The sequence below is a fragment of the Meles meles genome, chromosome 6, assembly GCF_922984935.1.
Source record: "Meles meles chromosome 6, mMelMel3.1 paternal haplotype, whole genome shotgun sequence".
Lineage (NCBI taxonomy): Eukaryota > Metazoa > Chordata > Mammalia > Carnivora > Mustelidae > Meles > Meles meles.
The window spans coordinates 40733910-41022267 of record NC_060071.1 but is presented as its reverse complement, the minus strand read 5'-3'; the positions used below and the strand labels follow the sequence as shown (position 1 = coordinate 41022267).

The following is a 288358-nucleotide window of genomic DNA, read 5'->3' as shown; positions in this document are numbered from 1 at the left end:
GAACAGAACTAAAATATATTCAGAACTGATTGTTTACTGGGCACCATATATTAAGTACTGTCACAAATGTGATCCAGAAAGATAAAATCTAAGGAAGAGGCTTTGAAGCTTTAGACTAAGACAACAGTGTCTTTTGAAAAGCAGTTTCATTAGAGAGGTGAACTAGAATTGGAAGGATTATAGCGAGTGCACAGTGAAAAAGGGAAAGTAATGGGTGTGGGCTCCTTCTCCAAGTCTAGCAGCAAAAGGAAGAATAGATGAGATAGCCTGAGGAATAGGCAGGGTAAAAAATTATAGAAATTTATTTTTCTGATTATTTAATATGGGCCTAATGTAGATAGTCTGGAAGAACAGAAAAGCACAACAAAAAAAATAAAATGGTGTATGATCTTTTTTTTTTTAAAGATTTTATTTATTTATTTGACAGATGGAGATCACAAGTAGGCAGAGAGGCAGGCAGAGAGAGAGGAGGAAGCAGGCTCCCTGCTGAGCAGAGAGCCCGATGCAGGACTCGATCCCAGGACTCTGAGATCACGACCTGAGCCAAAGGCAGAGGCTTAACCCACTGAGCTACCCAGGCGTCCCTGGTGTATGATCTTTAAATAAAAATAAACAAACTACAAATCTACATTTTCTGCCTATATTCAGATCAAAGAAAACAAGATACTAAATTATTTAAAAGCTAGTATACAATTTAGATTTTTAACTTATCAAAGTACATTTCTATTAAAGAAAGAAGGAAAGGACAAAAAGTGACTTGTCTTTTTATGACAGATGTTGAGTTTGAAGGAAAAGTATAGAAGTGACAGAAGCCAATTGTACTGCTTAGAAATTATTTTCCTTGTTGACAGCAATAAACTTTTGTTGACAGAGTAGATCTCACCACGATAAAAAAAAGTTTGTTAACTATGTGTGGTGACAGATGTTAACTAGACTTACTGTGGTGATCATTCTATAATGTATACAGATATTGAATCATTATGTTCTATACCTGAAACTAGCACAATGTTATGTCAATTATGTCTCAATTTTAAAAATAACAAAATAAAAAAATGTATAGGAGCAGACACAAAAAAATTCTATTCCCATGTAATAATCAAAATTATGGACTTCAGGGGTGCCTGGGTGGTGCAGTTGGTTAAGCCACTGACTCTTGGTTTTGGCTCAGGTGGTAGGCTCAGGTCCTGATCTCAGAATTGAGAGATGGAGTGGGGGAGGGGGATGGGAATCCATGCTCAGCGGGAGTCTGCTAAGACTTTCTCTCCCTCTCCCTCTGCCCCTCCCCCCAACCCCCCAATAAATAAATAAAATGTTTTTTAAAATATTATAGACTTCATGTGGAGGCTGAGAAAAATTAAGGCCATCCCACCTCAGGTTTAGCCTTAGCATAAGTACAGCCATCTTAGCTCCGGCAGCCATCTCAGACCCCTGTGCCCAAAGGCTGAACTTTCCCCTACTTTGCTTTAGTTCCAGAGATCCCCACCCTGCTTTAGTATCAGGAAGCCCCACCCTGCTTTAGTTCCAGAGACCCCCACCCTGCTTTAGAAACAGGAACTCATAAATACCCCTGCCTTAACTAAGCTCAGGGTTTAGTAACAGGAACCCATAAATACCCCTGCCTTAACTAAGCTCAGTGTCCATGTCCCTACTCCGCTGTGTCAGGTGTACTTGGGCCCAAGCTTAAGCTTGTTAAATAAACCCTCGTGTGATTGCATTGGTGTTGGCTCCTTGGTGGTCTCTCGGATGCAAAAACTCAGGTACAACACTTCATTTATATTTTAGGCTTCTTCACCTTATATCTGGCTCAGATCTGCTCCATCCAGTGCAGCCTGCAGTCAGAGAACCCAGAAGTCAGAAGTCAGGGAAGAGAATATGAATCACTTCTCTTTCCTTCCATTACCCATTCCTCAGCTCCTCCCACTGTTTGATAGCTCACCAAAACTGGAGCACAGAGAGGAAGGACAGGAAAGTGGGCAGAAAAATTCTCACTTAACTGATGGTGGCGGCTAATGGCTCCTTTTAGACATGACAGATGTATAAACCTGCTTTTCCCTCCCTAGAAGGTGTTGGGGTAATTTTGCAAACCCTGCGTCCTGCACTGCCATTATTACTACTGGGTAACACTAACCCATCTCTAGTCCAGCTAGTCGTTTGTAATTTCTTCCATACCCTGAGGTATCCACTTTTTTTGGCCTTCTGTTCCTGAGGTTTCCACTTGGACAGTAACTAAGACCATGTCAGGTTGACTTTCCCCCCCGTTATCCACCTAGATCTGGACCTTGGGAAACATCACAACTGTTAGTGCTGTGACAGATTCTAAAAGGGCAGCTACTTCCCAAATGACAACCACTGACCACTTCCTCTGAGCTCTCATCCTTTAGATTTTTCAGGGATAATTCTGACACCAGCCTTGGGTGTCCCCCAAACTGCAGGAGACACGTAATAAGCTCTTTAAGTGGTTTCCTAAGTTCCTCTGTCTTGCCTTCAGCTGAAGGGAAAGCTCCACTACCCTCACACTCTTCCCATCATATAGGGGATCAGCACACCCATAAATTTATAGAAAATTATATATGCATATAGTTAAATTTTTAAATAAAAATAAATAAAGCAAGGGCAGTTAAAGAGCCAAGCACAGTGCCAGGAAGATAGTAACCATGAGAATGTATTAGCTTCTCTGAAAGGTCATCTCTGAAAGGTGATTGTTAAGAAATGGAAAAAGAAAAAAAAAAAACAGAGTCATCTTTTAAAGACTATCTACGTGCCAGGAAACAAATTACCTTTATTAAAATATTGCTAGGGGCACCTGGGTGGCTCAGTTGGTTGGGCGACTGCCTTTGGCTCAGGTCATGATCCTGGAGTCCCCAGGATCAAGTCCTGCATCGGGCTCCCTGATCAGCAGGGAGTCTGCTTCGCTCATGCTCTCTCTCTTTCTCTCTCAAATGAATAAATTTAAAAATCTTTAAAAAGAAAAAAAAGAAGAAAAGAAAATGATTAGGATTAAAAAGAAGTTAAAAAAAATAAACAACCCAGGGTGGTATAGTCAACAGAGCAATTTTGGTGCCATCTAAGTATTCTTCTATACACAAGGTGGAATATAAATGAAAGAAGTTACAAAGCTCTAATCGTGCCTTGCAGATCACACAACCAACATGGCAGAGGCATTTTGGGGCATTGAAAAGTCTGAAGTGATCAGATTGCCATGTTCTTGTTATTTGGGGCATCCAGAACTAACTAGAGATATTCGCACACTCTGTATTCATGCCTTCATTCAAAAAAATGTGCACCTATTTCATATAAAGCATTTTCTTTAGCCTGTGATGGATATAAACAACTATGACACAGTAATTGGCCTTAAGGCATGTACAGTCTAGTTGGAGAAGATAAAGCAAGCAGTCTTTCAATTTAGAAATTTTGAGGAAAACTAACCTAGCTAGGTAGAGAGGTACTTATCACTAGAAGAAACATTTTCTGTTACTGTGAAATTCTATATATTTTCAAACTCAAGATGTCAGTTTTCAAGTTTGTGGCTGTGGGGTAGTAGATAAAAGATCTATATGGTAAAAAAGCATTCAAATGATGATTTTATATACCATGTTCATATGCATTTCTTACATACCATACCAGGGCACAAGAAAGACCCTAATTTTATTTCTTCCTCCTTCCCTCCCTCCTTCCTTCCTTTCTTTCTTTCTTTTTCCTTTCCTTTCTTTTCTTTTCTGATTTATTTATTTGAAGAGGGGGCAGGAAGAGAAAATCCCAAGCAGATTCTGCACTCAGAACTGAGCCCAATGCAGGGCTGAATCTCACAATCCCAAGACAAGACGCCTAGATCACAACCCAGGCTGAAACCAAGATTTGAACACTTCATTGACTGCACCACTCAGGCTCCCCAGAACGCCCTAATTCTCAAAGACACTCGTTTTTACTTCACTACCCTATTATTGCACTTCCTTTGATTTATTCAATTCCCATGGTATGCAATATGAAGAACCTGATAGGTATTTTTCAGGCCAGCATAACAGTTGGCCAATGTCATTCTCTGTTCTCTCTATAGAATTTCTGCAGTGTTTCCTCTAAATGTTTTTTTCTATAATATAATCTATCTTCCTTTTTTGTTTCCCCCATTTCTTCTTCTTTTTTTTTTTTAACTCCAATCACATAACCCAATAGAGATCTAAAAATCCTTACTTCAGCAACTTCTAACCTGCTACTGAATTCTTCCCAGACCCGTGATTTAACATCTGTGTTCAATATTCTAATCTACCAAAGAAGACTGGAGCTCAGCTTTATTTGCTTCTTTCAACCTGGGGTAGGGGGGTGGGTAAGAGGTGGGGGGAAGGCAGAATAATTGAACTCATCAGCTTCCTGATTTGAGATCTATATAATATAACTTCATTGTTTTGACATGAATTCCCTAGAGTTTGGATTCACTCATATTCAAATTTAAGGGCAAAAGCATCCAAAAGACAAATAAATTACTCTTGGATTACTGAACCTCTGCTTCTTCTGATACAGACAACTGAGTTGCCACTATATTTTACACAGTGAAAAGTGATACCTTTGGCTAGCAATTAGCTTTTTATATAACTTTGCAATATTATATCCCAAAGACTTAGAATACAGATTTGTTAATAACCCTCTTAAATGTTACATTTAAAATAACTTTAAAATTGGGTCATAATGAGTGATTCTTGAAAAATCCCCAGCTAATTTAATGCCCTAGCTTTAAATAATGCTGAAACACAATGGTTTCATCTTGAAAATTTGACAACCAAATTGATACTAATTAAAGCAATGTGTGCAATTTTCCTAGGGCTCTAAAACAAAATGGAATTTGAAACTCAGTAACAAACTAGAATGACTGTCAGAAAATTAGATAATTAAAAGATTTTAAAAGAACCACACATGTAATACAGTGGAAAATAGGTAGGTCTACAAGGTATAAAATGGAATGCAATTTATGTGACTCTTAAAAAGATAATACCGGAGTGCATTTAGCAGTGCTGACCCTTGGACAAGCTTGACCCTGAGGTATATCTGGGGCCTGAATCCAGGTTGGGACAGAAGGAAAATCAGAGCCAGTCATAACGTTGGGTTGTGGGGCAGCAAGCTAGTGTCCAAATGACAGATTGACCACTGACCCAACTGGTATTGATATTTGGTCCATTCCAGTGGGTAAGTGTATAGAGAGTAGAAAATAATGAAGTCAGGGGAGGTGGTGGTTTTGGATTTCAGGAGCAGAAGTCTAACAAAGCCTTGGGTTTATGGAGCACAGGATTCAGCCCCTCAAGAACAGGCTGTTAGGACCCCATTCATGGGGATTTGGTTTCCCTATTCCATGGGGGATCTTGAATTCTGTTAGGATTTTGAATTCTGTTAGGATCCCATTCACATGGATTTGGTTCAGTGTTCCTATTCCAAGGGGATCTTGAATTCTGAAGAATTAACTGAGGCAGAAATCCAGTCAAATGACAGGAATAACACAGAGGGACGAGGAGAGGCTGTGGTTTGAGGGCACATGAGAAGCCAGGGCTCTCCCCAGGCACACAAAACCCAGGCTCAAAGCAGTTAAGACTAATCCCATACTCCCATGGCTATGGTTTGAATCTGATAAAATAGTGCCTCTTAGGTACTAAGATAAAAGCAATCAGTGGTTGCAAGGTAGTCAGGAAGGTGGTGAAGCTGTATGTCAGACTGAGGATACCAGTGCCTTAAAAGAACAGGACAAGAGAAGGTAAAAACCAGTAAGATCCCAGTTCTTAAGAAAGTATTCATGACATAGAGAATAGAATACTCAACAAGGAATGGTTTGTACTTGGATACATTCAGAGAGAAGGTGCTGCTTAACTGGTATATCCAGTTAGGACACAAGAGAGTTGCTTGCTTCAGGGTACTTGGTGAGCGAATTTTTTTTGAACCCAAAATGTTATGAAAGCTAATAGTAATAGATACATTTACAGAGCACCTCTGTTGGGCCAAGCATTCTACAATGCTCTCAACAACCTACAGGGCACCTGGGTGGCTCAGTGGGTTAAGCCTCTGCCTTCTGCTCAGGTGGTGATCTCAGTGTCCTGGGATCAAGCGGCAGATGAAGAAACTGGAAGAAACAAACAGGCAGCTAATTTAGTGTTAATCTTTAACTTTCAAGAAAAATACACACCAGTCTACTCGAGCCCTTTTATTTGTAGTGAGGCCCTAAGATTCGAACATTCAGTTGAATGTCCTTATAAGAGGAATGTGTCCAAGGTACCTGGGTGGCTCAGTGCGTTAAAACCTCTGCCTTTAGTTCAGGTCAGGATCTCAGGGTCCTGGGATGAAGCCCTGCATCTGGTTCTCTGCTCAGCAGGGAGCCTGTTTCCTCCCTCTCTCTCTGCCCGCCTCTCTGCCTACTTGTGATCTCTGTCTGTTAAATAAATAAACAACAACCTACAAGGTAGTTAGGCTATTATCACCATTTTACAGACAAGGAGACGAAGAGTCAGAGAAGGTACAGTAAATGGTCCCCAGACACTCAGCTTTAACATGCTGAACTGGGTCTGGTTCCAGTAAAGCAGTTGAAAAGAAATAGGTTTATATTGTGGAATAAAATATATACAACTTATTGCCAGTTAACTTAAGCAAAAAAAAAAAAAAGGGATATATAGTTAAGCTTACTTTAGTATACCTGTACACATAGCAAAATGAAAATAAAATACAAGCTTTACTACTGTGATATTCTAATGCTAACTTGTCCTTTCTCGTTCAGATATTAGGGAAATGTTTATAGTGTCTGTTCTTCTCAATCTCTGTCTTGGTTTTCCTAGTGCCTGCCTTTTTACTCCCCCAGTTGGTCTACAGATACATTACCTCAGTTTCTATGCTAATCCTAAGTGAAATGGAATTTGTGTTTAAAATCTGCTGGTATTTAAATTCTAACTTACATTTCCTTCAGGACTGTGGGTCACCCCCAAACATTACTATGGAGCCTCCTCCCAGCTACTCTCAAGCAACTGATATCAACTAACACCTGATGAAAGGAAAAGCTAAGGAATGAGGTAATAATGTTGGCAAGGATAACACAAATTTAAAAGAAAATTACTACAGGGGCGCCTGGGTGGCTCAGTGGTTTAAGCCGCTGCCTTCGGCTCAGGTCGTGATCTCAGGGTCCTGGGATCGAGTCCCACATCGGGCTCTCTGCTCAGCAGGGAGCCTGCTTCCCTCTCACTCTCTCTGCCTGCCTCTCTGCCTACTTGTGATCTCTCTGTCAAATAAATAAATAAAATCTTAAAAAAAAATAAAAATAAAAGAAAATTCCTACAAACTCTTAACATTATAAAGAGGATGCTACGGATGCCATGCTACATTTTTCACAAAGAAGTGTCATTATAAAGGAACATTTATAATTAACATCTAGTGTTAATTAGAAAATCAATTTCCAGTGATTAAAAATAGTATAGTTGTAATATGAAAAAGTGTGCATCACATAAAGAAGGCTGCAGTACTAAGAGTTCACTGATTTCCAAGCCACATAATATCAGACATGTCAAATAAAAAGCATACATTGAGTATCTAAGGGGAGAATGAAGGTCAAGTTTAGGGATAGGATGGGAAGGTCTCTCCCAGATGCAGGGAGGGGAAGAAAATCGAAGCAGCAGCATTCACAATAATTGGAATGGAGAAGCAGACTTTCATCAAGGCAGGACAGACTCGAAGTCCTAGAAAATTCTGGTGACAATTAAACATCTTTTTGTCAGTCTACATTACCAGCACCCATCTCTCCCATCTCCAGTCGATGTACTAGTGGAATGTGCTCCACGTGCATGACCTTAAGGATGGCTCCAGAGGTGGAGATGAGCCCAAGCTAGGTGTGAGAGTTTAGCCAAACATACAGTTAGGAGGAGCACTGTCCACACAAGACTGCTCTCACTTATGACGCCAACTACAAATTTGGCGGGTTCCCCCAAACACCCTCAGTTTTGACAATTTGCTAGAAGGACTCAGAATATACTACAAATTGCTATCTCCACAGTGAATGGGGGTAATTCAAGGGTTAAAACCAGCCAGCAGAAAAGATGCATAGAGCAGAGTCTGGGAGGGTCTGAGGAGCTTGTCCTCTCAACACAGAGTCATGGGGAGTGTTAACTTCTTCTAGTCACATGTGAAGATCTGCATGGCCAGCAAAGGAAGCTTGCCCCAATCTTTGGTGATTGGGACCCCATCACATACCACCTTTAGTGGCTGACCTTTAGTCCCCAGCCCCACTTGGAGGATAGGTTGGTATTTTTAGTCTCTAAGCCCTTCTGGAGGTAAACCTGATACTAAGTGGCCCCAAACCTTCATAATATAAATCACATTTTTAGACTGATACTGCATAGGTCAAAGCCCCCAGGCAAAGATACTTCTATCAGCAGAACGTTCCAGGGGCCGAGAATCACCTCCTGGTAGTTTGGGGACAAAGGCAGACCTCTCTTTGGGTAAGGTTAATTCTTCACTACATACCAGGCAAATCAAAATTATTTCCCAGGAGTTTTTCTTTCTGGAGATAGAGGAGAAGGAACTGTCTTAGGATTCCCAGAAACAGAGCTTAAGATTTTTAGGTAAGTGATTTGCTAAAGGAGCGTTCTTGGGAGAAAGTGATCAGGATTTGAGTGAAGCACAATAGTACAGGGGAACATACTAAGCAGAAGAAATAGTTTTAGCTGAAGTCTAGTCATAGCCAGATTCTACCAGAAGCTCTTGAGCATGATTGATTGTACCTCAAAATTGACATACCCTAAGAGGTGCTTTACACCCTCATATCAGCCAGTCCTTGGCTGTAGGCCACAAAAGGTGGTGGGGCATTATTTCCCAGGCATTTCTGGATAATACAGCAACTAGTGGCCCAAGGCCGTTCTCCAAAATTGGGTGCAGCCCGTATCAATCAACCACACTGGCAGCAGCTCGAAGATAGATGTACTGACCCGGAAAAGGGGGTAGGATGGGTAGGCCATCGGTAGCATTTATTAGATTCCATAACTTCCACTGCTCAGATCAGCTTGCCTGTCACAGTGAGTTCACTATTCCCAGTCACAGCTTCTCTAGAATTCTGGTTGATCACAATTTCTGGGGAAAGTTACAAAAGGAGGATCAGTGGGGCAGATCTCCATCCCCAGCTGCTATACGTGATCACAAGACCAGATGCTTACAATGTCCCTCCCCTCCTGCTCCATTCTTAATTATTCTCCCCATTGACAAACATTTTCACTGGTAAAGGTTTATATGGTAAAATAACCCAGACACCTGTGGGAATAGCAGTAAGACCCCTCTTAAGGTGTGGTTGCTATTGTTGCCCATTCATAGTTAGAATCAGTCTGGGAATACCAAGAGATGCCACAGTGCATCACCTGAATTTCTTCCTGCTCCTTTATGTATCAATAGTTCTACCTCTTCAAATGATTAAGGTCAGTTACCCCTGCCAGTGTAGTAATTACTTTCTTTGCTTACCAGCTGCTGTAGAGGGACAAGAAGTGCAAAGTGACCAGAATGCAGCTATAGCTTTAAGTTTAGAGGTACTCTATGTTACTCTATGTTACCACATAGAGGTACTCTATGTGCAAAGATCCCATTGTCATGGAAATTTAGAACTCTCAACCCACAGATTCTAAAGTTGAAAGGAAAAGAAGACAAATTCTCTCAAGTGGGTCAGTGGGAGGGATGTTGAGTGGGGATACTACTATTTACTATACGCCTTAGTTCCCGAACCTATGTATTCTAACTACTGGGGGCATAGACCATATAATATTCATCACTTTAAGATGTATATACCATTCTGAAGAATAATGCCCCTTTCTCACTTGAGAGTCATCTCTAAGCTAGCACCTCAGCAGAAGCTTTGAAAACCATTACAATATAATGACAGAAACAAATGGAAAGATATTCCATGCTCATAGATTGGAAGAGTTAATATTATTAAAATGTCCATATTATCCAAAGCAATCTACAGACTAAATGAAATCCCTATCAAAACACCAATAGAATTCTTCACAGAACTAGGACAAATAAACCTAAAATTTGTATAGAACCACCAAAGACCCCAAATAGCCAAAGAAATCTTGAGCAAGAACAACAAAGCTAGAGGTACAATTCCAAATTTTAAGATATGCTACAAAACTGTAGTAATCAAAACAGTATCATACCAGCACAAAAACAGACACATAAACCAATGGAACAGAATAGAGAAGCCAGAAATAAACTCAACAATTATATAATCAATTAATCTATGACAAGGGAGACAAGAATATGCAGTGGGGAAAAGAAAATCTCTTCAATAAATGGTGCTGGGAAAACTGGAAAATTACATTCAAAAGAATGAAACTGGACCACTTCCTAGCACCATACATAAAAATAAACTCAAAATGGATTAAGACCTACCTCAATGTGAGACCTGAAACCATAAAAATCCTCTAAGAGAACACGGGTATTAATTTCTCTGACATGGCTGTAGTGATATCTTTCTAGATATGCCCCCTAAGGCAAGGGAAACAAAAGCAAAAATAAATTACTAGAACTCCATCAAAATAAAAAGGTTCTGTACATCAAAGAAACCCACCAATAAAACAAAAAGGCAATCTACTGAACGGAAGAAGATATTTGCAAAGGATATGTCCAATAAGGGGTTAATATCCACAATATATAAAGAACTTATACAACTCAAAACCAAAAACCCAACTAAAAAATGGGCAGAGGATCTAAATGGACATTTTTCCAAAGAAGACACACAGATGGCCAAAAGACACACCAAAAAATTCCCAACATTACTAATCACCAGGAAAATGCAATCAAAATCCCAATGAACTATTATTTTTATACCTGTCAGAATAGCTAAAATAAAAAACACAAGAATTTTAAAAATTTTGGTGAGGATGTGAAGAAAAAGGAACACTCATACTATGTGAGTGGGAATGTAAACATAGAGCATAAAATGCTCTATGTAAGCAAGGAAACCAAAAGGATGCTCAATGGAGTATATATGCTCCTCTCAACTATCCCAAGCAAAACAAGCATTTTGGCCTTCTGGTTCCATACCATATCCCACTACAGAAAACAGTATGAAGGTTCTCCCAAAATTAAAAATACAAATACTATATAATCCAGTAATTCCACTGTTCAGAATTGCCAAAGAAAATGAAAACACTAATTTGAAAAGATATATGCACCCCCGAGAGTGCATATAATGTTGACTGCAACATTATTTACAACAGCCAAGATATGGAAGCAACCTAAGTGTGTCCACTGATAGATGAATGGATAAGGAAAATATGAGATATCTATCTATCTATCTATCTATCATCTATCTCTCACATGGAATATTACACGGCCATAAAACGGATGAGATAATGCCATTTGAAATAATGTGGATGGACCTAGAGGGCATTATACTAACTGAAACAAGTCAGACTGAGAAAGGTAAATACCATATTATTTCACTCACATGAGAAATCTAAAAAAAGATGCCTGGGTGGCTCAATCAGTTGAGCAACTGCCTTTGGCTCAGGTCATGATCCTAGGGTCCTGGGATCGAGTCCCACATTAGGCTCCTGCTCACTTCTCCCTTTGCTGCTCCCTCTGCTTGTACTTGCTTTCTCTCTCGCTCTGACAAATAAATAAATAAAATCTTAAAAAAAAATAAAAACAAGGGGCGCCTGGGTGGTTCAGTGGGTTAAGCCTCTGCCTTCAGCTCAGGTCATGATCCTAGGGTCCTGGGATGGAGCCCAGCATCAGGGTCTCTGCTCAGTGGGGATCCTGCTTCCCCCTCTCTGTCTCTGCCTGCCTCTCTGCCTATTTGTGATTTCTGTCTGTCAAATAAATAAATAAAGTCTTAAAAAATAAAAAAAGAAAAACAGGGCTTTGGCCTTGATTTAAATAAATAAATAAAAATTTTAAAAAAATTAATAAACAGAAAGCAGAGTTGGACCTATAAATACAAAGAACAAACTGATGGTGTCCAGAAGGGAGGGAGATGAGGTGATGGACAAAAGAGGTGAAGGGGAGTGGGAGATACAGCCTTCCAGTTATGGAATGAATAAATCACAGGGATAAAAGGTACGGGGATATAGTTAATGGTATTGTAATAGCATTGTATGGCAACAGATGATAGTTACACTTGTGAACATAGCATAATGTATAAACTTGTCAAATCACTATGTTCTAGCCTAAAACTAATGCAACATTGTGTGTTAACTATACTCAAAAACACACAAACAAAACCACCATCTCCTTTGTTCTTGTAAGGGCCTATTTAGCCAGAGCGGCCCCACCTCGGTTGAACTGCCATTTTGTTGTTTATGCAGTAAAACTTAAACTGACCCTGCCCCAAACCCCCAAGGGGAATTTACTTAAAAGCAAGTCCAGGAAACCAGTCTCAGGTAACAAAGCCCAAATACAAGGGTGGGTCAGGTCAGGTGGAGATAAGAGCCTGAATGCAGGGATGCCAAGTGATAGGCTAGTTCAAATGTCTACTATAGGGTAAATTGTAGTTCAATTAGCCACCTGTGTGTGACCTAGCATGACTGTGCAGCTTTCTCTGTGTGTTACAATCTCATTGGCCACCTGTGTGTGGCCAGGCTCAACCACATGGTCTTTGCTCTATAAAAGTTAGTCTGTGAGGCAGGGAGGGGTCGCCCTCTCTGTAAGGGGTGGCCCCCACCGGTCTGTTTGACGGTCGGTTTGATTCTCGATGCTTGGCGCGAAATAAAGCTTTGCTTGACTTTTGCTTTGTATCAATCTCACTCTTTTGACCATGGACCCATTATTAGGGGACCCAACAGTTCTAAGGAGATATTATGTGGGATCTCATATCAGTAAATCAAATAGTCTGTGACCCTTCATAGAGTAGAGTTAGAGCAGACTCCGTAAAAAAGAAAAACATACCCATACCCAGAACCACCATGGTAAAAATGAATCTTCGCTCTTTCAAAGGTGGACATTATCTATGTAAGCAAGGAAACCAAAAGGATGCTCAATGGAGTATATATGCTCCTTTCAACTATCCCAAGCAAAACAAGCATTTTGGCCTTCTGGTTCCATACCATATTCTGTGGTCATGGCCAAGGTCAACAGTATCCCTCTTCTCCTGCTCAGATCGCAACATCTCTGACCCAGAAGATCTTTCACATAGGTATTTAAGGAAAGTGTCCTAATCTACATCATAATCTATATAAATGAAGAATTCTAAAATTTATCTAAAGCATTTAGATGCATTAAGACCTGTTCTTCTCTTATGAGAGGCTTCTATTCTTTTTCCACTTTAGTTTTACCTTTGATTGCTATTTGCTTGATAAAATGGAAGGAAAGTAGGCATTCCAGTCTTGCCTTCCTTGGTAAAAACTGCTCATCTTGCCTAAAAAAGCTAAAGTGTGCCTTTTCAATTCTTTTAATCCAATAATGTAAACATCTTAAAAGAAAGTAGAATACACTTGAAAATAATGTAACATTGTGTGTCAACTATACTTCAATTAGAAACAGAAGTAGAGGGGGCACTCTTCTTATTTTTTGCATTTCTTACCCATTGGAATTCCAGCCTTCCAGTTTTGAAGATTCATCCACATTATGCCGTTTGTCTTTTATTATGTGCCATTCTATTTTTCAAAGATCATTTCAAATCTGAGTTAATCACAAAATTTCTTATATACCTAATTTTATTTCCTTATGTGCCAGTTACCTCGTTTTCCCAATGAAATAATTAATGATTGAATAGTCATAATTTCATATTTATAAGAATTTCATATTTTAAACCATATTCCGCTGCAGATACTCTAGTCCTAATACCATAATTCATTTTCTTGTATTTAAAGTAAAATAAATTTCTAACTTTGACAATCCCATTTTCAGGTCCAAACCTAGAGGAACCGAAAAGGACAAAGTCTCCTCTTCAGAGATTCCAATCTCAGATTATCTTCAGCTCTTTATTAGTGAGACTTAAATTCACAGTTGTATTTCTCATTACTGCATTATCTACCTTATCTGAAGAGAATTATTCCTCAGGGCTGGCATGTATCTTTAGAAATCTTTCTCTTCACTCGATTCAACAGAAGAGTCCAAATTCAAGTTACTTTAACTACTACCATTAATTTGATTTTGCTGTTTTCTTTACACTTTTTACATAACATTACCCCCCCCCCCCCCAATCTTGTCCTCTTTAAGATTGCATAGTATTTTCTGGAAAATAGATTCTTTGTTCCAGGAGTTAGCAATACTTTCTAACAAAGAGACAAAATAAAATTCCAACCTGATCTACAAGCTTTGGAAGTTCAGAGGTGGGACAACTGGGAAGAGAAATGGCTTTGTAATTAAATCATGGCTAGGTTGCAACCTACCCATGCATGAGATGGAATGAGGAAATGGATTTCAAGAAAATAAGAAGCACTGGAAAAACTCAAGATGTATTCAGTGGACAAGTGAACTAGTTATCTGTAGGTTTAGGAGAATGAGATGTGAGACTTAGATCTGGAATGTAAATATGGAGGATTTACACGCCGATCTAAGAATTAGTATCCTAAGAATTAGGATATTATTCTAAGCAGAAGTTCTAGCTGGGGTTAAGGAAGTGAATTGTTGTTACCAAAATTTTATTTTAGGAAGATGTGTGATGGCATTAAGCAGAACTTTCAGGAGAACTAATACCAGTAAATTAATTTTGAAGGAACTCAAACATAAATAAGAATAAATCCTCATATTGGTGATAGCAAAAATGGAAATAATGGATACATGAGAAACCCATATCAAAACATGGGGCTTATTTGGCTGTTCCTAAAACAGTTAAATATAGAATTACCATATGACCCAGCATTTCCGCCCGTAGGCATATTCTCAAAATTGAAAACAGGTATTCAAACAAAAACTTGTACATGCATGTTTATAGTAGCACTATTCCTAATAACCAAAAAAAATGTAACCAACTCTACAAATAATGAAAGAATAAATAAAATGTGGTATATTAATGACAGAATATTATTTGGCAAATAAAAGGAATGAAGTAATGATATATGCCTCAACATGGATAAAACCTATAGGCATTATAAAATAATTCATACATAAAAGTACTAATATTTTATGGCTCTGTTTATTTGAAATATCCAGAATAGGCAAATCCATAGAGATAAAAAGCAAATTAATTGTTGCCAAGGACCGGGGAAAGGAGATGATGGGGACTATTTAATGAGTACACGTTTTCTTTTCATGAGGATGCAAATGTTCTGAAACTAGAGAGTGATAATGGCATACCATGGGAATGTCACTGAATTGTATATTTTTAAATAGTTAAAATGGTAAATTTTATGTTACCTGTGTTTTACCACACACAAAACAAAAAACAAAACACAGGATTTTGTTGGAAAGGTTAGAGAGAAGGGTAAGCCATGATACTATCATTTAAAGTATGGTTGATTAGGATACTGATGCCACCATTAATTGACATAAGAAAATTAATTAGGGAGGTTATTTAGGAAGAAACTATGTGGCAGTCACTTCCTTATATGGCAGGGAGGCTATGGGGTCAACATTAGGTTTCTTCCTTTTTTAAAGGTATCATTGACACACAATATTACATTAGTTTCAGGTGTACAACTCAGTGATTTGACAAATTTATACATTATTCTATGTTCACCACAAGTATAGCTACCATTTGTACCATTGCATTGCAATTACAATATCATTGACCATATTCCTTATGCTCTGCTTTTTATTCCTGTGACTTACTCATTCCTAACTGGAGCCCTGGATCTCCCTCTCCCCTTCACCCATTTTGTCCATCCCTCACTCCCTCCCCTCTGTCAACTGTCAGTTTGCTTTCTGTATTTATAGTTCTGATTCTGCTTTTTGTTTATTCACTTTTAAAGATTCCATTATGAGTGGGATCATAAGGTATTTGTCTTTCTCAGTGTAACTTATTTCCCTTAGCATAATACCCTCTAGGTCATTCATGTTGTCTCAAATGGCACCATCTCATCCTTCTAGGGATGTATAATATTCCATTGTATATGTACCATATTTTCCTTATCCATTTGTCTATTGATAGACGCTTAGGTTACTTCCGTGTCTTGGTTATTATAAATAATGCTACGGTAAACATAGGGGTGCATATATCTTTTCAAATTAGTGTTTTCATTTTTTCAGGGTAAATACCCAATAGTAGACTTCTTGGATCATATGGTATTTCTATTTTTATTTTTTGAGAAACATCCATATTGTTTTCCACAGTGGCTGCACTAGCTTACATTTACCAACAGTGCATGGGGGTTCCTTTTTATCTCCATCCTCACCAACAATTGTTGTTTCTAACGTTAGGTTAGAATGACTCATTAGCAGGCGGGTATAAAGTCCCTGCCATTTGGGTCTGACACAGGGAAAACTCTGACGGGCCAAGCTTCTCCATGGGTTCCATCAAAGCTGTCATTTGGGACTGCATCACAGCTCAACTTGTCCATCCCCCAAGCCCTGCTTCCTTCTCCTTTCTTCCATAGGTATTGATCCCAATGGCATTTCCTAATAAACTCCCTAAGCCCTAAACTCCAATCCACTGTACTTCCTAGAAAATCCAACCTGCAAGAATTCGTGCCAGAAGTGATCTAATAAACAGGTAAGATGGGGATTTGGAGTTAGTTCATTCACTACTTGCTTGGTAAAGAGGATGCCATCCCTGAAGGTAAATGAAGCAACAACAGCCTCTGGTTGCAGAGAGCTGTGCAGTTGTTCAAATTTCCACTGGTAGTGAGCTGCAATGGCATAGTAATAGAAATAAATACTCTGGCTGGTTCAATGTATCAGACATTTGAAAAACAGGGATACAGTAGTAACTACGAGGACAATGAAATTCCATAGCCAATGCCAAACTGGATTGATGCTCTAGAAAAAGGTAAAAGGCTGAGAACAATTAATAGGCAATTGAATGTTAAGTGGAAAACCAGGGGGCCCCTTAGCAACATAAAAAGTGGCTTTTTGTAGCAAGAGGGCAGAGAAAATTTAGGATTAGGCCCAGAACTTAATTGTCAAGAATAGGTACTTTCAAAAAAAAGTTCAACTTTCAAACAAGACAGGTCTGCTATACTACGTTCTAGGCTCTGTCTGAGAAAGAATTGGACCTTAACACTTGGAGTGGGGACATTTGGGTTGATATCCCTAAAAATTTTGAACTCTTAGATTTTTCTGAGTTATGATCCTGCATAAGTAGCCCAGACCTCCCTATTCAGAGCTACCATTCCTCTTGCTTTTAAACAAATGCAGATTTCTACTCCCTGCAAGACAATACGTGCCCATCTCAGAATCTGTGAGGTAGGTAGCTGGGGAAAGATTTTGATAGCAGTCATAGCATAATCCAGTTGGGGACATGTTGGGACATGAAAGAGGATAGAAAAGAGATGCAGGACCCAGATGGCATGTGGTGGAAAGAGCTGGAAGTATGCCTGAAGCTATATTCTTGAGTACTTGATTAAGGGGATTAGAACAAAAGATTGGAAAAAGTGTTTTTAGGGTATTGGAACAAAAGATTGGAAAAAGTGTTTTTTTATTAAGCCCCGTGATACAGGATTTAACACCTATAACACAGATCCCAAGGCGGGGGGGGGGGGGGTTGTCTCTGTATACTCTCTGTGAACTCTTTGAACTCACCAACTGGGTAACACCTAAGAGTGTGGAAAAATGATTGCCCACAATAAGGGAGGTCAAAATGCCAGAATCCCTGTGACAGATGGAAAAGGAAATTGAAAGGCCTAAGAAAATGAGCATGCTGGGTACATATACCGTATCACAAAAATATCTCCCTAAATGATTCTGTTCCATGCAAAGACCTGAAGGATACACAATTTGGCAAGACCATAGGGATGTCCTGGTCAAAGGAAAACAATCAGTAAAAAATTCAATGTTAGTTCTCTTTTGTATGCCAGGTCTGATAACAAAAGAGATGGTTACAGTACCAGGCTTACTTAGGATAACAGTGATGATAAGTGATGATAACTACCAGGCTTACTTAGGGTAACAGTGATGGTAAGTGATATCTCCAAAAAGATAGAGACCACATGGTAGCACTTAATTAGATGCTTGGTAGATGCAATTATTGTAACGAGTGGCAAGTTCAGACTGGCAGCCAAGGGGACTGATCCACAAAGACTTATGGAGATGGTTAGTAGAAAACTGCATCCCAAGGACCAAAACAGATGGACAAAATTCATGGTATTACCCTTAGAAGCTTGTACCCTTAGAAGAAATCAAGGATGGCTAAATAGGAGGCTGAGGCATTTTTTCCAGTAAAACTTCATTATCTTTTGCCCAATTTTCAGAATTGAATACTTTTTTTTTTTTTGGACCCAGAGAATGCCAGTTTCTCAGAAGTAAGAGCTAGCTGCACAACAGGAGAACAAATCTACCAGTAAAATCATTTCGCAGGGAGATCTATGGCTATTTATGCAGATACATACGTACTGGGGAAAGGGGACTATCAAAACATTTTGGGGGGGACTGTTGGATATCACTTTATGATGCATACAGTATCCTGAAGAATAGTGTCTCTTTCTCACATGGGAGTTATGTCCAAAAACAGCAGAGGTGTCAGCTGAGGAGGAGAGATGCCTAGAGCAGCTGTAATTATGGAAGCTGTAGTTCATCTCATTAACATTCCTCTTCTAAGTTGTCTCCAGTAGAGCAGGCCAACCGGAATCCTAGAGGAACTTCTCTCTGAACATATTTCAAGAAGTAGATTTGAGCGATGCAGAGTGGAGGGTTGTGGACATGAAATTGTGATATCCAGAGCCTCATTCAAAGGATATCCAGAGCCTCATTCAAAGGACTTGCTAAATACAAAGCATTCTGACATGAAGTAATAATAAAGGACACTCAAATTGCTTGAATTGCCTTTTCCTATCCTTTGGTTTTTTTCCCTGATTATAAGAGGGTTAGTATGGAGGTAATTGTCTCAGCTGGCTTAGTACAGTCACAAATGTGCCAAATTTGAGGTGATAGCAGAACACCCAGCACAAAATTTTCAGGAAGCACTTGCATGGAGCTTGAGGAAAATGGCAGGACTAGATAAAGATGAAGTAATTTGAATGTCAGTCACAAACTTGGCTAAGATATACCAGTTAATTCTTTTTCTGCATTTCGACTTACTTTCTGATCCTTACCCTCTGACTCGGTTCCACTGACAGACAGGAAAATTGTCCACAGCCATTCAGGGGTATGCTCTTTTCCTTGAATTGTACTGTGATTTTAGGGTCTAATACAGTGCCAGGGCAAGGAGAACTTACATAGTTACCACTAGGGGTCCACTGTCCTATGTGCAAGGTCCCTCCAATTTTAGAAGCTCTCTGCCGATTTTTGTGCCTGGGAATCATTTTTAGACTGCCTATGTTCCATCTCCCTGGGTGGCCGCAGAACCATTTCTCTCTAGCTACTTTCTTTCACTCTACTATCCACCTGGTAGCACTAGCTGAAAGCAGCACCCCAGTGTCTAAGCTCTGGACTCACAGTTATTATTTTCATCTCCTATCCTCAGTCCAGCAGAGTATCATTTTAGTCCAAGTTAGATCTTTATTCTTTCACGTTTCTCCTGAGACATGCCACTTATGCTTGGAAATTTCATTCTCCCTTCTTCTAACTTCCCCTTTTAGTTTTTCTAAGGTCTTATACTTTTGGAATGCAAAAGCCAAGGAGACCTGTGGGTTATTTCTGCTTTCCATTCTGCTGCATACTTCCTTGGAGACAATAATCAACGTGCTACATGCTTGAATGGGAGGTAAGAAGAGGGGAAATACAGAGATGAAAAACTCCATAGATTCACATCCCAAAATAACTTAGAGCCACACAGATTTTTCTTTTGTCCTTTTTAAAATTTTTTTAATTTTTTAAATAAACATATAATGTATTATTAGCCCCAGGGGTACAGGTCTGTGAATCGCCAGGTATGCACACTTCATAGCACTCACCATACCACATACCCTCCCCAATGTCCATAACCCAAACACCCTCTCCCTACCCCCCTACCCCCCGCCCCCCTCAGTTTGTTTTGTGAGATTAAGAGTCTCTTATGGTTTGTCTCCCACCTGATCCCATCTTGCTTCATTTATTCTTTTCCTGCCCCCCAATCCCCCCACATTGAATCTCCACTTCCTTATATCAGGGAGATCATATGATAGTTGTCTTTCTCCAATTGACTTATTTCGCTAAGCATAATACCCTCTAGTTCCATCCACGTTGTTGCAAATGAGCCACACAGATTTGATCATGAGCTGAATAAAGGTGAAGCTGTAAAAATTAATGAGTTATTTTTTATTCTATGACATCAAAATCTATTGGTCTATCTTGCATACACACACACACACACACACACACACATTCTTCCCCCCTCTTAGGAATCTATTCAGTTCATTCAAGAGTGACAGATATTTAATGCTGGATTTTTTTGGCAGGTTACATAGAGTGGAAAAAATACTGTATGAATATTGAATTGTAATTTTTCTTTTTAATTTTTGAGTAGCCAATAAAATAGCATGGTTTCTTTTTTTATTTGAATATAGTTGACTTGTGATGTTACACGAGTTTCAGGTATACAACATAATGATTCAACAACTTCATGTATTATGCTATGCTCACCACAAGGACAGCTGTCATCTGTCACCACACAAAGCCTTTACAATGCCATTGATTATATTCTCTTTGCTTTTATTCCCTTTATTCCTTTTATTCGTTCCATAACTGGAATGCCTGTATCTCTCACTCCCCTTTACCCATTTTGTCCATTGTCCAACCTCCCTCCTCTCTGGCAACAATGTTTTCTGTATTTATAGGTCCGATTCTCCTTTTTGTTTATTCAACTTGCTTTGTTTTTTTAGATCCCACATATAAGTGAAATCATATGGTATTTGTTTTTATCTGACTTATTTCACTTACCATAATACCCTCTAGGTCCATCCATATTGTGGTAAAGGGCAAGATTCTTTCTTTTTTAATGGCTAAGTAAATTAGTACAGCCATTGTGGGAAAGAGTATGTGGGTTTCTCAAAAATTTAAAAATGAAACACCATATGATCCAATAATGCCATTATTGGGGTATTTACCCAAAGAAAACAAAAACACTAATTCAAAGAGTTACATGTATCCCTATGTTGACTGCAGCCATATTTACAATAGCCAAGATATGGAAGAAACCTATGTGTCCCTCAACAGATGAATGGATAAAGAAGATGTGGTGTGTGCATACAATGAAATATTATCTTGCACTTTAAATCATACTTCTGCCATTAAACTTATCAAACTGTTTCAGATTATGATGAATTCATTTTCTTCTGAAGTCACAGCAAATAATTATCACTATTTTCATTTTGGGGGGTAATAATCATGTACTATCTTCTGACTTATCTTGCTCTTCAAGTATCTTGAGGTTTCTGCCCAAATCTTTTCTTAATTGTAAAAGTAATGTATGTTCACTATAAATAATTTATTTGGGGACTTAGATTTTGTGGCATGGCAAGTAAGTATTACTTACTAAAGTAAGTAAAAGCTACAACACCAAAATGCTGAATAATAACAAGAACAACTTAAAAACAACAAAAATGCTGAATAAAATGTGTATTTTTAAGTTAAGAGCACTGAAGACCTGACAATATCAAAATGAACTACCAGGCCAAAATCCAAAGGAAAGCTGAAACCAGGAGAAGTCACAACACCAAAGCCACTTTTAGGCCAAGAGTTTTTGTCATTCCTGAGAAACTTGAATTGGGTTTTGGTAAACTTGTAACATGATGGGGACAGATGTCAAACCCCAAGTGGGTGGTGGGGACACCTACCAGAATGGCTAAAATCAATAACACAAGAAACAACAGGTGTTGGTGAGGATATGGAGAAAGGGAAACCCTCTTGCACTGTTGGTGGGAATGCAAACTGGTGTAGCCATTCTGGAAACAGCATGGAGTTTCCCTACAATACAGCAATCACATGACTAGGTATTTACCAGACGAATACAAAAATACTAATTTGAAGGGATACATGCACCCTGATGTTTACAGTAGTATTATCTACAATAGCCAAATTATGGAAATAGCCCAAATGTCCAATGTCCATCAACTGATGAATGGATAAAGATGTGGTACACACACACACACATACACAGACACACACAGACAAACACACACACACACAAAATGCACTATCACTCAGCCACACACACACACACACACAAAATGAAATCTTGCTATTTGCAACAATGTGGATGGAGCTAGAGAGTATTATACTAAGTGAAATAAGTCAGTCAGAGAAAAACAAATACTATAGGAACTCACTCATAGGTGGAATTTACAAAACAAATTATCAGAGGGGGAGAAAAGAGAGAGGCAAATCAGGAAACAGACTCTTAACTATAGAGAACAAACTGATGGTTACCAGAAGGGAGGTGGGGGGAGGGAAAGGGTGAAATAGGTGATTGGGGTTTAAAGAGTACACTTGTAGTAATGAGCACTGGGTGTTATAAATATTGAATTACTAAATTGTACACTTGAAACCAATATCACACTTTGTTAACTAACTAGAATTTAAATAAAATCTTTTTAAAAAAAGAAAAAACCCATATAAATCTGCACTAATTCCCACTTCCAGTGGATGGCAAAGAACACAGCTTTTGGTGCTGAAAAGAAAAAAAAAGAAGGGATTAAACCTTCCATGAGAATTTGTGACTACCCAGCATATCCTCTCACAGATGTATAGCCTCGATTTGTATCACCTAGTGGTCCAGACAACCTCAAGCCATGAACTTGTTTTGGGATGGTCCTGGTTTAGAGCCCGGCAGAAGAAACACAAATATTCCCTGAAGAAGGTACTGTGGTGGACTGAATAATGTCCCCTTCTCTCAAAACAAAAGGTGTTCATGTTCTAATTCCTAGCACCTGTGGATATGTTAACTTACTTTGCAAAAGGGATATTGCAGATGTGATTAAATTAAGAATCTTGAGACAGGAGATTAGTTTGGATTATGCAGGTGAGTCCAATGTAAACACAAGGATTCTTTTTTTTTAAATTTTTTTTTCAATTTTAAGATTTTATTTATTTGACAGAGAGAGAGACAGACATAGAGAGAGCACAAGCAGGGGTAGTGGGAGAGGGAGAAGCAGGCCTCCCGCCAAGCAGAGAGCCTGATGGGGGCTCGATCCTGGGATCATGACCTGAGCCAGAGGCAGACGCTTAGCAACTGAGCCATCCAGGCGCCCCAAACACAAGGATTCTTATAAGAAGGAGTCAGATGGGCCAGAATCGGACCTAAGAGATTAATAATGGAAGCAGAGGTTGAAGTAATGCAAAGCGCTCTGGCCAAAGAATGCAGGCAGCCTGTAGCAGCTAAAAAAGGCAAGGAAACAGTCTTCCCTACAGCGTCTAGAACGAATGCAGCCCTGTTGACACCTTGATTTCAGATTTCGGAATTGTAAGAGAATGTGTTGTCTTACGCCAATAAGTTTGCTGTTACTTTGTTATGGCAGCAACAAGAAATTTATATAGATACCTTCACTCTAAGTCTTAAAGAATCCCCACAAATAATTCTCAAGAACAAAACGAGGTATACACATCAAAATACCTAGCACAGAAAAATGCAAGATACAATGAAAAACTAGCAGAAATGACAGAATAAATAGTTGCAGAAAGTACTCAGGTATAAAAATTAATCAGACAAATTTTAAAAACCTTGTCTACATATTATGTTTGAAGAAAGGAAAGACAATTTGAATTTTTCTGTAAAGAATAGGTGTAAAACAGACCAAAATTGACCAATTAGAAACTTCTAGAAAGAAAAAGTAAAACACATAACAACCACAATTAAAAATATAATGGATGTGTTTATCAGCAGATTATAGCCAGCTGGAGAAAGAATACGTGAACCAAAAAATAAGAAGAAATACAGTATGTAACACAAAAAGACTTAAAACTATGAACGGACCATTAAAAACATTAGGATAGATTGACAAAGTTTAAAACACATTTACCAGAATTCCAGAAGGAAAGGAAAGAGAGAATGAACACAGGTAATATTTTAAAAGATCATGGCTAAGAATTTCCCAGAACTGATGAAAGACAACAATCCATGGATTAAAACAGAGAAAGAGAAATAAAAAGAAATCACCATTAGATATTTCATGGTGAAATGCAGAACACCAGAGACACTCTTTAAGGAAGGCAGATGCAAAAGGGCACCTTCAAAAGAGTAACTTTTGTACTTATAACTTATTTTTCAATAGTTCAATGGAAGCCAGAAGACAGTAGAATATCTTGAACTGTTCTTAATTAAATAATTAATAGAGAATTATTGCCAACCTAGAATTCCATGTATCAACAGAAAACATTTTAGAGACTAACATACTTCAGGCCATACTTTAGGCAAGAGGAAAGTAATCTCAAATGGAAGGTCTGAGACAAAGAAGGAATAAAGAACATACATGGGTAAATCTAAATGAACAATGACTTAAAAGAGAGAATATCTTGTGAGAGAAAAGAAAATTATAACAGAATTATATATTTAAAGCACACAATGGGAGATGGGAAAATGAAATTAATGTGTTCCAAGAAACTGGTATCATGATGAAGGAGAGTAAAAGTATTGATTACACTTTGATAAGTTAGGTGTAAATTTTTAAGTTTCTAGTACCACCATTAAAAGAAGAGAAGCCTAATATGTAATTTCCACTCTAGAAAAGGCATAAGATGAAAAGATTAGGCAGTTCAAAAAAAGTCAAGAAAAAGAAACAGAAAAGGTGAGACGAGTAGAAATCACAGGATGAGAAGATAGATTTAAGATGAAATAAATGAGGAATTGACATAGATTCAAGCTGGGTAAAATAACACAGTATAACCATACGATGTCTACAAGAACACATCTAAAACATGAAGATTTAAATAAAAGTGTGGGAAAAGAGATACTATTGCAAATACTAAACTTCTCCTAAAAAGCCAGTGTAGCTGTTGCTATATTAGTATCAAACAAATAAATGCAAATACAAAAAGCATTACTAGATTTAAAGGTAATTTTATTTTATTTTTTTAAGATTTTATTTATTTATTTGACAGAGAGAAATCACAAGAGAGGCAGGCAGGGAGAGAGGAAGGGAAGCAGGCTCTCCACTGAGCAGAGAGCCCGATGTGGGAATCGATCCCAGGACCCTGAGATCATGACCCGAGCCGAAGGCAGCGGCTTAACCCACTGAGCCACCCAGGCGCCCCTTAAAGGTAATTTTATAATGAAAAGGTATAGTTGGACAGAAGATATAATCTGTCTAATAATGTAGTTCAAATAATATAGTTCAGAATGTTTAAGCCAAAATTTTTCCCCGATTCACATATTGAAATATTTGGTGTTTGTTTTGTTTTTTTTTAAGATTTTATTTATTTGACAGAGAGAGAGATCACAAGTAGGCAGAGCGGCAGTCAGAGAGATAGAGAGGGAAGCAGGCTCCCGCTGAGCAGATAGCCCAATGTGGGGCTCGATCCCAGGACCCTGGAATCATGGCCTGAGCCGAAGGCTCAGGCTTTAACCCACTGAGCCACCTAGGTGCCCCACATATTGAGATATTTGTAATGCACCTCTCTCAACAATTTATGTAATAGGCAGACAAAAATAAATATATGTGTTTATGATTGGAATATAATTAATGAAAATTGATCTAAATAAAGAGTTACTATAAAATACACACTTTGTGGAGAGCCTAGGTGGCTCAGTCAGTTAAGCAGCTGCCTTTGGCTCAAGTCATATTCTCAGGGTCATGGGATCGAGTCCCACATTGGGCTCCCTGCTCAGCAGGGAAGCCTGCTTCTCCCTCTCCAATAACCCCATGGCTTGTCCTCTCTCTCTCTCCCTCACACTCTCTCTCACTTTGTATGAAGCACACATGAAACATTATAAAATATTGGGCTGTTAAAAAAAATTGGGCTATAAAGCAAGTCTCAATGACTCTAACATGATTGAAATTACATAGAGAATTTTTTTAGTTAACAGATTTTATTTCATTTTATTGCAGTTTTAGGTTTACAGAAAACTGAGGTAGAAAGTACAGAGACTTCCCATATACTCCCTCAATCTTCTCTCTCCCCACTTGGTTTCTGCTATTATTAACATAAAAATTTTTTTTTTTTTTAGTTAACACATCCTTCACTTCACACAGTTGCCTTTCACTGTGCATGTGTATGTGTGTGTGTGGTGAGAACATTTAAGATCTATCCTCTTAGCAACTTCTAAAAATGCAAAACTGAACTGTATGTGTGTGTGTGTGTATGTTTATAACAACACAGTATTTTGAACTGTAGTCACCATGCTGTATATTAGATCCCTAAAACTTATTTATCTTACAACCTAAAGTCTATTTGACTAACATTTCTCTTTTCTTCCCATCCCTCAGCCCCTGGTAACCACAATCTATTCTGTTTCTATGAGTTCCAATTTTTAGATTCCATATCTAAGTGACAGCATACAGCAAGTGTCATTCTGACTTATTCCACCTAACATAACGCCCATGTTGTTGCAAACGGAAGGATTTCATCCCTGTTGTTGCAAATGGTAGGATTTTTTTAATGGTTGAATAATAACAATACATAAGCATATATTCATCTAAATGATCTATCTGATCTATCTGATATTTATCACATATTCTTTCATATCACATATCATCTATCTGATATTTATCACATATTCTTTACCCATTTATCCGTTGATACTCATTTAGGTTGTTTCCATGTTTTGGCTATTGTGAATAATACTCCAGTGAACATGGGAGTGAAGATATCTGTGAGACAGTGATTTCCTTGGCTATATATCCCAAAGTTAGATTACTAAATTTTATGGGACTCCTATTTTTAATTTTTTGAGGAATTTCCATATTATTTTCCATAATGGCTGTACTGATTTACATTCCCACCAACAGTGCACAAACGTTCCCTTTTCTTCACATCCTTGTCCACACTTCTTACCGCCTTTTTCATAGTAGCAATACAAACAAGTGTGAAGACATCTTACTATAGTTGTGATTTGCATTTCCCTATTGACTACTGATACTGAGAACCTTTTAATGTACCTATTGTTCATTTGTATGTCTGTTCAGGTCCTTTGGCCATTTTTAAACTCTATTAATTGGATTTTTACTATTGAGTTGTATGTGTTCTACACACACACACACACACACACACACACACGTATTTGCAATATTTTCTCCCAATCTGTAGGTTGCCTTTCCATTTCACTGACTGCTTCTTTTGCTGTGTGGACGATTTTTAGCTTGATGTAATCCAACTTGTTTTTTATTTTTTTGCCTATGCTTTTGGTGTCATATCCAAAAAGTCATTGCCAAGGTCAATGTCAAGGTTTTTTTTCCCCTATATATTTTTCCTAAAATTTTTTTAATCAAGAAATTTCTTTAAAATTTTTATTTAGTTATTTTCTTCCATGTTTTTATTTAAATGCCAGTTAGGTAACATACCGTGTAATATTAGTTTCAGGTGTAGGATTTAGTTCATCATTCGTCATTTACGATGCCAGGTGTTCATCACAACCTGTGTGCTCTTTAATACTTATCACCCATTTAACCCGTTGCCTGCCCACCTCCCCTCCAGCAACCCTCACTGTGCTTTCTATAGTTAAGAGTCTGTTACATGGGGGCGCCTGGGTGGCTCAGTGGATTGGGCCGCTGCCTTCGGCTGAGGTCATGATCTTGGGGGCCTGGGATCGAGCCCTGCATCGGGCTCTCTGCTCCGCAGGGAGCCTGCTTCCTCCTCTCTCTCTGCCTGCCTCTCTGCCTACTTGTGATCTCTCTCTCTGTCAAATAAATAAATAAAATCTTTTAAAAAAAAGTCTGTTACATGTGCTGCCTCTCTTTTTTTTCCCTCCCTATGTTCATCTGTTAGGATGAACAGATGATCACTTCCTAAATGCCATATATGAGTGAACTCATATGATGTTTGTCTTTCTCTAACAGACTAATTTTCTCTTAGCACAATACCCTTTACCTCCACTTATGTCATTGCAAATGGCAAGATTCCATTTTTTAAATTTTTTTTAAGTCTCAGCTTTACTGAGGTATAAGTGACATATAAAATTGTAAAATATTCAGTACTCATCACAGTGATTTTTAACTTTAAATTCAATTAATTAACATATAGTATTATTAGTTTCAGAGGTAGAGCTCCGTAATTAATCAGTCTTATATAATATCTAGTGTTCATTACGTCATGTGCCCTCCTTAATGTCCATCACTCACGTTCCCAACTCCCAAACCCCCTCCCCTCCAGCAACTTGTAGTTTGTTTCCTCTGATTAAGAGTCTCTTATGATTTGTCTCCCTCTGACTCCATCTTATTTTATTTTTCCTTCCATTCCCCTATGATTCTGTTTTGTTTCTTAAATTTCACATATGAGTGAGACCATATGATAATTTTCTTTCTCTGATTGTCTTATTTTGCTTCACATAATACCCTCTAGTTCCATCCATGTTGTTGCAAATGACAAGATTTCATTCTTTTTTATGGCTGAGTACTATTCCATTGTGTATATATACCACATTTTCTTTATACATCCATCAGTTCATGGACATTTGTGCTGTTACCATAATTTGGCTATTGTTAATAATGCTACTATAAATATCAGGACGCATGTGTGCCTTTTAGTCAGTATTTTTGTATCATTTGGATAAACACCTAGTATCGCAATTACTGGATCCTAGGGAGGTTCTATTTTTAACTTTCTGAGAAACCTCCATACTGTTTCCCAGAGTGTGACTGTAGCAGTTGGAATTCCCACTAACAATGTAAGAAGGTTCCCCTTTCTCCATATACTTGCCAACATCTCTTGTTTCCTGTATTATTTTAGCCATTCTGACACACTTGAGTTGATAATTCATTGTAGTTTTATTTCTGTTTCCCTGATGATGAGTGATGTTGAGCATCTTTTCATGTATCTGTTGGCCATTGGTATGTCTTCTTCAGAAAAATTTTCATCTTCTGCCCATTTTTGAAATGGATTATTTGGTTTTTGGGTGTTGACTTTTATAGGTTTTTTAAATGTATTTTGGACACTAACCCTTTATCAGATATATCATTTTCAAATATCTTCTCCCATTCTGAAGGTTGTCTTTTAGCTTAGTTGTTTGTTTCCTTCCCTGTGCAGAAGCTTTTTACCTTATTCATCAGAGATACTGGATTGTAGTTCTTTTTAGAGTGGTCTTTGTCTGGTTTTGGAATCAAGGTAATGCTGGCCCCATAGAATGAGCTTGGAAGTTGTCTTTCTATTTCTATTTTTTTGGAAAAGTTTGGAAAGAATAGGTATTAACTCTTCTTTAAATGTTTGATAGAATTCCCATATGAAGCCATCTGGCCTTGGACTTTTGTTTGTTGCGAGATTTTTTTTCTTTAAAGTTTTATTTATTTGAAAGAGTGAGCATGCGAGCAGGAGTGGGGAGGAGCAGAAGGAGAGGGTAAGAAGAATCCTTGCTGAGTGTGGAGGCCAACACAGGGCTCGATCTCCTGACCAGGAGATCACGAACTGAGCTGAAACCAAGAGTAAGATGCTTAACTGGTTGAGCCATCCAGGCACTCTGTTGGGAGTGTTTTGATTACTGATTCAATTTCTTTGCTGGTTATCAGTCTGTTGAAGTTTTCTATTTTTTCCTGTTTCAGTTTTGGAAGTTTATGTTCTAAGAATTTATCCATTTCTTCCAGATTAACCAATTTGTTGGCATATAATTTTTCATATATTTTCTTTTAATTGTTTGTATTTTGGTGGGTTAGTTGTGATCTCTCCTCTTACTTGTGATTTTAGTCAGTTGGATCCTTTTCTTTTTGAAAAGTCTGGCTATGGGTTTATAAATTTTATTAAATTTTTCAATTAATACTAATTAATTAATAATTTCAATGAAACCAGCTCTTGGTTTCATTGATCTGTTCTATTTTTTTTGTTTGTTTTTGTACCATTTATTTCTGCTCTAATCTGTATTATTTCCCTTCTGCTGGCTTTAGGTTTCATTTGTTGCTCTTTATTTATCTCCTTTAGGTATAAGGTTAAGTTGTGTATTTGAGATTTTTCTTGCTTCTTGAGGTAGACCTGTATTGCTATATACTTCTCTCTTAGGACTGCTTTTGTTGCATCCCAGAGGTTTTAGACTGCCATGTTTTCATTTTCATTTGTTTCCATTTTTAAAAATATTTCTTCTTAAATTTTTTGGTTGATCCATTCATTCTTTAATAGGATTTTTAAAGATTTTATTTATTTATTTGACAGAGAGAGATCACAAGTAGGCAGAGAGGCAGGCAGAGAGAGCAGGGGAAGCAGGCTTCCTGCTGAGCAGAGAGCCTGATGCAGGCCTCAATCCCAGGATCCTGAGATCATTACCTGAGCGGAAAGCAGAGGCTTAACCCTCTGAGACACCAGGCACCCTTAATAGGATGTTATTTAGTCTCCATGTATTTTTGATCTTTCCAAATTTTTTCTTGTAGTTAACTTCAAGTTTCATAAGCCTTCTGTGCCCTTTTTTTCTCTCTTCTTCTTCTGAGACTCCTGTAATATGGATGTTATTATGTTTCATGGAGTCACTGAGCTCCCTAAGTCTACTTTCATGATGCAAGATTTTTCTTTCTCTTTTGATCTATTTCTATCTTCTATAATTCTATCTTCTATATTACTTATTCATTCTTTTGATTGGAATCTCAGTTACTGCACTTTTCATTACAGCCAGATTGGTTTTAAGTTCATTTATCTCTGTGGTAAGGGACTCCCAGTGTCTTCTATGTTATTCTCAAGCCCAGCTAGTATCCTTATGATTGTTGCTTTAAATTCTGGATCAGGCATATTCCTTATCTGTTTTGATTAGATCCCTGGCCATGACCTTTTATTTTTCTTTCTTTTGAGATAAAGTCCTCTGTCCTGGCATTTTGTTTACGTCTTCATCTCTGTGTTAGAAAAGCCTGTTTCCTGCTCCTGAGAGTAATGGCTCTATGAAGAGGTCATACAATACCCAGGACCTGGTGCTTCAGGAATGACTTCTGGTGTGTGCTGCATGTATTATGGTTGCTTGTCCCTCAGATCAGCCTTCTTCAGTTTCTCCTTGCCTCCAGTCAGGAGTGTTTGGGCCTTGGCTGCAGTCAGGAGTGTTTGGGCCTTGGCCAGAGCATGGCGAGTGTTAACTAGGTGTGCTCTGGTCTGCTTGTTAAAAGAGACCTGATGCTATTTTCCACTAGAGCTGAATCTTTGCAGGACTTTATGGTCAGTAGATATGGTACATGTAGGAGTTAGTGCTGGTCTTCTGGGGGAGGGGTCCATTACCCTGGTTCTCAGGCACACTTGCCCAAGAAAAGCATCAGGTGAGCAGAGGGGTGGAGGGGGAGTGGGGCTTGGTGTAAGCAATTTAGGCAGCCAGTGTTGACACGTTGCTAGTTACTGAAGTTAGTTTATGGTGAGGGGCAGGGGAGGGAAACGGTATAAGCCAGCTCCTTTGTCTGGAGAGGGAGAGGGGAGTTCATGCTTGCTGCTATCAGGGAAGTGATCCCAGAAGAGATAACAGATTCCTCTCATGTGTCCCAGGTGTTCCTCAGATTGCTACATAAACACTGTGTCTGGGTTGCTTGCCCCAGTGTAGTGTACCTTGGGCTCTATCCCAGCCAGGCTAGCTGAGTTTTAAAGCTCCAAACTTTAGGGACCTGGTGTGGCAGGGACCTGCGGTGGTCTTCTGGGGGAAGGTCTTGCTGCACTGGGATTGATTCTGGTTTGATCCAGCGGGGCAGTTGCACTAGAGCTCAGGAACATAGAATTTGGAGCAAAACACACTAAGCAGCCAGTATCAGCATTAGCCACCTTCAGCAGGTGTCTCTGTGCCTATGATGAGGGGTGGGGGAGAGAAATGTCACCCGTGGGTTTCTTTGTCCCTGGAGAGGCAATGCCACCTCTCTCAGATGTGCTCCAAGAAGGGGGAACCATCTTTCCAGTGCATCTCAGGAGATCCTCAGATCGTCCTGTCTGTACCCCCAAGTTACATGCCTGCCTTCTCTTCAGGAGCACTGCAGTGTCCTCATGGCTCTCTACCAGCCACACCATAAACCTCTAAAACTCCAGTCATTGTGCCCTGCTGACTGAAAAAGAGTCATGAAAATCAGCCCCTTTTATTTTCCCAGTCAGTGGCTTTGGGGAAGTGTTTTCCTTGTGCAGTTCCCTGTGGGCTCCTCTCTCACTTCTCTCTGCTACCTGGGCTCTCTTCCCTCTGCAACACCCGTGATGCATTTCTCCCCCATACCACATCTCCACATCTCTGTGTGTGGTCTCCTCTCTCCCTCTAGTTATATAGCTTGTTCTAAGTCCTCAAATCAATTTCTCGGGTATTCATAATGACTTAATATTTATCTAGCTGTGCTTGCGGGATGAGGACAGTAATAGGAGAACCCTAGGTTTGCCTCACTCTTAAATGTTCTTCTAAGAGTTTTATAGTTTCAGGTCTTATATTTAAGTCTTTAGTCCATTTTGAGTTAATTTTTGTGAGTGGTGTGCAATTGGGGTCAAATTTCATTCATTTGCATGTGAATGTCCAGTTTTCCAACTCTATTGAAAAGATTATCCATTCTCCATTGAACATTCTTGACTCTTTTTTCAAATAGTTGATTATATATGCATGGTTTATTTCTGGGCCCTTCATTCTCTTCCATTGGTCTATGTGTAATATAGGTTGAAATCAGGAAATTGATGACTCCAACTTTGTTCTTCTTTCTCAAGATTGCTTTGGATATAAGAATCTTTTGTGATTCCATATGTTACTTTAGAATTTTTTTCTATTTCTATGAAAAAAATGTCATCGGAATTTTGACAGAGGTTTTTGATAGGGATTGCATTGAATTTGTAGATCGCTCTGGGTAGTATGCACATTTTAACAGAATTCTTCTGATTCGTGAACACTGAACATCTTTCCATTTACATATGTCTCTCAATTTTTCATCTATGTCTCATAACTTTCCATGTACAGATTCTTGGTTAAATTTATTTAATCCTTCTTTGTTAAATGTATAACTAGGTATTTTATTATTTTTGATGTGATTATAAATGAGATTGTTGTCTTTATTTCTTTTTCAGACAGTTCATTATTAGTATATAGTAACACAACTGATGTTTATATGTTGATTTTGTATACACAACTTTCCTGAATTTGTTGAGGTCACATCTTTAGTGTTTTCTATATGTAAGATCATATAATCTGAAAACAGAGACAATTTTACTTAATTCCTTTCTCACTTGGATGACTTCTTTTTTTTTTTCTTACTTAGTCACTCTTGCTACACTTTCAGTACTATGCTGAATTGGAGTGGTGATAGTATTCTCGTCTTATTCCTGATCTTCAAGGAAAAGCTTTCATATTCTCACCATTGAGTATGATGTAGACTTGTCACAATGGCCTTTATTATGTTGAGGTATGTTCCTTCCATAATTTGTTGAGTTTTTATCATAAAAGGATGTTGAATTCTGTCAAATACTTTTTCTGCATCTATTGAGGTAGTCATATGATTTTTATCCTTCATTTTACTAATGTGATGTATCACATTTATTGATTTGTGTATGTTGAGCCATCCTTGGATCCCAGGGATAAATCCCACTTAATCATGGTGTATGAGACTTCTAAAGTATAGCTGAATTAAATTTGTTAGTATTTTATTAAAAATTTTTGCATCTAAATTCATCAGAGATATTGGCCTATAATGTTCTTTTTTTGTAGTGAATTTACTTGGCTTTGGTGTCAGCATAATGCTGGCCTTGTAAAATGAGTTTGGGAATGTTCGTTCCCCTTCAACATCTCAGAAGAGTGAGGATTGGCCTTAATTCTTCTTTAATTGTTTCGTAAAACTCATCAGTGAAGCAACCTAGTCCTGGGTTTTTCTTTGTTGAGAGGCTTTTGATTATCGATTCAGTCCCCTTACTCATTATTGGTCTGTTCACATTTTCTATTTCTTCAAGACTCAGTCTTGTATGTCCCCAGGAGTTTATCCATTTTTTTCTTGGTTGTTTAATTTGTTGGCTTTCCCTTGTTTGCGGTAGTCTCTTATGATCCTCTGTATGGCAGTCCCCCCTTATCCACAGTCTTACTTTCCTTGGGTTCAGGTTCCCGCAGTCAGCTGTGTCTGAAAGCAGATGATCTGCCTCCTGATGTGACATCAGAAGGTCAATAGTAGCCTACTGTTATATCATAATGCCTATGTCATTCATCCCACTTCATCTCACCATGTAGGTATTTTATCATCTCATCACAAGAAGGGTTAAGTATCGCACAATAAGATATACTGAGAGAAAGAAAAAGAGACGATATTCCTATAACTTTTATTATAATACATTATTATAATTTTTCTATTTTATTATTAGTTATTAATCTTTGTGCTAACTTGTACATTTAACCTTATCATTGGTATATATGTGTAGGAAAAACAGCATATATATGGTTCAATTGAATATCAATATCAATTTAGTCTTGGTATTTTACCAAATTTATAACAATGCTATCAAATTAATTGTGATTTTCCCACCTCCAGGCTTTTGTTTGTCTTTTCATTGTAGTCGCGGTTCTTCTTTGGGCAAGGACAGAAATTTCAAATGTTCACGTAATTAAACATTTACTATTTTTTCCATTGCTTTTCAGTTGTCTCCTTCCAAAAGTTTGATAAATGTTCACTTCTGTTTTTTCTGTTTTGATTTGTTTTTATATATTTAACTCAAACCATCTGGAATTTATTTTGATGTTTGATGCGAGGTGAGAATCTACATGATTTCCCCCCCAAACTGCTAAACTATTGCTCCAGATTGAATAAGTTCTTATTTTTCCATTTATTAGTGATACATCCTTTGTATTGATTTTATATTATATTCAAATTTATTTCTGGGATATTTTGTGTAATCACAGTGTCTTCTTTTCCCAGCATTTAAAGGCATTTATAATTTTATGTTATAATATGCTTTAATACTCTAGGACAAATACTTAACCAGATGGCTTTCAAACATATATTTGTTGTTTTACTTCTACAAACATTTTCAGTGAGAATTATTCCCTGATTGTATTTAAAACATGGATATAAAGAAGTTTTAGAAATTATAACAGCACAACAGGGTCATAAAAATAATGCAAATGATATTGAAGGATATAACACAAACAGAAAGTCCTCCTCCCCACCATGCACTATGTCCCCTTCAACAAGGGCCACTGTTAACTCATTTTAATTATATTCCTTCAGAAATTGTCCATGTATATATCTATAAGAACATACATAGTATCTATTTCCTTACCACCAATTTTTACATAAATTGGTTCATACTACACATTCAGTTCTCACACTTGTTTTTTCACTTTACTTTTCATAATAGTAGTATACTCCTTATCTGGAAAGAACTTTAAAATAACTTGTGAAGTTCCAAGATATCCCGTTGAAGTCTTGTCTGGAATTACATCAAATCCTACACACACTAACAGGCATTTTGAATTTTTTTTACTTCCTCAGCCATCAAGTGCTTCCTCTTGTTCCTTGGTCTTGTTTCTTGGAATTTACCTTAGATAGATAGAATACTTTCATGTACTTCAGGCCTTTTATGCCTGCCTCTCCATCTTGGTAACTCTCAACAACATTTTGGGGTATTAACTTGTAATATTTTCTCTTGAGAACCTTATTATTTGCATTTTTTCTTATATCTAGTTTCTTAATAAAGCCGTATTAATTCTACAGTTTTTGGAAATTCTAATGAAATTTCTTGATGTCTACTAATGTAATTGCAAATAACGAGAGTTTATCTATTTCTGCTTCCTCTTTATTGCATTAATCAGAACTTCCTGTGCAATATTAAGTAATAATAGTGATAGAGGACACCCTGATACTGTGTCTACTTTGAATAAATATGCTTTTCCTCTTTTGTTTTAAATATTATGTCTACAGGTGGTTTGAAATATGTACTGTCTAAAATGTTAAGGAAGTGACTATCTAGCCCTATTATTTTAGGGAATATGAAAGATTTTGATTTTTTTAAAATGCTCTTTTGGTATCTGTTGAGATGATTGTGATTTTTTATATGACTTATTTATATAACATACCACAGAAAAAGTTTCCTAATGTTGAATCTGGATTGCTTTTCTGGGATAAAATCCCTTTGGTTCTGGTACATTAAAATACATATTATTGCCTTTTCTTTCTCACATTTTGTTTAGCATTTTTTTGTAAATAAAGTTAGTAATATCCTTTTTATGATTTGACAAAAATCTCTCAGAATAAATGAACCTCAACATTTAGAATGTAGGTAGTCTCTATTTATGCCAGAAATGCTTTATATCATAAATTAACAACAACTGATATTCTGATAGATAAAAGCAGGCTCCTGTGAATTTGATTAGCAAAATCCATATCACTTCATTTTCCCTAGGTATCAAATCCCTCAATCTGTAGTTCTTCAGAGTGGATACTGTATTGGGGCAGAAATATTAAGTAATAGGTATGAGAACTGATTGGAAGAAGTCATTACACCAATTCTCACTACAAGTTCCTAGGTCAAAGACCTTATTTTCAAAGTGCAAAAACATTACAAAATAGATACCAGAGACTTTAACTGCTTTTAAGTTATTTTGATTATCTGAGGGTTTGAACCTACATGACAACCTATTAACCAATATTTTGGGGGGGGGTTTCCTTTCATTTGCCTTAAAAGAGTTCTATTTTTCCCATTTTCATTTTGTGAGACAAATGTCTTCTTAGGCATATCAAGATTTAGTAGCCCTTATATTCAGAAATAACAGCGTTTTTATAATGCTGAAGGCAATGTGTCAGTAACTCTAATGTCATTCAATCTCTTCAATACAAGGTTTCTATTACACACAGTAACTTTCTTACTAATCACTGAAACAAACAAACAAAAAACCCCAACAAACCACTACACTACTTTTGAACTCATTAAGTCCCTCTGAAGCTATAACGGTCAACTTTGTTTTAGCTTCTGGTTCACTTAATGACACCCCAATACAAATCTTAGCTTGAAATTACTTAAGCAGATCTAAACCAGGCATTAGTTATTCATCTGGCTTTATATCAACCCTGTTTTTTAGAATTAATGCTCACTCTTAGGCATAAAATCTGGGTTGAGAATCCAAATGATTCAGCCAGGGATTGAAAGACATAGAAATCATTCCCAGCTACACTGGTTCTATTATGCTCTTCTTCAGATGACCGTCTTCAGGATTTTAGTTCTCTGAAATTAAATGTATCCTAATGGAGTTATGTTATTTTGTACCTTTCTTGTGTATGTGATTTTGTTTTCTTACTAATCTGTTTGAAAATGGCCAGAATAGACATAACCTTGCCTTTATTGTTAGCAACTACATTCATATATGCATTATATTACTTGGTTCATGTAACTTATTTCTTATTCAATAGAAATTACAACTATAATTGCCCTTCCAATCTTTGCCTTTGGGTAGGGTGTTCAGAAAACAGAAGGAGCACTATTCCTCTGTCAAAATTATTCCTGCATAAGAACATACATATTTTTTGGACCTTCCAAGCTGGCAGAGGAGGAGGAGGCCTTAGTTTTGTCTGGTCCCAGGAATTCAGCTAAATAGCTACCAAATCATTCTGAACACCTGTGTACTAACCAGAGATCTATGAAAAGAATTGCTGGAATTCTACAGAAATTCTACAGAAAACCTACCACTTTCTGGAAGGTAGGAGGTGCAAAGGAGTGAATCTGAGGTGACATATTGGAAGATAATTCGTGGGGGGTAGGGAGGGGGTTCTGTCAGCTGGCTATCAGAAATTGATACAGCAATGGAGCACAAAATTGGAACTTTTAGAAGTCTGCTCTGGTGAGGGATGCCCCTGCCTGAAAGACATTCTAATTGCAAACTGGGGCGGAATCCTAGGTGGGACAGTGTAATCTCAGGATCCCTGGGGTCAGAGAAAGAACAGGGGTGCAACATAGTTCCCAGGCATCAGAGCAGGAAAGTCAGCTATAATCAGCAAGTCCAGGAGTGGAATTTCAGTTTGGGGTTGCCATAAACCAGGAACCCCAGCACAGTCAGGTTACTGGTCTCTGAGCAGGGTCCCAGCAAGTGGCAGAACCATAGCAAGACACCCCCTCCTATCCCCTGTGAGGAGCAGAACTGGTATGTGCAGGAGTCTACAAGGTTTGGAGACATGAAGCTGGGTCACATGCCTGAGAGAGAAATGCTTGGTCACAGGCTAGGTGAGCAAAGATTGTGGATGGAGACCAGGGAGACAAGAGTGATTGACTGCTCTTCCCTAAGGGCACACTACTTTTGGCTCCAGGGCTCAAGATTGGGAGGCCAGGAGGCCTCCATTTTCATTCTAATTCTCTAAAGCTGCATATAAAGCCTTCAAGGAACAAAAGCCATGTAGAGCAATCCAGAGCTGCTTAATTAGCCTGGCTCTCTGGCAAAGGTGGTGCAATTCCACCCAGTGCAAAGACTCCTGAGAATCAGTGCAACAGGCCTCTCCTCCAGAAGATCAGCAAGAACATCCAGCTAAGACCAAATTTACCAATCATAGAGAACTGCAAACTTCCAGCACTAGGGGAAAATAGTGTATAGAATTCTTGTCCCCACCCCACCACCAACTCTTTAGTCTTTCAATTTTATTTTTTTTCTCTTTTTCAACCAATTTCTTATTTTATCAACTTTTAAAAAAATCTTTAAAAATTTTCATTTTATAGTTACATTCTATACTTTCATTGTATTTAATTTTATTTTTGTGTTTTCCTTTCTTTACAATTTTGGGATGCAGTTTCTTCTAAAAAACAGACCAAAATATACACAGGATATAGTGTACTACTCTGTTCTCTTCACCTGTTCATGTTTTTTCTTGGAATTTTCATTTTTACAGTTACATTTTATTCTTTCATTGTATTTAACTTTATTTTTGTACATATGTAAGTTTCCTTTCTTTACAATCTTGGGGTTGAGTTTTTTCAAAAACAGACCAACATACACACAGGATTCAGTCTATTGGTCCATTCTGCTCAGTTGTCTGATTATATTCTCTCCCTTTTCAAATTTTTTTTTCTGTTTTGGATCTTTCCTGATTTGTTTAGTGTATGTTTCTTTGGGGTCACTGTTGCCACTTTAGTATTTTGTTCTCTCATTCATCTGTTCTTCTCTGGATAGAATGGCAAGATGGAAAAACTCACCTCAAAAAAAGAGAAAAAGAGGCAGTACTGACGGCCAGGGACCTAATCAGTATGGATATATGTAACACGTCAGACCTAGAGTTCAAAATAACAGTTATAAAAAAACTAGATGGGCTTGAAAAAAAGCACAGAAGACACTAGAGAATCCCTTTCTGAAGAAATAAAAGAACTAAAATCTAACCAAACCAAAATAAAAAAGGCTATTAATGAGATGCAATAAAAAAATGGATGCTCTAACTGCTAGGATAAATGAGGCAGAAGAGAGAATTAACAATATAGAAGACTAAATGATGGAGAATAGAGCTGAGAAAAAGAGAGATAAACAACTACCGGATAAGTGATAACATAAAGTGAAACGATATTAGAATAATGGGCATCCCAGGAGAAGAGGAAGGGGGGTGGTGCAGAAGGAATACTGGAGCAAATCCCCTAATCTGGGGAAGGAAAAGGCATCAATCCAGGAGGCTCAGAAAACACCTCTCAAAATCAATAAACATAGGTCAAAAACTTAGACATATAATAGTAAAAGCTTGCAAATCTCAGAGACGAGGAGAGAATCTTGAAAGCATGTTGGGACAAGAGGTCCATAACCTGCAAGAGCAGAAACATTAGACTGGCAGTATACTATCCACAGAGACCTGGCAGGCTAGAAAGTACTGGCATGATATATTCAGGGTGCTAAAGAAGAAAAATATGAAGCCAAGAATACTTTATTCAGCAAGGTTGTCACTCAAGATAGAAGGAGAGAAAAAGCTTCCAGGACAAACAGAAACTAAAAGAATTTGTGATTACTAAACCAGCCCTGCAAGAAATATTAAAGTGGATCTTTTAAGCCAAGAGAGACCCCCAAAGTAACATAGACCAGAAAAGAACAGAGACAATATACAGAAACAGTCACCTCACAGGAAATACAATGGCACTAAATTCATATCTTTCAATAGTCACTCTGAATGTAAATGGGCTAAATGCCCCAAAGGACTTAAGGTATCATACTGCATAAAAAACCAAGACCTATTGATTTGTTGTCTGCAAGAGACTCATTTTAGTTCCAAAGACACCTCCAGATTGGAAAGTGAGGGGGTGGAAAACCATTTGCACTGCTGATGGACATCAAAAGAAAGCTGGGGTGGCAATCCTTATATCAGACACATTAGATTTTAAAGAAAAGACTGTAATAAGAGGAAGGACATTGTATCATAATTAAGGGGTCTATCCAACAAGATCCAACAATTGGAAATACTTACTCCCCTAACATGGGAGCAGCCAATTATATAAACCAATTAATAACAAAATTAAAGAAACATGTTGATAAGAATAAAGTAATAGTAGGGGACTTTAAGACCCCACTCACTGCAATGGATAGATCATTTAAGCAGAAGATCAACAAGGAAACAAGGGCTTTGAATGACACAGTGGACCAGATGGACTTCACAGATATATTCAGAGCATTCCATCCTAAAACAACAGGATACACATTATTCTCGAGGGCACATGGAACATTCTCCAGAATAGATCACAAATCAGGTCACAAATCAGGTCTCAACTGGTACCAAAAGATTGGGATCATTCCTTGCATATTTTCAGACCATAATGCTTTGAAAGTTGAACAATCACAAGAGGAAATTTGGGGGAAAAATCAAATACATGGAGGCTAAAGAGCATCCTACTAAAGAATGAATGCATCAACCAAGAAATTAAAGAAGAGTTTTAGAAATTCATGGAAACAAATGAAAATGAAACAAGTGTTCAAAATCTTTGGGATGCAGCTAAGGCAGTCCTAAGAAGGAAGTATACAGTGACACAAGCCTTTCTCAAGAAATAGGATAGGCTAAAACAACAACAATAACAACAACAACAACAACAACAACAAACCAAGAAATAAGATGGGTCTCAAATACACAACCTAACCTTACACCTAAAGGAGGTGGAGAAAGAACAGCAAATAAAGCCTACACCCAGAAGAGAATTAATAAAGATTAGAGCAGAAATCAATGAAATAGAAACCAAAAGAACAGAACAGACCAATGAAACTAGGAGCTGGTTCTTTGAACGAAGTAATAAGATGGATAAACCTCTGGTCAGGCTCATCGAAAAGCATAGAGAAAGGACCCAAATAAATATAATCATGAATGAAAGAAGAGAAATCACAACCAACACTGAGGAACTACAAACAATTTTAAGAACATATTATGAGCAGCTATATGCCAACAAATTGGGCAATCTGGAAGAAATGGATGCATTCCTAGAGATGTATAAACTACCAAAAGTGAACCAGGAGGAAAGAGAAACCTAAACAGACCTATAATCCACAAGGAAATTAAATCAGTAATCAAAAATCTCCCAACAAACAAGAGTCCGGGGCTGGATAGCATCCCAGGGGAATTCTATCAAATGTCTAAAAATGAATACCTCTTTTTTCTGAAGCTCTTTCAAAAAATAGAAATGTAAGGAAAACTTTCAAAGTCTTTCTGTGAGGCCTGCATTATGTTGATCCCAAAACTAGAAAAAGACTCCACCAAAAAGGAGAATTATAGACCAATATCCCTGGTAAACATGGATGCAAAAATTCTCACCAAGATGTTAAACAATAGGATTCAACAATACATTAAAAGGATTATTCACCATTTATTCCTGGGCTGCAAGGGTGGTTCAACATCTGCAAATTAATCAATGTGATACCCTACATTAATAAAAGGACAAGAACCATATGATCTTCTCAATAAATGAAGAGAAAACATTTGAGAAAGTATAGCATCCTTTCTTGATTAAAACTCTTCAGAGTGTAGGGATAGAGGGTGCATACCTCAATATCATAAAATCCATACACAAGAAGCCCATGGCGAATACTATTCTCAACAGGAAAAAACTGAGCGCTCTTCCCCTAAGGTCAAGAACACGACAGTGATGTCCACCTCTCACTACTGTTGTTCAACATAGTACTAGAAGTCCTAGCCTCAGCAATCACACAACAAAAAGAAAGGCATCTTTCTTTTTTTTTTTTTTTTGCATGCCCCTTTTTTTTTTCCCATTTTATTTATTTTTTCAGCGTAACAGTATTCATTCTTTTTGCACAACACCCAGTGCTCCATGCAAAACGTGCCCTCCCCATTACCCACCACCTGTTCCCCCAACCTCCCACCCCTGACCCTTCAAAACCCTCAGGTTGTTTTTCAGAGTCCATAGTTTCTTATGGTTCGCCTCCCCTTCCAAATTTTTTTTTTTTAATAAACATATAATGTATTTTTATCCCCAGGGGTACAGGTCTGTGAATCGCCAGGTTTACACACTTCACAGCACTCACCATAGCACTTACCCTCCCCAATGTCCATAGCCCCCTCCCTCTCCCAATCCCACCTCCCCCCAGCAACCCCCAGTTTGTTTTGTGAGATTAAGAGTCATTTATGGTTTGTCTCCCTCCCAATCCCATCTTGTTTCATTTATTCTTCTCCTATCCCCCTAACCCCCCATGTTGCTTCTCCATGTCCTCATATCAGGGAGATCATATGATAGTTGTCTTTCTCCGATTGACTTATTTCACTAAGCATGATACGCTCTAGTTCCATCCATGTCGTCGCAAATGGCATGATTTCATTTCTTTTGATGGCTGCATAGTATTCCATTGTGTATATATACCACATCTTCTTTATCCATTCATCTGTTGATGGACATCTAGGTTCTTTCCATCGTTTGGCTATTGTAGACATTGCTGCTATAAACATTCGGGTACACGTGCCCCTTCGGATCACTATGTTTGTATCTTTAGGGTAAATACCCAGTAGTGCAATTGCTGGGTCATAGGGTAGTTCTATTTTCAACATTTTGAGGAACCTCCATGCTGTTTTCCAGAGTGGTTGCACCAGCTTGCATTCCCACCAACAGTGGAGGAGGGTTCCCCTTTCTCCACATCCTCGCCAGCATCTGTCATTTCCTGACTTGTTAATTTTAGCCATTCTGACTGGTGTGAGGTGATATCTCATTGTGGTTTTGATTTGTATTTCCCTGATGCCGAGTGACGTGGAGCACTTTTTCATGTGTCTGTTGGCCATCTGGATGTCTTCTTTGCAGAAATGTCTGTTCATGTCCTCTGCCCATTTCTTGATTGGATTGTTTGTTCTTTGGGTGTTGAGTTTGCTAAGTTCCTTATAGATTTTGGATACTAGCCCTTTATCTGATATGTCGTTTGCAAATATCTTCTCCCATTCTGTCAGTTGTCTTTTGGTTTTGTTAACTGTTTCCTTTGCTGTGCAAAAGCTTTTGATCTTGATGAAATCCCAATAGTTCATTTTTGGAAAGGCATCTTTCTTTTCAGCAAACAGAAGACAGACTCACTCTTAACAGATGTCATGATACTCTGTGGAAAATGCAAAAGACTTTACCCCAAAATTGCAAGAACTCATACAGGAATTCAGCAACATGGAAGGATATAAAATCAATGAACAGAAATCAGTTGCACTTCTATATACTGACAATGAGACAGAAGAAAGAGAAATTAATAAGTTGGTCCCATTTACAGTTGCACCAAAAACCATAAGATACTAAAAATAAAACCTAAGCAAAGAGGCAAAGGATCTATACTCAGAAAACTATAAAACACTCATGAAAGAAATTGAGGAAGACACAAAGAAATGGAAAAATGTTCCATGCTCATGGATTGGAAAAATAAATATTGTGAAAATGTCGATGCTACCTAGAGCAATCTATGCATTCAATGCAATCTCTATCAAAATACCAATGACATTTTTAACAGAGCTAGAAAAAATCATCCTAAAATTTGTATGGAACCAGAAAAGACCCTGATAGACCAAGGAATGTTGAAAAAGAAAACCAAAGCTTGTGGCATCACAATTCTGGATTTTAAGTCCTATTACAAAGCTGTAATCATCAAGACAGTATCGTACTGGCACAAAAACAGACACATAGACCAGTGGAACACAGTAGAGAGCCCAGAAATGGACCCTCAACTTTATGGTCAACTAATTTTCAACAAAGCAGGAAAGAATATCCAACAGAAAAAAGACAGTCACATGCAAGAGAATGAAACTGGACCATTTTAATTACACCATACACAAAAAAAGACTCAAAATGGTTGAAAGACCTAAAGGTGAGACAGGAATCCATCAAAATTCTAGAGGAGAACACAGGCAGCAACCTCTGTGACCTCAGCTGCAGCAACTTCTTGCTAGACTTTTCTCCAAACACAAGGGAAACAGAGGCAAAAATGAACCATTGGGACTTTATCAAGATAAAAAGCTTTTACACAGGAAAGGCAACAGTCAACAAAACCAAAAGACAACGAACAAAATGGGAAAAGATATTTGCAAATGACATATCAGATAAAGGGCTAGTAACTAAAATCTACAAAGAACTTACCAAACTTAACACCCAAAGAACAAATAATCCAATCAAGAAATCGGCAGAAGCCATGAACAGTTATTTCTCCAAAAAGACATACAAATGGCCAACAGACACATGAAAAGATGTTCAACATCACTCTGCATCAGGGAAATACAAATCAAAACCACAATGATATACCACCTCACACCAATCAGAATGGCTAAAATTATTAAGTCAGGAAATGACAGATGTTGACGAGGATGCAAGGAAAAGGGAACCCTCTTATACAGTTGGTGGGAATGCAACCTGGTGCAGCCACTCTGGAAAACAGTATAGAGGTTGCTCAAAAAGTTGAAAACACAACTACCCTACAACACAGAAATTGTACTACTGAGTATTTATCCCAAAGATAGAAATGTAGTCAACTGAAGGAGCACCTGTACCCCAACATTTACAGAGCAATGTCCATAATAGCCAAACTATGGAAAGAGCCCAGATGTCCACTGACAGAGGAATGGATAAAGAAGATGTGGTATATATATATATATATATATATATATATATATAATGGAATATTACTCAGCCATCAAAAAAAAACAAAATCTTGCTATTTGCAATGACGTGGATGGAACAAGAGAGTAGTATGCTGAACGAAATAAACTGATCAGAGAAAGACAATTATATGATTTTACTCATAAGTAGAATTTGAGAAACAAAACAGAGGATCATAAGGGAAGGGAGGGAAAAATAAAAGAAGATGAAATCAGAGAGGGAGACAAACCATAAGCAACTCTTAATCATAGGAAACAAACCGAGGGTGGCTGAAGGGGAGGAAGCTGGGGGAATGTGGTAACTGCATGATGGACATTAAGGAGGGCACATGATGTAATGAGCACTGGGTTTTATAAAAGACTGATGAATCACTGAGCTCTACCTCTGAAACTAATAATATACTATATGTTGTTTAATTGAACTTAAATTTTAAAAAATGAAATACGATTGTAAAAATATTTAAAAAACCCCACAACTATCAACAATAGGAATAGGATGGAATTTCCTCCAGCAAGTGGCATTTTTAAAAGATTTTATTTATTATTTGAAAAACAGAGCGAGAGAGAGAGAGCGAGAGAGAAAGCAAGAGCAGGGTGAAGTGCAAGGGGAAAAGCAGACTCCTGGCTGAAGAGGGAGCCCAATGCGGGGCTCAATCCCTAGACTGTGGATCATGACCTGAGCCAAAGGCAGACGCTTAATGGATTGAGCCACCCAGTCACCCTCAGTAAATGGCATCTTAAAAAAATAGCTGAAGTCATATATTATAACGAGAGACAGTGTTTCGCTCTAAGTTCAGAGACAAGGTAAGGATGTCTTCTCTAATCAGTTCTTTTGCTGGATTATAGATCTACAGGTAAAATCCAAAGCTATGAAATGTCTAGAAAAAACTCATTGGAGAATATCTTCACAATCATAAGTAAGCTAAGATTTTGTAAAGAGAAAAGGGAAAACACTAAGGATTTTTAAAGATAAATTATAATTTGAACTTTTGCAAAAATAAAACATTGTTCAGGAAGACCTACCATTAAGAAAATAAACACCTAGGCCATGGTGACAGAAAATATTTACAAATATACATTTAAGAATGGACTTGTCTGCTCCCCAATAATGAGAAGATAAAAATGAGAAACAAATTAGAACTGACATTTCAGAAAGATGTATAAATGTTCAGTAAGCATAAGATTTCATGTTCAACATCATTAGTCATCATGGAAATCCAAAATTTTTAAAATCACATCTATCCACATAACTAAAATGAAAAATACTGGTGATACCAAATGTTGGAGATGATGCAGAGCAAGAGTGGAAAAATATGACCCATGCATTAAATCCATGTGTTACCTTTTTAAATAAAGCTCTATTAGAACACAGCCATGCCCATTTATTCATGTATTTTCTGTGCATGCTTCCTCACTGCAACAGCGAACTGAGTAATTACAATAGAGACTGTATGGCCCGCAAAGCTAGGATATTTACTTGATATCCCTTATAGAAAAACATTGCTGACCCACAACATAATATTATCAGAACCCTCATAATAATCTCATTGTTGTTTGGCAGGTAATTTCTTAAAAAACTCTATCTACCCTATAACTCAGCAATGCACCACCCAGCATTTATTCAAGTTGGAAACATATATCCACATTAAGCTTTGTGCAAAATGATCATTAAAATGTTACTCATTTTAGCCAAAAACTACAAAAAATTCAGGTATCCGTCAACAGGAGATTGGAAAAACATTGTGGTATATTATTCATTTAATAGAACATTTCTCAGCAATATTATTAAAGAACAAACTACCAAAATACATAGCCATCTCAAAAACCTAATGCTGTGTGAAAAAAGAAAACAGAAAATATAATGCATGTTTACATGAATTCTAAAAAAAGCAAATTCACATATGGTGACAGAATTCACTATTTGCTTTGATATGGAGATGCATTACCTTGCAAAGGGCACAAGGTAACTCTTTGGAGTGATGGAAACATTTTGTCTTGGTAGTGGTGAAGATTACACAAATCTAAGCATTTGTGAAAATGGTTTAAATTGTATGTTTAAAATTGAGAAAAAAGAAATATATCTTTTTCAAGGCTTACACAATATGAAAGTTTAACAAAAAATAAATAATATCTTCTATTTCTCTAATCCAAAGTCACTTCCAACAAGGCCAGCTGAAGTTGTTAAGCAAGGATTATAGGAGAAAAAAAAAGTCTCAAAATTATCTCTTAATGTTTGTAGTCACACTACATCTTCTGCTCTTTTGTATATAAACTTAATATTTCTGAGAAGTTTGCTTCACATTAATAAAATTCTGTTAAGAAAAATGTTCTGATATTTAGAAATAAGGCAAAAGCATACTACATACAATTTTTATGTCACTTGAAAGTACTAATGGCTCTAAGGATTATTTAACTAAATAAGGGGATTTTGCTTTTGTTTGAACTACTATTTACTCATGATTAGGGACTAGATTTTGTAAAATTAAGCTTTAACTTTAGATTTCTTTCTGGAATTCAGGTAAGTCTGATGGTTATGGTTCCCTTACCCTGTAGGACATTAACTAGTTTGTATATGTTAGCAAATTCATTTCAACTTTTCTTTCACTGCATAACTGTCTATTAGGTATTTCAAATTCTCCCATGAACCCATCTTTATCTCTTCATGGTTGTCCCAATAATGAGTTAAGAAATCCTTGACACCTGTCCACTATAATATTTGTATAAGAAACAAGTCTTAATTTTGTAAACAATTGTACTTTGACAATTCTCAAGTTTAATACATAGTTCACTTTCAAGACCAAAGGGCTTTAGATGTTATTCTCCCCTTAGCTCTTCTCAAAAAATATGAAGGCAGGTGGCTTCAAATACCATGAAACATGAGAAAACTATTAAACACCTGAAGTATATTTCCAAATGCAAGCATCAACTAAAGCATTTTTTAAAATTCCTGTCATTGGTACACACGTGTGCAGCCCCCCCCCCAAATATATATATTTACACACACACAACTTATGGGTGGAATTTAATAGGTTGCATCAGGACAATGTTCCAAATGCAACAATTAGGGGAAAAATAGATAAATGACAAATAACATTTTTAAAGACATCAGAGTGATGTGGATGCTGAAAGGACTGGGTAATACTCCAAAGTTGAGAGAAGTATTTGTAATAAGTTTATGCTGGCAAGCAATTTCTTCTTTGAGGGAACTGATTAATTCTGGGTTTGGATTAAAGATTGAACTTCATGCCAGTGAAGGGACTAACATGGGTGAAAGAAAAATAGCTGATCTTTTGGTGGTTGCTGAAGTTGGCACAACAGGTTGGAAATTTGAGGAGTCCAAACAAATAGTAATCAAAAGAAATATGGATCAGCAGTGTCTGGGTGGCTCAGTCCATTAAGCGTCTGCCTTCGTCTCAGGTCATGATCTCAGGGTCCTGGGATTGGGTCCCACATCAGACTCCTTCCTCATCAGGGAGCCTGCCTCTCCCTCTCCTTCTTCGGGCTGCACTGCCTGCTTGTGCTCTCTCTCTCTGTCAAATAAATAAATAAAATCTTAATAAAAAAAAAAGAAACATGAACCACATGGTAATTCTATTTTTAATTTTTAAGGAACACCCATGACTATTTTCCACAATGGCTGCCCTAGCTTGCATTCCCACCAACAGTGCACAAGGGTTACTTTTGCTCCACATCCTTATAAACACTTGTTATTTCTTGCGTTTTTAAAATTTTACTCATTCTGACAGTGAGGTGATATCTCATCGTGGTTTTGATTTGCATTTCCCCAATGATGAGTGATGTTGAGCATCTTTTTACATGTCTGTTAGCCATCTGATGTGTCTTTAGAAAAATGTCTATTCATGTCTTCTGATCATTTTTAATTAAATGTGGTGGGGTTTTTTGGTGTTGGATTGTATAAGTTCTTTATATATTTTGGATATTAACACTTTATTGGATATATCATTTAAAAATATCCTCTCTCGTTTATAGATTGTCTTTTATTTTGTTGATGGCTTCCTTTGCTGTGCTTTTTATTTTGGTGCAGCATTATTTATAATAGCTAAGATATGCAAGCAAACTCAAGTATACATCCACAGATGAATGGATAAAGAAGATATACATACACACATACACATATACACACACACTGAAATATTACTGAGCTATAAAAAAGAAAGAAATCTTACCATTTACAACAACATGGATGGATCTAGAGGGTATAATGTTAAGTTAAATAGGTCAGTCAGAGAAAGATAAACATATGATTTCACCGATATGTGAAATTTAAGAAACAAAACAAAGAAAAAAGAGAGATGGACAAAAAAACCCAGACTTTTAACTAGAGAGGACAAACTGGAAGTTGCTAGAAGAGAGGCTGGTGAGGGAATAGGTGAAATAGGTGCTTATTTTAGAAAATAAGAAAGACTTCAGATCAATGACCTAAGCTTTTAAAAAAAGTAGAGGGGCACCTGGGTGGCTCAGTGGATTAAGCCACTGCCTTCGGCTCAGGTCATGATCTCAGGGTCCTGGGATCGAGCTCCGCATCAGGCTCTCTGCTCCGTGGGGACCCTGCTTCCTCCTCTCTCTCTCTGCCTGCCTCTCTGCCTACTTGTGATCTCTCTGTGTCAAATAAATAAATAAAATCTTTAAAAAAAAAAAAAAGTAGAAAATTCACATGGAAAGGCATAGAAGCTAGTACAACAAAAACAAAATTGTAAAGAACAAAGTTGGAGGACTCTTCCTATACAGTTTCAAGATTTGTTGTAAATAACCAAATAATCAAGACTGTAATGTTGGTGAAAGGATAAACATGTAACTCAATGAAGCCAAGAAGTATAAAAATAGACCCTCACATATGTAACCAATTGATTTTCAATAAAATTGCAAAGGCAGTTCAATAAAGAATCAATGATCTTTTCCACAAACAGGGTGGAAAAGTTGGATATCCATTTGAAAAACAAGACAAAACAAAACCTTAATCCATGACACAGATCATACCAAAAAACTAAATCAAACGAATTATAGATATGCGGAAAATCTAAACTATAAAACAATTACAATAAAATGTGGGATAAAGTCTTTGGGTCCTTAGATCATGCAAATGTCTCAGATTTCTCAGTCAATATTTCATGAACCACAAAAGAAATAACTGATATATTTTCCGATCAAAATTAAAAATGTCAGCTCTCCCAAAGACCATGAAAATAAAAGGGGTCATACTCCCTATAATATGCCCTTTCTCAACTTGCAGCTTTTGCAGTAATCATAAATTAGGATCACAATCCAGTCTCTGTATCAGAGATACATTGCCAGTAGCTCAATTTCAGAAATTAGCCATTTTCTTTGGGTGTTTATGACCCAGATAGTCCAGCCAACATCCAAGATGTTTCCACAATTTTGTCCTGAATCTGCAACTGTCCCAGAGTCTCGGTTTTGTTTTTCAAGTGGGACAACTTTGTCAGATTTTATTTTCACAAAGCTGGGGCTGAGGTTGAAACTCCCCATGCCAGAAGTATCCAGTTTCAGCTTAGGGTCAGGTCTAGACAATTAGCGTTAGGATTCTAAAGAGCCAGGGCTTTTCCTCAGCAGCAGCGAAGCGGACACACTGCAAGGCCAAACTATGTTCCAAGTCTAACAAGCAAGGCTATATTACACCCTTTTTATCTTAATCAGGGTTAGTGTCCAAATAGACTCACTCAGCAATATGCACCTCACCTTGGAAAATCATCAGCCTTTATGAGTCAGACATCTGATTTAACAAATCTCATTAGCATCTAAAATCTGCTTTGTAAACTCCGTAAGTGTATTTCCATTTGGAAGTCCCTCTCTATTCATGTTGTTTCCTTTTTTCAGAGGTTCCAATAGGTAAAAAATATAGTAAATATCATCACTTACAGAGGGGAAAAAAAAAAAGATAAATGACAAATTGGGAGAAAAATATTTGAAAAACATACCAGATAAACGTCTCATGTCCTAAATATTTAAAATTCAGTAAGAAGAAAACAAACAACACAGGAAAAAACTCAAAGATTTGAGCAGATACCTTATCAAAACAGACATGGATTACAAATAAGCACATAAAAAGATACTCTGCATCAGCAATCCTTAAGAAGATGTGAATTAAAATCACAATGAAACTCCACTACACATCTATTAGAATGGCAAACAAAAAACTTGACAATACTAAAGGCTAATGAAGATATGAAATCATTCAATAATACATTATTGGTAATCAAAAAATGGTATGACTACTTCGGAAATGAATGTTCAGTTTCTTACTTATCATCACTTTTTTTGTTTCTTTTTGTTTCTTCTTTTTTAGGGAGGGAGGGAGAGAGAGACAATGGACAAGTGTGGAGGAAGGTCAGAGAGAGAGAGAGAGGGGAAAGGAGACACTCTGCTGAGCAGGGAGCCTGATGAAGGGCTCGATCCCAAGACCCTGAGATCATGACCTGAGCTGAAGGCAGACACTTAACCAACTAAGCCACCCAGGCACCCCCTCTTACTTATCACTTTACATGTATACTTTTAACATGGCACAGTAATCTGATTCCTAGGTATTTACCAAGTAAAAAGGAAAACATGTTCACACAAAAAACCTGCACACGAATGTTTGTAATAACATTATTCAAAGTCACCAGAAATTGGTAACAAGTCAAATGCATTATCCATAACAGCTTAAAAGTAGAAACAATTCAAATAACTTTCACTTGGTAAATGGATAAACAAACTGGTATGGTCATGCATTGAAATACTACACAGCAATAAAAAAGAACAAATGACTTATACAACAGCAAAAATGAATCTGAAATGCATAATGTTAAATAACAGGAGACAAACTCAAAATGACATACATATACTATATGATTCTACTTATATGATGTCGTATAAAAAGCAATACTAGAGGGATAGAAAAGAAACCAGTGGTTGCCAGAGTATGCTAAGGGGAAGTAGTGGTTGCAAAGAAGCACAAGTAAATTTGGGGGAGGATGGAATTCCAAAGTTCCTTGTGATGGGGGTTTCACAACTTGTTACATTTGTCAAAACTCTTAACACTATATAGTAAAAATTATGAATTTTACTATATGGAAATTATTCCTCAATAAGCCTGAAATTTTTTTTTTAAATTTTTAAAAATTTATTTATTTGACAGACAGAGGTCACAAGTAGGCAGAGAGGCAGGCAGAGACAGAGAGAGAGGGAAGCAGGCTCCCTGCCGAGCAGAGAGCCCAATGTGGGGCTCGATTCCAGGACCCTGGGATCATGACCTGAGCTGAAGGCAGAGGCTTTAACCCACTGAGCCACCCAGGCGTCCCTCAATAAGCCTGAATTTAAGAAAAGCTAATAAACTAAGTAATATAAAATAATGACATAAAAAACCAGAAAAGAAGGAAAGGGAAAGAAAGGATAAGAGGAAAAATATACAAGCAAGATGGTAAACTTAAAATTAGTTACATGAGGGGTACCTGGGTGGCTCAGTGGGTTAAAGCCTCTGCCTTCAGATCAGGTCCTGATCCCAGGGTCCTAGGTTCGAGCCCTGAATCAGGCTCTCTGCTCGGCAGGGAGTCTACTTCCTCCTCTCTCTCTGCCTGCCTCTCTGCCTACTTGTGATCTCTGTCTGTCAAATAAATAAATAAATAAAATCTTTTAAAAAAATTAGTTATACGAGTAATTACAAGAAGTACAAATGGACTAAACACTCCTAAATCAAAGGCAAAGATTTTCAGACTGGATTTAAAAAAAACAAGTCAAGTATAATGTGTTATGCTTTAAATATAAGTACACAGATTGAAAGCAAAAGAATGGACACGATAGAGCATGCAAACAGTAACCTAAAAAAAGCTTGTGTGGTTATATTAATATCAAAGTTACCTTTAAGGCAAGAAGTGTACCACAAATAAAGGGTGGCATTTCCTAAAGCTAAAAGGGGCAATTCAACAGGAAGACAAAATAATCCTAAATTTTTATGTCTGTTTTAACATAACTTGAGACAATATACCTAAGTATTAATAGAAGAGTAAAGGAAAAGTAGAACCCTAATTATAGTTTAATATACCTACTTCTGGTGTATTATACACCACAGAATGTCTAGATAACAAAAATTATAAATTATATAGAAATCTGAACAAAATTAACAAATTTTATTTACTTGGTATACAAATATATATTATGAAATATATATCAAATTTAATAATATATTAATATAAATATATAGAATATTAAATTGCATTATTAAATATTTAAATTTAATTTATTTAAATGTATAGAATTTATTCAAATATTTGAATATTAAATACATTAATATTAAACATATATTAATATATAAAGAAATGTATATTTCTTGACCCAGTAGCCAAGAAAGCACAATAACAATTAGATAATAAAAACTCAGCGCATTAAAATTCATGGGATATGGTAAAAGCAGTGTGTGCTGTTTATTATTTTTTGCCTCTCTGCTCCAAATTCACCTATTTGCTAGCTTTTTGTAAACAGGTTTGGGCCCTTTAAATATTTTTCCTTGCTGGCTAGAACTTTGTCATTAGAGGGCACTGGAAACACACTGCAGGTGGAAACTGTTTTTGCTTCCTCATTCTGGTACGCTTGCTGGGCAAGCTTCTCCAGGACACATTACTTTCCCCAGCGCTAGGCTTCTGCAGTTCACAATGGCCAGGAGCTTCCCCTAAACCTCCATTGGGCAGCTTTGTAGCAAAGTGCCTGCTCTGAGGTTTCCCTGGCACTTCAGAGGGTGGATTTCCAGCACACTTTTTACCAATATGGTGCTGTAAGAACTTCTCTGCCATTCAGTGAGCTACAGCAACCTTCCACAACAAGGTCTGGATCTCAGGCCTTGAGGGGGTCTCTCTCTTGGGTGTACTATCTAAGCTGTAGGGGTAGTAGCTATAGAGTGTTCTTTACGTTTTGCTGACCAAACCATCATTACTCCAGTCCACTGGTAGGGTTAATAACTCTTTATTTTTTCTTTTCTTATTATGTTATGTTAGTCAATCATTTATTATGTTAAGCTTTTTCAAATTACTGTGTGTTTTCTCTCTCTTGATTGGACCTATTGATTCATAGTGCTTACAGTAAAAATTACTTTAAATACATATATTAAAAAGAAAAAAATCAATTTCTAAGTTACAATCTTAAGAAATAGAAAAAGAATAGAAAATAGAAGGAAAAGAGTAAAAGTTAAAACAAAAATTGATAAAATAGAAAGCTGACATAAAATGGAGAAAAATCAGCAGTCAGAATTTTGTCCTTTTAGAATACCAAAAATTTGATAAACTCTTTGCAAGATAATTATGAACAGTTTTATACAAATAAATGTGACAACCTAAGTAAAACTGAAGATTTCCTTTAAAGATTTATTTATTTATTTTAGACGTGTGTAGGTGGGGGGGACACAGGGAGAGAAAACAATTCTCAAGCAGACACCCCATTGAGCACAGAGGTCTGTGCAAGGCTTGATCTCAGGACCCTAAGATCATGACCTGAGCTGAAAGCAAGAGTCAGATGCTTAAGTGAGTTACCCAGGTGCCCCTGGAAGATTTCTTTAAAAATCACGATTTATCAAATTGACACAAGAAAAATCAGGAAAAAATCTGAATAGTTGTTAAATATATTAAATCTGTAATTAAAAACATATCCCCAAAGAATATCAAGCCTAGAGGTCTTTACTGGTAAATTTTTAGAATATTTAAGAAAGAAATAGTACTAATCTTCCACAATCTCTTCAAGGAATAGAGAGAGAACATTTATTCATAACTTATTTTATGAGGCCAGCATAAACCTGATAAAAAAATATAACAACAAAATTATAATATTAACAGACACACAAGAGCAAACTACTAGAAAATCAAACCCAGAGAATACATTAAAAAGATAACAGGTCATAACCAAATTGGTTTATTCTAGGAATAAAAAAAAGGTTTGAATTTTGAAAGTCAATATAATTCACTTCATTAAGGTAATAAAAGTGAAAGTCATATAATTACCTCAATAGATGCAAAAAGACATCTAATTAAATTAACCACTATTTCATGATAAAAACTCTCAGCAAGATAGGAATAGAAAAAAACGTTTTTAACGTGATTAAATTTATATATAAAAAGACTACTGTTAACATATTTAGTGGTGAAATGTTGTGTGCTTTCTCCCTGAGTTCAGGAACAACTCAAGCACTTCTGCCTTTATTTTACTATTCATTTTATTACTTCACTAATCGATACTAGTTAGTACAACAAAACAGAAAAAGAATTAAATGGTATAAATATTGGAAAGGAGGGGCACCTGGGTGGCTCAGTGGGTTAAGCCTCTGACTTCAGCTCAGGTCATGATCTCAGGGTCCTGGGATCGAGCCCCGCATCGGGCTCTCTGCTCAGCGGGGAGCCTGCTTCCTCCTCTCTCTCTGCCTGCCTCTCTGCTTACTCGTGATCTCTCTCTGTCAAATAAATAAATCTTTAAAAAAAAAACGAAAAAAAAATATTGGAAAGGAGCCTGTAAAACTGTCATTCCAAGTGTTATTATTGTAAATAATATGGAAACTCAAAAGAACATATATACTATTAGAGTTAATAAATGAATTAAGCTGTCAATATATAAATATCTATTATATTTCTATGTATTAGAAAAGATAATTAGTAAATTAAACTTTAGAAACAATATCATTAACAATAGTTTTGGAAAACCTCAAATATTTAGGAATGAATCCAACGAAGGATGCATGATCACGAACCTGAAAACTGTAAAACCGCCGGGAAAAATTAAAGATGACCTAAATAAATGGATAGCTTACCACGTTCAAGGATTTGGAGACTCAATATTGTAAAGATGTTAATTCTCCTCAAATTAATTTACTGATTCAGTGCAGGATCAATCAAGATTCCAGCAGGTTTTTCTTTGGAAATTTTTTTTTTTTAAGATTTTATTTATTTATTTATTTGACAGAGAGAGACCACAAGTAGACAGAGAGGCAGGCAGAGAGAGAGAGAGGGAAGCAGGCTCCCCGCTGAGCAGAGAGCCCAATGCGGGACTCGATCCCAGTACCCTGAGATCATGACCCGAGCCGAAGGCAGCGGCTTAAACCACTGAGGAGAATACTAAAATTTATACATCAATGCAAACAGCCTATAATAGCCAAAGAATCAACTTGAAGAAATTGTTGGAGGATTTATATGATCAGATATCTAGACTTGGCATAAAGTGACAATGTTTCAGACAGGGTGATACTGCAGCAATGACAGATAAAACAGATCAGTGGAACAAAAAGAGGGTCCAGAAATAGGGCACCATATGTAATAGTAAGCTGATGTACAACAAAGCTGACACTCCAAACTTAGGGTAGTAAGATTTTTTTTCAATAAGAGAAGCTGGAGCAATTGAATGATTCACATGGAACAAACAGACCTTAACACTGTTTTACATCACTTATAAAAATTAATTTCAACTGGATTGTAGACCTAATATATAAGGAAATCAGTAATTTTCTAGAATAGGAGTTGATAAATGTTTTCTGTAAATGGCCAGATAGTCAATATTTTTGGTGACTATGGGTGACATAGTCTCTGTTGCAACTCCACAACTCTTTTGTTCTAGCACAAAAGAATCCTTAGACAATACATAAATGAATGGAAATGGCTGTGTTCCAATAAAAAATATATTTACCAAAACCTGTGGGCAGACCACATGGGCCATCATTTGCTGCCCCTGTTCTAGAACATAACATAGAAGAATTTTATGACCTTGGGGTAGGCAGTGATTTCTTAAATAAGACTCCCCCCAAAAATATGAACCACAAAAGATTGATAAAGTTCTTAAATTCTATTTCTGAAAAGACAGCATTGAGTCAAAGGCAAGACACAGCATAAAACAAGATATTCATGATATAAATGCATATGTATCTGTGTATGCATATATACCATATCATATATACAGCACATGTATCCAACAAACCACTCATAGCCACAATATCTAAATACCTACAAATAGATAAGAAAAAGATAAATAACTCAATGAAGATAGCTCAAACAAAGTGAGCAATAAACCTAAGGAGATACTTTGCAGAGACTACTAAGCATGGACATAAGAATCTGAAAAGATGTACTTTATGATCAGTCATCAGGGAAATGTAAATAAAAATAAAGCCATAATAAAAGATCAGTACACACTCAGCATGGCTACAATGAAAAAGACTGCCAATATGAAGTGGTGGCCAGGATATGGAGCAACTAGGACTGGAACTTTCATATATTACCAATGAGAATATAAATTGTTACAATCACTATGAATCACTGGGGTCTACTAAAGCCTCTCTTATCACCCAGCAGTTCCAACTGAGAAAATGCATGGTAGATGAGAGAAAATGTACGAACGTGTCACACAAAAGGCATGTACAAGACTATCATATCATTTTTCCTCATAACAGCCTGAGACTAGAAATAACTCAAATGCCTATTAATGGTAGAGTGAATAAATTGTAGAATACTACAAGCAGTTAAAAAGAACCGATAACACGGATAAGTATAACAGATAATACTAAACAAGAAAGATAATATTTTTTGAAAAAGTATAACAGATAATACTAAGCAAACAAACAAACAAAAAACCCCAGGCACAAAATTCTATTTCTATGAATTTCAGACAGACAAAATAATCTATGGTTGTGGGCACAATGGAGGGGCACAATGGAGCATTCTGGGGATAGTGGTTACGTGAGTAATACATATATAAAAATTCATTGGGCTATATACTTAAAATTTGTGCACTTTAATTTCAGTATGTCAAAACTCAAAATAATTTTTTTAAATCATAGAAATTTCATGAATATATTTTCACTGAAAGATTCAAACAACACTGAAAGACATAAGAGTAAAATATTAATCCTACCTTCATGTCTTGCTCTCCCATTCTTGCTGTCTTCCCTAAAGAAAAGAATCAAGTAAGCTTACTTCCAAATCAATTTCTATGCATTTACATGCATAAATACATGCCAATGTGTAGTAACATTTAAAAAATATACATTAATGCTTCACAATAATTCTATAATTTTAATTTTACCCTAAAAATACATCTTAAGCTCTTTCTAAGTCTAATGCAGATCAGCTTAAATTTTTTTTAAAGGTACACAATGTTCGTAGTATCAAGGTAACATAATAAATTCAGTAGTTTTCCAATTAGTGGAAATTTAGATTATTCCTATTTTTTCACTCTTCAAAACCAAGCTGCATCAAACATTCTTAAGTTTTCTTTGTGCACACAAATAAGTATTTCATGGTACACTATGAACAATTAACTTACTTTGGCTAAACCTGTAGAAACAAAATTGCTGAATAATAAAAATTGTATAATAATAATAATAATAATTGTATAATAAAAAATGTTTGGTAAATTCTACCAAATTGCTTTCCAGAAAGCCTTACAAGTTACATTCTGACCAAGTATACATAAAAATACCTGATTCCCTACATCTTTTTTTTTTTAAAGATTTTATTTATTTATTTGATAGACAGAGATCACAAGTAGGCAGAGAGGCAGGCAGAGAGATAGGAGGAAGCAGGCTCCCCGATGAGCAGAGAGCCAGATGCGAGGCTCAATCCCAGGACCCTGGGATCATGACCTGAGCCGAAGAGAGAGGCTTTAACCCACTGAGCCACCCAGGCACCCCTTCCTCACATCTTTTAAACATTAGATATTATCAATCTTTTTAAAAGTTTTTATTTAAATTCTAGTTAGTTAATATACAGTGTAATATTAGTTTCAGTTGTATATAAATATTATCAATCTTTTTAAAAATTATTATCAATCTTTTAAAATTCTGCCAGTTTTAAGGATATAAAAGAAAAAAAAGCAATTCACTCTTACTTTAAATTACACATCTTAAGTCAGACAAAGACAATAACCAAATGATCCTACTTGTATGTCAAACTTAAAAAGCAAAAAAAAAGCGAAAACAGAACCATAGATACGGAGAAAAAACTGATGGTTGCCAGAAGGGAGGGGGAAAGGGGATGGGCAAAATGAGGGAAGGGGAGGGAGAGATACAGGTCTGATACAGTTATGAAATGAGTAAGGCATGGGGATGAAAGGTACAGCAATAGGGAATATAATCAATGGTATGGTAATAACATTGTACTGTGACAGATGGTGTTTACACTTGCAGTGAGCATAGCACAGGTACAGAGATATTCCATCACTATGTTGTACACCTGAAACTAATGTAACATTGTGTGTCAACTGTATTTCAATTAAAAAATTATATTTCTATTCATTATTTATATTTCTTCCCACTGAAGTGATTATTCATATATTTCATAATGTTTCTTTTTTTAAAATATTTTATTTATTTGACAGAGAGAAATCACAACTAGGCAGAGAGGCAGGCAGAGGAGAGGAGGAAGCAGGCTCCCTGCGGAGCAGAGAGCCGGATGCGGGGCTCGATCCCAGGACCCTATTTCATAATGTTTCTATTAGGTTGTTTATATTTTCTTTATTGATTCTTTGGTGTTTATTACATATCATAAAATGTATTCAAAAACAGTTGAAAATATTGTCTCCTGGATTGTCACTTTTAACTATTCTTTTTCTTATCACATAGTACTGGCTAGAGCTCTCAAAACAACATTGAAAAACTTTAGTGTGAAAACTTCTGATATTTTATGATTAGGCATGATGCTTGTGTATACACATATCTTTCATTAAAATTGAGAAGTTTTTCCTACATATGGTTTGCTATAATCATTTTCTTCCTAATAAAAAATAGATGTCAAATTGTATTGAATGCTTTTTGGCTTCTCTTAAGATAATTATATCATTTTTGTCTTTGAGTATAATGATTTGTATTAATATATTCTGAATTTTGAATCAGCTTTGACTACCTTGGATAAATCCTACTTAGTTATGATTTTTCTACATTTCTATATAAATGTATTCATTTAAAAAACACATTTCTGGGTTCACTTTGCTAATACTTAGGATTTCTGTATTTGTGTTCATAAATACTATTTGTATTTCTACCAGGTTTTACTTTATAAGTTACAAGCATAACTTTTGATTTTATATTGGTAGGATTATTAAAGTTCATTATTAATAAAGCTTCTTATGGAATTGTTTCTTTCATCAACATGTATGTTCTTTATCTTGTTAAATTCTCTTTGCATTAATTTTTTTTTGTCTAACATTGTTATCACACAATCTATTTTTAATGCTTGCAGGATATATCTTTGCATGTGTTTTTATTTTTGACCTTCTTTTTAGATATAGTTCTTCTAAATAGCTTAGAGCTAGATGTACTCTTGCTTTACCAAACTTAAGATTCTCTGTCTTTATTGAAGAAATTGATTCCATTTGTCATGTATTGATTACTGATGGCTTGACTTTTTTCCTGCCATCTGGTTGTATGTGTGCACGTATCTTTTGTCATGCTTTTAGAACTTTCCTCGTCTCACTTCATCATGCCTTGTCTCTGGTGTCTTTCTATTGCCGTCATCTAGAATAGGGTTTGGCCTGCAAGCCAAATCGGTCTTGCTGCCTGTTTTATAAATAAAGTTTTATTGGACCACAATCATGACCATTCAATTACATATTATCTGTGGCTGCTTTCAGTCTACAGCAGTAGAGTTGAGTAGTTGGAACAGAGACTGAAAGAACCATAAGCAGAGAATATTTACTCTCCGGTATTTTACAGAAAAGTTCACGAACATCTAATCTAGATTTTAATTTTATGTTACTGATTTCTAAACATACACCATATTTAGATAACTACAAGTTAAATTTTTCTCTTCACTGTTCCTTGAACGTATTCATCTTTCTTAAATTCCTTATTTATTTTGTTAAAGTTCATCCTATAGTCTACTTTTTTAAAAAAAATATTTATTTATTTGACAGAGATCACAAGTAGGCAGAGAGGCAGACAGAGAGGGAGGAGGAAGCAGGCTCCCCGCGGAGCAGAGAGCCCAATGTGGGGCTCAATCTCAGGACCCTGGGATCATGACCTGAGCCAAAGGCAGAGGCTTTAACCCACTGAGCCACCAGGTGCACCTATAGTCTACTTTCAAGGAGATTCTGTGATACATAACTGCTAAGGCTTTTTATTTCAAAAATCCTGGTTTTTAAATTCTAAGTGTGGTTTGTGGTTTGTTTCATATTTATGAGACCCTCAGTCTCTCTGAGGATAACATATATTTGTAATAACTGTAACTATATATTTTACTTATAATTTTATTTTTCTTAAAATTCTAAGATAACATTTATAAAATAAATTTATACTTATCTTTTTATTTTATTTATTAGCTCTCTTTCCTCAAGTATTATTTCAGAATTTACTGAGTTTTGTGCCTCTAAAATGCAGATTATTCTTGTACTTTGTTAATAAGAATCCCTATTAGCCCTCTATTTCTGCTTAATGTGGATTGACTTTGGTGATTATAGGGAAAGGGAAAGACATACTGCTGAGCAGGATATTTTCAGAGTGAGGAGTCTCCCTCTCCCTCCTGAGATCCATTCTCCTATGCTATTCTTTGGCTCCTATGACCCCACAGCCTCACTGCTTTAATATGTGGACCAATATAAGCAGGAAAAGGGAAGGCAATCAGCAGTCTAACTGCTCCACATGCAGGATCTCAGTCCTTCTGGTCACTATCTTAGCACCCCCCATTCACTGAATCTGCTCTCTCTCAGCTGGGACCTTCCCTGAAATTGCTTCCACCTCCTTAGCTATCTTAAGCTTCTGAGTATTTGAGGTTCACTTGCTCTAGTTTGTTCATCCAAGTTCTGACACCACCATCTCCTAAAAATCTCTGATACACTGATGGCACTTTTTGTCCCCCATCCTGCTACCAATTATTTCCCTCTCCCTCCCCCCCTCCCATCTCTCAATCTTTTCTGTCATTTCATAAGATTTGGTAAAGATTAAGTTTCCCTCAGTCTGACATCTTGATTTAATCTTCATATATGGGATTCTTTAATTAACTCTTCCAAAACACCATTAAATACAATTTATTTCTGAGCAGTAACTTAAGACCGAATCATTTTTATATCAAAACATTTTAAAAGATATTCAGAAAGAGTATCTTTGATCCAGAAAGGAAACTGAAGCCTTACTCCAACAATATATTTGAGGGTATTAAAAATGATAAAATGACTTTCACCAACTATAGTGGAAAGGTCTATTTAGTCCTAAGTCACTTGTCTTTAAAAATAGGTTGGGGAGTCTACTTATTTAAAAAGTGTTCTTTCATGAGGAAGAGGGGCAGTGGTTGCAGAAGAACTGTAGTCATTTAGACATTGTTTTTCCAGTTAATAACAATCTTAACATATTAGGCAGCAGCAATCAGTGACATTTGTAGTCAGAAAAATTTGGCTATCAAGCTCATCCTGTTTTGGAACTCTACCCCTATCCTGCCATACACAATCCCTTGACTGCTGAGTAGCCTGTTCTAAATACATCACAAATTAACTTTAACAGTTTTAATGCTGATTTAAGGGAACACTTCCTAGAGTAGCTAGAAAGCATAGACTCTGACCCTGGGCCCAACTTTCTGGTTTTGGAGTCCCTGAAAATAAGAGTAGCTGGTTTCATTTGGCTTTCTTTAGGGACCTTAAAAGGGATGAATATGTTTGAAATTCCTATGACTACTCTGAATTCTCCCAAATGATTATTAACAACTTCTATTCTTTCTCCTTTTCTAGTCCCAGAGTTGTGAGTTGCCAGGGTTTGCTGTCAGACACCTCTGTATACTCCCAGAGCTTTCTGAGATAGAATTTGATGAACCTCCCTAATTTTTTTTGTTAGTTGTGGGTAAAAATTTTTTCCTTGCAATGAATGGTGCCTGTCTCACTATTTGCTGTGCCCCAATTTTAGCCTGGAAGGGTGTGAATATTTTTTCATGCTCTGATCAAGTTATCTCCTGAAGCAGCTGCCTCGGGCAGGATAGCTTTTAGTAACCACAACCTGTACTTCCCCAGATTTTAAAGTGGTGGTACATGGTCACCAGGCTACATTTGGTTTTCAGGGCTCCTATCACTGTTGGGGCCCTTGCACTCTCCCATCACCCCTTGTCTTTCCTTATCTTCTTTAACCTTCCCAGGAAGAAGGAAAAAAGGGAAAGTCATATTATTTTGGCTCTTACTGTGTGCTCACTGTGTGCCTTATGCTAGGTATTTTCATAAATATTTTCCATCAAACCCTCAAGCCTAACTGCACAAGGTAATTGTCCTTATCTCCACTTTTACCAGTTAGGAAACTGAGGCTCAGAAAGGAAAGGAACTTACCTGTGACTACGAAAGTGGCAAGTAGTAGGTCTGGGACGTGGACCCTAGACTCTAAGCTCCAAAGCCCAGAGGATCTGCCAGAGAAGAAGCCTCAAGCCTGGCTCACCCAAGAGCGTGGCTCTGAATGCAAATGAGAAACGAGAGCTGAAAGGAGAACATAACTCTTCTTGAAAGGTACAGAGCTGGCCAAAGTTTAAAACTGGAGAACTGGGGGAACCTGGTGGCTCAGTCAGTTAAGCATCCGGCTCTTGATTTTGGCTCAGGTTACAATCTCAGCGTTCTGAGATTGAGCCCTGTGTCAGGGTCCACAGTGGGCATGGAGTCTGCTTAAGATTCTCTTTCTCTCTCTACCCCAAATTTCTAAGGAAATGTTGAAAAAGAAAAACAAAACTGGGGCATCACGTTGCCTGATTTCAAGCTTGACTACAAAGCTGTGATCACCAAGACAGCATGGTACTGGCACAAAAACAGACACATAAACAAGTAGAAAAGAGTAGAGAGTCCAAATATGGACCCACAACTCTATGGTCAAATAATCTCTGACAAAGCAGGAAAAAATATACAGTGGAGAAAAGACAGTCTCTTTAATAAATGGTGCTGGGAAAATTGGACAGCTATGTATAGAAGAACGAAACTTGACCATTCTCTCACACGATACATAAAGATAAACTCAAAATGGATAAAACACCTCAACGTGAGGCAGGAATCTATCAAAATCCCAGAGGAGAACATAGGCAGTAACCTCTTCCACATCAGCCACAGCAACTTCTTTCAAGACATGTCTCCAAAGTCAAAGGAAAAAAAAAGCAAAAATGAACTTCTGGGATTTCAACAAGATAAAAAGCTTCTGAAGAGCAAAGAAAACAGTCAACAAAACAAAGAGGCAACCCACGGAATAGAAGATACTCACAAATGACACTACAGACAATGGGCTGATAGCCAAGATCTATAAAGAACTCTTCAAACTCAACACTCAAAAAACAGATAATTCCATCAAAAAATGGGCAGAAGACATGAGCAGACACTTCTCCAAAGAAGACATACAAATGGCTAACAAACACATGAAAAAATGTCCATCATCATTAGCCATCAGGAGATCCAAATCAAAACCACATTGAGATACCACCTTACACCAGTTAGAATGGCTTAAATTAACAAGACAGTAAACAACAACTGTTAGGTTGTGAAAAAAGATAAGCCCTCTTACACTGTTGGTGGGAAAGCACGTTGGTGCAGCCACTTTGGAGAACAGTGTGGAGATTCCTCAAGAAATTAAAAATAGAGCTTCCCTATGACCCTGCAATTGCGCTACTGGGTATTTACCCCAAAGATACAGATGTAGTGAAAAGAAGAGCCATCTGTACCCCAAAGTTCATAGCAGCAATGGCCACGATTGCCAAACTGTGGAAAGAGTCAAGATGCCCTTCAACAGACGAATGGATAAAGAAGATAAGGTTCATTTATACAATGGAGTATTATACCTCCATCAGAAAGGATGAATACCCAACATTTGTATCAAATGGACGGAACTGGAGGAGATTATGCTGAGTGAAATAAGTCAAGCAGAGAGAGTCAAGTATCATATGGTTTCACTTACTTGTGAAGCATAAGGAATAACATGGAGTACATGGGGAGATGGAGAGGAGAAGTGAGTTGGGGGAAATTGCGGAGGGGGGAGACGAACCATGAGAGACTGTGGACCCTGAGAAACAAACTCAGGGTTTTGGAGGGGAGAGAAGTAGGGAATTGGGTGAGCCTGATGGTGGTATTGCACCACACACATATTGCATGGAGCACTAGGTGTGGTGCATAACAACCTATCTTAGAACACTGAAAAAATAAAATTAATAAAAAAAAAAATTCTCTCCCTTTCTTTCCTTCCCCACCCCTCTCTTCCTTTCTAACAAAACAAAACAAAACAACACACACAACACACACACACACACCAAAGCAAACAAGCAAAAACACTGAAGAATTGTAGGACCAGAAGTCAGACTGAACAGACAAAATTGGCCGGTTTGGAAATTTTTGTAGAGTCAAGGAGACATAAATTTTCAGTATGGGTTAAGTAAGTTCTCAGTTCCTGCACTATTTTGGATAAGCCAGTAAGTTTTTTTTAATTAATTAATTAATTTGAGAGAGAGAGTGAGAGAGAGCATGAGAGGGGAAGCAGACTCCCCACAAAGCTGGGAGCCCGATGCAGGATTCAATCCCCCGACTCAGGGATCATGACCTGAACTGAAGGCAGTGATTTAACCAACTGAGCCACCCAGGCACCCAACCAGTAAGTTTTGTTATTGGCCCATTCTGCCTTTTTTCCCTCATTGGCCTAAATAAAAGAAGCCCTCTCCAATTCAATAACTGAATTCAATAAACATATACTGTTTGGCTACTTATGGTAAGGACGATGTTGTCCCTATATGTTGAAGATACAGAGAAGAATGAAAACATACTCCCTACCCTCATAAAGTTCATAGTACTGAGAGCCAGGGTTGGGGAGGACAGACCCAAGTAAACCTACAATTAACTTATAACGTGATCATATCTCTGACATAAGGCTATGCAAGTTTCTATAGGACCACAGAGAAAAGAGCTAACTCAACCAGGTTGGGGGTGGGCTGAGGAATGGATAAGGCAAGACTTCCAAGAGGATGCAATTCTTGACATATGACTGAGCCCTTCAGATGATCAGGACCATACTGTATGTATAAAACTCTTTTGGAGAAAGAGGGATTCACACCAAAGTAAGAGAGCAATGGGGACCTTTTCCTGGGGGTCTGAGAAGATAAATCAGTTGCTAGAACTATTTTGGAACTTAAAGAACTTTTAGTTCCCTAGCTGTCTTTAAGTTTCTATGAGGTCACTGTATGTCTGTTCCTAGGTTTCTGGGTGGTTATTCTGGATTTCCCCAAGGCCAGGACAATAATCTGTTCTTCCTCATTTGTGCCTTCTTACCCTGGAGCTCGATGAGGAAATCTACTCTGTTCCCCTCAACCCCTAGGCCTATTGCTCCTACTATTACTAAGCAACTATCACATCTTCTGGAAGCCTTTTCAGCCGTCTACTCTCAATTTCAGCTTACTTATTGCCTCTGCTTGTTGCTGTGGTCTAATGGTTTTTGAGGTCTGCCTTCTCATGTGTGTCTTTAGCTACTGTTTTTATTGCCACTGCTTACCCTCTATCATATTCGTATTCTCCAAGAAAGAAGCCAGTTTGTTAATAATTACTAACCTCTTCCTTGGGCAAAGCTCTCATACTTGGTTAACTCATAGGTCACTGTCTAGCCAGGGGATCGGTTGCCTTCATGTCGGAGCTGAGCCCTGTTTCAACCAGGGCCCCAGGGTTACAAGTGACAAAGATGTTGGCCTACAACTATAGAGCCATTTACAAGGCAGACATAGAAGGTAGCCAAGGATATAGTAGACAACCTAAAGCTAGGCTGATTGAGGAGAATGATGCTACAGATACATTTGAGCCACTATAAATGGAAAAGCAAAAAACATACTGACATCAACCATAATAGTCCCTTGGCTAACTTTAGGTAACAGTAAGGGGGGAAAAAGGATGAAGAAAAATAGAAAGTTTCTGGGAATAATGGGGCGCCTGGGTGGCTCAGTGGGTTAAAGCCTCTGCCTTCGGCTCAGGTCATGATCCTAGGGTCCTGGGATCGAGCCCTGTATCGGACTCTCTGCTCAGCAGGGAGCCTGCTTCCTCCTCTCTCTTTCTCTGCCTGCCTCTCTGCCTACTTGAAATCTCTGTCTGTCAAATAAATAAATAAAATGTTAAAAAAAAAAAAAAGAAAGTTTCTGGGAATAAGCATTTACAAGAAATAACACAGAAAATAAGGACATCCTAGGAAAGGAGACAAGTTGACCTACCTGACAGGAAATGGTCTTTTCTGAGGTGCTTAAGAAGATTATCCAAAGACTTCTTTCTTCTCTCATATACACGAGGTAGGAAGTGATGTCACGAAGATGATGACATAGGTTGTTCCTGACTTTTGCTCTCCTTCCAAGAATAACAAGAACTGGACACCATTGAGAGAATCCTAGAACAAACGGCGAGACAGAAGCAGCCCACTGTACCTCAGAGACCAAGACAGACTGCATTAGAAGGGTAAAAGAAGTACCTACACACTGACCACATGTCCCTCCCCCAGGCCAGTGCAGCATCTTGCAGAGAGGACTCCCCTGAGCCTCTGGTTCTTCCAGTGGGAAAGGAGAACTCAGAGGGAACAACCACTGCCCCCAGTACTGTGGGTAACTTTTCAGGAGCCCCTACTCTGATCTCAACTCATGGAGACTACAGGACAATCTGCAGAGGATAAACACTGGGAATGTGTGATAGAGAAGGGGAGAACGGCTGGCGACGACCAGCACAGAAATCTTGGCAGACCAGTGACCAGGTAGTAATCTCAATCAGTGACTCTGCTCATCCACAGAAGCAAGTAGAAGGGACACTCTACCAGGAAATTCAGGAGGGTGCAGATCTGCCTGATTCTGATCCTCAAAAGAAGTTTTTTCAATGCTAAGCCCAATTTGCCCATACCCAGACAAGTCGGTGAATCACAACTCCACCCACTATAGAGAACGCCTTCCAGCCCCATCTAACCAGAGGGGCTGGCAACAACTGGAACCGTGTGGCCCAGCAGCACTTACCTAAGGGGCAGGTAAGCACAACTGATCATCCACAGAGCAAAGCCAATACACAGCATGGAGAATTCTGGTGCTGTGAACAGATAGGGGGATCAATTCACAGCCAAGGCTGAGGGGAGCTCCCAGCCCTTCCCAACTGGAGAGATTTTGGGAAATTGAGTAGCCTCTCCCCCTCAAGACCAAGCAAGGATCTGAATCACAGGATCACCTGCTCTGCTGAATGTCTTTTGGCGTCTTCTGACCAGAAAGGCTGGCAAAAACACCTGGAAGCTGTGTGGCCCAACAGCACTTGTGCTGAGAGGCAGGTGAGCAGAGCTGATAGTTTACATAACAAACAATGGCCCTGCTCAGTCAGGGAACTTGGGGTGTTGGTTGGCTTAAGTTAAGACAACAAAGACCTTTACTGGCATTAGAGTTGCTTCTCCTGCTATGCCCAGGCAGGGAATCAAATTCATAGCCCTGCTCATCACTGACTATAACCTTTGGCCTGTCTGAACAGGGAACCCAAACAGAGCACATGGAATGCTGCATAGCCCATTGAACAGCCCTATACATAGTAGCACTAGAAGAGATAACACAACCCACGGCTTCCCTATATGTTGAGCAAAAGCAGTGGCCTCACCCAACCAGTGAATTAAGTGAACACTCTGGTCTGATCTGGGTCACCAAACATTGTGCCGTACAAGCCCTGGGTTCTATCCTGCTGTCCTGACAGGGCAAGAAAGGTAATTTATAGCCCCATCCATTACTGAATATAGCACCCCATCCTGACCATTTAGGAAGCCTGACTAGAAAGTCCAGGCAAACGCAGAGCTCATCCTATAGACTTACTTGGTTAGGGAGTCAAGTCAGTAGTCCTATCCAACAGTTCTCAACCAGTGATGCACCCCCTCATTCCTGTCCTCAGACTTCATATAGTTGCCTTGCCCTCGAATAGACCATAATAGCAGACCCCACCTGCCAAAGGATAATACCAGCAGACACACCCAGACACCCAAACTGAACTGATTGGTGAAGAACTGTCTCTGCCAAAGCAAACCTGTAAAGTCTGGAAGAGGAGTCAGATTACGCAAATGCACAGATGCCAACATAAGGAATCAAGGATTATGAAAAGTCAGATAAATACGATACCACCAAAGGAAACTAATAAAGCTCCAATAACTGACCCTAAAGAAATGGAGATCCATGAACTGGCACACGAAAAATTCAGAATAATTCTCTAAGGGAAGTTTAGTGACCTATGAGAAAACAGAGACAATTCAATGAAATTAGGAAAACAATGCATGAACAAAATAAGAAGTTTGACAAGGAAACAGTAACCATCATCAAAAAAATAAAGAGAAATCTTAGAGTTAAAAAATACAATAACTGAGGGGTGCCTGGGTGACTCAGTGGGTTAAGCTACTGCCTTTAGTTCAGGTCATGATTTCAGGGTCCTGGGATTGACCCCGCATCTGGCTCCCTACTCAGAAGGGAGCCTGCTTCCTCCCTCTCTCTTTGCCTGTCTCTCGGCCTACTTGTGATCTCTGTCTGTCAAATAAATAAATAAAATCTTAAAAAAAAAAAAAAAAAAAAGAAGAGGATTCCATAAGTCTGTGAGTGGATTTTTCAACAGAAACTTTCCAGGCCAGGAGATACCAGGATAACATATTCAAAATATTGAAAAAACACTCCTGTCAACCAGGATTCTATACCTGGCAAAGCTGACCTTCAGAGACAAAGGAAGGATAAAGACTTTCTCAAACAAATGAAAATTGAGGGAGCTCATTGTCACCAGGCTTGCCTTACAAGAAATGTTAAATGGAGTTCTTTGAATGGGGGCAAATGAACACACACTAACATCATAAAAACATAAAAAGTTAGTGTAAATCTCACTAATAATGGTAAATCATACTTAGATTCTGCAATATAGTAATAGTAGTATATAATTCAGTTATAATTCTATTGATTAAAAGTATTATATTGTAGTAAATATAACCATAGCTATAATAATCTGTTATTAGCTATACAATCTAAAAAACATATAAACTGTAACAGCAATAACTGAAAATATGAGGGAGAGGAGAAGTAAAAGTATAAAGTTTACAAATTCAGTCAAAGTTGTTATCTGCTTAACATAGAATGGTATAAGTTTAAGATATTTAATGCAAGACTATCTATGGTCCTTATAAAAAAACAATAAAGAAGTCAAAGCATACTAATACCAAAAGAAAAAAATCAAAACAAATAAAAAAGACAGCAGGATAAGAAACAAAGAACAATACATCTATAAAACAACCAGAAAACATCAAAATGGCAGTAGTAAGTCCTTACCTATCATCAATTACTTTAAACATAAATGAATTAAATTCTACAATTAAATACAGAGAATGACTGATGGATTAAAAAAAAAAAGATCCAAAATTATATGGCCTATGAGACTCACCATTGCCTTACAGACATACATAGACAGAAAGACGGGATAGAAAAAGACTTTACAAGCAAATGGTAATAAAGAAAAGCAGGAGTAGCTATGCTTATATCAGACAAAATAGAGTTTAAACTAAAATAGAAAGACAAAGAAGGTCAATACATCCAGAAGGTATGACAGTTATAAGTATTTATGTGCCTAACATTGGAGAACTTAAATACATAAAGCAAAAACTAACCAAGCTAAAAAAAAAAAGGAAGTAAAATGGTATTACAATAATAATTGGGGCCTTTAACACCCCACTCTCAACAATGGATAGGTCATCCAGATAGAGAATAAGAAAATAGTGGATCTGAACAACACTATGGACCAAATCACCTAAATATATATAGAACATTCTGTCCAACAACAGCAGAATATGCATGCTTCTCAAGCACACAGCAACATATTCTAGAATGGGCCATATGTTAGGTCACAAAACAAATTTTAGCAAATTCAACAAGGTTAAAACCCTCCGGGTATCTTCTCTGACTACAATGGCATAGAATTAGAAGTCAATCACAAATGAAAAGCTGAAAAATTCATAAATATATGGAAATTAAACATCACTCTTCTGAAGAAGCAATAAATCAAAAAAGAAATTAAAGGGAAAATTTAAAAATTTCCATGAACCCACCTAAAAAATCAATGAGTGCAGGGCACCTGGCTGGCTCAGTGGTAGAGCATAGGACTCTTGATCTTGGATTGTGAGTTCAAGCTTCACCTTCGGTACAGATATCACTTAAGAATAAAATCTTTAAAAATAAATAAGTAAAAATAAAAATTTTATTGAAACAAGCAAAAATGGAAACACAACACACCAGAACCTGTGGGATGCAGCAAAAGCAGTTCTACAAGAGTTCATAGCAATAAATGTCTATATTAACAAGCAAGAAAGATACCAACCTAACTCTACACCTCAAGGAACTAGAAAAAGAAGAACAAACTGAGCCCAAGGTTAGCAGAAGAAAGGAACTAGTTAAGATTTGAGCAGAAATAAATAAAATGGAGAAAAGAAAAATAATACAGAAGATTAAAGCAAACTAAGACTTGGTTCTTTGAAAAGATAAACAAAACTGACAAACCCTTAGATAAACTAACCAAGGAAAAAAGAGAAAGGACCCAAATCAACAAAATTATAAATGAAAAAGGAAACATTACAACTGACATCATAGGAATTCAAAGACTCCTAAGAGGCTATTACGAACTACTATATGCCAACAAACCAGATAACCTAGAAGATATGGAAACATTAACTTACTCAGACTGAATCAGGAAGAAATAGAAAATGTATACAGAACATTTGAGTAAAGAGACTGAATCAGTAGTCAAAAACTTTCCAACGAGGAAAAGCCCAGGACCAGATGGCTTCACGGGTGAACTTTACCAAATATTTAAAGAATTAACAGCAATCCTTCTTAAACTCTTCCAAAAAGTCAAAAGGGAGGGAATACTCCCAAACTCATTTTACAAGGCTAGCATTATTCGAAGAGAACACTACTAGAAAACTATAGGCTAAAATCTCCTATGAATATAGACACAAAAATTCTCAATAAAATACTAGCAAACTCAATTCAGCAACACAGTAAAAGGACCATTCACCATGATCAAAAGAGATTTATCCCTGAGAGGCAAAGACGGTTCAACAACACAAATCAACCAATGCAATACATCGTATTAATAGAATGAATCATATGATCATGTCAATAGATAACCAAAAAAGCATCTGACAAATTCAACATTAGTTCATGATAAAAACTGAGGCACAGAACGAACATATCTCAGCGTAATGAAGGTCATATATATGACAGGCCCAGAGCTAACATCATACTCAGTGGTGAAATGATGAAAAATTTTCCTCTAAAATCAGGAACAATCAGGGTGCCCACTCAATCCATTCATATTCACCATAGTACTAGATGTCCTAGATAGAGCTATGAGGCAAGAAATAGAAATAAAAGGTATCAGAATTGGAAAGGAAGAAGTAAAATTATCTCTATTTGCAGATGACATGATTCTTACAGATAAAATCCTATAGACTCAACCTAAAAACTGTTAGATCTAACCAATGATTTCAGTAAAGTTACAGGACACAAGATTAACATCCAAAAATCAGTAATGAGGCACCTGGGTGTCTCAGTCAGTTGAGTGTCTGACTCTTGATTTTGGCTCAGGTCATGATCTCAGGGTCTTGAGATAGAGCCCTGCATTGGGCTCTGTGCTCAGCAGAGAGTCTGCTTGAGATTCTTTCTCTCTCTCTATCCTGCTCCCTCTCCCTTTCTCTCTCAAATAAATAAATAAATCTTTAAAAACAAAACAAAAATCAGTAACATCCCCATTTACAATAGCATCAAAAACAATAAAATACTTAGAAATAAATTTAACTAAGGAGGTAAAAGATCTCTACTCAAAAACTACAAGGCACTGATGAAAGAAATCAAAGAAGACACTAAATGGAAAGGTATCCCATGTTCAAACACTAGAAGAAGTAATACTGGTAAAATGTCATTATTACCAAAAGCCATCTATGGGTTGAATGCAATCCCTATTAAAATTCCAATGGCATTTTTGACAGAAGTGGGAAAAATACTTCTAAAACTTATATGGAACCACAAAGACTCTGAATGTCTAACAAATCCTGAGAAAGAAGAACAAAACAGGAAACATCACATTTATTTATTTATTCATTCATTAGAGAGAGAGAGCATAAGCAGAGGAAAAAGCAAGCTCCCCAGTAAGCAGGGAGCCCATTGTGGGACTCGATCTGAGGACTCTGGGATCATGACCTGAGCCGAAGGTAGATGCTTAACCAACTGAGCCACCCAGGCATCCCTGACATCACACTCTCTGACTTCAAGCTATTTTATAAAGGTATAATCATAAAAGTCTGATACAAAAATATATGATGCTGGCATAAAAACAGATATATAGATCAATGGAACAGAATCAAGAACCCAGTAATAAACTCAAGCATTTTAGTCAACTTATAGTTGACAAGAGAGCCAAGAATACTCAATGGAGAAGACAGTCTTTGCAATAAATGCTATCGGGATAATTAGATACACACAGGTAAAAGAATGAAACTGGGCCCATATCTTAAACCACTCAAAAAAATTAACTCAAAATGTTTTAAGGACTTAAATGTAAGACCAGAAACCATGGAACTCCTGGAAGAAAACACAGAAATAAAGCTCCTTGACAATGGATCTTTGTAATGATTTTTGGATATGACACTTAAAGCATAAGCAACAAGATAAAAAATAAGTGAGTACATTAAACTAAAAGGCTTTTGGGCATCAAAAAACTCAAACAGGGGCACCTGGGTGGCTCAGTGGGTTAAGCCTCTGCCTTCAGCTCAGGTCATGAGCTCAGGGTCCTGGGATTGAGCCCCGCATCGGGCTCTCTACTCGGCGGAGAGCCTGCTTCCCCCCCTCCTCTGCCTGCCTCTCTGCCTATTTGTGATCTCTCTGTCAAATAAATAAATGAAATCTTAAAAAAAAAAAACCCAAACAAAAAAAATCAATAAAGTGAAATGACAACCTAGAGAATAGGAAAAAATATTTGCTAACTTTATATCTGATAAGAGTTTAACATCCAAAATATAAAAAACTCCTACAACTCAATAGCAAACAAACAAAATCAATTAAAAAATGGGTAGAGGACTGGAACAGACATTTCTCCCAAAAGATGTATGAAAGAATAACAGATATACGAAAAGATGTTCAACATCACTAATCATTAGGAAAATGTAAATTAAAACCACTTAATCTCAGGAAACAAACTGAGGGTTGCTGGGGTGTGGGGAGGGATAGGGTGGCTGGCGGATGGACACTGGGGAGGGTATGTGTTATGGTGAGTGCTGTGAATTGTCTAAGACTGATGAATCACAGACCTGTACCCCTGAAACAAATAATACATTATATGTTAATTAAAAAAAAAAACCACAATGAGACATCATCTCATATCTGTTAGAATGGCCATCACCAAAAAGACAAGTGATAACAAATGCTGGCATGAATGTGGAGAGAAGGGAACTCTTACGCACTGTTGGTAGATCTGTGAATTGGTACAGCCACAATTAAAAACAGCATACAGGACTCTCAAAAATTGTAACATATAACTACCATATGATCCAGAATTCTACTTCTGGGAATATACTCCCCAAAGGAAATAAAAATAGTAATTTGAAAGCTATCTGCACCTCCATGTTCATAGCAGCATTATTTATAATAGCCAAGACATGGAAACATCCTAACAGTCCAATGACTGGAAGAATGGATAAAGAAGTTGTGATAAATACATACGTAATGTATATATTCAATTGGAATATATGATATTATGTTATACATGGAATATATATAAAATGAAATATATAATATTCAATCATTTAAAAAAAAAACAAGGAAATCTTACCATTTGTAACATATGGATGACCTTGAAGGTATTATCCTAATTGAAACAAGTCAGGGACGGCTGGGTGGCTCAGTTGGTTAAGCATCTGTCTTCCGCTCAGGTCATGATACCGGGGTCCTAGGACTGAGTCTCACATAGGGCTCCTTGCTCAGCAGGGAGCCTGATTCTCCCTCTGCCTGTTTTGCGTGTTCTGCCTGTAGCTCTCCATGCTTCTGCTCTCTCTGACAAATAAATAAAATCTTAAAAAAAAAAAAAAAGAAATCAGAAAGAGAAAAATAAATATTCTATTTTTTTTTTTCACTTACAGGTGGAATCTAAAATACAAGTCATAGAAAAAGAGATGGGACTTGTTACCAGAGACAGAGGGTGGGGGAGGGGAAACTGGGGGAAGGTGGTCAAAAGGCATAAACTTCTGGTTATAAGTAAGTACTACCGATGTAATGTACAACAGGATGACTACGGCTAACACTGCTATATAAGGAAAGTTAAGAGAGCAAATGCTATGAGTTCTCATTACAAGCAGAACATTTTTTTTCCTTTTTCCTTTTCTTCTTTTTTTCTTATTATTGTATCTATACTAGAGAATGATGTTAGCTCACCGACTGTGGTAATCACTTCATAATAGGTGCAAATCAAACCATGCTGTATACCTTAAACTGACACAGTGATGTATCTCAATTTTTCCTCAATAAAACTAGACACAGTACACGACATAAAGACCATAGTGAGTATGATGGTTAGTTTTATGCTCAGATTGGCTAGGCTCATGTCAGTTAATCTAAGTGTTGCTATGAAGGTATTCTGTGGATGTGGTTTATATCTACAATCAATTGACTTTAAGTAAAGAAGATTATCATTATTAATCTGGGTGGGCTCCATCCAACCAGGTGAAAGGCCTTACGACCAAAACTGAGGTTGTCCTGAGGAAGAAGAAATCCCAACTCTGGATTCCAGTGTCTGTTTCTATCCAAGAGCTTCTGGCCTGTTGGTCTACCTTAAAAATTTTGCACTTAACCACCAACCGCCACTATTAGGTAAGCCAAGTCTTTTAAATTATATATTATAATAAAATAATTATAATAAATGTTTGATAAGCAGTCATAACAGATATGCAGTCGTAATAGATATTATAGTAAGTTATTATTCATACATGTGTATATGCATCTATCTATATATATACACATACATATTATATATATACATACAGACACACACACACGTATCTCCTACTGATTGTAGGAGATAGAACCTGACAGAACCCTGCCTTGCCTGTATGGAAGCAGACTTGGAATTTGGTACCCCATATAATGTTTACCAGCTGTTATCTCCAATTAGGTTAGTCTCCTGTCTTTCCCTATCCGTGTTCACTTTCCTATTTCTGTTCACACTGGTTTTCCCTTCTGATTTGTCTCCACTCCTTCTCCCACCTTATAAACTCTGTCCCTCTCTTTACACTCCAGCTCTATCCAAGACTTCCATGAAAGTGCTTTGTACTTTAGCTCCTTTTGCTCTTCTCTTTCTCTAAACTCCCTCAGTAGTTATTAGCCGGGCTAGTCACTGCAATTCTTAACCTTACAGATCTCACCTAACACTGTTTTGTATTTAGTATCTATCACTAGTGGGTATAAATTTGCATGTATAAATCTGGGTGTGCAAGAATTATCACAACTCTTTATTCTGATTCAATCAAATTAAATTCAGCTCAGACATAACTGACCCAGCCTCAATTCTGTTGGAGTAGAAGGAAACCCAATCTTAGTTATTAGTGGGCTATCCTCTTTTCCTCCTTAGGTGTACACTAGAACCTGAAAGACTTATGTTAAGCCTAGAATATGGGGGAAGACAGACTTTGACATACTCATTGTTCAGGGATATATGGCCCCTAGAAGCCAAGTAACAGCTCTGCTCATAAAACAAAAGTGGCAGGGGGATTCAGCCACACTAGGATCATCGTGCAACCATCTGAGGTTTGGATATCTCTTGGGGTGTTCTAGAAAGCAAAACTGGTACTTCTATTACTGGAGCCCTGATCTTTGAAATCTTTGAGAGTTTGGGGAAATTTTTTCTTTCTCTACAATTCCATCCACCCATAACCCCTCCTTCCTTCTTTCTTTCCCTTGCTTCCCAGATGCTCCACTTCTTTAACCCTCCAACAAAATCTCAAGGAGCAAGGAACCTGGAAAGCAGACTGGCAGGCACAATTCCAGGGATAAAACACTGACACTTCATTCTAAGGTCCTGTGGCCCAGGAGGCTTCATTTTCAATGTGAATCATTCCTGTCAGAGAGGAACACAACACTTTCCTGAAGCCTGTTTGGAATAGAGGGAAGGGGAAAATATAAGAACATAAACCAAATTAATAGCCCCAGTCAGTTATCCTGTTACATACCTTTACTTACTTACTTATTTATTTATTTTTGGTCCCCTGTATTTTTACTGCACTTTAAAAAATATGTGTGCTGAGAGTTCTAGTCTTAAATTATGAACTTCTTGAAGATTCAAACAATATTTTATTTACCATTTATTTTTAAATCTTTCTGACATCCCATTATAATAATAATAAAATTACTTAAATGTGCCTTGAAATGAATTGAGGAATGAGAGAGTTTGTGGATCACTGATTAGGCTCCACCAGTCTGGACAGCACTGGTGTTGACCTTCTCATTGTAGGGTTGGCTTTAGTGTCTTCTCATTGTCACTTTTAGGATTTGTTAAATATGTTTTTTCTTTACCTCCTTTTGTTCACAGCTGCTGCTAGGCTGAATTTCCAAGATATCAAATTTCTACTTGGGACCTTTCTGACCCCAAGTAAAAGTAAACGCTTCCTTTAGCATTTAGCCAGATGATACTAACTTGAACCTTTTTAATATCAAGAAAATTGCAGGTTCACAACATAAACATGTATATGGTAACAACAGTGGAGAATTTCTAAGTGAAATCAAAGCGGTACCTGGCATTCATTTTCACAGTACCTTTCACTTGAAGAGCCAAGTACACTTTGAGAGCTTTTATCCCATTAATCCTTAGAAATAAACTGAAAGAATGGCTTGTATAGATAGGGTGACAGAGCCAGGTAATGACAGTGTTAACACCCTACTGCCTCGCCTGGTATTAGAGTAGTTAGCTACTTTGCCTTAACAAACCATTGTTTTAATGATATAAAGGAATATTTGTGCTCTAACAAGAGAATTCCAATTTTCACATCATACTTACATTAGTAAGTATGGCATGGAGAAAATTTATCCAAATTTGCCAATGTGTACTTGGTTTTGAACCCTCCAACTTGCTTCTTCTATAATCTTGCTTTCTTTATTGTCCTCTTTCCCCTCCCACCACCTCACTTCGTCTAATCCTAGTAAGACTGAAAACTCAATAACATTACAGCTGGAACTGAATACATCAGCTCCTCTAAAACTATATGCATTTTGAAAGACAGCAGCCTAGCCCAAATACGTGATCCATCACTTCCTGAAACAGAGTTTTCGGAGGTGGAAAGCCTTCCTTCCTTATCCCTATACATAATAACATGTGGGTGATTACATATTCTACTTTCAACTCCTAGGAGGAAAAGTTTGCAATGGAAGAGGCAGAGGATGGAATGAAGGGAAAAGAGGGTGAGCAGACTTTTCATTTTCAAGGGAAGGAAAACAGAATAGGGTCCAAAGTTATCTTTTCCATATTTGTAAACCACCATATTTGCAGAAATGAAATGTACACCTTAGGCACTTAATGAATATTAACTATTGATGAAATCCATTTTAGGCCTCATCTTTTGTCAGAACAATCATAACTAACAACACAGAGTAACATCTTGTAAAATGGGCTTGTGTCCCCCTCTCCTTCCTTTCCTTCCCCTATACACTCCATCAAGGATCTGAGCACCAACCTAACACTGGGCTATGCATTATTCACTCATCCCTTGTGCTCTGTCATGGCTTCATACCAGTGCTTATGCTAAAATCCTCCTCCCTCAGTGCTCTGCCTATTGAACTATTCATCCAACGAGACTCAATTCAAATGCTAGCCAGGAGGCCTTCTCTAAACAGCTGTTTTACCCTAGACAAGACCAATACCTCCCTCCACTATGTCTCCGTAACATTAGCAGACATGATTCTATTGTAGAACTCATCACCTTGCACAATCAATATATGTTATGTCTCTCTGCTCCAAAGAATGCAAACTATTTCAACTTGGGACCAGGTTCTTACATATGTATGTATGTATGTATTTATATTTTGGGGGCTAATACTATTACATATCAGGCATGACAAATATATGATAAATGTATATGCTATAGTCTGGACAGTATGAAAAATTTACAAAAAGAGACAAGGTTTACAGATATAGAAGAACATGATGATGTAATATATTGGGCTAAGAAAATCAAGGCTAAGTACCTCCTGCATTCAACAAATATTTACTCAATATCTAGGAGCTAAGAATTGTATCCCAGGACTACCAGGATAAATAAAACACAGCCACTACCTTTGAGGTGCTCACAGTCCACCTCGTGGATTGTCTCTTTCTATGTGTACAGCACTTCCATGGTTTATGTATCAATTTACATGTTGTTCCTCATAACAACCCTGTGAAATAGGTCACTATTTTCACTTTTATAGAGAGGGACACAAAAGGTTTGCATTCCCAGGTCTCTTGACTCAACAACCAGAGTCTTTCTACCCTACTACAACAATGTTTCTCAAAATTTTCCACTGGAGTACACTTTCACAGGGAGAATAGACTTACACTCCTCAGGGTTGGGAAATAGAAGCTCAAAATCTAGTGTTATCTTAAAAATCCGTGCTTACTCTAATGTTTTCCATTACTTCTCACTGAGTCAAACTGAAGTTCTAAGAAAATGAGCCACATTGTTTCTGGGTGCTTCAGGGACCTTAGCACAGGGTTTCATGACCACAGGGGAATGCACACAATTTCAGAAGTACATGGCTACACTGCTACCTTTACTCAGGGTGCCTGGATTTGGTGTGAGTCCCTACTCAAGATTTTGGGTAATTTTATAAGGTTTCTTTCAGGTTTCTAAACCTAAGCTTATTTTATCTATAGTCCTCTCTGAAGACTGCAATAAAACACACTCTACTCCCAGATGTTGAGGGAGAAGTGGGGCTGATCCCTTCTTCCTTGCAAAGATGTCTCATTCTGACAATTGGGTCTCTTCAATCTGATACTCTCCACCACCTCCTTCACTGCTGGTTGAACCCAAGAGTCCCAGATGTCTCCTCCAACTGCCTGTTGGTCCCTGAAGGCCCCAAAGGCTCAACAAGGCCCTCTCGACAGCACCGCTGGGCAGCTCAGGGTTGACCCCTCTAGTGGCAACTGGGGTAACATGGCTCTTTCATGGAACGGATAAAAAAAGTTGTACTCGGGAAGCCAGCCTGTGTGACACCCAGTAGCACACTTTAAAAGAAAGTCTTGTTTCTCAGCTTTCTTTTCCTAAGATCTTTGGCGGGTCTTAGATAAAGAAATATTATCTTTCTTGAATGAGATCCCCCACTCCCTAAGATCACCCTCTCCCAGGGTGTGGCAAGGTGAAGCCATCATTCTTTCCTGATGGAGTAAAAATGAGAATCTGGGGGACTTGGTAACTTTCCTGAATGCTTTTTTTTTTCTTCCTCCATCTTCCCCATGGACATAGAGTTCACATATACATTCAAGATCTTTCAGTATTACATCATTTCCAGCAAGGGTTGCAGATTGTGGAATTAGACTTCCAGGATCAAACTCCTGGCTCCCTCATTATTGGATAACTTTAAGAATGTTATTTAACCTCTCTAAGCTTCTGTTTCATCTGCATAATAGGTGAACAATAGCACCTACAGTATATATAGTTTGGGAAGGAGTAACTATGATAATGTATAGAGAGTGCTAGATCTGGCATACTGAATGTGCTCAACGAACATTAGCTATTTTTATTCTTCTTCAAAGTTCCTGTCTAGTACACACCATGTCTATCAATTTGGTACAGAAAAATACTCTTTAGATAGGACACAAAGGTACATGTGCAAAATGAAGTAATAAACAACGTATATTTTCCTAAAGTGGCTAAGCTAATAATGACCTTAGGTAATTTGCATTAAACGGCAGTGCAAAGGGTATCAGGATGCCTGAAATCCTCATGGAGGAGCTGTGTTTTGTACCCAGGTGTCCTTCCTCCCTCCCATTCCTCCACACCCAGCTGTCTGCATCTATGAGTATTCAGGGTGAATCTGGGAGCCAGGCCTGAGTACACCCTGGTGCAAAAGCAAGAGAGTTCCAGGGCAAGGCAGGGCACAGAGCACTCCAAAGCCAGGAAGCCCAAGCCAATCAGATTCCCCACCCAGGACTCTAAAAGGTGGCAGAGCCTCATGGCCCAAAGTCCAAGCACAGCAGGAAAGTGGCCAGAGAACCTGATAGGTAGAAACCTGATAGAAACTGTCAGAAAAGTCAAAGCTGAAGAGCTCACAACACCCACAGGCCCAGAGAAAGGTCAGTGTGAGTTGAGCAGCTGTTCCATCTGGTGCCAGATCTGGCCTTGGCTGTTGTCTTCTACCGCCTAGCAGTTTAGGCCTCCCTGATCAGCCCCACCTAGAAAAGCCAATTCTTCTGCTCTTAAAGGGGACTTGCTTGTTCCTAGCAGACTCTTATTCTCACTGGCCCAAACTGTCTCCTAAGTATGAGTGGGCAGAAGGGCGCAGAGAGTGCGTCCAAGAGTTCAACGGGCTTCAAAGGAAGGTGCTTCTGGCCGGAGCCTGAGCCTCCATGTTGCGAGAACTGCACGCCTTTCTCTCAGAAGCAGGCAGGGGCCTTGGCTGCCAGGGACCCTGACAAGCCGCGACTTGAGCTGTGCCTTAGAGCCTGGGTTGGCTTGAGAGCGGTATAGAGGAGGGAGGGAGGGCATTCCTGGAAAGGGGGTGGGGTGGGGAGGTGAGGGGAACAGCATGAGCAAAGGCACGAAGGAAGAATGAATCTGCTGCGTGTTGAGAATGGCATGGAGACTTCACTGATTGGAGCCGGGAGTTCTTGCAGGGGGATGGAGGCAGCTATGATTGGATAACTAAAGTGGGGCCAGATTTGGAGGGCTTTGAATGCCCGACTGAGAAACACTCAACCCAGCTCCTGACTTGCGATTTCCGTTCAAGACTGAATTACCTAAAGGGTGGTTAATTCCAAAGGGTGCTCTTCTTTGGGGGCTTCTGGAAAGTCAGCGTAGCCTCTTACCTGCTTCAATTCTCTTCACTTACCCAGGGAGAAAGCAGTCCTCACTTGTCGAGGGGCGGGGGGAAAATGTTGATTAATTGTACTTTTCCTGATTTGAAGATGCCAGAAAAAAACCCAAGTCCCATTTCCACGCCAAATATTATATTTGGTTTCTCCTCCTCCTCCTCATGCAAGTTCTCTTTCTCTCGCCAGCACCTCCCCCCACGTTTTCCTGCTCTCTCCTCCACCAGCTCCGCCAGTCCCCTCCTCGGCCCTGGCCGCGCGCGATCCGGGTCGAGCTGGCCCGCGCCCGCCCTGCGCACCCGTGCGCCCCCCTCCCGGCCCCCCGCGCCCGCGCCCGCGCCCGCGCCCGCGCCGCGCCTGTAACCCGCACACGCTGGTCCACGCCCCCCCACCCCCGCCCCCGGCGGAGCGGTAGGTGTTTTGCCGTCTGCGCCGGGCCGCAGTGCGGCTGCGCGCACTAGGCTGCCTCCCGGGCTGGCAGGGCAGCGGCGGCCGCGGTGGCGGCGGGGCCGGGAGCGAGCGGCGGCGGCGGCGGCGGCGTGGGGAGTGGCGTGGAGCCGAGCCTGGGGCTGCAGCAGCGAGGGCCCCGGGCGTAGAAAGCCTCGAGGGGAGAAAGGAAGGCCGGGCCGCGGAGTCACTGAGTGGCCGTTCTTGGATTTGGGGGAGCCTTGCCCCCCCACCTTGTCTTCAGACGTCCCCTCCTCATCCCCCCAGCCCCGGCCGCTGACGGGAGGAGGCGGCGGCGGGGGGCTGAGGGGCGCCGCCATGCCTCTCCCGCGGTGAAGCTTCCCTGCCGTGAGGAGCCGCTCGGTCTCCCCGGTGATGTCCCCCAGGCGGCAGGCGAAAGCGACTTACTCGAGCCCTGGGGTAAAGGCCTAGCTTATTCAGCTTCCTTCCTCCTCCTCCTCCTCCTCTTCCCTTCCCCCCTCCTCCTCCTCTCCCCCTTCGTCCTCCCCTCCCCGTCTCTTCCCTCACCCTTCCCCGCGCCCCCATCTTCCCTCCCTCCCTACCACCCCTCCAGCAGCGATGGCAGAGGAACAACAACAGCCGCCACCACAGCAGCCTGATGCCCATCAGCAGCTTCCCCCCGGCGCCCCTAACTCGGGGGTGGCTCTGCCAGCCCTTGTGCCTGGGCTGCCAGGGACAGAGGCCAGCGCGCTGCAACACAAGATCAAGAACTCCATCTGGTAAGAGGATCCTCCATCGCTGGGGTAAAAAAGCCCAGACACATTTCTGCTGCAAAGGGGGTGGGGGGTGGGGGGCGGCGGGCGGAGGAGGAGGAGGAGGCTGATGCATTCATTGAATGTGGGTATCCAGAGTCGGGTGCATATTTATAGGACCTCTGGAGGTGTGGGGACTTTGCATCAGCCTCTGGTCTCCATAGCCAAAAAATGCCTTTACCCCCTCCTCAATTGTGAGTGTAGATAAACAAGTTATATGTGTTTTCCACTTAGGGGTAAGAGGACTGTAGGTCAAAATTAAGTCATATTGCATGATGGTGGCATGAATTTGGGACTGAGGAATGTGAAATGTGTTTACTCCTTTTTGCAAGCATACAGGGAGGAAGAAGTGTATTGTGAATTTTCACCAGATATTGTGCGTAAGAATATTAACATGCAGCACAAAACCTAATGTGTCTCTTCCTTTCCGTTGGTTTAGCTGCTATTTCTGGATGTTTTTGCCTTCTTTATTCTGAGATTAAATTTCCTTTCCAGGGAGTTTATTTGCATGATTGTAAAGAAAGGACTTTAGTATAAGGTATTTAAAGGCGGTAGTTTACACTGTAAAGTGATTTTTTAATTTAAAAACATGTTTTAATTTAAAATGTCTTGTTATTTCATGTCTTTTTTAGAAACCATAGATGAGATATCCTTTGCTATTTCTGTACTTTCTTGTATGAGAATTTACAATATTTCAGCAGTAGGTTAAACTCTGAAAGACTGGTGGCAGTCTTTTAATAATTAAAACACTGTGTTAAGTCTGTCTTCTGTTAGAGCAATTGTAAATATTCTTTGAACATGAACTTGCATCATTTCTGTAGGATTCTTCATTAACTGATATTTTGTGAAATGTAGTGCTGTTTTAAAAATGGAAAGTAATATTTGGAATTTGGTCTAAAAGATTGCTTTTAATAGAAGTTTTAAAATAGAATTGAATGTGGTGTAGAACAAGCTCGGATTTTAAAAATGAAATCTTGCATGTCCATCATTGAATATGACTACTAAAATATCAAAACCCCTTACTTTCATTGCAATTTTAAAATAAATGCATCATAAAAGCATTGCAGTACAGTATTTAGACATTTAGAAACAGTGACAATTTTTAAATACAAAATTAAGGTTTGTTATGTAGTAATTTTTATTATTTCTTGGCATACATATTGTCATGATGCTAATATGAAGTAGGTCAGTGCAGGCTTTAATAGTTTCTTACTACACAGTAATTGGCAGTTGAGTATTTTGCTTTCAGTTTTAATTTTAAGATGAACTTCAGATATTTCGAAGGAGAATTTTTTTGGCTTTCATAATCAATAGTTATGTTTTGGCAACTTGAATAGGTCAGATAAGTAAGATTGTCTTCTATGTGTGTGTGAAACAGAGACCAAGAGAAGCCTTTATTCTTTGATGGATACCCTCACGCCCTCTTAAAAGCTTCTATTTAAAGGGAGAGATTGTTAATCTTCTGCCTTACCGTCAAGGTTTCCTGAAATCAGTAGGGTTTTTTTTCCCCCCTGTTAACTTGATGTAATTTAGTGTTATATTCAATCATCATTGAATGGCTTTAAACACCTTGGTTTTTACATTTAAGGTAAGGGACAGCCAAATTAAAGGACTAAATCTTTTAAGAAAGGCACATTTTAAAAGTTGAATTAGTAATGTATATTTTAACTTATTATGAGAACAATAGGGGAAAGAAAACTCCACTTTACATTTTTAATATAGGCGTAAATTGTATAGCCAATTGACTGAATAATAATGATAGTGGAGTGCTCTTTTTGGTAAGTCATGTGATTTAATTATTCTTTCATTGATAATTTATATTTACACATATTCATTACAGCTTGACTGCACTGACTCTAATGTGAGGAAAAACTTATCCTGAAGTAGAGTAACAGTTCATTTTTTGCTACTTGCTCAGAAAAAAATAGCAGGCAACAAACACCTTAATCCCTAAATATACAATGTTATATCTTTACTTTAAAATTGTAATGGCACACTTACTAGTGTTTACTTTTCAAGTGTAGAACTCCTATTTGCAAAAATGATTTCTTTTTATTGTATTTAGAACTTTGGAATAAACATTAGTGGATATAATTAATATATAGTCTCAGCGCCTGCTCTACAAGACTAGATTTATATTATTCATCAAGTGACTATAAAATAAAGACACTAAAAAGTGAAAGCTCCTTCACCACCACCTCCTTTGAACTAGTGTATATATGCTAAATTAAAACCATTTTTAATAGATAAGATCACAGTTCTTTGGGTATCTCATTTCAAATTTTGTGAGGGAACAGTATCTTTTTATTATTTATTTTATAACTTGATAATGCTCTGAGAGATCAGTTTTGTACTCCTTTCCACATCAACCTTTAGTATCATTACTAATGAGAATTTAAAATTACGTTAAACCAAAATGTGGCATTTAAAAATTATCAAAAGGGTTTTGCATTTAGGTTGATCATAGTTTCTAAATTATTAACTTGCAGATCACAAACAAGTCTGTACTTGTCGTCCTATTCAACAAATATATACATATAGTATGTGAGGCAGGTCTTTAAGCTAGACGAGTTATTTATTATTTCAGATCATAATTTATTCTGTTTATTAAAAAACTAAAATGCTGTTTGATAAAAGTATGTCCATTGTAATTTCAAGCATTAAATTGGCCTTTGGGGAAAAAAAGGTGAAGTGTTCAAAGTTGAAATCATGGTATCTAATGAGAACAGAAACTATATTTCATAAGAATTGGAAATACAATTTATAATTTTTAAGGTAGTTCTAGAAAATAAAGATACTGTCAACTTGATAGTGTTGTAGTATTTGTGTAATATTTTTATGAATGTCATCAACTTAAATCCAAGTTAACAAGCCTGCACTATTCTTGACCTTCCTTATTCCCACTCCAGAGATAAGGTCCAAATCACTTAATAATACTTTGAAGGGAGATTTATTTAGGAGATATGTTTTAATACAGAAAGTGCTATGAAAATGGTATCTTTTCTAAACAATAGGTTCTAATATAAATTTTTCATTAAAAAAAGAAAACTAGCAACCTAAAACAGCCACAACTAACCTCACTGCAAACTTCTTGAACTTACATTGCACCCCTGTTCAATTACTTAAAAAAAGAATACCAAAACAAGTTTTTCTTTCCTCTTATCTCCAGTATCTTCACTGTTTAAAAGAGAAAAAAGAAAATTTATGTTTAGTTTACATATATGTATGTGTATACTAAGTGCTTTCTTTTCCATTTTAAAGCAGTTTTACTTGAAACCATGATAGGATAAAATTGCTATGGAAAAAAATAGGGTAGAAAAAATTACATTTGATATCTGTCTGTGATTAGTTATAAAAATAATCATGGGTTGGAGCGATTAACATATTTATAATTAGGCCGTAACATAAACAACAAACCTTTGCCTAGAAATTCAGAAGAAACCTTGATGTTTTATGGTAGAAAATATTCTAATACTGTATTTACTCAACAGATGAATTCAGGGATTCTTAAATTATCAATTGTTATTTTTATTTATATAAGCTTTTATTTGTAAGTAAGACTGTATTAGCCATTTTTTAAACAGTCCTGTAGGATGTATCATTGTTGTACCCACTTTTTGGAAACAGATAAATTGAATGACAGGAAAGCTAGGATTCTTCTCTTTCATTATCAGACCCTGGAAGCTGTGCTGTGGCGAGTTCCTTGTCTTTATTCAGTCCTGTAAGTCATATAGACTTCCAAATCTCATACATTTTAGACTTAAAATTATAAAGTGGAATTATGTATGTGGACCATTTGGATGTTTTTTAAATTCTAATTTAAACCCAGATTCAGCAGTTTTGTTTTACTTTCTTATTTATTAGTTACAGTGAGCAAAGTATGATGATCCAAAGGGTTTACATGGTGATACCATATTAGATCTGATTCTTTCCCATATACTAGAACTCAGCAGTTCCATTTTGTCCTTGGTTCTGGGTCAGGGCATTTATTAGCTGTGTCTGAGAAATAGTTATCGTTCCTTCTCCTGCAGTGGGAAACATTTATTGTAAAGCTTACAACTTCAGAGTTTATTTTAACCATAGGTCCCTGATCCTCATTTTGTGTTAAAATTAGAGACTGACTAGTACATTAGCTGGCTTTCATATATTTTTGATTAGTTGGTTGAACATGCTGCTTGCCCTGAGTTTAGCCTGTCTTCCATACCAGGCACACCAAGGGTGCTTTTGTTTGTCTATATTGAGGCCAGCTGTGATGGTTGCATCCCAACACTGACTGTTTGTGATTCCAGAAAGAAGGCAGTTCCTTACTGTCCTCTGTGATTTGAAACTAATCGAATTGTCTTCCCTCTTGACCAGGAAGGCAAGTTAAGCAATTTGAAGCTCCTGGATTTTCTGGCCTAGTGTTTAGCCCTTAGGTAATGGATGTGTGTGTGTGTGTATAAATAATTTACCAATTTGCTCTCCCCACTGGGAGGTGTCTTGAATGTTATGTGCAAAACTGATTTGGTTCTATCTCACTATTTGTTTTTGGTATTATTGGGGGAAATGAACTTCACAGTGGTAGAAAAGACAGAGAAGTGTTTTATCTGTTAGGAAAGAATGCTTTGAGTAAAAACTTGTGTCCATTGCTTTTTATATTCGAAAAACAATGTTGCATGCTAAAATTGTACAAATGAAAATAAGTAAAATGAGCATTGTCATTTGCTCAAATTTGAACACTAAGCAAGAACAACGTATAAGTACTCTCCTGAGTACCTGCTGTATACAAAGTACTATGTTAGAGACTGGCGTTTGAGGAATGCCCATTCTCTTGTAATGTTAGCCTTGTAATATTAGCCTAAGCAAAAAAAGTGCAATAAAACTCTTTTCTTCGGTCAGGGAACCAGGGAAAGAAGTGACAACTGCCAAAGTGTTCATTGTGAGAAAAGTAGACCTTCGTTTCCTTGTCTGTAAAATGAAAGGTTTATAGTAGATGACCTTGCAAGTTCCTTTAGCTTAACTTTCTGTGACCCTGTTACTAAATTAATATTGACAGCAGTAATAAAGCATACCATAACCACAGTGAAAGACTAATGGAATTAACTAATCACAGCAATCAAAAGAACATTTTCAATGGACGAATTGTTAGGATTTGTCTGTGTTTCCTTGGGTGTTAGCCCCGGAGGACAATCTGAAGGTGTTACGCACTTCTTGTTACCTTATGCAAGATTTCTGTTATGTGAGATTCAGTTTGCAAATATTTATTGAGCATGTATTACATTTAAAATATTCTAAGAGCCGTGCAAGTCTATGCAGCAATTCTTGTTGGGGAGTTTAGTTGAGAGATTGCACTAGGGGGACTGTTTGTGTGCTTGTTTTGCTTCTAAAGAGGTTCTCAAGACTTAAAAGCACCTCACATAGGAACTTTTTCCTATTGTAATAATGTATATTTTAAGGCAGTAGTAGATGTTGTATTGTCAATTTGGGTATGTAAATAAGAAAGCTGTATTTTCAGAATAATTTAGTGTAGGGTTGAACCTCACAACTTTTTCTCTTCATCTAGGGTAGACTTTTTAATGTGTAATTGTGATAGTTCTTTATACCTATTAAAGAACAAGACAATAAGATGGTTATTCCATATCTCTGACCGAACTAGGCAAATCTTACCCAGTGCCTTTTTTTCCACCAGTCTCTGTGTATTTAGTTGCTTTCTCTTCTGCTTTATTGAAGGTTCTTAGAGTTCAGGTTAAGATGAGCAGCATGGACCATAAGGAGAAAGGATCTTCCTGTCCTGGGCAGGATTATAAATAAGGAACAATAAGCTCTGAGGCCTTAATGCATTTGATTGCTGACTATGAGTAACACTTAACCAATATGAATAGAAACTTGAAAACATGATTTATTTTTTCTTCTTGAGACTTTTAGTTTTCTCTGTTTATGGACTATAATATCTCCTCCTTATAAGACGAAATAGAAAACAACTAGGTTTGGTTAATTATGCATATCTTTATCAGACATCTATTATAATAGGTCCTATGTATGTTATGAAAAGTTGTGTGAGAGGTGGTTTTATATTCCTCGTATCTAAGAACAAACTGAAAACATAAAGATATTCTTTGCTACTTGAGTCCGTTTGTTTTCTGAATTCAGAGAGTGAGAGGTCAGAGTAACAGATTCCAGTCTGTTATGTCAGAGTCCATATGGTGTGAAATACCATGTCCTCCAAATAGCCTTATCTAAAAAAAAAAAAAAATTTTTTTTTTTTTTTTACCTGAACCCATTCATAGTCCGGGTTTAGATAGCAAGGTTTCAGGTAGCATACATTCATTCCAACACAGGATTAGCAAATTGATGTGAATTTACATGCTAAATCTGATTGATTAGTGATACCTACCAAGGGCATAGGAATAGAAGTGAAATATTGGTATCTTGGAAGGTATTAGTCTCTAGGGCTATGGTGTTGCATTTTGTGAGACCTCATTTTAAGATACAAACCAAACACGAGAGCACTTAGGTTTGTGTTTTTCTTTTCTGTGCTTAGGTGTTTGTTTTTTGTTTTCTGTTTTTTTTTTTTATTTTATTTATCTGTGGCTTTCCTTCATTGATCACCTTGTACTACCAAGTAGCTCCAAGATGAGAACAGGGGATTACTGCATTAAGTGGCTACTGCAGTTTGCACTAACCCATTTTTTTTTTTCTTTTATTATCTTGTTTCTCTGTTTATCCCTGTGCTAGTCTCTCTACCTACTACTTTAAAAACCTTTCTTTTTTTCCTGTGGATACAAAGGTTTAACTTCAAGGTTTAATTCATATTGCTACTGTTTTCATGAAAATTTTCTCAACTCTCACAGAACAATGATGTAAGTTGTATAAATTAACTTTTTTCAGTGATTTAGGCTGGCCTTACCAGAGATGAGCCTGTTTTACTTAATTTGTAATGAATTTAAATGAAACATTCTCATTTTTAATATGTGAAGGTCATAGGAAGTCAGAGACCGAATATACCTGAAACAAAACAGTCACTGCATAATAAGTAATTTACAAAATGTAGTAAATAGTAAAATATTTTATTTATGTGGGGTAGCCAAGTGCATGCCAGTAGGTTTTTGCAGTAGGTATGAAATTTTAAAAATTCAATTGAATAAGTGTAATTTTAGTGACATCTTGCTTGAAGTAAAGTTGGTGCTTCTGAGCTCCTAGGAAAATATATTTGAACAAGATGCTTCAGTTAATTTAAGTGAATCACTTTGTTTATTTGATTGCAGTTATTAGATCTTTTAATTGCACATGTATGTAAGCAATCTGTGATCTAAAATATAATTGTCAGATTATTAAATGCATGATCCCTTTTTCTGAAGCAGGAGACATTAACAATCTGTATTTGGCCAAATTCTGTACATATATGTTTCAAAGAAGTGAGAAGATCAAGAACTAACCCTGAATTTACAGAGTCAAGTTGTCAAGAAAAACTGAATTCCATATACCTTTATTTTAATATCTATTATATACAGGCACAGGATAATGAAAAAGTAATAAACACTACTCTGCATTTAAAACATTCATCCCTTGTGTAGTAGTTGCATGCATCATCAGGAGAATTTAACAAAAGGAAGATTTTGTTGAATGCAGTGATAGTCTGGTATAATTGATGGTATTAAAAAATAGATGAGAGAGGGATTCAGTAGGATATAATATTCTTATTGGCAAAATTCAGGATGGTGACCTTAACAGAAATGGCTGTTGATCCAAATACACTTAATGGTATGCTTACTGGGAAATCTTTATTCCCACTAGCAGGAATTAGAGTCATGGGGTGTTGATGACAGTAAGCCTTGCCGGTAATGAGAATAATTATGGGAAGATAATAGCTTAGGTCAAAACTTGCTTGATTGGGGAGTGAGGTTTCCACCAATCGCAATTTTCTCATCAAAATGCAAAGGTAGAAGAAAGAATATAAAGTAATAATAGGGAAGAAGAGGATAGGCATGTTGAGAACTGGGGCAGAGGACCAGGAAATGCTCTGTTAGCTTTAGAAGAAGGCTGTGTACCCTGAGTTGACTCTGAATAATGGCCACTTCATGACGAAGTTTAGAATGTTACTATATGTGGGGTTGCTTATATACCTCACTTAGTCTTATTCTGGCTCCTATGTCTTAGCATCTGTATTTGTGTGCTTTCCCATTATAGGATGAAGTCTGTTTTCCCCTTTGGATCCATCCCTGTCCATATATTTAGGGAATTTGTTCTAATACATACCCTTTCTGTCAGCATCATCAAACTGTTCTTTTCCACAGGCTACTTTTCCTGTGACTTTATACATGCTAATGACTTCCTTAAAGCAGCAGCAAACAACCTTGGAGAAAAGTTTTTGCAGTAAAACAAAGAGTTGATCTTTCAGTGACCTAAAGAGCTCATTCATAGGCTAAGAAAAAAAGTCATTAGGTAAGTGAATGAAGAATGTAAATGCTTATTTTATAATAATAATATAAACAGTAACAATGCAAAAATCCTTATTCGATAATAAAAAATAAAAAATAAAGTAGAGAAGTACTATTTTTTTTTTTGACCACTAAGAAAAGATTTAAGAAACATGGTAACCATTGCTAGCTAATCTCACCCCTAGTTTTACTGTTTTGCTTGCTCATTTCCCTCCCCTCCGATCCTTCATTTATTATCCTGTTGTGTGCTATGTAAGGCCACTCATATATATGGGTGGAATAAGTGAACATACATTTTTAAAAGTATTAACTGGTTTTGCACTTGGGTGGTGGAACAAATGTATGCCCCCCCTTTATAATATTCTCAACATTTTCTTGAATGAGCAGGCATTATTTTGAGTTTAGAAAAATCCAAACAAGTAAAATAATGCTTTGTCTACCCTGCTGCTCTTCCTTTTAGCTGCCATCTGTCTATCAGCTCACCACCCCCACTCTGCTAGATCTTCTCTCTGCTCTTGTCCTTTTTGACTCTTGCAGTCTGGCTTCCTGTTCTTCTTGCCAACTCAGTGGCCTTTTTCAGTCGTTAGCTTTCATTTTGTCTTCAGCTCTTCTTGTTACTCTGATTCCTTTGCAGTTTGGGAATTCTCATTCATTCCTTTTTGAGAGCTGCCTTTGTCAGCTACTTTGCCAGGCATTGGGGGTTCCATGGGCAAAGATGCAAGATCCCTGTTTTCATGAATCTTATTTCTGATGAACATTTTATTTTTCCTGCAGCTTTCCTCTAGATGCGCTTTAATTTTGAATATCGAGACACTTCTCAGCCAGCTATTTTTTTTCTGAGTTCACTTCTTTTGCCAAAGTCAGAAATAGATGGGCTGACCAGACAACTCAAATCACATCTACTGATACACTTGCTGGAATACAGGTGGCTACCACTGTCATTGTAAACTTGGCATTTTCACAGTAATCCTTCCGTGCCATAGTGCCTTGCTACCTCAGTCGGCTTTCATTTTTAGCTAATCTACTTCTCTGTGTAGTAGATAGCACCTGTTCCTTCATTCCATCAGGCTAGCAATATTGGTTTCATAATGGATTTTTCTCTCTTATCCCTGTGCCCAACCTAAGTTGTCAAGTTTGTAGTGTCAAGTACTTAAGTTTCTCCCTGTCTTCTACTCCATCTGTTTCCTCTGCCAGGACCATAGTTCAGTGCTTTACCGTCTCTGGATTATTACAGTGGCACCATAGTTGCTCTTTGTCCCTGGCCTTTCCCTTCACTGGACTGTGCTGTATATTACAGTCAAAATAAATCTTCAAAAAAATCCTTTTCCATGTAGTCTCCTTCAAATAACCTATAATAATTTCACCTTGCCCACCATATTGTTATCTAAAGATTTCTGTCAGGTTTCAAAGGCCTGTGTAATCTAGCCCCATACAATCAGTCCCACCCGCTTTCTTTCTGTTTACCAGTATTGAAGTCCTATCAGGCAAGCACTTCAGTGTCTGCCTTAAAATTTGTGGTCCTCCTTTTAGTCCTGCTTTATATCTTTTCTGGAATCTCTACTTGCCTGTATCCAAATCCTGCTTAGTCGTGTTTTAACCATTTTTGAAGTCATGGTTCAAATCATTGTACTATAAAACATTCTTTAGCTACTCCAGTCTACATTGGCCTTTTCTTGACCTCAAACTGTATAGTGATTTCTTACAATTAAGCACTTAATCACTTTAATTTTTGTCCTATGCTGTTCTAATAAACAGCAAGTTCTTTGAAGCTAAGGCCAACACCTTTTGCATTTTTGTTTCTCATCTAGCAGTAAGTACTAGTGAATACTATTTTTGTCTACTGCATTCTTAGAAACACTTGATTTTTTTCTACATATTAATGTTTCTGTATTTGATACATTTGATGTGGTAATTTTCTCCCCAAATAAGTTACTAAATTCATGCTGTATTTTACAGAATGGAGAACTGACAGCGGCTGATTTTTTTTAAAAATTGCATTGGTGAAACTGAAGTAATCATTTATTTAGAGTTTCAGTACTACTAATCAAATGTTTTTTTCTATATATCTAGTAATAAAAAATAATTTACCTCCCAAGTAAGAGCCACTGTGTCCTTCATTTTAAAAATACTGAGCAAATGACTGATACATAGTATAGTAACCTTTTATGAATGAGTATACAGTAGTATTTAGTCAGGGTTATTGGGCTAATCTGCATTCCAACCTAGTTCTCAAGAGATAAAGTTGGAATTTTGAAGAACCCCTTAACATTGACCTGGAGATAGCTACTTTAAAGTTTGGTTCTGGTGGAGGGTTTGACCTACTTATTTTAGGAGCCAAGACCCAAGGTGAAGGTAACTTGTTGAGTCATGGCCAAAGCCTGAAGATGGCAAAGGAACTGTATGAGTTAGGGTAAATAACTAACTGAGCGAGGTGGATTGATTGAGGAAGTAACAAGGGAATGAATAAAATAGGAAAGCAGTTCTGAAGGCCCAGAGTGTTTCAGATTCATAAAATAGGTAACAGTCTGTTGGATCTTTCTATTTATCTGACATAGAGACTTGTTTCTTTGTTTAGCCTGATATTCATTCAGAGAGATTCAACTAGTTTTTAAAAGACCCTTTCAGCTTTAAAATTGTATTTATATGATGCTATTTGGTTTTTTAGAACGTTGTTCTCTATGTTAGCGTCATGCTAGTATCACCTTGGAACTTGTTAGAAATATAAATTTTGTAGAAACTCTGGGGGCGGATCCAGCAGTCTTTGTTTTACTAGCCCTTCAGGTGATTCTAACACTGAAGTTTGAGAATCCCTTGCTTAGAGAGTGTATGTTCTACTAAGCAATAGTAAGCCACAGTCTTCTGTGGCAGAATTTTAGTATTCTCAACCCTTGAGTACCCCAAGTAGAGTTAATAACTCCTTTGTTTTAATTTTCTAGTATTTGAATGTAATTGTTAATACCATTATTACACTGTGTTGCAAAAGATTTTCAATAAACTGGATTCTTTAATCTCAGAAATTGTATATTAAAATCAGGAATTGTATATTAAATCTCAGGAATTGAGATTGTATTTAATCTCAGTAATTGTAAATTGTAGATTAAATCGAAAAAGTCACTAAACCCTCAACTTAAATACAACCTTTTAATTATTTGCAACCTGAGTTTCTGAGTACCAGGTCATATGTACTCAGCAATGTGAGTATATCAGGTCAAACTTGTGGTCGAGGCAGGCCCAGGCCTCGGCGACAGCTGTGGTGTTGCTCAGCATGCAAATAGCCGCTGCACATTGGCCAGGTCACCCCCAGGTACCACTGTGGGAGGCTGGTATTTAATGCCAACCTTGAAACCTGTAGGACACCAGTCTACAAACTGGATAGTGCACTTGGTCTTGATAGTGGCAATAGTGGCAATGGTGGCATTCACATACTTGGGCACTACTTTCCCGTGGTACAACATGTAGCAGGCCATGTATTTGCCATGGCGAAAGTCACACTTGACCATCTTGTTGGAGGGCTCAAAGCAGGTGTTGGTGATCTCTGCAACCGACAGCAGCTCATGGTAGGCCTTCTCGGCCGAAATGTTGGGGCCAATGAATTGATAAATAAAAATTAAAGATAGTGCATAATCATCATTGCACTCAGCCTTGGTCAGCAATTAAAAGACAAACAGACACACACGCACACAAAATATCAGAGATCACATGTGCAAGAAAGTATGGGATATATAACCCAGAGCCAGCAAGCTTCTACTTTGAAGGGCCAGATGGTAAATACTTCTGGCTTTGTAGGACATAGGGTCTCTGTTGCAACTACTCTACTCTGCCATTGTTATCAAGAAAGTAGCCACAGACAACGTGTGTGTGTGTGTGTGTGAGAGAGAGAGAGAGAGAGAGAGAACAAATGAATGAATGGCTGGATTTTTCCTTTATTGGCAGGATTTGGCCCTTGGGCAATAGTTTGTGGACCTCTGTATTCCAAACTACTTGAAGAATAAAGTAATGGTTTTCAATCTTAACTCCCTTTTATTGACAAACAGTGGATGACAGTCACCTGCTTGATATTGTCTTATAATTCTCCCTTAGGTAACCCCAGGATTATGTGTAAGGCGAATTAGAATGCAAAAAGTAAGAGTTGTATTCCAGGGATAGTCTTACCTTAGCTCCTATGATAATAATAAAATATATTGACTTATCATTTCTGGTGTGACACATAAAGAGCTTAGAAGTCCTCATTTCTGTCATCCCGACAAGAAAAAAGGTGAACAAACTGAAAATCAACAGTTCTTCTTAGATGCATCAAGAGAATTGAGGTCTCAGGACAAACTGCTGCCTGGAAAACCTGGGATAGGCAGATACAGAGAATCAAAGCTTATGGGTGGCAGAAGTCTAGGAGTAGAAGCCCCACAACTGAAGTCAGTGTAGGTAGGAGCACTTCAAGCTTAATTAATGAACTAACTGCTGGAGGCTCTGGGTGGACTAGCTTGAGAGTTGAAAACCAAGAAGGCTGAGTCTTGGGGTTGGGGGGGGCACTCACTTTCCTGGGCCTTACTTCAGGAGCCCTACCAGGTTCTCCCTGTGAAGATCAGAGAAAAATCTTCAACTGCCTCCCTAGTGAGGGAGGATTTCAGGGGGTGGGAAATTTGCAGGTAGGGCCAAGAAGGGAGGAGGAGAAAAGTAATCATTTTGAAATATAACCAGAGCTCTCTGTTCTCTTTAACAAAGCCTGTTTCAAGGAAAAGTATTTTACCAGAGTATCTAGAAAGTATCTAACCATCAGGGGTTCTGCCAGTGTCTACTTGATCTGGGGAAGAGAAATACCCAACATAGACTCACTAAAGGACTGAGACCTAATCATAAGACAGTGGAATGCTTCTTTCCAACTTTACCACCATGTTAGTAGGGCTTCTAAAACAAGTGTAAGCTTCACACCTTATTTAAAGAGTCTCTAGGGATTCCCAAGGAGAACATGGGAGACAAAAACCAAGGACATTAGAGAAAATTTTAGCCTTAGACCCCACGGCTATAGCAAACAATAAACACAGCCTAACTCCTAGTCAGTAAACATAAAACTCACACTAAAGGCCTGTCTACCTAATTCCTTTTACCCAATATTATATCTGGCTTTCAACAAAAGATTACAAGTCATGCTTACAGACAAAAAAAACCCCACAATCTGAAGAGGTAAATGAAGCATAAGAACCAGACTCAGATGTGACATAGATTTTGGAATTAACAACCTGTGGATTTAAAATTATGATTAATATGCAAAGGGCTCTAATGGAAAAAGTAGACATCATCTAAGAACGGATGGGTAATGTAAGCAGAGAGATGGAAGCTCTAAGAAATAATCCATAGGAAATGCTAGAAATCAAAAACACTATAACAAATGAAGAATGCCTTTGTTGGGCCCATTAATAGAACTGGCCATGAATGAAGAAAGAATCAGTGAGCCTGAAGATATAGCAATAGAAACTTTCACAACTAAAACGCAAAGAAAAAAAAATGAAAAAGTTGCAACACAGTATCCAAGAACTGTGTAACAGAAAAGTTGTAACATATGCATAACTGGGATGTCAGAAGGGAAAGAGAAAAGATCCAGAAGTATTTGAAGTATAGTAGGTGAGAATTTTCCAAAATTAAAGACCCCAAACTACAGATCTAGGAAGATCAGAGATACCAAACAGAATAAAGAAAAACAAAAATATCTGCCTCTATTTATACTGTGTCCAATCTGCTGAAAATTAAAGACAAAGTTAAAATCTTGAAAGAAGACACTTGAGGAACAGGGTTAAGAATTGTATCAGTTTTCTCTTCAGAAACCAAGCAAGGAAGGAGAGAGTAAAGTATTTAGAGTTGAAAGAAGAAAATCACCAACCTAGAATTCTGTATCTAGTGAAATTATCCTTCAGAAGTTAAGGAGGAATAAAAACTTCTCAGACAGACAAAACTTGATGGAATGTGTAACTAGTAGACCTGCTTTGCAAGAGATGTTGAAAGTTCTTGAAAGAGAGAAAATTATGTAAGTCAGAAAGGTAAATTTACATGAAGGAGTGAAAAGGAATAAATGAAGATAAAACCTTTTATTTTTCTTACATTTAATTGATCTAACAGATAATAGTTAGTTAAAAATAATGTATTTGGGATTATAGCTTATAGAGAAGTGAAATTAATGACAGTGAAGTTATAAGGGACAGAAAGGAGGAGTTGGGAATACTCTTAAATTAAAAGTACTTACAGTAACTGAAGTGGTACAGTGTTGTTCTGAAAGTGGACTTGGATTAGTCATAAAAGTATATTTCAAACCGTATGATAACCACTAAAAAGATTTTAAAAGGAATTGTAATTGGTATGCTAAAAGTGTAGAGATAATAGAATCATAAAAGATGTTCAAATAAAACCAGAGAAGGCAGAAATAGAGAAGACAAAAAAAAAAAAAAAAAAAAAAAAAAGAAAGAAAACAAAGAGACAGGGCAATGTATGGTAAATGGTTAAAATAGGGTACGTATTAATCCAACTATACCAATAACCAGTTCAGGTGTGCATGTTCAAAAAACACTAGTTGAAAGAGACTGTTAGTAGATTGGAAAACCAAAACAACTGTTTCTGCTTTACCCAGGGAGAGATCCACACAGTGTTATTCTGGGTTTCCCCTGATAACTTCAAGGGAAACTTTCAAGATGTCCAGAACCTTTAGTAGCCAACAAATGAGGGACAAAGATGTCCTCAAATTCCTTGCAGCACTTGTCATTCCTTGTCACCACTTAGGTGACACCAGCCTGGACTTCCAAATGGAACAGGACATCTACAGAAAGAAAAATGGTGGCAGCCACATTATAAATCTGAAAAGAACCTGGGAGAAGCTTCTGCAGGCCTCTCATGCCATTGTTGCCCTTGAAAACCCAGCTGATGTCAGTGTCCTATCATCTGGGAATATTGGCCAATTAGCTGTGGTGAAGTTTGCTGCTGCCATTGGAGCCACTTGTGTTGCTCTCCGCTCCTGGAACCTTCACTAACCAGATCCAGGCAACCTTATGTGAGCTGAGAGTTATGGTGGTTACTGATCCCAGGGCTGACCACCAGCCTCCCACAGAGGTGTCCCGTGTTAACCTGGGTACCATTGCTCTCTGTGTGACACTCCTCTGTGCCAGTGGACATCGCCATCCCTTGCACAGCAACAAGGGAGCTCACTCGGACTGATGTGGTGGCTGCTGCCCCAGAAGTTTGACACATGGGTGGCACCATTTCCCATGAGCGCTCCTAGAAGGTTGTGCCCGATCTCTGCTTCTACAGAGATCCTGAAGACATTGAAAAGGAAGAGCAGGCCACTGCTGAAAAGGCTATAACCAAGAGGAATTTCGGGGTGATTGGATGGCTCCAGGTCCTGAGTTCACAGTGACTCAACCTGGAGTCACAGACTGGTCATGGAGGCATGCAGAGGCCCTTTTCTGCCCCTTCAGCAGTTCCATACCCAAGACTGGAACACTTGGCTACCACTGAAAACAGGGCTGCAGCTTCTTCTCAGGCCACTGAATGTATAGGAACAAGCACTGAGTGGCCTTAAGCTCTTCAACAAAGAGAATGAAAATGGATATAAGGTTGATGGAAAATAATGGGTTTATTAAAGTTGGGAGGAGACAAAGCAAGACAACTATATGTTGTCTACAGGTATACCCTTCACGCTTTGGTGCTTTATAATTTAGTAACCAGTTCTGTGTAACATTCTTCACCAGTATGTTGTAACACTGAATTCAAGAACCTAAAAGTTGCAAGTAAATGATGAGATACTTAAATTATAAAGAGCTAATTATAAGGAGCTTGGGGAAATGGCCATTTTTGTGGGGTTTTTAATTTTTTTAAAATTCTGGCTAGTTTATATACAACGTTATATTAGTTTCAGGTGTAAAGTACAGTGATTGAACAGTTTCATACATCACCCAATGCTCATCACAAGTGTAGTCTTTAATCCCCATCAACCATTTTACCTATCCCCTACCCATCTCCCCTCTGATAACCATCAGTCTGTTCTCAGTAGTTAAGAGTCTTTCTCGGCTTGTGTCTCCTTTTTTCCCTTTGCTTCTTTGTTTTGTTTCTCAAATTACACATAGAGATGGAATCATATGCTATTTGTCTGTCTCTGACTGACTTACATTACTTAGCGTATAATACTCTCTAGCTCCATCCATGTCATTGCAAATGGCAAGATTTCATTCTTTTTTATGGCTGAATAATATTCTATTATATATACACCACATCTTCTTTACCTGTTCATCAATTGATGGACACATGGGCTGCTTCCATAGCTTGGCTTGTAGATAACACTGCTGTAAGCATAGGAAGTACATGTATGCCTTTGAATGGGTGTTTGTGTATCCTTTGGGTAAATACCCATTAGTGCGATTGCTGGATTGGAGGGTAGTTTTATTTTTAACTTTTTGAGGAACCTCCATAATGGCTGCACCAGTTTGCATTCCACCAACAGGGTATGAGGGTTCCTTTTTCTCCACATCCTTGAAAATGGCCATGTTTTGTGTCCAGTTTTGTGTATAAACTGTTTAATTTTCTCTGTTTAGAAATATTTTTACAAGAAATTATTGAGCATTTTATGTACATTTTTTAAGCAGTATTAATGAGTTAATTTATATACCATTAAATTTACCTGCTTTAAGCATACAGTTCAATGGTTTTTAGTATATTTTGGAAGTTGTGCAGTCATAATCATGATCTAATTTTAAGTCTTCATTTTTTTTAAAGCAGTTGAAAAGTGAATTATATTGACTGGATTGATTAGAATTGAAAAGGTTATTTATTGATTCATAATTCTGAAGTTTCAAAGGCAGTAGGAGCTGTTAAAGTGTAGTGTTTTTGTTTTACATGTTATTGAGACTTAACACGAGAATGCGGATTTGGAGAAATTCAAAAGATGAAGTTGTAATTGCTCAATTCTTTTTCTCTTTGGTTTTTCCTTGCCTTTATCCTTTGTGGGGCAGTCTTTCATTACTTTAGATATGTTTAAAAGTTTTCTTCTATTTAGATGCTTACTGCTAAAAAAAAAAATGAATTGTCTCAATATTGCCTTAAGCTTCACCATAACTGGTCAAATACTTAAGTCTTACTATGGCATACATTATTTTCTGACATTTCAATTTTATGCGTTTGTAATTATAGAACCTAACATGTCAGCTGTTACTTTTTTCTGTAACATATTTTGAACCAGTGAAATATTTGTACTTTACTAAATTGATTTTCTGTAAGATGGTTGGAAAATTTCTCTGCTAAACATAAAACTTAGAGCAACTTTTATTTTTAAAAAACCTTACATATTGGGGGGGGAGCGCCTGGGTGGCTCAGTGGGTTAAAGCCTCTGCCTTCGGCTCAGATCATGATCCCGGGGTCCTGGGGTCGAGCCCCACATCAGGCTCTCTGCTCAGTGGGGAGCCTGTTTCCCTTCCTCTCTCTCTGCCTGCTTGTGATCTCCGTCTGTCAAATAAATAAATAAAATCTTAAAAAAAAAACCCTACATATTTAACAGTTTTAAAGTAAAAAAAATAATCAGAATCACAAAGAGGCAGCCCACTATAATCATTAAAAATGCATTCTGAAATTAGTTGTCTGGGTTTGCTACCCAGGTCACATAACTTTTAGAAGTTGATTCCATTATCAGTAAAATGGAAATAGTAATAGTGCTTACCTTGTAACATAAGTGGTGAAGATTAAAAGAGATAACTCATATAAAACACTTAGTGTAGAATCTGGCACATGGTAAGAACTTGATAAATGTTGGCTGTTACTTTTTAACCACAAGAAATTCAGAGAACTTTTTCTCTTTAACACACCATCTGTTACTATGATTACTTCTTTGTTCATATATTACTGTACTGTGCCGAGGAGACCATGACATTTGAGACAAGAGTTATCCAGGCAGAGAGGGAACAGCAGATGCAAATGTGAAAAGGCTGCAGCAAGGAGGCCCTGGATTGGTCAGAGTGTGGGGAGTGTGCGGGAGTGCAGCAGTGAAGTCAGAAGTAAAGGAGAGGTGGATTTGTGTCGGACCTTGCAGGTCTAGTAAGCACTAAAACTTAGGTTCTTTTTCTGGGTGAGGTGGGAGCTATTGGAAGGCTCTGAGCAGAGGAGTAACATGACCTTACCGATGTTTTAAAGGGCTCACCAGGTTGCTGTGTGGAGAAGAAACTAGAGGGGCAAGGGCTAAAAACAGTGAGACTAGGCTGTGCTGGGTCACTGACATTTTACACTGGGGTGGGTGTTTGTGTGTGTGTGTGTGTGTGTGTGTGTGTGTGTGTATATGTGTGCATGTAAGAGATGAAGTATTTTAAATATTGGTAAGTGTTGGTTTCAGGGTGTTGCAGTTAGCTATGAGTGATTTCATTTTCTTTATACTTTGTTTTCTAAAAGATTTTAAAGAGTACTTTTGTAATAAACATAACTGTTACCATTTTAAGTAGATCTGTGATAATAAAAGATTATGTAGCATATTAGGCTCTTTGATTAGAGGGACATACTTGCGTATTAAGTACGATATCATAGGTGCTATTAATAAAATTTGAAAGATTTGCTGTCAGATGAAATGTTCAGAATATGTCTATTGGAATGTAGTGAAGCACCAGGAATTTTGAATAAATGATCTAAGAGTCTCCTGAATCTTTACCATAGTTAGGTAAACTTAATCCGTCTCCCCCTAGGTTCTTTTTAATATTTTATTTATTTGACAGAGAGAAATCACAACTAGTCAGAGAGGCAGGCAGAGAGAGAGGAGGAAGCAGGCTCCCTGAAGAGCAGAGAGCCCGATGCGATGCGGGGCTCGATCCCAGGACCCTGGGATCATGACCTGAGCCGAAGGCAGAGGCTTAACCCACTGAGCCACCCAGGCGCCCCTCCCCAGGTTCTAATTCTTGTTACTGTACATTACAAACTTAATAATTGTATAAATTTATACTCTCCTTTGTTGAAATATCAGCACCATAAAGACAGGAATTATATGTCTCTCAGAGATTCCCTAGGTCTGATGCAGTTTTTCCTGCTGTTCTTCCTCCCATGTAACACTGTTTACTCCCTTGTGTAGTGTTTAAGTTATAAGTTACTAAGTATAGTAGAAGTTAAAAATAGCAAACTTTAGTTTTTTTTTTAAAGATTTTTATTTACTTGACAGAGAGGGAGCACAAGCAAGGGGAGTGGCAGCAGAGGAAGAGGGAGAAGCAGGCTCCCCGCTGATCAAGGAGCCCAAATCGGCGCTTGTTCCCAGGACCGGGATATCATGCCCTGAGCCAAAGGCAAATGCTCAACTGACTAAGCAACCGAGGCACCCCCAGACTTTATTATTTTTACCAGTAAAAATCTTTTATCTATACACCATTTTCAACAGTGCAAAAAGATAGCTTTATTGTAAATTTTTATTTATAGATGACCTTTTGAATGTGTAATTTATTAAACTAGAAAACATTACCAAAGAAAAATACCAAAATTTAATTAGTATGTATAACCTCAGATTGTTGGGTTCGTTTTAGCTTGACATATGCAACATTTTTCTGAAACTCCCCTAAATCCTTTTCTCCCAGTGTGATGGGTTTTACTGGTGTATGTTGTATTGATATATGTACTAATATATGTTTATTGAAAAGAAATGTTCAGTGTGCTTACTAGAGATTTCTTAAAATTCTTTATCATTTTTCACTGGTGACATGGGGGAGGAGAAGAAAAAACAGCTTTGTGATGTCACTACCATACTTCTTTATTTTTAACCTCTGAAAATTATGACATATCACATTGGTATAGCCTGACTTCTTGTTGAAATAAAGTATGAGGAAAGGCTGGCATATTGACAACCTATGTACTTAGCTGTGATCGTTAAGGCTTAATTTTGGTTGATGTGATTTTTTTTCTTGAAGGCTACTTCCAGAGAATTCACTATTAACTAAATGCTTACTTTTTTTTTTTTTTTAAGATTTTATTTATTTGAGAGAGAGAGAAAGAGAGCACAAGCAGGGGGAGCTGCAGAGGGAGAAGGAGAAGCAGGCTCCCTGCTGAGCAGGGAACCCCCTCCCCCCCACCCTGCCCCACCAAACTTTGGACTTGACCCCAGGACCTTGGGATCATGACCTCAGCCACAGACAGACACTTAACTGACTAAGCACCTAGGCACCCCTAAATACTTAGTTTTTGTGTCCATCTCAGTTCTTTAGAAAATCTTTCTGATCACTTTTGTTTTCTTCAAGAGTTTTATTCACTATTTCTTACTCCTAGGGGATTTTTGAAGTTTTTAAAAAACAAAATCCAGAGAATTCCAGAAAGTTTTTCCTACATAAAAATGGATATGAAGAATCTCCAGACAGAAAGAAAGCTCCCTTGTGTTCTTTGGTTGGTGGTTTGGAAAACTTTGAATACACTTGAATACTGGTGCATGTATTGCTTCAGGGTCCTACTTTTGTTGTATTAAACGGCACATATTAACAAAGTCTGTAAGTATTCATAGTTTTCTCACTATTACTTTCTTGTTCCATCTTTGCTTCTAGCCCGTTTAAGTCCCAGTTTTCTCACTTCCTTTCATCACTTTCTTTTTTTCTCCAGTTCTGCCCCTGAAGTGGGCATGTACCATCTGTTTGTGACCCTAAAGCTATTCTTTGCTTTCTGTCCTTCCCTAGGTGAGTTCCCTCTGGATAACTAATGTTGGATGCCTACACCTGTATTTCCTCTTAATCTTTATAGTTAACCACCACTTTCTGACCTCTCCTTCGAGTCATTACTCTAGGCAGACTCTCTGCATTAGTCTGTTATATCTAAACTTGTGTTCAGTGTGGATCATCTAGTCTACAACAAGACACAAGTAAAATGTGAAGGGAAGTATTTCTTCACAGAGCTCAGGTTAATAGAGTATAAGATGTTTATAGTAGATAATTCAGAATTTCCTAGTTTGTCTCCCTGAATTTTATCTCCATCTCTTATTTTTCTGTTGTCTTTTCTTGTTCTTATCCTTTCTACCTTTTATCTTTTTCTCTGTCTCCTGTCTTCCTCTCCCCAATACGAAAGAAAAAAAATTTACTTGTGTAATTTGTCAAAATTTTATCTTCTGCATTTCTCACATTTGGAATGTTGGAAGTTGTAAGCTCTCTACTTATCAGGTTATTTGAAAGCCTAATGAGGTTGTTTAAGAAAAGATGTAATGAGCCTTTGCTATGAAAAAGACTACGTAAAATCATTTAATAATGTACTGTAGGGAAGGTGTGTGTCAGCAGGCAAGTTTAACAGAAGGAAAGGGATGTGCTATGCTGATTGCTTGCTTCTTTGGTCTGCAAATACGATTCCAACCAGTTGAAGATGGAGAGGAGTGAAGCTAAAAGGACACTTTGGGATTCCTAACTCCTGAAGTGAGATGTAAAATGTAATGAATACTCTGTTTGGTTAGAAGTACAAACTTACATCATACTCTATTTAAATAATAGAATAAGTTCTCCATCCTGGTTTTTTTTTTTTTTTTTTTTTTTTTTTTTTATTTATCTGACAGAGAGAAATCACAACTAGGCAGAGAGGCAGGCAGAGAGAGAGGAGGAAGCAGGCTCCCTGCGGAGCAGAGAGCCCGATGCGGGGCTCGATCCCAGAACCCTGAGATCATGACCCGAGCCGAAGGCAGAGGCTTTAACCCACTGAGCCACCCAGGCGCCCCCTCCATCCTGGTTTTAAATCATTTTTTTAAGTAAGTTAGAATGTGTATTCCAGTATTGACAGTGCAGTATGAGCAAGTTAGATGTTACTTAGAAAACTGTTTTTTCTAGATGTAGACAATGAACTGTGAAGGTCTATAATCAAAATCCACCTGGAGAAATCAGTTTTGTAGTAAATTGTTTTGGTTGTCCGTGCTACAGTGTGTTTGCTACTTGATTATATAGCTGAGAGGTTACACATGTTTTTATCTTTGTGATGACTTTTAAAGAAATGAATGGGCTTTGGAGTGATTGTGGGAGATTAAAAAAAAACAACTTTGTATTTTAGACACGTGTATTTTGTTTGTTTGGGATTGTAGCTCATCCCTTGAGTTCCACATACAAAAGTGTGAACATTCAGTACTGTTTAATGATGAAATCTTGTTTGTTACTGTCACTCATGTTCTTTTTTTTTTTTTTTAAGATTTTATTTATTTGTCAGAGAGAGAGCGCGCACAAGTATAAGCAGGGGGAGCGGCAGGCCCAGGAAGGAGCAGACTCCCCACAGAGCAGAGAACCCTATGTGGGGCTCAGTCCCAGGACCCTGGGATCATGACCACAGCTGAAGGCAGTTGCTTAACAGACTGAGCAACCCAGGCATCCCCATGTTCTTTTTCCAAACTTAGGATCATAATCAAGTTGTATTTTAATTTTATATTTATACTGTTTTATGTTATTTATATATAACATAATTAATGTAATATTAACGAATCATGTATATTAATTTTAATTTTAAAAATATATGCTACAAGGTTCATCACTAACCAGCAGGAAGATTATTTAAGAAATGTTATCAGTGTAATTGTTTAGCTGTTTGAAGGACAGAAGAAATAAATGTAGAGCCTCAACTTAACAGCAGGTTATCAGAACAATTACAGGTGAATAAACGGTTCAGTGAAAGAAAACTGGGATGATTAAAAAAAAAAAAACTAGAACAAACCAGAAATAAACTATGATGGAGCATAATATTTTTTTCTCTTAGAAGTAGTAGAAAACATCTCAAACAAAAAAGATTTTACTACTTAAAATAAAAAACAAACACTTTTAGGTATTAAAACTTTTTTAACCTCTTAAGTCCAAATTAAAAGACAAATCAGAACAGAATAAAATTTTTATGGTTATGCTGCCATTAAAAATTTTTAAGGAGAGGGGCGCCTGGGTGGCTCAGTGGGTTAAGCCGCTGCCTTCGGCTCAGGTCATGATCTCAGGGTCCTGGGATTGAGTCCTGCATCGGGCTCTCTGCTCAGCAGGGAGCCTGCTTCCCTCTCTCTCTGCCTGCCTCTCTGTCTACTTGTGATCTCTCTCTGTCAAATAAATAAATAAAATAAAAAAAAATCTTTAAAAAAAATTTTTAGGGAGAGTATATCATTACATGAGTAAGTTCTTTTGATAGAATATGAGAAAAAAAAAATCACTGTATAGTCACACAGTTTTACACAGCTAGTCACACACCACATACATACAACCCTAATTGTAGAAAAAGAGAATGGAATAAAAACACACCAAAATATTGCCTTTCCGTAATGTTGGGATTGGTAATATGGGTGATTTTCAAGAATTGTATGTGTTTTTCTGAAATAAGCAACTTTTAAAAATATTTTTTGAAATTGCTTACAAAAAACACTTCCTAAAGCTGGACTTCCCAGCTTATCTTCTCTGTCCTCATTTCTCTTACACAGTTTCTCTCCCATGGACTGGCACAGTGCTGTTTACAAAATTTTACAAAAATTATGATGTGAATGCCTTCGACTTGTTCCATTTTACTTTGTGGCCCACTACATTTTATTTGTATTGGGTCTAGCTGTATCGCATAGTGAGGTTTTTGCCCATCCATGAAGGATATCCTTGCTTTGCATCTGTTGCCTAATAAGTATTTTGGAGTATTTGATGTTCTCTTAAAGGTCTGGTGTATAGTCTTCCATCTTTTTTCCTTGGCTTTGGCTTTATCCTTTAGCAGCAATGCTTCCCTCTTCTCTTTGCATATTCAGAGGCAGATTTCAAGACCATAATTAGGTCACCCCAGTTTACCATGTTCTCTCCACTGTTTTTCACCCCATTTTACCTTGTACTTCCATTATAGCATTTATCATAGTTTGCATGTACTGTATTTTCTCCTGTGTGTGTCTTTCCCGGTAGATGTTGAGCCCCTGATGGGCAGTAACCATGTTTTATTCATCTTTGTATCTCCCACAGTGCTGTGTTAGCAAATATTTATAGTCTTATGTTGATTTTAAATAATGATTTGTCACAGTTTAAATCACTAGTAGAAAGTTGTAGAAACCCATTTTTACCCATATGCATTTCTTATTTGATATACAGTCTTTTTTAAAAGATTTTATTTATTTATTTGACACAGAGAGAGAGATAGGCAAGTAGGCAGACAGGCAGGCAGGGCGGGGGGGGGGGGGAAGCAGGCTCCCCACTGAGCAGAGAGCCCATGTGGGGCTCCATCCCAGGACCCTGAGATCATGACCTGAGCTGAAGGCAGAGGCTTAACCCACTGAGCCACCCAGGCGCCCCTTGATATATAATCTTAACGCACCATCTTATTAAACAGATTTATTTTTTATGTGGTAAAAGCAAAGGATATTCATTATAGAAAATGTAAAAAATTAACTTATTTCCACCATCTGCATGAAACATACATGTTTCTTTAGATTCTTTTTCCCTATAATTTTTTGGTTTTGCCTCACTTAAATCATATTTTACTGTCATTTTCCTTAATATTCATTCCTTATGATTATTTATTTATTCAACTAATACTCAGTACCTAATATTAGGCAAGTATTCTTTTAGAACTCTGGGGTTGTAGTAGTAAACAACTCACTTAAAAAGATGTGTTTTCATAAAGCCTATATTTTATTGGAGAGAGACATAAAAATAATAAATTAAGAATGAATATACTGTGTGACATAATGATAAATTCTCAGAAGAAGAAAAGCAAAGCAGGGAAAGAAGGAGTTGTATGTCAGGGAAAGGAGTACAATTTTAAGTAGGTTGGTCAGGGAGCCCTCACCAAGGTAATATTTGAATAATGACCTGAATTATAGAGTGAGTCATATGGATATTTGAAGACAAAGCCTTCATTTGTAATGGTGGGGTCTAAATGTTCAACAGTAAGAGAATGATTATTATTATTTTTAGATTATTATCAAGATTTTATTACATAATCATAAAAAGATTCTGGTGTCAGTTAATGTATAATGACTTGGGAAAAGGCCCACCATGCAATGTTAAATGGGAAAGGCAAAATAAAAAACTAGTTTCACTCTAACTTTAAAAAAGATCTTATACACATATATGTGTATAAATATATGAGTGTAACTAGAAGAAAATTAGAACCAGAACTTAGCAGAAGTTCTTTGCTGGTATGGTCTTGTTTTTTTTTTTTTTCCATTTTTATATTTCTCCAATTTTTTTAATGAGTATTTGTTAAAATAATCTTAAAAAGTACTTAACAATTAATTTTGATACATCTTAACTTCCAGGTCCTGCCATAATGGAGTAATGGATATTGAACTTATCCTCTCTCCAAAATCAGCCATAAAACTGAATAAAATATCCATAGCAATTGAGGTTTTCTTAGCATTAGATAACAAAGCAAAAGGGAGTGATCCTTGAGAAGGAAAACCCAAGAGGTAAGCTCACACTGGCTTTCCAAACTGCAGTTCAGGAGGAGAGCCCAAAAGAGAGACCAGAGCTTTAGTGCAGTGGAGAAAACAGTGACTGGAGTGTGTAGCTGCTGAAGGAGCTGAAATTTGTGAAGCTGGGTACTGGAAAGGAGCAAACTGTTTAGAGAAGGAGCTTCAGAAATCTCCACAGGGTGCTTGGATTCTTTGGCTGAACATTGAACTCCACATATGCAGGGCAGGTCTCTTTTCAGAGAACAACTAACTACCGGGACCTGTAAGTCAAGAAGAGAGGTTAGACACACAGAATTTTGGCCAGATTGGAAGGAGCTAGTTGACCCTCTCCGGCAACAGTTGAGACCCCAGAAAGTCTTATACTATAGAACTAAGGTTACTCTACCCATAGAGTAGGAGCTATTTTACACCCATTCTGTTTAAAACTAACCCTCAGAAGTATCAGGTTGAGCTGCCCATAAATTAACTTTATGGCGAACATACTTTGAAGGAACTCCAAACATTCAACACAGTACCAACAATTTCCGGCTGTATACAAAATTACTAGACATGAAGTGGGAAAATGTAACTCATCTTGAGGAAAAAAAAACAACAACAATAGGAACAGACTCAAAAAACAAAATGTGGACAAAGTTGGCTGATATTTTAAATTGTCTCTGGCAAATAGGCTTAAGTAAAGGAAAAGACGGGCATGATGCATACCCAGATAGGGAAACTGAACAGAGACGGAAATCTAGGAAAGCTTGGGTGGCTCCGTCAGCTAAATGTCTGACTCTTGGTTTCAGCTCAGGTCATGATCTCAGGGTTATGAGAACAAGCCTAGGGCTCTGTGCTCACTGGGGAGTCTGCTTGAGATTCTCTCTTTCTTTCCCCCTCTGTCCCACCCCCACTTGTACTTACTCTCGTTCTCTCAAATAAATACATCTTAAGAAAAATGGAAATTTAAATAAAATCATCTGGAAAATCTAGAATAGAAAAATTCAGTACCTGAAATGAAAAATTCACAGGATATATTTAATGGCAAATGGGAAACTGCCAGAAAAAAAACTTACATAGACTGAACCCAGATGGGGGGAAAAAAAAAAAAAAAAGAACAAGCCTCAGAGATCCCCTGCCAACAGTGGATGGTAGAACACATGTGTAAATTGAATCCCGGAGAGAAGAGATATTGTAGCAAGAAAATATTTAAAGATCTGATTGTTGAAAGATTTCCAAATTTGATTAAAATTTGGACAATAAATTTCACAGACCTGTGGGAGCTCAACAAACTCTAAGCACAATAAACAAAGAAAACCATACTAAGACATCAAGTCAGATTGCTGAAAATCAAACATAAAGAGAACATTTTAAAAGCAGCTAGAGGGGGGAAAAAGACACATTGTATCATACATAAGGGAACAATAATAGGAATAAACACTAATTTTCATCAGAAATAATAGAGACTAGAAGACAGTGGAATATCTTTTTTCAGTGCTGAAAAAACAAAGTTAATCGACCTGAAATTTAAAATCCATCAAAAATATCTCTCAGCAATGGAGGCAAAATAAATACATTTTCATTTGAGCAAAAGCTAAGGGAACTTTTCCCCATTAGACTTCACTACAAATAATACTAAAGGAAACAGACTTGTTAGAAACACAGCTCTAAATAAAGCAATGAGGAGAGCCAGAATTGGTCTTCATATAGGTAAATATAAATGACATTTTTTTCTTAAATTTTATAAAAACATTAAAAAATTGCCTCTGAAAAAAATGTTAATGTGTTGTGGGTTTATAATGTGCGGTAACACAGGATAGTAAGAAGGTAGATTGAATTGTATTGTTGTAAGATGAAAAGATACTAACAGAAAGTAGTCAGTTACAGGTTAAGGATCCCTATTTGCAAATCCCTAAAGCAATCACTAAACAAAATGGTATGGCTAAAAAGCCAATAGAAGCAATAAAATGGAATACTAAAAAATACTAGATGAAGCAAATCCACCCATATGTTTTTTTAACTTTTTTTTTTTTTTAAGATTTTATTTATTTATTTGACAGAGAGAGGTCACAAGTAGGCAGAGAGGCAGGCGCAGAGAGAGGGGGGGGGGGAAGCAGGCTCCCTGCTGAGCAGAGAGCCCAGTGCGGGACTCGATCCCAGGACCCTGAGATCATGACCTGAGCTGAAGGCAGCGGCTTAACCCACTGAGCCACCCAGGCGCCCCCACCCATATTTTTATCCTAAATGTGAATTGACTGAACACTACAAGTTACAAATCAGATTTTTCAGACTGGATAAAAATGCAAGACTGCATCAAAAACTATTATAAAAGGTGTATTTTAAATGTAAAGATACAGGGTAAATGTGAAAGGAAGGAAAAAGACATAGTACACAAATACTGATCATAAGAAAGGGGGAGTAGTTTTGGGTGCCTCAGTTGGTTAGGCAACTGCCTTTGGCTCAGGTCATGATCCCGGAGTGCCGGGACTGAGTCCCACATCAGGCTCCCAGCTCCATGGGGAGTCTGCTTCTCCCCTCTTATGCTCTTTCTCACTCTCTCTTTCAAATAAATAAATAAATTCTTAAAAAAAAAAAAAGGAAGGCTGGAGTAGTTTTAATGGTATCAGACAAAGTAGTCTTCAAGACAAAGGGTATTAGCAGTGTTGAAGGGAAACATTTCATGATGATAAAAGAACCAATTCATCAAAAAGACATAAAATCCCAAATATGTATTTGTACCATATATTGGAGCTTCAATTATAAGACACAAGAGCCAATTAAGTGAAGAAATAAAAGCAAATATTGTAGGCCAGCCAGTTAGTAGCTGTGGAACAATATTTTAGCTTTTTATAATAAACTTCAGAAAGGAGACATTTTGCTTACTAATTTTTTTTATCTGAATTGAATTCCTTCACTCATTTACATTTGTTTATTCACTGTTTTGATGTACATTAACTCTGAGCAGTTAGTTCTTTTATCTGGTATCAGTAAATAGAGCATAAGCTTATAGTAAAACAGATCTGTATTTAAATTTTGATTCCTCTTCTAGATTTATATTTCTTTGCACCTCATTTTATAAGCAGTGAATTTGAAGTACTGTGTAGCCGCACTAAGTACACAACAGCGTTATTACCTGGAGGAGATTTAGTATTTTGTGTTAGTATTTTTTTGGTTTGTTTTGGATGGAGTTGATTGGAGCCACCTTTGTTGCTCACTGCACATGCTGCCAAAGTTGGGTCTCTACTTCTTCTCCATTAAGGAGTAGCTGTACTTTACTTAGTTATTCTCACCTCTAGAGGCCCAGATGCTATATATCCATAAACCAGGCTTACTGTTTTTTTCTGCAGTCTCTCAAATAATCAGCCTGGCAATGCATTGCCCCCTCTCTGGTTTTCCAAATTGGCTCTTTGCAAAGTAGGGACACCATATTTCTTCTGTTTTGGATTTAAAGCTTAAGAAACAAACGATGTGTAAAATAGTCATAGTCAGTAAAACATGAAGGATTCCTTAGGACTCCTCTCTTGAGGGAAAATATAGTGAAAGGTAAGATGAAGTCTCAGTCATAACTGTACAAGGGAGAAAGGCAGGAGAAACAAGGAATATTGGATATCTTAATACATGGATAATTGAATGTGAGGATTAAAGTCTTAATGCTGTTGCTTATATATAATAAATGTTTATGCTGGCTCATTACTGGAGAAATAATAAAAATGAAAGAAAATATGACAAGTTGATTTGGTTGAGTAAGAATGTATTGATTACTATCCTTTACATGAGATATTTAGCATTCATGCTTGAATACGTTGCCACAAAAAACAATTATACATGTCATTAAATTTGTGTTAAAGTTATAAATCAAATCTTATATATCATACAATTCAGTTAATGTGTACTCAGACAACCAGTGCTCAAGTTATAAGGACATTGACTTAAAATGCTTAGTGGAAAAGATAAAGCATTTACTTTAGAATAGTCCATGTGTTCACTTAACGGCATCAAAAGGAAACGATCACACAAATCCCAGAGTATGTGAGATTCTCAAGTCAACTGGACTGGACTCCAAAAAGGGACTATCATGGGGGAAAAAAGGTAGAAGAATTGTTCTAGACAGGAGCCACGCAGAATGCATGAACCTGTTGGGACACCTGGGTGGCTCAATCAGTTGAGCATCTCCCTTCTACTCAGGTCATGGTCCCAGGGTCCTGCGAGTGAGTTCTCCTCACTGGGCTCCTTACTGGCAGAGAGCCTCCTTCTCCTCTCTCTGCCACTCCCCTGCTTGTGCACTCGTGCCCTCTGTCTCTGACAAATAAATGAAAAAAATCTTTAAAAAAATGCACAAACTTGGATTGATCTATCTGTAAGGTTAAATCTCTATAAGACAGTCGTGTGATAATTAGGGAAAATGTGAATGTGGGCTATGTGCTATATTGTGAAATTGTTAATTTTCTTAGGTGACATAATGGAATTGTGGTTATTTAGAATTTGTTTTTTCATAGGAGATGCTTGCCAAACTGAAATGCTTGCCAAACTATTTAGGGATCAAATGTTTTAATGTCTACAACTTACTTGGCACAGCACAATACATGTGTCAGAGTGTATGTGTGTCTGTGTGTGTGTGTGTGTGTGTGTGTGTGTACTTTATGCTAAAGAGAAAATAAATTAGCAAATGTTGAATCTAGGTGTATAGTTCTCTTCTTTCATATTTTAATAATAAGTAATTGGAGAATATTTGCATGCATTTGGCAATTTTTAAAATACCTGTTGGCTCACGAGTGTATGACTCATGACCTGAGGGCCATGAGTTTGAGCCCCACATTGGGTGTAAAGATTACTAAAAATAAAATCCTTAAAAACAAGTAAATAACCTTTAAAAAGAAATCATGATGAAAATTAGAAAATGCTGAGAGATTGGATGTGATAAAAGATTTTCTGTCAGAATATATAGATGTACCAAATTGGTACTTGATAGAGAAATTTATAGATTTACTGGTATGCACTAGGTAAAAAAGAAAAATTGAAAATTAATGCACTAATAAGCTTTCAATTTAAGATGAAAAATTAAGAGTTAACCCAAAGGAAATAGAAAGAAGGAAGTAAAAAGGTAATAAAGGAAAATGAATAGGAAACTAAGCTATCATGGGATCACCAACATCTAAGTTGGTTTCTTTGAAAAATTTTGTTAAATGGTCAAGATTTAGGAATGATAGATTTTGAAGACAAAAGTAGATGTAAAAATATTAGGAATGAAAAATGAGACATAAATGTGATGCAGCAGAGATTAAAATAAGGGAATTTGTAAGCAACCTTGATGTCCTTATATTTTAAAAAAATGAATGCAGTGGGGGTGCCTGGGTGGCTTAGTGGGTTAAGCCTCTGCCTTCAGCTCAGGTCATGATCTCAGTGTCCTGGGATCCAGCCCTGCATTGGGCTCTTTGCTCAGCAGGGAGTCGGCTTCCCCCTCTCTGTGTGCCTACCTCTCTGCCTGCTTGTGATCTCTCACTCTGTCAAATAAATAAATAAATAAAATCTTTAAAAACAAATTGAATGCAATGGATAAATTCCAAGAGAACTTTAAATTACCTCAATAATAGAAAACCAGATTGCTCTTTAACCACTAAGGAAGATGAATGGGTTCTTTAAAAACTCCCTGCAAATAAAATAGCAAGTCCTAATACTTTTAGAAGTGAAATCCACCCAAATATTCAAGGAAAATCTTACACAAATTTACAAATTAGAAAAAGAGGGAGTGAATACTTAATGGTCTTTATAAAATATATGTAAACTCTTGATACTTTTCCCTCCTAGAGGTGGAAGCCTAATTCCCTCATCTTGAGGGTGGGCTCGACCTAATGATGCAATTCTAACAGGAGTAACAAAAAAATGATGGGTGGGACTTGAGCAAATAGTTCATAAAAGACAGTACAGCTTCTTCCTCACTCTTTCTGTTGGTTTACTTCTTCTTGGAGAAACCAGCTACTTATCATGAGAACACTCAAGCCTAAGGATATACTTACACCGTGGAACACTGAGGCCTCCTGCCAACAGCATGTGAGTGGGCCATCTTGAAAGTGGATTCTTTAGCCCCTGCTGACATCGTGACGGAAACCTAATGAGAAACCCTTAGAGCCCACCCGACTAAGCCACTCCCAAGTTCCTGACATACAGAAGCTTTTAGATAATAACTGTTTGCTGGTTTGAACCACTACAGTTTTGGGGATAATTTATTACACAGCTGTAGCTAATATACATTCCTGCTCATTTTGTGAGGCTAGTATAACCTAGGCATCCAAACAAGATAGAATATAAAAATGGCCTTTAATTTTACTATCCCATTCAAGCTAGGAAGAGAAAGTCCAAAAGAAAAATTAGAAAATCAAAGCCAAATATGTATAAAACAGGAGAGTACATCTTAGCCAGTTTAAATATATTAGAGTACAAAGTTAGCCCATTAGAAAATCTGTTCATATAATATATCACTTTAACAGATGAAAGAAGACAAATTTTTTGATTATCTGAATTGATGTAGGAAAAGAATTTAATTTAATAATAACAGTCAACAGGTTTGTGATAAAACTCCTAGTAAGCTAAAAATAGAAATTGATAAATAATGTCTACAAAGAAGCCACAGAAAGCATACTGATTAGTTAAAAAAAACATCTAAAACACCCCCCTTTTAAAATTTAAATTTAATCAATTAACATAAAATGTATTATTTCTTTCAGCGGTACAGATCTGTGATTCATCAGTCTTATGTAATACCCAGTGCTCATTACAATACATACCCTCCACAGTGTCTATCACCTGTTCCTCTTACCCCACCTCCCTTCCCTCCAGCAACCCTCACTTTGTTTCCTAAGATTAAGAGTCTTATGGTATGTCTCCCTCTCTGGTTTCATCTTGTTTCTTTCTTTCTTTTTTTTTTTTTTCTTGTTTTCCCCTTTGGTCCTCAACCTTGTTTCTTAAATTCCACATAGGAGAGGGGCGCCTGGGTGGCTCAGTGGGTTAAAGCCTCTGCCTTCAGCTCAGGTCATGATCCCAGGATCCTGGGATCGAGCCCCGCATCGGGCTCTCTGCTTGGCGGGGAGCCTGCTTCCTCCTCTCTTTCTGTCTGCCTCTCTGCCTGCTTGTAATCTCTGTCGTCAAATAAATAAATAAAATCTTTAAAAAAAAAAAAAATTCCACATAGGAGTGAAATCATATGATAATTGTCTTTATCTGATTGACCTATTTCAGTTAGCATAATACCCTTTAGTTCCATCCACGTCATTGCAAATGGCAAGATTTTAATTTTTTGATGGCTGCGTAATATTCCAGTATATTCCATTCCATATATATATATATGGATATATATATATCACATCTTTATCCATTCATCGGTCAGTGAACATCTGGGCTCTTTCCATAGTTTGGCTATTGTGGACATTGCTGATAAACATTGGAATGCATGTGCCCCTTCAGATCACTACATTTTATCTTTGGGATAAATACCCAGTAGTGCAATTGCTGGGTCATAGGATAGCTCCATTTTCAACTTTTTGAGGAACCTCCATACTGTTTTCCAGAGTGGCTGCACCAGCTTGCATTCCCACCAACAATGTAGAAGGGATCCCCATTCTCCACACTGTCAACATCAACATCTGTCATTTCCTGACTTGTTATTTTAGCCATTCTGACTAGTGTGAGGTTATATCTCATTGTGGTTTTGATTTGTATTTCTTTGATGCAGAGTGATGTTGAACATTTTTTCATGTTTGTGTTGGCCATTTGTATGCCTCCTTTGGAGAAATGTCTGTTCATGTCTTCTGCCCATATCTTGATTGGAGTATTTGTTCTTTGGGTGTTGAGTTTGGTAAGTTCTTTATAGATTTTTGAATACTAACCTTTTATCTGATATGTCATTTGCAAATGTCTTCTTCCATTCTGTTGGTTTTCTTTTGGTTTTGTTGACTGTTTCCTTTGCTATGCAAAAGCTTTTGATCTTGTTGGGGTAGTTCATTTTTGCCCTTGCTTCCCTTGCCTTTGGCGATGTTGCTAGGAAGAAGTTGCTGTGGCTGAGGTGGAGAAAGTTCTTGCCTATGTTTTCCTCAAGGATTTTGATGGATTCCCATATTACATTAAGGTCTTTCATCCATTTTGAACCTATTTTTGTGTGTGGTATAAGGAAATGGTCCAGTTTCATTCTTCTGCATGTGGCTATCCAATTTTCCCAACACCATTTGTTGAAGAGACTGTCTTTTTTTCCGTTGGATATTCTTTGCTGCCTTGTTGAAAATAAGTTGACCATAAAGTTGGGGGTCCATTTCTGGGTTCTCTATTCTGTTCCATTGACTTAGGTATCTTTTTTTGTGTGGGTACCATACTATCTTGATTACAGCTTTGTAATAGAGCCTGAAGTCCAGAATTTTTATAGCACCAGCTTTGGTTTTCTTTTTCAACACTCCTTTGTCTATTCCGGGTATTTTCTGGTTCCATACAAATTTTAGGATTAATTGTTCCAGTTGTGTGAAAAAGTTTATGGTATTTGGCAGGGATTGCATTGAATGTGTAGATTGCTGTAGGTAAAATAGACATTTTCACAATATTTGTTCTTCCAATCCATGAGCATGAAATGTTTTTCCATTTTTGTGTGTCTTCCTCAGTTTCTTTCATGAGTGTTTTATAGTCTTCTGAGTATAGATCCTTTGCCTGTTTTGTTAGGTTTATTCCTAGGTATCTTATGGTTTGGGGTACAATTATAAATGGAATTGACTCCTTAATTTCTCTTTCTTCTGTCTCATTGGTAGTGTACACTGATTTCTATATCCTGCCAATTTATACTGAATTCCTATCTAAGTTCTAGCAATTTTGGGGTGGAGTCTTTTGGGTTTTCCACATAGAGTATCATGTCATCTGCAAAAAGTGAGAGTTTGACTCTGGATTTGGATGCCTTTTATTTCTTTTAGTTGTCTGGTTGCTGAGACTAGGACTTCTAGTACTATGTTGAACAGCAGTGGTGATAGTGAATATCTCTGCCATGTTCCTGACCTTAGGGGAATAGCTGTCAGTTTTTCCCCATTGAGAATTATGTTTGCTGTGGGTTTTTCATAGATGGCTTTTATGATATTGGAGGTATGTGTCTTCTATCCCTACACTATGAAGAGTTTTTATCGAGAAAGTTTGTTAAATGCTTTTTCTGCATCTACTGAGAGGATCATGTTGTTCTTGTCCTTTCTTTTATTTATGTCATTTAGAACACTTTTAAAAATTAGAAACAACTTATGGGTGCTTAGTATCACTCTTACCCATATTGTAGAGTCTTCGCACATTCAGAAATAAAAGGGAAAAACTAGTTAAAGTTAGGAATAATTAGAAGAAACAAAACTACCATACATTAACTTGTATGGAAAACTCAATGTACATAAAAATTGAAATTATTAGTAGTCTAGCAAAAGTCATTTGCATTTGAATATACAATAAAACTTTTACATAAAAATATATAATTTAAAAACAAAAATAAATAGGTTCTTGTAAATCTAAGTTGAGATTTTAGAAGATTTTAAAGCCTTATTGAAAGATATTTAAATAATTTAAACCTAAGTAAATGGAGAAATGTACTACTACCATAAAAATTCTTTCATGTCTTACCAATTAAGTCTACAGATTCAATGCAACTTTAACCAAAACATTATTTTCCATAAAACCATATAATCATATCTTGTGCTTTTTTAGGTAGAAAATGGCCTGTAATAGGCAAGATGCTTCTGGAGGAAAAAGTTAAGCACTTGCAATCTCAAGTGCCAAGGCTAATTATATCTACATTATTTATGGCATAGAGTTCCAATTTCTCCATATCCTTGTTAACAGTTGTTATTTTGTTGTGGTTATTTAATCCATCCTGATGGTAATGAGGTGGTGTCTCATTTTTTAATTAGTTGCTGTAGCACTATTTGTTGAATATCTGTCCTCCATTGAATTGCTTTTGCATCTTTTATCAAAAATCAATTGAATATATTTGAATGGGTCTGTTTCTAGGTGCTCTGTTGTGTTCCATTGTTCCTGTGTCTTTTACTGCCAATAGGCCAATAACATCAGCTTTGGAAAATGAATTGGGAAGTTTTTCTTCTTCTGGTTTCTGGAAAAAATTTTACAAAATTTTATAAAATTCTTACATGTTTGGTAAATTCTCTAGCATTTCTGAACGTTTATATTTAATTCCAAAGTTTTGTTAATCTGTGTCAACATAATATGAGTGAAAGCATAAGTCACACACTGAGAGAAGACAGTAGGACACAGCTGAAAGAAGAGTAGTATGTGAAAAGTCTTACAGATTGCTAAGAGAAGCAACAAATTTGAGCAAAAACTATAATCAGACATTTCATTAAAAGGATACATGATTAAAAAAAAACACAAAAACATGCTCAGACTTGTTAGTTTTCAGAGAAAGGCAAATCATGACAATATTTTATACCCATCAGACTTGGCAAAAATTAAATGTCCTGCTGGCTATTGGATAAATCTTTTCTATATAGAATTATAGAGCCAAAGACCACTTAAATAATAATAAAAAGTAAAGCTGGACTGTATATGTTTTTATGTTTTAAATACCTTGTAGATTTGGAGCAGAATTAATGATAAAGACTTAAAAAAATAAATAAACTCTACCCTGAGTGTTCCCTTCATTTTGTTGTTTTCTCTCCTTTGCTCCTGTTGGGGGAGCATGTAATTCAGATTAGGGATTTGGAAAAATTACAGTATTTTTTTGGAGTGTGTTCTTTGTTTTGCCCGTGGCACCTTTCATAAGTCATAGGAAAAAATCCCCTCCTTAGGGGAAATAACTCTCTTTCTGCTTTTATTGTCTTTTTTTTTTTTTTAAAGATTTTATTTATTTATTTGACAGACAGAGATACAAGTAGGCAGAGAGACAGGCAGAGAGAGAGAGGGAAGCAGGCTTCCTGCCAAGCAGAGAGTCTGATGTGGGACTCGATCCCAGGACCCTGAGATTATGACCTGAGAGGCTTAACCCACTGAGCCACCCAGGCACCTCTCTGCTTTTATTGTCTTAATTGTCACCCTTATATGTATTTTAGATCCCTTTTGGTTCTAGACAATGTGGTTATTTTAGAGGTTTCTACGCACATTAATTATTCTGGTTCCTTAGTTATTTCTTTAAACTTTGTGAACAGCAAATGTCTAATTTTAACTGCCTCAGCTTTAGAATCAATTGGATGAGTTTTGACCTTCATTCCCATTTGGTTTCATAAATTTTCTTTTTTGGTCTGGAAGAACATAAGACCAAAATGAGATTTTTTGGGTAGAATTTTAATTAAATCAATCTTGTATTTCATGGCCATTATTACTTGAATGAAGGAATGGGGGTTGAGTATAATAGCTCTATAGATAGAATAATATAGATCAATGCCTTGTTTACATGGACAATCAGAAAAGGTTTTCCTGATAATTTAGTCTTCAGATCTTCCATTAGAATATTGTTAGGAACTAGATCCTCAAAGCCAGTTTAGGCCTTACCAATACCCTTTGTACCTTTGATTCTCCTTTGACTTGTGGGAATAGTCTTACCTGTGCTTCTAGATCATCATTTTCCAATTTGGGATACTTGTTCCTCAAGATGCACGAAAATAACATTTCTTCACCAAATTAGTTGGTAGATGCTGTGTTCTGTAGCCCTCTTTTTAAACCCCCTCCTAAATGGACACAGTACTCATTGGCATATTAAGATCCTTGAACAGTCAGTTATTATAGGGATGAAGGAACCTAGAATATGTTTAATATTGCTTAATTCACCAATTCCTATATTGACTTGAATATTGGCCACTTTTTCCATGGGGTACCTGTTCATATTGGGAGGAAGAGTCCTCAAAAAATACAATTCTACAATATTGGTAATATGTCACTAGTGTGTACTCACCTTGCGGTTCTCTGTTCCAGATGGTTGTAAGGCTGGCTTCTAACATTTTTGTATTCCTTCTATACTTAACACCTCTCTTCTGCCTGTGTTGTGTTATTGATTGTAAAACAGAATTGCTTTATCATCTGTGGCTGTGATTCTTCGTTTTAAGTAAAGGGCAATTGGATATTAAATTAGTCCCTTTTTTGGAGGACAGATACTGGGATACTGATTACAATTCTAGTAAAATCTAGTAAGGAATTATTCTGCATGTATCATGATTGAAGGCAATCTAAGAAATTTGCATTTTTATACATACTTTTTAAGAAGAAAGTGCTGTAATTAAAGAGTAACAAGCTATTTTGTCTCTGCATGCTCACCTCTGAAAGAGTCATCAAATTTTTCTTATATTCTTTTAAGTATAGCCTATGAAATGTACTGTGCCGTAGACTTACACTGCCTACTGTAGTAGCTACTAGCTACATGTAGCTGTCGAGTACTTAAAATGTAGCTAAATCATATTGAAATGTGTTATTAACTACGTACTGGATTGCAAAGACTTAATATGAAAAATAATCTAAAATATTACAGCAATTCTTATATTGATTACATATTAAAGTGGTAATATTGTGAAGTGGTAATATGTTGCTGTTTTAATAAAACATTTTATTAAAATTAATCATCTTTTTTTAGAACTTAATGTGACTATTAGATAATTTAAGATTACTTCTGTGGCCTGTATTCTATTTCTTTTGGACAGACATATTCCCCATGAACTGACAGGTCTCAGAGACTGAAACTCATTAAAGTTTTATAAAGCTTTCTGGCCCAGGAAAGAATTCGTTTTTGTTTTGGAAACTTTTGGCCGGAGATCTCATGATCTTTCATTTCTTAAGTCTCTTAAAGTATCCTGAGAGATCACTACCAGATCTACTACATGGAATTGTGCTTAAGGCACAGAGAGAAAGGTGAAAAATCTAGATCTTTCTAACTATATCATTAATAATTTATCTTGCCTATTTCCATGGATAACTGTTTTACCTTTAAAATGTATCCATCTTGGTATCTTACTCTCTAAACCATTGTTTGAAAATTGAGTATTCTTTGACCTCCTTAGGTAGACTTCTGCTTTATATATTGGAGCAACATTTTTAGATTAGTCTCTCCACTTTTGGAGGGAGAATTTTAGTAACAACTATCAAATTAGTTTTCATGTGTTTTGCCTTTTCATGATGACAAAAAGTTCTGCAGTTCTTGGGGTTAAGTGAAGGACAGGCATTGAACATGGTGGCTACATTTTTTGGAACAAATATTGGGATACTGAACCCTTTGCTATCCTAGTAAAATCTAGAAAAGATTAGTTGTGTCTCAAGAGTGAAGGCCCTATACATGAGTCATTTCAATTATAATTTTAAGAAATATTCTTATAGCTGTTTATATAGGACATTAATATAATTTCTGATCTGCATATGGAGCATCATTGCCTGAATCTGGCTTCTTAGAGAAAATCTCATTTTAACTTTGGTCTTCTACAGCCATTCCCACTTTGTTTCCTTGTTTAAGGATCTCAGTTAAGAATTTAATAAGCATATGATAATAATAGGTTGGCTTAATGCTTTTCAGTTTCAAAAGACTTATACACAGGGGCACCTGGGTGGCTCAGTCAGTTAAGCATCTGACTCTTGATTATAGCTCAGGTCAGGATCTCAGGGTCATGGGATTGAGACCCTCATTGAGCTCCACACTGGGCATGGAGCCTGGTTAAGATTCTCTCTCACTCCCTCTCCCTATGCTCCTCCCAACACCCTCACACTTTTCTCTCTCTAAAAATAAATATATAGATAAAAAGTCTTAAACACACATCACCTATTGTGTGTGACATCTGAGGTATATCCTATGAAAATGAGGGCACTTACTTTTATCCCCATATGTTTTTTATTTTAACAAACTGCCTTATTTCTGACCTGGCTTTCTCATAATGTAACATAAGAAGATACTAAGCTGCATGGCCATGTCAGTCTTTTTTTGAAGCTATGTGATAAAGGAACAAGAGTCATTCTTACTGGGCTGTCCACATGATTCTGTCCTGCCTTGTGTTTTAGTTTGTTTTTTAAAGTTTTATGGGTTTATTATACAAATTCAAACAAGAACAGAAAGTGTAAAAAGCTTTCTGAAACTTTGAAAAGAAAGTAAAACCTCTTCAAAACTTCCTCTTCCAAAGGAAACAGAGTCATCCTCATAAATGGGTCTCATTGCCTCATGTTTCATTTCGTTGTTTCATGGACTTGGTCTATAGACCAAGTAAATTTGCCTGTATTTGGAACGGGAGGATGCCTCTGCAGATCAGCACTAGGGGGCATTGAAGCCCAGCAAAAAGTATATGACTTAGGAGCTAGCCAGAACCTTTATCTAGCTCACTTACTGGCATTACTTCATGTTTTTTGGAGAAGGAAATTCCAAAATGATGAAACTGGGACACAATTTTGTTCTTCTTAATTAAAATCCCAGTGTAGAATAGAGGTGTGATTATCTGGTATAAATAGGAGCATTTTTAATAGATAACGTGGCTAAATAAAAATCAGTGTGTGACCTGGTACAAAGTCATTTAACCTTTTGATTCTCCATTTTCTTACCATAAATAAAAGGTTAGACTAGACTTACTTTCATTTAATGCTTATAATGAATCTGATACCTGGGGCGCCTGGGTGGCTCAGTTGGTTAAGTGTCTGCCTTTGGTTCAGGTAGTGATCCTGGAGTCCTGGGATTGAGTCCCACATTGGGCTGCCTGCTCAGTGGGAAGGCTGCTTCTTCCTCTGTCCTTCACCCCACTCTTATGCTCTTTCTCACTCCCTTTCTCAAATAAATAAATAAAATCTTTTTTAAAAAAATCTGTTACCTATGCATTACTGCAGTATGACTTATATAGATAATCTTGTTTAATCTTCACAAAATACTTTAGAGGAGGTATCCTATACTTAAAGAAAAAAAGAGTTCATCTAAGTAAAGAGCATACAGATAGTGATGGAAGAATTGGAATTCTTTCTTTCATAAACTGTTTTTTTTCCTGCTATATAGACTGAGGTGTTTCTTACTTACAAATAAATTTATTTGAATGGTTCACTTTAACTTTTTTGTTTGCTTGTTTTTTTTAAAGATTTTATTTATTTGACAGAGATCACAAGTAGGCAGAGAGGCAGGCAGAGAGAGAGGAGGAAGCAGGTTCTCTGCTGAGCAGAGAGCCCAATGTGGGGCTCAAAACCAGGACCCTGGGATCATGACCTGAGCCGAAGGCAGAGGCTTTGACCCACTGAGCCACCCAGGCACCCCTCATTTTAACTTTCAAAAAGCATGTTACATGAACAGATCCTTTCCTATCATTTGACTACTTTGAACGTTTATTACTAATCTGCAAATCTGCACATTGAAAAAATGAGCAAGTGCATAGATTGAGACTAAAGAAAGTCACTCAATTTGTTCAATACCCTGCCTCCCCAAAGTACAGATTTTTCAATCCTTTTAGAGCAAATTTTAATAGTAAAATTTGGCATTTGGGATAACCAGCAATCGTATAATAAAAGATGTCTATATGTGGAGAATAGCAAAACAAAGAACATAACTTTACTAAAATGAATCATAGGCTAAACTTTGAAATACTAGTAACATAATCTGTATCACTAAATGGCTGTTCAATAAATATTATAAACTAACTCAGTAGGCACTGGATATAGTGGACGAATCTGTGAGTCTTAGTTTTCTATGTAGTTTTATAGAGTATAGTTCATAGTTTGAATCAACATTAGATGATTTTCAGGTCTTAAACTAATCTCTTAGTTCTAGGACCTGCATATTTGATGATACGCTTTTCTTTTGGAAAGGAGCTGTTAAGCATTCCCCTTTTTAAAACTTTTTATTTTGAAAAGATACAATTGTATACAGAAAGAAAAAAATACAGTGAACCGTCATGTCCTTATTGTTCATCTTCAACAATTAGTCTCATAGCTAAATATGTATGTGTGTGTATTTATATTTATATATATATATATTTATAAAATCTCCATTGATTATTTTGAAGAAAATCCTGGACATCATATCATCTGCAAATAAATATAACTGTAGAAAATTAATAGTCATTCTTTTATATCTGCAAGCATACAGTTCCTCCTTTTCATGTCTCAATTTTTTCCTTTGTAATTTGTTTTAATTGGTATCTTTATATTGCTGTTTGTTGATTGTCTCTTAATCTGTAGGTCTTCTTTTCAGATTTTTCTTGTAGTTTTTTTTTTCTGTTGAAGAAACTGTATCATTTGTCCTCTGGAGTTTCCTGTAGTCTGGGTTTTGCTGATTTCGTTCCCATGTTGCTTTTTAGGATCTTTCTCATCTCTACTTCCTATGTTTGCTAATTAGATATAAATATGGTTCAATACATAGACGGGGTTTAATGTTTTGGCAAGAATACTTCATAGATGGTTTAGTGTACATTCATCAAGAGGCTAAGCCCCCTTTTACTCTTATGGGATGTATTTCCTCAGCTGTGCTGCACTAGATACCATAATCTTGCTCTAGGGGGCTATTTTTCTGTTGAGCATCACCGAAGCAGAAGTCATTGTAGGTCCTATTCTTCTTTCCCCTTATTTCTGTTGTGCCCTCCTCTGCCCCTCCATTTGACCTTAAGGTTAGGGGTTCTTGGGAAGAAACTGTCTAGTCACCTGTTGTATATTCCTGGATTATGTAGTTAAGGATACAGAAGTTAAATGACTATTCTGAGTAATAGCAAATGCAGCGTATCTTTAAACAGCTTTTTCATCTCTCTGGGGTTTCTTGTGTGCGTACAGCTACCTTACCTTTAGGAAGAGTTCAGCTGGATCAAATGTATGATTTATCATTGCCTTTTATACTTAGGCTTTCATTAAAATTCTGCAAAGACTTAACATAATAATCAAGTGATAGGTGTAAAACATCACAGTTTTTTGGATTTTAAACCTATTCAGTACCGGCAAGGCCATAGTCTCATCCTGGGAGAGAGAAAGCAGAGTGGTTACCCAGTTATGTGATCAATATCTTTGCCTCCAGCATTCCAGAGTCTGGAAAGCCCATTTGCCTGCAGCCCACCCCCTGAGTCTGTTTTTAATACCCTTAGACTTGTATGGTTTTGATACTTAAGTTTGCACCAAGGACCGTGATCTGAATATTTTTTTCCCACACTCCTATCCCTGCCTCACCTTTCTTTCTCTCCCTTTCCCTCCCTCCATCCGTCATTTTATTGAGCACACATTGCCTGATGTGTACCAGGAAAAGTGCTAGACTTAGGAAACACAAAAACAAAACAGCAGCCACATCTGCAAGGGAAGGGTGGACCACTGGACCTTTAGTTATCTATATGAAAAAATTACCTGTATCACACACAGAATCCAAGGGAACTCAAGCACCAAATGTGAAAAACATTTATAAGAAAATAAATCTCTCCCTCTTTTTTTAAAGTAGGCTCCACCCCAAGCATGGAGTCCAACACTGGGCTTGAATTCATGACTCTGAGATCAAGACCTGAGCTAAGATCGAGAGTCACGTACTTAACTGACTGAGCCACCAGGCACCCTGAAAATAAATTTGTGATGTCATGAAAGGAAAAGTTTTTAAAAACAAGACACCAAAAACACTTTTTTCATGAAGGAAAATACTAATAAATTTGAATACATTAAAATCAAAGCTTTCTGTAAAACAATACCATAAAAAGAAAAACAAGCTGCAGATGGGGAGAAAATATTTGTAATTAAATAATTGGCAAAGGATTAGTATCAGAGTATAAATAGGACTCATTATTATAAAAGTAATAATAGTAAACAACAACGTGGAAAATGGGTGAAGATTATGAGTAGACAGTACATATAAGAAAGCATAGTGGCCAATAAGCATGTAAGGATGTTAAACCTCATTAATAGAGTGATGCATATTAAAGCAGTGAAATAATTTCACACACATTACATTGGCAAAAGTCTGTCATTACCAGATTTTGGAGAGGGTAAAGAAATTATTCTCATACACAGCTAATGGAGTATACTTTGGAAAGCCAATTTAGCAATAATTAGAAAGTTGAAGATCAACATACCAGAATTCCCCTGCAAGGTTTGTGTATATGTGTTTGTGTATGTGTCTGAGAAAAAGTGTTGCGTAACAAGAGCTGTATGCCAAATGTTTGTTGCAACATTCTGTGTTACAGTATAGAGCTGGAAACATCATAGGTATCTTTCAGTAAAAGAATGTATAAATGAAAAGTGGTATGTTCAGACAATGGGATACTATGTGTATTAGTTTTCTAGGGCTGCTATAACAAAGTACCACAGAATAGGTGGCTTAAGCAACAGGAACTTATTTTCTCACAGTTCTGGAGGCCAGAAGTCTAAGATCAAGGTGTTCACAATGTTGATTCCTTCTGAGGGGTATGAGGGAAGGATCTTCCAGGTTGCTTTCCTTGACCTGCAGATGGCCTTCTCCTTATTTCTTTTCACAGCATCTTCCTTCCTTATGTGCCTTCATATCTGCATTTTCCCATTTTATTAGCACAGCTGTGGTATTGGATTAGAGCCCACCCTCATGACTGATTTCTTTTAACTTCATTGCCTCTCTAAAGACCCTGTCCCTAAATAAGTTCACATTGTGAGGTACTGAGATTGATACATAATTCAACACATAACACTAGTAACAGTTAAAACAGATAAACTAGAATGAATAAAAAGATACACTTTCTAAAGCCCCATAAGTAAAAGGGCGGGGGGGGGTAGACTAATACATACATCATAACTCCATGTTTATAAAGTAAACAAAACTGCTTCATATTGTTTAGTGACATACATTAACCCTCCCCCCCCCCCCAATTCTAACAGGGACCCAAGTGGATGCCTGAAACCATGGATAGAACCTATGTTTTTTTCTTATACATAGTATATAAGTACCTATGATAAAGTTTAGTGTATAAATTAGGTACAGTAAGAGATTAACAACAAATAATAAAATACAACAATTATAACAATATACTATAATAAAATTAGGTGAATATGTTCTCTCTAAATATCTGACTGTACTCACCCTTCTTGTGGTGATATGAGGGTGATGAAATGCTTACATGATGAGATGAAGTACAGTGACTGATGTAGCCATCATGATATAGAGCTAGGCTACTATTGACCTTCTGATTATAAGACCTTCTGATTATACATTATACATCAGAAGGAAGATCATCTGCTTCTGGACCATGGTTAACTTTGGGTAATTGAAACTGTGGTGGACTATTGTACTGAATATTTGTAATAAAAATATAAATATAAGAATGATAATAAGTTCTAGATAGTGGTCACCACCAACAAATGAATGGTGAAATGAAATTGGAAAACAGCCTAGCGGGGCTTCAGTTTCATCCATGAAGGTTTCTTCCTTAAGGGAAAAAAGGGAGAAAATGTTAAGATTACTTCAAAGTCACTGGCAAGAATGTGTATTATATTATTCTCTATAACTTTACACTATGCTTGCAACTTGGTAATCTCAAAAAATAGTAGAAAAGAATACTAACTCAATGAATGCAAAAATGTTACTAAGAAGTTGAAAGCTTCATTTTAATAATGTCAATGATTAAATAGTAGGCAAAAGTTTTCTGTTAGTAGTTAATTCTTCTAGTGGAAGTTAGTTTTGGGGTCCTGGGTGACTCAGTCGGTTGTGTCTGACTATTGATTTCTGCTCAGGTCATCATCTCAGGGTCCTGGGATCAACACATCAGGCTCTGTGCTCAGCAGGGACTCTGCTTCAGGATTCTCTCTACCCCTGCCACTCCCTGCTACCTCCCACCTTGCTTGTACATGCGTGCACGCGCACACGCTCTCTCTCTCACTAAAATAAATACATCTTTAAAAAACGAATTAGTTTTAATTTTCTGAACAGGAAAATTAGTTTTTTGATAAAATTTGAAAATGCTTATAATATGTTCTTCAAAAAACCGAAAAGTTCACCTTTCATACCTAACGAAGTTTGAACTTTAGAAATAACTCATTTATGGAGCATTGTATTGAGTATATTAGGGAACCTCTTATATGTGAGTCAACAACACATAGTATATGAATGACTTTGTTCTTTGCACTCCAAAGTAGTTAGCACTCAACTAGAGATGTGATAATATGTAGAGCAGTTTTGGTTGTCAGAATGTCTACTGACATTTAGTGGGCAGCATACCAAGCGTTCTATAAAGCATAGAACAAACTGTATGGTAAAGGAAGGTGCCACTAAAAACCTATTGAGTGTCCTATTGAGATGCATTGGTCTACAACCTAAATTACTTTTAAAGCAGATCCCCAAAAGCTCATAAGGTCAGGCAAGAACTCTGAATGATGACTGTTTTTAACGCATTTTGGGGAAGATTTGTAATGGTGTCTGTATGATTTCTGGAGGCTGCTGCATCGGATCTCGGCCAACCAGAAAAGATGACAACAGCAGCAAGAACAACTTCTGAATCTGTGAGAGATAGGAGAGGAAAGGGGGAAGGTGATTTGAGCCACTTCTTAAAGCAATATTTAAGTAGAGACCTTCTCACACAAAGATAAAATATAGATGAACTATTCAGGAGGCAGAAGAAGTAGTTTAGAATCACGATTTCAGGACAATGCTGGAAGGAAGAGAGGGGGCTACAGCAAGAAAAGAAATCATCCTACGTGAGAACATACAATATCTTCAGTGTCAAAGAAGCCTTGGTTAGACCAGATTTTCCTCCTGCCAACCTTGGTGCAGATGAGCCTCTCACAGAGGAAGAAAATGAAGATTTTGAAAAGGAGAGTACTGCTGATACTGCAGCTCTTCTTGAGGAACTAGAAAACCTTTAAGAATTGCTAAAGAGCAGGCCTGGAAGGAGCAAGAGCAGAAAGCTGAAGAAGAAAGAATAAGTATAGAAAACGTTGAGTGGAAACCCTCTATTTAATCTTACTAGGCCATTCCAGCCTCACGCCAATTTCAAAGTTAACAAAAGGTGGGATGAAGGGGGCACACCTGGTGGCTCAGTTGGTTAAGCCTCTGACTCTTGGTTTCAGCTCATATCACGATCTCAGGGACATGAGATAGAGCTCCCTGTCAGGCTATGCGCTCAGCATGGAATCTGTTTGAGATTCTCTCCCTCTCACGCTGCCTCTCCTCTCACTCACACTCTCTCAAATAAAATATATATTTTTTTAAAGGTGGGATGGTTATGTTGTTTTCAGGAACTATGCAAAAAGGTATACATGATCAGACAAAAGACAAAAGATTTGTAAGTGATACACTGTGATCTGAATTTCACAAAATGTTCATGTAGAAATATATATAGTACAGTTTTATGTGCTTAATTAAAGACTGTAAAATGGGGGTGCCTGGAAAGCCCAGTTGTTTGGGCCTTTGACTTTTGATTTCAGCTTGGCTTATGGGATTGATCCCTGTATAGGGCTCTGAGCTCAGCTCAAAGTCTGCTGGAGTATCTCTGTCCTCTGCCTCTCCCCACTGCCCCCGCCCCCGCTCTATAAATACATACATACCCACATACATACATAAAATCTTAAACAAAGACTGTCAAATGTAAATGATTCCAAACAAAAGCATTTTGGGATGTAAATATAAACATAATTGGTACTTTGTTATTAGGTAGTATAAAAATGAATTTTTCTTGGTTTTTTGATCATAGATTGTTTTTTATTAAGGTTTTACATGACCTAAAATTAACCACTTAAAGTGCACTCTTGAATGACATTTAGTACATTTATAATGTGTAACCATCACCTCTGTGTAGTTCCAAAATATTTCATCACCCCAAAATGAAACCCCATATGCTTTAAGCAGTCATTCCCCAAATTCCTGTCCCCTTAGTTCCTGGCAGCCACCAGTCAGCTTTCTGGTTCTATGCATGTAGCTACTCTGGATGTTTCAGACACATGAAATTACATAATACATGACCTTTTATGTCTGCCTTCTCTAAACAGACTTTTCAGGATTCATCCATGTTTTAGTATGGATCATTCTTTTTTTGTGGCTGAATGATACTCCATTATATGGATGTACCACATTTTGTTTATTCATCCATTTGGGTTGTTTCCACCTTTTAACTCTTAAGAATAGTACATCTATGAATATTTATGTGCACATTGTTGTTTTAATACCTATTTCATTTCTTGGGTATATACCTAGGAGTAAAATTTCTGGGTTATGTGATAATTATGGTTTTTTTTGAGGAAACACCAGACTATTACCTGCAGCAACTGCACCATCTTACATTCTTATTAGTAGCAGACAGTGGTTCCAATTTCTCCACATCCTCACCAACAGATCCCAGTTATTTTTTTTTTAAGATTTTATTTATTTATTTGACAGACAGAGATCACAAGTAGGCAGAGAGAGAGGCAGAGAGAAGAGGGGAAGCAGGCTCCCTGCAGAGCAGAGATCCTTATGCGGGGCTCGATCCCAGGATGCTGGGATCATGACCTAAGCTGAAGGCAGAGGCTTTAACCCACTGAGCCACCCAGGCACCCCCAGGTCCCAGTTATTTTTAAGAAGACGTGGTTAAGTGGACACCTGGGTATCTGAGTCCGTTGAGTATCTTCCTTTGGCTCAAGTCATGATCCCAGGGTCCTGGTTTCAGGTCCTGCATTGGGCTCCCTGCTCAGCAGGGGAGTCTGCTTCTCTCTCTGCCTCTGCCCCCACCTCCATTCTATCTCTCTCTCTCAAATAAATAAATGAAATATTTTTTAAAATGACTAGTAAGTGTAAAATAAATATTCCTGGATGATGGGATTAAGAGTAGTTTGCTTTATATATATATTTTATCTTTCAACTTTTATAGAATTAGCCACTGCTATTGTGGTTATTTTTATTATTTATTTTATTTTATTTTTAAAGATTTTATTTATTTATTTGACAGACAGAGATCACAAGTAGGCAGAGAGGCAGACAGAGAGAGGGTTGGGGGGAGAAGCAGGCTCCCCACTGAGCAAAGAGCCCGATGCGGGACTCGATTCCAGGACCCTGGGATCATGACCCGAGCCGAAGGCAGTGGCATAACCCACTGAGCCATCCAGGTGCCCCTATTGTGGTTATTTTTAAAAACAAAATTTTTTTTGGTTCTCTTTTGAGCAAACTAAAAGTAAATGCTTTAGAAAAGTATAAGATAAAAACATCTTTTACTTTGATGGACTGTGAGCTAAATCATAATCCACAAAAAGGATCTAAAGTCAATATACTTTTAATAGAATTAACTATTTTGCAGGAAGAGGAAGCTAAGAGTTTGACTTATCCTGGCTAGGCTAGAATGTAAGAGCTTCTTACAGTTGATGTATTATTACACTTACCTCCTCTACTTCAGATTTTCCATAGGTGAAGTGTAATATCTGGTATTCGTAGATCACAATTTCCGCAACGTGAGAATTTTGAATCAAGTAAATAGGAATTGTGAGTCATTCTGAATTCAGACTTGGAGACTCTAAATAAATGTAGAAATAGTATTGAACTTTTGGGTGGAAGCCAAACCTGTTACTGGAGAGATGAGTGGGAGTCTCTTAGAATGAAGTTATCAGTAATAAATACTTAATAAACAGTTTGTGGAAACTGGGAAAACAAAGTTTCTGGAATGGTTGTAGCAAGCATCTCTATTCTTTCAATCACATTGTTACTTACAATGTGTTATATTCTGTGTATTGTTACATATACATATACATATGATACATTCTATGTATTATAGTCTGTGTAAGGTTGGCCCATGACTAGTAATCTATTTATTGCGGCATGTTGAACTCTGAAGAGAAGGGGATATTACATGGTTATTTTTGTGAAGTTAAGTGGTTATTTCATGGTTTTTTCTGTGTGGTGAAGTAAGCTTAGACGAAGTTTTTTTGTTTGTTTGTTGGGCTTTTTTAAACATATACTTCCTAAAATTATTGTCTCTTTTGTATAACCGCATTAGGTAAGAAAGTTTCCCCAGCTTCACTTTGTAATTCAGTTTAGGGAAAACAAAATATGCTTTCTCAAGTTGTATCTCTCTTTATTAAATTAGTATATGCTGTCCTTGCTGCTATGTTTCCCTCTTTTCCCTACTCTGTAGGTCTAGGTTAAGATTTTTACTTCTTGATAGTGTGTTGATCTGACCTGATATGCACAGCCTGAACTGAAAGATGTGGAAGATGAATGATTAACATGTTCCATAACATTTGTAGATAATACCACAGCAAAATTATGATACTGGTATTTCATTATTTTTGTCTAATACCAACTACCAGGTTGATACTATTTAATTAAAATGTTTATAAAACATTTTTTGTCATAGATTAATTTTGTCTATGCTAGAACTTCATATAAATGGAATTGTACAGAGTGAACTTCTCTGGGTGGTGTCTTTGGCTCACTGTAATATCTGCTAGATTCATCCATGTGTTTCTATGTGTTGTAAGTTGTTTTTTGTTTGTTTGTTTTTTAATTGCTGAGTACTATGACTATACCACGTTTTTATCCATTCTTACATTGACTGCCATTTGGATTACTTTCAGTTTGGGGCTGTTACGACAAGAGATTCTATGAACATTATTCTTCAAGCCTGTTTCATGGATACAGAGTTTCATTTCTTTAATATAAATACCTAGAAGTAGAATTGCCACAATAAAAGATAAGTTTATATTTAACTAAATTTTTCTGAAGTGGTTTTACCTTTTACATTTCCACCAGAAATGTATGACAGTTGCAGTTGCTCCAAACTGTGTTTTTAATTTTAGCCATCCTAGTGAGTATATAATAGTATATCATCATGATTTTGATTTGCATTTCCTTAATGATTAATGATGTTGAACATCTTTTCATTTCCTTATTGGATATTTGTATATTCCTTTTTTTGTGTGAACTGTCTATTCCAGTTGTTTATTTAATTGACTTTACTGTTGAGTTGTAGGAATTTATAACATTCTGAGCATAAGTCCTTTATTAGGTGTATGTTTTGCAAATATTGGTTTTTTGTGATGGCTTGTTTGCTTAGTTGATGTCTTTTGATGAATACAGTTGATTTTCATTTTGATGGAATTTAATTTATTTTTTCTTTCTTTAAGGGTTATTGCATCCCAAGATATCTTTGTATATTTTTCAGGTCATAATAGTCTGTGATTTCTTGTAGGCATTTTATAGTTTATATTTTTATGGTTAATTTTAAGATCCAACTCAAAATTAGTCGAATGAGTTATGTTCATTTGTTTATAGATATATCTGGTTATTCCATCAGCCTTTGTTGAAAGGATTTTATCACTTAAATGCTTTAGTTCTGTTTGCAACTTCTATTGCAAATCAGTTGACTGTATAGAAGTCAGCTATCATTCATACCACTTTTTTACTGCATGTAATGTTAACTTTACTCCATCCAGTTAACCTCAAAATTTGCTTTTCATCTTCATTTTTTCATCTCTTTGACTATGATGTGCCCATGCGTAGTTTTCTTTGTAATAATCCTGCTTGGAATTTAATGAGCTTAGATATGTAAGTTTCATGTTTGTCACATAATTTGGGGTCATTTACCAGATATTTTTCTGTCCCATTATCTCTCCTCTCCAACTGTACATGGTTAGACCACTTGATGTTGTACTACAGATCCCTGAGGTTCTGCTTATTATGTTGAAAATTTTTTTCTTTCTCCTTTAGATTCAGTAAGATATATTGATTTATTTTCTAGTTTAGTGACCCTTTTTCTGCTGTTAAAGTAATCCAATCTGGTCTGCTGTTAAGGTAATCCAATGAATTTTTCACTTTAGACATTGTACTTTTTAGTTTTAGAATTTCAGAATTCAGAATTCAAAATTCAGAATTTTAGAATTGGTTCTTTTTCATAACTACCATTTCTCAGCTGAGGTTCTCCCCTGCCATGTATACATTTCTTATGACATTATTTTCCTTTAAATACTTGGACATATTTATTTATAATACTTGCTTAGAAATTCTTGACGAATTCTGACATATGGATCGTTCAGGATTTGGTTTCTGTGAGCTGCTTTTTGTCTTGACTCTGGATCTCTTTTTCCTATTTCTTCTTTCTGGTATATTTTGCTTGTGTAATGGGCGTTGTGGGTGATACATTGTTGTAGGCTTTGAATTCTGTTATTTTTCTCTGAGTGTTGTGGGGTTTTTTTGTGTTTTGGATTTTTTTGTCCTGGTAGTCTGTAACATGTTGGGATTCAAACTCCAGCATTATTACTCCTATAATAAGCAGTAGGGAGACTCAACTCAGATCTTTCCACTTTTTCCAGCCGTTGCTTTTTTCTGGAAGCCTTGGAGTCTTTCCTAGACGAAGGTCATCCAAACGTTTGGGCATAGTTTATAAAGACATTTTGTGGCGCCATCCTTTCTAGGATTTCATCTTTCATGTTACAGTGGCTCTGGCAATCCCAGACATTGTCTTCTGCCTCTTCAGCTGGCAAGACAGCAGATTTCTGCCTTATTCTTCAGTGATCATTGTTGCATGGGTGGATCAATGCCCTCAGACAAATAGCCTTATAACGACAAATCCTACCCAACACAGTTCCCTTCTTTTAAGGATGTTTCCCTCTAGTTGCTACCTGCTTTTGGTCACTCTAACTTTGATGCCCGGTTTTTATATTTTGTCTACAATGTCTACAATGTATCATTGTTACATGCGGGAAGTTACTTTGTCATTTTCTGAAGCAGAACATCAGGATATTGAATCATCATTTTAATTGAGTCAGTAAAAATATTGAATATTCAGGAATATTGTAGGAAATAATAAAATGCCCACTAAATGGAATGTTATAAAACATTATGTTAAAATTTTGAAACAACTGGAAACAGAACAGGATGTCTGCTGTCACTGTCATTCTTCATCTTTAGAGATTTTAGGCAAAGTAATTAGATAAGAAAGGAGGTGAAAAAGAGACATAAAGACAGAAAAGGAAGAAAAATATTTTCATTAATTGTAAGTAAAATGGTTATCTACAGGAAAATCTATATACTGTTAGAATTAATAAGGTCAGCATAGAAAACTAATAGTTTTTGTGAATATCAGCATGTACATTAGTAAATTAGTATAATTTTTAAAAGATACAGAGAAAATTATAAGACATTTTTAAAGACAGACAAAAATAAATCAAATTATGAGTCAACTCCTCCACTTCAATCTATAACATCAGTGCAGCTCAATATAAATCTTAGCAAGAATTTTTGTATAATTGGAAAAACCAAAAACTCAACCTGGAATATTTAAGGCCTAAGGATTATCAAGACTGTTCTGAAAATGGTCAAAAAAGGTCATTTAAGCAAATAACTAGACCTAATTTTTAAAGTACAGTTAAATTTAGAGTGGTGGTGCAAAGATAGACACATAGATTAATAATTAAACAGAAGAAAAGCCAAAAATAGATTCAAGCATAACGTGCAAACTTGGACATAATAAAATAGGGAGCAGTTGGCCTACCAGAGAGAAAATATGTATTACACCACACCATATGTAAAAGTAAATTCTAATTCAAATAAAGATCAAACTTGAAAAAGCTAACTTCAAAAATATTAGCATGATATATGTCCTTAAAACTTTAGCTAGATAGGATGTCTTAAGATAAAAAACATAGATCATAAAGGAAAAAATAAATTTGACTAAATCAAAAATTTAAACTTCAGTAAGCTATCATTAAAATATATAATCAGCGAAGTTAAGTATACGTAACAGGATTCCTGTCCATAGTGTATAAAGAACAGCTACAACTTAATAAGAAATAGTCAACTCCACTTAAAAATGGGCAAAGAATATGAACCAGCAATTTACAGAGGAAAAAATCCATATGGCCAGTGAGAGGTGAAAAATATTTCTAGTAATTGGGAAAAATGACAAATTCAAAACATTTATATTGATTAAGATAGTGTTTAACATGTGTATTATATATCATATAAATGGCAAATATTTGTACAAAGTCGTAGGAAAATATAGACTATCATGTGGTGCTGATGGAACTGTAAATGGATATAAACTGCTTGGGAAAAGAATTTGATAATATATTATACAATTGAAAAGATACATCCATGAGCCCCTGAAAATTAACTTTTGAATTTGTAACTGAGAGATTTTCACATGTGTACACCAGGAGACATGTACAAAGTTTATTGTGACATTGTTAGTAAGAGAAACTGGGTAGTATAAAATTGGCTTTCAGTAAAGAAATAGATGAATATATTTGATATATTCACCCAATTGAATAATTTTCAGCAGTTAAAATGAATGAACTTCATCAAAGTGTAGATATTAAAAATAATATTGAATGAAAAAAGACAATTACAGAATGTCTTTTTTTTACAGAGAATGTAAAGGCAATTATATAAACATTTAAAAGCTTCTTGGAACAGCAGTATATGTTGCTTATAGACTTGTATATCTAATACAAGTTTTAAAATAGCGACTAGGGGGGCGCTTGGGTGGCTCAGTGGGTTAAAGCCTCTGCCTTCGGCTCAGGTCATGATCCCAGGGTCCTGGGATCGAGCCCCACAGCGGGCTCTCTGCTCCGTGGGGAGCCTGCTTCCTCCTCTCTCTCTGCCTCCCTCTCTGCCTAGTTGTGATTTCTCTCTGTCAAATAAATAATAAAATATTTTTTAAAAAATAGCGACTGGGGAGCTTACACATCAAATTAATGATAGTTATCTTTGGGAAGGTAGTGAAATGGTATGAGATTGGACAGAAGAACAAAGGCGACTTAATCTATATCCTTCTGTTACACCTGTGTTAAGTATGAAGTAAAAATCAAAAGCTAGATCAAGAGATTGCCAATGTTCATGTCTAGCTTAGAAGCACTTACATTTTACCTTTTAAGTTTATTTTTTTCAAAGGTTATCTTTTACACATACTTTTTAGATTTACCAAGTTGTTTGTAATAAGACATAGTCATCTTCAGATATTCCACAGAGTAGGTTTCTGGTAGAAAAGGAGTATATTTAGAGCTGTGTTTTAAAAAATAATTACATTTTCAATTTCATATTAATTTCTCTAAAACCTTTTTTTAAGTGGTCTCAGTATAGGGGGCTGAATGTGTTTTTGTCATTTATTCATTTAACAGATTTTCTTGAACATCTAACATGTGCCAGATGATAATAACAGCAGTGAGCAAAACAGACAAAGCCTGCTTTCATGGAGTTTAAATTCTAGTCAAGGAAGCTAGCCAATAAACAAATAAATTAATAAAAATATAAAATGGGCTCAGTTGGTTAAGTGTCTGCCTTCAGCTCAGGACATGATCCCAAGGTCCTGGGACTGAGTCCTGCATCAGGCTCCTGGCTCAACAGGGAGTGTACTTCTCCCTCTGCTCCTCCCCCTACTCATTTTCTCTCTCCTCTTTCACTTACTCTCAAATGAATAAAGTCTTTAAAAATATATATAAAAATAACGTGATATAATGAGAAGCAAAGCAGAGCAAGAAGGATAGAGTGATAAGGAATATTTTATATGGGAAAGTCAGGGAAAAACTATCTGTAAAATATAACATCTTGAAAAGTCATGAAGAAAATGAACAGATAAGTTATATGCAAGAAGAATCTTAGAGGCTGACAGAAAAAACCCGTACAAAGGCCTTGCTCTTGCCTTGAGAAGGAGCACCGAGGCTAGTGTGACAGGAGCTGAATGAAGAACAGAGAAATAGTAAGAGATGAGATTGGAAAGATAGCAGAAGGCTGGGTCATGCAGGACTTTGTTGGCTATGATCAAGACTGGAGCAGAAGACTAATGTGGTTTGGACAAAGAATCGCTCTGGCCACTTTGTTCAGAATAGCCTACAGAGTTAGTTGGGGGTTGGGGGGGAAGACCAGTTAGGTTACCTCAACACTTTAGGCAGGAAATGTAGGGGGGCTGCTGTTTAGAAGAAGGTGGTGAACAGTGGTTGGATTCTTGATGCATTACTTTTTAGGAGCAATTCTTAATCAATACTCTCTTACCTCAGGGAAACTGGGAGTTACTCAGAAGAGAAAAAAATAGCAGACTTTAGCTGCTAATGAATGAGTTATAAGCTATACAAACGATCCCAAAAGACCTTAAAAACCTCTGAAAAGTCTTCTGTGGGATTGTGGGAAGGGGATTTCATTTCCTCTTAAGTGGAGGTATCATTTGCTTTTCTTGTTCCTTTTAGTCATTCTGATCTTTGCAGTTGAACTTAATCCAGTTATACTTTGTTCTTTAAAAAATGAAATTTGAGATCTAAGTACAAACGAAAAGTTTTGGGGTTATTGATTGTATTAATCAATACAAATGAGTTCTAAATGTTGATTTTTACTTTAACTGTATAGATATATATACAGAGGCAAATAACCAAACTTTCTGACACTTGTTTGCTCTAGAACCTTTTATGAAAGATAATTTGGTTTGTAGCACCTTTTAAGAGATAAACTATCTCTGAACTTACACATAATTTCATTGCATTTATACTTTAATGTGTTATAACAAAATCCAGGTGATGGTTTAACTGTTTTATACTGGCTTCATTTGTATTATATATTAACAGTTCACTTATTCAGTAATTCACTTATTTGGTAAATTGATACATAGTCGCTTTTTTGGGTTATTTCTAAATGTATTCTCCCTTCCAATTCATTATCATATCAGTTATGTTTAGGGATTCCTTTCCCTAACCTGTTTGGGTGTGTGTGCACACATGCACATATGTGAGAGGGAGAGAGGGAGGAGATAATCTACTTTATAGCAAGTCTTTAGAACTATAGATTATATTACACCATTATGGCTTTTAAATGCTAAACAAATTATTTTCCAGAGTGGCAGGCATACACTAAAAATTGTAATTCATTATAAACTCTGTGTCCTATTTCTTTGTATAATACTTATCTGCATTTTTATGTATGTCTAAAAACTTAATTGTTTATTCAAAGCATCTGTTAAAATAATATAGTGTAACAACAGTAGGTTAATTCTATGTAGCAGGTAACTCAGAAGATGTTCTGATCATGCTTTAGGACTAAATTTAGTGCAGTGAATGGGAATAGATGTTTGTTTGGCTTTGTGAAAAATGCAGTTTTAAGGTATGATGCTAATCTTAAAAGGAATTTTACTATTTTAAATATTTAACTTGTCATTTTTTTAACTTAACTTTCTTTTTCTTTTAGCAAAACTGTACAATCTAAAGTGGACTGCATTTTGGTAAGTAAAATGAGTAATCTTCAAGTTCTTTTGTAATAAGGGTTTTACCACTGTATAAAATATATTATCCTTGAGTAAATATTTTTTTATTTTAAATATCTCAATTTTAGAGAATAAAATTTGATATTGAATTACAGCCCTAAGGGTGAACTAGCTATAAGCTATCTACTTTCCTGTATCTCATAAATAATGAAATCACAGTCTGAGGTTATTGCATGTTTTTGAAACTTACTGGCATTTTCTAAAGATTACTTATGCATTTAATAAAGTTCTTTCTTTTTCTTTTCTATTGACTATAAGAATTTGTTGAAGGAAAAGATTTAAGATGTTTGATGGGTTAGTTTTTTTGATAGCATATTGTTCATATTTAGGTTGCTAGAATTTAGGAATTAAAGCCACAATAATAGTTCTAATTTATGTTGTACTGAATAGAACTTTTAAAAATTGTATTTAAATGGGAGCATTTTAAAATGCTTCATGCTCTTAAGACCTAGTAAGGTAGTAATTGGGGATGAAGGGGTGCTTTTGACCCTAATCCCCAGAGGATATCCTTGATATCCCAGTTCTCAAGAGTCTCATTGTTTATCCTTCAGAAGTTACTGCATATTGCATTCTTTTCAATACCCAAGATAGTATTGGAAGATTATTCAGCTTTTGAGGCAGAAGACTAGTACAATTTTTAAGATAGGACATTTATTAAATATTAAATAAGAAAAAGGCTTTTAGATCCTTCAAGTTCAGAATTGTTTCTATTTTAGCATGAGGTCTAAAGTTACATATATTTGATGAAGAAGATAGTAAGATTTCTATCCTCATGAACCTTACAGTTTATTGAATAAGGTAGATATTAGATGAATAGTCAAATAAATAAGCGTTATAATGGTAGGTAGTGATAAATGCTATTATGAAATTTTTAAAGGTAAAAGCAAACAAGTGTTGGTGGGTAGGGTAGGGCAAGCAAGTGATGATGGGTAGGTTGGATGATTAGGAAAAACCTCTTTGAGAAAGTGGCATTTGAAGGGAGACTTGAATAATAAGAACCCAGCCTTGTGTGATGAGTTGCCTGTGACATGGACTAGGCAGAGGGGAAGAGTAAGTACCAAGATTCAGAAGCAGGAATGAGTTGGGGATATTTACAGAATACAAAGAAAGCAGTGTTGCTGCATCTTATAGAAGAGAGAGAGAATGATAGAAGAAAAGTCCAGGTAGGGAGAAATTTTTGTAGGATTTATTTAGCCATGGCAAATAGTATGGGCGCCTGGGTGGCTCAGTGGGTTAAGCCGCTGCCTTCGGCTCAGGTCATGATCTCAGGGTCCTGGGATCGAGTCTCGCATCGGGCTCTCTGCTCGGCGCGAGCCTGCTTCCCTCTCTCTCTCTTCCTGCCTCTCTGTCTACTTGCAATCTCTCTCTGTCAAAAAAAAAAAAAAAAATAGTATGGATTTCATTCTAAGTGTATGGAGAGCCAATTAAAAGATTTAAATAGAATGGTATGACCCAGTTGATTTTAAACACTCTGGTTGTTGTTAAGAAATGGGCTGGTCTTGGGGGATGAGTGTAAGCAGGAAAACCATTTAGGGTATGGGGAAGTCCAAATGAAAATTCAAGGCTCTTGCTTACATGATGGCAGTGGAAGATGGAAAAAAGCAGATAGATGGATTCAAGGCTTATTTTGGATATAAAGCTAATTGGCCTTCCTTACTGATGCATTGAATGTGCAGGGAGAAACAAAAAGGAATCAAGGATAATTCCTTTTTGTTCCAAAAGATTTCCTTGAGTATTTCTTGTAAAACAGGTTTTCTTGTAATGAATTCTCTTGGCCTTTGTCTGTGAATGTCTTTATTTGCCTTCAGTTTTGAAGGATAGTTTTGCTGGAAATAGAATTTTTGATCAAGAAGTTGTTTTCTTTCATCTGTTTGAGTATGTCATTCTTCTGCCCTTAGCCTTCATTGTTTTCATATTTATGGTGAGTTGTTTTTCTCTAGTTGATATCAAGATTTGCTGAAATTCATTAACTTGCTTGTTTGCTCACCCACTTAATCTTGCTTTGACTATTATATGTGTAAGTATGGATCGTTTTGTGTTTATCCTATTTGGGATTTGCTGAGCTCACAAGTGTAGATTATTCTGATTGGGGAAGTTTTTAACCATTATTTCTTCAAATATTTTTCTGTCCCTTGGATTCCCCTCTCCTTCCAAAGCTTTCATGTTGAAATGATTTTAGTGTTATCCCTCCAGTCTCTGAAACTTTTGTTCATTTTTTTCTCTGATTATCTTTCTCTGTGTTCTGGTTTTTTGTCTTTGTTAAGATTCTCTGTATTTGATTCATTGTCATCATATGTTCCCGTGTACACAAGCAGCCTCATCCTGGCAGTACTACTGTCCAAACCATGTGGAATAGGTCATGGGGGCAGCCCCTGGCAGGAGTGACAGACTTTGAACAGTTAATACTGAACTAAAGTTAAGTTTTTAATGACCAAACATTTCTTAACATGCCATTTGCCATTAGTTTCCAAAGCCCTTAAAATAGTTCTTTTTTGGCCATTTATACTATTTTATAGTATATAAATATATTAAAAATATAATATATAAAATATATTTATTTTATATTTATATATTTATATTCATATATTTATGTATAAATATGTTTATATTTATATTTTATATTTAAATTTTTATATTTATATTATATATTTAAATATATACTTATATATTAATATATTATATATTAAATATCTATTTATTATATAAATATATATTATTTATATTATATGTTTATTAAATATTTTTATATATAAAATATATATTAAAAGTATATAAAAATAGTGTCAGCTATTTTATAGTTATTTCAATGGGAGGATTTGTTGACCTATTCATTTAAACTTTTCTAGATATCTCAACCTTCTCAAAAAGATTTTATCATATGTTTTCTTATAAAAAATTTTTATAATTTCAGCTTCTTCTATTAGGTTGTTAACCATTTTGATTTAAATTTGTTTTTGTCTGAGGTGAACTGCGATGTTTATCTTTTACCATACAACTGGATAATCCATTTTCCTAACACCATTTACTGAAAATCCTACCCTTTCCCAGTCATTATATGTGTGTCTTTTTCTATACTCTTTTCCCCCATTAATTGCTATATCTTTCCTTATGACATCACCACGTGTCTTGTTTATGGTAGCTTTGTAGAAAGTCTTGATATCAGGTCTTATAATGGTTCAGAATAATTTTAGCACTTCTATTCAGATTTTGGGATAAATTTGTCAATTTCTATTAAAAAACAAGTCTACTGGGATTTTTTTATGGGGATTACGGTGATTTATAGATCAATTTGGAGTTGTTGATATCTTAATGACAAATCTTTTAATCCATGAGCATTGTATATCTCCATATTAGTTGGGGCTTTCATAATTTTTCTCAGCAGTGTTTTGTAGTTTTCTGTGTATAGGTTTTTTTATATATTTTGCTCAGATTAGTCCTAAATATTTTTATGCTTTGGATGCTGTCATGAATGGCATTTAAAAATACTTGTTATACAATGTTTTATTGCTAATACTTGTATTGACCTTGAAGTCTGCAAATATATTAAATTTACATAGTATATCTAGAAGTTTATATGTAGAGTCCTTTGGATTTTCTACCTGATAATCAAATTGTTCATAAATAAAGAAAAGTTTGATTGCATTTCATTTTAAACTTCTGTTTATTTATTTTACTCATCTCATTGCACTGCTAGGACCTGCAGGACAATGTTGAATAGAAATGATATGAGTGGATTCCCTTCCCTTGTTCCCAGTCTTAGAGGAAAACCATTCATTCATTCACTTTTTAATGTGATATTAACATTACCTTTTTCATGGATGCTCTTTTCAAACTGAGAATGTTCCCTTCTGTTCTCTGTTTTCCTAAGAGGTTTTTTGTCAAAAATATGTTGTATTTTATGAGATTATTTTTCTGCACTATCAAAATAGTCACATGATACTTCTTTATTCTATTCACATGGTGAACTATACTGATTGACTTTCGCAAGTGAAATCAGTCTTTGAATTTCTGTGATAAACACTACATGATGCTTTATACTTTATGTATTGCATGATACTTTTATATATTGCTACATTGGATTTGCTATTTGTTAAAGACTGTTTTTGTGTTAATTAGGGCTTTGGATGTGCTTTTTTTCTTATAAAATCTTTTTCTGTTTTTGATATCTGGATAATGTTGATTTTCATTTAATGAGTTCAAAAGTGCTCTTCTCTTCAAGGAATTTATTTAAAATTAAGATTTTTCTTTAAGTGTTTCATAGATTTTACTAGTAAAACTGGGAAAGGTTTTAGTTACAAACTTAGTTTTTTTCATTATTACAGAGCTATTTTGTTTCTTCTTGATACAGTTTTAGTATGTTAGTTTTTGAAGGAATTTGTTCATTTCTGCTATATTACTGAATTTGTTGTTATAACATGCTTATAGTATTTCCTTATTATTCTTTACTGTCTCTAGAATGTATAGCAGTTATCTCTGATTCCTGATGAGGGACCTTTGTATTTTCTTTATCCTTGATCAGTTTAGCTAAAGGTTTAGTCATTTTATTGTTCTTTTCATATGAATTGAGTTTTGGCTTCATTGATTTTTCTCTCTTTATCAGTTTTCCATTTTGTTTCTCTTCTAATCAGTGTTATTTCTTTCCCTCTGTTTACCTGGGTTTTAATTTATTCTTATTTTTCTAGCTCCTTAATATGGAAACTTGAAACCTTTTTTTCTTTCCTATGGTAAGCATTTTTAATGCTATAAATTGGCCTCTAAGCACTGGTTTAGCTGCATTCCATAAATTTTTATGTGTTTTCATTATCATTCAATTATTTTTTTTCTATTGCCCATTCTGATTTATCCTTGTACCCATGGAACACATAGATAAATCTTGATCAATTTCCAGATAGTTGAGTATTTATCAAAACTTGTTTATTTTGGGGGCGCCTGGGTGGCTCAGTTGGTTAAGCATCTGCTTTCAGCTCAGGTCATGATCTCAGGGGATTGAGCTCTATGTCAGCCTCCCTGCTCAGTGGGGAATCTACTTCTCCCTCTCCCACTGCCCTCCCCCCATCCCTACTCTCTCTCTCTCAACTAAAGAAATAAAATCTTTTTTTAACAATTGTGTATTGTCTGTATTTGTGAATGTTTTGTATATACTTGAAAAGAATATATATTCACCTGTCATTGGATGGAATGTTCTTTATCCAAAAATTAGGTCCAGTTGGTTATTGTTTTTAATGACATGTTTATTTTTTTCTCCCTTATTTCAGTAACAGAAAGGAGTGCTAAAATGTCTCTCTTGTGATTGTTAACTTTTTTTTCCTCTCTGATTCTGCCAAGTTTTGCTTCATGTATTAAAAATACTATTAGTAGCATAGGGACGCCTGGGTTGCTCAGTAGGTTAGGAGACTGGCTTCAGCGCAGGTCATGATCCTGTAGTCCCAGGATCGAGTTTGGCATTGGGCTCCCTGCTCAGCGGTGAGTCTCCTTCTCCCTCTGATCCCTCTCATGCACTTCTCTCTCTCAAATAAATAAATAAATAAATAAAATCATTTTAAAAATAAATAAATTATTAGGAGCATAAATATGTAGGATTATTATGTTTTCTTTTTGAATTGGTTCATTTATTATTATGCTAGTTCCATTTTTATCTCTGGTAGTATTTTGCTTTGAAGTCTGATTTGTCTAATATTAGCATAACCCCTCCATCTTATAATTACTGTTTGCTTGTATGACATATCTTTTTCTGTCCTTTCACTTTTAAGCATTCTAGATCTTTATAGTTAAAGTGTTTTGTTGTTATTGATGACATCATATACTTGTGTCTTTCTTATCTAGTCTGACAAGCTTTATCTTGTTCTTACTTGTATGGTTGAGTTTACACCTAAGATTTTGCCATTTATTTTCTTGTAGGTCTACTGTTAATTCTCCTAGTTTTAGTTTATCTGAAAAAAGTGTTTAATTGACTTTCATTTCAAAGGACTTTTTTCTTTTTTTTTTTTTTTTGCCTCACCATAGCACATACCCTCCCCAGTGTCCATCACTCAGCCACTCATCCCTCCAGTATCCCTCCGATCCAGCAACCCTCAGTTTGTTTCCTGAGATTAAGAGACTCTTATGGCTTGTCTCCCTTTCTGGTTTCATCTTATTTCATTTTTTTCCCTCTCTTCCCCTACGATTCTCTGTCTTGTTTCTCAAATTCCTAATACGGTGATCATATGATAATTGTCCTTCTCTGATTGGCTTATTTCACTTAGCTTAATACCCTCTAGTTCCATCCATGTCATGCGAATGGCAAGATTTGGGGGGGAGGGGGTTTGATGGCTACATAGTATTCCATTGTATATATACATCACATCTTCTTTATCCATTCATCTGTCAATGGACATCTAGGCTCTTTCCATAGTTTGACTGTTGTGGACATTGCTGCTATAAACATTCAGGTGCACGTGCCCCTTTGGATCACTACATTTGGGTAAATACCTAGTGGTGCAATTGCTGGGTCATAGGATAGATCTATTTTGAGGTTTTTCAGGAACCTCCATGCTGTTTTCCAGAGTGGCTACACCAGTTTGCATTCCAACCAATAGTGCAGGAGGGTTGCCCTTTCTCCACATCCTCACCAACACCTGTCATTTCCTGAGTGGTTAATTTTTACCATTCTGACTGGTGTGAGGGGGTATCTCATTGTGGTTTTGATTTGTGTTTCCCTGATGCTGAGTGATGTTGAGCACTTTTTCATGTGTCTGTTGGCCATTTGGATGCCTTCTTTGCAGAAATGTCTGTTCATGTCTTCTGCCCATTTCTTGATTGGATTATTTGTTCTTTGGGTTTGTTCTTTGAGTTTGATTATTTGTTCTTTGGGTATTGTTCTTTGAGTTTGATAAGTTCTATTATAGATTTCTGGATACTAGCCCTTTATCTAATATGTCATTTGTAAATATCTTCTCCTATTCTGTTGGTTGTCTTTTGGTTTTGTTGACTGTTTCCTTTGCTGTGCAAAAGCTTTTGATCTTGATGAAGTCCCAGTAGTTCATTTTTGCCCTTGTTTCCCATTTCTTTCTCTGGCACATAGCCGCATTGGAGTCTCCAAATACAGCAGATTCCTGCAGTGCACTCCTATACTGCTCCTCCCAGTAGAGGAAGGGTGGAGGGGGTTTTCCCTGGATCTGCCACTTGTGTGGTTTCTGCTTAAAGAGTAGTGGCCCAGGCGCCTGGGTGGCTCAGTGGGTTAAAGTCTCTGCCTTTGGCTCAGGTCATGATCCCAGGGTCTTGGGATCGAGCCCCACATCGGGCTCTCTGTTCAGCAAGGCGCCTGCTTCCTCTTCTCTCTGTCTCTGCTTGCCTCTCTGCCTACTTATGATCTCTGTCTGTCAAATAAATAAAATCTTTAAAAAAAAAAAAAGAAGAGTAGTGGCCCAACTATGCCTTGGATCACAGTTTATGTCAGCCCTCAGCTGAGACCCCACTCATCAGCTCTGTCTCTGCAGCCAGCTTCCCTGCTCCAATACCTGGGTGCTCTTCCACACTCAGGCACCCCCGATCTTTCTGTGACCCTGAGGGTCCTGAGACCACACTGACCCAGCGAGGATTCCACCCCCCACTTAGCCACTGGAGCAATGTCCCTCCACGAGCAGACTTCTAAAAGTTCTGATTTTGTGCTCCTCTGCTCTCTCACTTGCTGGGAGCCAGCCTCATCCCCCACAGTCTTTCTTCCCGTATATCCACCTCAGATTTACTTCTCTGCACATCCTACCTTCCAGAAAGGTTTTTCTGTTTTATAGAAACAGGCTTTTCTGTTCATAGAATTGCTGCTATTCTTCTCTTTGGTCTCCTGTTGAGTTTGTAGGTGCTCAGAATGGTTTGATAACTATCTAGCTGAATTCCGGGGATTAGACTAAATTTAGGTCTCCTACTCCTCTGCCATCTTGCTTCAAAAGGCATTTTTGATACAGAATTCTAGTTCTTTCAGCATTTTAGCAGTGGCAGTCCACTTTCTTCTGGCTTACCTAGTTTCCATTGGAAAGTTTGTAGTTAATCTTGTTTCCCTGTGTATAATACATTCCCATTTTTTTCCTCTCTTTTGACTTCTTGTAAGATTCTTTATTAGTGGTTTTCAGCAGTGCTATTATAATAGCCTTAGTATGATTTCTTTTGTTTCTGTCCCGCTTGTGTTCATTGAGCTCCTCAAACCTGTGAGTTTTTATTTTTTACCAATTTGCAAAAAATTCCTAGCCTTTTAAATATTCTTCTTCATTGCCATCCTGGGACTCCAGGTAAGTCACAAAGGCTATGCTTAGTTATTTTTTTTCTCTTTTTACTTCATTTTGGGGAGGTTATATTTCTTTATTATCACATTTCCTAACATTTTTCATTGATTCTGTCTGTCTAATCTGCTGTAAATCCCATTGAGTGGATTATCTATTTTAGAGCCTGAATTTTTCAGGTCTAGAAATTCCACTTGGGCATTTTGTTTGTTTTGTTTTGTTGTACATTTCTCAAGGGCCTCTATTATGTCTCTACCCAAGTCCTCTGCATTCTTCCTCTTTTTGCCCATGATGATCCCATCTACTTTGATGGTTTCAATTAATGTCAGTTAATTGACATGCCCAACTTAAGCTCCAGATTCATATATCCAACTAGTTAACAACTGACCAGTTTACCACGATGTCCCATAGTCACTTCAAACTCAACTTTTCCAGAACCAGTCTCACTCTGTCCAAATTCTCTATCCCACATTCTAAACCTTATCTGTATTAGTTTCCTATTGCTGCTACAATCAATTACTATAAACTTAGTTGCTTAAAACAACACATATTTATGACAGCTGTGTAGGTCAGCAGTCTGACATGGTCTCACTAGGATAAGTGAAAATATCAGTAAAGCTATGTTCCTTTTGAAGGCTGTAGGAGGGCGTCTGTTACTTGCCTTTTCTACCTTTTAATTACTGTATCTTCAAAGCCAGTGATGGCTGCTCAAGTCTATCTTCCACTGTGTTACCCTGACACTTCCCTTTTTTTATTGTCAAAGCTCCCTCAGCCTCCCTCTTTATCTGGACACTTGTGCTTACATTAGGCCTATTGGATAATCCAGGATAATCTCTCCATCTCAAGGTCATTAATCACATCTGTAAAGTCTCTTTTGCCATAGAAGGTAACACATTTACAGGTTCCAGGGATTAGAGGTTTAGGACATGAACATCTTGATGGACCATTATTCTTTCTACCTACCATGCTGTCTTAGTGGATGTACTCACTCATCCATGTTAAAAACCTGATAGTCATTCTTGACTTCATTCTTTTCCTCAGCCTACCTCATATCTAGTCAATCACTGGGTCCTATCAATTCTCCCTCCTTAATTGCTCCATTTTTGTCTGTCCCTACTGCTTCTGCATTATTCCGGATCACCATGCTTGTTGGAAATACTGCAACTATTCCTTTGCTTCTGGAGTCTCTACTTTCATTCCATTCTCCACAGCACCATTACCTAATCAGCTTTCTAAAGGGGCTCCTGGGTGGCTCAGATGGTTAAGCGTCTGCCTTCAGCTTAGGTCATGATTTCTGGGCCATAGGATTGAGCCCTGTGTCAGGCTCCCTGCTCAGTGGAGAGTCTGCTTCTCCCTTTCCCTTTGCCTCTCCCCACCTCGCATGCTTGCTCTTGTGCGCTCTCTCTCTCTCTCAAAAGAATAAATAAAATCTTTGTTTGACAAATCAGCTCTAATAAAATGTGCATCTGTTTATTTTACACCCTTGCTTCAAACTTCTCAGTAGCTCCCCATTATTCTGTCTTAGGCTTGGGAGACCTTTCGTACTCAGGCCTCTCTCTTGTTTAATCTTACGATTCTCCACTCCATCCACAGGCCATCATTAAGCTGTAGTGAATTGTTGTAAAATAAGAGAAGAGAGTATGTTTTCTCTCTAGCACTGTGCATTAAAATGTGGCTAGTGAACACTTAAAATGTGACTAATGTGTCTGAGGAACTGAACCTTTATTCCATTTTAATTAATTTCAAATTAAATAGCCACATGTGGCTAGTGGCAACCAGTTTTTGCATAGTGCAGGTCTAAAGCAGTGGTTCTCAGCCAGAGGCATTTTTGCCCACTTTGGGACATTTGACAATATCTGGAGACATTTTTTATTTTTATATGCAGGGTGTGTGATCAGCATCAAGTAGGTAGAAGACAAAGCTGTTTAAACATTCTACAAAACACAGGACATCACCTCATAATAGTCTTATTATCCCCAAATTGTCAGTAATGTTGAAGTTGAGAAACTTGGTCTAGACAGTTTCTTCTTTTTGATATTTCTTTTTTTCTATTGGCTATCCCTACTTATATTTTAAGATACATTTTTTTTTTAAAGATTTTATTTTTTATTTGTCAGAGAGAGAGAGAGAGGGAGAGAGGGATCACAGGCAGACAGAGTGGCTGGCAGAGTCAGAGGCTCCCCGCTGAGCAAGGATCCCGATGTGGGACTCGATCCCAGGACGCTGGGATCATGACCTGAGCCGAAGGCAGCTGCTTAACCAACTGAGCCACCTAGGCGTCCCTAAGATACATTTTAGATATCACCCCTTCTGGAATGGCATCTTTGATTTCTCGGGTCTGAGTTCGATGCATCTTCTGTCCTATATTAACCTGTGCTTAATTACCTTTCTTGGTATTATGTAGTCACCTCTAAAATCATTATAATAAGCACTTTTTATTTGTTCTTAGCCTCTTTAGTATAAGAACCTATTCGTTGGAATATAATTCAAAGGTACATGAAGATGATCAATATATATTTGCTAAGTGTGTGAGTGAGTATCAATTATTAAACATTGCAATTTAAAATATAAAGAAGGGTTGCTATCTTCAATTTAGACCTTTTAGATACCTTACACTTGCTAAAATATTTGAGTTTATTTTTTGGAATTGTTTCACAGCTTACCAGTAAGAACAGAAACTTGTTTCATTCCTTGAGAGGAACAGAACTTTTTTGTCTGACATTCTCTCCTTTTCCCTTGTTCTACTCTGCTTTACGTATACCTCTTCCTTCCATCCTTTCCTATTAGGAGATAACCAGCCTGAACTATCACCACTCTAATCCATGGAGTACAGATGGGAAACTAAAACTTAAGTGCATAGATGCAGGAAGGATTTAAAGCAAGTGAAGTGGAACCAAGAGGCCAAAAACTAATGAGCAGTATACCAGAATTGCTCAGAGTTAAGGCTATAGAATGAAATAGGCCTGAGTTTGAATCCTTGCCCTAGCCATTATTACCATTACTGTTTGATTTTGGACAATATTTACCCAATTCACTTTTGTAAAAAAGGACATAATAATAGTGACTAACCCACTGAGTTGTTAGTGTAAATACAGTGCCTGGCACATAGTAAGCACATATGGCAGCCTTAGTTGAAGATGTTATATGTGTAAATTGACAACGTGGTTGTAATTGACTTAAATTACCATAAATTTGTTTCAAGAAGTCTAAACATTAGTCAAAGACACGTTTTATGTTCATCATCACAGAACATACGATTTAAGAATGAATGCTCCCCATATGGAACCACTGAGAGGAGAGTATTGAATCCCTGAACCATAGTGAATGGAGGATGGAAAAGGTTGGGAATCTCCTGGCAAAAGCCATCCAAGAAGCCAGAAGGTGCATATTGTAGAACAGATGCCGATATCGACACTCCATACTCCCTCCTCCCCCGGGCCTTTGTAGATGCCGTTTCCTCTGCCAGCTGTGCCCTTCTCAAATTTTTCACTTGGATCACTCTTTCTCTTTCTTTTGGACTCAGCTCAGAAACCGTTTCAGAAAGTTTTGTCTTTCTACTAGCAGTGTATTCAGATAACAGATAACAGAAAACCGAACTATTAGTGGCTTACAGGAATTTTTAAGAGTTTGTCTAGCAAGTCCGAAGCTAGGCATTCTAGAGTGGTGCTCAGCAATGCCACCAGAGTCCTAGGCTCTTTCTTTTTTGCTGTATCATCTTTTGCCCATTCACATCATCGATGGCTACTGTACTTATATGCCTTTGTCCAAATGGTAAGGCAGGAAGAAGGGAGGAAGGGCAAAAGGGCCTTCTAGAGAAGCTCTGTTTTTATTTTAAGATATTTGTTTCTGTTCTGAAAACCCACTTCAGAACCTTCAACTTCCAGAGTAACGTCACTTGGATACTCCCAGCTATGCGGAAAACTGGAACGTGGAGGGGTTTTTTGTCTTGTAGCCTCTATACCAGAGAAAGACAAAGAATATACACACATACATACATACAAGTTCAACCTATCTGCCTTATCTTCTCATGTTAAGGGCCCCTCTTTTCATGCACCCCGTAAAATGTTCTGTGCTCGTATTAAAGCTCTCACCACATAGTATGCTAATCACCAGATTAATTTGTTTTCTTCTCCAAAAATAAGATTTTGTAAGTAAAGACTGTCTTGTGGTCTTTATATCCTCAGTGTTTAACACAGTATGTAGTATATGGAATATACTCAGTAAACACTTCCCAAATGATTATTCACAAGCAATAATTATCAAATAGAATATATAATATGTATATAATATCCCCACACAGAGAGTTCCTTTGTATTTGTTGTTGTTGTTATAGTATTTATTGAGTATTTATTACCAGATGCCAGACAAGTGCTTTACATGTTTCATCATTCAATCCGCTTAATTTGGCTCATCTGTTTTCATCTTCATTTTCCAGATAAAGAAGCAGGCTCGGATTGTTAAGTAATTTGCCAAGGTCGTAAAACTTGATAATTGGTAGAATTAGACTTTTAATCTAGGTAGTCTGACTCCAGATTTCAGGCATTTAAAAACTGTGATACAGTAGTTCATTTTTTAAAGTATCTGAAATATGAGTTTATATGTGAATTTTTAAAAGTTCTGTTTTATTATAATCAAGAAAATGTTTCTGAAAATTATTTTCTAACTTTAAAATAAATCTGAAATGAGGAAATTAAAAGCTAATTTCATTATCTTACTGAATTTAAGTAGCCAGTAATTCTAAATGCAATTTATTTTTTGCATGCAGCATGTTTGAATGCCCTTTAAAGAACTCCAGACATGATCGCCAAGACAAAATAGCTAAAATTATTCTAATTATTTGCATCAGTTACGATTGTGAAAGCTGTGCCACTATGAAATATAGAAGTGAAAAATATAAAATTGTATCTGTGCTATTTTTAAAGTCCAGCATTTTGCCTGCTTAAAGACAAATGAAACTATTTGTAGTGGTATAATTGTGAATAAAACTTTTTGTTAATGTTTTAATGCTTTTGCACTGAAAACAGTTGATTTTTACTTTAATAATAGCAAATATATCTTAAACTAAATTTCTCATGAGTTGCAGCACTTTTAGATCCATAATGTCATTATATGTTTGTAAAGCTGATCCAGTTATATTTCTATAACCAATTTAATAGTCGAGGTAAAATCTTACCCTTGATATATACACAATACCAGAGGATTGGCTAGACCCCAGCAGAATTTGAAAGCTATTCAGTCCATAGCTCAGTTAAATGGGACTACCTGACAGCTATAGGAAGTCCTAAATATGAGAGAAATAACCATGAGTTTTTTGGTGTAGAAAAGACCTGGTTTGGTTAGAGTTAATCACAACAGGCTGGGAAATAATAGTTCATGTTTCCCAAAATACGGTCCTTGGAAGAATAGTTCCATAAGATGTTAATATGTTACACAAAAAGTTCCAAAAGTCAAAAATGTTTCATGAACTTTGGATTAAAATGTGTCTTAAGAACTATTAATACGCTGTTAGATATATCATGAATCTTAAGTGTTCAGTGTGTTCCAAATTTTTACCCTCTAAAACTTAACCTTGAAACTAGTTTTCTAGACCACACTATTGAGGAAATGATTGGTCAAATCTATAGGCAATTTTCTAGAATAGAAAGAGAAATTATAAAAAAAGAAAAAAGAAAGAGAAATTATTTACCATATGTTATCATTCAGAATTACCAGGATATTGAGAACTTCCTATTTATGTTACTGTGTTTAAGGCATTTGCACCACCAGGAAGCAATATTTCTACTAATGTTAGGTCTCCTAAATGGTTTAGTTCTGCTTTGAAATTATTAGAATTAATAATCCTCAAAAGAGGGGGCAGGGAAAGCTATATATTTTGGTTACTGTTAGGAAAGGCTAATGTAAATATTAAAGAACATTCAGTTTGTCAGGAAATCAGTTGAAAGCAAGAAGAAAAATATATGTATCATAGACTTGGCTTTCAACAGCAATCCTGGTAAGAATATAAAACGGTAAGATTAGACAGTCTTTGCCTATCCTTCTTCTCATTAGTTTGAGAGATAAAAGGCTTACAACCAAGACTAAGGGAGGGTATTTTAAATCCCATTTGTGTCCATATTTTAAACTTCTCAGGTGTATATGGCCTTACTTCTAGGGCTCTAACTGATCAACATTCCAAGAGAGGACTCTTATGTGTTGCCAGGGACTTCTCAGTCTAAAAAAATGCTGCATTGATTGTACCTTTTTTGGTGACTTAGCGTAGCCTAACAAAGCACTGTTTTACAGAGCATGCTATGCTCTGCACTAGGTCAGGTAAACTGAAACTGACCTGGGCAAAATGTGAGTATGTCTAGAGTTCCTTGTCATCAGTGAGTCTATAGGCTTCCTGACCTAAGTCTGCTCTACTTGGGTAGGGTTTTATTCATGGAAGTTGACCAAAAGAGGGCTTTGTAGGATTATCATTAGGAAGAAGTGGAAAGTGATGTGAAATTGTCAGAATACTATTCCTTTTGGAGGGCTGGAGAAACCTGAAACTAGTTGGCAAATGCTATCATTTAAATTATTCGAGTAGTGAGCACTTTCCTTCCGGGGAGAACTCTGAGGAGGGTCCTCTTGCAAGAGAATAGAGCAGAAAACGTGAAGAGAAAACATGAAGATGTGCGTTTGAATCTGTATTCAGTGTATCCTACGTTTTGAATATTAATTCAGGAATCCTTTAGAGACTGCTCTTATCACCCACTCCCATTGGAATAGTGTTTGTCCTCCCTAGGGAAATGAACAAAAATTAACAGCCTAGGGGGGCGCCTGGATGGCTCAGTTGGTGAGTGACTGGCTCTTGATTTTGGCTCAGCTGGTGATCTCAGGTTCCTGGGATCCACCCACATTGGACTTCACACTCAGCAGGGTATCTGCTTCAGGATTCTCTCTCCCCCTCTGCCCTCCCCCCCCCCCCCCCCCCCGCTTGTCCTTGACCTTGTAGACCAGAAGAACTACTCTAGAGACCCACAGGTTAGATCTATTCCACAGAGGTGTTTTGTTTGGCCCTCATTGACATGTTTAAATTTTTGGATTGGCTGCCGTATTTCAAAATTGGGAGAGTTCACAGAAAAAAAAGTTGTGTGTTTGGTTTCTCTTCAAAATTCTGGACACTAAGTCCTTACTTCCACATGACAGCAGTTGGCTGGGCCGACGTAGCAGCCATCTCTTTCAAACATGACTTGAACTCTTCAATCTCTCAAACCCCACCAGGCTTTTAGCTCCTCAACATAGATATTTTTCTTCTCTATAGTCTACCTTAATCATTTGCATTACCTGGCTGGCGTTTGGGTTTGTGACCTTTGTTTTAGATTCTTTTGGATCAGGGTTCTTCTAAGAGTTATTCTTTACAGATTTGAGGGAGCCACAGTAGTATGTATGAAGACAGATAAGAAGAAGACAGCCTCTCTTTTTATCTCTCAGTAATGTGGACTCTCTTTACCGTCAGTTCTTGCCCTGGCTGGCCATTACAACAACTGTCAATAGAAAAGCAAAAGTAGGGTAAAACAAAGAATCATGGTAGCTCTTTTGAGTCTTTCCCATTTGACTAGTCATTGTGCAAAACATTTTATCTTATTTCCCAATGAAACCTTCCCTTACCATTCTCATTTAAATTTCCCTTCGTAGCACTTTTTCATCATAGCATTTATCATAATCATATAACATATGTTTTACTTTTAAATTTTGTTGATTGTCTCTCTCCTAGTATTAAGATTTAAGGTCATGCCTAAAGCATAGTAGACACTCAGTGCTGGATGAAAGAATGAATGTTCTCATGTAATTTTTAAACTTTTCAAGTCTGTCCCATGGTTAATGTCTTAGGTTAGAAGCCATTACTGCTGCAAAGATTGGACAGGAACTAAAAGATATGTGAAACTGTTAGAGTGTGGTTTGTCTCCTACCTGAGAACCAGACCAGTGATGTTAGAGTTCTAAGATAGGTGATACACTGCGAGGCATAATTTTTTGTAACTTACTCAAGGAATAAAGAAGAGGCACTTGTTCCTCCTCTCTCTCTGCCTGCCTCTCTGCCTACTTGTGATCTCTCTCTCTGTTAAATAAATAAAATCTTTAAAAAAAAAAAAAAAGAAGAAGAGGCACTTGTCCTCTCCTGCCCTCCAGAGATATGTAATATAATATGTCATTGAGGGGGCATATATGAAGTGTTTACAATTGGGAGACTTCTTCCTCCTTTCCCTCCTTTATGGGGCAAAGCTTGCTTTCTCACCTCAGATCTTTGCTGTAATGAATGCTAAATGATGACCAGGGTCAACTTACTAACTCAGTCTTGATTAAAACTGAAAGTTTTGTTTGCAGTATCTAATTAAAATACATCATAGCAATGAAAAGCCCTTTTCATTGTTAGAATAGAAGATGGGGTTTATCTTGTGATGTGGCCCTAGGGTTACTATTAGTGAGCAAAGACCTATTTCAGAATCCATTTTTTTCCTTTCAGTCACTTGCTGAAGAAGTGGGTAACTTTCAAAAGAAAGAGCATTTTTGTGTAGCATTTACTGGGGCAGGGAGGAAGACTTGACAAAAGAGCCAGATTTAAATAGCTGGTTTTGCTTTTTAGTATCATAAAGAAATAATCTGTGGAGGCAGGCCATTTAGAGGATATTGAACCTTTTTCTTTTCTTTTCTTTCTTTCTTTCTTTTTTTTTTTTTTTTTTTACATTAATCATGAGTTACTTCATCTTCCCTTTGTATGGGAGGACAGTATAGTCATAATGTTTTGTTTTGTTTTTCCTCCTGTTAGGGACTCAAGTGGACTAATTTGCCAGTAAGGCCCAAATCATGAGTTCTAGTAACTTTTCTCTCATAATTATCAAGAATGCCCTAACCATTGTCAGCTAGTTTTCAGATTCATTTTATTGTCAAAAAGAAAAATAGGAAAGAATAATGGCAATCTCTTACCACTACCTGAAAGAAGCTCAATATTCATTAATATCTTGGTATTCATAAGAATGGGATAATACACAAAAGTGTGGTCTGATAGAAAACAAATGAATTCTTATAGTAACGTGGTTTTTCCATCTTTGTATATTTTAAGTCATTTCAGACTTATATTCAGAAAAGGCAGAAAAACTAGGCAAAACGAGGAGAGGTTACTAGGAATGGAAATACCAATTATAGAACTGAAGGTTCCTCTTTCTGGCCTACACCTCTACTGAGACCTCACCTAAGTGATCCAGAATAGTATTACATGATCATATCATGGTCGCTCTTTGTAGAATTTATCTATGGGTAGGAGTGTTCTCCCTAGAGATGACTCTCCTCAGTTCTGTTTGAAAGTGACTCAAATCTATCACTTTATGTACCCTCTGCTTATTTGAACCATTGTGCCTGCTATATGAATATTTTAACAATGCCCTTGTCTCAGCATTTTATTTGGTCTTTAGTCTTCTGGACACTTATGTAGGCATGATTCTTGATTTCATGTTATTATTTCAGTTTCAGTGATGCAGCTTCCTTCTTTATTATTAAGTCCTTAAAAAAAAAAAAGTCTATTTTAAAGCATGTTCTTTAAGATGACCACTATTAGATACAATTAGATGTTTCAGTGTCCATGGCAATCTCTTTAGCTTTTTTCTACCATAAATTAATCTATTTCTAATTTTATTTGCAGACCTTTCCTAATATATTCCACAGAATCTACTGAGAAATACCTTACTAACTTACTAACCCACTGCTTCTGCTGCAGCCCTTCAGGGCATCTTGATGTCAGAATTTCTCAGCTAGATTGTAGTTAAACCTGACAGGGGTTTTTTGTTTGTTAGTTTGTTTCAGATTGTCATGGATTCTTTAGATCACCTAGCAGAATTAGAAGAAAGTAAGAAACAAAGTTAGTGTTTCACTGAAGTTTGATTGTCAACCTTGCTTACTTTTTTTAAAGCTGTCCCTTAGTAATTGATGTCTTTCAAATGAACTCAAATCACATTCTTAATCTCCAAGCAGAATATTTTATAAAGAAAATTAAACCATTTTCATTTTATATCTAATTCAGTAGGTTTACAAATAGAGTAAATTCCCATAATAATACAAATATAATAAAAATTACTCTTCCCATTTGATTTATACTCTCTAGACCTGAAAATGGAAAAACAGCTTCCTCTTACATTGCTTGTAGCAAGTAGCTCAAAAGAAAATCATACCCCATCCCCACCATAGTTCTATCATAGCAGGTTAAGAAAGTGAGATTAAGAATTCTAAGCGGGCGCCTGGGTGGCTTAGTGGGTTAAGCCGCTGCCTTCAGCTCAGGTCATGATCTCAGGGTCCTGGGATTGAGTCCCGCATTGGGCTCTCTGCTCGGCAGGGAGCCTGCTTCCCTCTCTCTCTCGCTCTCTCTCTGCCTGCCTCTCTATCTACTTGTGATCTCTATCAAATAAATAAATAAAATCTTTAAAAAAAAAAAAAGAATTCTAAGCAATAAGCACTGAAAATTAGAGTCCTCATACCTTGACCTTTTTATCTGTCTTCTTTATTCAATCCTTTGGGAGGACAGCTTTCACAACTGCTGGGGTCCGAGAGAATATAATATCAGGTATGTTGACTGTTTCCATAAATTTAAAAAGGCTATAGAATAAGGTGCTGCTTAGGGCGCCTGGGTGGCTCAGTGGGTTAAAGCCTCTGCCTTCGGCTCAGGTCATGATCCCCGAGCCCCACATCGGGCTCTCTGCTCTGCAGGGAGCCTGCTTCCTCCTCTCTCTCTGCCTGCCTCTCTGCCTAGTTGTGATTTCTCTCTGTCAAATAAATAAAATACTAAAAAAAAAAAAAAAAGAATAAGGTGCTGCTTTCCCCCTTTTAGTCCTTCTGTCAATGATGCTGGTGAAAAAGTTCTTTTACTGCGGTGCTCCTGAATCAGTGTCACCTGAGGAGGAAAAAAAAATTGGATTTTTTTTTAAAGTTCTGTTTTTTGCTCTGTTTTTGTAGTTTATAAAATCAAATGCAAATTCAAGCGTGACTATCCTATGTATATATGTTCCGTCCATATATGGTTAACTGAAGAAACAGTCAAACTGAAGAATGTAGGTTTCTAGATTTTAAGCTTTAAGTTCTACATACAAATTTAAGTTAAAACTTTTTAAAAAGCATTTTTCTGATACCGCTTTGAAAAGTAAAGTTTAAAGAACTAATTATGGGTGTATACACTGGTTGGTCCTCTTCCACCAGAATTGCAGTCATTGTCAACCTAGCCAGTTCTTCCAAGGGTATTTATACATCTCAATAGAAGAGTTTCAGCTTTTTCTGGAAATAAAGATAATGATCCTCAGATGTCAGTCAGTTCACCATGGATTTGCATAAAAGCTTCACAGTTGAGCCTTCAATTTGTTATAGTCTTTGTAAGTATCTGCCCTTACCCGGGGGTCTTATTTGTGATCTTATTACAAACAAACTTGAATAACATTTGAGAGGGAAGTCTCATAACAGGAAACACATCACTATAGCAAAACTGATTTCAAATAGGAAAAATTCCTTTTTATTAACATTTGAGAAATTATAGCATAAATCCGATCCAAGATGGTCCTTCAAAACCGGACCAGATCTCTCCATTCAGACTACCTTATAACTATATTCCATGGCAGTAAATACAAACCATCTACTTGAAGGGCTTCAAGTTCTGGTAGTCAGACATTTGAAATTCAGCCTGATCCTCGGCAGTCCATCCTGTTTATATTGATAGTTCAGAGGTAGAGGTCTTGAGCATACAAGCAGGAATGCTAAGAATAAACTCAGTTTTTGAAATATAGTATATTGTTTCAAGTATTTTTTATGATAGAAGATAAGTGGAAAGTTAAACATTTCATTCCATATCCAGCCTAGGAAAAGCTTTTATTTCTGACCTATTCTGCTTAAATTGATTTCTTTCTCTCTAGTAGCACAGCTGTTGTCAGAAGTAATTTCTGATTTCTGTTTCATCTTGGTGGCTTAGGAGGGAATAGTATCTACCTTTTTCTGCATTTACCCTGTGGAAAGTTAGTGCTGGTAGAACATTGTCTTCAATAACTTAGGGGCAAGTGTGATGCTCATAGATGAAATCTAGGAGCATTGTTCTGTTTACCTCGTAAGTTAGTGGAGGTCATCAGTATAAAATATTTCCTACAAGACATCTTGCTTTTTCAAATAAAAGATTATGTACTTGTTGATAGAATTTAAATAATAAACTCTTCTAACAATCTGTTAAGCAGTTATATATTTTCAGAATATTTATATAATAATAATATCTATCATAGATAAATTTTATAAATTACTTTTAATCCTCACAAAAATTTTATGAGCATTTTATCATGGTTTTACAGATTACTCAGCTTGAACAGCTTGTTTAATATCACAAAGCTAATGAGTACAAATCTGGAGTTTGGCTCTAAGCCTTCTGATTCTATATTCTGCACCTCACTGCTGCTATATCTTACTGCTTTAGATAGATTAGATTTGAAGGGTCAGTCTATCAAGCTCAAGTAGCAGCTGTTTCTTTTGCTTTTAATATATAATATAGGTCATATATTCATACTGGTTATCAATAGGAAACTTGCCTGTTAAAGTCAGATTTATAAAAGCTCTATCAAAGCTGCTTTATTACTGTGTTAATCAGTTCTTGTGTAATATTTTTATAGAAAAATCTGTGACACAAGTTCAAGAAGGACCAGTGAATCATACATTTTGCTATATTACTCTCGAGGATAAATCGTTGATTTTTTCTAAATTAAATTACACCTTAGAGAAAGATGTTTTTAAATACTAAAAGTAAAGATGGCATATCTTGTTAACTTGTAAGTAAACAAGAATCCCGTAATAGATATGGTATGAAAAAATGAGAAGGGAATTGGTGAACTACAATAAATTATATTGGACAATTAGCTAAACTTGTGGGAAATTTTTAATTAGAACTCTGCTTTATAAAAAAATAAATTATGGGAGTATTAAACACCTAAATGTGAAAAACAAAACTTAAAAAGAAAACAAGGGCTGGGGCACCTGGGTGGGGCTAAGCGTCTGCCTTCAGCTCAGGTCATGATCTCAGGGTCCTGGGATCGAGACCCACATCAGTCTCTCTGCTCAGTGGGGAGTCTGCTTCCTCCTCTCTCTCTGCCTGCCTCTCTGCTTACTCGTGATCTCGATCTCTCTCTCTCTCTCTCTCTCTGTCAAATAAATAAATAAATCTTTAAAAAAAAAAAAGAAAAGGGCTAGTTTTATGACATTAGGATAGGAAAGGATTTCAAAACAAGACACAGAAAACACAGATTATAAATGAAAAGGTTGATATATTTGACTTCCTGGAAATTAAAAATTTCTCTGCATCAAAGACTTCAAAAACAAAATGAAAAGACAAGCTACAACTAGGAGAATGTAATAGCAGCATGTATAGCCAATGGAGAATTGGTATATAGACTACATGATTAATACTCTCACTCTCAAATGTGTGGTTCCTTGAACAGTATGGTTCTTTAGTGAGATTCCCTGAATACCAGTATCAGCATCAGTGGGAACGATTAGAAATCTGGATTGGGCGCCTGGGTGGCACAGTAGTTAAGTGACTGCCTTTGGCTCAGGTCATGATCCCAGGGTCCTGGGATCGAGCCCCGAGTTGGTCTGCTGGTTTGGTGGGAAACCTGCTTCTCCCTCTGCGACTCTCCCTGTTTGTATTCCCTTTGTCGCTCGCTCTCTGTCAAATAAATAAAATCTTAAAAAAAAAAAATCAGGATTCTCTGGCCCCCACTTGAGACCCTACTGATTTAGGAATTGTGAAGGTGGGGTTTTGCAATCTTTAACAGACTCTTCAGGTGACTCTGATGCATGCTAGAATTTGATAGCCTTTTTATTGGAGTAAACTCAAATGATAAATAATATGAGAAAATATTCAGTCTTATCTTCAACCAGAAAATTTAAGACTGTGAAATACTTTTTCATACCCATAAGAGTAGCTAACATTTAAATCTTAAATTTTAACAAGGATATAGAAAAATTGTAGTTTTGTTCTTGGAAATATAAATTGGCATAATGGTTTCAGGGAATAATTTGGGAATACCCAATAAAGTTGAAGATCTGCATCTTTGATGACCAAGTATTTCTACTTTTAAGTATTTACCCTAGGAAAAAAACTCTAGCACAAAGATGCACCAGTCAAAATTAAGGATTTTCTTTGTAGTGCTATATGAAATAATAAAATTTTATGATAATTGTCTATCAGTAAAGAAGGAATAAGCTGGTTTTAATGCATGCAACTATTATGTAATCTGTTAAAGTCAACGAATTTGCAAATATGGCAAAAAGTTAGCATCATTTAAAAGTGAATAGTGGGTGGCTCCTGGGTGGCTCAGTGGGTTAAGCCGCTGCCTTCGGCTCAGGTCATGATCTCAGGGTCCTGGGATCGAGTCCCGCATTGGGCTTTCTGCTGGGCAGGGAGCCTGCTTCCTCCTCTCTCCCTGCCTGCCTCTCTGATTACTTGTGATCTCTGTCAAATAAATAAAATATTTTTAAAAAATTAATTAATTAATTAATTAAAAAAATAAAAGTGAATAGTGGTGCATGTGTACCTACTTCCAGAACCTTGTCTGAAATTTAAAAAATTAAATGGGATATTAAAATATTAAAAGGATTCCCATCTCGCTTTGTCTCATCTTTCAGGATTCTGTTTCAAAAGATGATTGAATTTGGGGCACCTAGGCAACTCAGTTGTTGAGTAGCTGGCTGTTGATTTCAGCTTGGGTCATCACCTCAGGATCCTGGGGTCAAGCCCCAAATCGGGCTCCAGGTTCTCAGCGGGGAGTTTGCCTAAGGATTCTCTCTCTCCCTCCCTCTACTCTTCCTCCCACCTCTGCTTGCACACTCTCTCTCAAAGAAGTAAATAAATCTTTAAAAAAAAAAAAAAAAGTGATTGCATTTGCACAAACCAGAATCTTCAGTCTAATTGAGAGGGGAAGGTATAACTAGACACTGAAAATCATTTTTGAATAGTAAATGCAAAAAAGCCCCCAGGAAATGTGAACTAATTAAGTATAAATTCTTGACTAATTGCTGTGGCCCAGAGTAGAGGGACAAATAGGCATATTATAGGATCATGTATCCAAAATTATTAGAGTTGAATTTTTAAGTAATTTTTTTGGTTTTTGTTTTTTAAATTGGTCTTTGGTTTTGTTTTGTTTTGTTTTTTAGCCTGGGGGCGGGGGTTGGGGAAGAGTACAGAGGAAGAGGGAGAATCTTAAGGAGGCTCCATGCCCAGTGCAGAACCCCCCACAAGGCTTGATTTCACAACCCTGAGATCATGACCTGACCTGAAGTCAAGAGTCAGACATTTATCCAACTAAGCCATCCAGGCTCCTAAAGTTAGGGCTTTTTTGGTTTGTTTTTGTTTGTTTTTTTCTAGAAATAAAAGTTAAGTAGAAGAGGAAATGAAGGCTCTATATTCTAAAGTGGTGCTTCTCAATCTTTTTTTTTTTTTAGCTCATATTCCATTTTGATAAATATATTTGTAGTTAATTTAATTTGAAATTTCACAATAAGTTAAATACTATTCTAGGGTGCCTGGGTGCTCAGTCGTTAAGCGTCTGCCTTCAGCTCAGGTCATGATCTCAAGGTCCTGGGATGGGATCAGAGTTCCACATCCCGCTTACTGCTCAGCAGAAAGCTTGCTTCTCCCTCTCTCACTCCCCCTGCTTGTGTTCCTTCGCTTGCTGTCTGTCTCTCTGTCAAATAAATAAATAAAAATCTTTTTTAAAAAATAAAAATAAATAAATTTAAAAAGAATAAATACTATTCTAAAATTGATTGAATAAAAGATTTTGTGATTACAATGAAGAGTCCTTTCCCCTTCTCTCATTTTTATCTACATACAGAACAGGGATCTTCAGTTCTCTCAGAAGTGTTAGAGAGAAAGGTCTAACTTTCTATATTAATCAGGGTGGGCTAGACAGTGCTGCCATAACAGTGTAAGCCTGGAATACCAGTAGCATAAGCACAAAAATTTACTTTCTTTCACATCATATGTACAGCATAAATCACTGGAGGCCCTTGCTCCACATAGTCCCTTGGGAACCCACATTGAGACGCTGGCATGTTGTCGTTTCACCAGTGAAAGACATGGCTTCCAAGGTGCACAAAGGGAGAAAGAGAATGGAACATTGATGCTTAATTCTGTTAACTGAGAAATGAAATATATCATTGGTGCTCCATTCATAGTCCTATACTAGCTGCAAAGGAAACTGAGAAATGTAGGTGAGCAAATGGAATATTGATGAGCAGTGTCTGTTTCATGTTCTCTCTACCACTTTACTTGCACCTTATAGAAGGAATTAGATAGCTCCATGCTACTAGTTCATGGTGTGAATGAATATTTTTTATCAGCCAAAACTTCAGAAGGGAAGGGAGTTTTTCAGTGGTAGCACTCGAATGCCAAACTCCACGTTGAACCTCCAGAAGTGACTTGATTTTGCTTATCTTGCGTAATGCCTTTCCCCTCCTCGGGATCACATGATAACAAACTGAATGATGAATCTGATTGTTTGCTACAGGCTTTTCTGTTCAGGATGTGAAAGAGCAAAGCACTAACTAGGTCCCATGCAAAATTAAGTTTGAAGTGGTTTCCTGGAAGGTTTTTTTGACATTTCTTAAATCAAACTTTAGTTTAATGATTTCCTTTTGTGTATCTTCTTACAAAGATTGAGATGTGTGTGAGAAAAGTCCTCATAAGTTTTCAGAAGAGATCTTTGGGGCACCTGGATGGCTCAGTCAGTTAAGTGTCTGATCTTGATTTCTGCTTAAGTCATGATCTCAGGTTTGTGGGTTCAAGCCCCATGTTGGGCTCCAAGCTGGGTGTGGAACCTGCTTGAGATTCTCTCCCTCTCCTTCCTGCCCCTTCTCTCTCCCTCTCTTAAAAAAGAAGAAGAAGAAAAAAAGTTCTTCAACCATAATAGTAGGAAATTATCACCTTAGTTCATTCAACTAACTTGGTAATATTTGAGATTTCCCCTAAACTTGAAATTGGTTTCAATAGCTTTGCTTTGAGAACTTAACTTCTTATGTGGGTTTTTTGTAACCTAGTCTACTTTGGATTTAATATGATAGACATTGTTGAGATTAGGTGGGTGATGTTAATAATATTGAACAGAAAATATTTTAGGAACTATATTTAAGTTAGATTCAAGTAAGGGAAGGTTGGAGGTAGGGAAACCAGCTAGTGTTGTACTTTTTAGTGATACGAATCTAAGTTCCTTAGGGCAAGGACTATCATGTTGTTCATTTGGTATTTCCAGTCTTTGTAGGTTCATTTTGAATTTGTAATTATTGCAAATCATTTGTAGAACATGGCAGTAAATAAAATCAGTGAATAAATAAATGAGTAAATGAATTCTTCTTTACTGTTAAAAGAAAGCTAAACACCTAGACTTACATAGTGACAAGGAAAATGAAGAGCTTGGAAGTATATGGGGTAAAGAGTTAAGAGGGCTAAATAAAGAGGAACAAAATTAAGCATACTCTAAAACTGAATGCACTAGGGAACTGGAGAAAAGAAGGTGTTAAGGAACAGTTGGGAAAGAAAATATCTGTTTTTGTTTTCTTTGAGAGGAGAGTTATACAGGATATTGCTGATAAATCTATTAGGTATTGGAGTGAGAGTTAATTGGAAAAAGACCCCATAGACAGTGGAATGGAAAAAAAAAAAGTAGATTTGGGAGTTATTTACATGTAATTGATAGATTAAATCATTTTGTGGATGAATTCTAGGATTAAATTATTTTATAGATGAATTCTGTTGAGAGTAAGAATAGGCTAAGTTACATTGTTTTAAACTTTTTTAAAATTGGATCTGTGTTTAAGCTGTGTTTTATGATATGAAGATAAATTCTGTTACCAGGAATGCCAATAATTTGTCCACGTTGTCAGTTGCAATAGAGTTTTGCTGGAATTAGGCTACCAGAATTTCACTATGATATTTTTACTGTAACAGGAGTTTGTGGCACATTTAAAGCTACTTTGTTGTAAACAGAGCTGGGAAAGAAAGCTATATACAGTCCTCAGTATAGCAGAAATTATTTTAAAGGATAGGTTTAGAGACAAAAGGATATAGTTGCAGAAAAGCTATAGAGAGTCTTACAAATAGGTCCTCCAAATAGCAGCCCCTGCTGCAGCTCTGTGAATAATTACATCTGCATTGTGTGGAAAGGGTTGTTGGTAGTACTTCAGTGTTTTTACACCTCAGTTCTATCTCCATGTGTCAGTAGCAGCATCAGTCATGTGTTCTAGGTTTTTGAGAATTAGAAAAGGATCATAGAAGTCATCTCACCCATTTTGCATTTGTAAGGAAAATTTGACAGAGCACCAAAGCTTCATAGTCATTAAATGGTTAGGCTAAGACTAACTAATGAATATTCTTTTGACTTCTAGTCTAGAACTTTTCCTATAATCCTGTGCAGTACTCCTTCTTTAAATGTGATCAAAACTGAGAAATTTTTTTTGTGTGTAAACATTGATTTTATTGTATCTAGAGTATAAGAATTAAAAGGAAAGTACCAGGGGTGCCTGGGTGGCTCAATGGATTAAAGCCTCTGCCTTCAGCTCGATCCCTAGGATCCCAGGGTCCTAGGATCGAGCCCCACATCAGGCTCTCTGCCCAGCAGGGAACCTGCTTCCCTTCCTCTCTCTCTGCCTACCTGTGATCTCTGTCTGTCAAATAAATAAATAAAATCTTTAAAAAAAAAAAAAAAAAGGAAATTACCATTTTCTCTTAGTAACTTTTTATGTGCAATAAATTTATCAAACAACTTAACTATTACTTTACTGATGAGAAAAAAGCCTAAATTTTTTCTTTGGCAGGTGATTCATTCCATCTGGTTTAAATTTACACAGTCAGTATTTTTTAATTATTGTTTTTTATTCAAGTATAGTTGACACACAATGTTGCATTAGTTTCAAGCGTATGACAGTGATTCAACAAGTTTCTATACATTATGCTATGCTGACAAGTGTAACTACCGTTTGTCGCCGTACTATAATAATAATAATAATAATGCTATTATAATACCATTGACTATATTCTCTATGCTATACCTTTCATCCTTATGACTTACTCATTCCATTACTGGAAGCCTGTATCTACTGCTCCCCTTCACTCATTTGCCCATCCCCTCTCTTCTAGCAGCCACCGGTTGGTTCTTTCTACTTACAGGTCTGTTCCTACTCTTGTTTCATTTTTTAGATTCCACATAGGAGTGAGATCACATGGTATTTGTCTTTCTCTGACTGACTTAATTCACTTAGCATAATACCCCTAAGTCCATCCATGTTGTTTCAAATAGCAAAATCTCATTATTTTTTACAGCTGAGTAATAGTCCATTGTATATCTATACCACATCTTTTTTATCTGTTCATCTATCACTGGACACTTAGGTCGCTTCCATATCTCGGCTATTGTAAATAATGCTGCAGTAACCATAGGGATGCATATATCTTTTTGAATTTATGGTTTCATTTTCTCTGAATAAATACTCAATGAAATTACTAGGATCAAATGGTATTTCTGTTTTTAGAGAAACTTCCACAGTGTATTCCACAATTGCTGCACCAATTTACATTCCTACCAACAGTACATGGGTGTTAGTAAATTTTGTTGAGGGATAAACAAGGTATTAAAAATGTTTTCCTTTTCATCTTTTGTAACTAGAAAGAAGTTGAGAATTTTACAGACCTAGAGAAACTCTACCTCTACCTTCAGCTGCCTTCTGGTCTCAGCAATGGAGAGAAAAGGTATATCTCTTCTTGCTTTTGCCTTTATTACAGTGTTAATAGGACTGTGGTGTGTGGGGGTGTGTCATGGTTGTTATTGTGTGCTATTCCTAAAATCATCAGAAAACAGAATGGCAAAATAGTAGATCTTTTAGTCTTTGATCATATTTGGTTAAGTGTTTACTTATAGTTTTTGCTGATTCATTTTTACATCTGGGTAAATGCTATGAAATGTAATTAGTGTTGTTTTTTAAACAGATCAATATATTTATGCAGTTTGAGGGATTGTAAAAATTGGACAGAAAAGCAAAAAATAAATAATGCATATTATAAGCAATGAAGCTACAGGAGTTTTTGTTTTTTTTTAGTACTGCTAGGTGAACAGTTGACAGAATATCAAAAAGAAAAAGTTAAATTGCATATATGGAACATGAATTTATTGTAAATATAAGATACTTTAAGTGTGTTTGAGAATATTGCTGTATTTTCATTACTAAAAATATTTAATAATTTCATGTAGAAAATAGAGATATTAGCTTGTGCATGCTATTAAAAGTTTCATTATTCTTCTAAATTTCTCAAAGTTCATTTCATTCATGTTAAGTTATACTTAAAATTCTGTCACTTTAAAATTGTGTATAAAAAGGAACGGCATGAAAATTCTGTTGCTTTTACCCCTTCTCCCTCAAACCAAATTTTATAACCATTTTAATCATTTTTTTTGTCCTAGAAACTTGCTCACTATCTTCTTTGGAATTAAATAAATTATTGTTCTAGTTAAATGGGATGAATGTCAGAATCAATAGAGCATCTTCCCTTATGTTAACTTGGGTGTACATTTTATGGATTTAGTTTATAAATGACTCTGCCATATAGTAAAAACTAAGGATGTTTAGTCTGGTCTGGGGAAGGACTGTAGCAGGAAGTTATAGGAAGGACTGACTGTAGGAGGAAGTTTGTCCTCTCAAAACCTGTCTGGTGTGAATTGCATTCTGGAGCTTGGAGGGCTCAAGGTTAGTTACTTGAAAATACTAAGCAAATAGAAAGTATTTTTTCTATAGCTTACTTTAAAACTTTGATGATTTGGCAAATTTAGGCAAAAGAACAGGCAAGTAAATGAACAAATATCCACTTCGAGGTCATTTTCACCAAAACGAATACCTTACATTGTCAGCGCTCCATCATCACCTGTGCCTCTATAGAGACCATCGGGAGGGATGGAGCAGGGTGATAACTTGAGTCAGTCACTAGCTGTAGAAAATGGCTCACAACCACAGGTGGGCAATTCGTATATAGATAACTGGGCATCTACTGTATGGTTTGAGTTTGGTTTGGTCATTTATAGTGTGTTTACATACAATTCTTTAATGGAACTTATAGGCCTGGCTCAAAAATTATCAATTAATTGCTGTCTGGTTCAGCTAAAGCATGTTTTTGTTTTATAATCAGTGATCAGAATGCCGTGTCATCTAGTCGGGCACAGCAAATGCATGCCTTTTCCTGGATTCGAAATACGCTAGAAGAACATCCTGAGACTTCATTGCCCAAACAAGAAGTCTATGATGAGTACAAGTAAGTATCATGTGCATACATTAGGCATGCTGATGTGTTAAACCATTTAAGTACTATACTTGGCCATAATAGTTTGTTTATCATTAGTGAATATCACAGTGGTATGTGGGATTTTGACTTAGAGATTTCTAAGGTTCTTTCCATCTCTAAGCTTCACTGGTAGTATATATCATCAAGGATAGATTACTGAATAAAAGGATTTCTCTTTGGATGATAGGAGGGATGTTTGAGGGTAGAATGATGATTATATAGGATTGATGAATGAAAGGGATCCTATAGAGTTCTTAAGGATGAAAGAAGGGTGTGTCTGGAGTTAGAACAGTGGAAGGCAATAAATAAGTCAATGTGTAAGGGGAAACTAAAACATGTTTTTTATTTAGACTTCCTACAGGCCTTTTTCATATGTCCAAAACTTTTCTAATGCTTCTCTATACCAACCAAAAAAAAAAAAAAAAGCTAAGTTTCTAGAATATTGTGAAATACTTATTCATGAATGAGGGAGTTCAGTGGCTTGTACATATTAGACATTCAAATAATGTCATTTGTACAGATAATTTGTTTAAATACAGGAAACAAAAATAAAGAGACTAATAGACCTTCTGGTTAAAGACAATGTAATAGTTTCTAAGTCTAGTTTTGTTTAACATTTTTGACATAATTTATTCTGGCAGAGTAAATAAAACCAACATTTTAAGAGTATTTAAGTGTCAAACCAGCAAGCATTCATGTGTTGTATTTATACAGTTTGAAAGAAAAGTGTCAGATAAATGCTATTGTTAGCCAGTGTAAGATCATGCTAAGATCATACACTTGTAAGATCATACACTTACTGAGATTTTGGTTTCTAGAAAGAAAACTTCTACCTTCATTCAAAATTGATTCCCTCACCTTAAGGAACATAATGGAGCTAGAGAAAGTTGAGAGACAAATGTCTGAAATGATCAAGGGAACAACGTTAAACTGAAGAGCTTTAGATTTTTTTCTCTTTAAGAAAATTAAAGCTAAAAGTGTGTGTGACCCAAGTCTATAATAAGGTCCATTCTCTTAAATTATAACAATCTGTTGAATACCTGCTCGTGCCAGACCCTGTGTAAGTTCTGAGGATATAATGAATAAGAGACAGCTCCTCTCGTTCATGAAAAATATGTATGTATTTATAGTAAGTATTAATTTTTCACTAAACCTAACTAATTAAAACAGATAACCCTATAAAACTACAAAGAAGCAAATATTAATTAAAAGGGTGTTAATATCAGTAAACGGGATATGTTGAAGAAACTCTGGACTGAGTATCAACAGAATAGATTCTGTTATTAAAGTTGTGACCTAGACAGTTGTTTTAACAATTTTTTTGGTCAGATGCGTTATCTATAAAGTGAGGCAATTGAAGAAGTATGAGATTTCTTATAGCTTTAAAATTCTAAAAGTTGTCTGACGTAGGAAATGTTGAGGAACGAGTTATCCAGAGATGTCTTGCTAGTTTCCCAAAAGGCAAAAATAGATAAAATAATATATGAAATTTTCATAATGAATTAATTAGAGAACTTGAAATATTCATATATTTTTTTGAAATGACATCTTTCCACGGTAGAACCCTTTTTACATTGCCATTAGAGACCGTACCCTATCTTTGTGGAACTGTGATTCTGACCCATTAAAGCAGTCCTTATGTTCCTAAAGGTTTCCTGCCTTTGACAAAGAATTGTTCTATTTTTCTATTAAATCATTTTCTGAGATTCCCATAAACCCTCATAATTGTTTTCATTATGAAAAGTTAGAGGTTTTCCTAAACAAAAAAGAAATAAAGCATTTCATCATTGTGTGGAAGCAGTGGGAGCTTCAATTTTGAGTAATTAAGTTGCATTGGTAGTGGAGAGCAGCACAGATAAAAGGAAGGGACCTTGACTAGAGTTGAAAGGGGAAGTAGTAGTTAAGGGAAATTTTTTATAATAATGTGACTAGGAAAGAAATGCCTGTTCTGTTTATGGAATGTGAAAGAACCGTGGTAATGATTATGCCTCTTTAGAATACTATAACGTACTATACCTCAGTCTGGGTATTTTAGTTCAAAAACCATTTCACTAAGAATAAACTTTATTTTCTGTTGTATTCCCTACAGGGTTTCCATGTACTAGATACTAATTTAATATTAAGAGCAATTAGAATGGACTCTGATCCCTGACATTGATAATAAAATTTCAGTGTTTTGAGACTTAAGTCTTTTAGTGTATTCTTGTCCCCATTGTATAGATGAAAACATTGAAACCCAGGGAAGTTAGGTGACTCTGCTGGTGTCACAAAACTAGTCAGGGGCCAATATACGGCTAGAACTCATGTTCCGTGAGTGTTTCATAATGGGTGAGAAGGCAAACTTGTTAAATTTGAGAGATAGCATACTGCGTGGGTAGAAAAGATTGGTCAAGTATTTAGAAATAAAGTTGGCTCTGACTTCGCCTTAGGCTGAAGTCAAAGTACGTCAAAAGTACGAATTAGTCAAAGTACGAATTAGTCAAAGTACGAATTAGTATACATACAGACAGTATACATGCTATAAATAATACAACTGGGATAAGAGACATAGCACAGTAACATGTATTAGCATGACATGGGCTGAGAAGAAAGTATATTTGTGGGGCCACATCCTCAGAGCCTGTGGGAGCTCCAGATTCAAATCATTCTTTCATTTGATTATCCGTTGCCTAAACCATAATTTGCCATGTGGGTTTAAAAAACTTGAGAGATGAAAAATGTAGGAGGACTATAGACAGGCAAGAAGTAGATCAACGTATCAGGAAATAACTAGTTAAAAGTTTTTAAATTATTTTAAGTTGTATTGTCCAAAGAAAGCAAAATGTAGTATAACTACATTTTTTTTTAAGTACAAGAGTTTTAAATTACAGAAGAGACTTCAACTAGATGAAAAATAACATTTTTCTCTGAAAATATTTTTAGAGAAATTTTGTCCTTTCCTAATAGCCTTTTAGATTAATTAATCATCTTCCTATTTGGAGTACATTAATGAGGTTTCCTGCAAAAAGCTTGACATAAAATGACCAGTCTTAAATTGATTCTATTTTAAATACTCACTGAAAAAAATGTTATTAAATATACCTTTATTTTAAACGATTCTATTGTATATAGACCCTTGTATAATTTATTGCAATGAGGTTCAGGTGTATTTTTTTGTGAAATTAATCCCTTTTACAGTCATTAAAATCAAAATCCCTTTGAGATTCTATTTTCTATTTTCATGCTAAATTAATTACTAATACGAACAGAAAGCTTTAAGGGGCTTTCAGCATGCAAAAACAGCTTAATTTACAAATGATCCTGAACTTTTATATTTGTTGAAACTTGAATTCTGATAATCTCATGTTTATGAAAATGATCATTAATGTGTTTATATTATTTTTGAATTATGAAAGTAGTATGTGTTCATCATTACAGTTTGGGAAAGAGTTATAAATGTTTTGTTTTGTGTTTTTTTTTTTTTTTTTAAACTGGTACCAGTAAATCTTACTATCTAAAAATAACCACTTTGGTTTTTCTCTTTTTATTTTTTTCTAATGCCTTCTTGCGTATATGTTCTTGTTATTGTTTAACTAAATTTGGCCCCACTGGTTACACAATACTTGAAGGGGGAAGAGTGGCAAATAACCCTGCAGTGAACATTCTTGATGATATAATTCAGTGTATGTTATCAAAATTGAGATTGTTGGTTTATGGACCTTTATATATTAAAGATATTAACTATTAAAATGTAAATGTTTTTTCAAGATTACTGTTTATTGTTTTAGTTAATCTCTTTATAAGTAGTCTGATTTAGCCACTTTCTTTACATCTTGTAGCATTGCTGTTATGCTTAGAACTTCCCTATGCCACTAACAGCTGAATACCCATGTATTTTTCCTAGATTTTTTAAAAGATAACTCTTATTTCACTTTTCATGTATAATCCCTTAGTCCATCTGGTATTTATTTTGGTGAATACCATTAGATAAGGCACTAATTTCATTTTTTTCCTGAATATTATTAACTAATTATTCCAGCCTCATTTATTGAATGATTTTTTTTCTCTTTAATACACTAATCTGTAATATAACTTTGAATTTACTAAAGCCCTTTTTGGCGTCGGTTTTTTCTTTGATATTTTCTGTTCTTATTCCAGTACCATATCATTTTTAATATTTTAACTATTAACTGTTTAAAAAACTGGTAGGACCAGACTCCTCTTACTAACTTATCCCTCTTTTTAAAAATTTTACTTGGTTTTATTTTCAGACCAGTTAATGTTTTTCTTATCAAGTTTGGGATCACTTTTCTAACTTTAAAAAAGTAAACCTCAAAGGAATTTTGATTCAAAATACATTAAATATGAAATCTTATATTAGAAAAATTAATTTCAGAGCTAGAAGTATGTTTCTTAATTTACATCTTTTTCGTACCCTTCATTGAAGTTTCAGTTTTTTCCCTTCAATTAAGTCCACTTGTTTTTCTGATTAAGTTTTTTTCCTTGGTAATTTTTATAGTATTACTTATATTAAAAATATTTTTTCTGTTTGCTTTACTGTTGATTTGTTTAGATTTATAGGATATCTGTAGACTTCTATTTATGTTGTACATTTTATATTTATTGAATTTTTCAGTTGTTACTTTTGACTTGAGTAAGATTTATTCTGTATATCTTCTTCATTCTCTTTATTTTATTACATGTAATGGGTTTTCCTTCTGATTTTAAATAATAACAATGATAGGCATCATTTTCTCTTACAGTTCTTTGATGTTAAGGATGTATTATGTATAGTTTATCAGGACTTTATTTGCTATTTTGTAAGAAATGGATATTGAAATTTATCAGATGCGTTTGGGCATTTATTGACATTATTATGAAGTGCTTTTCTCTTTGACCTATTGATGTGATATATAAAGATATTACCTAACATATAAACCCTTTTAGTTCTAGAATGAATGTTCTCTTCATATCAAGATGTGTAACCTTTTAGTGTGCTGTTGATCTCTGTTTTCAAGTATATTATTTAGGATCTTTGCATCTATATTTATGAGTGAATATTTTGGTCTGTAATTTTCTTTTTTTGTGCTATCTTTGTCAGGTTTTGATATCAGGGTTAGGCCAGCTTCGTAAATGAATTGGAACTCTTTCCCTAAATTTCTGTGCTCTGGAACAGTTTATATAGCATGGGACTTATTTGTTCTTGAAAGTTTTAAAGAACTCAACTATAAAACCATCTAGGCCTGGAGCCTTTGTTGGAGGTAATTCTTTGACAATTTTTTGTGGGTTTTTTCTGGTTAGGTTTTTACTTCATTAGTCAAATTTAGTAATTTGTTTTTCCTTGAATTCAGTCACATTTTCAAATGTATCAGCATAGCATTACATATATTATTCTCTCCTAAATTGAGTTATCTTCTATATCTCTTATATCTATTTTTGTGTTTCTAGTTTTTAAACATTTGAATTTTCCTCTTTTTTTCAAATTATACTTAGTTGTAGTTTATTTCTATTGTTTTTTGTTTTGGTTTGGTTTGGTTTGGGTTTTTTTTGTTTTTGTTTTTTCCAGAAAAAAAAAAAATGAAGTTAAGATATATCAGGGTGTTTCAGTTTTGGTTTTGGGTGGATTTTTTGTCCTTTTTCTTACTTATTACGTGCCTTTCTTTTCCTTCTCCTGATTTCCTTGGGATTTTTTTCTTACTCTTTAAATGGAATTCTTTGTTTTCATTCTTTTCGTATTTAAGATATGCACATTTATATCTATGAGTTTGCCTCTGATTATGGTTTTGGCTGTATCCTTAGGTATGGATATGATTTGTTAAATTACCATTATGTTCTAATAGTGTGATTTTTATAGCTCTGATTTCTTCTTTGACCCAAAATAGAAGTTTGGGCTTTTTTTTTTTTTTTTAACTTTTCATGTGCTTAAGAGAGTTCTTTCATTTTCTTTTGTTTTGCACTTGATTAATTTGTGACTTCATTATATTGTGATCAAAGAGTGAAAGTCACTCAATTTCTGAATTTTTATATTTGTTGAGGTCTACTTTGAGTGTAACGAGTTATCAGTTTCTGTTAAGTACTTCTGGACAGTCTTTTTATATCACTGTGTATTTAAGTATATTATAAGTATATTGATATGTGCTAAATCCACTTTTTTGTATTTTTCAAATCCTACAAATTCTGTGAAATCCCTTTTTTCTGTTTAATCAGTTGAAGATGAGTAGTATGTTAATCTCTTATAAAAGTGACATTTCTCACAGTTCCTCTTGATATTTTTAATGGGTTTTGTTTTATAGATTTCTGGGCTGTTTGATAGAAGAAAAGGTTCATGATTTTTATCTTTGTTATAGTTTTGGTCTTTTGTCAACAAAAAATGATCCTGTGTCATATGAAGTGTATTTTGTGTTAAATTCTCCTTTGATATGAATATTTTTTACCCATTCTGGATATCTGTCATATATATATATATATTTGCTCATCTTTTTTTTTTTTTTAAAGCCGTTTGTGTCATTTTATGTAAGCTATGTAAGCTGTTTTATATTACGTTTCTAAAGTTGTAAATCTAAAGTTGTTTCTGGTCTTGAAATCTGAGCAATAGAAGAAGCTGATAGAATGAACCGGTCTAGAAAGTCTGAATTGTTAGAAACACTTAGCAACAGGGATAGTAGTAGCTGCTGCTGTTCTTTCCTGTTGCCTCAGAAAGAATATAAGCATTAATCTTGAATGAATTTCTTAGTAAATAATATATGGCCTGTTTTAGCACTCCTGAAAATCTGTTTGCTTTCATTCTGGGTAGAAGCACAAACTTCAGATTTGTAAACTTCAGAACTTTGGCTGCAGTGTTTTCTGGTACACAAATGTTCTCTCTGAATCCCTTTTAAAAAACTCTCTCTAATATTTTAAGGAATATGATTGTGTTAATTTTTTTATATAGCCATGTTGTGTATAAACATTAATTTTATATGTATGATACTTTGGTGCTTACCAGCTAAGTTTGTGGTTTCTGTTCTGTTAACTAATGTAAATGAAACTTTTAGGACAACCTTGAAGACAAAAATAGATCCTACAAATACTTGTTTGAAGAGTGTTAAGATGGGGTACCTGGGTGGCTCAGTTGGTTAATTATCTGCCATGGGCTGAGCTCATGTCCTGGAATCAAGCCCCGCATCAGGCTCCTTGCTCAGTGGAGACCCTGCTTATCCTTCTGCCTGCCTCTCCCTCTGCTTGTACTCTCTCTCTCTGGCAAATAAATAAAATCTTTTTTTAAAAAAGGTGTTAAGATAGTGAATACTTCGTAAGTTAAATGATACATAAATGTTTTATACCTGTCTTAAATCTATGTTAAATTAAATCTAAGCATGTATGCATAATTTGTAAATTTATTAAGTGTATAATATATTGTTTAATGTTATAGCATCTGTATAAAATAAACAAATGGAAACAAATACCGTCCATTCCTCCCTTTACGGGTGACTCAAAGAAATGAAATAACTAGGCAGATTTGAACCCAGGTTTTGTTACTTCAAGGTTGGCTCTTTTTGCACTAATCCGTATGACCTTTAGAAACTTTTTCCAGTTGCTCTTTTTAAAATTAAAATTTTTGGAGCAGGATTTGCCATGCCTCAATTATATTTTAAAGATTTTTAACTGGTTAGAAATAAGCTAAAGCATAAAAGTGATAAGTTTTTTCAACATTACTTTTTGTTCATATTTGACAGTTAAATATGGATATTAAATATGTTTTAAGATAAAAATTGGTTTACAGTTTCTACTGTTGAAATTTATTCTAACAGTGTCTGAGTTGTTATCCTAAGTACTTTGTCTAATGTTTAAATTATTATGTTTCAGGTAAGATTTTTTTTTGTTTTTCCCACACTTGCTTGGTATAGTCTATTTCTTAGAAGTTTTTATCCTAGTGTCTCTTTTTTCTGTGTTTCTGTGACTTGACTTTCAAGGGGATAGTTAAATCAATTGCTTTTCCTCACATTCTCTGTTTCTGACCAATTGTGCTTTCACAGATTCCTCAGTTACTGTCTTTAACTTCTTAACTCTTTAGTGAAAAAAAGTATAAATAAATAGAGCAGTGGCAGAATAGAGCCACAATAGTGATATTATATCGGAAGGAACTGGTTCTCTTATATGACACAGTTGTAGAAAGGTTGACTGACTTTTCCAAATCACACTCACCATACTAAATACATTGTAATCATAACTGAAAATACAAAACAAGTCTCCTAATTTAAAATCAGAGTCTTTCCCAGTACACCCAGCTGTATATGACTATGAGAGCAGTCATATATTTTTAAATCTTTAGTTATCATTTTGTCACTACCCTTACTACCTTAACTTTTTTTATCTGCCCCAGCATGATTAATGGCAGTTGGGAGATACATAATTTTCTTTAAACTAAGGCAATTAGGACTTAAGCATTACCACTCCCAAGAACAGAGAGATCGTTGAAGAAATTAATAGTGCTTTAGTGCAATCAACATATTAAATGATTTTAAAGTAAATTTATTTGAGTGCATTAATTTTTGTGTACATGTATACATGTATATGTATATGCATTAATCATGTATACATAGTCCCTACTCTCAAATAGGAGAAACAGATCACTAAATAAAAAGAACACAGAGTTTCCAAATCAACCTGATAGAGTAAGGGCCAGCATCACACAAGAGGTGTTGTGTAAAATGGTAAAAACTAAATTTACCAAGCAGACTAGGGATTCAGAAAGGCATTCTAAGTGGAAGGTGTGTTATTAAATACATGGTAGCTTATAGTCAGAGTTCAAGAGATGATATCAGAGACCAGGCCAAGAAAATTAGACCTATTTCCATGTGTAGGTCTTGGAGAGTTATTGAAAATTTAAACAATAGAATAGTATCTCAGAAAATAAGAAATGATAAGGACAGGGAGAAAACTGGTATTTAGGGGTTAGGCAGAAGAACATGAGCTCTCCAAGATTGGGTAAGAATTTAAAACACAAATAAGAAAGCATGTTATAATCAGATAAGAGAGATTTTAAGGAGTTTACTCCAGTCTCTAGTGCCTCAGAGAGCTAAAGTAAAAGGAAGACAAGAAAAAGATCCATGTTATATGTGAGTTAATAGGCGGCTGGGATCTGTTGCCAGAGCAGTCTACATACTGTACTGAGGAATGAAGCCTGATTGCAATGCTCTAAAAGGTTTATAGGTGTGAGTACAGATAGGTTTTCTAAGGGATGGAGAATGAAGAAGTAAAAGTGGGCGGAGGGAGGCGTAAACAAATATATATATATATATATATTTTAGTCTTAGCCAGTAAGGATTAAATTCATTTGTATATAACAGAACATTCAGTGAACAGTAATTTCTTTCTTTCTTTTTTTAAGATTTTATTTCTTTATTTGACACACAGAAAGAGAGTGAATACAAGCAGGGGGAGTAGGAGAGGGAGAAGCAGGCTTCCCACTGATCAGGGAGCCCGATGCGGGGCTCCATCCCAGAACCCTGGGATCTTGACCTGAGCCGAAGGCAGATGCTTAATGACTGAGCCACCCGGGAGGCCCTGAACAGTAGTTTTAAGAAGAAAGAATTCATTTTTCCTTTTAGCAGCTCTGTGATACTGGCAGGGAACCCAGGCTTCTTCTGAATCCCTACTCTACCACCTATAAGCCTTAGCCTGGTTTTATTTGTTGCCATCTAAAATGAGCTACTGTGGAGATGCTAATATAAAATAAAATAAAATAAGCTACTGTGAAGGTACTAATCTAAAAAAATAAAATAAAATGAGCTACTGTGGCTGATAGGAAAAACAAGTGACTTAAAATTCAGATGCATTAAGGAAGGAAGGGAGAAAAAGATTGAAAATCATTGATTTGTGATACTTATTTAAAGTTAATCATTCTGTCATATTCTGCTGTTTTTCACTTTAAATTGCCATTTAAATATAATGTTTGTTTCCTCTTCCCAAATAGGCAAGTTACTTTTTTTTTTTTAAGATTTTATTTATTTATTTGACAGAGAGATCACAAGTAGATAGAGAGGCAGGCAGAGAGAGAGGGGAAAGCAGGCTCCCTGCTGAGCAGAGAGCCCCATGCGGGACTCGATCCCGGGACCCTGAGATCATGACCTGAGCCGTAGGCAGCGGCTTAACCCACTGAGCCACCCAGGTGCCCGGCAAGTTACTTTTTAAACCTTACACTAAGCCTTGCTTATAATAAAACCACAGTATTTTCTGTTAACTTTTTAAAGTTTGTGGTAAAATGCATAAAACTTGCCATCTTAACCATTTTTAGGTGTGTAGTTAGTTCAGTAGTGTTAGGTGCATTCGTATAGTTGTGTTACCATACCCCCACTCATCGACAGAACTCTTTTCTTTGCATAGAACTGAAAGTCTACCCATTTTCATTTCCCTCTGCCCTAGGAAACCACCATGCTATCTATCTTATGAATTTGACTGCTTTAGGAATCACTTATCTAAGGAGAATTATGCAGTATTTGCCCTTCTGTGACTAGCTTATTTCTCTCGGCACAATGTTCTCAAGGTTCATTCATTATAACATGTGTCAGAATATTCCATTGTATGTATATGCCACATTCTGTTTACCCATTCTTCCATTCATGGGTACTTGAGTTGCTTCCTTTTGGCTATTGTGAATAATGCTGCTATGCACGTGGATGTGCAAATATATTTTCACGATATTCTTTCAGTTATTTGGGGTTTATGCCCAGAAATATAATTGATGGATCATGTGGTAATTCTGTTTTTAATCTTTTGAGGAGTTACCATACTGTTTTTCATAATGGCTACACCATTTTATATCCTTGCCAGCAGTGCACAAGATTCTTAACATCCTTGTCAACACTTGTTATTTTCTAGGTTTTTTATACTGACACTTTGATGGGTGTGAGGTTGTATTGAGGTATGTTTCGTGCTTGTTGGCCATTTGTACGTACTTGGAGAGATGTATTCAAGCCCATTGCCCATTTTTTTTAATTAGGCTTTTAGTGTCATTGAGTTCTTTAATTTAATATAGGAGTTCTTTTTATGTCCTGAATATTAACACCTTGTATAAGATACTCAAATTAATTAATTAATTATTAATTCTATAATCATATACAAATTTATGCTCATTATAACAAACTGCAAGTCTAATAAAAGTATAGCATCAAATAAAAATCATTCTTTACTCTTCTTCATCCCACATCCTCCTGAGATTATAACATTCCCAATAGCTTTATTTTTCTGTATTTACTCAGAGAGTGTGCTTGCATGTGCTTGTGAGTGGAAAGAAGAGCAGAGGGAAAAAATCCTCAAGAAAACTCCCTCCAAGCCCCTTGTAGGGCTTGATCCCATGACATGACCTTAGCTGGAACCAAGAGTCTGAGCCATTTAGGCGCCCCATCTTTCTATATTCCAATATATAGACGTAATTTCAGTTATTCCCAGATTTTATTTTTTTAACTCAAATTAAACTATACCATACATATAGGTCTGACTTTTATCACTACAGCAATAATGTCCTAGGTAGCTTTTTTTGTCCATATAAATAGAGAGTTATTGCATTCTTTTTTTTCTTTCTTTCTTTCTTTGCTTTTTTTTTTTTTTTAACTGCTGCACAGTATTTCATAAATATCCCATGGTGTGTGTTTTTCACGCTCTTTATTTACAAACATTTTCTATGGTTGAAATAATACTGTAGTCAGCAACCTTGAATTATATATTGTTGTACTGGTATAAAAGTAACACTGAAGTATGGACTACTTAGAAGGGGAATTGTTGGATCAAAAGCTACAGTTTTATCTTTTCTTTTTTTTTTTTTTTTTGAGAGAGAGTTTGTGCGCACAGTGGTTGGGGGAGGGGTGCAGAGGAAGAAAGAGAATCTTAAGCCAGCTCCACCCCCAGCTTGGAGCCCATCTCCAGGTTCAGTGTGATGACCCTGAGATCATGACCTGAGCTGAAATTAAGAGTCAGATGCTCACCTGACTGAGCCACCCATATTCCCCTATAGTTTTATCCATTTTAATTTAATTTTTGAGTAATTACTATATTCATGTGATTGTAAGTCAATAAGTATAGATATATAAGGAAGAAATTGCATTTCACGTTTGCCTTTCAGCCACCCATTTTCTGTCCCCCTAGGCAACAATTCTAATTAGTTTCTTTTGTATCATTCCAGCAATATTTTGTAATAGTATACAAGTGAGTACTATTAGATACATTAGTTTCCCATTTTCTTTTTACAAAAACAGTGGCATACTATTTATCTGGTTTTGTGCTTTGCACTTACCCAGCAACAGATCCTGAGATCTTTCCATAACAGAGCATGAATTATACCTAAATAATTATAATTACATAATCATAATTATTAATCATGAATGGCTGCATCTTATTCTGTCCTATGAATTATATGTGTGTAGACCACAATTGATGAACATCTAGGTTGTTTCTAGCCTTTTGGTAATACTAACAATGCTGTTATGAATAAACATCAGTGAGAAATTTGAATATGTGAAATTACTAAGGATTAGTGCATTTTTAATTTGGGTAAAAGTTACTCGGTGCATAGAGATGTGAATTCTTTTTTATCTTTCCTGTATTATCTCTGCATCTTCTGTGGGGTTTTTTTTTGTTGTTGTTGTTATTGTAAGTTTGGGGGTTTTTTTGTAATTTTCGTGTTGGAGATTTTCTTGTGTGTCTGGTGGGTTCTTTGTTATCTGTTCATATTTTTAAATGGCAGGTTAGGTTCCATATATAGCCAGAGCTTATCTGCTGTTGGGCTTGACTTTTAGGTGAGCAAGCTTTATATTGAGAGATTTCTAGATGTCTGTATGTTCTCCAGGAATCATTCAGTTCTTTGGAAAGATCCCTCTAGACTTCTATTTGGGAAGCACACATTGGCTGCTGGTAGCAGTTCTGGACCCTGGACCCCCTTGGGAAGGGGAAAATGGACTCTTTTTTTGGTAGACTTTAAACACATCTGCACACTCCCACCCAAACTGGCTTTAGATTTCCACTTCACCTTTGCTGTCTCGGACTTCTACCCACTCCTTTAAAATTTCTCCAAAGTATTGTTATCCTGCCTGAGGAATTGATTTCTGGCTGCTGTTACTCTGTGCCTTGAGGAATTGGGGAGGGGGGGAGTATTTTCTCCTTACACTAACTTTCCTTTCTTTTTGTCTTTTTTTTTTTTTTAAGCATGTTATTTGTCCATCATATTTAGACAGAATCCTTCTTTATTTTGGCATTTGGAAGTGCAACACAGCATGTGATTATGTAACTATCTCAAGTTTTCTTGTCTTTCAGACTTGTCTTCCAGACTGATTTTAACTCCCCATAGTAACCTAGCACCTTGTAGACAACTTAAACAGTTTAAATGAATATCCTGACAGCCTAAGGCAGAGTAACTTCTAGATCTGTGAGACAGTTCTGTTAACAGACTTGGGCCCTCACCTCCTGTTTATTCTGTAGCTCATTGCATTCTTTCTTCATTAAACTTTTATAGGCTGAGATCATTAAGTTCTTTAATAATTCAAGCCCGTGAATTTGATGAGATAATATAGTAAAAGCATTATAAATGTATGCAGAAGAACCTTAAATTAACTTTATTAGTTGCATATTTGTATGCATTTCTCTCACAACTGATGGAAAGGAATTATTACCAAGAAACAACATCCCTGCATATCTTTGGAAACATATTCCTAATTTACTTTACCTCCTACACCCCTCCCTCACCTTCACAGCACCCCCCCTTCTTCTTGACCATAAGCAGCAATACTATTGAATTTCTAAATACTTGGTTAAAAAATGTGTTAGGATGGGGTGCCTGAGCAGCTCAGTCAGTTAAGTATCTGACTCTTGGTCTCAGCTCAGGTCATGATCTGAGAGTCGAGATTGAGCCCTGTATGGGCTCCATACTCAGCATGGAGTCTGCTCAAGACTCTAATGCACCTGTACTCTGTCAGAGTTCGTAGTTACCCTGCAAAGGGGAGAGTATTATATAGATAAAATTGTCACTTTAATGTAGTTGATCTCAACTTCAACTAAGAATTGGAATTACCGGGCTCCTGGGTGGCTCAGTGGGTTAAGCCGCTGCCTTCAGCTCAGGTGATGATCTCAGGGTCCTGGGATCGAGTCCTGCATCGGGCTCTCTGCTCAGTGGGGATCCTGCTTCTCTCTCTCTCTGCCTGCCTCTCTGCCTACTTGTGATCTCTCTCTGTCAAATAAATAAAATCTTTAAAAAAAAAAAAAAGAATTGGAATTACCTGGGAGCTTTCAAAACAAGTCTGTTTACTACCCCCTCCCTCCAGATATTCTGATTTAATTTTTGTGGGGTGCAGCTGGACATTGGGAGTTTTAAAAGCTCACCAAGTGTTTTACCACAAAACCAAGGTTGACACCTGTTTCTTGAGAGTATTGGTTGACAACTGAAGGGGTTATTGCCCCCCAGGGGATATTTAGCAGTGCCTGGAGACATTTTTGGTTGTCGCAATTGCAGTTTAATGCATGCATCTATTACAGGGTGCAGACCAAGTGTGCTACTTACCTTCCCACAAAGCATGGGACAGTTCCCCACAATGAAGAACTATCCAGCTCCAGATGTCAGTAGTGTTGCTGTTAAGAAACCTGCTTCATACAGTGCTGTAGCAATTCCCGTTTTATTGGAGCTCTTACTGAATCTATGAATTTGTTCAAGCTAGATATTCTGTATTCTCTAGTGACTCAGAGACTCTGTGTGTGTGTGTGTGTATAAGATATATATATTGATGATAGCAGTGTCACTGATATTTTAAGTCTCTTTAAAACCTTGAATGTCCTTAGTTTTTCGGTGGTATTTATTAGTTGTATGAATGATAGACTAGCATTAAAAAAGCACTTAATGTGCTAATACACTAGATGCTCTTAAAAAGCCAGTTAACTAAATTAACCATGTAATTGTAGCATAATGATAATAATCAAGAATCTTCATATTTATTTCATTGCATGTTTTAAGTGGCCTCTTTTTATCAAATAGCTGTTTTGATGGTTGGAAATGAACTGTTTTGAAAAAATACACAATTATTCAAAATTTAATTGATATGTTAAAGTATCTATGAATTTTTATTTATTGCTGCCTAACTTCAGAAATTTTGGTGAAAAGGGGCACTTGGGTGGCTCAGTCATTTAAGCTGTTGGCTCTTGATTTTGGCTCAGGTCATGATCTCAGAGTCCCTGTGCTCAGTGGGAAATCTGCTTGAGGATTCTCTCTCTCCCTCTCCCGTTACCCTCCCCCTGCTTGTGTGTTTTCTCTCCCCGCTCCTTTCTAAAATAAAGAAATCTTTTAAAATAAAAAATGAAAGGAAAATTTGGTGAGAAGGAATGCTAATGGTAAATTGAATTATAACAGCTTAAGAAAAATGTCCTCTATTGTTTTTGTCTGTCTAATTAAGCTCTGCAATGATAGGTGTGGATAAAAGGAAGAAAGATGCTGACAAGGTCAAACTCATTTAACTGGATAGCTCTAACTTGGGCTATTCCTGATGTGGAATTTTTCTTCTCTGCCCCACTATATCCTATGTGCCTAGGAAGTTTTTGCAGTTAAGATAAAAGTAGTCTTAAGAAATTACATAGGCACTGTTTCAGCGTTTTTATTTTACTCTTTTAAATTTGCTGTTATATTTACGTCATATTATTGTGTTTAGATTGAAGGTTAACGGGTACTCCTAACTTTCCAAAAAGACTTTAACAAGATAGTGTGCTTGGATTTATTTTTGTTTATTTATTTATTTTTACTGGATCACTTTACTGAATGATAGGGAAATTAAACAAGGATGAAAAAATACATGTTTAAAGGAGAAGTACGTACAGCAAGGTAGTCCTCCATGGACCATGGAAGAGGAGAGGCAGATTATACTGAGCTCTAGTAAGTCAAGAATGCCAACAATGATTTAACTATAGAAACAAAAGTCTTAAGCCATTTTGGTTGGGGGGAAAAGACCACATAAGCCGTTTTAATCAGGAAAATTCACAGTGGGCAAATATGAATGAATGTATATTTGAAAAAATAAGCTATATTACAGGATAGAAAGTTTTCAACTACCATTTATTTCCTGGAAAGAGCAGCCCAATGTTGTACCAAGTCTAAAAGATAACCATAGTGGATACCATCAGAAAAACAGAAAACCAGCAAACTAACATTTCACCATCTTATAAAACCGTAATGCTGCCAGGGACTTTGCCAAGTAGACACTGCAAGACCTTAACAAATTCCTAATTTGGGGAATATCGTTATTCTTTTAGATGTCTTCACTTTCTGTTTATTACTGTCATCATCTACTTTGAAGAATAGCTTTGTTTTCAAGGCAGTTTCTCTAACATCCTACTATAAAAAATTTCACATGTAACAGAATTTTGAAAGAATAATATTTTTATTGTGTTAGTCCCTATACAGTACATCCTCAGTTTTTGATGTAGTGCTCCATGATTCATAGTTTGTGTATAACACCCAGTGCTCCATGCAATCCATGCCCTCCTTAATACCCATCACCAGGCTCACCCATTTCCCCCAACCCCTCCCTTCTAAAACCCTCAGTTTGTTTCTCAGAGTCCATAGTCTCTCATGGTTCGTCTCCCACTACGATTTCTCCCCCTTCATTTTTCCCTTCCTTCTCCTAATGTCCTCCATGTTATTCCTTATGTTCCACAAATAAATGAAACCATATGATAATTGACTTTTCGCACTTGACTTATTTTACTTAGCATAATCTCCTCCAGTCCCATCCATGTTGATGCAAAAGTTGGGTATTCATCCTTTCTGATGGAATATTAGCCATCTTCCTTATCCATTCATTCATCTTCCTTATCCATTCATTGGGGCATCTTGGCTCTTTCCACAGTTTGGCTGTTGTGGACATTGCTGCTTGAACATTGGGGTGCATATGGCCCCCTTTTCACTACCTCTGTATCTTTTGGGTAAATACCCACTAGTGCAGTTGCTGGGTCATTTGAAAGAATAATATAAGAATATCCAGATATTCTCCACCTAGATTTAAGTTTTTTTCCTATACCATATGAAAGTAAGTTGTGGATATGCCTAAGGATAAAGACAGTTAGTTATAACTCTAATATTTTTATCACATCTAAGAAAATTAACAGTTCTACATTCCATCTATTCTGTGGTTTAGAGCTTTTTTTTTTTTAAGATTTTATTTATTTATCTGACAGACAGAGATCACAAGTAGGCAGAGAGGCAGGCAGAGAGAGATTGGAGGAAGCAGGCTCCCCGCGGCCCCGCGGAGCAGAGAGCCCGATGTGGGGCTCAATCCCAGGACCGTGGGATCATGACCTGAGCCGAAGGCAGAGGCTTTTTAACCCACTGAGCCACCCAGGCACCCCTGGTTTAGAGCTATTTTTAACACAGAAAAAACATTTTGTTATTTTTGAAGACTACGTATGTCTTAATGATTTGAGAACAGTGAAACCTTACTAAGATAATATGATTGGCTAGCTCATATCCCAACAAATGAGTCACTTCCACTTCTATCTTAAAGCATATGATGCAGATTTATGTAGCTGCAAAAAAATCTCAATTTACTGTATGTCATAGATTAAGAAAATTATTCACAGATGGGTGAAATTAAAAATTTTTGTTTAGCTTTTTAGATTCTATCTTTTGAGCTAAAAAATCACATAAATTCACTGTTTTAAAATTGCACAATTCAGTGGGTTTCTTTTAGTACATTTATGAAGTCGTTCATCAGTCACCAGTAATGCCAGAATATTTTCTTTACTTCCCCAAATTCCATATCCATTAGCAGTCATTATCCATTCTTCCTTCCTCCTTGAACCTAGCAACAAATAACTATTTCATGGCTAATAAATTTGCCTATTCTGACCTTTCATATAAATGGGACCATACGTTATGTGACCTTTCCTGTCTGGCTTCTTTGACTTAACAAAATGTTTTCAGAGTTTATTATATTATATATCAGTAGTTCATACCTTTGTAACCAGATAATATTACACCATGTGAATATACCACATTTTCTTTATCCATTCATCAGTTGATGAACTTTTGTGTTGTTTCCACTTTTTAGTATTATAAATAATGCTGCTCTGAAGTTTTTCTGCTTATGAAGTTGCTACAGTTTTGTATGGACATGTGTTTTCATTTCTCGTGGGCATATACTTAGGAGTTGAATTGCTGAATCAAATGGTAACTCTTATGTTTTAAGTTTTTGAGGAATTACCAAACTGTTTTTGAAAAATGGCAGCACCATTGTACATTTCCACCAACAACATAGGAAGATTGCATTTCTCCACATTCTTGCTGTTACTTGTCCACATTTTTTTTGTTGTTATAGCCATTCCAGCGCATGTGATGTAATAGCCATGGTTTTGATTTGTATTCTCCTGGTGACTGATGATGATGAACATCTTTTCATGTGTTTATTGGGCATTTCTATACTTTCTGTGGAGAAATATTCATTCTCTTCCTGTGGAGAAATAATGCTTTCTCTAAGAAATACTTATTCTCTTATCATTTTTATTTGTTGTTTTCTTTTATTGTTTATTTAGGTTTCCTCTATATATTCTGGATACTAGATCCTTACTAGGTATATTATGATTTGCAAATATTTCTCCCATCTGTAAGTTGTCTTCATTTTTTTGTTAGTATCCTCAAATGAATAAGTTTTTAATTTTTATTAAGTCCAATTTATTTTTTCTTTTGTTGCTTGTTTTTAGGTATCAAATCTAAAGAACTATTGCCTAATCAAGAGTCACGCAGATGTATACTGTTTCCTTCTAAGAGTTTTATAGTTTTAGCTCATACTTTGGGTCTTCACATTTTGAGTTGATTTTTCTACACAGTGTGGCATAGGTACCTAGATTCATTCTTTTTCCCATGGATACCCAATTGCCCCATTGAATGGTCTTGGCACCTTTGTGAAAAATCAGTTGACTATAGATATATGGACTTATTTCTAGACTCTGAGTTCTGTTCCATTGTTCTGTATATCTTTCTTTATACTAGTCTTAAGGCGGTCTTGATTTGTTGAACTTTGCAGTAAATTTTGAAATTAGGAAGTGTGAATCTTCCAGATTCATTCTATTTATTAAGCTTATTTCTAAGGTTTTTTTTTATAACATTGTGAATGGAGTTACTTTTTAAATTTTATTTTTGATTGTTGCTAGTGTATAGGAATAAGAAATTTTTATATATTGATCTACTGTCCTTCAGTCTTACTGAACTAGTTACCTCTATGATAGTTTTTTAAATATATTCCTTAGGTTTTTCTGTATATAATATTGTGTCACCTGAGAATAAAGATAGCTTTATCTCATTCTTATCTGGCTTTTATTCCATTTTCTTGCCTAATTGCCTTGGCTGAAATCTCTAGTACAGTGTTGAATAGAAATAGTAAGAGTAGATATCCTTCTCTTTTGCCCAGTTTGAAGGGGGAAGATTTCAGTGTCCATCATTAAGTATGATGTTAGCAGTGGGTTTTCCATTAGATGATCTTTATCAGGTTGAGGAACTTACATTCCATTACCACATTGGTGGATGTTCAAGTTTGTCAAATGCTTTTTCTGCACCTGTTGAGGTGATCATATCAAATTTTTTCCTTATGCAATTCATAGAGTATATTACATTATTGATTTGATTAATTCTTGTATGTTGAGCCTATCTTGTATTCCTAGGATAAATCACACTTGGTCATGGTGTATACTCTTCTAAATATGATGATAGATTCAATTTGCTAGTATTTTGTTAAGGATTTTTATATCTATATTCATAAGGGATCTGGGTTTTTATTTTTCTTCCTTGTGATATCTTTGACTGATTTTGAAATCAGGGTAATGTTGACCTTACAGAATGAATGGCTTTGGAACTATTCTATCTTTTTTTTTTTTTTTTTTTACACATTAACATTCTTAGTTTATTAATCCTCTCATGAAGAATCTGCACAATCACCACAGATGAAGCCACTGCAGCATCTTTACTCCTTCTGTTGTCCAATCTCCAGCTCACTTTTTGCCAGCACCAGCATTGAGTTTTGCAGTCCCCTTTACTTTCTTCATTCTGTTCTTGCTTGCTTTTCACTGTCTTCTTGAGGTCTTCTTCTCATACAGACCATGTCTTGCAAGTCTGTGTTCGGGTTCATTTTCTTTGCATAATCCAAGGAATCATAAGTCATGCCAAAGTCAATTGTCTTGCCACCACCAAAATGGGTTCTGAATCCAAATACAAATATGGCATCTGGTGTAATCTTGTACATTTTGGCTAGTTTTTCCCGAATTTCTGTCTTAGATACTGTTGCCTTTTCGGAATAAAGGACATCAATAACCATTTGTTTGCGCTGAAGTAGTCAGTTGGTCATGAATTTCCTGGTCCAGATAGTTACTGTGTTGTTCATGATGACGGCCGAGCTTCAAGCAGCTGGAGAGGAAAAGAGTCCATCTTCTATTTTTATGAAAGAATTTATGAAGGTTTGGTATTGATCTTCAACTGTTTGGTAGAATTCAACAGTGTGAGACCATCTAGGCCTGGGCTTTTCTTCGTGGGTACTTCTTAAATTACTAATTCAATCTCTTTTTATAGGTCAGATTGCCTTGTTTCTTTTTGAGTCCATTTTGGTAATTTGTGTATTTCTAGGAATTTATGTATTTTGTGTAGGTTATCCTATCTGTTGACATATAGTTTTTCATAGTATTCTCTTTTATAGTACCTTTTATTACTATAAGTTTACCTATAAGATTCGTAGTAATATTTCTCTTTCATTCTGATTTAGTTGAGCCTTCTTTTTTTTACTCTTGATCAATTTAGCTAAAGGCTTATTAATTAGATTTGTTGTCTTTTTAAATATACAACTTTGGGGTTTGTTAATTTTTTTCTATTGGTTTTCTATCCCCTATTTCATTTATTTCCACTCTAATCCTTATAATGCCCTCTTTATGCCTACATTAGGTTTGGCTTCCTCTTACTTTTCTAATTTCTTAACATGGAAGATTAGGTTATTCATTTGAGACCATTTTAAATGTACTGAATATGCAGCTATAAATTTCCCCCCAGCACTGCTTTCACTGTTCTATAAGTTTTGGTATGTTGTGTTTTCATTCTATTCACCTCGAAGAATTTTCTAAAATTTTTTGTGATTTCTTCTTTGACCCATTTATGATTTCTACATATTTGTGAATTTCCCATTCCTTTAGTTATTGCTTTCTAATTTCATTCCATTATAGTTGGAGAAAATACATTGTATGATTTTATTCCTTTTAAACATGTTGAGACTCGTGTTACAGCCTAATATACAATCTGTCCTGGAGAATGTCTCATGTGCACTTGAGAAGATATATTCTTCTATCACTGGGTGTTGGAGTGTTCCATGAGTATCTGTTAGGTAGCTGGTATATACTGTTATTTATGTCTTCTCTTTCGTTGTTTATCCTCTTCTTAGTTCTATCCATTATTGAAAATGGAGTCTTGGGGCTCCTGGGTGGCTCAGTCGTTATGCATCGGCCTTCAGCCCAGGTCATGATCCCAGAGACATGGGATCGAGCCTCACATGGGGCTCCCCATTAAGCAGGAACCTTGCTTCTCCCTCTCCCACTCCCCCTTCTTGTATTTCCCCTCTCATTGTTTCTGTCTCTGTCAAATAAATAAATACAATCTTTATAAATAAAAAAAATTTAAAAAAAAGAAAATGGAGTCTTGAAATCTATAATTATTATTGTTGAATTAATCCACTTCTCCCTTCAGTTTTGATCACTTTTGTTTTATGTGTTTTGGAGCTCTGTACTTAGGTGCATAATAGGTTATGACTGTTAGATCTTCTTGACAGATTGGCCCTTTCATCATGAAAAACTCCTTTATCTCTAGTAACAATTTTTGTTCTAAAGGCATTTTCTCTGATATCAGTATAGGCACTCTCTTTTTCGGTTACTTTTGGCATTCTATATCTTTTTTTGTCCTTCTACTTTGACCTATTTTTTTCTTTGAATTTAAAATATATATATAATATGTAGATGACGTATAGTTTGATAATATTTTATTCTAAATCCATTCTGCCTCTCCCTGCTTTTAATTGAAGAGTTTAATACATTTACATTTAATGTGATTACTGATAGGATAGGATGTACATTTGCCATCTTTGCTAATTTTCTGTATGTTTTATGTCTATTTTTTTTCCATTTTATTTATTTTTTCAGCGTAACAGTATTCATTGTTTTTGCACAACACCCAGTGCTCCATGCAAAACGTGCCCTCCCCATTACCCACCACCTGTTACCCCAACCTCCCACCCCTAACCCTTCAAAACCCTCAGGTTGTTTTTCAGAGTCCATAGTCTCTTATGGTTCGCCTCCCCTCCCCAATGTCCATAGCCCCCTCCCCCTCTCCCAATCCCACCTCCCCCCAGCAACCCCCAGTTTGTTTTGTGAGATTGAGAGTCACTTATGGTTTGTCTCCCTCCCAATTCCATCTTGTTTCATTTATTCTTCTCCTATCCCCCTAACCCCCCATGTTGCTTCTCCATGTCCTCATATCAGGGAGATCATATGATAGTTGTCTTTCTCCGATTGACTTATTTCACTAAGCATGATACGCTCTAGTTCCATCCACATCGTCGCAAATGGCAAGATTTCATTTCTTTTGATGGCTGCATGGTATTCCATTGTGTATATATACCACATCTTCTTTATCCATTCATCTGTTGATGGACATCTAGGTTCTTTCCATAGTTTGGCTATTGTAGACATTGCTGCTATAAATATTCGGGTACACGTGCCCCTTCGGATCACTATGTTTGTATCTTTAGGGTAAATACCCCGTAGTGCAATTGCTGGGTCATAGGGTAGTTCTATTTTCAACATTTTGAGGAACCTCCATGCTGTTTTCCAGAGTGGTTGCACCAGCTTGCATTCCCACCAACAGTGGAGGAGGGTTCCCCTTTCTCCGCATCCTCACCAGCATCTGTCATTTCCTGACTTGTTCATTTTAGCCATTCTGACTGGTGTGAGGTGATATCTCATTGTGGTTTTGATTTGTATTTCCCTGATGCCAAGTGACGTGGAGCACTTTTTCATGTGTCTGTTGGTCATCTGGATGTCTTCTTTGCAGAAATGTCTGTTCATGTCCTCTGCCCATTTCTTGATTGGATTGTTTGTTCTTTGGGTGTTGAGTTTGCTAAGTTCCTTATAGATTTTGGATCCTAGCCCTTTATCTGATATGTCGTTTGCAAATATCTTCTCCCATTCTGTCAGTTGTCGTTTGGTTTTGTAAACTGTTTCCTTTGCTGTGCAAAAGCTTTTGATCTTGATGAAATCCCAATAGTTCATTTTTGCCCTTGCTTCCCTTGCCTTTGCCGTTGTTCCTAGGAAGATGTTGCTACGGCTGAGGTCGAAGCCTCATTCTCCTCAAGGATTTTGATGGATTCCTTTCTCACATTGAGGTCCTTCATCCATTTGGAGTCTATTTTCGTGTGTGGTGTAAGGAAGTGGTCCAATTTCATTTTTCTGCATGTGGCTGTCCAAATTTCCCAGCACCATTTATTGGAGAGGCTGTCTTTTTTCCATTGGACATTCTTTCCTGCTTTGTCGAAGATTAGTTGACCATAGAGTTGAGGGTCTATTTCTGGGCTCTCTATTCTGTTCCACTGATCTTTGTGTCTGTTTTTGTGCCAGTACCATGCGGTCTTGATGATGACAGCTTTGTAATAGAGCTTGAAGTCCGGAATTGTGATGCCACCAACTTTGGCTTTCTTTTTCAATATTCCTTTGGCTATTCGAGGTCTTTTCTGATTCCATATAAATTTTAGGATTATTTGTTCCATTTCTTTGAAAAAAATGGATGGTATTTTGATAGGGATTGCATTAAATGTGTAGATTGCTTTAGGTAGCATGGATATTTTCACAATATTTATTCTTCCAATCCAGGAGCATGGAACATTTTTCCATTTTTTTGTGTCTTCCTCAATTTCTTTCATGAGTACTTTATAATTTTCTGTGTGTAGATTCTTAGCCTCTTTGGTTAGGTGTATTCCTAGGTATCTTATAGTTTTGGGTACAATCGTAAATGGGATTGACTCCTTAATTTCTCTTTCTTCTGTCTTGTTGTTGGTGTACAGAAATGCAACTGATTTCTGTGCATTGATTTTATATCCTGACACTTTACTGAATTCCTGTACAAGTTCTAGCAGTTTTGGAGTGGAGTCTTTTGGGTTTTCCACATATAGTATCATATCATCTGCCAAGAGTGATAGTTTGACTTCTTCTTTACCGATTTGGATGCCTTTAATTTCTTTTTGTTGTCTGATTGCTGAGGCTAGGACTTCTAGTATTATGTTGAATAGCAGGATAATGGACATCCCTGCCGTGTTCCTGACCTTAGCGTAAAAGCTTTCAGTTTTTCTCCATTGAGAATGATATTTGCGGTGGGTTTTTCATAGATGGGTTTGATAATATTGAGGTATGTGCCCTCTATCCCTACACTTTGAAGAGTTTTGATCAGGAAGGGATGCTGTACTTTGTCAAATGCTTTTTCAGCATCTATTGAGAGTATCATATGGTTCTTGTTCTTTCTTTTATTAATGTGTTGTATCACATTGATTGATTTGTGGATGTTGAACCAACCCTGCAGCCCTGGAATAAATCCCACTTGATCGTGTTGAATCCTATTGGCTAGTATTTTGGCGAGAATTTTTGCATCTGTGTTCATCAAGGATATTGGTCTGTAGTTCTCTTTTTTGGTGGGATCCTTGTCTGGTTTTGGGATCAAGGTGATGCTGGCCTCATAGAATGAGTTTGGAAGTTTTCCTTCCATTTCTATTTTTTGGAACAGTTTCAGGAGAATAGGAATGAGTTCTTCTTTAAATGTTTGGTAGAATTCCCCTGGGAAGCCGTCTGGCCCTGGGTTTTTGTTTGTTTGGAGATTTTTGATGACTGTTTCAATCTCCTTACTGGTTATGGGCCTGTTCAGGTTTTCTATTTCTTCCTGGTTCAGTTGTGGTAGTTTATATGTCTCTAGGAATGTGTCCATTTCTTCCAGATTGTCAAATTTGTTGGCGTAGAGTTGCTCATAGTATGTTCTTATAATTGTCTGTATTTCTTTGGTGTTAGTTGTGATCTCTCCTCTTTCATTCATGATTTTATTTATTTGGGTCCTTTCTCTTGTCTTTTTGATGAGTCTGGCCAGGGGTTTATCAATCTTATTGATTCTTTCAAAGAACCAGCTCCTAGTTTCATTGATTTTTTTCTATTGTTTTTTGTTTTTTGTTTTTTTTTGGTTTCTATTTCATTGATTTCTGCTCTGATCTTTATGATTTCTCTTCTCCTGCTGGGTTTAGGGTTTCTTTCTTGTTCTTTTTCCAGCTCCTTTATGTGTAGGGTTAGGTTGTGTACTTGAGACCTTTCTTGTTTCTTGAGAAAGGCTTGTACCGCTATATATTTTCCTCTCAGGACTGCCTTTGCTGTGTCCCACAGATTTTGAACTGTTGTGTTTTCATTATCATTTGTTTCCATGGATTTTTTCAATTCTTCTTTAATTTCCTGGTTGACCCATTCATTCTTTAGAAGGATGCTGTTTAGTCTCCATGTATTTGGGTTCTTTCCAGCTTTCCTCTTGTGATTGAGTTCTAGCTTCAGAGCATTGTGGTCTGAAAATATGCAGGGAATGATCCTAATCTTTTGATACCAGTTGAGACCTGATTTGTTACCCAGGATGTGATCTCTTCTGGAGAAGGTTCCATGTGCACTAGAGTAGAATGTATATTCTGTTGCTTTGGGATGAAATGTTCTGAATATATCTGTGATGTCCATCTGGTCCAGTGTGTCATTTAAAGCCTTTATTTCCTTGTTGATCTTTTGCTTGGATGATCTGTCCATTTCAGTGAGGGGAGTGTTCAAGTCCCCTACTATTATTGTATTATTATTGATGTGTTTCTTTGATTTTGTTATTAATTGGTTGATATAGTTGGTGCTCCCACGTTAGGGGCATAGATACTGAAAATTGTTAGATCTTCTTGTTGGACAGACCCTTTGAGTAGGATATAGTGTCCTTCCTCATCTCTTATTATAGTCTTTGGCTTAAAATCTAATTGATCTGATATAAGGATTGGCACCCCAGCTTTCTTCTGATGCCCATTAGCATGGTAAATTGTTTTCCACCCCCTCACTTTAAATCTGGAGGTGTCTTCGCGTCTAAAATGAGTTTCTTGTAGGCAACATACTGATGGGTTTTGTTTTTTTATCCATTCTGATACCCTGTGTCTTTTGATTGGGGCATTTAGCCCATTAACATTCAGGGTAACTATTGAGAGATATGAATGTAGTGCCATTATTAGTCTGTAAGGTGACTGTTACTGTATAGTGTCTCTGTGCCTTTCTGATCTACTACTTTTAGGCTCTCTCTTTGCTTAGAGGACCCCTTTCAATATTTCCTGGAGAGCTGGTTTGGTGTTTGCAAATTCTTTCAGTTTTTGTTTGTCCTGGAAGCTTTTTATCTCTCCTTCTATTTTCAATGATAGCCTAGCTGGATAGAGTATTCTTGGCTGCATGTTTTTCTCGTTTAGTGCTCTGAATATATCATGCCAGCTCTTCCTGGCCTGCCAGGTCTCTGTGGATAAGTCTGCTGCCTATCTAATATTTTTACCATTGTATGTTACAGACTTCTTTTCTCGGGCTGCTTTCAGGATTTTCTCTTTGTCGCTAAGACTTGTAAATTTTACTATTAGGTGACGGGGTATGGACCTATTCTTGTTGACTTTGAGGGGGGTTCTCTGCATCTCCTGGATTTTGATGCTTGTTCCCTTTGCCATATTAGGGAAATTCTCTCCAATGATTCTCTCCAATAGACCTTCTGCTCCCCTCTCTGTTTCTTCTTCTTCTGGAATCCCAATTATTCTAATGTTGTTTCGTCTTATGGTGTCACTTATCTCTCGAATTCTCCCCTCATGGTCCAGTAGCTGTTTGTCCCTCTTTTGTTTGGCTTCTTTATTCTCTGTCATTTGGTCTTCTATATCACTAATTCTTTCTTCTGCCTCATTTATCCTAGCAGTGAGAGCCTCCATTTTTTATTGTACTTCATTAATAGCTTTTTTGATTTCAACTTGGTTAGATTTTAGTTCTTTAATTTCTCCAGAAAGGGCTTTAATATCTCCAGAGAGGGTTTCTCTAATATCTTCCATGCCTTTTTCGAGCCCGGCTAGAATGTTCAGAATGGTCATTCTGAACTCTTGATCTGACATATTACCAATGTCTGTGTTGATTAGGTCCCTAGCCTTCGGTACTGTCTCTTGTTCTTTTGTTTGTGTTGATTTTTTCCGCCTTGTCATTTTGTCCAGATAAGAGGATATGAAGGAGCAAATAAACTACTAAAAGGGTGGCAAAGACCCCAGAAAAATGCGCTGTAACCAAATCAGAAGAGACCCCTAATTGTGGGGGGGAGAAAGGGGATAAAAACTGGTTCTTTCAGAAAGTGGTTGATTTTCTGTTTCTAGAGTTGCTGTTCTTCTTCTCTTCGCTCTCCCGTTGGATTTATAGGTGTTTGCAATGTTTTGATAAGCTATCGAGCTGATCTCCTGCTACCTGATGTAGTCTCAGGCTGCTACTTCTCCACCATCTTCCTAGACTGAATTTTAAAGATTTTTTTTTTTTTTAAGATTTTATTTATTTATGACAGAGAGAGATCACAAATAGGCAGAGAGGCAGGCAGAGAGAGTGAGAGGGAAGCAGGCTCCCTGCCGAGCAGAGAGCCCGATGCGGGACTCGATCCCAGGACCCTGAGATCATGACCCGAGCCGAAGGCAGTGGCTTAAACCACTGAGCCACCCAGGCGCCCATATTTACTTTGTGCTTACCTTTACTGGTGCTGTTTATTTCTTCATGTAGGTTTAAGTTACTGTTTGGTGTTCTTTTATTTAAGCCTGAATGACTCCCTTTAGTATTTCCTGTAGAACCAGTCTGCTGGTGATGAATTCTCTGATGTTTTTGTCTGACCATTGAGGTCTCTACTCAGTTAGCTAAGTGGTCAGGTATTGATTGGACAGATATTCCTTTAAACACCTTAAAGCAATAAATCTCCCAGTCTTTGCCAAAGGGCTCTGTGTATGTTGGGGTATGCTGTAAACACTCAGTCATGCAATTGATAGCCCTTCTTTAGCCTCCACTTCCTACATTTGTGGAGCCTCAGATTTAGCCAGAAGTGAGAGCTTGGGGATCTTCTAGGGTCTTGAGATGCACACAGCCCTTTGCATATGCATTACCTTCTAGAGTCCCAGGAGTAAAATGGAGCTTTTCAAAGCTTCTGTGGAAATACTTACCAGTTTTTCCTTTTAAGGTTTTTGGTTGGTCTGTTATCTGCCCAACTATTATCCACTAAAGTTCAGACATTTGCCTACAATTTATTTTATTTTATTTTCTATTTTTAGAGAGAGGAGGGGAGGGGTGGGGCAGAGGGAGAAAGGGCATCTCAATTAGACTCCATGCCCAGCGCAGAGCCCAGCTTGGGACTCAGTCTCACAGCCCTGAGATCATGACCTAAGCTGAAATCAAGAGTCAGACACTTAACAGACTGAGGTACCCCTGCCTACAGTTCTTTTTAACAGTTTTGCCTCTGTACCCTTCCATCTCCTCAAAGGAAAAAGCTTTTTGGAGTAGGCAAGTTCTGAGACAGGTCATATATAGCTAAAGATGGGGTCTTACAAGAATCTACCACAGGAGACAAATAATGACAGTTCTTTACGATGTGGCCTGGAGAGAGTTCCAGCTGCGTTGTGCTCATTCTGACCACCAGACTGAACTGGGAATATTGGACTGTTACTTTTCAAGGCCACCGCTTGATCATGAGGGAATCAGATTAAGGCAAGTTAAAGTGATACAAAGCTGTTCTTACTGAAAACCAGCCTGTTTTCTTGGATAAATGCTCTCCAGTTTACTGCAAGCCTTGGGTTAATTTCCAAAGCTTTGAAAAGTTGATACTGACCAACTTTGCCAGTTTTTCCCTGTTTTATGGAGGAGATCTCAGTGCTCTTTACAGAGCAAATTTTACTGATGTCACCAAAACTATAAAGTTGAAATCCATGAATGTTAAAGGACCAGAAATGTTATATGCAGTTCTAACTGCAACGCTTCATTGAAAAGTTAACTGAAATGAGCCAGCAAATGGAATAGCCATTTTAATCATAAGAAATAAAAACTGCTCACCTGGAAGACAAAAACCTCTATAAAGACTTTCTTAAAGGTCTATAAAAAAGTGTAAACTATAATAAGGACTTCTTCCAAATTGTATTTGATATTTCCCTTTGTTACAGAATGAAGTCCAAAGCCTTTATTTTTCAGAGAAAGGCATAATTTTACAGTAGAGAAAGATTTAGACTTTGAAACTAGCCACATCTGAGTTTGATCCTAATTTAGACATATGCTGGGGTTTGTAGGTATAGGCAAGTCCTTAACCTTTAGTGTCAGTTTGCTTTCTATCATTCTGTAAAATATCATACTCTTTTCATTAAGGTTTAGAATTATATATGTAAAATGTTTATCACAATGCTTGGAACATAGTAAGCCCTCAATATGTGGCAACAATTGTTACTATTCAGACTCCCACAATCCAACGTTTTGGCCTTAGCTGATACAAATCTTATTTTATATAAACCTGATAAGAGTAACTGCTCTCCTGGCTTCTGTCACCACAGATTAGCTTTGTTTATTTTTTCAAAATTTTATGAATGAAATTATACAAGAAGTTGGTATCTGTGTTCTTTTTTACTCAACATGTTTATAAGTTTCATGAATTTTGTTTTGTGTGGTTTTGACTCATTCTAATAGCTGTTTACTGTTCCATTTATGAATATATATTCTTTTTCATTCTATTGTGTATGAACATGGGGCTTTTTTCCCCCAATTTGGGTTTTCATTTGCATTTCCTTGAACTTAAATTGAGGGCCTTTTTATATGTGTTTTTGGCCAATTGGCTCTATGTTATTTTTGAGAATGTATTTAAATCTTTGCCCATTTTTCTCATCTGTTTTTTGTAAACATTAAAGGCAGGTTAAACATATCTCACTTATTTTCTGCTAACAGTTTCTAGAAGAATGCCGTATTGTACATATTTTATCTATATGTATGTATTGATTTGAGATTTTATGCAACAAATCTAATTGGGAACTGATGAGTATTCTTAAGAAGGAGCATTGTTGGGGTTGCCTAGCCTAGGTGACTCAGCCGGGTAAGCATCTGCCTTGCTCCAGTCAGGATCTTGTGAACCAGCCCCATGTCGGGCTCTCTGGAGGGAGCCTGCTTCTCCCTCTGCTCCTCCCCCTGCTCATGCTCGTGCTCTCCTCCTACCCCAGATAAATAAATAAAATGGTTTTTTTTTTCTTTAAAAAGGGCAGGGGGAGCCTTAGGGCACCTGAGTGTTCATTTGATTAAGCAGCCATCTCTTGATTTCCACTCAGGTCATGATCTCAGGGTTGTGAAATCCAACCTTGTGTGGGGCTCCTCACTCAGCAGGGAGTCTGCTTGAGATTCTTTCCCTCTGCCCCTCCCTCCACTTGCATGCAAGCTTTCTCTTTCTCAAATAAATAAATTTAAAAAAAAAAAAAGGGAAGAAGAAGGAGCCTTTTGAAGATTTTGCAGTGCTGCCATTATATGTATGAAATACCTATTATATAAAACTGGCTCATTAGTGGTATAAAGAACCACTCACTAATTAACTACCCTTGCAAATATCTTTACCCCTCTGTTCCTTAATTTCCTCATCTACAAAATGGTATGATTATACAAAGTGATATGGAGCTTATTGGTTTGTTGTTGTTGTTAATGTAGACAACCTTGTTTCTGTCTGAATTTATCCTCTTACTAACATTTCAGAAGTATTTGAAATTATTGAAGAACTATTAGTATAGTAAGATTGGATTTGGATAGAAATTGAGAGAAAAGAGATGGTTAATCAGGAATTCATTGAGCCACGTCCTGGTGCTTCAATGCCTCTGTTCGTTCTTAAACTATAGGCAGGGGGCACCTGGGTGGCTCAGTGGTTTAAGCTGCTACCTTCGGCTCAGGTCATGATCTCAGGGTCCTGGGATCGAGTCCCGCATCGGGCTCTTTGCTCGGCAGGGAGCCTGCTTCCCTCTCACTCTTTCTGCATGCCTCTCTGCCTACTTGTGATCTCTCTCTCTCTCTGTCAAATAAATAAATAAATAATCTTTAAAAAAAAAAAAACTATAGGCAGCTACTATCTATATTCATATAATCTGAACATTTTATATTAGGTTAATTTAAAATGAAGAACAGAAGCAATTCAAAAATAAAAGTAAGGGTACCAAAAAAGTTAGCATTACATACAGAGTGTGATCAATATACATATATATGTGTGTGTGTGTGTCTTCATTTTTTAAAAAGATACTATCCAAATTGACCAAAATGGTGGTTGTTTTAAGTAGCTCTCATAGGCAATAGTGAGAAATTAAGCCTTTCTTAAGAAATAATAAAAAAAAATATTAACCTTTTTTTAAAGGTTTTCTATTTGAGAGAGAGAGCACGAGCTGGGGAAGGGGATCACAGGGAGAGGAAGAAGCAGACTCTCCACTGAGCAGGGAGACCCATGTGGTGTCTCCCAGGAACCCTGGGATATGACCTGAGCTGAAGGCACCCCAAATACTTTTTTACAATGATTAAATAGCTAAGAACACAAATTCCTTTTTTTTCCTTGGGATTATTACCTAAAGTCATGTGTAATAATTGGGGCACCTGGGTGTCTCAGTCAGTTGAGTCCCTGACTCTTTATTTTGTCTCAGGTCATGATCTCAGGGTCATGAGATCAGGGTCTGCACTCAGTAGGGAGTCTGCTCAAGATTCTCTCTCCTTCTGCACCTCCCCCCTATGCACACATGCTCTCTCTCTCTCTTTCTCTTTAAAATAAATAAATAAACCTTTAAAAAGAAATAAAATCATGGGTACTAATTCCTTGAAAAAGGAAAGGCAAGGTGGAAGGAAACACCTGGTTAATAAGATCATACATGATACTTACTTACATGTACATTATAATTTAACTATTTTAAAATTAGCTTTGTTGACTTCAAAGTAATCTTTCAGATATATTGTTTGTTAGTTGCTTACCACAAAAATAAGATTACCTGAATTTCAAAAGTGATATTTTATCTTACTCTAAGCTTGACTTAATAATATTACTAACAACTCTTAAATTTCTCTGTAGGGTTTAGGCTAAAAGACACTATAACTAACCTAACAAACTTACGCTGTGCTTTTCCAGTATGCTGTCCTCTGAGACACCAAACCATCACATACATTACACTACGCACTTCTCCAGTGTTCTCTTAAGTGTTCTTTCCAAATGCCAGAGCCCAGTGGACTTTAGCTATGCCCAGACTTAGCTGTATAATATTGTTCTTCCCCGAATATGAACAACTCACCAGTATCTTTCAAAAAAGAGGTTTCAAACTTATCGGGAGCCGTAATTTTTGCAATTGTCCCCCAAAGAATACCTCCACATTGCTGGCTCTGATGGGCAGTGGGGCTACACTTACAGTTTCATAGGACAATGTATGTTTGCATACTTTTAAAAGCTGCTACCTAAGGATCTGGCTTCCCATTAGCTTGATTCTAGGTGTTGAAATCCTCCTTTTGGGGGCACTGACAGGTCTTGGCATATATTTAACTACTGGAGGCTATTAAAATTATACAGACTACTTGGACAAACACAGAAGTTTGAGATAGCCAAGAAGTAGGGCAGAGTTGAATGACAAGGCTCACCTACGTGAGTCTACTCCTTCAAGATGGGGGAGGTGGCTGTTTTATCTAATGCATAGAAACCAATACAGAGTAGAGCATAATGAAAAAGAGGAATATGTTCCAAAGGGAAGAACAAGATAAAACCTCAGAAAAAGAAAAACTTCTTCAGATGTAAGTAATTTACCTGTTAAAGAGTTCAAGTAATGGTCATAAAGATGCTCACTGAACTTGGGTGAAGAATGGATGAACATTGTGAGAACTTCAACAAAGAGATGGAAAATGTAATAAAGTACCAAATAGAAGTCACAGAGCTGAAGACTACCATAACCAAACTGAAAAATACACTAGAGGGGTTCAACAAAGACTAAATGAAACAGAAGAAAAGATCAATGAGCTTGAAGATAAGGCAGTAGAACTTGACCAATCAGAGCAGCAAATACAAAAAAGAATGAGACCGTGATACCTTAAGGGACTTACTGGACAAAATCACTAGACTAAAATTCACATTATAAGAGTCCCAGAAGAAAAGAGCTAGAGAAAGGGGCAAATTTATTTGAAGAAATAATGGCTGAAAACCTCCCTAAGATGAGGAGAAAACAGAGACCCAGATCCTAGAAACTCAGAGAGTTCAAATTAAGATGAACTCATAGACCCACACCAAGATACATTATAATTAAAATGTCTAAGGACAAGGAGAGAATTTAAAGCAGCAAAAGAAAAGCAACTTGCTACATACAAAAGATGTATGTAGCACATCCCCCATAAGACTACCAATCAGATTCATCAGCAGAAAACTTACAGGCCCAAAGAGTGGTGGAATATATCCAGTGTGCTAAAAGAAAGACATTTCCAACCAAAAACACTCTACCTGGCCAAGTTATCGTTGAGATGTGAAGGAGAGATAAAGAAATTTCCAGAGAAACAAAAGCTAAAGGAGTTCCTCACCACTAAATCATGTTAAAGGGACATATTTAAGTAGAAAAGAAAAGATACTAATAACAAGAAAACATGAAAGAGTAAATCTCATTGGAAAGGCAAATATATACTAAACATAGTGGAATAATCATAAATTAGTGTGAAGTGTGGAAAACAAAAGTAAAGATAACTATGATTACAGTATTTAAGGGGTACATGAGATAGTTATAACATAAAAACCTAAAACATGGAGAGGGAAGAATAAAGATGTTGAGCTTTAAAATGTGATCACACTTAAGTTGTTACAAGCTTAAAATAGGCTACTGTACAGATACATTGTTACATGTGAGCCTTCTGATAACCACAAAGCAAAAACCTATAGTAAATACTCATATGATAAAGAGGAAGCAGTATAAACATATTACTAAAGAAAACCATCACACCACAAAAAGAGTGAGGAAAGAAGAAAAGAACAGAGGGAAACTACAAAAACAGCCAGAGAACAACTAACAAGATAGCCTTAAGTACATACCTATCAATAATTTATTCCAGGGATGCAGGGATGGTTTGGTATCTGCAAATCAATCAATATATGATATGCCACATTAATAAATTGATGGATAAAAATCATGATTGACTCAGTAAATGCAATATAAGCATTTAACAGAATTCAACATCCATTCATGATTTAAAAAAAAAAAAAACCCTCAGCAAAGTGGGTATAGAGAGAACATGCCTCTACATAATAAAGGCCATATATGACAAGCCCACAGCTAGGGTCATACTGTTAAGATTAGGAACAAGACATGTGTGTCCACTCACGGTACTTTTAATCAACATAGTATTAGAAGTCCTAGCCAAAGCAGTTAGGCAAGAAAAAGAAATTAAAAGCATCCAGTTTGAAAAAGAAGTAAAACAGTTTGCAGTTGATGTGATATGATATATCAAAACCCTAAAGACTCCATCAGTCTTGATGGAATCTAACAGCTGTTACAACTAATAAACGAATTCAGTAGTGTTGCAGGATATAAAATCAATACACAAAAATCTGTTGTGTTTCTGTAATAATGAACTGTCAGGAAGAACTTAAGAAAACAGTCTCATTTATGATTGTATCAGAAAGAATAAATATCTAGGAATAAATTTAGCTAAGGTGGTGAAAGAACCTGTATACTGTAAACTACAAAACATTAAGGAAAAAATTGAAGATACAAACAAATGGAAAGATAATCCATGCTCATGGATTGGAAGAAATAATATTGTTAAAATGTCTATACTATCCAGTACAATCTACATATTTGATGCAATCCCGATGAAATTTTTCATGGTGTTTTTCACAGAAATAGAACGAAGAGTCCTAAAATTTGTATGGAACCACAAAAGACCCCAAATAGCCAAAACAGTCTGGAGAAAGAAGAACGGAGCTGAAGGCATCACACTCCCTGATTTCAAACTCTGTTAAAAAATCTACTAATTAAACAGTATGGTACTGGCATAAAAACAGACACATGGATCAGTGGAACAGAGTAGAGAGATCAGAAATAAACCCATGCATATATGGTCAGTTAAAATGTGACAAAGGAAGCCAATGGGGTAAGGACAGTCTCTTCAGTAAATAGTGTTGGGAAAACAGGACAGCCACAAGCCAAAGAATGAAGCTGGGCTACTATCTTCAACCATACACAAAAGCCAACTCAGTAGTAAATAGTGTTCATCACACTATTTACAATAGCCATGATAGGGAAAGAACCTAGGCCTCCATTGATGGATGAATGGAGGAAGAAATTCAGGTGTACACACACACACACACACACACACACACACACACACACACACACACATTATTACCAAAGAAACAAGTGAAATCTTGCCAATTCAGACAATATATGGATGGACCTTGTAGGCATTATGCTAAGTGAATTAAGACAGAGGAAAAGAAAGACTATATGTTCTCTCATATGTGGAACTATTAAAAAATAAACAGTTCATAGATACGGGGAATTGACTGGTGGTTGCAAAAAGGCAAGGGTTGGTGGGGATGGGAGAAATGGGTGAAGGGGATCAAAAGTGTGGATCTTGGAAATCATGCATGAAGACAGTAGTTTGCCATGAATTATAGCCATCTGTGGCTGACACTATTCCCTTTCAAATTTTTGCTATCCAAAATAAGTGTATGTTCTTATAAGTAAAAGTAATTATACTTTATAACATTTTATACACATGCAATACTCTCTTCCTTGATTTTCTACCTGGTAGTAGGGTGACATTTTTGCATCACACTTTTATAGGTGGTAATGTGCTATTGCAGTGAGACAGCTTAATTAAGTGCATTTTAGAGACTGTTGTTTCACCATCCTCATCATTGACATTTTTTGAATTCCAGCACTATAAATAATGCATATATATTTTACATGTAATGAAATGTGTGTGCATGTTTTCATATAAATTATGCTATGGCTTTTTTTTTTTACATCTATAAGAAAACTAGAGCTCCTATTTAATGGTTTTGAGACTTAGTGTCTCAGAGGAGTTTAGGAACAACTCTGCACCGTTAAAAAAAATTTAAAAAAAAATAAAAACCTGCCTCAATAATTAAATAATGTAATGCATACAGAGCACTCAAAAATGTCCAGGTGTGTAAGCTAAGGTAGCCTAAGGCTATATTTTTGCCCCTAGTGTTCCTTGACGTTTGTTTATATTTTCGTAACTTTAAGCAATGTTTAACTTTTATAGTTAATTTGTAAATGGCATGAATAAACATTAAAGATTCACTTGCTTCCAAAGATTTTGAGTGATGTGTTGATGATCGTGTTGAAATTAGGCTTCATTTCAAAGTCTTAAAAGCATACTATTAAAAAAAGAATGAGATTTTTTAGAAATATTTTTTAATTTTAGAAAAATTAAAAAAATTTTTTTTACAATATCCTTTTTTAAAATCTCATCTTAAGGATGGCAATGGAATGTTGGTTATCCTGTGAATGGACCATTGTTCCTTCCCATTTTTTAAGTCTTGAGTAAATAAAATCCAACACTGAGTTAGGTATCAATTGACACTTTATCTTTTTTTTTTTTCTTTCAGATTTTATTTAAATTCAAGTTAGTTCACATGTAGTGGAGTATTGGCTTCAGATGTAGAATTTAGTGACTCTTTGGTTGTGGATAACACCCGGTGCTCATTATGTCACATGCCCTCCTTAATGCCCATCACCCAGTTACTCCAAATTCCCCCTTAACCTCTCCTCTAGCAACCCTCAGTTTGTTTTCTACAGTTTAGAGTCTCTTATGAGACTCCCTCTCTATCTTTAGTTTTTCTTCCCTTATGTTCATGTTTTGTTTCTTAAATTCCATATATGTGTGGAATCATATGATATTTATTTTTGTCTGACTGACTTATTTCACTTAGCATATATACATCTGTAGTTCTATACACATCATTGCAAATGGCAAGATTTCATTCTTTTTGGTGTAATATTTTGGAGTAATATTTCAGTGTGTGTGTGTGTGTGTGTGTGTACACCACATTTTTATCCATTCATCAGTTGTTGGACATTTGGACTCTTCCCATGTTTTGGCTATTGTGTATAGTGCTGCTTTGAACATTGCGGTACATGTACCTTTCAAATCACTATCTTTATATTCTTTGAATAAATACTTAGTAGTTCAGTTGCTGAACTGTAGTATATTTCTATTTTTAACTTTTTGAGGAACCCTCTACAGTTCTCCAGAGTGGCTATACCAGTTTGCATTCCCACCAACAGTATAAGGGGTTCCCCTTTTCCCCCACATTCTTGCCAGCATCTTTTGTTTCTTGAGTTGTTAATTTTAGCCATTCTGACCATACCTGATACCATATGTTGCTTGATCAACCTGCAGTTTAAGTTATGAACCCGGAAAATCAGATGTAAACTAAGATCTCCACATGACCTGGAATAATTTATAGCTTGTTACATAGCACTGGTTTCAAAATTATGAATAAGTAATCTAAAAATATTTCCTCAGATTAAAACAAAACCATTGAATATCTGTATCTTCCCAGTAGAGAATGGGCCCTAACCTACTGAGCCACCCAGGCGCCCCGAGAATGGGCCCTAATAATGAAATACTTCTTCTTTGAAAATTAGAACCACTAAAAATTGAGTAGGCCATCTTACAATATAGAGCCCTCCCTATCAGGGGAAGTATTCACTTTGATGTAACCCATCAGTTAGGAGAATGGCATTTCCACATCAGTCAGAAAGTTGAACCCTACAACTTCTAAACTTGTTGCCAGTTCTGAGAGTTCATAAAATTAAGGAAATTGAGGACCTGCTCCAGTTATGGTTGCTTTTAATTTGGGACTCTGTTTATTTTCTCTTTACATGTAAGATGTCAAAGTATAGAATTTTGAATTATTAGCAATTTTATTCTTAACATTGCCTACTATTTTTTTAGGAGGAGTAATTTAAGCTGTTTATATATCTGCAAGGTACTTTTTAATACCTAGCCACTAAAGAGTTTGTTAAAGATAAGTTCATTATTTAAAAATAATAAGCATTCTTCCAGAAGAGGAATTCCTCTCTTTTATATGTCCTCCTTATTTTTTTAAAGAAAAATTTTTTTAGTAATGTCTACACCCAACATGGGGCTCAAACTCATGACTCCAAAATCAAGAATCGTATGCTCGGGCGCCTGGGTGGCTCAGTGGGTTAAGCCGCTGCCTTCAGCTCAGATCATGATCTCAGGATCCTGGGATCAAGTCCCGCATCGGGCTCTCTGCTCAGCGGAGAGCCTGCTTCCCTTCCTCTCTCTCTGCCTGCCTCTCTTGTGATTTCTGTCAAATAAATAAATAAAATCTTAAAAAAAAAAAAAAAAAGGAATCGTATGCTCTACCAGTTGAACCCATCAGGTACCCCAGAATTCCTCTTTTAGTGAAATAAATAAGAATCAAAAAACATGTCACATTCTGAAGTCACACTCAGAATTTAACAAGCAAACTTTGCATTGGTCATTTTGATACTTAACTTTGGCGACCTTTCACACATCCCTTTTGCCAAAGTAAAAAATTTTGGTATACTAGTGTAATGAAAAAGCATTAAAACCTAAATCCCAGAGGGAGAATAGGATAGCTGTATAACTTTTCTCATTAGACTCAATGCCCTCCTTCTCTTTATTTGATGTCAGGTTTTTTAGGCCCATATACGCCAGTGCTGTCAGAGGAGCCCAGTGGACTGTGTTTTCCTTATTGCCTTATGTGTTTCTTTAAAGTTTCTTATTTTAAGTATGACATAATGTTGTGTTAAGACTTAATGTGACCCTTAAATCTTGTTCTTAATGCTGACAATATAGTGGTGAACCAGATAGTTATGGTCACTGCCCTGGTTGAACATATAGCCTAAGGGAGGAGACAGAGACAACAAGGAAATTGGCTGTTACATAATATTGTAAGTCATGAAAAGAAAAAAACAGAGTACACTGAAAGGTGAATATGGTGAGGGTGTCATAGGAGGGTGCTGCTTTCGATAGGGTCGTTGTTAGAGACACTTCTGAAACAACATTTCAGCTGGGACTTGAAGAATAAGAAAAGTAATTTTTCCCAGGTAGAAGGGACGTGTCAAGTCCCTGAGGTGCAAAAAAAAACTTCATCTATGTTTTCGTTCTGTGCTGATTTAAACCGTAAAATCGACTGATTTAACTTGATACTGAAATGATTATGATTTGATACAATTCATTTAAATTGTCAGCACCCGAAAATAGTCACCTCTTCACTTTGTACCTTAAACCTTGACCCCTGAACCACTCGGAGTATTACATTTAGTCTCAAGTTAAAAATAACATATTTAATCTAATACTTCCTGTAAAGGGAATTCTCAGTACATGTTTGCTCCTTTCCTTTCTCCCTCCTCTTCAACATTGTTGGGAATGTGTTTGCTGGGCAGCTCCTTTCTCCCCACACCTGCACCAGGGGTATGTGGAATTTGGTGTGGGTATTGGAGGGGCACAGTCAAGAATAATACCATTGTCTCCAAAACCTGCCCCTAGTATCTCTGTTAAGGCTTCCCAGAGCCCTACCTCTTCCTAAGTCTCATCCAATTTGACTTAAATTTAGGTCACTTCAGAAATGTACTATATAAGTATATACTTATATATATTTTATTACATATATAATACAAGATAATATAAATATACATATAAGTATATATAATGTTTCATATACTAGCAACAGCTGGTATAGTCAGCAGTCTATAAGAACTAAAGTCCCAGTTACCATTATACCCTGTTCACAGGCCTTCCAGTTGTTTTCCTCTGTTCCTTCTTCCTAAATCTCTTTTTGGCTCTCCACTTCATGATATTACCAAGAAGCTGCTCTGGTCAGTGCTGAAAAAGAGGTGAGGTAGGGAAATAGCACTGGCTTCCCAGGGAGTTCCTCTGACTTCCTCTTTGGTGTTGCTCAGACAGTGGTTCTCTCAAAGACTTTGGTAGCCAGGACAAGATGTGGCCTTGGCCTGCTGCTGAACTGGCAGAGGAGGGATTGGCTTATTACCTATGACTGGCAGATGCAGAGAAAAACAGAACACCTGATTCCAGTGGTAGTTAAGACTTGGCTTTTTTCCCTTTTCCCACTTGAAGTTACTGCTTTACAAAATACTTTTTCCTGGCAATAATAGCAATGGTGGGGGTGAAGAAAGAACACTGGGCCTTCAGAATCTTTCTCTGTGCCTTCACTTTTTCCCCCTTATCAGTAAAATGAGAGTGTTGGTATAGATGATCCCTAAGGTCCCTTTTAAGCAATATGTTTACATTTTAAACCATATAGTTTTGTTTCATTTTTCTGACTTAGATAATGTGTACACTGGAAATTATCTCAGTATATGAATTTGATACTTCTCTGGAAATGTAGAGCCCTGCTGGTCAAGCTGGACATACTCAAGAGTGTAGGGTTGGATTGTAATTGGACGACTTTGTACTGGGGTTATCTCTTACAGTGAGTTTTTGGGATGCTTTTGAAAGCAGGAGTACTGTGTACCCTGAGGATGAAACAAGCTAACTAAACCTGAGTTAGTCTCCAAAAAGTTATGGCCAGTGAAATTTGTGGTGAGTGACTTGAAGATGTGGTTTTAAATTTTGTTAAAGTGGTCAAATTATATTGAAATAGCACTGTCCTATGTAACTCTGAGTTCTGTTGCTCTAAATTGGTCCCTCCTTCTTTTTCAGGAGCTATTGTGACAATCTTGGTTACCATCCATTAAGTGCTGCTGACTTTGGAAAGATCATGAAAAATGTCTTTCCAAACATGAAGGCACGTCGTCTGGGCACAAGAGGCAAATCTAAATATCCTTTACCAGAATGGTCTTTAGTAATCGCTTTAGTAATCACTTAGAACATCTGCTGTTGTAGGTCAACTAGCAACTATATTTAGAGGTAAATTTAAGTCAACAAATATAAACGACTCAAAGTTCTTAGTAGAATAATTGCAGACATTGTTTTCCTGGCTACATATCAAACTGCAAGAGAAATAAAAAATAGTGGTTTTAGGATTATGATAGATGTTACATATTCTGTCACTGTAATGTGTGTTCTTCATGGTCTGGTCTTCTTTTCTCTAACAATAAGAATTAATTGAGATAGGTCACGGTGCAGCTACTGTAAATCATACCAATAAAAGTGAAAAAAGAGGTTAGCTATCTTCTTCCTGTAATTTAGAAACATCAGGATCTTCTTGGCAAAATATACACCATTCAGGAAAAATTCCTGTGGAGCTTGTCCTAGAAGATTATATTCTCTTTTAAGTATTTTTTCAGCCAACCATTTAAAGCCTGTATTAAAATTAAAGCCAGAGCATAGGAAAGATCCCTCTTGTGACAGAGACATACTTAGCATAAGCAAACAGAAGGAGATGAAAATGAAGAATTTATTAAAGTCCTCCCGACTCTTGGCAGAAGATTGTAAAATAGAGGGTCTCTGTATTAGAAAAATATTATTTCTTTTTACTTAGCTCTTGGCCTTTTTCAAAGCACGGAAACCCATTTCTGTGGAGATGAGAGAAGAGGGGAAAGAAGGGGACACTGCTTTTCTAGAACAGCTCCAGGTGCTTTCTGCTCACTTGATGCATGACCCATCCTTATTTTCTGAGTGCAAGCAAAACTGTCTTGATGGGTCTTTGGCATGTTACAGGCGATAATCCTGCATGTTTCAGTGGAAAAAGAACTGAAAAGGTTAAAGCCCTTGTGACACTCTTAAGAGTTGTTTTTGTCCCAGTGCCCTGGGCTAAAGTTTCCCTGTGCTGTGCCAGGTTTCCATCTGGATATTCTTTTCCTTCTGACCTGTTTGTTACTGGTGGTTGGCACAATCTATTAGGAACATTTATTCATAAAATTTATAACAGATGAGAATCATTTTTGTTTCATTTAAGAGAATAACCATTCTACAAAGACTGTTCGTTTCAAAAGAGTGAAAATATCCTGAATTTATAATACTGAGGTTTCTCTTACTGAAGAATTCTGAAAGTAGATGTTATCTCGTGTTGACTTTATACTTACTTCATATATGGTTACTTCTCAAATGCTAATTATATATAAGCCAGTTTATTTCATTTAGAATGCTTTAGACCTTAACTGTTTATTACATATTGCTATAGTGGACTAAGGAAAAAAGCCTTTGTTCATATGCCAACACTGCCCAATCTTGATTTTCACAAAACTGGAGATGGGGTAAGAATTCTGCCTTTTCTTTTTAATAAGTAGAATTATACTTTAATTCTAATTTAATTGAAATGCTGCATAGTCTCATTTGGGTAAAACCAGGGGCCAGGAACTATGCCTTTTACAAAATAAATGAGACAAAAAATTTAACACTGGCTGAAAATGTTTAACATATCTGACTTAAGTCAACATGGCTCACAAAATTAGGAGGAACATAGGTCTAAACTGGTTTTGAAATATATCCATGATGTATATTGACAAAATATATATTGTCAAGAGGAAGAATTAAGTTGTGGGGTAATATAGTACGAATATCTTTTTCCCCCTTTTTGATTTACTTATCTAATACCACCTAGGTGTACAAAAGACTTGAGGTGGCCAGAAGTACTAAGAAGAGAAAATACAGCTAGTGGCAAAGTTTGTTTTATTGATGTCAGAAAAGGCTTTTAGAAAGATTCATAAGATCCCTTAACCTTCATATATATTTAATGAGCATTTCAGTGTTCCAGTCCCAGTGCTGCTGGCGGCTGTGCCCTGGTGGGTGGTGTAGGCATAGGCCTCGTATTTGCATAGCTTTTCTATGCCTGCCAACAGGGCATTTTATACAACTTGGACCCGACAGATCTAGATTACATCTTCTAATTAAGAATACATGTCTTCGATGTGCTTTAGTTTAATTGCTCTGAACTTTTATAAGTTAACTTCTTTTTTCCTTTGTTTAGTTGGAAGGAACTGAACCTTCTGGGCAGCTTCAAAATATTGATGAGGAAGTTATCTCTTCTGCTTGCCGTCTTGTATGTGAATGGGCCCAGAAAGTGTTGAGCCAGCCGTTTGACACAGTCTTGGAATTAGCCCGCTTCCTTGTAAAAAGTCATTATATAGGTACCAAGTCGATGGCAGCTCTAACGGTAATGGCAGCAGCACCACCAGGTACAAAATGACCACTAACAAGCTAACGCTAAAAAGAACAGAGGTGTTACTGCATTTTAGAGTTGGGAGCAAAAGAAGAGTTTCACCAGAGAACTTCCTTGTCTTTTTAGTATTTGTGTGGGTTTACCCTCACTTCACTTAACTCTAAGTTCTGATGGTTTGTTGAGCTAACAAAAATATTAATAGTTATAGTTATTTCATTATAAAGCTTAAAGCTATAATTTTTCTATAGTATATTGCTCTGCTAAAACATGAAACTTCTACAATATACCAGTTGATATTTCATTAATTTTTCCATTGCTATTTTAAAATTTCAGAAATGTGTATATATATACTTTTAAATATACGTGTGTCTAAATTAATAAATATTAGATAAGATTAAAATTTTAAAATGATGTGCTGTCTTCCTGTTAGAAACTAATACAAATAAAATGATCTTTGGATAGTGTGAGAGGTGCCTTAGTGTCAAAAAGCAAACTATATGAAGCATTTTTCTAAAATAGTAAGAGTGATTTTTTAAAAAATACACATTCAGATGAATATTTCTGTTCCAATAGGGATTTTTTTCATTTGATAGTTTTAGGAATTGACAGTTCTGGAATAAACAATTCCCTCCTAAATTAGTAGCTGTGTGAAGTACCTGTTCTGTTGCAATTTTTAAATTTAAATTTTTAAATATTTTTAAATTTTTAAATATTTAAATTTTTAAATATCTCATTTCGGTAATACCTTATAAACCTAAGGAAGAATAAGTCAGTTTTATTATTACTCTAGGAAATTATAATTTCTGTGAAAATATATTAATTGAAACTTGTTTTCCAAAGATGAGTCTTCTGATTATTAAATATAAATAATTTAAAATCATAATAGATTTCTCCCAACCAGAATTATAGTTTCTTAAATAACTTCACTTTTTAAAAATCTTAATAATTTTAACAATTTTTTTCTTTCAGTTTATATTTATCAGAAGCTTTACGTATTTTGTGGCGGGGGGGTTATATAAGTGTTCTGTCCTTTCAACTTACTGTCATTTGAGGACTTGATTCAGCAAAATAATCTCTGACCATAATTTTTTCATGGTTTTGACTAGATTGTAAACTGTGTGACTTAAATCTGCTCAAACTTACACATGAACAGGAGAGCACTTGGGTAGCCTTATCTAGCTAGGTAACTTTTCATATGTTACCTCATTTCTTCCCCCAGTAGTCTTCTGAGACAGGTGATATTAAATCCCATTTTACAGATCAGCAAATAGGCATAGGGAAGTTAAGTAATTTGTGCATGGCCAGATAAGCAGTGGGACCAGGATTCGAATTCCAGTTTGTTGGTCTCAAAAGCCCAGGTTAACTGCATTACATCATGCTGTCTTCTTATCTTCTGGTGAAATAGCATTTTAAAAGATAGGGCGCTTCAGCTTCTTGTGTTCTCTTTCTCTTACCCCTACTGACACCCAAATTAGTACTTGAACAAACTGAGGACTTAGGAGAGATGATGGGAAAAGAAACATCTCCATCAAGAATTTTCCTCATTGTTCACAAAGTTTTGACTAAAAGAAGTGATGAATGATGGGATGAATGAATTTTTAAAGCATAAGTGTAAAGAAGGGTGTTTTTAAACAAAAATATTAAAAATTTCATATGTAAACATGTTTCACTTTGTGAAAGTATTCAGTAGTTTAGCAATTACATCATTACTCAAAACGTTTTTAGACTCATAAAATTTTGTTCCCAACCACTGCCATATATTTTTTTAATGCCTTTGGTGATTAATCTTCATTCTTTGAAGGTGAATTTGGTTTTTTATAAATATAGTCTCCATATTAAGAACAGGTTGTGTTACAAATGTCCTTTTGTAAGTCAGCTGCTTGGAAATCATTCCTGTCCAGAAACTCTGGCAGGAGGGAGACAGCTGAGCTTTGAGCCATTGGCAGAGGCTTTTGGGTGCAGGTGCTAAGAAGCCAGAGCCTAGGCTGGGGGCCAAGAGGGAGCAGTACAATTTGAGGTGGATTCGAAGAGAACAAATGGTACTTAGGTGATCAAAAGAGGGTCAAAAGATGAGGAGTGAGTATGTGGGAAAGAGCTTAAGTCACTTCTTTCTCTCCCTCCTGTCCCACCTCACAAGATGAAAAGCAAAAAGTGGGCCGGGGAAAGGTGTACCAGAAGGATGGTGTCGTCCTCCCCTTTTCTCTCCACTGTTTTACTAGCCACAGCTTACTTTGTGATGATCGTAATGATATACCCTAAATGTGAAATGACCTTTTCAAAAAATTAATTGTATTTTATCATCACTTGTTCTTAACTTAAAATGTATCTCTTGCTTAGTTTATCATTCCTTTTTTTCTCAGTGTTGCTCTTTACTACTACTTTGAAAAGTTTTCTCAGTGACACTGTTTCAAAATACCTTAACCTTAGTTTTATGCAGAAGCTCTTCTTAACTACTCCTGTGTCATACTGGAATAATGGTATAGTAACAGTTAAAATAGTACCTCCTTGTGAATTGGTAGAATTAAAACACTTATTTTCCCTATATGCTTTTTTTCTAAATGTGAATGATTTCAGCAGCTATTTATTGAATGCCCCATGTAAGCTGAATATTTAAGTCACGAAAATGCATGCATTTCTAATTAGAGAATTGGGGAAGAAAATTTCTGACATCTGATAAGATGTGAAACTTGCTCCCCTGGTATTTATTTATCTTAACTTCTGCATATTTAGAACATAGCTACTACTCTTTTCAAAATCTTCATCTGTTATTGCTGATTTAACTGAAATATCCTCTGAGTTGAACCATATTTTAATGTGGCACTTAAAACCATATTGACAAATGTTTTTAAACTGGAAGTCTAATACTTAGGCTTTATAAAGAGACTGTGAGTTAAAATTTGCTGATTTTGGATGCTGATTTGGATTTATATAGCCGGTAGATGGCTATATAGTCAAAGAAATTGAGTCATGACTGCCTTCCATACAACAGAGTATTTATTTTAGCTTTCTTTTCTGTTTATTTTCAGGAATTAAAGGAATTGCTCAGCCGTCTGCTTTTATACCTACAGCTGAGAGTAATTCTTTTCAGCCTCAAGTGAAGACTTTGCCTTCTCCTATTGATGCTAAACAGCAGTTGCAACGGAAAATTCAGAAGAAGCAGCAAGAACAGAAACTACAGTCCCCTCTGCCAGGAGAATCCTCAGGCAAAAAACCAGAAGGCGCTACCACCAATGGAGTGACTAATCTTTCTAATGGAAATCCTGCAATCCTTTCTCCTCAGCCTATTGGTATCGTTGTGGCAGCTGTCCCTAGTCCCATTCCGGTAATATCATTATTAAATAGTGTTAGACCTCACTGGGATGGTGGGAGATCATTTGTTTAATCAAAAGTGGCCCATGAGGAGGAGGCAAGTACAGGAATAGATTCAGTTACAGACTGATTTTGTGAGTACAGATAGATTCAGCTTCCGTCAGTGGTCTTTTAAAGATTTTATTTATTTGAGAAAGAGAGAGAGCCACGTGCACAAGTATGAACAGGGGGAGGGGCAGACTGAAAGAGAGAGAATCTCAAGCAGACTTCCCACTCAGTATAGAGCCTGACCCGGGGCTCGATCCCACTGCCCTGAGATCATGACCTGAGCTGAAATCAAGAGTCCAACGCCTAACTGACTGAGTCACCCAGGCGCCCTGTCAGTTGTTTTTTTCACAATATATGATGTTGATTACAAAGCAAGCTATAAAATGAACACAAGTGAAAATAAAAAGATTTGAGACGTGCACAGTATGCACACATAACCAGTCAGAGCTTTAGGTAAGAGATGAGTCATTTTTAGAATTGTCATCCCTAGCTAAGCAAAGATGATCAAGTGCAAACATTTTTTGGTTTAAACTTTTCTTCTTTTTAACATTCAGATGGAGCAGAGTTGTAATGCAGATTGATAACACTTTAATATAGATGTATTGCTGTGACTTGCTGGACACAGGACCTTAGACAAGTCCCTTAGCTGTTCTGAATCTGTTTCCTTATTTCCAAACAGAGGTTATAGTCTCCTTTCCTGTCTCACACAGCTGGGGTTATGATGAAGGGGCTTTTAAAATGAGAGGGCATCATGCTAAAGCAAGGTGGTTTTTTTATGTTATTATTGATGATATCATTAAGGAGATCTTTTTATCTTTGTTTTTCTTATCATCATAATCATCATGTCAATAAAACATTGCATATGTGGTAACCACACTTGTGTGCTGTTCATTGTAGAGCAAACTTGGGAAGTAGTTTTATCTGAGACTGTATCCACAGTGGTTTAATTACTAATGTGCAATGACATTAAGACAGCCCCCCCTTGAGTGAGTCACTTTCTTGGCCCGGAGGTAGATACCTTTATAGTTGCATATTTTTTCAAGATTTTATCTTCTCTTCCTATAACCTTAAAACTGATGATTTTGGCAAGCATTAATCACAAATGTAAAGTTTTTAATCTGGTTTATTTGAAAGGCAGCTTGATGTTTTTCTTATGTATTATTATATTTTATAACTATATTGCACTGTGTTGCAGTTTTTATATTTGTGTCTGTATAGAACTGGATCTAACATATATAGAGATACCTATAGATATCTAGATAGATAAATAGATACAGAACTCTTGTCTAACAGAGGAAGTGTTTTTTTTTCTTTTTAACATTACATTTATTAAATGCCTTAATGCTGTACAAATATGTGAATTACTGTTTATATCCTAGACATGTTAAAACTTTTTTGTTTTCTACCTTCTAACAGGTCCAGAGAACCAGGCAGTTGGTAACTTCACCAAGTCCAATGAGTTCTTCTGATGGCAAAGTTCTTCCCCTCAATGTACAAGTGGTCACTCAGCACATGCAGTCTGTGAAACAGGCACCAAAGACTCCTCAGAACGTTCCAGCCAGTCCTGGTGGGGATCGTTCTGCCCGGCACCGCTACCCTCAGATCTTACCCAAACCAGCCAACACCAGTGCACTCACCATTCGCTCCCCAACTACTGTCCTCTTTACTAGCAGTCCCATCAAAACTGCTGTTGTACCCACTTCACACATGAGTTCTCTAAATGTGGTGAAAATGACAGCAATATCCCTCACGCCCAGCAACAGTAGTGCCCCTCTTAAACATTCTGCCTCAGTAAACAGTGCTACAGGAACAACAGAAGAATCAAGGACCATTCCACAGATCAAGAATGGTTCTGTTGTTTCGCTTCAGTCGCCCGGGTCCAGGACCAGCAGCAGCGGGGGAGCGTCTGCCGTGGAAGTCAAAATGGAACCTGAAACACCATCAGATGAGCATCCTGGACAGTGCCAAGAGAACTCTGAGGGGACTAAAGCTCCCAAAACAGCAGCTGGTGCCGTTCTGGGACAGAAAAGTAATACGGATGGAGTAGTGCAAAAACCTTCAAATGAAGGTGTACTTGAAGTAAAAGCAACTAAGGTCTGTGACCAGAGGACCAAATGTAAAAGTCGCTGTACTGAAACTCTGCCAGACACTTCAACAGGCAATAATCCAAGCACTGTCACCCTCTCAGCTGCCACTCAGAACTTAACTTACACCAGCACCAGCTCACCAGATAATGGTGACTCAATAAATAAAGACCCTAAATTATGCACTAAAAGTCCAAGAAAGCGACTGTCTTCTGCATTGCAAGAGTCCCAGGTGCCTCCCATAAAGAAACCAATTGTGGAACAGCTTTCTGCAGTTATCATAGAAGGTCAGAAACCAGACAGTGTTGAGAAGGACCAAAAGGTTCCACATTCAGGGAAAATAGAAAGTTCAACAGCCGGTGCTCAGATTCCTAGCAAGGTATCAATAAACGTCGACTCACACATAGTGACAAATCGACCCTTGAATTCTTCTGCTCTCATTGCCGGTGATTCAGCTTCAGAACAGCAAGCACCATCATCATCTCCAGATATAAAAGTAAAACTTGAAGGGAATGTCTTTCTTTTGGACAGTGATTCAAAACCAGATGGCAGCTTTAATTCAAATGAATGGCAACAGGTCCGTAAGGATTCTGAGTTTATATCTGCCGGCTGTGAACAACAGCAAGATATCAGTGTTATGACAATTCCTGAGCACTCTGATATCAATGACTTAGAGAAATCTGTTTGGGAATTAGAAGGAATGCCACAGGACACATATACCCAGCAGCTGCATAGCCAGATACAAGAATCTTCTTTGAATCCAATACAAGCACAGTCTTCAGATCAGTTACCTCTACAGTCTGAACTGAAAGAGTTTGAGCCTTCTGTTTCCCAAACAAATGAAAGCTACTTTCCTTTTGATGATGAGCTTACACAAGATAGTATTGTGGAAGAGCTGGTGCTTATGGAGCAGCAAATATCAATGAACAATTCTCATTCTTACGGGAACTGTTTGGGAATGAGCCTTCAGAGTCAGTCTGTAACCCCAGGAGCTCCAATGTCCTCTCATGCCTCCAGTACCCACTTCTATCATCCAATCCATAGCAATGGCACTCCAGTCCACACACCCACACCCACTCCTACCCCAACCCCGACCCCGACCCCCACCCCAACCCCAACATCGGAAATGATTGCTGGCTCTCAGAGTCTGTCACGGGAGAGCCCTTGCTCCAGGCTAGCCCAGACCACACCTGTGGATAGTGCTTTAGGAAGTAGCCGACACACACCCATCGGTACTCCACATTCTAACTGCAGCAGTAGTGTCCCTCCCAGCCCTGTTGAATGCAGAAATCCATTTGCGTTTACCCCAATAAGCTCCAGTATGGCGTACCATGATGCCAGCATTATCTCAAGTAGTCCTGTGAAACCGATGCAAAGACCCATGGCCACACACCCTGACAAAACCAAGCTTGAATGGATGAATAATGGGTATAGTGGGGTTAGTAATTCATCGGTTTCTGGCCATGGCATTCTCCCAAGCTATCAGGAACTAGTGGAAGACCGTTTCAGGAAACCTCATGCTTTTGCTGTGCCTGGACAGTCTTACCAGTCTCAATCCAGACATCATGACACTCATTTCGGTCGTTTGACTCCTGTCTCTCCTGTGCAGCATCAAGGTGCCACTGTAAATAACACCAACAAACAGGAGGGTTTTGCAGTTCCTGCTCCTCTTGATAATAAAGGAACTAACTCATCTGCCAGCAGCAACTTCAGATGCCGGAGTGTGAGCCCTGCTGTTCATCGCCAACGTAATCTTAGTGGAAGCACCCTGTATCCAGTATCTAATATCCCCCGATCTAATGTGACCCCCTTTGGAAGTCCGGTAACCCCAGAAGTTCATGTTTTCACAAATGTTCACACAGATGCATGTGCCAACAACATAGCTCAAAGAAGTCAGTCAGTTCCATTGACAGTCATGATGCAGACAGCCTTCCCGAATGCCCTTCAGAAGCAAACAAACAGTAAAAAAATAACCAACGTTTTGTTGAGTAAACTTGATTCTGACAATGACGATGCAGTGAGAGGTTTGGGCATGAACAACCTGCCCTCCAATTACACAGCCCGGATGAATCTCACTCAGATTTTGGAAACTTCCACTGTTTTTCCTAGTGCCAATCCACAGAATATGATCGATTCCAGCACTTCTGTTTATGAATTCCAAACACCATCTTACCTCACTAAAAGTAATAGCACCGATCAGATCAGTTTTTCTCCTGGAGATAATCAAGCACAATCAGAAATCGGAGAGCAACAATTAGATTTCAATAGCACTGTTAAAGACCTGTTGAGTGGAGACGGCTTGCAAACCAACCAGCAGCTGGTAGGTCAGGTAGCATCTGATCTCACTAATACTGCGTCTGATTTCTCTAGTGATATCAGGTTGTCTTCTGAGCTCTCAGGCAGCATCAATGATTTGAACACTTTAGACCCAAACCTACTGTTTGATCCAGGTCGTCAGCAGGGACAAGATGATGAAGCTACACTGGAAGAATTAAAGAATGACCCATTATTTCAACAAATTTGCAGTGAATCCATGAGCTCTATGACTTCATCAGGTTTTGAGTGGATAGAAAGCAAGGACCATCCTACTGTTGAAATGTTGGGTTAAATAGTGTTTTATAATATGTAGCACACTGTATCTAAAGACATATGTATTGTATTTGTCTTAATGGAAGTGCCTCCCGCAGCAGAAACACTTAACTATTAATTGTGACATTTTAAAAGAGTTTGCTGCAGAAGTGGTTTCTTCTTCAGTAGGAAATGGTTAGACTCGCCTCAGTTCTTAACAAGTTTCTGAAGACAGTAGGCTGTAGAAGAGCAAGTATTAGGTTTTAAATTTTGTAATGTTCCCCCATTTAATCACATTGTTTGCTAGTAAACAATTGACTAACCAGCTTTTACAAGAGCAGTCTCCATCTTTATTTTGTATAAGTTCGTTTTAATTCATCAGTTGATCTGCACAGAATGTAGAGGAAACCATTGATTTTAGGTCTAGGCTATTTTTTGTTGTTGGCATTATCTTTTAGATATGAAATCATAGCTAAGGTAAACTGTAGACAAGAAGGTCTTCCTTGAAGCAGGGATAATATTCAGGTTATTATCGGTATTTAGGCTTGAAGCATAGAGCTACTGTAGAATGAAAAAAAAATCTCTGTAGGACTTTCTGGGACTTCAGTACCATTTGCACCTGCATTTTGAAGGGCTTAAATAGGAGAAAATAATGGGAAATTAAATATTAATTTAAGGAAAGCAAAAGCTGCACTAAAATTTTTTAAAGGAAAAACTAGTAGCCATTTCTATTTGTGACCTTGCATTAGTCTTATTTTAAAATTTATTTTTTAATATGGAGCCAGCAAACACACAGAGATATGTGTGTATGTGTGTTCACACACACAGACAAGTGAATAACTCCAAATATTATAATTTAATAGAATAAGTACAAGCGTGTTAGAAAAATACTTTGTTTTATTATTTGGTAGTTGAGTTAGGAGAATTTAGAAGGAAAATAAAAGCATTTTCTTAGTTTCATCACAGTGGCTAAATGCAGATATTAAAATTCTATTTAATTTAATTTGAAGTTTTTAATTATAATACTCCTAAGTCCTCAATTTAGTGACTGACTCCTTCGCTTCTGAATATAGTAATACAAGTTGATCATGGGATCCCTTTGAAAAACAAATAAACTGCAGGGAGATAACATAAAAAAACAAAAAACATTTCACCACCTGAGGTCTGAAGCCACAAATCTTTATGTCACTGATAAAACAAAGGGGATATCAATAGTACTTGAAGAAGAGGAGCATTTTATTACATGCTTAATTTATTTATTGTGATAACCACAATTGCAAAAGAAGCACTCAGGATGTGTTTTAAAATGTTTCTCTGTATGGCTCCCATTTTGTTTTATGAATAATTATTTATGAATTTCTTGTTGACACAAATCTGCTCACTAGTTGACAGCTCCATTTGAGTGAAGTTAGGGTTACTTTCAAATAGATTTAAAAATTGCCATTAAGTTTTTAAAGCTAACATTAAACCATTGCTATGCTACCTTGAACCTAGCTAGCTAAGCTTTCCTTTACCTTAATTAGTAAGCCAATCAGAAGACTACAATCAATGAATATTTAACAAATGTGATGAAGGGTTTAATTTAATAAGGTTTCATTGTTCAATAAATTTGCAAGGTAGGGTATTAACATATTTTGATAAATAAACGGTGCTAGGGTTGGCTCAGAGGTTTATATATTGGTATGTCTTAGTTATTGGCATTTGTGTGTGTTTGCTGTTATCTTGATTTAATGATCTGTTAGATATTTTTTCTTGATGCTAGTTACTTCTTCACTGTACATTGAGACACAGCACTACTGCACACCAAAGTATGCAATACCCAAAGGAAACTGTGTGATTTCTCTTAACAAATGATGGGAGCCTTTCTATATGAGATACTCTGAAAAGGAGATTTTGAGGCCATTCTAATCCCTTGTTTACATTATTAGCTTCCTACTAATATAAAAATAATGGAAATCTTTTTTTATAAAAATATAAAAGACTGGAGGATTTTTAACCCTCTGTACAGTATTGCAGCAAACACTTTAAATTTGGTTGAATTCGTCCAGCAAACTTTCTGGGGTTCATATATTGCACTAAATTTGTTGAACCTGTGGTAGGCACATCTCTTAGGATAAATGCAACCAATACAGTCCACAGATTAAACTTTTTAAATGTGTTTCATTATGAAAAGACAAAATGTCATCAAAGTGACAGATAAAATTGTCTTATGTAGCAATGTGCATTGATCTCAATGAGATATTTCTATTTCTTATTCTCTTACATGAGAATATTACAGCAGGAAGAATTAAGTTTAGTTTGCTTCACCATGTTAATACATGATCACAAAATGTGCATGAGTGTTATTGACTTATCTTGTACAGTACTAGGTATTCCTGTAACCACTTTTTTTTTCTTGGCTGTATTAAAACTGGTTCAGTGTTAACCAGGCAAGCATAGTTATTCACAAGTTATTTACTTTTTTATGTTTACTAATTCTGCTTAGTTACTGTTGAATATGTTCTTTTCTCAAATTATTTTCATTGTTTTCATGTTTAAAACATTTTTCATACTGTTTATCATGATAAGACTTCATGAAGTAAATAATTTTGCATATAATTGCAATAAGCACTGACTTTTGAACTGAAAAGAAGGAAAGGGTTTTTTTTTTTTGTGCAGTGCATCTGAGGTTCATATAATAGTCTTGTACTATAATGTGCTTTACTACACCATAAATGACAAAAAAACAAGCCCTGTTTCATGTTTTCATTTAGTGCAAAAAGTCAGATTTCCCCAGTGTTTTGTTGTCTGTTGTACCTGCTGAAACTACAGTAGTTAAATATTGCAGTAGCATTTCAGTTCTCTTTTTTTATTGAAAGTGCTCAAAAATTGTTTTTTAAATGTTTTCAAAAACAATTAAAAACATTTTATATTAAACTGACTGGGTCTTAAGGTGATTTGTGGGATCTATCTTATACATTCGCGTGCCATTTTCAAACAGACCTGATGCCATTCTCCCTTAGGTCTCATGAAATTCATAGAAATGGATAAAAGTCAGCACAAGGCTGAACACCACTCTTTACTATTAATCCAGAAGGATACACAGATCTTGTTTTATTCATCAGAACTCTGCTGTCCTCTTAGGATGTATTACTGATGAGTCGGACATGGCATGGAGCTTCATGTTGTCCCCCCCCCCCAAAAAACTCTGCTTTTGCTTATTCACATAATGTTTTACTTTCAACAGCTAGTCTGTGGAGTACCTGGATATGTATATTTTTGAAGTTTTGAATAGAAAAATAGTAGGAAAAAGTGGAGAAAATTCTAAAGCACAGCTGTGCCCCCAAAGCAGCATAGACGTTTTGGTGAACTCGAAAATACAAAATGCACTGAAACTCATGAAGCAGGACCCAGGAGTTGTAGGTGTGGAATCAGAAATGAGCAGATAGAAATTTCAACTCTTCCAGAGTAATGACACCAGGATCTGAGATGGCGATTCCTCACTCCTGAGATTAAGATGCAGCAATAACCAGTGCCTGGGACCATAACTTCTGTAGTCAGGACCTGAGCCAAACAGTCTGCTTATCTGTGTATGCAGATCTGTGTAGAACTGGGATAGCCCCACTGTCACCCCAGGACTGCAACCTGACTGTGGACGGGTGGAAGAAGCAATTACAAGAGAAAAGAAGAGAGTAGCGATTGAGAAGGGCAGAGATCAGAAGCCACACAAAATGAGCCTACACACCAAAATTCTAAAGTACTGGAAAAAAGCAACTAATCCTAAGAAAGACCGTCAGCAGTTAAGATAAAAGTAATGAGCTACCTGGATGTTAACTTTAAAATAGATCAGTTAGGATCCTCAGTGACTTTTTTTTTTTTTTAATGATCAAGAGCAAGCAAACAAGAGCCAGTGCTTACAGTGAACCAATAAGAAAATCGAGGTTGGGGGGGCGGGTGGAATACTGTGTAGTATCTGAGGTGCTCTGGACTGCACATTACAGAAAACCTAACACTGGCTTAAACCATAAAGACGTTTACTTTTAATTTAATTTTGAAGACAGGTCAAGGTTTCATTCAAGGACTCAGTATTCTCAAGACTCTTTCTGCTGCATCATCAGCTTTGCTTTTCTGTGTGTTGCATGGTGGGTGGTCACAAGATGCCTATCACAGCTCCACGCTTCACATCTTCATACATCCCAAACAAGGTGGTAAGGGCAGCTCCCAGCCTTTGATCAAAGAGAAAAAGTCCTTACCAGAATCTCCCATTTGCAACTGCCTTCTCACCCTCCAGGCCCTCTTTAGTCTCTTTGGACAAAACAAATTCAAAGGTCCACCTGAAAGGCAATCAGTTTAGATGCTTGATTCATCCTTCTATAACTAGAGGAAGGGCCCATCTCTGGTCATCCACCCAATGAGTTCCATAACAGGAAAGATACCAAAGCCTCAAGATCTTGTTCCCACCTTTGAGGGGCTCACAGTTTTGTAAAGAACTAATTACATGTACTTCTCAAACTACGTGTATATACTTTTCATAATTATGTATGTCCCAATACAACATGCTGTATAGAAGAAAAGAAGTGACAGTTCACACTCAGGAGCTAAGAATAGGACAAAAGAAGGTTCATAGTATAGGGACTACATTTAGAAATAGCTGTTAACTGGTGTAAGCACTTAACTGATATCCTGCCTTCTCTGAGTTAAAGAATCAGGTATTAGTATCATAAATGCAAATTGCCTAAGCACCTGTTACCATGATAGAAGACCAAATTTTTCTTTTGTTAAATGTATGAAGCAGAGACTGATTTTTATGTCCATTGCTACAAATGAATTTTTAAATAACTAGGATGAATCATTTATCAATATTACATAATCTGAGATTTTTCTAAATATGCATATGGCCAGCCCTGGAGCTATAGTCTGCATCTAAGGATGGAAAGGGAAAAACTGACTACAAATTTTAAGATAGATTTTCTTTCTAAGAAGTACTTCATTTTGGAGAGAAGGGAAAATTTTACAACTGTATCATGACAATGGCATCACTACTATATATAGAATGTTTTCTTGCACTAGGCCTTCTATTAAGTATTTTGCACATATTCTCGTTTCCTCACCTCGGAATAATTCTGAAAGAATATCTTTTCAGGTGAGAAAATTTCGGCTTGGGGTTAACTGGTAGGGATAACAGCTAATAACAGGAAGAGCCAGGGTTATAACTTATTCCAAAGACTATTTGTAACCATTATGCTATACTTAAGATATTTATTCAAACTACCTACTGTGGTGATATGTAGTTTTATTTGGTGGCTTTTTTGAAATTTTTCTTTTGGTTTAAAATTTAGAATTAGATTTGATTTTGTGGGGATTTTATTTCTCTTAAATCTCTAATCCTCTATCTCTTATACTTCCTTTTCACTTCTGTTGCTTTGGGATTTCACCTGTATCTTACAACTTTCCCCTAAATTATTTGGTTAGTTTTTCTCCCTTCCCACTATGGAAATATATGCCATAACGTATTGGAAGTCAAAGGAGAAAATAAGATTTACACACAAAACTTTGCAAGTACATTTTTTTTAAAGATTTTTAAAATTTACTTGACAGAGATCACAAGTAGGCAGAGAGGTGGGGGGGAAGCAGGCTCCCCACTGAGCAGAGAGGCCCGAAGTGGGGCTCGATCCCAGGACCCTGGGATCATGACCTGAGCCGAAGGCAGAGTCTTAACCCACTGAGCCACCCAGGCGCCCCTGCAAGTACATTTCTTAGAGGTATACCTAATCATTTTATTTTTAAACCACTTAACATTTCATCAGGAAATAAAAAAATGTTGAATAAATGATAAAGCACCTAAAATATGTCAGTCTCTGTGCCAGTTGCTAAAAAAGACATTTTTGAGATTTTACAGTATAATGAAGACACAAATGAACAGACTTGCCAGATGCAGTGCGCTCACTATAGCAGAGACGGCTGTTTGCCACTGATGACATCCTAGCCATCTGCATGAAAGACTACATTTACCAGCTTCCCTTGTTAAGTGGAGCCACTTAAAAGTGCTCAACCAGAAGGATGTCATCAAAAGATTTGTGTGCAAGTTTCTTTGAAGTGTACTTGCCCTCCTTCCTCCCTGCTGCCTGGAAAGCACCTGTGATGACTAGAACTGTGGTTAGCTCCCTTGGTCTTTGAGTAAAGCCACACACTACGGATGACGGAGTGACAATATGGAAGGAGACCGAGGCCCTGATGACAGGGAAACTGCCTGCTAGTCATGACAGTTTGCCTCTGAATGTGTTTTACATGACAAATTTTTAAAAAGATTTTATTTGTTTGAGAGCAAGAACACAAGCAGGAGGAGGGACAGAGGGAGAAGGAGGCTCCCCCCTGAGCTGAAGGCAGACAATGGACTGAGCCACCCCGGCACCCCAAGAGAGAAATTTCTTACTGGTTTAACTCATATAGTTATTTTGACTGTTCTGTCACAACACAAATCCAAATTATAACAGGTTTTCAGCAGCGGTGGGAAATATTAGATTAGCTTGAGGATCACTAAACTGTCATGGATTCCCCTCAAGAATGGCAAAAACTGCATCTCTTTTTCATTGGAACTGGTAAATTATGAGAGGCTCTTAAGAAAGAATACCCTGATTTTAGCACAGCACTTGAATACTGTTTCATAGCTGTCCAAAAAAGAGAGAGAGAGACAGAGACAGAGAAGGATAAAAGATAAGATTGGGGGGATTACAGACTGCTTAAATAATTGAAGAGAACTAATGAATCAAAGTAAAAGGCATTACAACATTCTGGTCATTGGTTTCAGACTTGGTTTTAAGTCTCAGCTCTTCCATTTATAACCTGAGCAAGTTACTTAGGTATGAGTTATGATATCCATCTGGTGAGTATTTCCTAGTGATGGCCCACATGGTTCTGGACCATTTGTCATTTTTGCCAATATCTTGAATGAAGACAAAGTTTTCTATGGTAAATATTGTGGACTGGCTTGCTCAGTTTCTGTCCCAGAGTTTTTCTGATATGCAGATCCTGGGAAGCCAAAAACGACATTTTCTTGACTTCTTCACAGCTTAGGTTCTGGATATGAATTATATTCCATCTATCAGGTGCATTCCTGAAAGATCTGGAAGATGAAAGTGAAGCAGAAACTATCTTCCTACTTGCCTTCAGTGACTTCCTTGCAAACAAGTTCACAGTCACAAAGTTTTTCAGCAGCAGTGTTCTTGAGTTCGTTCTTGAGATTCTTACATATCAAGGGTCCACGTTCCATTGCCAAGCCACCAATTCTGTGAATGTCAAGAGTCAGTCAAGTGGTGGCAGCGATGGTAGCAGCAAGCAATATCAGCAGCTTCCTGGCCTACCTTCGTGGTCTCTGCAGTGATTCCAGGTATGAACTCCTTTAATGGTCAGGAATTCCTTTAATGGTCAACTACCAGGTTATTCTGGGAGCCTAAAGATTATGTATAAGTGCCTAATTCCCTGCATTGAATCTTTTTCTGCTTAAAATACCTAGAATAAGCATTTCCTGCACTTATCTCTTAGCATATGCCTGTAGGAGTCAAGAACATCTGAAATCTAGACCTGGTTCTGTCATTCTTTCCCCCTTTCTGTACTTAATTAAGAATAATGGCCACTGTACTGGTTACTTCCAAGAATCTTTTATGAAGTTCAGTAGGATATGACAATATTTTGTAAACCCTAAGTATAATCTCTTATGATTGTTACAAAAGGGCAGACATTTATCTTTTTCTTTTTAGCACATAAGTGTTATGTTTTACTTGAAGCCACAAACCCACATCCACAGGAGTTAAAATAAAAATGTGTATTCAGACAAAGGGCTGAACTTTGATTTGAGGTATATGGCCATAAACAAGTAATAACTTTATAAAATTTAGACCAATCTGTTGTCATTGGAGCACATTTGTTTGATATCTACATAGATTATTTAAATCATGAGACCTCTTGTATTTGGATTTCACGTATGTGAAATATGTACAATTCAAATATCCTGTACAAGTCCACCCCTAGTTCAGTATGATCTCTTCATAATTTTTCACAAACTTACTTCACCCTCAGAAGAGTTCTGAAATGACTGTCTTCAAGATTACTGGTGATTCCATAATTAGTAAACCCAGTGACATTGTTCTTTTGTTTCTATGACTTTGTATTCTGATTCACTTCCTCTCCAAACTCGTCATTCTTGGTTTTTTTCAGGGATGGGCTTTCACTGCCTATCATTTGATATAGAAATCCCTTGATGTTTTATGATTGGCTTTTCTCTTTTTATTCTACTCTCTCTCCTTGGTCATTTCAAACACTCCTACAACTCTACCCAATGGCTTCTAAATCTAAATTTTCAGATTTGACCTCTCACAAATTTGACTTTTTTTTTTTAAAGATTTTATTTATTTATTTGACAGAGAGAGATCACAAGTAGATATAGAGGCAGGCAGAGAGAGAGAGAGGGAGGCAGGCTCCCTGCTGAGCAGAGAGCCCAATGCAGGACTCGATCACAGGACCCTGAGATCATGACCTGAGCCGAAGGCAGCGGCTCAACCCACGGAGCCACCCAGGCTCCCCCAGATTTGACTTTTAATCTCAAAATCTACATGCTTCCAATTCGAAATTCATTCTCTCTTCTCCCAACCTTCCCCTCTTCCTATTATCTATTAACAATAATATCATTATTGCAGTCACCCGACTGAAACCTCATGTGCCCTTTCCTTCATCCTCTCCTCAACATCAGTTTCCCAGTCCTATACCCTTGAGGTACTTACCTCTTTGTTCCTTCCTTTCCCACCTGATCCTTGCCTTGTACATGGATCATTTCTCAATCGAAACACTATATTCTCTCTCACTTCTCTAATAATTTCTTTTTTAAAAAATTTATTTATTTATTTGACAGAGAGAGAACAGAAGCAGGGGGAGTGGGAGAGGGAGAAGTAGGCTCCCCTTCGAGCAGGGAGCCCAACCCTGGGATCATGACCTGAGCCAAAGGCAGACACTTAATGACTGAGCCACCCAGGTACCCCTTACTTCTCTAGTAATTTCTGAAGAGTGACACCATAGAAATATCTAACTCAAAAAACTTTGATATTCAGAAGTCTGTATTCTTCATATATGTAACCAGTTAGAAGATACAATGCAAGAGAAGACCCTTTCTATGGTAGCAACCAAAAAGTTTAAATATCCAGGCATGAAATTAATAGAAACATGCACAATTTATGTAAGGAAAACTTTTAAAACACTTGTACTGAAAGACATAAGGTAGACCAGAGAAAATGAGATGAGAGACTATGCTCTTAGATGGAAAGGTTTAATATCATAAAGATATCAACTCTCCCTAAGTTAATTGTTAAATTTAACATGATCCCAACAAAAATGAGAATGATTATTTTCTGGAACTAGATGGCTTAAATATACATTTAAAATGAGAACATAATTATAGTCACAAAAATAACCTAAAAGAAAAAAAGCAGTGTTTGAGGGAATAATCCTACAAGGTTTTATTATAAAATCACATACCAAAATTCCATAAGTGAAGTATGTAAAGTAAAGTCAAACAAAAAAATTGTAGGAAGAGATATTTGTAAACCATATCCCATAAAAAGGGGTAATAACTCTAATATTAGGAAAGAGCTCTTAAAAGAGGAAGGAGGGAAACCTACAACCAAGTAGAAAAGTGGGCAAAGATGTGAATAGCTCACAGAAAAAGAAATACTTCTTAAGCGTGAAAAAAAAGGTTCAACATCTCATAAAAAGGGAATATAAAAATAAAACTACGCCAAGTTAATAAATAAAAACTTAAAAAAACTAGATCGTTACCATATCTCACCTATCAGGTTTGCAAAAAATCTTAAGTGTTACAGTATCCTCTGTTAGAAACACTGTGTTGATATGGGCACTCAATATTGTTTCCTTGCACATTTCCTGAGGAATCTACTGGAAAACAAACGTCAGACATCCAAATGACTAGACAGACATTGACCTAAGGACTGATGGTGAGCATTAAATAGCTATTTACTTGTAAAACGGAGACCACATGAGGATTAGAAAGAATATACTATGTATTGAATATATGTCTGAAAATGTTGATAAAATACAACTGTAGAAAATGGAGGGGTATATGCAAACAACTTTTTACTTTTAAGATAATGTTGGTAGGGGAAGAATGGGTGATTTTGCTGAGACTGTTGTGTGTACAATGCAAGACAATGTAAACGATAATGGTATGGTCTAATTCTACCATTTTCTAGTCCCTGAGATGTTAAGTAATAACAATATAATCTGACTGTGAATTGAAAGTATCAGGAAGAACTCATGGGATATCTTGCCATACAATAGCAAGGAAACTCTCAAAGACTGCTAAGGCCATGTTAGATGGACTGAGGAGCCAATTTGAAGAAGGCGCCACTGGCCAAAGATGAGATAATTGTCCAGTGAGGATAATAATTTCAGTGTAACATATTTTAAATGTTTCAATCTATGAGTTTTAATAATCCTAAAAAATTAATTGATCTCTTAGAGATAATATAGTCAACCAATCACTATTTTTAAAGTTGGGTAAAGGGAAAAAATAAAATATTTATTCACCTTTCCTATGTGAGCTGTATCAATGGATAACCAAATTATAAATGAGGGGGAGTTCCTCTATACAGAAATATTCTAGCTAACAAAATGAGGAAGGGTGATAAAATTGAGAAAGCATCATTTTATAATCCCTAATGAATTGAAATGATCTAAACTATAGGCATCAACAGCTACTAACCTCATGAAAAGAAAGGCAAACAAATATTATATGACTCAAAACAGAACATAACCCACAGTGAGGTAGTCTTACCTCCAAAAATTAAATTGAAATCTAATCAAGTTTGTATATCCAATTACCAATTTATAGGAAGTACATAGATTCTGAAACATTGTATCATGTGGATATATCAGTAAAATCCAAAGTCCAGGAAAGTAATAAAATATAAAGAAAAGCAATGAAATGGTTACCATAAAAATCAGAATAAGTAGACACAAACAGTTTCTGAGGTAGGTACCAAAGTTCTATTTCCTCATCCAGGTGGTGGTTACAAGGGTGTTTTCTTACAACAATTTATTAAGGCATTAATCTTATGTGGTTTTCCATATCTGTGTTATATTTTACAGTTTAATTTTTTTTCAACTAATGTGTTAAAAATTGACAATTTGCCTTTGCTATATCAACTGTACTTAAGATAACCCAATAGCTCTCTATGACCCAGAAAAAAATGTTTCTATAGTGAAAAGTTCCAGGTAATAACTGTGGAAAAAGGGATAAAATTAGAAAATCACCACTATACAACCCCTAGTGAAACAGAAGATCCAGGCAAAGATCATCAATGAATGAAGATAATAGGTAGTAGATAGATCAGAACTTCTGTACAGGAAGGATCCAGCTGTCACCACCTGAATGTACCAATCAGTCTTAGGATTACTATTAATAAATGTGGGACAAGCAGACATCAGGTAATTTCCATTTATAAGAAATACAGGATATTGAGAAACAAGTTAACACCACAGGGAAACAACCAGACCAATCCAGAAGCAAGAACATTCTAAGAGAAAACTGAACATGGTTTCCTCAACAAGTCAAGGGCATAAAGAGAAAGAGAGATGAGGAGGGCTGCTATAGATTAAAATAGATTTATGAGCTATAAAAAAAATACATGCCATGTGTAGACCTTGTTTAGAACATGATTCAAACAGACCAACTTAAGAAGACATTTTTGAGATAATCAGGGAGCTCAATGAAGGACCTGAACTCATCACCCTGGGATCAAGACCTGAGCTGAGGTATGCCTGGGTGGATCAGTCAGTTAAGCATCTAACTTTGGCTTAGATAATGATCCAGAGTCCTGGGATCGAGCTCTTCACTGGGCGAGGAGGAGGAGGAGGAGGAGGAGGAGGAGGAGGAGGAGGGGGAGGAGGAGGAGGAGGAGGAGGAGGAGGAGGAGGACCTTCAAGAGTTGGACCTTCAACCAACTGAGCCACCTACATAGATGCCCCAAAATCATCAGGGAAATTTTAATGTGGCCTGGGTGTTAATCTATCCCAAGGAATCATAAGGTGCGATTATGGCATTTTGTTTGTAAGAAAAGAGATGAGGGAAACTGGAAGGGGAGATGAACCATGAGAGACTATGGACTCTGAAAAACAACCAGAGGGTTTTGAAGGGGCGGGGGGTGGGAGGTTGAGGAACCAGGTGGTGGGTAATAGGGAGGGCACGTACTGCATGGAGCACTGGGTGTGATGCCAAAACAATGAACACTGTTATGCTGTAAATAAACAACAACAAAAAAATAACAACAACAACAACAAAAAAAAAGAAAAGAGATGCATTCTAAAATATGTAGAAGTGAAAACACAGGATGTCCAGGATTTACTTTAAAATACTTCAGTAAAAGAGAGGAGGATTTAAAAAGAATGATAATATCTTGATAATTGTTTAGGCTGGATATGAGTTTATAGAGAGTCATTGTTTTGTTTTTTTACTTCGGAATATGAACATTTTTCATTTAAAAAGGTTTTTCTGATTCCCCATTATTAAATAAGAGATTTAAAATATATAACTTTAAGTTTAAGCTCCCTTGAATGGATTTCACGGCACTGTATTATCAACTCCTTCAAGTTACATGAGCTGAAAAGAGGGCAGGTATCATTTCCCTAAAGGAAAATCTGGATGCTATTTCCAGAACAGTCAAAACCAGGCAAAAAACACAATAGATTCTCACTGTTGTTCCCATGTGACTTTCTGAACTCCATCTTACAAAATGTATCTTGCCAAACAAAACCATTTGCTGTTTCCTGAAAAGGACATACTCCTAAGCCTCTAATTCTTGCTCAGACTGTTCTCTGTATTTTTTTTATAATAACAGTCATACTTTGCTTCAAAATCCATCTCAACTGCCATCTGAGGGGGGAAAGTTTGCCACCACTTCCTATAAAATAAGAAGACTCCGAGGGCACTGGATTCAGGCCTCCATGGTAGTATTCTGCCATTTGTGGGCAAAGGTGTGTATCCCTATCTCCCCACTAAAATGGAAGCCACTTAAAGGCCGCTTTCATTGTATGCCTCAAAGCATAGAGCCCAATGACTTGTAATGGTACCATCTTTGTATACTGAATTGAATTGACATAGAGGTTTCTCAAGAAGGCACAAAGTATCAAGCTAAGAAATTGTCAACCTTCATAATAGCAAATAAATAGAACAATTATTATCTAATAACTTTTGCCTACTTAAAGACATTGGCTATAATTTTAATTGAATCCTAAATATTATATCCAAATTTTCTATAGTCAAGATGCCTGCTTCGAGATCTGTAGGGGTAGAAGACCGAGATGTGTTTACATTTTGAAATATGTTCATTTCTTTGCCAAACATAGCAGATGGCCACCCTTACTGCTTGTAACAGAAATTTAACTGATTTGACAATAGCCTTATGGTCTTTCTGGTAGGAGGCCAAATATTTGCATTAAATGAGTCTTTGATTTAGCTACTATTTTATCGTGTGAGTCTTTGAGTGGTAACATTCTCAAATCCAACTGAATTATAACAAAATATATTTTTATGATTTAATTTTTAATCTGGTGACTGAACTCTACTATAGTCTTTATAAAATTATGCAAATATATTTTAAAAAATTTTTAATAAGCCCCTTTTTGAAAAAGTCTTTTTTAAAATAATATTTTAAAAAATTTATTTGACAGAGAGAGAGAAAGCACAAGTAGGCAGAGCAGCAGGCAGAGGGAGAGGGAGAAGCAAGTTCCCAGCTGAGCAGGGAGCCTGATGTGGGGCTGGATCCCTGGACCCTGGGATCATGACCTGAGCTGAAAGGCAGCCACTTAACCGACTGAGCCACCCAGGCGCCCCAAAAAAGTCTTGACATAGACCTATGTTTGCATTTGAAAATCAGTAGTGTTTCTCTTTCTTGTCTGATGAGGTGGTCCTACAGAGGGAAGGTGGGCTTCACCATAGGAAGGGAGCAGGAGACGCACATTCATTGAGCACTGAGTAGATACCTTCATTTAACTTATTCCAAAAAGCCAAGGTCCATGTGGGTCTTTGAACACAATTGCAAAGTAAGGAACTATTTCCTCCAAAGATCTGCTACCCACCCCCACCACTGGAGGAAGCTCTCGTTCTCCAGAGGCCCTACTGCAAACCCCTCGCCAGTAATATACAAGTTTTTATCTTGCACTTATTTATTGATTCCTGGACTTTTAGAACTTGATATCTCAGAGAATTTAGAAGTTTCCCTCCTTGTTCAGATGGGCAAGCAGTGTTTGGATATTAGTAAGTCAAGACCAATACTCTGACCACTTAGCCTTGGGACCAGTACTTCTTCCACTACAAATTCAGGGCCTCCCTGAGAATGTGGTGTTAGGGTCCGTGATCAAAGGAATGAGACTGACACAAAGCGAAAATCAAGCAAAACTTTATTTCGCGCCATGCATCAGAAACCAAACTGCATCAGAAACCAAACTGCATTAGAAACCAAACTGACCGGTAGGTGCCCGAGTCTTGCTGGGGACCACCGCCTCCCAGTCGCTGGGGTCCCTCCTGGAGGCTCCCTGCCTCACCCTCACCGTACCACAGACCCACTCCCCGCGTGGCTGCACCATTGGCTCCTGAGAGGCTGCTCCTGGTGGTGGCACTGCCCGAGGCGGGTGGCTGCTTGCGGCAGCGCTGCGGCTGTTGCTGCTGCTGATACTCCGGCTCAGGGTGGCGTTGCTCACCGCGGCGCTGCTGCTGCTGCTCTGGGCGGTGCCGCTCGCGGTGGCGCCGCTGCCGCTGCTGCTCTGGTGCACGGGGCGGTGCCACTCGAGGTGGCGCCGCTGCCGCTGCTGGTCTTGCTAAAAAAAAAAAAAACCCTCTCTCCTCCAGCCTCACAGACCATCTTTTATAGTGGTGGTTGAGCCCGGCCCACACACAGGTGGCCAATCGGATTTCAACCTACCACAGTTAATATATGCACACCCCTCTGACTGCACACGGCTATCTGGCCTGGCCCGCCCCTATATCCAGGGTTTGCAAGTAACTTCTTTTTGCTAACCAGGCCCCTACAGTGGCACTAGAGGAAGCAACCCACACTTACAGTCCACTGTCACGTAGTGCCAAAGTCACCATCACCTGATGTGCCCCTGTGACCCCAGGTTTCTTCCCTCCATTTCTATGCCTTGACCTTTCCTCCTTTGTAATCAGACAGCATAGTATGAAGGGGGTGTGTGAGTTATGGGTGAGGACAAATCCTAGCAAAGAGACTTCCATTTAAACAAATTCATGTTTGTTTCCTTATCTCTATTCCAGAGGCAGAGATGCCCAATAGAATGGTCTTCCTGAATGCATTTTCCTGGTAATAAGTCTAGGGGTGTCTCTAGGAGTAGAAAAGCCAACATCCTGCTCTGTCTGGAAACCAGCCCCCTGGTCTTCTGTCCAAACAACTATGTCTTCAATTCCATGGCTCATTTGTGAGTAGGCTCTGTAGTTGGATGATTTCGTCCCATTGTCCCTTTTCCTTAAGTGAATGCTCAGCATATGGAAGTCCTCAACCATATATTGGTTTCCTTCTAGTTCTGGGTGGAAAATATCAGATAATGCTTTAAGGATGGACTTGTTCCTGAAGTCTTTTAGTCTTCAGGCTCATTGACACCAGAGACAAAGACACATTTCTTTTATATTTCCCCAAATTAAAACTTGTATGGAAGGTATATAATAATTTAAAGTCTCTCATTTATTGAATTCTTCCAACAGCTGAGCACCTCCTTGGACTAATACCAGACCCAGGCAAAGTGACTGTCAGCTTAAGGATAGCATCTGTTGGAGCAAATTCCTCTTCTCCTGTTTATTCTTGATCCAGGCACAGAACAGAAAAATTTGTTGTATCAGATACCTGCCTTGAGCTGCAGATCAAGGCAAAATGCCACAGCTTACGTGAGCTTCTGCATTTCCCATCTCCTGCCTTGAGCTCTAATTAGCAGACAGGGAAATCAACAGGAGGTAGGAGAGTATTCCTTCAAAACTGAATGAAAAATCAATGGGGAAATGATTTGCTTTACAAAAATGTGTTCTGTGTGCCAAGTTCCAGGAATATCTTAAAATGAGGTCTATTACAGTACATGTGCAATATCTAAATAAAAATCATGTAGCCAATGGCATTTCTAGACGATGTTTAAAAATGCCTCCCTCTATCAAATGAGGATAGAAATTTTTTTAAAAGATTTTATTTATTTATTTGACAGAGAGATAACGAGAGCAGAAACACAAGCAGGGGGAGCAGCAGAGGGAGAAGCAAGCTTCCCGCCAAGTAGAGCGCCCAATGCAGGGCTCGATCCCAGGACCCTGGGATCTTGACCTGAGCCGAAGGCAGACGCTTAATGACTGAGCCACCCAGACACCCCCTGAAATCTCTTTCTAAAAGAAGTAAGAAAAGTGGGAATATTAATAAATCAGTTCATAGCTGTGAGAAATTTTGGAATCTTTCTAATGGTCTTTACTTCCTTAATAATCTACATGTATTTTTAAAACTTTTTATCATGGAAAGTTCAAACAAATATATAAGCTAAGAGAACAGTATAATGAAATTTCATACACTTTTAACCCAGCTTAAGTAAATATCAAGTCTCAATCAATCTCATTTCATCCATACCCCAACCCATTTCCCCACATCCTCCAGATTATTTTGAAGCAAATTCCAAATATATCACTTATCTTAAATACTTAAGCAAGCTATAATGGATATTAAGTCCAGTTCTCAAAAAAGACTTTTTTAGATCACCCCTTGTTTTTAGTAGTCAACAGCTGTTTAAAATTTCAATATACTTTCTGTAAAACTAAAAATATTTACTGATAAAGTCCTTTTCACCAAGATTCAGTTGCTTCATTCATTCATCCACCTATGCGTTTATATGCATTCAGAAAAATGTATTACGTACTTACTATGTGCTCCCCCTATTTGGAGTGGTGGGACTATAGCTGTGCACAATGTAGACAAGACACCCCCCTACCACCCCCACCAGATCTGATGCTTTGTTAGAGAGAGGAAAAAGTGAACACTTTGGAAACCTCAAGATCATTTCAGATGACAAGAAAGAAAGGAACAAGGTAATATGATTGCACCCCTAGGTGGGGGGAGATGTGACAATTCAGCTGATACTAGAAGAATATAAAAGAAGCAGCAGTTTGAAGAGGAGATAAAGTAGTCTAGGTAGAGAAAATCAAAACAAAGAACCTGAGGCAGGGAAGAGACTTCTGTGTCAGGAAATAGCTAGGTACACAGTTTAGGTTTGGCATAGTGAACAAGGGAGAAACAAGCAAGACATAAACCTGGAGAATGTGGTAGACAATGACCCCCCCCCCCTCAATAAATCATGCTTTAGGTATTCATGCCCATGGCATCATGTTCCACATTGACTCTGGACTTCATTGTATGACGTGCTTTAGCCAACAGGACATTAGCCTGTGTGATGGAAGCAAAGTTGATAAGCTCTTGCACATTGGGGTTTGTCCTCTTGGAATGCTCTCTGGAAGCTAGTCACCATGCTGTATAGTGACTTGGGCTTGACCACCAAATGGTAGGAGGCCACCTGGAGACACACTCTGAAGGACGAGAGTGCACTGTGGACCCAGCCCACTGCTAGGTGAATGCAGCCACAGAACTGCAGTCAACCCACCAAATGGTGAGGAATGATAAATCACTGGTATTAGCCATTGCATTTTGGGATGGCTTATGACATGACAATAGGTAACTGAAACAGAAAGTAGTTCCCATAGTCGGGGTGCTGCTGTGACAGAAACCTAAAACAGTGATTTTGAGACTGAGCCACAGCGGAAGACTTGAAGTGTGGCAAAGGCAGTGAGAGAATTGTGATTAGAGGCTGGAGAGATTGATTAGTGCTTTGGGTTTTTTTTTTTTAAGATTTATTTATTTATCTATTTGAAAGAGAGAGAGCATGTGGCAGCATGAGAGGCAGAGGGAGAGAATCGTCAAGCAGACTCCAGACTCCTCACTGAGTGTGGAGCCAGACCTGGGGCTTAATCCCAGGCCCCTGAGATCATGACCTGAGCCAAAATCAAGAGTCCACCAACTGAGCCACCCAGGTGCCCCAATTTGTATGTTTTTTGTTTTGTTTTGTTCTGTTTTTGATTGAACAAGGAGTAGAGAATGGCTGCGGTAATATGGAAGATGGGAAATGTATTTAATGAACGTGTGGATCTGGCCTAAGGATATTTCCAGGTAGAGTGCCAGATGGGCTAACTTGCTTCCTTTCACTGCCCATGATAAAATATGGGAGGAGACATGAACCAAAAGAAGGAGCAGTTTAGTATTCAAGCAGAATTTAGAGAAAATATTTGCAACCACGGGCTCACTGGGTTGGAAAAACTCTCTCTTCTTCTTAATCTCTCCTGCCCCACCCCTCAAGGTTTTTCAGAGCTAGAAATGGTGTAAGGATGCTACTGGCTAAATGTGACCTTAGTCATGACCAAGTTGAGGGTGTGGTTGTAGGACCTCCTTTAAGACCTTCCAGTCCAAAGCAGAGAGGGCCTGTCTCCAATGGGGAAGTGACTTTTGTCTAACGAAGTAGATTATAAGATAATGTACAGAAAATCCGCAGCATTTTTAAAGGAATTGTACACAGACTAAAGGAACAAAGTTGATTCAAACTGAAGAGATCCCTTGGGGCGCCTGGGTGGCTCGGTGGTTTGGGCCGCTGCCTTTGGCTCAGGTCATGATCTCAGGGTCCTGGGATCGAGTCCCGCATCGGGCTCTCTGCTCTCTGCTTGGCGGGGAGCCTGCTTCCCTCTCACACTCTCTGCCTGCCTCTCTGCCTACTTGTGATCTCTCTCTGTCCAATAAATAAATAAATAAATCTTTAAAAAAAAAAACACAAAAAACTGAAGAGATCCCTGGGCCCCTCACTTTTCACGTGCAAGAAGCAGACTGAGAAATTACTCAGCTGTAAACATGCACCAGTTCTAACGGAAAAGGAAAAAGATAGCTGAGGACAGAGCCAACAGCCAAGAATAGCAGCTGGGACAGAAGCAGGCCCTGATCAAGTAACAGTCCCTGGATCGGCAGAACTGGCAACATGTTGTGTGGCTGGTTTTGGGAATTGGTAAGGACCTGTGCTGCCATGTGCCTTCAATTTCCTTCCTCTGCAAATGGTGTCAATTGCTGTTATCCCTCTCTCACCATTGTGTATGGGGTTCAGCAGGGAGGGGGCAGATAACCTGCGTTTTTAGTTCACAAGTTTCCAGTGTGAAAAAAGCCACACCCAAGCCACCTCATTTAATCCACACCTAATCCAGATGGTGAAATTCTGAACACTGAGCTGCTGCCATACTGGAGGAGACTTCGGGAGATTTGGGGAGGAGATCAACAGATTTTGCCTGGGGGAAAAATACAAATATTTATGGCCGTAAGATAGACTGTGGCTGATTAAAGATTAAAGATGGTTTTTCTGTTCATCACATGGAGACATGGGAGTCTATTTCCTCTCCCCTTGAATCTGGACTGGCTTTGTGACTTGTTTTGACAAATAAAACGCAATAGGAGGGACATTATGCCAGGTCCTACAAGACTGTGCAACTTTCATTTTTGCCCTCTTAGAGCTCCAAGCCACATGGAAAGATGTTCAGCTACCCAGAAGAAGACCTGAAAGATGCCTGGCTAAAGGAAAATAGTTTCTAGAGTCATACCACTTCCGATACCTAGTGTGTAGATTTTCCACACCAAGCAATTCTCCAGTGCTCTGTGGATGTCAACTGGGTGACCCATACTTCAATTCAATTCTGACACTACTTACCCAGAGTTAACACAGACCCACAGGCTAAGGGCTCAGTCCCACAAGGCTGCCCCCACCTTCAGATGTCAATCACAAGCTTCTCGGGTCCCCAAGATATACATACCTCCTTCCAAGTTGGCTGCAAATTGGGAGTTCCTATGACCCCCTCCTCAGATTTGATCATTTCATGTAATGGCTCACAGAACCCAAAGAAATTGGTCACTTACTTACTATTACTGGTTTATTACCAGTAACAGGCAGAGAAAGAGGAACATGGGGTGAGGTCTGGAAGAGTCTTGAGCACAGGAACTTCTGTCTCACGAAGCTGGGTGTACACCCTCTTGGCACCTGGACATGTTCACCAACCTAGAGGCTCTCTGAACACATAGTTTATGTTATTTATTTATTTATTTTTAAGATATTTTATTTATTTACTTGAGAGAGACAGAGGGAGTACAGAGGGAGAGGCAAAAGAAGACTCTTTACTGAGCAGAGAGCCCAATATGGGGCTCTGTCCCAGGACTCTGAAATCATGACCCAAGCCAAAGATAGACGCTCAACTGACTGAGCCACCCAGGCACCTGTGAACCCATAGTTTAGGCATTTTAGGAAGGTTCCATTTTGTAGGCATGATTGATTAAAACATTGGCCATTGGTAATTAATTCAATCTTCAGTGCCTCTCCCCTCCCTTGGTCAAAGCAAGTCAAATAGCAAACTGGATTCAAGAGATGGGGAACTAGCAGAGAACTGAATAGTTTCTCTTCTTACCTTACTGATGAAAAGAGCTGAAAATTATTTTTTTAATCTTTATAAAATTATAAAATCTTTTTAAAATAATTTTAACCACAAAAATTGTAGTCAAATTCCAGGCATTTTTGCTCAGGAATTATAAATGCTAAATACAGAACTAGAATGAATGTCTATGAATAAAATATATGACATTTAAAAATTAATCTCATGAAAGCATTATATCATCATTTTATTTTAGCCCTAATATCAAAATGACCTTAACTTTCTTTTTTCTTTGTTTTCAGAAAGCCCATTTTAAAAGAAAAACGTCAAATGCTGAAGTAGGGTTCCAAACTGTTTTATGAGTTACCAAATATTTTCTCAGGTCTCAAATCACCCCGTGTGGACACCATTGCCGATGAGAGCTATTTTCTCTTGAAATCCTGTTAAACCTTGGGAAAAGAGAATGAGAAGAAAGTGTCATAGAAAAGCAGCAAGCAGGTAAAACCTCTTGATCTTTGGGTAGGTCCTGATTTACTAGAAATCCTGCTCTAAAAACTTCTGTAACAGCATACATTTCAGATACCTGGTGGCTCAGTTGTTTAAGCTTCTGCCTTTGGCTTAGGTCATGATCTCAGGGTCCTGGGATAGAGTTCCACATCAGGCTCCTTGCTCAGCAGGGTGCCTGCTTCTCCATCTGCCTGCCATTCCCCCTGCTTGTGCTCACTCTGATGGATAAATAAATAACATCTTTTTAAAAGGACAAAACCCTGAATTTCAGAGTGTTAACCTTAGCTTTTCTGGACCTGTCCTTGAATGGTCAACAGTTATAACTGTACTAAGAACCAGAACTTGTAAAGAATCCTCTAGTTCACAAATTCCCACAAAGACAAGTTTGCTGAACTTGAAGAGTCTGAGCTTATCTGAATTTATTCAGATATTTATGTAATGGGTCACAAAGCAATGGGGAAACTTACCTAGACCTTAGTAAAGGAAATTTGCCCATCTAAAGGGCAAATATGATTCTTTGTATCACCTTTTATCATCTAGAGAAATTTGTTAGACAATTATTTTTGTTTTGATATTGGTTGATTTTGTTTTGATTTGAATTATTTAAGGATTTTATTTATTTGAGAGAGAGAGAGAGAAAGCAGGAGCAGTGGGAGGAGCACATAGAGAAGCAGTCTCCCCCCTTAGCAGGGATCCAATGAGGGACTCTATCCCAGGACCCTGGGATCATGACCAGAGCCAAAGGCAGATGCTTAACCAACTGAGCACCCAGGCTCCCCTTGATTTGAATGTTTTGATCAAACATTCTTTAAGAAAGCTTTATGTCTGTTTGAGAAGTAACAAGATGCGTTCCTCAATATAGATTAAAGCTTAAGCAATCTGTACTATCAATGAGGCTGGGGCGGGGGGGGGGGTGGTGGTGGCGGTGTATTGTAATCACAATTGTGCTCCTAAGGCGAAAGCTGCATGCAATTTTTCAGTCTTACCACTAGATGGAGAACTCACCTCCTCACCAATACAAGAAAAGTTCCCAGCGTCTACTCTGTGCTAAGTTGAATGCCAGGTAGGTGCTCAGGTGATCAAAAATAAGAGGCAGATGACACTCAAGGGTACCAGTCAGCTCATGGGGATGAGACCAGAACTCAAGAATCTGTATTTCAACGCAGAATGTAAGTGTCAAAATACAGACAAGAAGTTCTGTAGAAACTCAAAAGAGAGACTAACTCAAAGTTAGCAGAAGATTTTTGGATGAGGTAGTATCTGACTTTTGAAGTTCAAGCAGCAATTCAGCAGGCCAGTGTGGAGAGTGTTGCATCAATAAACACAGAGGCAGAAAAGCATGGTTATGTGTTCATGGAACACCAAGCAGTACAGTTTTCTTGGCAAAGATAAAACCTGAAATACAAGGCTGTATTGTTTTAAATTCAGAGAGACACAGCTTATAACTAACTCAATCAGGGATTGGGATAGCAGGGCCCCCGGTTTCTTTGAGGGACTGGTCAATGAGCCAGGTTCCGTCCAACCCCATTCCCTCCTACAGGCAGAGTTGAGACTCCTTCCTCCCCAAAGACATAGCCTTCCTACCTACTAGAATTTCTAGAATGTGAATTTCTGGAGGGCAGAGACTTTTTCTAGTTTTTCCTTGAGTCCTTAGCATTGTGCTAGGTACATGTTAGCTGCTCTATATTAAGATGCATATGAGCAAGCCTGGGAGCCCAGAGAAATGAAAGTTATTTGAATGGTTTGCTAGAGTTCATCACTTGAACTGGGTAGCATTGAGATACCAGAGATATTACTAAAACTCAAAGATGTTTGAGTTTTAAGGGGCGCCTGGGTGGCTCAGTGAGTTAAAACCTCTGCCTTCGGCTCAGGTCACGATCCCAGGGTCCTGGGATCGAGCCCCACATCGGGCTTTCTTCTCCATGGGGAGCCTGCTTCCTCCTCTCTCTCTGCCTGCCTCTCCGCCTACTTGTGATCTCTGTCTGTCAAATAAATAAATAAAATCTTTAAAAAGAAGATGTTTGAGTTTTAAAATAAACTATGTATGAGGGCAATAAAACTGAGTAAAAGGGGCGCCTGGGTGGCTCAGATGGTTAGGCGTCTGCCTTCGGCTCAGGTATGATCCCATGCTACTGGGATTGAGCCCCACATTGGGCTCCCTGCTTGGCAGGGATCCTGCTTCTCCCTCTCTCTCTCCACTGTCCACCTTGCTTGTGCTCTCTCGCTCTCTCTGTCAAATAAATAAATAGAATCTTTAAAAAATAAAATAAAAGTGAGAAAAAATAAGCCCAACTCACTAGCCCTACTTTTTCTCTGTTTCTACAAGGTATTCATGTTATTATTATTATTATTTTGGCTATTTTCAAAAATTTGGCGTACCTTTAAAGAATGTATCTTTCAGGTGAATGAGAATAGTCAAAAGAATAATCCATGTCTTGGAGGTAATTCTAAAGTATCCACATATATTGTTGAGTTGAGACAGCACTATTTGAATACATGATGTGTGTTGCTCCAAAGTATAATGTCCTATTAGCTGACTTGAGGTCCTATCTAGAGCAAGGTATGTTTTAAATTTACACAATATAAAATTTTTTGAGTTAGTTAATGTTACTTTACAGAGCATGAGATTCTCACCTGCATGTAGATTTCTGGCTTCTCTTCAAATACTGTAAAATTTCATAGCAAGAGGTCCCCATTTTTTTTTTAAAGATTTTATTTACCTCTTTGACAGACAGAGATCACAAGTAGGCAGAGAGGCAGGCAGAGAGAGAGGGAGAAGCAGGCTCCCCGCTGAGTAGAGAGCCCGATGCGGGGCCCCATCCCAGGACCCTGGGATCATGACCTGAGCCCAGGGCAGAGGCTTTTAACCCACTGAGCCACCCAGGCACCCCGAGGTCCCCATTTTAACATGGGATAATCAGCTGGAGCTGGGTAGGGAACACTTCCCTGTTCAATAACATAACTGCTCTCTAGTTTCCACTGCTCCCTTATGTAATACACAGGATCTACTTTTCATTTGTGTTTCCTGTCTGGCCCCAGGGATATTTGATCTGTGTGATTTCTGTGTCTGCCCATTTAGATCTGCCGATCTTAGTACTTTGTCGGACTGGTCATTACCAGTCGTTACACTTCAGTGTTCTGAACTTTCCTGCACCCACCTTTTGGTTAGTATGTAAAATTAATTTTGTTACAACTGAGTATAGTGCCGTTACCTCATGAAGCCGAGTGAGTTGTGAGACGTATAATCTCTTGTGAGAGGTAAGAGTCACAGTGTAGGACCCAAGAAAGAGCCTATGACTTTGGAATACCTGAGAACTTTGCCCCATGATTATATGAGGACAGCAAAAATGTGTATCCAAGTTGCAATACAATAAATGCAATAACAGTAGATGCTTTGGTGGCAAGATAATTTAAAATATATGAATGTGGGGCGCCTGGGTGGCTCAGTTGGTTAAGCGTCTGCCTTCAGCTCAGATCATGATCCCAGGGTCCTGGAATCAAACCCCATGTCAGGCTCCCTGATTGGCAAGAAACTGGCTTCTCCCTCTCCCTCTGCTGCTCTTTTGCTCTCACTCTCTCTCTTAAATAAAATATGTAAAATCTTTTAGAAAATATGTGAGTGTGTTTTTTATTTTTGTACCTCTTTGACCATGACTCTCCCCCTAATTTAACCTCCATTGCCTTAAGAAGAATAAAAATTTTTACCGCAGGAACACAGAGTCACTGTTTAACTCTTTGACTCCCATTTCAAAAGCAAGAGTCTCACAGCTGGGTGTACAGTCTAAACAGAAAAACAGAAACCTATCTATGGATTTACAACAGAGGAGAATTAATATAGGTAATTAGACTCACAGGAGATGGAGAAGTGAGAAACCGAAGAGAGGGGAAGTCACTTAGTTATGAACATCAGCGAGACTGGAGACAGGAGGAGACTAGGAAGAGACCGTTCCTGCAAGCAGCTAGGTCCGCAGAGGAGGAAGGCTGCTCCTGCTAGAGACACATCTGTGGCAGAGGGAAATAGTTTTCTCCCTTCCTACCCTAGCCCCACTCCCTGCCAGTGTTGCCCAGGGGCTGAACCGAGCCGGAACCAGCCCCCCGCCCCGGGGGGCCCCCAGACCAGAGAAGGGATAGACGCAGAGAAAGACTGGAGAGCAAACAGGCCAGGATCTGCACACCAGCCCCAGAGGCCAGCCATCTGAGATAGAACAAGGTTTTGTTCTGTTTTGTTTTTAAATTCTAAAACATTCTCTTTAAATCTCTAGATCCAAAGCATGGAGGGCTAAGTTTAGAGTTTTTAATATAAACCATAGGGTTTAGGACATGAGGTCATGGCAATTTCCTGTCACACAAAAAGGCAATAAAAATCCTTCCTGGCTTAGGAAGGGGAGCTTGGAGAAAAGGCTGAGGAGGGAGCACCGTGAATGGGGTTATGTGGGGCTCAAGCTTGAGATTCCTAGAGCAGGGGGTTCATAAGCGATGTTCTGTCTGAAAATTTGGAAGGATGCCACCCTAAAGAATGTTCCACATCAACACAAGAATGACAGTAGAGTAGAAATGATGGGGTGGGGCGTTTCGGGACAGGAAAAATCTGTGATTGTGGCTTTCTATGGGCTTTCTGGGGTTGGGTGTGTCCTGGACAAGAAACAGAGGCCCAGGCCTCCACGTGGACTGCAGAACTGCTGAGGGGAAGTTCCTGGGGAATGACCGGACTCCAGCTGAGGATGGCATCCAACCAGAGCAGGAAGGCCAAGGAGGCACCCCAGGCTTCCAACCAGGTTCTGGCAGGGCCACACAGCAGGTGATCCAAGCAGGTGGTGGCCAGTGGTGCACCCAGCAGACAGTAAGACACCCCAGTTGAGCAAAGTGTCACCTTTGGCCAGCAAGACACAAAGGCCAGCATATCTGCAGGGGCCCAGACACTCCTTCCTCCCCACAACGCAACCCTGGCTGCGTGCCACCTGCCACCTGGCTCTGGGTGCAGCCCTGGGGACAAAGGGTAGGAAGATTTAGAAAAGCCTAAATATGGAGTTTGACTTTGAATTGACTACATTTGAATCCTGAACTGGTTATATAGGGGAGGAAAAATAATTTTCCTTTCGCCCTTCGAAGTTCTTAGCTAGGACTCCTATAAAAAGAGACAGAGTAACGAGAGAAGACAGATTATGGATGTGTGTGTCCTGTGTGTAATGCATGGGTGACCCCCTCCCCAGCAACTCAAAGGTGTGGTTAGAACTTGACTTTGTAGAGTGTCTTAGCAAAGAGACAAAAAAATTTTAGAGAAGTGACAATTAAAGGACATTTAGTCTCCAGAGGTGACAAATTGTGGGGGCAAATATATGGGAAACTGATGGTAGATAAAGGCTAGGTAGTAAAGTTGTTACAGAGATTCCTCTGGAAACATCTCCAGGCTGGTAGGGTCTAAAGTCTCCAGAGATTAACTTTTGTCCTTCCTGGTAGTGAGAGGAAGAGGGACACCTTTATAAATGTATGTCCTGCTTTTAGGCAAATAGGGGGAGGAAGGGGGAGCTTTTTTTTTAAATATGTCTTTCTTAATTGCCTTCAGTTCAAAATAATCCTTATGCCAAAGTGGCGTATTTAGAGGTGAGATATTCTGCCACACTTCAGTTATTTTTTGCAAAAGAGATGAACTTTTAAACTGGAGATGTCCGAGTTACCTTAAAAGGGCAGAATGAAATCTGTCCCACCATTTGTTGAAATGAGGGGCTCTTTCTATTTTTATTGACAATTTAAAAAAGTTACATTTTTTTCCATCTGAGTCATTATGACCATAAACTTCGAACATATTAAACATGCAGGGTTTCAGGCAATTGTGCCTGCTCTGAGTTTAAACATGCGGACTCCACGCTCGCACACACACAGAGAACACAGACACACATGCATGTACACACACGCGCACACACACACACATGCACACACTACCTTTCAGGCCTTCAATGGACTTCTTTGTTTTAGTTGAATAGGCCTTTCCCTAAAGCAGTGAGTGCCATTCTAATGAGTAAAGAATCCTCAGGCAACATTATCATTTTTGGAAAGAAAACAAGTACTCATTTATAATTTCCAAGTAGCATACAAAATTCCAAATTAATTTCTTCTTTTAGCGAATTGTTGACGGTCCCCACAAAGACATTTACACTCAATTCGATGAGCCCAGTTCCCAGAAGGCTTCTGCTTAGAGTCTGTCTTGTATCTTTCTTTAGAGGCCTCTCATACCTTGGTGATGTTAGTCTTAAGTGAAATCCTCACATTCCTTCATCAGTGGCTTTCCTTTATTCTCCCACTGACCTCCAGTTCTCAGGGAGCTTGAACTGTGGTGTAGACAGGCCTCCCTAGTGGGAGGCAAGGTTCAGGCAGCCTTTAGACAGGACCCCAAATTAGAGGAGTATAGGATGTACATTGCACAGTCCTGGGCATCACGTTTGTCTTAGTCTGTATGTATGACCCCCACTTCAAGTAGGATTGTACATGGTGACCCTCCCTTCACATGAATAAGGCAAGCTATTGTCTTACCTTGAGAACAACAAAAAGTGTGGGCTGATTTTTAACCCAAAGCTCTCTTCTCTCTTCTGGAGGCCGTATCTTCCTTGGCTTGTGGCTAAGAAACGGTTGTGGGCACCTCCTAGCTAATACTCTCCCCAGGCCCGTGTGACCTCCCCTTGTGTCCACTCTACCTCCCCAGAACGCCCCAGGTCTTTTCAGCTTCCACCTCACTAGCAATGGGCTCTCTTTCAAGTCTAGCAATAAAATCTTGTCTCTTTTCCCAAAGACAAGTCTTTCCAAATATCCCCCAAGTTTCCACTGATATGGTCTGTCTTGCTTTATGAATTTGCTTAATGCTTTATATGTCTTTAACTCTCTGAAAATAGACTCAGTTTTTAAAAAACTCTTCAGAGTCCAAGAAAGAAATTTTAGATGGAGTGTGTTCTTTCCTTTCTTCCACTCATTATCCTGTGTGTACCTCCACTTAGCACACCTGGTCTGTGTGTTCTGAGTTCCACTTTTACTTGGGAACATGGATCTTTTCTAGGTCATGGGAGACCGACAACTCAGGATGTCTTCATCTACCAAACATATCACAGTACCATTTCTCCTCTACTGAGGCTACCCAGGGTGGTGTGGGCCCTTTGCCGGGGTCTCCTATCAGGGCCTCAAGTGGGAAGTGAGGCATAGGCTCCTTCTCCTCTGATTACCGAACCCAGTTCCATCAACCTATCTCCTCACCGCAGGTCTGACTGCTCCCAGAAGTGGATCGGGAAAATGGGCTCCTTTGTACATGGGAGCTCTCTGGCTCTCCTTTCCCTCTTTTTCTGATTCCCCTCTTTCAGCCCAGGAAATTTCTTTGCTTTTCCTGCCTGGGTCTTGAAAAATTGCCCATGAGTCATGGAGTGTATTGTTCTCTACTCTATGGTTACTTTTTATAAAGCCTAACTCTGATCCTCCAATCTGGTTCAAACTTTGGAACCAAGCCCTCTTTGAATTCAAAACAAAGCCATTTCTACATCAAAGGCTTGGTTCATACAAATCCAAAATGCTGTAATTTCAGACTTTTTTTTGCCAGGTGTGAATATAAAAATCCATTCGCCCTTCAATTAAATTATTTGAATTATTTCTTTGAAGGTAGTGTCTGCCCTCATTGAACAATGAATGCCATTATCCAACTGGTTTTCAGTGGAGACGTGTGGAGTGATTTTCAGAGACAAATCCAAGGTAAAAATCTCCAAATACTGTCTCAGTATACCCCACAAACATGCTGAGACATTTTTATACTTTGAAATTATTACTGACTATAGAGCTTTATTTTGATCTTTTCTACTTCATGAATTACAGCATGACTTGGAAAAATATTTGATGAAGTGCTCCTGGGTGACTCGGCCGACTCTTGATCTCAGCTCAGGTCTTGTTCTTGGGGTCATGACTTCAAGCCCTGCACTGATGAACCACTTTTTTACTAACATATCTTGCAAAGCCACTATAGAAAGATGGTGTTAAACAGAGTCATGGTTTAAAGGTTTTATCAAAATGTCTGGGGTTAGAGATTTGCTCATCACATTTGGTTATTCTGATTTATTTAAGATCACTTTATAATCTGATAGTAGAGAGAATCTCCACTTAAACTAGGAGATCATTTTTATAGGGAAAGACATGAATCAATTGAATTAAAATTTGGTGAATTTATGAGGAAATAGAGTATATTTGACTTGTTTTATTTACCAGCCTGTCTCTTTGGATCTCCACTTCAGTCATAATGTTTAGTTACTCCTTGAGAAGAAGAGTCTAAAAAGAACTATTCGTTTTTCTTCAAAGGGGTCTTAAATAAGCTTTTGTACTGATAACCAGATAAGAAAGCCCTGACCTATGTCTCCTGACCCTAAGGATTTTCTCCAATCTTTCCACCCTGTATAGTTAATGAAGAAGTAATGTATTTAATCAAAGACTTGAAATATTTTTGTTTGCATGATATTCCACAGTTTTAAATTTATCTCCTTAGACTATAGCTCAATAACACTCTTCAATAAGGAAGCATTTGAATTTGTAGGTATATAATAACAACTTACTGCAAAGATATCCAGGCAATTTAGAAAGAGTAGATGCATCAACTGAAAGATAGTCTTCTGCTTTCCTTCTCTGGGTTCTAGCATCTTCACAGAATTACTTTACTGGGAAATCTCTTTATCTTTCATTAAAGAGTTAGCTCCTGTATGAGAAGTCTCCTTAAAGAGGGCAATCTATTTCCTTCTGCAAAGAAACAGGGTTATTTTACCTATAATGTGTTTAGTTAAAGTTACACTCTCGAAATTATCCAATGAAAAGAAATAGTCTAATTTTCTACTAACTGCATATTTTATCTCATTCCTCAAAGTAATATTAGTCCATAGTTTTAAAATAATGTATAATTGTTAGAAGCATATAACAAAACAAAAATGCTCTGCCCTCTTCATCTTATTCTGATTCTTAGATATAACTCCTTAATTCTTATTCTTATGCTTCTTCTAACATTTACTTTCATATTTCCAAATAATATGCAAACTTTGTTATTTATTCATCAATTGTAGAGATTATTCTAAATTATCCATTATCGTGGTAGAAAAAGAATTATACTCCCTCACTCTCTCTTAATCTATTCTTCCAATGCAGTTTTTTAAAAAAGATTTATTTATTTATTTATTTTTATTTGACTGAGAAAGAGAGATCACAAGTAGGCAGAGAGAGAGGGGGAAGCAAGCTCCCCTCTGAGTAGAGAGCCCGATGCGGGACTCGATACCAGGACCCCAAGATCATGACCCAAGCTGAAGGCAGAGGCTTTACCCACTGAGCCATCCAGGTGCCCCTTCCAATACAGTTTTTTCAAAAATTCTGGTTAAACCCATTTTTCAGTATTTTACATTATTGACTGTGATATACTCATGCATGCACACATATTTCATGTATATATATTTACACATATTTTTTTCATATCTTTTCAAGTAATATGAATGAATATTGCTTGTTGGTTGATAGTCTTCACTCTAGGTCAATCACATGGCCAGCTGCCTTTTTCCTTGTGTAATCCCCAAAACACAGGCATTTTTTCTTAAGGCTATCCATTCTTCCATCTCCTGCCAGTGTTTATAAAATGGCTATTGTTTTTCTGAAACCCAGTAGGGGAAAGAGAAGGAGCTTTTACCTTTACGTATGCAGAAAATCACTTACTTTGTTTCAAATACCATCTCATACACACTCTACTATATTCCCAATGCCCTCAAGTCCACAAGCTCTGGTCCAGTTTCTCCAAAGCATCCTTTTTGCTGTAAGTGTCGGGGGAGAGGGACTGACTACATGGAGTGTGGATGATAACCTGGGAATCTGACTGTTACTTACACAGACTTTCAAGCAACCCCCTGCTTTTATTCCTTATACACACACACACACACACAAATACACACATGCTCACTCACACACCTTACCCTCTACCTTCTGAGGTACTTGGCCCTTCTAATTCCTGAGCATTTCCACGATTCTTTGGGGCAAATAAGCTCACTTTCCATCAGTAGGCCCATCTATAGATACTATTTCATCTTAAAATTGTAAGTCTACTGATTACATTTAACATGTCCCAGGATGGGGAAAGATGGGAATTTGTCTTCAAATAAGCAATAAATGAAGAATCAGCTGTGCTGGGTTCTTTGTATATATGTGATTAGAAATGATACTTTGTATTTAATCAGAATTTATATTCTAATATAAGAGTTGTAATAGAGGAGTTCTGTCTATCCTCCATTCCCTAGAAATGACATAACAAATGTAAGTCTTGGTAGATGAGAAAGGAACTTTGAAGTAGTACTTGCCACAGGTCCTATAGGTGAGGTCAAGGAACCTTGACATTAACCCTTGAAACAAACTCCAGGAACATGTGGGAACAACAGTTGAACTCCGTTCAGGAGTAAAGGAGGTAGTAAAAGAGATTCAGACGAGAATTAGCTCTGAGTATCTAATTCTATCCCTAGCTAGGAGGTGGTCTGTCCTGGACACCTGGGATCCAGGTAGTACGTTTGAGCAATCAGTCTATACCTGCTCTGTGCTTCTTGCTTTCCTACTGGATTGCCAGTAGGCAAATGTAATTTAGATTGGTGTATCTACCAGGTAGAACCAAAATATCCACGGCCAAATGGAATCCATCATTAACATGGCCCCATTATATCTTTGCTTCCATTCTTTTTTTAAAAAAAGATTTTATTTATTTATTTGACAGAGAGAGAGAGATCACAAGTAGGCAGAGAAGCAGGCACAGGGAAAGGGGGAAGTAGCCTCCCTGCTCAGCAGAGACCCCGATGCGGGGCTCGATCCCAGGACTCTGGGATCATGACTTGAGCTGAAGGCAGAGGCTTAACCCAGTGAGCCACCCCGGCATCCCTGCTTCCATTCTTTTTTTTTCTTTTTCCTCATTTTATTTATTTTTTTCAGCATAACAGTATTCATTGTTTTTGCACAACACCCAGTGCTCCATGCAAAACGTGCCCTCCCTATTACCCACCACCTGTTCCCCCAACCTCCCACTCCTGACCCTTCAAAACCCTCAGGTTGTTTTTCAGAGTCCATAGTCTCTTATGGTTCGCCTCCCCTCCCCAATGTCCATAGCCCCCTCCCCCTCTCCCAATCCCACCTCCCCCCAGCAACCCCCAGTTTGTTTTGTGAGATTAAGAGTCATTTATGGTTTGTCTCCCTCCCAATCCCATCTTGTTTCATTTATTCTTCTCCTATCCCCCTAACCCCCCATGTTGCTTCTCCATGTCCTCATATCAGGGAGATCATATGATAGTTGTCTTTCTCCGATTGACTTATTTCACTAAGCATGATACGCTCTAGTTCCATCCACGTCATCGCAAATGGCAAGATTTCATTTCTTTTGATGGCTGCATAGTATTCCATTGTGTATATAAACCACATCTTCTTTATCCATTCATCTGTTGATGGACATCTAGGTTCTTTCCATAGTTTGGCTATTGTAGACATTGCTGCTATAAACATTCGGGTACACGTGCCCCTTCGGATCACTATGTCTGTATCTTTAGGGTAAATACCCAGTAGTGCAATTGCTGGGTCATAGGGTAGTTCTATTTTCAACATTTTGAGGAACCTCCATGCTGTTTTCCAGAGTGGTTGCACCAGCTTGCATTCCCACCAACAGTGGAGGAGGGTTCCCCTTTCTCCGCATCCTCACCAGCATCTGTCATTTCCTGACTTGTTAATTTTAGCCATTCTGACTGGTGTGAGGTGATATCTCATTGTGGTTTTGATTTGTATTTCCCTGATGCCGAGTGACGTGGAGCACTTTTTCATGTGTCTGTTGGCCATCTGGATGCCTTCTTTGCAGAAATGTCTGTTCATGTCCTCTGCCCATTTCTTGATTGGGTTGTTTGTTCTTTGGGTGTTGAGTTTGCTAAGTTCCTTATAGATTTTGGATACTAGCCCTTTATCTGATATGTCGTTTGCAAATATCTTCTCCCATTCTGTCAGTTGTCTTTTGGTTTTGTGAACTGTTTCCTTTGCTGTGCAAAAGCTTTTGATCTTCATGAAATCCCAATAGTTCATTTTTGCCCTTGCTTCCCTTGTCTTTGCCATTGTTCCTAGGAAGATGTTGCTACGGCTGAGGTCGAAGAGGTTGCTGCCTGCATTCTCCTCAAGGATTTTGATGGATTCCTTTCTCACATTGAGGTCCTTCATCCATTTGGAGTCAATTTTTGTGTGTGGTGTAAGGAAGTGGTCCAATTTCATTTTTCTGCATGTGGCTGTCCAATTTTCCCAGCACCATTTATTGAAGATGCTGTCTTTTTTCCATTGGACATTCTTTCCTGCTTTGTCGAAGATTAGTTGACCATAGAGTTGAGGGTCGATTTCTGGGCTCTCTATTCTGTTCCACTGATCTATGTGTCTGTTTTTGTGCTAGTACCATGTTGTCTTGATGATGACAGCTTTGTAATAGAGCTTGAAGTCCGGAATTGTGATGCCACCAACTTTGGCTTTCTTTTTCAATATTCCTTGGGCTATTCGAGGTCTTTTCTGGTTCCATATAAATTTGAGGATTATTTGTTCCATTTCTTTGAAAAAAATGGATGGTATTTTGATAGGGATTGCATTAAATGTGTAGATTGCTTTAGGTAGCATGGACATTTTCACAATATTTATTCTTCCAATCCAGGAGCATGGAACATTTTTCCATTTCTTTGTGTCTTCCTCAATTTCTTTCATGAGTACTTTATAATTTTCTGTGTATAGATTCTTAGCCTCTTTGGTTAGGTTTATTCCTAGGTATCTTATAGTTTTGGGTACAATCGTAAATGGGATTGACTCCTTAATTTCTCTTTCTTCTGTCTTGTTGTTGGTGTACAGAAATGCAACTGATTTCTGTGCATTGATTTTATATCCTGACACTTTACTGAATTCCTGTACAAGTTCTAGCAGTTTTGGAGTGGAGTCTTTTGGGTTTTCCACATATAGTATCATATCATCTGTGAAGAGTGATAGTTTGACTTCTTCTTTACCAGTTTGGATGCCTTTAATTTCTTTTTGTTGTCTGATTGCTGAGGCTAGGACTTCTAGTACTATGTTGAATAGCAGTGGTGATAATGGACATCCCTGCCGTGTTCCTGACCTTAGCGTAAAAGCTTTCAGTTTTTCTCCATTGAGAATGATATTTGCGGTGGGTTTTTCATAGATGGGTTTGATAATATTGAGGTATGTGCCCTCTATCCCTACACTTTGAAGAGTTTTGATCAGGAAGGGATGCTGTACTTTGTCAAATGCTTTTTCAGCATCTATTGAGAGTATCATATGGTTCTTGTTCTTTCTTTTATTAATGTGTTGTATCACATTGATTGATTTGCGGATGTTGAACCAACCCTGTAGCCCTGGAATAAATCCCACTTGATCGTGGTGAATAATCCTTTTAACGTACTGTTGAATCCTATTGGCTAGTATTTTGGCGAGAATTTTTGCGTCTGTGTTCATCAAGGATATTGGTCTGTAGTTCTCTTTTTTGGTGGGATCCTTGTCTGGTTTTGGGATCAAGGTGATGCTGGCCTCATAGAATGAGTTTGGAAGTTTTCCTTCCATTTCTATTTTTTGGAACAGTTTCAGGAGAATAGGAATGAGTTCTTCTTTAAATGTTTGGTAGAATTCCCCTGGGAAGCCGTCTGGCCCAGGGCTTTTGTTTGTTTGGAGATTTTGGATGACTGTTTCAATCTCCTTACTGGTTATGGGCCTGTTCAGGTTTTCTATTTCTTCCTGGTTCAGTTGTGGTAGTTTATATGTCTCTAGGAATGCGTCCATTTCTTCCAGATTGTCAAATTTGTTGGCGTAGAGTTGCTCATTGTATGTTCTTATAATTGTCTGTATTTCTTTGGTGTTAGTCGTGATCTCTCCTCTTTCATTCATGATTTTATTTATTTGGGTCCTTTCTCTTGTCTTTTTGATGAGTCTGGCCAGGGGTTTATCAATCTTATTGATTCTTTCAAAGAACCAGCTCCTAGTTTCATTGATTTTTTCTATTGTTTTTTTGGTTTCTATTTCATTGATTTCTGCTCTGATCTTTATGATTTCTCTTCTCCTGCTGGGTTTAGGGTTTCTTTCTTGTTCTTTCTCCAGCTCCTTTACGTGTAGGGTTAGGTTGTGTACTTGAGACCTTTCTTGTTTCTTGAGAAAGGCTTGTACCGCTATATATTTTCCTCTCAGGACTGCCTTTGCTGTGTCCCATAGATTTTGAACTGTTGTGTTTTCATTATCATTTGTTTCCATGAATTTTTTCAGTTCTTCTTTAATTTCCTGGTTGACCCATTCATTCTTTAGAAGGATGCTGTTTAGTCTCCATGTATTTGGGTTCTTTCCAGCTTTCCTCTTGTGATTGAGTTCTAGCTTCAGAGCATTGTGGTCTGAAAATATGTAGGGAATGATCCCAATCTTTTGATACCGGTTGAGACCTGATTTGTGACCCAGGATATGATCTATTCTGGAGAAGGTTCCATGTGCACTAGAGAAGAATGTGTATTCTGTTGCTTTGGGATGAAATGTTCTGAATATATCTGTGATGTCCATCTGGTCCAGTGTGTCATTTAAGGCCTTTATTTCCTTGTTGATCTTTTGCTTGGATGATCTGTCCATTTCAGTGAGGGGAGTGTTCAAGTCCCCTACTATTATTGTATTATTATTGATGTGTTTCTTTGATTTTGTTATTAATTGGTTGATATAGTTGGCTGCTCCCACGTTAGGGGCATAGATATTGAAAATTGTTAGATCTTCTTGTTGGACAGACCCTTTGAATAGGATATAGTGTCCTTCCTCATCTCTTATTATAGTCTTTGGCTTAAAATCTAATTGATCTGATATAAGGATTGCCACCCCAGCTTTCTTCTGATGCCCATTAGCATGGTAAATTGTTTTCCACCCCCTCACTTTAAATCTGGAGGTGTCTTCGCGTCTAAAATGAGTTTCTTGTAGGCAACGGCTCGGGTTTTGTTTTTTTATCCATTCTGATACCCTGTGTCTTTTGATTGGGGGCATTTAGCCCATTAACATTCAGGGTAACTATTGAGAGATATGAATTTAGTGCCATTATCAGTCTGTAAGGTGACTGTTACTATATATTGTCTCTGTACCTTTCTGATCTACTACTTTTAGGCTCTCTCTTTGCTTAGAGGACCCCTTTCAATATTTCCTGGAGAGCTGGTTTGGTGTTTGCAAATTCTTTCAGTTTTTGTTTGTCCTGGAAGCTTTTTATCTCTCCTTCTATTTTCAATGATAGCCTAGCTGGATAGAGTATTCTTGGCTGCATGTTTTTCTCGTTGAGTGCTCTGAATATATCATGCCAGCTCTTCCTGGCCTGCCAGGTCTCTGTGGATAAGTCTGCTGCCAATCTAATATTTTTACCATTGTATGTTACAGACTTCTTTTCTCGGGCTGCTTTCAGGATTTTCTCTTTGTCGCTAAGATTTGTAAATTTTACTATTAGGTGACGGGGTGTGGACCTATTCTTGTTGACTTTGAGGGGGGTTCTCTGCATCTCCTGGATTTTGATGCTTGCTCCCTTTGCCATATTAGGGAAATTCTCTCCAATGATTCTCTCCAATAGACCTTCTGCTCCCCTCTCTGTTTCTTCTTCTTCTGGAATCCCAATTATTCTAATGTTGTTTCGTCTTATGGTGTCACTTATCTCTCGAATTCTCCCCTCATGGTCCAGTAACTGTTTGTCCCTCTTTTGTTCGGCTTCTTTATTCTCTGTCATTTGGTCTTCTATATCACTAATTCTTTCTTCTGCCTCATTGATCCTAGCAGTGAGAGCCTCCATTTTTGATTGCACCTCATTAATAGCTTTTTTGATTTCAACTTGGTTAGATTTTAGTTCTTTAATTTCTCCAGAAAGGGCTTTAATATCTCCAGAGAGGGTTTCTCTAATATCTTCCATGCCTTTTTCGAGCCCGGCTAGAATGTTCAGAATGGTCATTCTGAACTCTTGATCTGACATTTTACCAATGTCTGTGTTGATTAGGTCCCTAGCCTTCGGTACTGTCTCTTGTTCTTTTGTTTGTGGTGATTTTTTTCCGCCTTGTTATTTTGTCCAGATAAGAGGATATGAAGGAGCAAATAAAATACTAAAAGGGTGGCAAAGACCCCAGAAAAATGTGCTGTAACCAAATGAGAAGAGACCCCAAATTGTGGGGGGGAGAAAGGGGATAAAAAGAGGTTCAGAAAAAAAAAGAAAAAAATTAAAAAAATTAAACAAATAAAGAAAAAATATAAAAAAGAAAGAAAAAATATATATATTTAGATAAACTAGTCAAAAAACGTTAAAAAAGAAAAGGGTAAAAGTTTTAAAAAATTTAGCAGAAGAAGAAAAAAGAAAAAAAATTGAAAAAAGAAAAAAGAAAAAAAAATTGAAGTAGCCGCAAGACTAAAGAATCATGGAGAGAAAGCCATGAGTTCCGTGCTTTGCTTTCTCCTCCTCTGGAATTGCGCTGCTTTCTTAGGAGTTGAACCTACTTTCCTTGATAGATGAACTTCGTCCTGGCTGGATATTTTGTTGATCTTCTGGGGGAGGGGCCTGTTATAGTGACTCTCACGTGTCTTTGCCCGAGGCGGAATTGCACCGCCGTTACGGGGGCGGACTAAGTAATCCGCTAGGGTTCGCTTTTGGGAGCTTCTGTTCCCTGAACGCTTTCCGTAGAGTTCCGGAGGACGGGAATGAAAATGGCGGCCTCCCAGTCTCCGGCCTGGAGGAGCCGTGAGCCTGGGGCCCCACTCCTCAGTGTGCCCCCAGAGGACAGCACCCAATCATTCCCGTATCCCCAGCCTCTAGCCGCGCTCCGAGCTCACCCAGCCCGCGACCAGTTCAAGGTAACCCCGAGCTGAGAGTTCAGTCCTCGGCTCTGTCTCTGCAGCCGGCTTCTCCGTTCTAATACCTGCGAGCTCTGTGACACTCCGACACCCCCAATCCTTCTGTGACCCTGCGGGACCTGCGGCCACGCTGACCCCGCGTGGGCTTCAGCCTGGGTTAGCCTCTAGAGCAATGTCCCTCAGTGGAACAGACTTTTAAAAGTCCTGATTTTGTGCTCCGTTCCTCCGCCGCTTGCCGGGAGCCGGTTCCTCCCCCCGCGGTCTATCTTCCCGTTGTTTTAGATTCACTTCTCCGCCAGTCCTACCTTTCAGAAAGTGGTTGATTTTCTGTTTCTAGAGTTGCTGTTCTTCTTCTCTTCGCTCTCCCGTTGGATTTGTAGGTGTTTGCAATGTTAGATAAGCTATCGAGCTGATCTCCTGCTACCTGATGTAGTTTCAGCCTGCTACTTCTCCGACATCTTGACTCCTCCCCCCCTGCTTCCATTCTTATATGACAATAAGTTTCTTTCATTCCTGTATGAAAATAGTTTTCTTCCATTCCTATATGAAGTACAGGGCATACAGATTTTGAATTTTGTGGAGCCTGAAGTTAATCATCAAACCAATATATTCCTTATCTGGGTTTTTTTTTTCTGACCTTGGATTTATATAAATATTGGTATTAAACCCAGAACAAAATAATGAGCTATAAAAGATTATTAAGACTTGATCATTTCTTTTTTTTTTCTGAAGATAATCTTAAAACCTCAAATAATAAATAAGTCAACCCTACTCTTTAAATCCTAAAAAGGGCAGGTTTTTAGAAGGTGACCCTTTTCTGATAAAACCCTAATGACAGTCTTGAAGTACCAAAAGCAGTCCAAATCAATCATTTATTAGAAGAATAAAATTCTAATATACCTAAAGGAAAGCTCCAATTTTGAGGTTAAAAATGTATAACCACGGCACTGAGTTTACTGTGGTGGCAATACCATGTTTGTCGGAGCTCACAGTGGGCATGGTCTTCCCTGGCAGACTTAAACACAACCTGAGCACTGAAGGTAAAGATGCTCAAACAGAGGTTTTGAAAAGAAGAGTCCTACATTTTCTTTTGTGTGACTTAAAGCAATTACATAGGATTTTTGAATATGTAAATGAAATATGTAATATGTAAATATGTAAATGAATATGTAATATGGAAAATGGAAAGCCTACCTCATAGCAGTGTTATGAAGGTAAAAAAAGTAAAACGTTTAGATGACTGTCTGACACAGGGTAATTTTTAGCAATTACAACTTCACATGTAAGAATACAGACTTTAAAAAAGAAAAAGAAAAAAAGACAAAATCAGCTCACCTCCAAAGAGCCAAGTCCTCTCCCTCTGGTTCTAAATTGCATTTCAATTCAGGAAATTCCAGGATTGCATCAGCTCAGTGAGATAACGGCCTGTCATCTCACACTGTTTGCTGGCACGTGATGCCTTTTTATGCGAGTCCCTGTTTCAATATGAGTCATGTGTGTGAGCCCCAGCTACTTCTGCAGATGGAATACAATGTTTCATCAAAGTATAGGAAGTGCCCTTTCTCCTTTTTTCTCACCTCTAACCTGAAAATCACGCGGGAAGTATCAGCTCTATAGTTGACTCCAACTTATCCATGCTAGTGGAGGAAAGAAAGATGGCTATGAAGAATGATTGCCTCAAAAATCCCTCATAATTTATGACTTTCGTGTTTAGAATTTTATATTTGAGGATTGATGTCTACATGTTTTGGAAACAAAACTTCAAGCAAAATAACTCTTGCTGGAAGACCTCAGAGAAGCCAGAAAATTTATCCCATTCTCTATCCCAGAATGCAGTTTTCCTCTTCAGAGCTGGGATGCACAACAGCATCGAAATGAGGGAAACCAGCAGCCTAACTTGTGTAGTTGTCTTCTGCTTGGTTCACACCCTTCCTGGCAATGAGGAAGATGTTTCAGTATTCCTGACAGCTGAAGCTAATTGTGAGTAGAACTTCAATCTTTTTATCATTCTAGAAGATTATATATGGTAGGAAGAACTAACAAAGAAAATAATGAATCATCTAGGGGTTTAATTTTTTTTTAAATGTACAAATAGTTTCATTTATGCAACATGAAGAAAACAGCTCTTTGGCACAGTAGCCCTGTGTAAACTAGCTGATAAATGAGGGGGGAAAAAGGAGGAAAGAAAAAGACTTTAAACCCATGGTCTTTAAATACACACACACACATACACACCCCTTCCACACACACTGTATATGCAGTTTCATTGAGTTGTAATTTTTTTAAAGTCAGCTCTGTGCCCAACATGGAGTTTGAACTCATGACCCCAGAGATCAAGAGTTGCGCACTCTACTGACGGAGCCAGCCAGGTGCCCCATATTGTAATTTTTTGAAAAGAAGTAAATCCTACCCCCTCTTCATATTTAAGTTCTACATGTGAGTGATAATGAAGTTTAACTCTCCAAACTCAAGGGTGCACTTTTTTTTTTAGAGAGTGTAAAGATGGAGGGGGAATAGGGGCAGAGGGTGAGGGAGAGAATCCTAAGCAGGAGCCCCACTCAGCATGGAGCCCAATATAGCCTCGACCTCACAACCCTGAGATCATGACCTGAGCTGAAATCAAGAGTGGGATGCTTCACCAACTAAGCCACCCAGGCGTCCCTGTGCAAACATTTTTTCATGTTGAATTTGGATTAGAAATGCTTGCCTGAACATGCAGTTTCTAAAATAGAAGATGATATATTATTTATGAGTTTATATGATCCACTTAATTCTCTCTTTCTCCAGAACATAAATTCACTGAGGACAGCTCCATAAGGAGTTGGTTAACCAAACCAGTCTCTTTCACTTGAGTTTAGATGACTATATTTTCTCCAAATACATACTTCGCTATTGTTGGCCATGGAATCCTGGATTAGGACGGAAGTTCCTTTTCACATTCAGAAGCCATCCCAGGGCCAGTTTTTCATATTTTCCCCCTGCATTGCCTTTTTGTTCTTTCAAAATGGAAATAGTTCAATGAATTAATAGCTGACAAGGGAGCCAAGAGTTCCCAATCAGGAAAGGATAGTCTTCTCAGTAAATGGTGCCAGGAAAACTGGATAACTACATTCAGAAGAATGAAGTTGGAAACCTATCTTATAGTACTCACAGAAATAACTTGAAATGGATTTAAGATTTATGTAAGAACTGTCAAATTCCCAGAAGGACACATAGAGAAAAAACACCTTAACATTGCTTTTGGCAAAGACTTTTTGGATGTGACATCAAAAGCACAAACAACAAAAGCAAAAATAAATAAGTGGGACAAAAAACTAAAAAACTTCTACACAGAAAAAGAAATAATCAGCAAAATAAAAGGCAACTTACAGAGTTGTAGAAAATATTTTCAAACCATCTATCTGATAATATATTAATATCAAAAATATATCATGAACTCAAAGAAGTCAAGAGGAAAAAAAATGATCTCATTTCTAAAAATGGGCAAGGGACTTAAGTAGACATTTTCCCAAAGAAAATACATACATGGTCAACAAGTATGTGAAAAATGCTCAACTATGTTGGGGAAGTACAAATCAAAACCACAATGAAATATAACCTAACACCTGTTTAAATGGCTGGTACCAAAAAGACAAGAGATAAGTGTTAGTGAGGCTGTGGAGAAAAGGGGCCCCTTGTGCACTGTTGGTGGGACGTTAAGTTGGTGTAAGCCACTATGGAAAATAGTATGGAGTTCCCTACAGCTATCATGGGATCTCAAAATCCCATTTCTGGGTATATATCCAAAGGAAATGGAAATACTATCTCAGATATATGCACACTCATGTTCACCACATCCTTATCCACGATAGCCAACCATGGAAACAACCTAAGTGTCCATTAATGGACAGGTGAACAGACACTGCAACTCACCTCTGAGTCCTGCTGTTGGCCCCTACTGGTGAGGCAGGAGCCAGAGATTACCTGTAGGGAACACAGTGCCTACCACTTTTCCTTGATCCTGGGAGTGATCTTGAAGACCACGGATGTTGAATCAGGGTTGCTGACATTAATGTTCTCCAGCCAAAGACTAGTAGGAATGCCCCTGAAGCGGAACAGTCAGGTTAATTGCTTCTAACTAGGGGGAGGGAGACAGCATACCATGGCGTGTGTCTCAGTAACCATGGTTTTTTGAAAAGACTTACTATAGGATTTGGGCTCTTGTTGGGTGATTTTAGGGACAGTTTAAGGAACTGGGAGTTTGCTCTAGACTAGAGGCTGTCAGAAAGCAGGACGTTACCTGTAATTAGTATCTTAGTGAATTTTATCCAGAAGGAACAAGACTAGAAGAAAGCTAAAGCTACAATTGAAGAAGCCGCAGTCACTCCTATTAGGCAAGACAGGTTTGGTTGGTCACTTTTGTTATTCGGGCAACGTTCATGTTTTTTCTGTGTACAGACATGATTACAGCATGGGCTTGTTTCTGTCTTGATCCATCCTGGTCACAGAGTGGCCTTGTCTAATATTGTTGTTCTGTGAAATTGTGTATGTTCAACAGGGGAGCGCCAAGTCCTGGCTGAACGTGAGGCCAGCTCCTGAGTATCAGGGGCTTCATGTCTCTTCTGCAGAGTCAGTCTGCAGGGAGGAGTAGAATTCTTAAAGACCACATAGGCTGTATAAGAACAGGACTGTGTCTGGAACGAGTGCGAGAATGCTGAGCAGTGGGAAGGGAAGGGATGGCAGGGAGCCACAGACAGACTGGATCATGCCCCGAAGCACTGGACAAGCTGGTTGGGAACTTAGGAAGCACATTTCCATAAGGGAAACTGAGCCAGTAAAAGAGATCTCACACAACCCAGGAGGGCACAGGAAAGGAAGACAGAGAACAAGGAGGAAATAAGGAAGGAATGAGTCCCTAGGCAGGTATACAAAGGATCAGGCTTCTTAGCATAGTTAACCAGGATCATCAGTTCAATAGGATGATACCATTAGTTCCAAGATGGGGACTCGTGCCTTCTGACCTGATCTTTTACATGCTGAAACGTGTGGACTATGAGTCACTGTGTGCTTCAAACATATGCTTTTTATTACTTGACCATTCTCAAAATGTTCATCTCCACAACCCAGCGCATTAATTGTGATCTAAATGTATCACTCAGACCAGAAAATAAAACTGGTTGGTAGTGGGTAGGGTAGGGGGCATATTGGGGAAGAAACGAGAAATACACACACACACATACACACACACACACACAGGTCTACACAAATTGCAGAGGCAGGTATGAGGCATGCAACCTTGTATGAAACAAAAGAAGGTAAAGAATATGCATTCAATTTGTTTCCCGTAGTCCATAGTCTCTCATGGTTTGTCTCCCCCTCTGATTTTCCTCCCTTCTTTTTCCCCTTCCTTCTCCTAATGTTCTCCATGCTATTCCTTATGTTCTACAAATAAATGAAACCATATGATAATTATCTTTCTCTGCTTGACTTGCATCACTTAGCATAATCCCCTCCAGTTTGCAACCATGTCAGTGCAAATGGTGGGTATTCATCCTTTCTGATGGCTGAGCAATATGCTGCTGTGTATATGGACCACATCTTCTTTATCCATTCATCTGTTGAAGGGCATCTCGGCTCCTTCTACAAACTGAGGGTTTCAGAGGGGAGGGGGGTGGAGGTTGGGTGAGCCCACTGATGGTTATTAAGGACCACTGATGGTTATTAAGTGCATATTAAGGTTATGCACATATTGCATGGAGCAGGGGGTGTTATACACAAAAAATGAATCATGGAGCACTACATTGAAAATCATTACTGTATGGTGACTAACATAAGATGATAAACACACACACACACACACACACACACACACACACACGGTATTATTCAAATACAAAAAAATATATGCATTCACTTTTCACTTGTACCTGCACTGGAAGAAACATAGGAAACCAATAAAAGTGATCAGCTCATAGAAGATATGGGAGATAAGGTAGATGGGGCAAATGTGGGAGAAAAACTTTAACGCATACTTCTAATTACTAAAAAATGGGCAAAGACCTTAACAGACCCTCACCAAAGAAGGTATATAAATGGCATAGAAGCATATGAATAGATGCTCTATATCATATGTCACCAGGAATATGAAAATTAAAACGAGACACATATGGGAACGGCTAGACACACATTAGGACGACCAAAATCCAGAAAACTGACAAGAGCTAATGTGGAAGAGAATGTGGAGGAATTCTCATTCACTGCAGGTAGAAATACCAAATAGGACAGCCACTCTGGGAGATAGATTGGTGGTTTCTTACAAAACTAAACATGTTCACCTTTGGACCCAGAAGTCATCTTCCTTGGTGCCTACCCAAAGGAAATGAAAACTCAGGTCCACACAAAAATGTGTACATGGTTGTTTATAGCAGCCATATTCACAAATGTCAAAACTTGGAAGCAACCAAGATGTCCTTCAGCAGGTGAACAGGTAAACTGTGGTACAACATTCGGACAATGGAATATTATTCAGTGTTAAAGAAATGAGCTATCAAGCCATGAAAATACATGGCAAAAACTTAAATGTGTATTAATTACTAAGTGAATGAAACCAATTTGAAAAGGCTACATCCTGTATGATTCCACCTATAGGACCTTCTGGAAAAGGCAAAACTGTGACTAGATCTCTAGTTGCCAGTGGTTGGGGAGAAGGGAGGGATGACTAGGCAGAACACAGAGGATTTTAAGGGCAGTAAAACGACTCTGTATGATACTCTAACCATGGCTGTATGTCATTGTACATTTGTCCAAACTCATTGACTGTACAACACCAAGACCCTAATGTAAACCATGGACTTTGCCTGGTAATGACACACCAGTGTAGGTTTGCCAACTGTAACAAATGTATCACTCTAGTGAGGGATGTTGATAATGGAGAAAGTATGCATGTGTCGGGGTAGGGGGTATATAGGAAATCTCTGTACCTTCTGCTCAATTTTACTGTGAACCTAAAACTGCTGTAAAAAAAATAAACTGTATTAAAAATAAATAGAGAAAGGAGAAATTTGGTAAAAATCAATGGGCTAAATCCAGCCTCTTTAAGTCCAGGGATAATTACAGTAAAAAGAAAAAAATATTTTAACAGGAATAACAAGGAGAACAAGTAACATTTATTTGGAACTTTTACTATATGCCAGTATACACAAAGCATTCTTCGTGTATTAACTAATCTCTATGGGTATTAACTAACGACTCATTACAGGAAAAAATATAGAGTAGACCAAGAAAATAGTCACAATTTTAGTAAATAAATAATGCAAATTAAAATAACGTCATGCATTTCTTTACATTTAATGATTTAACAAAAGTAAGTAAAATACTAAAACTCTATTTTGAAGGAGATATGGTGAAGAGGCATTAATAACTGTAAGAAACGTAGCTCCCCAAATCCTAAATAAAATATTGATAAACTGACAACCATGAGGGGAGATGGAGGCAGATTTTAAGGCAAACAATGAATAAAACAATAGCCCATTCATTTAATATTTACTGAGTGACTGGTGTGTGCAGGCACTGTGATAAGCCCTTGGGGATACAACAGGGAACAGAACCAGCAAACATCTCTGCCACCATGAAGCTAATATTCTAATGGGGGAGAAACACAATAAACAAATAAGCAAACACGTAGTATGTCAGATGGCGATTGCTGCTATAGAGAAAAAGCAAGGAAGGACATAAAGGAATAAAGGAGCATGATTGCAGTTCTCCAAAGTATCCGAAACATCTCACTCAGAAGGTGTTAATCTGAGCAAAAACCTGAAGCCGGAGGGATATATGTAAACATACTCATATAGGCAGGCCTAGGGGCGCCTGGGTAGCTCAGTCGATGAAGCGTCTGTTTTGGCTCAGGTTATGATCCCTGGGTTCTAGGATTGAGCCCCATGTCAGGCTTCCTGCTCAGTGGGGAGCCTGCTTCTCTCTCTCCCTCTGCCTACTGCCCCCTCCCCTGCTTGTGCTCTCACTTTCTCTTTCTCTCAATGTGTCAAATAAATAAAATCTTTAAAAAAATAGGCAGATCTATATGTAGACATCTATGTGTAGACCTGTATAAATGTAGACTAATATTAGAATATATGTATATGTTAGTATTATATGAATATAGATGTGCAGTATATTTGCATCTATTAGTATGTCAGTATGTATCCATATATTAGTATATGTGTAGATATAGAGATAATATGTACACATTTGTGGGAGGGACTTTCCCAGGCAGAAACAGAGGAATCAGTTAGTGCAAAGGCCCTGAGGCAGGAGTGTACTGGTATGTTCAAGGAACAGCGAGAAGGTCAATGGGGTTGATTTGGAAGAACTAGGAGCAGGGGAGAATAGTAGATGTGGGCCACTGAAAGGACTGTGAGTTCATGCTAAGGAAAATGGAAAGTCTTATGTAGCCCTAGGCAGAGGAGGGGCATAATCTGATTTACATTTCAAAAGGATCATTACAGTTGCAATTTGAAAGTCAACTACAAAGAGGTGAGGCACAAGGCACAGACAATGGGAATGGATCATTGATTCAATCCAGGCAGCAAATGATGATGACTTTAATTCCAATGGCAGAGATAATCAGAAGTGGTTAGATTAAGGACATATTTTGAAGGAAGTGCAATTTGGGTAGGTCTGCAAATCGTTTTAATTTAATGGATATGGATTACGAAAGACAAAGTAGTGAAGGATGACTACATTTACTCCAGATCAAATAGAATTTGTGTTAGAAATAGAAGGAAAGCATATTAATGACATTCACTGAATCAGTGGGTTAAAGGAGAAAAACAGTATGATCCTCCTAAAGATGCAGGAGAAAAGGACTTCTTCTACAAACTGATTCCAAGCGAGATATGTTTACTAAGGTTATCAACGACCTGAATGGTCTGTGTTCTGGTTGGCAGGAAATAAGCAAAGGGTGAGAAAAAAAAAAATCTCAAGGTGATTTTAAAAATATATTTTTAAATCCAGTTGTTAAATTTAAAAGTGGTAAGTTAGATAAAGTAAAAAAAAAATCCTTGTGAGCACTCAGAATAGGAAACTTGCTTACATTTATAAAACATAGCTATAAAAATGTATAGCAAATACTGTATTTTATGGTGAAATATTAGAAATAATATTTCAAAAGACCTAAGAAGACTGGTGCTCAACATCATTGATTCTATTTAAAATTATCTTGACAGATCCAGCCAACGTAGTAAGAAGATGACAAGAGAAAAATAGGTATAAAGATTGGAAGGGAAAAGCAAAAGGTAATTCTTCATAGATGATATGATTATCTACACAGAAAATCCAAGACACGATTGTAACTAACGAGAGTCTAGCAAGGTTGATTTAAGCTCAATACAGTAAATCCATTGCATTCCCCATGGCATGGCAACAGTTTGACAAATGTTGTTAAAGAGAAGCGGTGCATTATATGTTTATTAAAAAAAAAAAATTTGGAAGGGGAGGCTAACCATAAGAGACTATGGACTCTGAAAAACAACCTGAGGGTTTTGAAGGGTCAGGGGTGGGAGGTTGGGGGAACAGGTGGTGGGTAATGGGGAGGGCACGTTTTGCATGGAGCACTGGGTGTTGTGCAAAAAGAATGAATACTGTTACGCTGAAAAAATAAATAAAATGGAAAAAAAAAAAAAAAGAAAAGAGAAGCGGTGCCACTCACAGAGGCAACCAAGTTAGATAGCTATAAATAAATCCAGCAAAGAGATGTGCAAGATCTACATTGATAAATTTAAAATCTTTATTGGAGTTTAAAGAAATCCTAAATAAATGCAAAGGTTTGCCATGTCCCTAAGTATGAATACTAACCCTCTTAAGATGTCAAGTCATCACAACTTAACCTACACAGTCAATATAACTCCAGTTAAACTCAAACGCATAGCCAGGTTTGTGGTGTAATCTGAGAAAAACAAACAAACAAACAAAATCCCAATGGAAGAGTAAAGGCCTAAGAACAGTAGACATGTTTTGAGGGAGACTTGCACTATTTCCAGATGACAAGATGCTCTATGAAATTATAGAAATTGAAATAGTAGATTAATAAAAATTGGCAGAATCATTCTAACTCTCCTTTGGCAATGGAGCAGATAAACTCATTTATTCATACAGCAGAATAAAAAACAACAGATAAAATGAATTAAATCTGAGTTACATGTATCGACTTGTATACCTTAAAAATAAATAATGCTTAGTTATAAAGCAAGTTGCAAAATAATTTACAAACTAGGGTATATTTATATATAATTTAGAAACACAGTAATTGATATATTCTTAATGGATACATTCATATATAGTCCAAGTAGAAAACACTGATGGATAGTGGTTGCCTCTGGAAGGGGAGACAGAAAGGAATGGGGCCAGGGCAGGGCATGTGCTGTGGCTGTTTATATACATATACATATATATATATATATATGTATATGTATGTATTTTAAGATTGATTGATTTATTTGGGACAGAGAGAGAGATCATGAGAGTGGGAGAGTCAGAGGGAGAAGCAGACTCCCCACTGAGCAGGGGGTCAGATTTGGGGCTTGATCCTGAGACTCCAGGATCATGACCTGAACCAAAGGCAGACGCTGAACTGACTGAGCCACCCAGGCACCTCACCTGTATATTTTTAAGAAACTGCTCTCAAATAAAAGTGGCAAAATATAAAGATATATTTGATCTAGATGCATAGCTGTCTCTGTATTATTTTTGGATTTTTGTAAGAGAGATAATAACACTAGTGGTAGGCGAAGGACTGGCTGGGTTTGAGTCCTGGCTTCACTGCCTACTAGTTGTGTAGACTTGGGAATGCTTCACTCTACCTCTCTGTGCCTCAGTTCCCTCATACCTAAGATGGAATGAGAATAAGACCTACCTCAGGGGTTAATGATGTAAATGCTTGGAACTGTGCCTGCCTCACGTGGAACATATGTGAAGTGGTGTGCCAAGTGAATATATTTTTTTAATATTTAAAATATTATATTTTTAAAAATATACTATTTTTTAAAAATTATACTTTTGAAACATTATATTTTTAAGACATTGTTCATTTTCCATTGCAGGAAATTCTAAAAATGTGTCAACTATAATTAATCCCTGTTGATTTTGCCCACCTGAGCCCATTTTCTTTCTTGAGATCCCAGAGCCCCCTTCCCAGTGAGAAGTCTTGTCCGTGTGGGTCGGGCGAGGCTGGCACACTCCCTCCTGCCAAAAGGAGAACAGGTGCAGGAAGAACAAAATAGAATCATCCCGTACATTAAAAACATAGGGTGCAGGAGAAAAAGGGGTTTTGTTTGCTTTTTCAATCTGCGGGTAAAGTGAGATTTATGTACTTGGAATTACTAGCAGCTGCTGTGCTACCTGGTAGAGGGACCCTGTTCAGAGATGAGGCCAAGAAAAGGCAGGAGATGGATAGAGAAAGAGAGGCAGAGACCCAGAACTCTTAGATCCAATCACGTCTGACAATCTCTTCACCTTCTTGGACGTTCCAAGTTTACCTAACAATATACAGTTGATCATCACTATTCACAGATGCTTTATTTCCAAATTTGCCTACTTGCTAAAAATTATCTGTAACGCCTAAATCAAGAATGCGCACCTACATGTGCAGAATAGAATGGTTAAAAAAAAAAAATGAGTTGCCTGATACAGGTGTTCCCAGTTGAGGTCCAACAAGAGACACACTCTGCCTTCTGATTTCAGCTCTCAAACTGCAAACAAGTGTATGATGGGTGTTCTTTGGTTGTTTCATTTTTTGGTTTGTTTTTTAATTCAACATATGATATCAACATGCAGTGTTACATTAGATTCAGTTGTACAATATGATTGAACAATTCTATACATTTCTCAGTGCTCATCAAGATAGTGTACTCTTAATCCCCGTTTTCTATTTCACTCACCTCCCCCAACTCTGGCAAGCACCTGTTTGTTTTCTGTATTTAGAGCCTATTTTTTGCCTCTTTTTCCTTTGTTTGTTTGTTTTGTTTCTTAAATTCCACCCATAAGTGAAGTCATATGGTATTTGTCCTTCTCCGATTCACTTATTTCACTTAACGTTAGACCTTCAGATCCATTCATGGTTTTGCTCATGGTGATATCTCATTCTTTTTTATGGCTGAGTAGTATTCCAATGTATGTATAGCACATCTTTTTTACCCATTCATCTACTGATAGATACTTGGGTTGCTTCCATATCTTGGCTATTGTAAATAATGCTACAATAAATAGAGGGGTGCATATATCTTTTCAAATTAGTATTTTTGTTTTCTTTAGGTAAGGACTCAGTAGTGGAATTATTGGATCATATAATAATTGTTTTTAACTTTCTGTGAAACCCTCAAACTTTTTTCCTCAGTGCCTACAAGCTTCCATTCCCATGAACAGTGCACTAGGGTTCATATTTCTCCATAACAAATAATCAACATTTGTTATTTCGCATGTTTTTTAAAAAATTTTAACAATTCTGACAGGTGTAAGGTGATACCTCATGATTTTGATTTGCATTTCATTGATGAAAGTGATGTTGAGCATCTTTTCATGTGTTTCTTGGCTGTCTATATATCATCTTTGGAAAAGTGTCTATCCAGGTCCTCTGCCTGTTTTTTAATTAAACTATTTATTTATTTTGGTGTTGAGTTGTATAATTTCTTTGTTTTTTGGATATCAATTTCTTATTGGAATATCATTTGTAAATATCTTCTCTCATTTGGTAAGTTGCCTTTTTGTTTTGTTTATTTCCTTCATTGTGCAAAAGTTTTTTATTTTGGTATGGTTCCCATAGTTCCCATAGTTGAATTTTGCTTTTGTTTTCTGTGCCTTAAGAGATGTATCTAGAAAAATGCTTCTACAGTTGATATCAGTGAAATTACTGCCCATGTTTTCTTCTAGGTATTTTATGATTTCAGGTCTCACATTTAGGTCTTTAATACATTTTGTATTTATTTTTGAGTAAGATATACAAAAGTGGTCCAGTTTCATTCTTTCGCATGCAGCTGTCCAGATTTCCCAACACCATTTGCTGAAGAGACTGTCGTTTTCCCATTGGAATTATGTTGTCTGGGGGGGCTCTTTTTCCTAGAAAGCACGTTCCAGCAGATTGAATACCCTGGAGCTGGCTTTCTAAATTGTTATTTATGCCTTTGACAATGTCATCAATGGACCAAATTACAGTGCCCTGGTTTTTGCGGTTTCTTGTGGTGAAGTAGCCTTATCAGGAAATGAGCTTACATTTCTCCTTTTCAGCATCTAGTCATCCTTCTCAGCTTTTCTCAGGTCTACCTTAACTTCTGATCAGTGCTGCCTCATTTCTATACTGTCTTTCCCCTTGTTCTTGGATGTGTTATGGTGGAAAACTGGCAAATTAGCATTCTTGTTGGTGGACGTGGTTATCAGACAATGGGAGAAAACTGCATGGCCAGCCCAGGCTTCCACAGGAGGTGGTGCATGGTACGCACACAGGCTGCAGGTCAGCTGCCCTCAAAACGAATGCCCACCTTGGATCAGCCCAAAGATGGTGTGTGACAAATGAAACTTGAATTACTGAAGTTTTTAGGAAACTTATTCCTTTTATTTGAGTGCTACTGATGGAGAATCCATCTTACTCATCTGTATGAAATATAGCCAAAGAAGCCTGTTGGCAGCTATTTTGTGATCTAAGAGAAGTCAGTCTGAGAACAAAACCTGAAAATTGGAGGAGGATGGAGCTGAGACAACTGCAAAAAAATATGGTAAGGGCCTTGATCATGTTGTACCTGTAGCCTAAATATGTCTAGACTTCTAGTTATGTGAGCCATCTTCACTGTTTAAGCTTTGGAGTTGGTTTTCTGTATTTGGAGTAGAAAGTCTCTTAACTGAAGTAGTAGATGTCCAGGGACAGTCCCCTGAACAATATATCTAAGATGGAGTCAACTGGACAGAGAGGACTGGGAGTCCTGGTGAGTAAATCATAATCAGGAAGTCTATTTTAGTGTTACAAAGTGTGTTTATTTGTTATTTCTTAGCTTTAGTATAAAGTCTTGTGTAAGCCATGTGTTAACTGGAGCTTCCTTGCCCATGAGATATTGGTGAGAGTGTCTTGAACCCATTATTTTAGGATCCGTAGAAATACAAAGCACTCCTCTAAGTTTCTTTCTAGAAATTCTAGATGTAATCAGGTTCATATGCCCACCACTGGCAATGGTTCAGTTTATGGGTTCTTACACTCTAGTAAGTTATATGAGCTATATGTTGTCTGTTAAACATCATACCAACTCTTATGTGAAACACAACTCCTTTATTTAAAACACACATACACACACACACACACACACACACACACATGAAGTTATTAGTACCCTTGTTTGAATATTTTGGGGGGATAGCTATGGGCCTTACATTGTAAAACTGTAACAAATTTCAAGGAATATTAAACACTCTTATTCTTTTTTTTTTTTCTAAGATTTTATGTATTTATTTGACAGAGAGAGAGATCACAAGCAGGCAGAGGGAGAGGGAGAAGCAGGCTGTCCACTGATCGGTGAACCTGATGCAGGGCTTTATCCCATGACCCTGGGATCATGACCTGAGCTGAAGGCAGCCACTTAACTGACTGAGCCACCCAGGTGCCCTAAACACTCTTACTCTTAAAGGAGTGTGCAAACTAAGGGATTTTTTTCCCTGCCCATTTCTTTCAGTTCTCGTCATCCTTTTTTATCTTTCCTTGACCCCCATACATTCAACAAGTACACCAGGAATTCCAATTTTCTCTGCCTCTACGTGCAGAATAATTCAACTTTTCAATCCCAAATTTTGCTCTGGGCTCACTTTGCATATCCAAACCTATCTAGGAATTCATCAGAACAAAAGGGACTTTCTTATAACAGGATCCACCCTATTTTGGACAGAATTGTCCTTATTAATTAGCAGTGTTAAGCATACCTGTTTAAACATTCTGACCTTGTTTGTATTAAGAAATATTAAGGATCTGTTAATCATGTTTAGGTCCGTGTGCTCTCTGGTAGTAATTGGCAAAAGACCCCCAGCTCTAGCTGCTCGTGCCCATGTGGATATTTTTCTTTTAGTTCTGTTGATAGATCTAGATTTTATTGTGATTAAGTTAGATGGCATTTCCGTATAGTACAAGATGCCAGTTATATAAAATTCTTGCTTGTAGCCAGACATTCCAACGCACTCACTTAGGCTTCTATCATTTATGAGAATTTCTTTTTGGCCATTTACCTGTAAGGAATTTGCCTCTTTTTTTTTCCCCCAACATTCTGTTGGCCTCAAGAATAATACCAACATTTTTCCTGGCAATTCAAATTGGGGCGCAGTAAGAAACCAACTCTTAGTGTGTTGAGGAAAAGAGGGGAAAGAATTTACTATAAGGATCCGGGGGTGGGGGGAGAACTACCTATTCTTTGGAAGGGCAGAAACTAGAGCAACTTTGGAGGTCTGCAGACCTCAGAGGTGAGAACTCACTGACAGAATTTTAGCAATCAGCCTTGGGATAACTAGGCTCTGCCTTCTACCTGTGTGTATCTCTGCTAGAGGTTTTATTTTATATACTTTTTAAAAAATTAATTTATTTATTTTCAGCGTAACAGTACTCATTGTTTTTGCACTACACCCAGTGCTCCATGCAACACGTGCCCTCCCTATAACCCACCACCTAGTTCCCCAGCCTCCCACCCCCACCCCTTCAAAACCCTCAGGTTGTTTTTCAGAGTCCATAGTCTCTCATGGTTCATCTCCCCTTCCAATTTCCCACAACTCCCTTCTCCTCTCCATCTCCCCATGTCCTCCATGTTCTTTGTTATGCTTCACAAATAAGTGAAACCATATGATACTTGACTCTCTCTGCTTGACTTATTTCGCTCAGCATAATCTCTTCCAGTCCCATCCATGTTGCTACAAAAGTTGGGTATTCATCCTTTCTGATGGAGGCATAATACTCCATCGTGTATATGTACCACATCTTCCTTATCCATTCGTCCGTTGAAGGGCATCTTGGTTCTTTCCACAGTTTGGCGACCGTGGCCATTGCTGCAATAAACATTGGGGTACAGATGGCTCTTCTTTTCACTACATCTGTATCTTTGGGGTAAATACCCAGTAGTGCAATTGCAGGGTCATAGGGAAGCTCTATTTTTAATTTCTTGAGGAATCTCCACACTTTTTAAAGTGTGACATATAAATACAGATCCTAAGTAAACAGTCCAATGAGCCTTTATCCAAGGAACATGTAACTAACATGTAGATCAAGATACAGGACATTACTTATCAGTGCTCTAGAAATCTCCCACATACCCTCTCCCCAATCATTATCCCTCAATATATCCACTATTCCTATTTTGTCACACAAATTTGTTGTGCCTATTTTTGGACTTTATTCGAATGGAATCATTTACGGTTTGGTTTCTTTTGCTTAAGATTATGCCTGTGAGCATACTGTATCCTTCTTGTTGCATGTAATGGTAAGTAGCTTGTTAGGATTGTTATATAGTACTCCAGTGAATACTATACTCCTAATGGACATTTGGGTTGTTCCCAATTTGGAAACATTGTAAATAAAGCAACAAATGAATGTTTTTGCACATGCCTTTGGGTTCACACACGTTTTCATTTTCTGAGAGTGGAACTGCTAGATGATAAAGTAAGCCTATGTTCAGATTTAGTAAATATTGCCAAGTAGCTTTCCAAAGAGGCTGTGCCAATTTACATTCCCACCAGTAGAGGATAAGAGTCACAATTCCTCCACGTCTTGCCAGCACTTGGGTGTGTGTTTAATAATTACTACCCTTTTTGGTGAGTGAATAGTGTTATCTCATTGTGTGCATTTCTTTCATGACTAATGGTATTTGTGCACCTTCTTTTCATATGCTCTTTGAATAAACATTCTTCTTTTTTTTTAAGATTTTAAAAAAGATTTATTTGTTTGTTTTAGAGAGACCATGAGTGAGGAGGCCAAGGACAGAGGGAGAGGGAGAAAGAATCTTCAAGCAGCTTCGATCCCAGGACCCTGAGATCACGAATTGAGCCAAAATCAAGAGTTGGCTGCTTGACCGACTGAGCCACCCAGGTGCCCCTAGATATCCTTCATTCTGAAATGCCTATTTAAGTATTTTAAATACTTTGTGAAGTATTTTATCAGGTTGTTTGTCTTTTTTAATTTTAATTTTTTAAGTTCTTTATTAGAGTCCGTATCTAAAATTTAAAGTTTGGTTGGCCTAATGGGGACCACATTCTCATCCCTGTATGGAATGTGGGAAATTGTGATTGGCAGTCTTTCAGAATTATATAAAGTGGGAGTAATTAAAGTTTTCGAAAGGAAGATCCACTAAGCAGTGAAAAGGAAATGATATATACTTTGCAATAGTTTTCATTTAAGTACCCCTCTTTGGGATGCCCGGGTGCCTCAGTCCCTTAGGCCTCCGACTCTCGATGTCAGCTCATGTTATGATCTCAGCTCATGTTATGATACCACGGTCGCGAGACTGAGCCCCAGGTGGGACTCTACGCTGGGTGTGGAGTCTGCTTGGGACTCTCTCCCTCTCTTCCCCCACCCATGCCCCTGTCCTCTAAATAAATTGAATAAATAAATAAATAAATAAATACTCCTTTCTTCCTTTCTTGCTTCCTTCTTTTTAAGTGACAGTGTTCTCTGGCCATAATGAAGCAGTATTTTTGTTCCTCCTTTCAATAGGAATTTTAAGCTATCCTAAAAAGTCCTCTGTTTCTTAGTAATTCTAAAACTCTTTTCTTGCAATATTATTATCCAATAAGGATCAAGAGTAATTTTGATTAAATGCTTTATCTTTCTCTCCTCACACCAAATCTTATCTAATATTTTTATGCTTCTTATTAAAACCTTATATTAACATTTAATATATTTATAATATTATATTAACATTTTAATATTTTCCATTCACTATCTCAATTTATCATGTTTTAACTAATTCTTTTTTTTAAACATTTTTTTAAAAGATTTTATTTATTTATTTGTCAGAGAGAGAGAGAAAGAGAGCAAGCACAGGCAGACAGAGTGGCAGGCAGAGACAGAGAGAGAAGCAGGCTCCCTGCTGAGCAAGGAGTCCGATGCGGGACTCGATCCCAGGATGCTGGGATCATGACCTGAGCCGAAGGCAGTCGCTCAACGAACTGAGCCACCCAGGCGTCCCTAACTAATTCTTTATAATATAAAAAGTAAATTAAAATGTCTTCTTTAAAAAATTAGCATATTAGGGGCCCTTGGGTGGCTCAGTGGGTTAAAGCCTCTGCCTTTGGCTCAGGTCATGATCCTAGAGTCCTGGGATTGAGCCCCTCATCAGGCTCTCTGCTCGGCCTCTCTGCCTACTTATGATCTCACTCTCTGTCAAATAAATAAATAAAATCTAAAAAAAATAAAAATAAAAATAAAAAATTCACATATTTTAGGTAAGGCTAAAGTCCTGTTGACCAAATCCCAGTAACCCACCCCTTTGTGCGAGAAGTAACCACTGTTAACATTTGATGTGCACAGAACTACTTGGACAATAAACAGTATACATTTTCTCACAACTTGCTTTCGCCCATTTCAACATTTTGTCTTATAATCCATAGTGTTGCCTACATTTATATTAATGGAAATACAGAGTATCAATATACCATAATTTACTTAAACTATTCCTCTAGTGATATTGGTTTATTTGTTTAAATTTCTCATTATTTTCTATTAATTTTTCACATAAAAGGGGAGTATATTTCTATACATAAGATGGATCAATAAAGCTCAGTGTGGAACACAGAGAAAAAAAAGACCATTACTTTTGTAATAGGCATTTTTGTGTTTATTCTGCAATAAACAGTTTTATCCTTCAAAACAATGTCCATCATTTAACACCTGGTGTTCTGTGGAATCAGGGACATGTCCTCTTATTCTAAAATTCTGTTATTTTATAAGTATTTCCAATTAGAGTAGTGACTTTATTTTTGGTCTCAAGTATGAGGCAAGAGAAGGAGGAAGAACTGAAATGCAACAAGTTTATTTAGCAAATTGCTTGCAGATTATTTACCTGCACTTAAGTATCTTCAACCAAAACCTAAATAAGTCTGTGAAGGTAGATAAGAACTTCAGCTGAATTTATAAATGGTTTTCTGCAAAAGCGTCAAGGCATTTCACTTACCATCCCTTAATAACAAAACTGGCATGTTAATCTATATTTGGTAAGAAAATTTGGAGACAGTTTATCCAATGGTATAGACATTTGAGACCATGAGTGTAAGTTAGAAGTGACTTCTTTGTCTCAGAAATGTGGCATGCAAATGAAGAAGACAAAATTATACACGCACATATGCACACACACACAAACACACACCACATTATTGATAGGATAATTTTTGCTTTTTAAATAAAATATTGTGTTTCTAGTTGCTTGCCAACTTGTCTTCTTGGTCTGACATGGAGGTGATGTTATTTTTATTCACACATTTGAGTAATTTCAAATAATAGTGTAGAAATTCTCATTTGTAATACTTTTACTCTCTATATTGTAAATAAGTGCAATTTCTTAAATGTTTGTTCAAAATCACTTTTTTAAGTCCCCTTTTCATTCTGTCACTCAAACATGACTAATAACTAAAATTGAGTGTTATTTTTAAATGTCTATTTGGCGGTAAAAAACAAACAATAGCATTTGGTCAAAGTGCACAGTATTAATGGTGCAGATATGGCTTATCTACCGCAGAACTGAATCACGAGCAATCAGAAAACAACCCTGGTGAGGAGGCTACTGACAGCTTTGAGCTCACTGGCTACCTTCTGTAGTGCAGGAATGACAACATTAGATATTACCATGATATACCCTGATATAAGAATATCAGGGGTCTGGAACAGTAGAGGCCTGTGGACATTACTACAATGGGGAGTAAGATGGCTCACATATGGTGCTGTGTTCGAATAGCTAGACTCTAGATCTGTGACCCAAAGAGTAGAAGGAAGCTAGACTCTTCTCACAAGATTAGAAGTTGTAGTTCCTGAAATGGGGCAGGAGAATGCTTCTAGGAGATGCTAAGAGTCCCACTATATACGAAATTATGATTATCACTTAGTCATTTTGAGCTTCTCATGCTAGTGGACACATAATAAAATAAAGAGCTGCCGTATTGATATAGGCCAGAGGGATGGACTGATTATTGTGAGGAGCTAGTTTTGGGCTATACAAGAAGATAAGAAAGATTATGTGTAGAACTCAGGGGGTTCACTGGGCCATGTCTTGGTACTTGCATGCCCAATGATAACTGTAAATGGGCTATTATAGCAACTACATCCCAATAAGGTTAATACAACTTGATGGTTCATATCCCCTGGGGACAAAAATCTGAGTCACCACCAGGCAACAACCCAGACTTACTGAAGTGCTGGCCAAGGGTGGGGGAAATCCAGACTGGGTGGTTTAGGAGAGAGATGATGAATATTAATTAATGCCCGAGACCATTTACTGCAGCGGGAGCTGCAGCTTATCTTACCAACCCTTGTGTCGGATTTCTCTTACACTCTGCCTTATATCCTCTTGCCTAACCTTTTCTTCTGCCCTTGCCTCAGCAACCGGCTGGTAGAGATGTCATCAGACAGCAAGCCACTTCAGCTGTTTAACCTATCACGTGCCTTCTTACTTGGGTTTCACTGTCCCCTGAGAGAACTTACCCATTCTACACATGAGCAAATCTGGAAATAAGAGGGTTAACATCTTACAAGGCACCCCCTGTCTGCTAGGGGATGGCAACCAATGTATAGATGCTCCTTTCTTGGGAGGATAATTCTGAGGTGCATTCTGCATGACTTTTCAGAGGTCCTTACTGAGCGTGTGCGCCAAATCAACTCAGCAATATTAATCAAACTCAGTAACTCAAAAGCCACTGGATTGGTTTTACCCCCTTCCCTGTATTGTCTTCTCAGGCCCTCACTCATGTTCCCAATGATCAGTAGCAGCCTGGTAATTATTCAATAACTGCCTCTCCAGGAAAAAAAAATTACCCTTGTGTATAGTGTTGGCTAGTTTCTGTGGTATAAATACTCACCCTGTGGTTAATTTTATTTTTTTTTTTCATGTTATTTATTTCAAAGAGAGAGAGAGAGAGAGCGTGAGCACAGGCACAGAGGGCAGAGGTTAGAGGGAAAGCAGTCTCCCAGCTGAGCAGAGAGCCCGATGCAGGGCTTGATTCCAGAACCCTGAGATCACGACCTAAGCCAAGGTCAGTCACTTAACCAGACAGAGCACCCCAGGTGCCCTTCACACTGTGGTTTACCACATGGCATCATGAGTCTACAGCTGGTTGGAGGTGGGCACAACTGGTCCTAGGGAGCCAGCAGGAGCTGTCTGCAGGACATCACTGCTTGACAGCATGTCCAAAAATAAACTACCCGCACACAAACCTTTGTTGCAGAAGACAGAGGGTAGTTCAAGAAAGACAAAGAGTTACCTATCAGTCTGGGCCAATACTCAGAGAATGGTGAGTGGTACACTGACATGACTCATAGATACCAATAAGAGGGACAAAAAACTCCTCTGAGGTGGAGGGGAGAAGAATTTCTATTGTATAACAACTTGATGGGTATTGGGGGGGGGGAGAGTAGTGAAGGGTAAGAATTCAGGGATACTCAGAAGTTTCCAACCTTTGAGACTGGATAGATAGGCCGTTTTCAGAGACAGAGAATACAGGAAAACCGTGAGTTGAGTTTGGGTTCCATTCCGTTTGAGGTTTCTTCATGATACTCGGGCAGACTCAGCTAGTGAGAAATGCATGTGTGAAGCTTACAAAAGAGCTAAGGGTGTGGAAGCTGTGGCACAGTATTATTGTGAAATTCTATTGTTGATAAGTACGTATGATCCCTGGAATATCCTGGCTGCCTTCCTCTCCCCACACCCAGGCAGCCGTGAGTGCCTTCTGTATTTACTGCCCTTGGGGAGGACTGTTACCACAGAAATGAAAAGAGGGATGAGTCAACTGCTCAGTTTCTAAGTTTCAAAATCGAGCTTTGAATCTCCCAGTAGAGAAAATAGGTGAGAAAAAAGTTTTTTGAGCCTCAAAAGTCTCCATTTTAACTATCCAGAGCCACAGTGGATGCCCTTAGGGCTAACGTAGATAGAAGCGATGATGAGGAAGCAGCTGGTTTTCCTACTCTGAAGAGAGTTGGTGGTGACAACATACAGATGAATGTTTCCGAGAAAGGACCGTACTCGCTGCCTACATCCTCACGGCTGACCTATCAGTGAGAAGCAATTCTAGAATTCCCTAATAATGGAGGACCTTTATGAGAAAATGTGGTGTGCCTCACTTCCTGTCAGGAGCCCCATGAGATGGGAAACCCCAGATAGTTCTCCCATTGTCATGGCCTAGAGACAGTAGCTGTAGTAGAAATGACAGAATGGTGTGATTTGACAGTGAGCTGCAGTCCAGACCCCCAAGATTTCTGTCTCCACAGCAGTAGGGGAATACTGTGTGAAATTTCCACAGTGCTAAAAGAAGATGGAAAAGAGAGGGCCAGTGAACAAGAAGAAGCCTTAGAGATGGACAACAACCAGAGGATGGCAGGTAAACTAATGACTGCTGTGTATTAGAATACAGAGGGACAATAGGAAGAAACCAGATACCCTCCCCCATGGCCATGACCTTATGCAAGTTCCTGGTATTGAGACAATGGGGAGAAAAGAAAAATAATCCTTTAATTAAGTTGAAATCTGAAAAGACTACATCATTATGCCTAAAATTTATCATAATTACCATAACTCGCCAAAATTTAACACACAAAAAAACTGAAGGAAACAAGATTATCTCAAGAGGTATTTATTTTATTGTTAAATAGCATTGTCCATTTATGACCAGTAATCTTATTACTGAATTAAGAATAGCAGTGAATTTCTTCACCAAAGAAAGGATACCAAACAAAGCAAAAAAAAAAAAAAAGGAAAACAAAACTCAAACCCTTACAGCAAGTATCCTGTCAGTTATACCTGTTATCACTATGTCTATCCAAGTACTGGGACACTCAGATAAGAAAAAGAAATGCAGGCGGTTAGAATGGAAGAGACAAAATTCAAAGATGTTAAAAAATGTTTACATGAAAGAGAAATGAAGTATTTTAGACATAATGAACTTCAGGAAGTTTGCTGAATACCAAAATAAGTATAGAAAACTCAGTTGTATTTCTCTACACTGCAATAAATTGTTAAGATATGTAATATTTTTAAAGACAGTATCCTTACAATAACAGGGAAAAATATAAAGTATGTTGAAATAAATACAGCAAAATATGTGCAAGACCATAGTAGTAAAAATTGTAAAACTTTTGGAAAGACTTTTAGATCTACTTATTCAATTATTTTTATATAGAAATACATTTTTTAGAACAGTTTGTTTATAAAAAAAAATTGTGGGGGCGCCTGGGTGGCTCAGTGGTTAAAGCCTCTGCCTTCGGCTCAGGTCGTGATCTCAGGGTCCTGGGATCGAGCCCCGCATCGGACTTTCTGCTCAACAGGGAGCCTGCCTCCCCCTCTCTCTGTGCCTGCTTCTCTGCCTACTTGTGATTTCCATCTGTCAAATAAATAAATAAAATCTTTAAAAAAAATTGTGAAGGTAGTACAGAGTTCTTAAATACCCTACATTCCAGTTTCCCCTGTTATCAACATCATATATTACTGTGGTACATTTGTTACAATTGATAAATATCGATCCGTTGTTATAAACTAAACTTTGCACTTTATTTAGATTTTCTTAGTTTTTACCTAATGCCTTTTCTTCTGTTCCAGAATCTCACTTCCAATGTATTATATTAAATGTGGTTATCCCGTCCGTCTCTTTATGCCCTTCATGGCTGGGACTTTCCTTGTTTTTGATGGACCTTGATGGCTTTGAGGAAAACTGGTCAGGCATTGCAGATTGTGATGTTTTTCTCCTGACTGGACTGGGGTTCTAGGGCTTCAGTCCTTACAGAGGTAAAGTGCCATTTTCATCACATCACATCAAGGGTACCTACTATGAACATGACTTATCACTGTTGATGCTGACCTTGGTCACCTGGCAGAGCTTGTGTTTGTCAGGTTTTTCCACTTTTAACCCTATCCCATGTATTGTCCTGTTTGGGAGAAAGATGCTATGCTTAGCCCACAATGTAGCAGTGGGGTTATGTTCCCTCTCCTTTAGTATCTACATAAATTATTTGGAATTCTTCACAAAACTTGTGTCTTCTCCCCTATTTAATCAATTATATCAATATGGACTTGTGTATATGTATTTTATACTTTGGATATAATTCAATACTACTTTATTTTGTTAGTCATATTCTTCCAGCTTTGGCATTGGTAGATCTCTGACATATCCCCATCATTGTGGGTTTGTTTTTTTTTTTTTTCAAAATTTCCTTACTTTCTGGCATGAAAAGCTGCTCCAGGCTCATCTTGTAACTTTCCTGCCCCAAAAGAATCAGCCATTTCTCCAAAGAGCGTTAGTTCCTTTTATTAGAGACCTTTCTGTATTTTTAGCTAGCATAATTTCATTTTTTAAAATCTGAAACACTCTCAAGCTTACAGAAAAGTTGAAAGTATAAATTTTTTCTCGATCCTTTGAAGAGTATTTTGTGACTTGCTGCCCATCAACCTCCTAATACTTGTGTGTACATCTTAAAACAAGGTAATTCTCATTTACATAACCACAATATAGTCATCAGAACCCAATAATTAACATGCATTAGAACCATCTCATCCTCAGAAACCTTCATGTTTCAGCAAAAGCCTCAAGAATGTCTTTTATAGCAATAGGGTTCAGAATCATGAGGTGCCTTAATTTGCACACCTCTGTAATGGTTATTTTATGTGTCAACTTGGAGGGTGTTTTTGGAAGAGATTTACATTTAAATTGGTGAACTTTGGGTAAAGTGGGTTGCCCTTAATAGTGTGAGTGGGCTTCACCCAGTCAGTTGAAAACCTGAATAGAATAAAAAGACTGTTCTCTCCTAAGCAAGCAGAGATTCTCCAGCACACGGCCTTTGGACTTTATCCGCATCATCACCTCTCCTGCTGCTGGGCCACACTGCACGTTTTGGTCTTGCACACCTTCATAACTGCATGAGCCAATGTCTTATGGTGAATTTCTTTCATATATGTGTGTGTGTGTATCTCATAAGTGTACACACACACACACACACAAACCCATACCCTATTGCTTCTGTTTCTCTAGAGAACCCTAATACAGTCTCTTTAATCTCTGTCTGCAATAGTTCCTCAGACGTCTTTGACATCTATGACTTTGCACTTTTGAAAATTATAGGTCCATTATTTTGTAGTACGTCCCTTAATTTGGGTTTGTCTAGTGCTTTATCATGAGATTCTAGTTTGGCAGGTAGAGCACTGAGGTCAACTCATCCTAGCAGTTTCACGATTTTGCTTTGCTCCATTACTGACAGTTACTTTTTTTATTTTTAAGACTTTTATTTATTTATTTGACAGAGAGAGATCACAAGTAGGCAGAGAGGCAGGCAGAGAGAGAGGAAGAGAAGCAGGCTCCCTCCCCACTGAGCAGAGAGCCCGATGTGGGACTCGATCCCAGGACCCTGAGATCATGACCCGAGCTGAGGGCAGAGGCTTAACCCACTGAGCCACCCAGGCGCCCCGACAGTTACTTTGAATACTTGATTATGGTGGAGTTGTTCAAACTTTCCTCCTATGTAAATAACAAGTATTTTGTTGAAAGATACATCAAAGTCTGCAAAAATGTCACTTGTCAAACTCTGAATTTACTCATTTAGTATAATTTACACCATAATGGATTTACAGTATCAGATTTGGTCATTGGATTATCATCTGTTGCTATCATAATTTATTTTGGTGCTCAGATTAGTCCATTTTTGGCAGTAGCACCTCCTTTAGCTGGTTGACGTGTCCCCATCATTACTTTATTATGTTCTTGCATAACTAGATGTTTCATAAAAAGACTTTATAAACAAGACTCTTTATAAACAGCAGCATTATGTGTAACAGCAAAACAAAAATGAAACAATAGAAAAAGTTGTCAGAAAAAAGGGAGCGCTGCCTCTCATTGCTGAAGCATAAAGTTCAAACTTCTTAAAATGGCACGAAAGAGAAAGTTAAAACAAGAAGCACTGTGCTGTATCTGGGTTTCAGTGAGACAAAACGTTTAGAATTTACTTCACTAAAAAACAAAGTGTAATGGGGTCAGTCTTTTAACACCATAAACACAAACTGATCATTTTGTCCTTGAGTATAATAAACCTTTGGGAGAAGCTTAGTAATCTGATGCTTCATTTATCTCAACTGATACAGATTATTTGTTTGATACAAGTCCCATGTGGGGCTTGAACTCATGACTCCAAGAGTCACAGTACCAACTGAGCTCTATGTCCCCCAACTGATATAAAAATTTCGAACCATCATTAAATTTCAGAGACACAACTGTCATTTATCTAAACAACATGCTACAAACATTTGAAATAGCTAAATCATATAATAAGAGGAGTTTACAAATTAAAAACAAAACCAAAAAACCCTGTTCCCCCAATGTCCAACAACAGAAGAATGTTTAATTGTGGTAGAGCCATTCAATGTCATATAACACAGCAGTGAAAATATATTTACTACAACTATTCAGCATGAATTAATCTCACAAATAGAATGGTAGGAAAATGCAAGTCACTTTATGGTTTCATTTACAGAAAGATCAAAGACACAAAAATGAACAATGTATTATTTAGGACTACACATCCATCTGGTGAAACTATTTAAAATACACAAGAACGGGACGCCTGGGTGGCTCAGTTGGTTAAGCGGCTGCCTTCGGCTCAGGTCATGATCCCAGCGTCCTGGGATCGAGTCCCACATCAGGCTCCTTGCTCAGGCAGGGAGCCCGCTTCTCCCTCTGCCTCTGCCTGCCACTCTGTCTGCCTGTGCTTGCTCTCTTTCTCTCTCTCTCTGACAAATAAATAGATAAAATCTTTAAAAAAAATTAAAAAAAAAACCCACACAAGAAAATAGTTAACATAGAATTCAATATGGTAGTTACCTCTTGGTGGGAGCAGGAAAGGGCACAAAAGAGGCAAAAACGTTGTTGGTAATATTCCTATTCTTAGAGTGGGTGATGAGTACATTAGTGCTCATTTTATTCTTCATACCTTATACAGTTTTTAAATCTTTTGTATGTACTCAAAATTTAATTTAAAAAAAAGTCTACAATTTGGGACATGTTTGGACACATTATGGACACATTTCCTGTGCTGTGTAATATGGCAGTCACTAACATCAAGTAAATATTTAAATTTAAGTTGACTACTAAATTATTCCTTATTTGTATTAACCATTTTAAGTGCTCAAAAACCAAATAAGCTAATGGCTACCATATTGGTAATGCAGATTAGAAGATCTCCTTCATAACAGAAAGTTTTATTAGATAACACTGGACACCGTGACTGTCTCCAAGAACACCTTTCTAGAACTTGGGTGTTTCTCTCAAGATTGGAGAATGACAAATCCCCAGATTTGTAGAATCCAAGAGCAGAGATGACCTGTATCCTGGGTAAAGTCTTAGGCTTTAAAGATGTGCCCATCATCCCCACTGCTTACCAGAGAAGAATAGCAATACTGTTAGAAAGGTTGCAAAGCTTGAGTACCCAAAGCACCAGGTCTCAGCAGCTCAGAACGATGCAGAGGGCCAGCAGCAGATGAGAGAGGTCAGAGGTCAGAGGGCCTGATCGCGTTTTTCAGCTTTGAGTCTAAAATTATGTGGCCTGAAGACCAGAAACAGATTGGAATTGCTGATTTCTCCCTGAATGCCAGAGGGCAAAGGTGCTAGGACAGACACTGCTAGTCATCTCTCCCCCAATCTGTCCCTTTCCTCCCTAGTAACAGAATGCCAACAAAGCTCCCCAGAAAAGTCTGTATTTGCCAGCCTACCCCGTATTTACATACAGCTATGTGACAGTTCTGTTCTATGACTTTAAGTAGAAGACTGTGTAAGCCTTTCTTAAAAGACAAGCAGGAGACCTGAGCTCCCTTCTTGATTCCTTCATCTGTTTTGTTGCCTGGAGCAGGGATGTAATTAATAGTTGGAACCTGAAGCACTCTCTGGACTAAGAGCATAAGGACCACACCTATAAATGGCAAAGCACCCTGCTTTACAGTGTCTGAATTTCTGATGCTTTTGTGGAGCAAAGTAGCTTTATTTACTCTGGTCTACCTACTTCTGGACTCTATATAACAGAAAAAAATATTATCTATCCTTAAGTTCTGTTAGTTTGGGTTATTATTACTAACAGCCAAGTGTCATTCTAATGGATACATATGTCCACAATTAGAGACCAGTGGGAAGAAAAATGTTTCTACTAATTCCAGCTTGGAGAGATGAGGGCTGTGCCATGCTCTCCATCCCTGAAATGAGGTAGCACTACAACTGCCTGTTAGAGTGTAGAATCAACAGCAAAACAAGGGTCAAGGAAGAACAGGAAACTGATTAGGACTAAGTTTTCTACCCACTTGAGCTGACAGGAAGTTCAATGTAGGAACTAAGTTCAGTTGCAGAAAATTAAATAGTAACATATTTTGCACTACTGAGCTCTTAGTCTAAGGCATCTCTGAGGATTGTGTCCGAAATCATGCCAATGGCAACGGATGAGGTCTACGGGGGTTTAGAGTGGAAGGAAGAAAAAAATGAACTTTAAAGATCTCAAAAATCTAGTGTTAACGGAGAGGCGGCCAGCAGATATTAAGAGTGAGAAAGGATTAAAGGAGAACTTTCAAACAAGACATTTTTTTAAATACGCCTTAGAGATAACCAACATTAAAGTATCTTACATAATGTTACCCTTGTTAGATCAGTTACCCAGCACGAGTCTTCTTGTGATTAGGGAACTATAAAATCTGTCAGACATGACTATAAAATAAGCATAATTATTCCATAGCACCGGAGGTCCTAGTTCGTTGCATTTTCCCCTTTTCTTCGCTACCTTTTTTGCTGCTGCAGGTCAGGGCTTAGCTAAGCAGGTTTAGAGGGTTAGGCCTCGAGGCTGGACGTTATGGGTAGGCTTTGAAGATAGACCATACGACAGGAAATCGCTTGTGAACTGGCACAGTGTTTAGAAATCACAAGGAGAGCATTTCAGATCCCGAATCCAAGAATGATGAGATCCCTTCAGGCCTCCCCATTTGTGGCCTCGCTCAGGCTGGGCTTTCCCCCACGAGGTCCCAGGGTCCGGCTTCTACTGGAATCAGTAGCTCTAACCGACGAGGAAGGGCTCTGATCTTTAGGTTGTGGTGAAGCTGGGATTAAGCGCTCCGATCCTAGGCGGCTAGTTAAGAGGCCGAGCTCCGGAGCGGATCTGAGTGAGACTTGTTGCTGGGGAAAACCGCAGCGTTGTTTCCCAGGGGGAGGACTGGCGTTCCCCGGCCTACACGGCTTGCTCTACTCGACGCCTGGGGCTGCCAGACTCTCGCAGGCGGGCACGTTCGCCAGCTTCCCCGCGCGGAAGCGGACGGCGCGCCCCCGCCACGCGCGCCCCCGCCACGCGCACAGCCCC

The 288358-nt window shown here is 37.4% G+C and overlaps 1 protein-coding gene, 1 long non-coding RNA gene and 2 pseudogenes across 5 annotated transcripts; 2 read left to right on the top strand and 2 right to left on the bottom strand.

Moving 5' to 3' along the window:
• Positions 1 to 57932: 57932 nt before the first annotated feature.
• Positions 57933 to 69180, bottom strand: LOC123943971. Its single transcript, XR_006818709.1, has 5 exons — positions 69136 to 69180; positions 67973 to 68042; positions 67193 to 67362; positions 63315 to 63434; positions 57933 to 57967 (listed from the first exon to the last, which is right to left on the bottom strand). It is a non-coding gene; the product is annotated as an uncharacterized LOC123943971 (long non-coding RNA).
• A 13620-nt stretch (positions 69181 to 82800) lies between these two features.
• On the top strand, positions 82801 to 223824 carry RFX7 (regulatory factor X7). Of its 4 annotated transcripts, none has more exons than XM_046008551.1 (10): positions 82801 to 82916; positions 83074 to 83236; positions 140022 to 140055; positions 168040 to 168122; positions 169551 to 169673; positions 210495 to 210611; positions 211906 to 211990; positions 212704 to 212911; positions 215922 to 216217; positions 217669 to 223824. In XM_046008551.1, the coding sequence occupies exons 2-10, from the start codon at positions 83076 to 83078 to the stop codon at positions 220942 to 220944; spliced, it is 4383 nt and encodes a 1460-aa protein (XP_045864507.1). In that variant the 5' UTR covers positions 82801 to 82916; positions 83074 to 83075; the 3' UTR covers positions 220945 to 223824. The 4 variants fall into 4 exon arrangements, with proteins under 4 accessions (XP_045864507.1, XP_045864508.1, XP_045864509.1 ...); XM_046008552.1 differs by having other exon boundaries at positions 82804 to 82916; positions 83071 to 83236; XM_046008553.1 differs by lacking the exons at positions 82801 to 82916; positions 83074 to 83236 and adding an exon at positions 91546 to 91690.
• LOC123943969 lies at positions 129359 to 130230 on the top strand (annotated as a pseudogene).
• LOC123943970 lies at positions 189566 to 190060 on the bottom strand (annotated as a pseudogene).
• Positions 223825 to 288358: the final 64534 nt, after the last annotated feature.

What these genes read in the sequence shown, in the direction of transcription:
- RFX7 (XM_046008551.1), top strand. Translation starts at nt 83,076, where the DNA reads ATGGCAGAGGAACAACAACAGCCGCCACCACAGCAGCCTGATGCCCAT. An exon ending in CTAAAGTGGACTGCATTTTG is followed by an intron (nt 140,056 to 168,039) that starts GTAAGTAAAATG and finishes TTTTGTAACTAG; the next exon opens with AAAGAAGTTGAGAATTTTAC. An exon ending in AATGGCAGCAGCACCACCAG is followed by an intron (nt 212,912 to 215,921) that starts GTACAAAATGAC and finishes GTTTATTTTCAG; the next exon opens with GAATTAAAGGAATTGCTCAG.